General features: G+C 50.6%; 5 protein-coding genes and 2 long non-coding RNA genes across 18 annotated transcripts; 3 read left to right on the plus strand and 4 right to left on the minus strand.

Moving 5' to 3' along the window:
- Positions 1–9,306: 9,306 nt before the first annotated feature.
- Positions 9,307–22,129, minus strand: LOC137215347 (uncharacterized). Its single transcript, XR_010939267.1, has 3 exons — positions 21,881–22,129; positions 10,121–10,239; positions 9,307–9,706 (listed from the first exon to the last, which is right to left on the minus strand). It is a non-coding gene; the product is annotated as an uncharacterized lncRNA (long non-coding RNA).
- A 9,588-nt stretch (positions 22,130–31,717) lies between these two features.
- On the minus strand, positions 31,718–124,997 carry CNGB1 (cyclic nucleotide gated channel subunit beta 1). Of its 7 annotated transcripts, none has more exons than XM_067721008.1 (34): positions 120,690–120,920; positions 98,029–98,183; positions 95,468–95,525; positions 95,090–95,162; positions 94,206–94,326; positions 94,059–94,101; positions 93,829–93,865; positions 92,145–92,220; positions 91,906–91,945; positions 91,371–91,530; positions 90,211–90,286; positions 88,902–88,938; positions 83,120–83,279; positions 82,084–82,152; positions 79,778–79,810; positions 75,618–75,711; positions 74,928–74,964; positions 66,658–66,988; positions 63,647–63,745; positions 61,427–61,584; positions 59,805–59,960; positions 58,456–58,664; positions 57,372–57,422; positions 57,028–57,114; positions 54,813–54,877; positions 53,775–53,897; positions 47,889–48,030; positions 47,059–47,218; positions 45,138–45,235; positions 44,958–45,041; positions 41,888–42,006; positions 41,468–41,614; positions 34,800–35,016; positions 31,718–32,173 (listed from the first exon to the last, which is right to left on the minus strand). In XM_067721008.1, the coding sequence occupies exons 1-34, from the start codon at positions 120,781–120,783 to the stop codon at positions 31,718–31,720; spliced, it is 4,065 nt and encodes a 1,354-aa protein (XP_067577109.1). In that variant the 5' UTR covers positions 120,784–120,920. The 7 variants fall into 7 exon arrangements, with proteins under 7 accessions (XP_067577109.1, XP_067577110.1, XP_067577106.1 ...); XM_067721009.1 differs by lacking the exon at positions 120,690–120,920 and adding an exon at positions 100,286–103,310; XM_067721005.1 differs by lacking the exons at positions 94,206–94,326; positions 95,090–95,162; positions 95,468–95,525; positions 98,029–98,183 and adding exons at positions 122,979–123,070; positions 124,705–124,997 and having other exon boundaries at positions 120,690–122,677.
- SPMIP8 (sperm microtubule inner protein 8) lies at positions 105,526–112,017 on the plus strand. The gene is made up of 7 exons (XM_067721010.1): positions 105,526–105,748; positions 109,097–109,158; positions 109,384–109,558; positions 109,988–110,049; positions 110,262–110,326; positions 110,680–110,712; positions 111,852–112,017. The coding sequence occupies exons 1-7, from the start codon at positions 105,526–105,528 to the stop codon at positions 111,883–111,885; spliced, it is 654 nt and encodes a 217-aa protein (XP_067577111.1). The 3' UTR covers positions 111,886–112,017.
- Positions 124,998–125,148: 151 nt separating the features above from the next.
- On the plus strand, positions 125,149–145,716 carry USB1 (U6 snRNA biogenesis phosphodiesterase 1). 4 transcript variants are annotated; one of them, XM_067719460.1, is made up of 7 exons: positions 125,149–125,526; positions 126,755–126,921; positions 128,685–128,868; positions 139,480–139,533; positions 141,817–141,922; positions 143,475–143,558; positions 144,612–145,716. In XM_067719460.1, the coding sequence occupies exons 2-7, from the start codon at positions 126,810–126,812 to the stop codon at positions 144,714–144,716; spliced, it is 645 nt and encodes a 214-aa protein (XP_067575561.1). In that variant the 5' UTR covers positions 125,149–125,526; positions 126,755–126,809; the 3' UTR covers positions 144,717–145,716. The 4 variants fall into 4 exon arrangements, with proteins under 4 accessions (XP_067575561.1, XP_067575559.1, XP_067575560.1 ...); XM_067719456.1 differs by lacking the exon at positions 125,149–125,526 and adding an exon at positions 125,700–125,893; XM_067719458.1 differs by lacking the exons at positions 125,149–125,526; positions 143,475–143,558; positions 144,612–145,716 and adding exons at positions 125,699–125,893; positions 142,701–142,977.
- LOC137214990 (uncharacterized) lies at positions 128,245–173,038 on the minus strand. Its single transcript, XR_010939118.1, has 7 exons — positions 172,906–173,038; positions 162,427–162,637; positions 156,884–157,245; positions 142,983–149,354; positions 139,828–140,209; positions 138,822–139,116; positions 128,245–129,733 (listed from the first exon to the last, which is right to left on the minus strand). It is a non-coding gene; the product is annotated as an uncharacterized lncRNA (long non-coding RNA).
- MMP15 (matrix metallopeptidase 15) lies at positions 158,757–179,853 on the plus strand. 3 transcript variants are annotated; one of them, XM_067719455.1, is made up of 10 exons: positions 158,757–158,811; positions 170,183–170,331; positions 170,998–171,123; positions 172,912–173,219; positions 173,556–173,717; positions 174,652–174,905; positions 175,267–175,405; positions 176,406–176,556; positions 176,689–176,804; positions 177,876–179,853. In XM_067719455.1, the coding sequence occupies exons 2-10, from the start codon at positions 170,228–170,230 to the stop codon at positions 178,340–178,342; spliced, it is 1,827 nt and encodes a 608-aa protein (XP_067575556.1). In that variant the 5' UTR covers positions 158,757–158,811; positions 170,183–170,227; the 3' UTR covers positions 178,343–179,853. The 3 variants fall into 3 exon arrangements, with proteins under 3 accessions (XP_067575556.1, XP_067575555.1, XP_067575554.1); XM_067719453.1 differs by lacking the exon at positions 158,757–158,811 and adding an exon at positions 158,877–159,644; XM_067719454.1 differs by lacking the exons at positions 158,757–158,811; positions 174,652–174,905; positions 175,267–175,405 and adding an exon at positions 158,874–159,644.
- Positions 179,854–217,723: 37,870 nt separating this feature from the next.
- On the minus strand, positions 217,724–230,026 carry CFAP20 (cilia and flagella associated protein 20). Its single transcript, XM_067719461.1, has 7 exons — positions 229,876–230,026; positions 229,652–229,774; positions 220,978–221,057; positions 220,154–220,265; positions 219,128–219,316; positions 218,662–218,772; positions 217,724–218,151 (listed from the first exon to the last, which is right to left on the minus strand). Exons 2-7 carry the CDS (start codon positions 229,733–229,735, stop codon positions 218,146–218,148), a joined length of 582 nt encoding a protein of 193 aa, XP_067575562.1. The 5' UTR covers positions 229,736–229,774; positions 229,876–230,026; the 3' UTR covers positions 217,724–218,145.
- Between the last annotated feature and the right edge of the window lie 7,924 nt (positions 230,027–237,950).

The following is a 237,950-nucleotide window of genomic DNA, read 5'->3' on the forward strand; positions in this document are numbered from 1 at the left end:
CATTCCAGCTTTTCTTCCTCACCTGAAGAAAACAACAGATAGCCTGGACTGTGTTTGAAAGACCTGGTATAGGGCTTCCCTGGTGGCACAGTGGTTGAGAGTCCGCCTGCCAATGCAGGGGACACGGGTTTGTGCCCCGGTCCGGGAGGATCCCACATGCTGCGGAGCAGCTGGGCCCGTGAGCCATGGCCACTGAGCCTGCGCGTCCAGAGCCTGTGCTCCGCAACGGGAGAGGCCACAACAGTGAGAGGCCCGCGTACCGCAAAAAAAAAAAAAAAAAAAAAAAAGACCTGGTATAGCCCAGGTGGACAGAGAGTCACACATACCTGGGTTTGGGTCCCCACTCTGTCGTTTAGTTTGCTGTGTGACCTTGAGAAAGTTACTTTACTTCTCTGACTCTGTTTTCCCTTCTGGAAAGTGGAATAATAACTCCCCTTCCTCCACACACACACCCCAATAGGGTTGTAGTGAGAATTGGTGGAAATAAAATACTTTCTGTATAGAAAAGCATTGCAACTAGTAAAAGCCAGAAGAATATTCATTTGTTTGGGAAAGAAAAAAAAGAATTGATCCCAACATCCCTAGGGTCTTGAGTAACCAAAGCCACCGTAACCTAGGCCACATCGTGAGGTCAGCCTCCTTTTCCTCCAGGTCTTTGAGGGGACAGTTTAGACGGAACCTTACCAATGAAAGGGGAATGTCACTTCCGATAAAGCCATCAGCGGAGTCAGAAATTCATCAGCTCTGGTGACTTTCGCCACACTTGAGCCTGGCAAGTCCAGGATTACAAAACCGCAGGCAGAAACCATGAAATTAGACCATAGGCATGAGTAATGAGCAGACCCAGTGTTCCCTCCAGGTGAGCAGCGCTGCTGCCTATCAGGTGAGCATGTCTCACACCAAACTTCAGTGCAGTAGTTAGAACCACAGCTGCGCACGGCAGGGAGGCTGAACCCTGCTAATACAACATGAGTTTCTCAAGGTGTTCCAAAAGCCCTTGGCAGGAGGCAGCCTCCTCTGATGACAGCACCACCAGTCCCCTCCCCCAGAGTAGCGCTTCTCAAGCAGCATCACGCACATGAGTCACCTGAGACGTTATTAAAATGCAGCTTAAGGGCTTCCCTGGTGGCGCAGTGGTTGAGAGTCCGCCTGCCGATGCAGGGGACACGGGTTCGTGCCCCGGTCCGGGAAGATGCCACATGCCGCGGAGCGGCTGGGCCCGTGAGCCATGGCCGCTGAGCCTGTGCGTCCGGAGCCTGTGCTCCGCAACGGGAGAGGCCACAAGAGTGAGAGGCCCGCGTACCACAAAAAAAAAAAAAAAAAAAAATGCAGCTTAAGATTCAGTGGGGCTTCCGATTGTGCATCTCTGACCAGCTCCTGGGCTGATGTTGATGCAATTGGCGAGGATGAAGACCTAGAATTTCCTCTGGTCCCATCGACACCTGGGGTTGCCCTTCGCCGGGCAGACCAGGGGTCCTGAGCAGTTTGCACTCCAGAACTTGGGATTCAAGGAACCAGTAGCATTACTATAAATTAGATCCCTCACGATTTCTTTATTGGGGGGGCGGGGAATGGGGTACAAAATGAATTAAATGTAAACATCAGTGGCAGGATAATTTGTGAAACGTTAATTATTTTTTCTCCCAACATATGCACTCCCTTTTCAGGAAGGTAGCAAGACCCTTCGGTGCTCTCTTGCCCCAGAGATTTTAAATGACAACTAATTGCAGTCATCTGATGCTTTCCTTTTAGAAACAGAAGGCTCTAATAAAGCCAGATCTGCTCCCATGACCCCTTCTCCTAACCCCTCCCCGCTTAGGACTCCCCTGCTTATGTTTATGGAAAAGTATTTTTAAAGAGGGAATTTTGGGGCTTCCCCGGTGGCGCAGTGGTTAAGAATCCGCCTGCCAACGCAGGGGACACGGGTTCAAGCCCTGGTCCGGGAAGATCCCACATGCCGCGGAGCAACTGAGCCCGCGTGCCTAGAGCCCGTGCTCTGCAACAAGAGAAGCCACCGCAATGAGAAGACCACGCACCACAACTAGAGAAAGCCCGCGCGCAGCAAGACCCAATGCAGCCAAAAATAAATAAATAAATTTATTTAAAAAAAAAAAAAAGAGGGATTTTTGCAGAATCATCTTGGAGTGGCTCTTCTTTCCTTTCATAAAAATATCAGCCCAGGGACCCAAGAGTGGGGAGGGGACAGCAACTCCCTCTTCCCATCTTGTGTGAGATGTGGTAGCAGGAATAGTGAAGCTTGGGGGTCGTCAGCCTCCCCATCAACTCCACCAGGACCCCCTCCCCTAACTCTTGAACATAGACAGCTTAGCCACAGCACTCTGGGGATGCAGGTCCAAGCACCCTAGGCCCTTCTCACCAATGGGGACAAACCTGGTGCTGGGGAGCAGGGCTGTGCACCCACTGAGGCAGACAGGCAGGGCCAACCTCAAGGAGGAGCTTCCAGCCACGTCCTGAGCTCCTTGTCCCAAGCACGCTCCACCTGGAAGCAGCCCGCAGGGACCCGCCACCCCACAAGAGGACCCAAAGGCCGGGACACCCATGGTGTCAGCATCACAGACCAGGTCATCAACCAGCAGAGACCCTGCCCCCGCCTCTGGGTGAATTCCCCTCTCTGATGATATCTGGGAGGAGGGGAGGCCCCAAAATTATTGAAAGGGAACTTAAGGCCACCCTTCTGCTCCCCAAGGGAGCTTGGGGACAGAACTGGACTGTATCACTGGCAAGTTTTAAAGCGGTGTTATACCCACTGCATATACTTAGTTTAATAATATTCAATATTTAGGAGAGCATTTACCATTTTACTTTTAAAGTAATACACGTATGGTGGTTTAGGCACACATGACTAGATAAATTGTTTGATAAAAAAAATTGCTAAAGGTTACCATCTGCTAAAGTAATCTTACTGCTGTTTCTTAGTGGAGCTCTCCTCATTTCAACTATTCGAGGCCTAGGAAACATCAGGTTGCCCGAGCAAACTGTGCTCCCTTACATTTTTTAAACATTAAAAAAATATACTGCCAAGGTTATACACATTATACAGTTCATTCAATATTCAGTAAAATATTCACCTTGAAGCTTTTTTTTTTTAGTGTTCAAATTCCGAAATTTCTGTAAAATAAAAACACCTGCAGATGGCATCTAGAATAGGGGTTAGTTACCTTTTGGTGTCTCTACTGCCCTCTGCTCTGCAGAAGCAGCCATTAATTAGCGATGCTCGGACCTTCCCTCCCTGCAGCCTCGTGCTCTTCCCCAAGGAAACAGATCTAGGAAACGGCGGGAGATACCTGCCTCTGATAGTGAAGTTCAGGAGGATAAAAAAAGCAACAAAAAAGCTTCCTTCTTTGGCTTTCCTCTTTGCCAAGACTGGATCCCTGCCGGGTCCCTCCTCCCTATGAGTAAGACCAGAGGAAGAGTCATTCATTCCCTCTTTTTTTCTAGGCACACGTCATGGGAGGAATGCTGCCTCTTCCCTGCAAGGCACTTCAGCACTTGAGATATTTGAGTCGGTGATAGGGGACTTCATCATCAGAAAGTTTCGGCAACAGGAAAAAGGAAAAACACTTCCTTTTAAAAACAAAATTTAGGGCTTCCCTGGTGGCGCAGTGGTTGAGAATCTGCCTGCCAATGCAGGGGACACAGGTTCGAGCCCTGGTCTGGGAAGATCCCACATGCCGCGGAGCAACTAGGCCCATGAGCCACAACTACTGAGCCTGCGCGTCTGGAGCCTGTGCTCAGCAACAAGAGAGGCCGCAATAGTGAGAGGCCCGCGCACTGCGATGAAGAGTGGCCCCCGTTTGCCACAACTGGAGAAAGCCCTCGCACAGAAACGAAGACCCAACACAGCCATAAATAAATAAATAAATAAATATTTAAAAATAAAAACAAAATTTAAAAATTACTAAATCAAATCAACTCATTTATCAACAGGGAGAAAAAATGTTTGTCTATTGCATCCCAACCAGCTCTGAACGAAGAAGCTGCAATGAATTTCAAAAAGCAGCAAAGACACACAAATGGAAAGTTAAAGCAGTGATGACAATTGGATGGTACACTTTTCCTTTGTGGATTTCCGGAAGTGACCAGCATGAACAGAATAAGAGAGATCATCTATGGGGTCCTTACTCCATGCCAACGATTTCTATGGCATCTCATTTAATTATCAGAACAGCCCGATGAGGTAGCACTCCTCTTGTCAGCCCCGTTTCATAGACTAACAGAGGGATCAAGAGACTAACTCAGAGTTTCGTAGCTAATAAAACTCGATTCCAACCCGGGCACCTGTCTCCAGGCCCTTGCTCCTCACCCAGGCCAAACTGGACTCCAGAGTGAAACCGAGCCCCGACCAGCGTGTGGGTCACTCCTCAGGAAAAGGTTGCAGGCATTTTCTTGTCCATCTTTATTAGACTTCCCTCCCCTCCCCCTGTAGGGCTAAGAGCATTACGTTCTCTTGAGAAAAAGCTACACCACCTGCTCAAGAAGTTGAAGAACTCATGTGAGGTCAAAAAGGGAATTTTCATAGTAGAGTCTTTCGGGTGTCAGGCCGAAAAGTCTATCCCGTTGAACTACCCCAAAAAGTCACAGAAAGAACGCAAAAACGTGCCCGCTTCCTCCAAAATCATTTTCCTGGCTCTCATCTCAGCCCTTTAAAGGTACATCATCTGCTCTGTTACAAACCAGCGTGTACAGTGTGTTGAGTACTTGTGAGTGTGTGACTGTGTGTGTTGAAAGGGTGACAGAGATGGGGAAGGAGGCAACAACTGAGGAAATCAATCAACCCAATGGGAGAAAAATAATCACAACACTGCCAATGTAGCAGCCAACATGAGCTCGGGTTGCCATGGCAACCATTTAATTGACATTTTCATCTTCCCAGCATTTGTTCTGGGCAGGTGTGGGCAGATACGTATCCTCGGGGATGTGTGAGGATGAGGTGCGCCCATTTGCCACTGTGAGCCTGCAACTGGGGAGTGGTACTGCCCCCAGGTGAGGCCCTTGGAATTGGGGTCTTAGTCAGTGCACAGAGGACCCTGTGTCTCTGAGCATCCGTGCCACACATGGCATCATTATTGTGTGACAGAGGTGGAGGGAATGATATTCCTGTACTTCATCACTGCATGGATGAGACAATGAGGCCCAGGCTAAGGGTCATGCAGAGTGGCCATGGCAGAGTCCGGCTCAGACCCAGGTCCACGCTGGCTTGCTGAACCAGGGTCAAGTAGCGGGGGGCTGGGGAAGAAAATGAGGTGAGGAGGCAGCATAGCACAGTTTAAATCCATCCACAGAGCAGGCTCAGCTTTTTTCTTCTGAGTGGTAGTTTTCTGCACCACACCATGCACTGCAGGCAAATCCGTCTTCAGAGAACAAAGAACAGAGAAGTGGGGGGTAGGGCAAGGCAGCATCCCCACGCTCAGAGGATGGAATTAAGCTCGGATTCACCTGTAAGAACAGCTCATGTTTTAGCTACAAACCTCCTCCAAGCAGCCTCAAGATTCAAAATTCATGTACCTTGCAAGCTGCACAGCAATCCTAGAGGCAGCCCTGGCTGGGTCCTAGAAGCCTCGACGCAAGCGGAATACTAAACACACCCTGAGCTCCGACGTGGCCACCTGGTTACAGCCCTGCCCGAGCTTGTCTGCAGCAATTTCTCTCAAAGGCGAGGCTACATGCGTATTTGTTACCAACCATCCGTAGACAAGACCGTGTTCAGAAAGCACAACTCCGCATGGGAAAATATGAGCTGTCAGCACGTCATTTTCGTGGGGGCAGGAAAATCTTTAGGTGGAAAGTGTTGCTTTTATGATTTCCCCGTGAGGAAAGAACGGGCTGAAATTGCTATGGTTCTGTAGCTTCCGTTTTCCAAGAACTAAATGCTTTCAAGAAGCCCATCGAGGTCGGACTACAGCATAGCTTTGCTTAATCCATTTCTTCCCAGGTTTTGCATTGTCATCTTTGCTTCCTGAACTATTTCTGCATCTTATAGTTAGCACAGACTTGCATCTCTATGTGTGAAAAGCAAACAACAAAAAGGCACCACTGGGGCTTCCCTGGTGGCGCAGTGGTTGAGAGTCCGCCTGCCAATGCAGGGGACACGGGTTCGTGTCCCAGTCCGGGAAGATCCCACATGCCGCGGAGCGGCTGGGCCCGTGAGCCATGGCCGCTGAGCCTGCGCGTCCGGAGCCTGTGCTCCGCAACGGGAGAGGCCACAACAGTGAGAGGCTCACATATCGCAAAAAAAAAAAAAAAAGGCACCACTGCATGAGATGCATGAAACTCTAGGTGGAATGCTGACTCAGCTGAAATGGCCCCTGGGAAATATGGGGGAGTCCTGAAGGGTCCCAGGCAGAGGACAAACCATTGGTCTCTTCCTAAAACCTGAGAAGAGCATTCTGGAAAGTAACCCTTATTTTGGGTGGTATTGCTTCCCAAAATATTAAAGATTATTTTTAATTGTCTTTGTAACTGAAAGGCTAAAAAAAAAAAATTCCTATAAATTGGAGACCTCCCCCACAGTCATTCCCTTCATTTTATTTTAAATTCCATTGAAATTTGTTTTAAAGCGCTTCCTGTGACTTAAAAATATAGGCATGTTTGGCTAATCTTATTATTTGATGCTTTATACTTGAATGTAATCAAAGCGTCAGGTTTATTTACCCAAACTTACTCAGCTGTAGGTTTGGGATTTTTTTTTTCTGGATCTAAAATTCCAAAATACTTGAGCAACACATACTTGTCAATTTGACAGTTTCTCCACTATTTTCAGCACTTTCTTTTTCATCGTCATCTTTTTGCCATTGACAATGCCACTGCGTTGTCTAACAGACTTTTCAAGTTGATTATTCTAAGCTGTCCCCTCCCTACTCCCTGCTTTCCTCCACCCGTCTCAGTAAACAGCCACAGCTGCTCAAGTCAAAATCCTAAAGCGAGTCCTTTCATTTTTCAAACCCTCACGCAAGCCCAGCGGGCCCTACATGCAAGACGGTGTCACACCACCTCCCACACCCTCGTCCTGGGGGCTGAGGAGGCGACCTCACCAGGCTCCCCGTGTCCCCCCTGTCCCCCCACCACGAGGCAGCCAGAGGGACTTGTAAAAGCAGAACGTACAACACGTCACTTCATTCAGTCTTGCGTTCAACAAATATCTGCACGCTTACTCTGGGCCAGCACTGTTCTACCACCTTCTACACCTTGCTAGACATTGCATTCTTATCAGAAAGAGGACAACCGACAAAATTAAAGAGGGGAATGTGGAGTGTGTCAGAGGATAAGAAGAGCTGTGGAGCAAAATGACACAGGGAGGGAGGACATGGAGTGTGATGAGTGGGCGAATTTACTACGGCTCTTTAAACAGGGGATTGCAATTTTAGGCAGGGTGGTCGGGGCAGCCTCGCTGAAAGGGGCGTATGAGACCAGAAGGAGATGGGAGAGTGATCCGTACAATACGTGGGGGAAGAGCTACAACCCTCCAAGGGCTCCCTATTCCACGAAAACCCCAGTCCCTTACTCTCACCCATGGGGTCCCATAGGATGTGTCCCGCTGGCCTCTTAATGCACTTTGTCCTCTGTTCTTCAGCCACCACCACCTCTCTCGGGTCTGTCACCATGCCATCCAGGTGCTTTCCCATTTCAGGGTCTTTGCTCTGGGTGTTCCCCTGTCTGGAACACCCCATGCAGACCTCCACACACACCCCATTCCCCTTTCTCCTTCTCTCAAGGCTGGCGTCTATCCATCCTCAGGTCTTAAGGATGTCACTTCCTCAAAGAGGCCTTCCCTGACTACCCCCCAGCCTCCCATCACCTGCCTTCTTTCTGTGTTTTATTCTCATCGTGGTTCTTATCCCCATCTGAAATCATCTTGTTTCCTGTTTGCCTCCCCTACCAGGAATGCCAGCTCCAAGTTAGAGAATCACATCGGCCTGTTCACGTCCTGGAACGGGCTCAGGTACAGAGAAAACATTCAACACATATTTGTCGAGTGAAGACATCAATCAGTCAAGTCAAGCTAGTTAATGAGCTTGTAAATAATTAAAGCGATCCAGGGCAGCAAATTGCGAATCACCCCAAACCAATCGACCCTCATCTCAGGCTCCACCATTTTATCAACAATGAGAACAACAACAGCAATAAACAATAAAACAATTCAACAATAATTCAACAATTCCATTTCATAATTCAATAAAACAGTTCAACAATACTAAAAACTTGAGCAGTTTTTGAATTCCTTCACCTTTACTATCATGTTTTATCCTCATGACAACCCAGCGAGAGAGAGCCCATTATTCCCACCTTAATAAGTCCAGAAACTAAGGTTTAGGGGATGTTCTGTGACTTGTCCAAGGTCACACAGCCAGTATGGGCAGAACCAGCATCCTAAAACCAGGCCACACTGTGGTACTCAAGTTCCTCAAAATAAATATCATGGAGCACCTAGTGTGTGCACGGAACTGTGAGAATTTCAAAGACTGATTATCTCACAGGCAAATTGAGATGTTACAAAAGAATTTTCAGCTAATTCTGAACTACGTGAAAGGAATCCAATTATAGTATATGGTCAAAATGTGAATATTACCCATCACAGCGCTTACTGTCCACGAGGCCCTGGGCAACGCCCTTTGCATGCATTACCTTGTTACTGTGTATTATTACCCCACTTTACAAATGAGGAAACTGAGGCCCAGAGCACTTAAGTGACTTGCTCAAGGTCCCACAGCCAGGAAGTGACGGAGCTGGGCTACTGAACTCAGACAGGAAAAACCTAGTACTCTCTGGGTTAGATCTGGTCTGTTGGCAGAACTTTTGAGAGCATAGAAGATACTAGAAATACTAAATCTGGCCACCTTCAGACATGTTTGCAGGACTTGAAGAAAAAAATCCATATATTCCATCCTGGAGGAGTTTCTTTCCTTTATCTAAAAGCAATATGAGGGACTTCCCTGGTGGTGCAATGGTTAAGACTCCATGCTCCCAATGCAGGGGGTCTGGGTTTAATCCCTGGTCAGGGAACTAGATCCCACATGCATGCCACAACTAAGGAACCCACCTGCCACAACTAAAGACCCAGCACAACCAAACAAATAAATACATAAATATTTTTAAAAATAAAAAATAAAAGCAATATGAGCCCCTGGGCAAGGTCTGGTCCCTCAGCTCCTTACCTGTAAGCCATGGTCCATTATCGCAGAGACCAGGATGCATTCTGGGGAGGATGCTTGGAGTTTGGCAAGAACAGCTCCGCCAGAGGTGCAGGGGCCAGGCCAGTGCCAGCCATGACAGCCAGGGGCCTCCTTCTGGCCTGTGCTGCGGTCTCTCTCCCACCGTCCCCTCTGCAGGGCCCAGATATTGGAGCTCAGCCTCACCAGGGCCAGAACCACGAACATGACGGCCCCGGCCCAGCTCACCCTGTCAGGCTGTGGGAGCAGAATCTTCCAAACTGGAGAATGCAGTAGCCTATATCCTGGAATTTTCTGCTTGGTTCACCAGTTCCTAGGGGGACCAGCAGTGGCTTCGGTGTGGAACAAGGTGGGCATTCAGTCTTTAGTCCAGTAATTAAAAGCCTTTGAGGACAGGATCTTCAGCTTCCAGGGGGATGTCCCAGGTCGCAAGCAGGGTTTTTAAAATGTCACCTGTTGAGTTTTCTACCCAACGTGTCTCCTCTTTGGTCCATTCCATCTTGAAAAGAATTAGAATTCTAGAGCAGGAGGGCAAAATAAAGTAAATTAGGCTCTCGACATTCAAGTGGGAACTCAAGATGTCCAAAATTGAACCTTAATTTTCATGCCTCTGAAATCCTGCTTCATTCCCCAGCCTTCCCATCCCAGCTAATAACAACCGCATCTTTCCCGAGACTCAAGTGGAAACTGCAGGCGTCTTAGACTCTTACTCTCTTTCACACCCCACAGCCTCTCAGTTACAACTCCTGGCAGTTCCTCCTTCAAATGTCATCCAGAATCTGACCACTTCTCCCCACCTCTACTGCGCCCACCATCTCTGTCTGGGCTCCTGCAATAGGTCTCCCACCTCCGGCCCTTAACCCACTGTTGTCACTCCTCAACTCAACACCAGACCGATTGACCCTGTGAAAATTAAAGCTGAATCGTGTTACCTCCTGCTCAGAGCCTTTGGCGGCCGCCATATCCCTCCAAGGAGAAGCCAGCTCTTCCAGGGACGCTTGAGACCTCTCTGCTCCAAGCCCTCACTGTTCCCCAGTCCTCCAATCTGCCCCTGAAATAAGTCAGGCACACTGAGGGCCTTTGCACGAGTTGTTTCCTCTGCCTGATACTCTTTCCTCATGGAAATAATCCACCTGGCTTCCTCCCTCCCCGCCTTCACACATGCTCAGATGTCTTTGCCTTAAAGAGGCTTACCCTGACCTTATTGAAGATAAAAACTCAACCCTCACCTTCCACCTCCACCCCCGAGCTCTCCTGCCGTCCCTTACCTGCTCTGGTTTTTCTTTTCTTCCTTCGTAGCACTTAACACCCCTGACCTGCTAAATAATGCACTTATTTGTTGTGCCTGGTGTTCATTATCCGCTTTCCTCTGTGAGACAGAGTAAGTCCTACCACAGGTGAAGACCTTTCTCTATTTTGTTTCCTAGTATATCTCAGGCAGCTGGACCGAGCCTGGCTCATAGAAAGGGTTCAGTAAATATTTGTGAAATGAAGGTGAGGCCCTGCAAAACACAGAATTTCTGCTAAACAAAGATGAGAAAGAGAGGAGAAGAGATGTTTTGGACTTTCCTGCCCCTCAGGGAGATGAGATGGGAAGAGGGAATCGGGGAGGGGCTGGAGAGACCACGCAGGCACCCCCCGTAGCCACTCATAAACCTATGCCCACCCCCACCCAAACAGAGAGGGGAGGACCTTGACCCCTAAGGTCTGGTGGCTGGGTGGAAGGAGACCTCCACCCCTGTCCCCAGGTGCAGCTGGGCAGTGGGGGACCCCCCATCCCGGGTCCTCAGCTACCCTGAGAGCACTGTGACCCTGAAATCCGGCAGAGAGAAGCAGACAGAGCTGTAGGATGCCTCTTTCCCTACCTGTGGCCTCCCAGCTGCCTCCAATCTGGTGGTGGGCTCTTCCAGGCATTCAGCTTTCTAAATAGAAATATCTACTGCTGAAAAAAGCAAAGGATTGAGAGTGATGCTAAGAGAAGCAGCCTCTCTGCAAATGCTGGAGTGCCAAGTTCGGCTGGGACACCTCACCACCAGGCCTAGACAGGATGGCACTGTTCACCCCACACAAGTGCAAATTCAGTCTATCCTGGCCCTGACTCTTTAATGAATCTGGTCACAGCCTGTCCTCCCTCCTCTCTCTCCCTCTCCATCTGGGTGTTAACAAGAAAAGCAGATTAGAAATGTCACTTCCATGGCTGGTTCAAAGCTGCACGACCGGTCCACGTGCGTTCCATGCTGGCAGGTCCAATTTCCTTCCCCCAGAAAACACTCAGGTACTCGGTTTTGAGTAAACCTTCTACTTATATAAATTTTGTGAGCTCGACTATGACTCAGGGTAACTATTTTATGAGCAAAACCAAGAAATGACCAATAAAAAGGAGTTTGTTTTCCTTTGTGTTTGCAAATGGAGTCCGTGCATGTCAAACACACACAGGGCTGCCCAATTTTCTATTATAACCAGGGGAGGTGAGTCCTGTAAGGGGATTTGCAGAGGGTATGGGTGAATAAGAGAAGATTGACTTCTTTTTCGTCATCTTATTGTTCAAGAGTAAATACTTTTAGGTTAAGTCCTGATGCTAGAAGAGTCCTTTGCTAAACAATTTTTAAATACTCTGAAAAATTATTATTAGGGCATCTTTGTTGTTAATTATAAAATAAATCAGAAGCCAAAGTTTTATTGTCAATCCATTGTTTTATATCGAATGCCCTGAAACTGCTATGCGTTTTGAGACGTCCACTAAAGCCATAAGCTCATTTTATCCACATGGGTGTTCATTTGTTATTATGATGCCCTTGGGAAGTAAGAAGTGTCCTGGAATGATTGTTATTTCGTCATTGTTTTCTCTAGCATGAAGCTGGAAGTGAACAGGAGTGATTTAACTACAGAAGGAGGACCACACAGAGAGCTGAAATTCAGGACCAGCGTCAAGATGCCTCATGAATCTCATTTTCAGTCCTGTGTACTTACTGACCACTAACGCGTCTCTAAAGAGAAGCCCGAGGAATGACCACATCGTGTGTTTAACAGAAACATTTACCACAACTTAGGACTTTCTGCTTGTGATAACTTTAGCCGGAAAGAAAAACTGCAGAGGTTTATATACTTTTCAAGGTATTTGTTAGAAGAAAAAAAAAATCTCAAGAATTGAGGCAGTGGAGGCAGTGACCTTAAACTTTGTTTTGTTTTCAACGCGGAAAATAATCACATGAAATTAAGCTTTGCAAGAACATTTCTACTATGATTTAATTTCAACTTTTTCTCCCCTCAGTGAAACATTAACCCTAGAATCCTAACAATATTCTCTTTAGATGTCATGACAAGTAACCCACTTTTTAAGGGCTTTTTAATAAGCAGTCAGCAATAGTGCTGAGTGATCAGATGGTATGAGGGATTAGCAGAGAGGTTAGCAAGAAGCTTTAAAGGTTTATACCTGGAGCGCCATTAGTCAGAAATTGGGCCGCACTGTTGGAAGCAAAAACCAATTAACCAATTGAAGACACTTAACCATAGCAGTTTCTGGTAACTGGTGATCTCAGAAGAAAGGGTAAGTTGTAAATAAGCACAGCAATGAAACCCAGTTTTCACACATCATTTATTCCCGACAGACCAGTTTAATTGAGATGAATTACCTTGCAGATAATGACAATAGAAGTTACACACACCAGATCAATGGAGATCAACTGCTGTGTGTGTGTATCTGTGAAGGCACTCATTTTGTCACTCCCGGTGGAATTATCTTAAAGCACTTAGTCAAGCGCTCGGTGGGTGCGCAGTGGAACTTTCTGAAGAATCTGAAAGTCAGTACAGTCTGTTAAACTAGTTATCGCCCTGTTTTTTAGGAATGAAAGATATAAACTTACTGCTTCTAGAACAGATGTTGAGTAGAGGCGCTTAGGATGAGTGTTTAATGTTCTTCACAGCGCGATGCTAAGACTCAAAGGATTTCCAGTGGTTCACTCTTGTTTGTAATGTGAAATTTTTGAAGAAACGACTTTTCCTCTGCCGCTTAGTAGTGGTAATCTCTGAGTAACAAGCACACTGTGAAAATACCTGGACAAACCTAAGATATATGATTCCTTAAAGAATGTCATCCACTGTGTTAGACACTCAGCAGGATACTTTCATTGGAGAAATTCACACGCTTCAGTTGTGGGAAACTTCCTGTGTTATTTGCTACTTTCCTGCCCTCCATTTTTCTTAGTTCTCTCTAGAATTCCTTTAGGTCTGTTTTTTTTTAATTTCTGATTTGATTCTACCTTTCTTTTCTATTTTTCATCGCTCTCTTTTTGTTCTAGCTCATGAGAAATGTCCTCAAGTTTATCTTCCAACCCACCTACTGATTTCCCCCTCACGTTATATTTTTAATTCCCCAGAGGTTGCTGTTTTTTGAATATTCAGTTTTAAAAGAACATTTCAAGACTGTATTTGCATCTCATCACTCCGGGACTATTAATCATAGGGTAGTTTTTTTTCCTCTCTCTCTCTTTTCTGCTGCCTGGATTGTCTGTTTTTTCTCTCTTTTCTCCTGTTTTATTGCGGTATCTGTGTTTCAGATACAGACTTCCTGTTAAGTATTCTTGACTTTCTGTTTATATTTCAGGATGGAGCACTATAAAGTCAATTGGAAATTGCTGTATGGGAAGAGCTTGTGACTGGAGGACTTCCTGCAGGGGGATGGAGTGGGGATCGGGACCTTTCACTGGAGAGCCTCCATTGTCAGTTCCATTAGGGCCTTTCTCTTGAGCTGGTCAACTTTCCCGGAAGTGAATAGTCCTGTCTCTGGCCTAGGTTGGGTAATAATCCTGGCTACTGATATTCTGAGACCTAAGAGAGGAAGCAAGGCCACGTGCCTCATTGTTCCGAGTCAGAGTCTCACTTGATCCCTGGTTTGGGTTCAGTGCCTCAACAACCCACCCCTCTGTGCCAGGTGTCTCCAAGTCCAGATTCCTTAACATCTTTTGTCTGCTGTGGTTTCCTCTTCTATTATCTTCATCCTTATGTGGTTTTGCTTTTCAAATCCTTTATAGTCATTTCATTTGGGTTCAGGACAGAATGAAGATGAATGCACATGCTGCAGCCTCCATGCTTAACCAGCAGTCCTACTCATTCATATTTTACTCCAAGAGGTTTAAGGCAAAGCACATTCATAGTAGGATCAATAGTTGTTCTGTGAGCTCCAATGAGCTCAACTGGGGCAGAGTAAAGAAAACCACATGGTGGGGACTTTCCAGGTGGTCCAGTGGTTAAGAATCCACCTTCCAATGCAGGGGACGCGTGTTCGATCCCTGGTCAGGGAACTAAGATCCCACATGCCGCAGGGCAACTAAGCCCGGTGCCGCAACTACTGAGCCCACGCACTCTGGAGCCTGCGCGCCACAACTAGAGACTGTCTGTGCACCTCAACTAGAGAAGCCCGCACACCGCAACAAAGAGCACATGCCAAAACAAAAGATCCCGCATGCCGCAACAAAGATCCCGTGTGCCACAATTAAGACCCGACGCAGCCAAACTAATAAACAGATATAAAAAAAAAGAAAAAGTCCATATGGTGAAAAGATTTCTACATTCCACTGAAGCCGTGGAACATCACATTGCAGGCGGCAAGAAGTGTGGTCCAAGCAGCTGGCTCTTCTCAGCGGACACACATGACAATGTTCACGGCAGTGTGGAGGGGCAGGAGGGCACCATGTGATCAAACAAACCCTCTCCCACAGGTAAAATATTTTCGAGCTCAGGGAGTAGGAAGACCGGTCACTAATGTGTTTAGACAATCAAAAAGTGAGGATGAGCTTCTGGGTACAAATCCCGGCAGAGTGGGCTTCCTCACAGCAGCCCAGGCCTGAGAGCTCTTCCGTTCCATATATGACAGCTCCTTCCCACCCTTGAGCTCAGGCGTCACCTTCTCAGAGAAGCCTCCCTTAACTGCTCTGTCTAAACTAAGTACTTGTTCGATATGAATAATGAAGCGGAGCCCATAACCTGAGTTGCAGCTTCCTCATTTGTAATGGGGAGAGTCAATACTCTCTTTAGACCTGCACGGAGCCCCATCACGTGCTGGCAAAGAGTGAGGCCTGGGGGCGCAGGCGGTAGCCAAAGAGGAGAGCCGAGCAGAGATTTCTTGGCAGGGGAGGATCCCGGAGCGTTAGAGACAAAATAAAAACATACCTGACACGTGGTAAGCCCTCAATAAATGGGAGCTTTCATTACCTCTTAAAGAAAACCCCAGACTTGGAAACCTATGTAGACAAAACAAAGAAATGATCATATGCTTCAAACTTTGAAAGGATCCTCATTCTACCCAGGACATTGCTGTACCTCTCTCTACTCACAGCGCTCCCAGGCATGTTTGAAATAGGATTCAGTCCACAGGACTTTTAATTTTGGATGCCAAGAGACCTTAATAGTAATAGTAAAATTATTACTGCTTGAGTAGGACAAGAGGAAAGGAGGATGGCTCTGGACTTGGAAATTCTTAAAAAGGCCCTCCAGGGAAAAGTGACAGCTCAGGGCCGACCCAGAGCAGCCCCCCAAACTCTGCCATTCCACCTACAAAGAAAGGCACAGCTCCCCAGCAAGCAGGCCACTTCGGGCTGGTCTTAGCAACGATGGGTCAGGAGAGAAAGACGATGCCCCCAGCCATCATCAATGGTGGCAGCCCGAAGAAAAGTGCTCTGGTGGAAACAGAATTTGGACAAATAAAAGGAAAGCATCAGTGGCATGGTCCAGAAGGGGAGGAGGATGGAGATGGTGGCAAGGAGAGGTCTATTTCTTCCTAATTCTAATCAGTCGCTGCTGAGGGAGGACAATGGGGCGGTGTATTCATAATCCTTTTAAGTCGGGTGGGAGGGTTGCTCTCCGGGAGGATTTTCTGTACTTCAACTTGGAATGCCACTGAATTGCATTTTTCAAATAATTTCCAAAATGTTATCCAAGTAATATATGCATTTAATTAAAATAATTTCTTCAATGCTTTATAAGTAATTCAAGCACCAGAATTGTAACAACCCTCTAAGGATAAGGATTACAGGCCCAATCACTGTTTTTCAAAGAGAAGACGGTCGCTTCCACTCCTGAAATCTCCCTCACACAACACCTTCCCCGGCCAGCCCTACTGCCACCCCGACCTCGTGCTGCTCTGTGACACCAGCCTCCACCTCTGAGGCTTCCTTGCCTCTGGGCTTCCATGCAGCTGCCAGGGTGCTCTCTCTGGAAAGCAAATCTGTCCACGCCATTCTCTGAGCATGGACATTCTCTGAGCTCTACTTTTTCCTGGGCCGTCCCACCAGATAAAGTGTGTAACACCTCAGGCGAGGCCTTCGGAGGCCGGTCCCCTCCTTCCAGGATTGCCAGCTGTCCCTTTGCCCTGTGCCCTCTGGGCATCAGCCACAGCAGCTGCTCTCCAGCAGCCTCTCCTCCTTCTCTCTTGCTCTTCTCTGCCTGCGAGGCCCTTCCTTCCATTTCTCAGCCCCCATGACCCTATGTGTCCTTCAGCCTCTAACGTTCCCTCACTGAAATCTTCCCTTTAAATTCCTCATGCAGCTGGTTGCAAATTCCTCTAAGTGACCAGACTGTACTATCATCACTTCTATGAAAGCATCTTTGATTTAAGGTGTGATTTTTTTCCCTTCGTTTCTATATTCCCTAAGAGAACGTGAGTTCCCAGGATCCTTATCTGATTTGTTTGTTTTTAATTATCGCCAGCGCCTGGCACTGTGCAAAGCAAAAAGGAAGCATTCGACAGCTGTTTCTTGGATGAACGAATGAGTGAATGAATGGTACCTGGTAAATGATACCTTGCAGCTGTCAGAATGCTCTTTCTGCACAGCAAATCTGGCTGACTCACTCTCTGAGCTTTACTCCTTCCTGGGCTCCTTCTCAGGTGATGAGGTTACAGTGGGAGCTATTAACAAACAGGAGGAGGGGAGAAGGGGGAGGAGAAGAAGAAGAAAAGTCTAGGGGACTCTGACACATTGCTTATTTTCACTGAGTTTCAGTTTCCTCGTTTGTAAAACGGAAGTGCTGCTCAGATTACCTTTGAAGGGATCTTCCTGTTCTCAGGTTCAGCCCTCTTGACTCCTCCAATAACTACTTTCCTGAGTCTCTGGCAGCTATAACCAACTAGATGGTCTTAGCACCATCTAGTGATACACAGGCACAGCAGCAGTGAGGAGACAGGCGGAGGGGTAGAGGATAGACGGGAGAAGGAAACCTCAAGCGTAGTTATTTCATGAGGCGGCAAGAAATGAGGCCAAATGTGAAGTTAAATCAAGAGGCCTAACTTCAGTGACTTTAAGTCCTTTCACCTGGTGATGGAATAACTAACCTCGGAACACATACGAAGCAGCCAGTTAGGAGGTCTGAAACACGAAGACGACAACAAAACAGTTCCTGAGTCCTCCTGTTCTTTTATCAATGTGCTGCTTGTTATCCTAATTAAATCCTTACCTTGGGAGGAAAGGTACTTTGGAAGCACCTGTGGCGTAGAACTCTAATAACCCGGTAAAACCACACACTAAGTATTTGATTTAAAATGTACACATTTTTTCAAATTTCTGTTTTTACCTTCATCGGAGTGTGATAAGAAACGTTAAAAATCCAAATACTGCCAGTTAACACTGTAGAAAATATTAGGGACAATTCTGAGAGAAGCAGCAAAACCCCAGTGTCTAAATAACGCTCATGTGTAAGTTCCATTAAAACGTACTGACCTAAAGACTTTATTAACCTGATATTTGATTTCTAAATTAATTTCTAGTTGCCAAAAACAAGAATCAACCAACCAGCTGAACAAACACATAAAACGTTTTTTAAAAATTGAACATACACTGAGGAGAATGACACTGAAACAACTCTCTGGGCAAAGCAAACATTTCAAAGGATAGGTATCTTATAGACACTTAAGAACATTTTAAAGGGTAGGTATTTTATAGACACAAGCATATAAGGGCCCTTGAATGGGGAGGAGAGAAATCAGTCCTACACTTAAACCATCTCTTTAGAGATGGGAGATCCTATTGTAGTGCGTAATTATACTTGCAAATAGTAATAACCTATATCTGCAGAGCACATTACTTTATAAACCTGTTCTTATTCATCCTACCTCATTGAGGTCTGATAGAATCTTGCTAACTATTGATGAATACATTACACGGGAAGAAATTATTATTGCATGACCCCAGATATGCATATGGTACGACATTGAAACTGGACCATTGCACTGCGGTGACCCTATTTTGCAAACCCAAAATAAGGCCCCTCGTAATGACAAGAACGTATGTGCCCATAGAGACAGAAGGGAAACTGGAACTGCCAATACACATCACCTGCAGATTACTGCTTTCTTGGGAAATTCATAATCTAGAAGTGTTAAAAGGCAGAAGCTACAGAAGGAAAACCAGTCAGTCTCTTTATGACTGGAATCAGAATCCAGTGGGTAGGTCTGGGAGACAGCTTTGAAGGAAGGGCATTAACAACATAAAAGAATGTAGCGAGTTATGGATGATGGACTTATGAGACAGGTCTGTGCCTGATTTCTGTATTTTACCTGCCATTAAATGCACGCCTTAACCTGTAAGCTTACCAGATGTACCTCGTTTATGCCTGACAGTTACATAAAGGATGATGTTTTCTTTGGATCAGCTCAATTTTATCTGACAAATTCAAAGAGAGTTTCAAACATACAGAGCTGAAAAACAAACTTGCCATAAACAGAATACTGAAATTCTAATAATGCTTAAATATGTAACCAAAACCGTTGAGAAGGCCCATTTGCCCAGTGCAAAGCGTCAAACAAGGAAAACACCTGCGATTAATTTCATGGTGCTTTAAAATATATTAGGTTATTGTGAACAATTACCTTCTGAACTGGCACCCATTGAAATGTAAATATTTCTTATTCTCCACCCCCCATTTTTTTTATCCTGAAATTTCGTTTGGAAATTGTATATCCATAGATGTCACAGTCATTACCTCTTCTTTGTTGATAAGGGTGCTCTGCTTAGAGGATTTTATGAGAGTTATTTTCCCTGTAATGAAGACTCAGCAATTCAAGCCTGTCTTTTCAGCTTGCTGCATATAAGTGTCCTTTGATTAATGGACATGTCGACTCCATGAGCTGATCTCCGACAACAAAGGCTCAGCTGAAAAATGTCACTTCTTATCCTGGTTGCCCGAGCACTTCTCGTTTCCAAGCTTTGTGCATATACCAGATGTACCTAGTATTTCATTTGGGTTTTGTTTTTAATAATAAGGCAAGTTACATTCAAGTAGATAATTGAATTATTTAATTCAATCGAAATAATTTCTTTTGTTCAAATTAAGCCCTTCATGTGATGGAGGATTTTTTTTCCCCTTTCTGTTTTTCCACTACTATCAGCTGAACTGCTACCTAGCCATTTAAATCAATGTATAGATCAATACAAACAACATTAATTTTTTTTGCTGGATTCCTTCTGGAGATAAAGGCTTGCAAGAATAGAATTGCTTGAGAGGGGAAAAAAATAAGTCCTTAAATAAAAATATTTTGCTTTAGTAAGTCAAAGGCATAGAATCAGTTAAAAGCTAAGGCTGTGTGCTTAGTCAGTTTTGCTTGTGCTTTTGTGTTGTCAGATTCCATTTCAGGGGAAGAATCAGAACTCTCAGATTACAAATGAGCAGAATTATGGGCTACTCCAAGCTTCTAGATAGGCAATATTCTTGAAAAATTACATAATTTGGGGGGTAGAAACATATCAGGGGAATTATGAAGACAAGTTGTCCCAAAATTATAAACCACGGGACTACCTCAAAAAATGTATTCCACAATGTGAATAAAGGAAAGTACCAAATGCCATGCTGGGGCTCAAAGAAAAGAAGGAAAGCAAAAAACTCTTCTTTCAGTGCCTGCAGGGGATACATATAAAATGCAGACCTCAAAGGAAACAAGGCCTGGAGTATGGGTCCATGCATACATCATTTCCATAGCCATAAAACTCTAAAAGGTTATAAAATAAGAAGAAAGGGAATGTAAACCTAGAGCCCAGATGGCTGGACACCAGCATCCAGTGGAAAGGAAGCAGAGGGTGGCATTCCAGGGCTAGCACACGAGGATGAGAAGGCTAAGATGAAGCAGGGACATCCAAGTCACACAAATACCAAATCTAAGCAACATCAAGACTAAAGATCAAACACCCAATAAAGAACCAATGACAGGGACTTCCCTGGCGGCACAGTGGTTAAGAATCCGCCTGCCAATGCAGGGGACACGGGTTCGAGCCCTGGTCTGGGAAGATCCTACATGCCGCGGAGCAACTAAGCCCGTGCGCCAAAACTACTGAAGCCGCACGTCTAGAGCCTGTGCTCCGCAGCAAGAGAAGCCACCGCAGTGAGAAGCCCGCGCAACGCAAGGAAGAGTAGCCCCCGCTCGCTGCAACTAGAGAAAGCCCGCGCACAGCAACCCAACGCAGCCATAAATAAATAAATAAGTTAAAAAAAGAACCAATGACAACGCATGGGGCACTAGCATTCTAATGGCACTGAGATCAGCAGTTCTGTGCTAAGTATGAGTAATAAAACACTCAACTGAATACAATATAAGAAAGCTCACTGAAGATCCCACAAATATGCAGCTTACTAATACATAGGATTAAAAGAGAATTAAGCAAGCTTTCAGCAGAAACGAAAGTTTGTGATGAAACAAAACATTAAAGAAACACATAAATTTTCTACAGCTGACCAGTTCCTTATTCTGTTATATTTTTTTCTAAAAGAGTAATCGCCTCTTCTCTTAGATATCCTGCAAACATCAACAAGGAGTTGCTGAACAACTCCAAATCCCCAAGCATACATAGCTTCGAGTGCTGTTTGTTAGTTGTGTCACTCAACGTCATATCATTGGCTGACAAATTAAGAGAACTATTCTTTTCTTTCATGCTAGCAATCTCATGCAGATATCGTTAGGGTTCCGCTATTAAACATGGGTGGGTGTCCACTGATTTCCTTCTAAACAAGTCTGGGAGATGCTGATTCAACAAGCGTTATTCTTTTTTCAGTTTATTGTTTTCAGGGGTATTACTCATATCTGGAAGAATTATCTCAGATTGCAATGGATAATTCAAATCTGAATCATACGAAGTTTCTAATCTCCTTTTTTAGTCTTCAAAAATTTCTTTTCCATAGACATCATGTAGTGATCCAAAGGAGTAATTTTAAAAAGGATCTACCTACATCCTCAGGTCTATCCTTTGAAGTAAATTTAGATTCTGATAGAATGCAAAGTATTATTTTTTGGTACAAACTTTTGTGGCTCTTACTTCTTCCTGGTAGCTTTCTTTCCTGGTGGGTGCTATTAATTACAAATTTGCCCAAAGTCATCCAATATAGTATCCTCCATGGAATTCAGGTCAATCTGACTTTAAAATGTTTTAAACATGGAAGTTTTCAGTATTACATGAATTATTCATTTGGACCTGTCTGGGAACATTTCAAGTTCTTTTTTTCCTTTCTTTAAGGAGCAGAACACTTGGGGTTTCAGAAATCTGGAAACGTGAAAGGGGGTGGTTGACCACCCGCAGTCTGTATGCATGTTTTTATAGAGACTATGGGGAAATAAAACTTCCCTGAATTTCTCAGGGAAAAAGCCCTGGCCTCCGGAGACTCTTCACATACCATGATAATTAGATCTGTAGTCATTTGTCAAGTTAATTGCTCACCTCTGAAAGGATGATAAAGTTCCTCTTATCTCAGGGAGAGGCCAAAGGGCTCCAGCTGGGCCCAGGTCCCTAGGTTAAGCCCCAGGGTGCCAGAAGACTTCAGGGTCATCTCCCCAGGTATTTACTTCAAAAGAGAAGTTCCAGAACTTGGAGACTGTCCTAGACAGTAAAAGCAGAGACACTGACGGCTGTCTAGCTCCTGGAAAGACTGTTTACATACCAAAGCATTGGAGTTAGGTTTCAAGCCCATTTAAGTTTTCCAAGGAGAGTTTCAGAAAGGGAGGGGGACAGTAACCTCCTTCCTTTTTTTTAAGGAAACATTATTTTTCCTTATGCCTCACCTGTGGAGTGTCCAGCTACTTGCATAGGACAACTGATTCCTGGCCAGAGGTGAGGCCTGGTGTAAGTGAAGGCGATGCACTTATTATTCAATTTAAAGCAATTGATAAGAAATCTGGCTCTGAACCAGAACACCTCATGTCTGCATTCCGAAGAAAATTAATAACAATCAATATTAAAAACCAAGCAAGCACTGACAAATGGTTACCCAACTGGGACAGGTCCTTTCCCTCCTCCTCTACCTGCTCTGGAAAAGGGAGGGAGCGGGACATCCAAACAAAAGCCGAGGGCTGCCTCTGCAAGCTGGGAGGTGCCAGGTGCCTGAGGGCCAAGGTCAGCCAGCAGTGGAGGCCACGGCTCTTGTTTACAGTGCAGGAGGTGTAGGTCTCTGCCAACTGGAGTCCCCAGATAAAATTCAGGACACAGTTAAATATGAACTTTGGATAAATAATTTTCTAGCTTAAGTATATCCCAAATATTGCATGGCCCATACTTACGCTAAAAGAACAAAACAAACAAACAAAAACCCTCCTCTACTCATTATTTATCTGAAATTAAGATGTGACCGGACACCCTGTTTTGTTTTTTGTTGTTGTTTTTGGCTGCGCTGCACAGCTGGCGGGATCTTAGCTCCCCAACCAGGGATCGAACCCAGGCCATGGCAGTGAAAGCCCTGAGTCCTAACCACTGGGCCACCAGGGAACTCCCAGACACCCTGAATTTTTATTTGCTTGATCTGGCGCTGTATTTTGTGACCCCTTGTGAAACCGCACACCTCAGCTTGGGACTTGACCCCATTGTCTTTTAATTAAAATCACTCACCTGATGTCAGGACTTACTGAAGTTCAGATTCTTTATGTCTCAGCGCAGAAGGAATTCGGCAAAGGCAAAGGGATAGGCAAGATGTAGATGTATTACTATAGGACACTTGTGAGGGATACAAGTGAGCAGGCAAGGGGGGCTCTACCCTGAGCACTAGGTGGGAAAGCAGGTTTATTTAGGGAGATACACACTCCATAGACAGAGTGTGGGCCATCTCAGAAGGCGAGAGGCCCTGGGAGACAGAACATGGTCCCTCTCAAAAGGTGAGAGCAGTCCCGAAATATGGGATGGTTAGTTTTCATGGGCTGGGTAATTTCATAGGCTAACAGGTGGGAGGATTATCCAACTATTTTGGAGAAACGGTGGGATTTCCAGGAAGCGGGCCACTGCTCACTTTTTGGCCTTTGCTGGTTAACCTCGGAACTGTCACGGCACCTGTGGGTGTGTTATTTAGCATATGCTACTGCATTACAATGAGTGTATAATAAGGCTCAAGTTCTACTGGAAGTTGAATCTTCCGCCATCTTGGGCCTAGTAGGCTCTAACCAGTTTTTGTCGTATCCTCAACGGCTATGTCATTCTTTTAAAGGTTGTGTCCTTTCCCTCTTCCCTCCTGTCTCACTTGGAAATAGCAACACCTCATGCTCATTGAAAGAATGAAATAAAAAGGGCACTCAAACCTTCTTTCTGAAGGAATGGTAGAGGAGCTTGTGCTCAGGTACTGAATCTAGGAAATGTTGACATCTGTAATTTATATGTTATGGACTGAATGTATTCCTCCCCCTACCCACGCCCCACGCCACCCCGCCAAATTCATATGTTGAAGCCCCAACCTCCAGAGTGGTTGTATTGGGAGATGAATTTCTCTAAGGAAATAATTAAGGTTAAATGAGGTCATGAGGGTGGGGCCATGATCCAATAGGATTAGTGATCTTGTAAGAAGAGACACCAGAGAATGTGCTCTCTCTCCACATACATGGAAGAAAGGCCTTGTGAGGATGTAGTGAGAAGGCAGCCTTCTGCAAGCCAGGAAGACAGCCCTCACCAGAAACCAAACCTTGATTTTGGTCCTCCAAACTCCAGAACTGTGAGAAAATAAGTTTCTGCTGTTTCAGCCACCAGATGGTGGTATTTTGTTATGGCAGTCCTAGCAGACTAAGATAATTGGCTCACAATAAGCTTATTAAGCATCCATTGCCTCTTCTTACAACCCTGGGAGGATTGTTTTATTCTTCCAGCTTAGAGATGGAACTCCTGAGGCCTGGAAAGTGACTAGAACAGAGCTTGGCACATAGAACTTTTTAAAATGTTTTCTGAATGAACGAAAGTTACCCTGCAGAGGTCACACTGCAGGTCTGTGGCACAGGCTGGATGGTGGCTTCAGGGGTCCTTTCTCTTAGCTCTTTCTGTCTCTGCCAAGGTGCTGATTCCCTGAGGGTAAATCCCTCGCCTAAGGTTTGGATTTCCTCATCTCTAATTTGGGTATAATAATTCCCCTCCTAGAAATTCCCTGGCGGTCCAGTGGTTAGGACTCTGCGCTTTCACTGCCGAGGGCATGGGTTCAATTCCTCATCGGGGAACTAAGGTCCCACAAGCTGCACAGCCAAAACATAAACAAATAAAATTTCAAAAAAAATAATTCCGGGCTTCCCTGGTGGCGCAGCGGTTGAGAGTCTGCCTACCCATGCAGCGGACGCGGGTTCATGCCCCGGTCTGGGAGGATCCCACATGCCGCGGAGCGGCTGGGCCCGTGAGCCATGGCCGCTGAGCCTGCACGTCCGGAGCCTGTGCTCCGCAACGGAAGAGGCCACAACAGTGAGAGGCCCGAGTACCGCAAAAAAGTAAAAAATAAAAATAATTCCCCTCCTGATCTGCGCACAGCAGCATGGTAGACAAGACCACCTGAGTGGAAAAGCTCTCTGGAACCCATGAAGCACAATCACCTGAGTTCTTAGCGCTTCATTGTAAAAGAAAACAATGAGAGGCAGATCAGTCTAAAGGATCATTAACGAGGAGGGGTCTGTCCCAGGGGTCTTAGCTGTTGTGTCCTTCTTCAGGACAGGGAGGGAGCTGGGAAAAGCCTGTGGGGAATAAGCCTTGATGCTCTGTTTTGGGCTGCACCCCACAGGCCTATGCTTGCCCAGCTTCAAAACCAAAGAAAAGGCCCAGAGTCAGCAACAGAGACATCCGTAGTTTAATGGATGGGAGAGCTTACGTGTCTGAAGCAAGGTCCTGGAGCAACATCCCACTGTGTGCAGCCGAAGGGCAGGACGTGGCGGCCATCTTCCCTCCCGGAGGAGCTGGGGAGGGGAGACTACCTTTTATAGGGGAATTGATGTCAGGTGGGCTCATTAGTTACCAGAGAAACCAGCAGAGGGGCACGCCCCTCATGGCCCCTTTGATAAGAACAATCATTGGCTGGGGCCTGGGGCAAGTGGGCAGGAAGGTCAGTCCTGTGAGTGGGGTGTAGGTGACAGGCACTGGTCGGTCAGGGGATGTACAGAGAGCAAGAGAGCAGGGCTTCCCTGGTGGCGCAGTGGTTAAGAATCCGCCTGTCAATGCAGGGGACACGGGTTCGAGCCCTCATCAGGGATGATCCCACATGTCGCGGAGCAACTAGGCCCGTGTGCCACAACTACTGAGCCTGCGCTCTAGAGCCCGTGAGCCACAACTACTGAGCCTGCGTGCCACAACTACTGAAGCCCGTGTGCCCTACAGCCTGTGCTCTGCAACAACAGAAGCCACCGCAATGAGAAGCCCGCACACCACAACGAAGAGTAGCCGCAACTAGAGAGAGCCTGTGTGCAGCAACAAAGTCTCAAGGCAGCCAGACGTAAATAAATAAATAAATATTTAAAAGAGAGCAGTCATCTTGCGTGGCCTGACAAGTTCTCCTTGCGGGATAAATCACTCTCTCCCAGTCAGTTTCCCATCCACAGAGAAGTATTTGAACTTGATCTTGTTTACAGCAGCTCTCTATCTCCTCTATTCCCTTCTCCAAGAGTCTCGTCCTGATGTTTGAATTTAGAAACCACAACGGTCTGCACTAGGCCAAAAAATCACACCCAGAATGAGTGGCTAGGTCTTGAATTTTAAATAACCAGGAAACTCCCAGAAGTACTTTTGTCGGCAGCTGGTGAGGTTTCTTACGTTGTGAGTGATGGAACCAACTCTGACTGAAGCCAAAGGTGAATTAACTCAAAATACACAAGGTAGCTCCTGTCATTTGGGAGAAGCTGAAGACCAGACGGGGAGGATAGGAATGTCCTGAATCTGAACAACTTAAGAATCCATCGACGAATGAATGAATAAAAACTTGTGAGATATATATATATGTGATATATATATGTGAGATATATATATATTCCATATAATAATATGGAACATTATTCGGCCATTAAAAAAAACAAAAAAACGAGGAAATCCTACCACTCTGCAACAACATGGATGACCCCTGAAGGCATTATGCTAAGTGAAATAAGTCAGACAAAGACAAATACTGTAAGATCTCGCATGTGAAATCTTAAAAAACAAACAAGCAAACAAACCTTTTTGAAAAAGAGGTCAGACTTGTAGTTTCCGGGGTGGGTTGGGTCTGGGTGGCGTGGGGGTGGGGGGCGGTGTGAACAGGGGTGGAGGGGGCATTGGAGGTAGGTGGTCAAAGAAGTACAAACTTCTAGTTATAAAATAAATAAGTACTAGGGATGTAATATACAACGTGATGACTGTGACTAACACTGCTGTATGATACATAGGAAAGTTGTTAAGACAGTAAATCCTAAGAGTTTTCATCTCAAGAAAAACATTTTTTTCTTTCTTCTTTTCTTCTTTTTTTATTGTATCTATATGAGAAGACGGATGTTAGCTGAACCTACTGTGCTAATGATTTTACAATATATGTAAATCAAACCATCAGGCTGTACACCTTAAACTTACACAGTCATGTTGTCAATTATTTCTGAATTAAACTGGGGGGAAAGAAAGAATCTGAGCAACAGGAAGGAATGATGGGTGTGGTCAGTGTGCGGAAGTTGTGAGGCATCTGATCCTGTTTTCTCGCTTTCCCCCTCCATTCCATTGCTCTTCTATCAGGATGCTTTCAGCTGCAGGTAACGGAGATCAGGACTTAAATAACAAAAGTATGTCATTATGTCAAGTAACAAGAATTCTGGAGATAACTGATTTGGGGGTTGATTTGGCAACGCCAGCACATCACAGTTTGCATCTCTGATTCTTCTGATTCTTGGACTCTTCAGCCACAAGAGGTCTGTTCCATCTCCAAATACAATAGATTCTCCCCACCAGTATTGCAAGGAAGAAAGAGGGACCAAAGGATGGAGTTGGGGGTGGGGTTCCTTTATTAAGGAGCCGCCTATCATCCTTCCCTTTATACTCATTGTTTGGGACTGGGTCAAATGGCTACCCCTAGTGGCAAGGAAGGCTGGGAGAGTCTCTGGCATAAGGGATGGGAAGAGCAGTGATTGGCTTACAGCAGGGCTTCATCCCCTGGGGCTGGGCATGTTGCTGCCCAGAACTAAATCAGGGTTGTTCTAGCAAGGAGGATGGGGCAATAGCTCTCAAGATTCAGATTCCCAGGAAAGAATCAATGGGCCTAGCTTGGGTCATCGTGTTTGAGTCACAATATATGATTGAAAGGTAATCTTCTGAAAGGAAGCAGGATCCTGTGGCTGGAACAAGGGTGATGGAAGCTGAGTGTAAAAGAGACACAGCTCCCTCTCCCATTGACGTTTTCAGATAGCATGACAGGCTACATAATTTGTAGGGCCCAGTGCCAGTAAAAATGTGAGACCCCTGTTCACAAATTATTACGAATTTAAAGATGGTGGGACTTCCCTGGTGGCGCAGTGGTTGAGAGTCTGCCTGCCAATGCAGGGGACATGGATTCAAGCCCTGGTCCAGGAAGATCCTACATGCCGCGGAGCAACTAAGCCCGTGTGCCACAACTACTGAGCCTGTGCTCTAGAGCCCGTGAGCCACAACTACTGAGCCCACGTGCCACAACTACTGAAGCCCGGGTGCCCAGAGCCTGTGTTCCACAAGAGAAGCCGCCGCAACGAGAAGCCTGCGCACTGTAACGAAGAGTAGCCCCCACTCGCCACAACTAGAGAAAGCCCGTGCACAGCAGTGAAGACCCAACACAGCCAAAAATAAATCAATAAAAATAAACAAATAAATTTATTTTAAAATAAATAAATAAATAAAGATGGTGACTAGCATGGGGCCATGTGTGACTGCACGGGTCACACACCCATGAAGGCCCTGGGCCTGGCTCAGAATGGAGTGACCATTTCAGGAGAGTCAGCCTTGGGTGGGTGTTTCAGGGTCTGTTTTTGTATGAAATTGGATTAAAGACATTCATGAATGGTGGGGAAAGTAGTGATTTATATTGTTATAATTCACATATGTCCAGGCTTTTATACAAACTATTAGTTAAAGAGCAGCGAAAGAGGTGATCACACCCCAGCTTTGTGTATAACCCCAGGCAGAGGCAGAATTCAGAGAAGACAGAGTTCTGAGGGGGCTTCTACTCTATCCCAGGTAGACTAAGCGGGTTGGCACACAGGCTTTATTTCTCGTGCCTATTCAGAGTTGGCCGTGCCAGTCTATTATTTGATCATCTCAGTGGCCCTGTACGGTGCAACGTATTATCTCCATGAGGTCACTGAGGCTCAGAGAGGTCATGGTTATCCGTGGTACATGGTCAAGCTGGGATTGGAAGCTAGGCAGTCTGAATCCAGAGTTCGTGTATGTCAGCACTCTGAACTGGCAGCATTAGAACAAGTCTAATGCGATTGAGGAAACTGTAAGCTGTGGGCTTGGTAAGACCAGACATAAAAGGGCTGTTTTTGAGGGACTTAGACTCCTAGGGATGGTTTGATAAGGGCTATCACTCCAGCAACAGAAATGCAGGATGGATTATAGCCCCAGCATGTCAACAGGAGATCAGTCAGGGAGGCTGAACCAGAAAATAAACTTAATTTTTCTCACAAAAGTGTCTGTCATACTTGGTCAGTTCCTGAAATTAATCCACTAGCCAGGAACATTTGCCTAAATACTTTTAATTAAAATGCATTATAATAGGATGAAAACCAGAGTACAAACACAGTATTCATGTTTACTAAGAAAACGGCTGAAAATATTCCAGATCGCTGAATACATTTGGATAATGAAATTGTAAACAGCTTCTTGGTTTTAATTTTATTTAAAATATTTATATAGTTAAAAAAATAACTTGCTGTTCACTTTCTACCAAAATGCAGGAAATGTTGAGACATTTTAAATTAGTAGAGATTCAGCACACATAAATAAAAGTCCTGTTTCAACTGCAGAATGATAATATTCCTGACCTGTACCACCCATATCTTGGCAATCAACCAGTCCCATTCCATTTGGAGAACAATGTCAGCCGCAAATTCAATTTATCTAATGTCCAAAGTTTGTGAAAGTGTCAAGTTTTATGAGATTTCCCAGTGAAATTAAGACACTGCTAAGCTCATTTCAAAATCAATTTTCTTTCTAGGACAATTCTTAGGAACCTCAAGAATCTCTCACTTTATATAATAAGCAGTATACATTCAAGGGTTGATATCTAAAAGAATAAGTACATTTACATAAAAAAGATTCCTTATTAAGTACATTTACATAAAAAAGATTCCTTATTTATTCCTTACATAAAAAGATTCCTTAATAAGATTCCTTATTATTCCTTCCTGTTCACAGTGAAGGTATCTTTGAAATATTTTGCCATCTACTAAAGGGCAATAAGTTTACTTTATTGATATATCTGAACTACTTGCTAAAGATGGAAGCATTCTCTATGCTTGGGTCATAGAACATATAGTACAAACATGAAAATGAGGAATGGGGATGGTAAAGAAAAAATTAGCCCAAACCTCCATACTTCTCTTATTTAAAAGGTGTTTACCAGTGAAATTCTGTCTGTACAATATTTTTTAATTACAGCATTATTTTTAACAGCATAAGATTGGAAACAATGCAAATGGCCATGGATGGGACAGTGGTTAAATGTTATGGTACATCCATACAGTGGACTAGATTGCAGTCCTGAAAACATAAGCGCACCCTTTATGTTCTGATAGGAAACAATCTCCAACATAAATCAAGTGAAAAATAACAGCAGCTCTAGTGTGTTACCATTTGTGGGGGGAAAAAAGGAAGGAAACAAGAATGAATTTACATATTTCCTTGTGCAAGCTTAAAAATATCTCTGAAACAATAAACAAGAAACTGATAATAGTGGTTGCTTCCAGGAAGGGGACGGGAGGTTGGGCGTCTGGAGTAGGAGGGAGAATTTTTACTGGATATCCTTTTGTACACATGTAAATATGTCATTACATTTAAAAATAAATACAAGCTTTTTAAAAGGTCAAATAATAACATTGCTCATCACTATATTCAATATCATGATTACTCCCATCACATATGTCATGGACTAGATGAATCTGCTTATTACCCTGGGATTTGAAAATGCTTAGACCAGTCTGGGAATTCCCATACTGTTTACTTCTTTTCACAGGGGAAATGAAAGTTCTGCTTTAGTTGAATGGATAAAAACACAACTTTGCCAGCCTTCAGAGGCCCCTTCAATAGTTCACAAGGTTCCTGTGATTTTATATGAAATGGGCAGGACTGGAATAACAGGTCTTTTGTATTCATTGTTGCTAATGGAAACAAATGGCCTAATACTAGTTTTTGTTTTTAATCACTGAAGAGCCATTCAGTATGCAAATATAATCCTCTCAATAAATATTCATTTGACTGAATGACTCTTTTTCCTTTTTTTTTTTTTTTAATTATAAAAGCAACACGACTTGATCTGAAGAAACCTCAGAAACTTCAGTGATGTCGGCCATGAGACTCCACCTTCTAGGCTTAAAGGAAGTTACTACCATCCTCTCTAGAGCAAGGGTGTAAAAAGCAAGTAATAGATTAATCCCCGCTGAGGAGGCTTGGGTAACTGGCAGAGCAGATGCTCAGAAGCGCTCAGACCCCTTACCAGTAAGCCATTTCCGTTGTATCTGTTCTAAGATAACAGCATCACTGAGAAGGGAATATAGTCTGGGGAAGGTAAGTACTAACTGATCTAAGGAGCAGCGCGTTCCTTATGTGACCGCCCAGCAAACAAAAACAGCATTGGACCCTGGGTCACATGTGCCGGAATTCCCACTTAGTCAAAAAAACAGTGTAGCTGCCCTCCCTTCCGCTGGAAAGGTTTTCTATTCTTGAAATGTGGGAGACAAATTCCTGAGGGGAAAACCCAAACATTCAACAACCGTTTGCTTCTCCAACAAGGCTTCCCATATGTTGAAGCTCCACAGAAGAGTATTTTGTTCTTAAAAATAATAACAGGCGGGGGGCAGGTAGGGTTCTCTAGTGACGGTGGGAACTTCGGGGCACAAACACTGTGAAGTTTGTTAATTTCAAGACCAGCCCTGGGAGACAGAGAAGCTGACATCAGGGCAGGATCGCTGGCCGAGCTGCTAACTGAGAGCAACTGAAGCCACTACTGCAGACCAGCGTCTTGGCCTTCTTGTGGTGCAGGGACTCAGGGCTCACGGGGAGCAGGGGAGCGGGGGAGTGGGCGGGGCGGGGGGGGCGCACCTGCTGGGTTGTGGCACACTAGCTACCGCCTCCCTATTCCTCCTCCTTCTCCCCCTCCTCTCCCTCCTCCCCCTCCTCCTCCTCCTTCTCCTCCCCCTCCTCCTCCTCCCCCTCCTCCTTCTCCTCCCCCTCCTCCCCCTCCCCCTCCTCCCCCTCCTCCCCCTCCCCCTCCTCCTCCCCCTCCTCCTCCTCCTCCCCCTCCTCCTTCTCCTCCCCCTCCTCCCCCTCCCCCTCCTCCTCTTCCTCCTCCTCCTCCTTCTCCTCCTTCTCGGGGATCTCCACCAACAGGATCTGTTCCCCGGGATCCGGGCCTGGGCTCATGTGGACCCGCACCGAGTGCTCCTCGGGCCAGGCCGCACCCCCCTCTTCTCCCTCGGACCTCCCCTGGGATGCAGGTGGCGGAGAGCCTGGGGCCGGGGTCTCCGGGGCCGCGGGCTGTTTTGGGGTAGCTAATCGCGTCTCTCCCGCTGCGTCTTCCGAACTCTTGGCCTGGAATCCAGAAAAAGTGACTCGTGAGGCAGAGGGGTCTTGGACACTTCCCAGTTCCCTCCTTCTGGGACCCCTGGGACCCCTGAGGAGGAAGACAGCGCTCCGAAATCTAATAGCTGGAAGGTTGGGCGGAGCTGCGTCAGGGTTATGTGGTAGAAACGGTATATTATGGGGAAGTTGAAGGATTAAAAGCCCGGTAGGATGTGGTGAAGCTCTTTGGGATATTTTATGTCTCTGTGGAGTTGCAGGGCCGGAAGCCTGAGTGAAGTTGCGAGTTCAAGGGCAGAGTCCCGTCAACAGTCACTGAGCTACTGAGGGAAGAGAGGCTGTGACCAGGAGGGAGCGCCACCAAAACCTCTGCAGAGCTCAGCCAGCCTGCCCTGCCCGGTTAGCCGGGATGTGTACTCCCTGGTGAATGAGAAAAGCTCTAAGCAAATACTAAGGTAAAGGCTGCTGAGGGCAGGAGCAGCTGTGGCCTGGCCTGTTTCCCGGAAGGTCTCGAAGGTTGAGACACCACCCCCGCTCCCCACCGGCGGGAGAATGGGCTGGGTACCACTGGCATTAGGCTGGGCTGAGCCCCTGTGTCTGGAGACTTGGTGGGTACCTCCAACCTCCAGCCTGCGGGTTTCCCATGAATGGGGTTCCCGTGGGTAGAATTAGGGAATTGGGTGAAAACCCAAGCCTTGTGGATACCCACGGCCCCTCCTGCTCTCTCTGACGCCATCTCTGCATGGGAGGAAACTGGGGAGGGAGCAGCCCCCAGAGCAGGAGGCCCAGTGGTCTGTAGGGAGTTTAAAGTGAGAGCAGTCAGCATGCTTATGAGGAATAGAGAAGTCAGAGGGCGCTGAAGGAGGGGAATTGGGTGGGGTGGGGGGAGCCAGGACACTCCTAGATCCCACGGCAGCTCTGGGGACCTGCCGCTCCCTCTGTCTCCACGCGCTTCTGCATGTTTCGGTGCACCTGTTCCCCCCACCCCCGCCCCGCCCATCCACTGTCAACTCTGACAACACGCTTCCAGGGCAGGATGCCCAGATGGTGCCCATTATGGGATCTTCTTGAAGCATCCTGCTGTGAATGGAGCCAGAAGGATCATGGCAAGTTTGATCAAGTGCTTCACTGTGTTTAACATGCTTTTATGAAAGTATCCAAGGTAACCTGCTTCATCTCTGCTACCCCATGTGACAGCCAGGAGTAATGTGGGCCCCAGAAGGTCCTGGAGGAGATTCCCCAGGACACAGGGCTGGCAGTGACAGCGTCAGGATTTGGACCTGTGTCTATAGGCTTCTGTTTAAGAGCTCCATGTACTCTGCCCTTCTGCCCTGGTTGTTCTAAAATTGCCTCTTATGAGAACACTCATGCAAATTTAATTCACATCTCCAAGCTGTCTGGGTGAAGAGCTAACACTTAGAAGCAACAAATCCCATTTCAGATAAAACCTTTCACTGTACTGAGAACATTCTCGGAGGTCATGTTCACTCAGCCCCACACACCAGCCAGCACTAAAGACCCCAACTTGCCAGCTCGACCCTGCCCTTGACAGTTTGCGAACCAGACAATCACACCTGTCCTCAATTTGGGGCCATCGGTGGATGCATCTGGAGAATATACTGGAACCCTGGGTGACTTTGGTGTCATTCCCCAACTCCTGCTGTCAAATGACCTCTGGATCGGTCTCCTGGACCAGCCTGGATTGAGACTGAGTTCACCAGCCTCCTCTGATTTCTGTCTTGTAGACTGCTGTCCCCTCCCTGCCACTGAGCTTCTGCCTAACCCCACCCCCCCTTTCCCAGCAGCCTCCCTAAAGGACAGTCATGAACAACCATAATTAGTGCAATCATCCTAATTGGCACTCTTGGCATTAGTCACAGAAAAAAGTCCCAGAACTAAGTTAAAAATTCCCTTTAGACTTAGGGGGTGGGGACAGTTGGCACCATGCCTGTCACCTTGGATTTTCCTTTCAGATATTTTAAATGGTCACAGACACAACATTTAATATGAGAACATCACTGTGGTCTGGGGAGGGACACTCCCTGCCCACACCCACTGCTCCTACCTCTGCAGCAGCAGCCGGATGTCCATCTGGGGGAATGCGCCCACACCAATCTCCACTCTCAGTCCAGGGATGGGCATATGAGCCAGTCCTCCCCAGAGCACCACACTGAATGGCTCAGGAACTGACATGTGACCCAATTCTGTCCAGTGACTATGAGCCCCGGGACTTTTTGCTGAAGCTACTGAGAAAGAGGTACTTTCTTTCTGTGGGAGTTCCTCAACCAGGAGGATGTGATCTTGGGGGATGTCCTCTTAAGCTCTTGGGGGACTGCCTGGGAATGGAACCATCCCCAAGGGAAGCAAAGGTGATAGAATGGCAGAACTCATCCTACCGGCATCATTTGAACTTTTAGATCCAGCCTTGCCTGAACTTTTCAATGACTTGCTCCTATAAATTCCCTGTTTTTTCAAGCTAATTTGAGCTTGCACTGTCACTTGCATTTCTGTCACTTAAAACCAAATGAATCCTGACTGATAGGAAGAAGGAAAAACCGTCCCTAAAATGGAATGTGTGGGTCCCTAGGCCTTCTTCCTGGCACGCGGTTGAAATGGACCAGGTCTCCAATGGCATTACCTGTTCCAGCACCTGCTGCTGTCTTGCAGCCGCCTCCAGCGCAGCCAGCTCCTTGAGTCGCGCCCTGAGGTGGGCAAGCTTGCCATCTTTGGCCCCCTTGGCACCCATCTTTCCTGATGCAGCCAGGGCGGCACTGAAGAGCTTGGGGGTGCCTGGCCGTGGAGGAAGGATGAGTACGCTCTGCTCCTTGGGTTTGTTGTCGTTTCTCAGCATTCTCCTGAAAGAAAGCAGCGTCCACTAACGTGACCAGCAAGCTCTGGGAGAGAATGAAGCCGCGTTGGTTCGGGCAGAGCCCTTGAGTTGAGTTGTGTGATGGTGTTTGTTTTGACTAACAGTTTCTGAGCTCCTTTTCTGAGCCCAGCACAGTGCTGTTTGAGGCATCACATCTCACTGAACAATCAGAACAACCATAATGTTGTGGGTCTTATTGCCTGTACGTTATAGATGAGGCTCAGAGGGGTTGAGTGGCTTTTCTGAGGTCACACAGGAAATGATGCAGGATACTTTAGTATATAGAATCAGAAATAGGATGTCCAGATGAAAAAGAGCCCGAGCTTTCTGCTTCTCCTTCTTTTGCTTCATTGTCATTTCACCATCATCACCATCACCAATGTGGACACAAGTGTCTGTATGTGTCAGGCTCTGTGCTCAGACCTTTACAGGCAGGCATTCTTTGGTGACCCCTGTGATCCCCCTTCCTGGTGTTCACACCTCTGTGTGACCCCCTCACCTTGAGGGTAGTGGGACATGTGACTTGCTTTCAACCAGTGGAATACAGCAAGGGAGATCAAATGTCATTTTTGTGAATGTGTCACATAGGATTGTGGTCTGTGTCTTACAAGGAGACTCTCCCTTGCTGGCTGTGATGAAGCAAGCGGCCATGTTGGGAGAGGCCTACATGGCAAGAACCTGAGGGCAGCCACTGGCCAATGACTAGCTAGGAACCGAAGCCCCCAGTCCCACAACCACAAGGAACTGAATTCAGTCAACAACTATGGGACCTTGGAAGCAGATCCTTCCCCAGTCGAGACTTCAGATGAGACCCAGCTCTGGCCCACATCCTGATTACTGCCTTGTAGTGGATGCATCTAAGCTGTCCCCAGACTTCTGACATGTAGAAACTTTGCGATAATAAATATGTGTGGTTTTAAGCCACTCAATTTGTGGTAACATTGTTACACAGCAATAGATAACTGATACGCACTTTAAGTCTCACAGTAATCCTTACAGGTATGTCCTATTATTCTCCCTCATTTCAAATGAGGATGTGGACGTCCAGAGGGGCTGAGTAACTTTTCCAAGGCCACACAGCTAGGAAGTGGCAGAGCTGGAATTCAAACCCCTGCCTTTGACCCCAGCACCCCAAGTCTTAAGGATTACAAAGCAGTATCATGGTCATTATCTTCTTGGACGCTGACAACACTCCATGACCTGGAAAGGGCTGGGATTACCATACCTAGAAGGGTTGGGGAAACAGGCTCAGAATGGGAGGAGTGACACGCCCAAGGTTACAGGAAGTGGCAGAGACAGAATTACAGCCCAGATCCAATGCAATATACCACCCTGCTTCTCTAAATAAGGAGAGAATTTTCCATCAAAGAGAGCCCCAGCCTTTATTAAGGAATTCTTCACACTACAAATACATGATGAGTGGTTTGGCTCAAGAACAAATGAGTTTCGCCTGCAGTCTAGCAGGTCTAGAGGACTAATTGGCAAATTCATTCATCAGGGTTCCGGCCAAACTTGTTTGTTTAAAAATGAGGCCATTACTGGCTGCTTATCTAATCAGAGGCAATGGATTTAAATTGTGCATATTGATATTAATTGCCCAAGACTTACATTTTTGAGCTGGGGCTCTCCCAGGAGACCACAAACATGATAATTTTCAGAGGCCTCTTCCAAGCCCAGCACTGTCACCTGTGTTATTTGAGTCCATAATTCACAGCACGGCAGTCCGTGGGAAGGCTCGGCGTGGTACTCAAATGACACGAAAGAACCATCTACAGGCCCTTTGCTGGTCGCTAATTATCTCTGTTTTGAAACACTGAGCTGACTTCTGGGACATTTCCAGATCAAGGAAATTTATCCTCATTTTCAGATGACATGAGTTTCACTCTAATTACTGTATAATTCACCCCCGGAGAGAGTGGCATGCAGGAGAGCTTTTTGCCCCATTTCTTGGAGTGGCCAAGTCAGAGAGTGAAGTGTCTCACTTCTTTGGGGCCTCAGGTCCCCCATCTGTAAAGTGGGGAGCTTGGACAGAATCTCAGCAACTCAGACTTCCCCAGGCCCTGTGGTTCTCAGACCTATATCTTCTTGGATGGGCAGAGCTCATCTGTGATCCCCTGCCCCTCTCCTCAAGCTTGCCTGTCCAGAGAAGCAGCCTCTGATGAACCGTGCCACGGCCCACTGTATGCAGCAAGGCCCGCCAGCCCCTCCTCCTTCCTCTGGCTGCCTCACCCCAGCACACCGCAGGCATGGCCAGGAGCAAGGCCTCTGCGGGATCCCGGCTGACTTGCTAAACCCACACCTAACCCAGCCGGAGGAATGGGATGACAGCTATGAGTGTGTCTTTTCTGAGCCATGTTCCTCTTGCAGGGGGCAGGAAGGCAGGGGGAGGGGAAGCCGGTACCTATTCTCAGACACGAGCAGTCAGTTCTCATTATCCGTGGTAGTTAAGTTCTGTAAAGTGTCTGCAGACACGGAATTAGTGACTACTGAGCCATGGCTTCTGGGGAAATACAGGATTCGGTTACGGTGAGCCTCTCCACGCGTTTTCATCAACTGTTCATTACATAATCTTGTCTTGTGTGTGTTTCTGTTTGAAGACATCTTATTTAATATACATCACTGATTTGTTTACAATGAGCGCGCGGCTCTCTAACTCAGGCCTGCGTGGGGCGACACGAGACAGCGCTTCAGCGCTACACCTGGGGCCATTTCAACAGCAAAATCACCAACAAAAATCACAAAAATGTGAAAAACATGCTACATGATGGACACACAAAGACACTTGTTTACAGTATGAGCTGAAACAAGAAGGCAGACCGTCACCTTCTTCAACTCTAGCTGGGAACGTGCCCTTTAGGTAACTCAAATTTTTGCCTCTGGGCACACGTCTGCGAGTGTCTGCGTAAGCCTTTGAGTATTGATTCGGGGATTACAAATAAATTTAGTGAGTAGGCAAATTGCAAGTATGGAATCTGTGAATAATGGGGATTGACTGTGCATCCTTGTCCCTTGGGACAGTAGGGGGACGTGGATAGACTTGGGGGAAAGATCACGTAGACCAGCCACTGGAAGGGCCCCATGGCTTCTCTAAGAACAGCCAGGTAAGATGAATTACAGGGCAGCTTCCTTCCCTGGGAGACCCCAACGCCTTGTCTATATTATGCTTTAAGGTCAACACTGCATCCACTCACCTGGGAGCTGCCAAAGGGATTCTGTAAAAACTTAAGTCACAGTAAGTCACTCCTCAGTGTAAAACCCTGCATAGCTCCCATCTCCCTCAGAGCAAAAGCTAAAGCCATTGTGAGGCTTCCCCTACAAGGCCCTACCCAATCTCACCCCCTACACTGCTCCCATCCCATATCAAGCTACATTCATTTTCTTGTTGGTCTCCATGTAACACTGAGTCTGTGCCTCCTTGGGACCTTTGCACATGCTGTTCCCTCTGCCTGGAATGCTTTTCCCTGCAGGCAGTTCCCCAGCTCACTCCTTCACTCTGGCAGGTCTCAGTTGAGGTGCCACACCCTGAGAATAACTTTTCCTGACCAACTTATCTCACGTAGCTCCCTCCATCACCTCTATCTCTTCAAGTGGCTTTATGTTTCCTTATGGCCTTTATCCCCAGCTGACACATCACATAGTCATTCCTTTCTCCATTGTTGGCTTCCCCGACTAGAAGGTAAGCTTTGTTTGCTCCCTCCTGTGTCCCCAGGGCCTCGAACTATCAGCTCAATAAATTATTGTGCTGTATGAATGGACATGGTGAGTTTGTTCCCTTTATTATGACCACTCTCTGTACAGATTATTTATGGTGACTGAAGTGGAAAATATGAATATGTGATAAAAGGCAAGGGAGGAAATACCAGATAGGTGGATTAAAAAGGCTTTATCCCATGGGAAAATTATAGAGAGAATTTAATGGGTAAAGAGGAACAATTATTATTATTAACATGTATTGAGCTCTCCTGTGTGCCAGGCCCCCTGCTAGAGACATTCACATACACTATTTTATTTAATCGTCTCCACAACAAAGTGATTACCCTTATTTTACAATGGAGAAACTGAGACCAGAAAAGTAAAGTAACTTTTCCAAGGTCACACAGCCAGTACTGCACATGGACAGGACTTGAGCCCTATCAGCCTCCCAAGCCTATTGTGCATTTTCTACCACATCGTGCTGCTTCCATCACTCAATTTAAAACCTGATCTTAAGTGTTTGAAAGCAAAAAACTGCTTTTCTTAAAAATTACCTTTTCCAGGGAATTCCCTAGCGGTCTAGTGGTTAGGATTCCAGGCTTTCACTGCTGGGGGCCCAAGTTCAATCCCTGGTTGGGGAACTAAGATCCCACAAACTGTGTGGCATGGCCCCCCCCCAAAAAAATTACCTATTCCCCAACAATACAAAATACAGATGCACAAGGTTATTCATTGCAGTACTATTTATAATTGCAAAATATTGGAAATAGCCTAAATACAGTTGTTAAAAGGAATGAGGAAGCTGTCTGTGGACTCAGTGAATGTTTTCTGGGATTTCTCGTCAAGTGAAAAAAAGTCAAGTGCAAAAGAGAATCTGCAGTGTGCTATCCTTTGTGTAAGACAGAAAGGGAAATAAGCAAATATTCACAGATCTGCCTATTTTTGCAAAAGGAAACACAAGGAGAAAAAAGCAGAAACTAAGGCGATTAGATTCCTGTAAGGGGTGGGTGGCAACAGGTGCAGGGAGTTGGGACCCTGAATGCACTGTTTTGTAGCCTTCTTCCATGTTCATGTTCTACGTATTCAAAACACAAAAAATCAACAAGGGTCAGTGTGGGGGAACCCTGAAATGGAACGCAAACTGAAACACGTGAGCCTAGCTGTATTTCAAATGAACAGAACAACCACAGTAAAGGGAGGAAGACAGAGAACCAATCCAGGTAACCCTGAACACAACACCTACATCATGGGTCCTCAGGCTAAAGACAGAAAGAACTGCTCTCTGCTTAGACGGCTTTCTTCTTTCCAGTAGTATGAAATAGGGATTCTGGTGCTACTTTCTCTACATTGTAGGACTGAGCAAATGAATCAATGTAATGAGGATAGAGGGAGTCAAATTTCTCAGTGTTGGAGGAGGAATTTACAAATATAGAAAAGGAGATTAGAATGAACTCTGTGATGTTGGATCGAAATTGTTAGATAGGTAGAAGTAGAGACAGAGATATACAGAGATATAGATAGACACAGACAAAAAAATAGATGTTGATATATATGTCTGTGCATATACATATATGTATGTGTGTGTATATATATATATATTTGCATTTATACATACAGGTGTATATGTAGATGTATTTCCCAGCTCTGTCCACTGTGGAGGCCTAGTAACACCCCAGTAGCAATGAGAGCACTTAGTACTCATATCTTGGTTTCTAAAAACCATTCCCCTCTAAAAGGAATCAAGCCTCCTTGGAGAAATGGCCATTTCCAGGGATGCAGCAGGGAAAGTAGAAGATGAATCGACGGCATCTTAGTGTGCCTATGAGCAAAAAAGTGCTAAAATATAACAGGGATGTAACAAAAGTTCACTATATTCAGCCTAAAGAGGTGTCCAGTGGCCAATGTGGAACAATTTGAGCCTGAAAATGATTGTAACAGGATATTCATGGAATACAGCAAATCCATACCATTATAAACAGATAAATGAAAAATCAAATAAATGGGAAAGAAAAGAAAGTTCTTCCTTACAGTACATTGCTAGCTAATAAATGTAGAAAGCATGACAGAGTTAGAAAATCACCGTTTTGCAACCACCATGGCAATCATTGCAAGGAACCTTCAGTGGAGGCTGAAGGTAGTGAGGTAAAGTGAGATAAGGAACAGGACATCTACATCATCTCAAGGTGACTCGCCACTCATTACTTATTAATTTCAAAGGGAAAAATAGTAACTTGAGAGTGTGGAAACTTTAATCCAGTGATCAGAGTAAAAAAATCATCAGAATAGGGAGAAAGCAGCCTCTCTATACACTGTGCCGAGAAGGACACAACATCACTTCTGAGTAATTCCTGCCCCAAATGCAGAACCTGAAGGTAATGATGAGAAAACATATAAACTTAAATGGAGGGACATTCTACAGAATAACTGGCCTGTCCTCTTCAGAGAAGTCAAAGTCACTGAAGATAGGAAAAGGTGAGAAACTTTGATCCCAGATCAAAGGAGACTCAAATGGCAACATCATGCAGAGGGGGATCCAGGAATGGAAAAGAAGAAAAGCAAAGCTATAAAAGACACTATTGGGACGATTAACAAAATTTGACTACGGATTAGGGATGAGTATTGCTTCAATACTGAATTTCGTGATTTTCAGAAAGGTACTACGGTTATGTAAAAGAAAGTCTGAGTCCTTAAGAAATGCACACTAAAGTATATATGGATTTCTTTTACTAAAAAAAAAAATGTACCTGGCCTTCTTCCGGAGCAACTTCTGAGACTCCGGATAATGCACCAGAATGTCGTTCAGGTCCTTCTTATCCAGAATGAAGAGGTTGGTAAACCCGTGGGCGATCACGTTAGCCGTGCGCCGGTTCCCGCCCCCAACAGCCAGCAAGCTGGGGCAGAGAAGGGAGGGAGGTGAGACCCTCAGGAGGCTGCAGTTCTGATCACACTTAGCATCTTCACTTTCACCCCTGCCTAGAGCATCACGATGGCCTCACACGGGTGACAGCTGGGCCCACCTTGCATATGTCAGCAGGTGCCAGTGCTGTATGCATAGCGGTTTCCTCAGACCCAGCGAAGGGCCCTTGAGGACGTAGTCCCACCCACTGGCCATCCCTCCCTTCCCCAGCCTTTGCCGAGGTCCCCCTGTTTCACCCCGTTCTGACCTTATTTCTCCAAACACAGATCCAGCTTTCAGCGTCACCAGTACGGACTTCCCATCCGGGCCACCCAAGACCTGCACCTGCCCCGCCTGGATGATGTACATCTCCCGGCCTATCTCCCCCTGAAACAGAGAAGGGGGCAAGTCCCTCTGTCATCACCAAAAGCAACCACAGAAGCAGCAGGGCTGGGCCCAGGCGCTGGTGGCACAGTGCAGAGGAACCTGGGCTGGGATCGAGCCCTCCTACCGACTTGGTATGTGGTGTAGAGATAGTCACTTCCCCTCCGGGCTCTCAGTCTCCCCACCTGTAGATTGCAGGATTACGGTGGGGAGTTAGTGGTGTGATGGAAAATGCTAGATAACGAGGCCCAGGTGTAGTGGTATTTGGTAAATTTCCAGTTATACGCACCCATGGAGGGCCCAGAGGCATGGAAAAGCTCACAGCGGTTCATACAATCAGCTGATACCTGCGCCTCCCCCATATCCTATCAGGAGCCCGGGCGGCATTTGCTTACTGAAATAGGAACGATAATGGCTTTAATAGGAATGTCCACCATTACCTAACGCCTCTGTGCCAGGCGCTGCTCTGAGTGCTTTATGTGACTGAGCTGCTTAGTCCTCAACAGCCCTCTGCGGTAGGAACTCTGCCCAAGGGCACAAAGTTAAGCAAAGCCGAGCCGGGATTTGAAAACAGGCAGTCTGGTTCTATGAACCCAGAGTTCATGGTTGTTATGAACCCCCATTCATATGTTGAAATCCTAACCGCCCCCCCCCCCCCCCGGCTCCTCAGAATGTAACCTTATTTGGAAATAGGGTCATTACAGATGTAATTAGTTAAAAGAAGATGAGATCATACCGCAGTTGGGTGAGCCCCTAATCCAGTAGGATGGGTGTCCTTATAAACGACCTTCGGGCACAGAGACAGGCGTAGAGGGAAGACAGTGTGAAGAGGCACAGGGAGAAGGCAGTCATCTACAAGCCAGGAGAGAAGCCTGGAGCAGATCCTGTGCTCACCGTCCTCAGAAGGAACCTACCCCACTGACACTTGGATTTCGGACTTCTAGCCTCCAGAATTGTGAGACAATACAGTTCTGTCATTTAAGCCATTCCATTTGTGGTACTTTGTTGTGGCAGCCCTAGCAGACTGATACAACGGTCTTAATCACAAATGAAACCAAATGAACGAATGAATGAATAGCTTTGCTTCGGACTAGAATCAGAAATACCCAGTCTGCCAGCACCTTCCAATCCTCATGCCTTCATAGACCGGTGCCCTGGCCTGATACCTATCGGCCACACATGGTGTGTGTAAAGGGAGAGTGACCAAAGACTGGTAAGTGGCTTGTGCTTTTGATTCATTTGACAAATATTCCCTGGGCATCTCACACATGCATGGCCTTCTTAACAAAAAGGAAGAAAGTCTCGTTCCCCTGTTTCAGTGTCCAATTTGACACGAGGCTGAAGTGTGAGGGGCTGCAGAGCTCACCCTCATCTCACTGACACGCCAGGGGTGGTCCTGGGGTGGCCTCGGGTTGTCTCAGCAAGATTGTCACAGCGCCAAACCTGTCAGCAGAGGGCGCCATTTACACACGTTCACCAAGTGTTCACTTCAGCTTCCACGGCAAACTTCCCAACAATCTGATTCATTTTTCCTCATCAGAGGTAAAGTCTACATCACCCACAAGGATATTGGCAACAGCAATGGCACCGACTCTGTGCCAGCCATGGTGCCAAACTCCCTATGCATATCTTCTTCAATTCTCACAATCACCCCATGAGGAAGATACTATCAATATCCCTACTTACCCATGAAAAGAGTCAGGCTCAGAGAGGGCAAGCCACTTCCCCAAGGCTGCACAGCTAGGAAGTGGCTCCAACGTCAGACAAATCCTTCTATTGTTCCCAAACTTCTCTTGGCCGCTAAGGCTGCAGCTTTAAATTCTCAGCCATACCCTTGTCCCCATTCCCCCAGCTCTTTGCTTCCAGAAACTTCACTGTTATGCAGCATACAGCTTGGAGATGGGGCCCTTCTGGGGCTGGGGGTTCCTGAGTTTCACAGGGGGTTCTTGGGCAATATTTTCACCCCTGTATACACACTAAGCTCCTCCACCCTGATCACTCACTCACCAAGTGAGCTCGGTCTCACCTCAAATCCCAAAAAATGGGAGCAGAAGGGGCCTTAGACACTGTCTGGCCCTGGCATTCAAACCCAAATGAGTCCCAGGATCAGGTGGATGATGTCAAGGAGAGGAGGGAGCCTGTGGGGCAGTGGAGAGTGGTGGGACCTGTGGCGTCAGGAGAGGACGACATCCCCTTCAGGGCCAGCCCCTTCTCCACTCCTCATGATTCTGGCTGTTTGGGAAAGTGGGGCTCAATGCTAGCCGATTTTCTGTTTTCAGCCGGAAATCTGGATTTTTATGTGAAACCTTCCAGTTTTTTTTGGCAATGCTGCGCGCTTTGCAGGATCCTAGTTCCCTAACCAAGGACTGAACCCAGGTCACGGCAGTGAAAGCACCAAGTCCTAACCACTGGACCTCCAGGGAATTCCCGAAACCTTCCAACTTTTAAAGGCTGGAGACTAATTCAAATTTTTATTTTTAGATTAGTCCAAAAAAAAAAGAAGGAAAAAAAAACCCCATGAAACATCTGTGGGCTGGCTCCTATGCAAGGACCATTAGTTTGCAACCTCTGACCTATCCTACCCCTCCTCCAGCCCCATTTTCCTGACAGGAAGACCAAGACCCTGGAAGCAGGTCCATCTACACAGTCAAGACCCTGCCCCTCTCTATGCTCCTCACTTTCCTCTTCTATAAAGTGGGGCTCCTCGTCCTGGCCCCCATGGCCCCAGGAAGAGGGAGCAAGGCCTGAGGCACATCTGAGTTCAGTGCCTAGAGCTGGACAGAGCCTCCTCGTGCCAAACAAGCCAGGAGCCCTGGGGTCAGCTCACCACCCTCCTCCCCTCCTGGCAATTCCGCTCGCCCCGCTGTGCCTTCATAGGCCCCCACTCCAGCCCAGCTGCCACAGGCAGTGGCTGTGAATCCCAGACCGCCTTGAGGCTGCCCTGGGCCACTCACCTTCTTGCACACGTAGTCGTTGGGCAGGTAGACAACAGAACGAAGTCTCTTCAGCATGTCGAAGATCATCTGCCGGTCACAGCCCTGGCCCCGAGAGGACGGGAAAGGAGCCGTTTAGAGGAAGGTGTGGGCTCTGGACCTTCCAGAGTCTTGAGGGTGGGGACACTGGGTGGGCCATACCTGGAAGAGTGCCACTTTGCTGACGATGTTATAGTTCACATCGATGGCGAGGTCCAGCCGCATCTTATCTGGAAGCTGCACCATCAGCTCTGACTCGTCTGCAAATGAGACCCTGCAAGGTTCAGAGGCACAGCCGGGCCCCTCCTTCACACACACAGGGCCTGTCCACACCACACTGGTGGGGACCCCAGGCACACCATTCCTCTACCACCTGGAACCACTCTAGATTGGGAGGGTATCCTCTCTGCCTCCAGGCCTTTGCCAATGCCGTTCCCTCTGCTGGGAACAACCCCCTTCACCTTCCTGGCTAACCCTACTCATTCTGCAGAACCCAGCACTCATGTCACCTCCTCCAGGAAGCCTTCCCTTGACATCCTCCCACCTAGCTATTACGTTATCAGTCCCTGTGCCATAGCACATATCACACCCTTTACTGCAATTGTTTGCCAATGATCTGTCTTCTCCACTCACGTTATAAGAACAACATTAGCAAGAAATGAAGTATTTGGAGCACTTACTATGTGCCAGGCAGTTTCACAGAGTGCTTTACCAAGATGATTTCACTAAATCCTCCCAGCAGCTCAAGAGGTGCCCACTATAACCCACTTTACAGACAAGGACAGGGAGACTCTGGAGGGCAGTGACTTGCCCATGTCCATGCAGCCCAGGGGAATGGAATCAGGACCCCACCCAGGCCCTGTGACTTCAGAACCTATGCTGGGAGAGCAGTATGTCTGCCCACCATGGGGTCTATGGTGCGCAGCTGAGAGCCTGGCACAGAGTGAAGGTCGGTAACTGGAGACAGAAATGTACCACGGGGCCCCAGCCCCGTGCTCTGTCCACTGCACCACAATTAGCTTAGGGCTCAAGTGCTGGGTCTGTGCAACCCTGGGCAGGTCAGAGCCCTCTCTGGTCCTCAACATGTGCCCCTGTGAAAAGTCACAAGGCTGTCACTAGAACAGAATGAGGCAGTGGAAATGAACATGGCTTGGAAACTGTAGTCATGTGCTTTGTCCACAGACTTGCCAACACCCCCAACTCAGGAGACCGTGGGCCTCGAGTGTGGCTTCTTTGAGACCAGAGTGAACCCCACAGAAGCAGTGGGGGGCCCTTTCATTTTTCTGAGGGCCTTGGGAGACTCTAGGCACAGTGCCAGTGGCCCATAAGCTTTTCAGAGCCCTCCAAAATGATGTCTAGGCTCTGAAAACAAAATTACTAGCTCCCCAAAATAAAAAGGAAACAGGAAAAAAATACAGTCAATTAACATGTAATTAACCTATTCAAATTTCACTAAGGATTCCATTTAGAATCTGTGAAAACTTCACTATATTTGGAAAGTTTACAGGTAAGATTCTCCCACTTTGCAAGAATAACGGAGCACACCTCATCATTGACAAGAAAGCAGAAACAGCAGTGAATGAAAATGCATTGTTTTAGCCAATTTCAGAAGCAAAGTATAACATCAAAAAATTTTTTAAAATATATTGTAATAAACTCTAATGGAAAATAATCTGAAAAAGAATTTTTTAAAATTTACAAAATATGTATTATATGTATGGATGTATATGAAGAGGAAGAGAGGAGAGAGAAACAGAGACAGACAGAGTCTTCCCTCCTGGTTCCAACTGTACTTCCATCTTCGAATGGAGATGCATTTCAAGGTGGGGGGCGGCATTCAGAAGACAAGCCCTTCATGTCTTCAGGGGTCTCCTGATGGCTTAATTTGGGCACCGCCCAATGCCTCCCCAGGCCGCTCTCACTTAAATGTTGGGGCCAAGAGAGGCCCCCATGCTCGGGGCCTCAGGGACACGGGATGAGGCCAGGGCCCAGGAAGGCAGGGCAGGGCACCGGGTCAGGCTGGGGGAGCTGGTGACAGCTGGGTTAGGGCGGGGAGGGGAGTGGGGAGGGGGCGTGGTCTTACCCAGCATGCCTTGGGAGTGCCAGGTGTACTCATACCAGGTCTTGACCCGGTTTTGCACGGACCTGGGGATCTTGTAGAAGTTCATGTACTTCACTGTGCTGTCCATACAGCTGCGGTAGTAGGTCTCTCCCGCAGTAGCGGCCCCCACCACGTCTCTCATCTGGGGGTAAGGTGGGTGGTCAGGGGAGCCGCTGGGTCAGAGCGGGGCCGGGCTCTGGGGACGTGTGTTGTGGGCACCTTTACTTAACACAGGCCAGGGGTACGTGCCTGCGGGGCTGGGGGGAGATCAGGAGAGAGGGAATCCCCTCTCATGTCCACACACAGGTTTTCCGACGATGCTGCACGTGGAGGAGCGAGGCTGCTGGCCCCCTCCCGTGGCCTCAGGTCTCTGGGGCCACACAAGGAGGGAAGGCCTCCCTGGGCTGGGCTGATTCTGGTACAACGTGGCCCCTTGGTGCCAGAGGTCACTTTGACACCATGCGCCACCCTCCCGCCCCGCCCCGCCCCTCCCCGGCCCGAGGAAATATGAACCAGGAGTGCTGCTCCTTGGAGCAGAGCCCCCAAAGGTAACTCTGAGGACCCCTGGTGGTTGCCTCAGGCACTGACTACAGTATGAGCCGCACCCCCAGTACATTAGAATCCACCGGGGACTTCTCTCCAAGGGAACAGCCCAAATCCTCAGCCCCTGCAGAAAGCCATTCAGCCCAACTCTCCAGCTGTCCCAAAGGACTGACATTTCAAATGGGAAGCAACCTCAGAGAGGAAATGGCAGAAAGAGGGCAAAGGGCCCTGCAGGCAGGTGGTTTGGAACAGACTAGTGACCCAGCTACCTGTCCGATCATCACGGAGAAAGCGAAGACACCTGTGAAATAGTTCAGACCCTGGAAGACAATTTCAAAGAGCGTCCTGGGGTCGGGCAGGCCGCCGATGGTGATGAGGGTCTTCACAGCCCAGTAGTAACAGCGAATGTAACTAGGGAGAGAAGAGGAAGGGGACCTCAGTCATCACAGGCCCCGCCCTGTGGATCCTGGGCAGCCTGGCGTGGATACATGTACACTGTACAAAAGAGAAAAAGCTTTACGGCTCATAAGTGCAAACAAACAAACAAAACCAAAAAAAAAAAAAAAAAAGGAAAAAGCAAAAACCCTGTCCCAACTTCAGAGCCCTCTGCCGCTTGTAGAGCACGTTCACAGGTACTGTGTGGTTTTGTTGTGGCTCTGCCCCGACGCTGCAGAGATATGTTGTCATCCCCATTTACAGATGTGGAAACTGAGGCTTCCGGACATTACTTAGAAGACTTGGCAGGAGGATAAACCAGGGTTTTCCGGCTCCTGATGCCTGGGATCCCTCAGTTTCCCTCAATATGTTTTCAATGTCCGCAGTCTTTCCTTTGCTATCCCATCATGAGGTTTAAGAACAAGCTCAAAAGTGGAAGATATCTGGAGGATCACCTTTTCTGACCCTCCCCCTTGCCTGTCCACTAACCAGATAGTGAAATTGAGGGCCGCAGAGAGAAAGGGAACACCCATGGTCACCAGCTGGCAAGTTCCAGAGCTCAGACTGGAAACCAGATGTCATCTGCTTCTCTGAGCTAGCACCCACCATCAGTAAGCCTTTGACACAGCTCATGAATCATCGGAAAGGGAGGTATGGGTGATGGGGCCCTACTGTGTGGTAAAAGGCATAGGAAATGCCTGTGCTTGTCTAATTATCACAAAGCAGTGAGAGTCCCTCCCTTTTTTTTTAAAGTTTTGCATGTTTATTTATAATTACAAGTGTACACTACTCCAACAGAGCAGCCCCATTGTTATGTTCTAATTTTTAGCCACTAAGTCCTACAAAAATAAACCTAAGCTTTTACAATATCTTAAACAATACAGAACTAAAATCTTTATAGCTACTTAAAGGGATTTAGTTACCAAGGTGTTTATGTTCATACCTTCAGACCGTGCCCTCCCGTCAGCAAGGTTGAGGTCAGCAGGGCCTAAAGCCAGGGCAGTCTCAGCAGGCTTTCCTGTGCTTCCTGTTCTCCCACCAGGGCACAGGAATTGCCCAGAGCCTGCCCTGGCTCCAGTGTCCTGATACACCCATGTTTCCAGGGTCCCTGCTCTACTGGGAAATGGAGAACATCAACCAGCTGGCCAATCATCTGGTCCAAGAATGACCCCACATTTGTCCTCCCCTGGGCTCTGCTCACCAGCTATTTATGCAGCACTATGCTTAGAGCATGGGCTCTGGAGCTGGACTGCCTGGGCTCAAACCCAGCTCTGCCACTTTCTAGCTTCATAACCTGGACAAGTTACTCATCTAGTCAAGCCTCAGCGCCCTTCCCCTGAAAGGGACATGGCAATAGAGCATTCTTCACAGGGCGATCATGAGGGTGACATGAGGTGCAAAAGAGCGCCTGGCACACGGTGGGCTCTCAGTAAATGTCAGCTATCAGAGCCTTCCCTGTCACTGGTGCCAGCAGTGGGGAACAATAGACTCACCTATGTCCTCAAGAAGTTCACTGTCTAGTGGGGACAGGCAAGTCAACGTGCAATGAGCACTGGTGGGTGGGGAAGCAGAGGTTGCTGGGGAGTTGGGGCAGTGGGGGGGGGAGGCTCTACCTGTGAATAGCTGCGAGGCCTGGGGCAGGGCTCTGGGCCTCCTGACCCCTCATTACCACCTAGTGCAAGAAAAATCTCAGAATCATGAGACAGGCCTGCCCTGTCAATCCCCATCATACCAGTCCTGGCCACCAGAGGGCGTGCTGAGCAGCCTTTAGGAGGACTGAGCTGGGCGCCACCTGGGTACTGCCTGGACTCTGGGTGCCACTGGGCCACCAATAGAAGATGAGTGATATCCACACAGCTCCTGCTTTGCCCTAAACCCTTACTGGCTGCAGAAGTCAGCCACTGGCATGGATGGCACATCTTAGGGGCCTCCCAAGTCTTCCACGCCACTGGGTCTGTGGGGACCCCTGCATGCTGCCCCAGACCCGGCCAAAGCAGAGCAGGATGAAGAACCCAAATATTAATATATAGGAACTTAGGTCCTTACGCTCCCTGGCCTATAGCAGGTACTCAAGGAATGGTCACTATTTTGAAAGTTATTATTACGGATGATGTTGGATTTCTACAGGAATTCTCCTTCACTACTTGTGCTTTTGCATATCCTGGGGTTCCCTACAGGATTCCATTTCGAAAAGGGTAACGCTGCCAGAAAAGTGTGCCCCTCCACTACAGAGCAGTGAGAACTCCCCAGGGCCATGCAGAGGGAAGTCCCAGATGGTTGGCCCTGTCCTCCCCTGCCCTGCCTGCCATTCCTCCCAGGCCTACCCGTGATGGGGGCCAGGCCCAGCTCCAGGACGTGGGTTTTTAGCCTGTTGGACACAAACCCCTTTGCAAAGCTAACAAAAGTTATGAGGAAGCTTCTCCTTAGAAAAGCCAGCATGTTCCCAAAATTTAGTTCCAATTTCAAGGGGTGGTTCTGACCCCCTTAAATCTCTGGACCCCTGGTTAGGAACCCTTTCCTGGTGTGCCGGCTTCCCCATAAGAATGGCCATAGCTAGGAAGTGAGGTCACTGACTCCTGTCCAGGCACAGGCTGGACATGTTACATACTTTATTTATTCTTCACGAGAAATCTGAGTGTAATCCTACCCCCATTTTATAGATGAGAAAATTGAGTCTCAGAAAGGGTAAGGGCCTTACCCAAGGCCACAGAGCAAGATTTAATGAATAGCTTCTGTTCTTCCCTTTGCATAGAACGTCTTCGAGTCCTCCCTCTGCCCCCTTGTGAGGGGATGAATGAATGAATAAATGAGTGAATGAATGGTCTAGTCATGGGCTCAGGAGCAGGGCTGTGGGTGGGTTCAGCCGCGGGGAAGACGGAGCGGGACCAGTGGTGATGTAAGCGTGCTGGGCCCTGACCCCATCCCCGACACACTCCACCCCACAGCAGATGGCAGGATTCCCCCCGCCTGCCTGGTTGCCCTGGACCCTGTGACTCTCTAGGTGAGCTCCCCTCAGGCCACAGGCCCGTCGCAGACGGCTGTGGCCATTGGGGCCAAGGTTGGGGCATCTGTACTGAGAAGGGACTTTCTGGACCAACAATCACTCTAGAGAGAAGCCACCTTGGACACAAGTGGCCTGTTCTAGTGCCAACTGGAAACAAGCACGTGGAGGAGGTGAATGTGTCGACAGCCGGACTGAGCATTTTGTGTCACTAGTGGGCACAGCCCAGGGTGAGGCAGGGCCTGCCTGAGGGGACTCACTGACCCCCTGGGCCTGAACTCTTCCTCCGCCTCTTTGTCACCACAGCTGACCGAGTGCCGGCTGTGGCCTGGCATGGGATCGGTGACTCAGATGCACCCAGTCCTCACAGTTACCTCTTCAAGGTGTGGGGCTCCTATTATCAGACCCATTGGGCAGATCAGGAAACTGAGGCTCAGAGAAACGAAGTGAGCTGCCCACTGCTAGCAGGTGGCAGCACCAGGAGTGAGCTCCGGATTCCTGTTTCTAAAGCCTGTGCTCTGAATCTCCAGGCCCATCCCTGACCTTGACCCTAAGTGCTTCTGTCTCCTTCCCACACTGCCCTCCATCCTCGTTATCACACAAACCCTCTCTTGACCTTTTCTTTTTTTTTTTTTTTGCCCTCACGGACAGGGCCCTAACCCCTAACCAGTTCATCTGTCTGCTTCCTGCCTGTCCTCCCCATCCATCCTCCCATCAGCCATCATTGGGTGATCCCTTGAACTGGGATTCCCCTGGGTCCTGTCATTCTCCTGCTTAAAAGGCTTTGAAAGGCAAGTGGTGAGAGGGTAAATGGGCAGCTTTCAATAACCAACCAAGCCTCAGAAATGAGGTGGTGGACGGGAACTCTCTGTACTTTCCAATCCACTTTTCTGTAAACCTAAAACTGCTCTAAAAAAATAGTCTCTTAATAAAAAAAAATAATAATTTTTTAAACACTTCATAAAATGTTCATACCCTTGGCCCTGCCATCCTTCTGTAGGAATTTATTATGAGGAAACTGTCAGACCAGAAGACAAAGATTCCTAAACACAGACACTCCCTGCAGCATCACCACGTGTCATCATGAAAAAACTGGAGACAACTTAAGTAGCCAATGACAAGGAAATGGCTAAATAAATGGTGGTATCTCTGTGTGGTGGGGCATTGGTACCACGGTTTTTAAAAATTTACTGATGGGAAAATATGCACAATATTATGTTATTCTATTTCCTTGTTGGTGACAATTCTTTTCACATTTCTAAAATAAGGATTATCTTATAATCCATGTATACGTTTAATGTAATATTTCCTTTTTTCCCAAAAAGATATATTGACTCAATAATGTATCATAATTAACTGCATCTTAGACTCAAAGAAAGAGAGTATGTTCCCGATCTTTCTTTTATAATCAGAATATATATATATATGTATATGAACAGTAAAAAAGAGACTTCTGCTGGTTTTGCCTAGGGCAGCTCTATCCAATAAAAATATGACGTGATCCACATATGTAATTAAAAATTTTGAGCAACCACATTTTTGAAAAGTAAAAAGAGGTGAAATTAATGTCAATAATGTATTTCAGTTTACCCAAAATATCAAAATTAATATCATATCCACATGTAACCAATATTTTAAAAATTAGTAATAAGACACTAATCCAAAACCTGTGTGTTCTCTACAGCTGCAGCGTATCTCAGTGGCCCTTGCACTTCAAGTACTGTACCCGGCAGCCCGGGGCAGCCCGGGGCAGCCAGTGGCTTCGGTATGGCTCAGGTAGGAGGCTGGTTGGCAACCCGGCCCCGCCTCCCTCTCTGGATCCTTCCACACACCCTGCCCCCTCCAGCGACAGAGGACCCCTGGCTCCCTGACTCCACTATTTCGCTACTCCACACCTTTCTTCCTGCTGTTCCCTCCCCCCCGGGATTCTCTGCCCCTTCCCTCCACCTACCCAGGCCAAGCTCAAACTTAACTTTTCAGAATTGACCATCCCACGCCTCCCTCCCCCCACCCAGGGCACTGGGCAGATGGTACCACATGTAAGATTCTGTAGCCCTGCTGTCTGGATTCAAATCCCAGCTCTCTGTGTGATCTGGGGAAGTCACTTCACGTCTGTTACCTCATCTGTAAAATGGGGATGCTGATGGTTCCTGTCTTGTGTGATTGTTGGGAGGATTAAGTGAGATACTACGTGAAGTGCTTAGAACAGGGCTGGTCTGTATAAGCCTTCTCCAATGCTTGCTATTATTAGTATTACTATCATTGTCACCATCATTAACATTTGAGCATGGACCTCTATGTGTGGCAGCTCTCTGGACTGGCAAGTAGATTTCTCCTTGTTTGCTAGCTCCTCCACGGCTAGCAATGCCCAGGAAGCATGTCGAGCAGTATTCCCTGGCCTTGTTCCCACACAGCCGTGCCCACAGGGTGGAGGAGAGGACACGCACGTGCTGTGAACTGGCCAACTCAGTAGACTTTGGGATGCGAAAGGATCTTTCTAGCAGGTCTTGTTCATGTCTGCCCCCTTTTGCCTGGCACGTGGCAGGTGCTCAGAAAAATGTTAGATTAGTGAGGATGTGGAGACTTGGCCCTTGAACCTTATCATGACAATGATTCTTTGGGAGCGAGGTGACCTCGGCAAAATGGCGGCAGTGGGACTCCTTTCTGGGAGTCTCGGTACCGTGAATTATTAAGACACAGGAGGAAGACCGCGGCTCACCTGTTTCCCACGCCATCGTAAACCCAGTGAGTGGAGCCAAGGCCCTCATAGGCTGAAGCCCAGTAATACAGACATGAGTTCAAATGTAGACTGTAGAGCAGGTAGGCTGTGGTCCTGATAACCCTGCAAAAGAAGGAAAGGCACGAACACAGTAGCAGAAAGGGTGGCAATGACATATCACCCCAGGGGTCAGAACTGCAGGGAACAAGCCAGTCTTCACCCTTCCCAAAGCCCACCTCAGAGCCCTCCCTGTCGGAGCTGCACAGCCCTGCCCAGCTGTCTGGTGCAACGAACACTTGACCGATGGGAACCAGTGGCTGGACTGGGCCAACTGGCTGCTCTGTTGAGACTGTGCTGGTTAGGATTGGTGATACTTGAACAGAAAGTTGTCAAGACTGGGGGCTGGAATAGGCACAGAGCTACACGTGCAGACAATTCCAGGGAAGTGGAAGAGCTGAGTGGGGGAGGCAGCGGGGCGGGGGGGGGGGGCAGAGAAGGGACAGATGCATACAGAGGAGCGCTGCTCCGTGAGAGATGGGGAGAGGAGCCCTGTCCCCGAGCGTGGCCTGGCTGGTCCTGGGTCCCAAGCTTGGACATCTGCAAGATGGCCCACTGTGTCCATACAGCCACTACCCCCGTGTTTGAGTGGTGAGGGGGGTCAGTTTCCTGAGCTGAGACTAAATTGAGACCCAGTTCCCTGGAAATGCAGGGGAGCCGTGCATGTCAACCTACGTGAGACCTCCTCACAATTGGGGGAAACGGGACATTCCTGGTTCTCTAAAAAACAAACATCCCTTCGCAGAAGGGCCAGGAAGAGGCCCAGCTTCCGGTGAGTGGCAGTGGCGAGGGGGCCTGGGGGCCAGGGGAGCCGAAAGGGGAAGTGATGGGGGTAGAGAATGCCTTGCTCCGTTCTTGCTGCAAATGTCCTGGGGCATGTGTGTACGTGCATGTGTGTGCACGTGTGCACTTCTCTGTGTGTGTGTGTGTGTGTGTGTGTGTGTGTGTGTGTGTGTGTGTGTGTGTGTGTAGGGGTCTCACCTGTAAATGTAGGCTTTGCTGAGGATGGATTCCAGGCGGTTGTTAAACTCGAAGAAGGCCATGTACTGGGAGAAACAGCAAGGCATCAGGGGCGGCCCGCTGCCCTCACCTCCCAGACCATTCCCCACAGACCCCCGGTGGGAGCGGGTTGGAGAGTGAACATTCAAAATCAGAAGTCCTTAGCCCTTTGAGGAATGGGGGGCCAGAAACTCCATTTCTGAATCTGATGGAAACCCTGGACCCTCTTCCTTGGAAATTACATATAATCATGTTGTCACAGTTTGTGTATAACTTCAGGGACTCCTAGACCTTCCAAATCCTATCATGAAACTTTTAAGGTACATGCATCCCAGGTTAAGGACCCTGTTTTCAAGGTTTACTTATAAAGACAACAATTATATAAAGAAACAGCTGCTCTCTGATCTCCTCAAAAGGCTTATTTATAATAATAAAAGTGTAAGATAACTGCCCATTACTGAGCCCTTGTACGACTGCACTTTATACACTTTACCTTAGCACTTATTTACATGTATTATCCTTCTCCTTTTACAGAGAGGAAACTGGCACTCAGGGGAGTTCAGGAACTTGCCCAAAACACACAGCTGCTAAGTGACAGAGCCAGGGTTCGAAGCCAGATCACACTCAAAACTGCAAGCTCGGGGCTTCCCTGGTGGTGCAGTGGTTGAGAGTCCGCCTGCCGATGCAGGGGACACGGGTTCGTGCCCCGGTCCGGGAGGATCCCACATGCCACGGAGCGGCTGGGCCCGTGAGCCATGGCTGCTGAGCCTGCGCGTCCGGAGCCTGTGCTCCGCAGCTGGAGATGCCACAGCGGTGAGAGGCCCGCGTACCGCAAAAAAAAAACAAAAACAAAAAACAAAAAAAACCCCTGCAAACTCTTTCCACAATGTTACACTTGCCTCTAGATCTCTGCACACATGTTGTTTGACCTTTGAAAATAACATTGATGAAGATTCCCTGTGGGCCACGCTAGCTATCATCCAGGTGTTCATTCTAATTTCCACCTGGAGTTTGCATTGGATGAAGAAGGACCATGGACTTGGATCCTCACCTTGGACCCAAAGAATTGCATCCTCTGAGTCCTGCTAGAAGTTAGATGCTTGAGTTACGTTCACTACTACCACGTGGACCAAGATATGGATCCAGCCTCTGTATTTGGGGTAAAACTTGGGCTGTGGATCTAACCCTCCTCACTCTGATGTATGGCTCTAAAGCAACCTCTGCCGCCCCTGGAAGGCTGGCATGTGTCAAATAACACTGGTGCCACTTCCAGTTTCCCTCTTCCTCTGGGCAGCCAGGAAGCTCAGAAGCAGCTTTCATGCTCCATTCCAGATATGCTTTCTTTTCATCGAGGTACTTGCATTCTTCCAGCTTTTCTCTGCCCTATTTCTCCAAGTTATTAAGGTTATTGTGTTTTCCTCTTTTGTAAATTCCCTCATTACCATTTTGGGGAAGAAGCATCAGGTATTATGTAAGGAGAAAGATGAATTTACTTGGTCTGCCAGAAAAATCCATTTGGGGGATCCTGAGTGCTCTGACTAGCTGTCCACTCTGGTCACATTAAAGGATGTTGCCAGGTCTCTACTCTACACTGTGTCACCCTCTCTGAGACATTGGCTCTGCCCCGGTGACAAGAGGAATGGTTGTAGTGACACTGTAATGACAACAACTAATGATGAAACAGGTGTCGGGCTGCACGTTCAAATCCATCCTGGGCACTTCCTGGTTCCTGTGACCTTGGGCAAGTCACCCAAGCTTTCCAAGCCTCTGCTTCTCCATCTTTTAGATGAAGACCATCATAAAGCAGAAGTCTCTCTGTTGAATCTCTATAGTAACTGAAAGCATAGACGGTGGAAACAGGCTGCCTGGGTTCAAATCCAGACTCTACTCCTTCCTACCTGTGTGACCTTGGGCAAGTTACTTAACCTCTCTGTGCCTCAGGCATCTCATTTGTGAAATTCTGGTACTAACAACACTCATCTCATGCTGTTGAGAAGTAGGCACTTGTAAAGCCTCCAGAACAATATGTAACACACAGCACAAATAAGAAGCGCTAACAATTGTAAGGAATTTCCCATCTCCCCTCGGGGCCACCCTTCCCAGATGCCTCCTGCTCCCCAGTGCTGCTCAGGCCAGACATTAAGCTGCCACTGCAGGTGCAGAGCACGGAGAAGCTGAAGGCCTTGGATGGTCTTACCTTCAAACAGCGGGGCAAGCGCAGGAGGGGATTCACACCGAATTTCAAGTAGAGAAAGTCCAAGGGCAAGAGGCAGAGCATATCCATCTGAAATCCCAGCAGGACACCACAGTGCATAAAATAGTATATAACTCCCAGGGTTGTGGGCTGGGGTGAGTGGCAGGGGTCTCCACCTTCAATGGAAAGGTGAGGTCAGAATGCCCCTGGAGGGGCTAAAATTAGAGCAGGAGGCATCCTACCAACGAGCTCCAGCCCGTGCTGGTCCTGGCAGGAACCACGTCACGTTGGCCCCAAAGCAGCCAGGGACCCCAGAGACACCACCTCCCAAGATCCCTGGCACACACCTTAAAGCGCTGAGATTTCAGATAATTGTTGCGCATCTCCTTTTTGTCTGTCTGGAATAAAATGGAATACTGACTGTGAAATGGCCTGAGAGCTTAATCCCTGACCCCATGGGAGCAGCAATGGAAATCCCCGCACAACCTCCACCTTCCTATTGAAGTAACAGCCCCATGGATGTGTAGCAGAAGGGACCAGCAGAGCTTCGATGAAAGCCTCACAGTCTACAGATAGGGAGGGTCGAGCTCCTGGGGGAGGCATGGTGGGTGAGGGGGGAAGTTGTCCAAGGGCACTCAGCTCAATTCCAACTTCCTGGATGGAAAGCAGGGACATTGAGCTTATTCTCTCTTACCTGGACCATTTGTAACCTTATTCACTGAGGAGCTGGCCACTGCTCTGATCAGATCAGGAAAGAGGTTGCTCAGGGAGTTCTCTTTCCTCTAAATTGTTTTAGAGGGTCAAACTCAACTTGTCTGCACACAGTGGAGCAGGCTCTGCCAGCATGGGATTTTGAAAAGTGACATGCACAGGGAGATGGGAACTCTGCCAAGTCACAATCAGGACTTAGGTTTTCTCCCTAATAAGTGCACCAGAACACAGGCTCCCAAACTGGTCTGGGTAGTGCGGCAGGAAATGTTGATTGTCAGCAGATACCTGTGCTGAGCATTCTGCATACATCACCTCCATAGATCCTCACAGCAATGGTATGAGGTGGGAGCGATTACTATCCCCATTTTATAGATGAGGAAACTGAGGCTCCAAGAGGTGATACAGTTGTCCTGGTTGAGCCGAGATTTGAACCAGGTCTGCCTGTTCTAAAGGTCAATCTCTAGGCCACTTCTTCATCTCTCATTGCCTCAGGTGGTCCAGGAACCATTTCACCCATGAGCAAGACTTGATGTGTGTAATTTGAACGTATCAAAGATGTGTGAAACAAGCAATGACGCTGTTGAATAAGCATGGGTGGACGTCCTGAGATTTCCTTGTTCATTAGCTTCTGGTCCCTCCCAGCGTCAGGGGTCAGCCCCACGAATGCTCTGGCTGCAGGGTCTGCTCCCAGCCACCCCCCCACACCTGTCTGTGACTCACAATGATGTCCCCGCCTCTGACAAACTGCAGACGCAGCTGGAACACGGTGATGTCCAGGAGGTAGATGAGGTCACACAGGTAATCCACCAGCAGCCAGAGGTGGATGTTGTCCGGCATCTGGTAGGGGAAGGCCCAGCGCACGGGAATCAGCCAACAGTTCCAGTTCCAGGCCAGCACCACGAAGAACAGCCACACGATGTACATCAGGTCTGCAGGGGTGGGAGGGGCCAGGAAAATGCTAGAACGTCAGCCAGAGAAGGGCTCCTCGCCACGGGATGAGGGTGGGACTTTCTGCTCCCCACTTGTCTGTCTGCACTTTCCTACAAGCCCTATATGCGGCCCTTCTGTAATTTCGGGGGTGGGGCATGTAAAACTATCTTTGATATAAAAATAAATCACGGCTAGGCCCTAACAAATTGAGTACTCTGAGTAGGGGATATGGGATATGGGGTCATTACTAGTTAATAGACAGCTAACCAGAAAACACTTCTGCTCTCATTCTTGTTGAATTTTTTCCAAAAATGTATTTCCTGCCTTTGTAAATACACAACAGTAAATAATGCATAGAAGATGGACAGATGGATACACAGATGGACAAGTGCATGGATGGATGGATGGATACTGTAGGTCACCTGGGCATTTTATCATTTATTTATTTATTTTTGTTTTTAATTTTTTTGACCATGCTGGGCAGCGTGTGGGATCTTAGTTCCCCGACCGGCGATCAAACCCATGCCCCCTGTAGGAGAAGCGCAGAGTCCTAACCACTGGACCACCAGGGAATTCCCCCCACCTGGGCATTTTAAAGGACCAATGGACACCAGGGTTGAAGTCCTGCCCCCCAAGTGACTTCTTATGTGTCCTTAGGAAAGTCCCTCTCTGGCACCTGTTCTGTCCTCCTCAGAGAAGTCATAAGGAGAAGTCAGAGAAAAAAGGCAGGGCGCTCCTTTGTAAACTGTGAAGTGCTGTGCACATATGAAGTGTCGTTATTCCTGAAGAATACAAAATGGGCTAAAAGGCAAGTGAGAGGGACTTCACTTTAGATGTTGGAAGAACTTTTCCCCTTTTCTGCTCAGAGCAGCAGCTCTGGGAAGGAGCCAGGAAGAGCAGAGTAGAAAAAAGACTTGGCCAAGAGTCAGGAGTCCTGAGTCTGCCACTGACTAGTTGTGTCTTTAGGCCAGTTAACTTCTCTGTACCTTAGTTTGCTTGTCTGTTAAGATGGGTATGATCTTATGGTCCTAGTTCAGGGACTTTGTTTGGGGCCCGCCCTTGCACTGCCCCCACCCCCTCCCATTCTCCTGCCCTCTCATGTGACATGTGGCAACGCCCACCGCCTTCCCAGGACTCACTGGTCGTCGGGTCGATGCTCTGGGGAAACTGGTACTTCTTCCAGGGGCGGCGTTTGAACTTGCAGCAGAGCATTTCACAATAGTGTTCCTCCTCCACCTGCCCCGATTCAGCTGGCTTCACATCCAGGGCCGGCTCTGGGGCTTTCTTGGCTGGGGCTATGGGATGACACTGTGACCCTCTGACCCAGCCCTGAGGCTCGGGTAGAGGATGCAAAGAGAAGGCTCGCAGGACTTCCCTGGTGGCGCAGTGGTTAAGAATCCACCTGCCAGTGCAGGGGACACGGGTTCGAGCCCCGGTCCGGGAAGATCCCACACACTGCGGAGCAACTAAGCCTGTGTGCCACAACTACTGAAGCCCGCGAACCACAACTACTGAAGCCCGTGCGCCACAACTACTGAAACCCATGCACCTGGAGCCCGTGCTCCGCAACAAGAGAAGTCACCGTAATGAGAAGCCCGCACACTGCAACGGAGGGTAGCCCCTGCTACCTACCTACCCCTACCCCTACCCTAGAGAAAGCCCGCACGCAGCAACAAAGACCCAACATAGCCAAAAATTAATTAATTAATGAAAACACAAAAAAGAGAAGGCTCCCAACTGCAGACTCTGGAACTGAAGCTGAGGGGACCCTGGCACCATCCCATAACCTGCTACAAGCTCTGGGTGCTCTCCTGCAGCAAACCACAAAGATCTTCCTTAATAGCAACCTGGGCACCTGCTCCGAACTCTTACAGCTACCAGTCTGGGACCGCTTCTCAGGAACTGCCTAAAATGAGGTGTTTCTGGGCAAGCCGGATGTTTCAGTTGAGTGTGTGCTTGTGTGTCTGTGCTTGCACCCCTTGGTTTCTCTGGACGGCTAGGGGCATTGGTACCCAGAACTTCCACCACCCAGGGCCAGAAATCAGGAAAACATTGTTCTAGGTTTTTCAGAGCAGAAATCTCAGCTGTCTCATCTCTAAAACAAGACACCAGGTGGGATCACAGTTTTCCTGTGCATCTATGGTGATGTTGTTGGTGACCTAGAAATTGGTTCTTACAGGTTTAATATGGCTATGTTTCCAGCTTTAGGAGTGTGAAGTCAGGCTCTGCTAGGTCCACTGTTGGCACCATGAGTTCTAAGGCACAACCCTCCTTTGAAAAGACCTAGAAAACCTCCCTGGCAAGACAGCATGGTTCTTATTTCCTCCTGGCACTTTGAAAGCAGGAAACTTTCAGGTAACCCCATAAGAATATTGCAGTGGAGGCCTCTGAAAAATAAGACTGTGTAGTTCCAGAGTGGGTTATGGACACCATCTAAGTGCAAGACCATGAGATACATCCCAGGGTGGACCACCTGCCCGCCAGCGGGAAAGGGGCAGGGGGTCAACAAGGGAACTTGCCCTGTGGGAGGGAGAGCCAAGTACAACTGGATCACTGGTCAGAACTTTGACATTCTTTCCTCCCCTGGACACGTAGCTAAACCTGTACATAAAGGACCTCAAATTCCAGAGAATGGAGATCTGGGCTTCTCTCAAGCACCCCAACCGTTTCCTTGGGGCCACCTTCCCCAAGAATTGACAGGGGCCTTAAGGGGCCCCACCCCACCCCTGGTCAGGTGGCCCAGCCCCAGCTCTGGACTCACAGGGCTTGGGGCTCTCTTCATCAGAGGTGACATCAGGGTCGATGAGCTTCTCCTTCACCTTCTCCGTCCGCTCCTTGAAAAGCTTCACCAGCTCCTGGAGCCGGTTGTTGATGAGGGCACTGGTCTGGCTGTCTGTGGAGGCTGCGCGGTCCTGGTCACTGAGGGAACACCACCCAGAGCTGAGCGGGCTGCGTGGGGAGGGACCCCTGTGCCACCGGGCAAGAGCTGAATCTATATCCCACCTGGCCTTAGGGGGTAAATCCTGGCCCAGTCTTCTTCTGACATCAAAACATCAAACCCACCTTAATATCTCCTGGGAGGAAAAACACCCGGGTGCCCAGCTTTCAGAAAATGTACCACGAATGCTCTGATTCAGATGGGCAATTCCAAAAACACTCGGATTCCACTTGTGATTCAGGGGGAAACTCTGGAACTCAGTTCAGGGCTGTTAGTCTCAGTTTGGGGTTCACATGAGATACAGGACAGATCAGAGAGGGGACAGGGGCTACTTTTTTAGGCTTAGGAAATAACTGATGGAAAAAACAGTGCAGGGAATTCCCTGGCTGTCTGGTGGTTAGGACTCTGTGCTCTCACTGCCGAGGGCCCAGGTTCGATCCCTGGTCAGGGAACTAAGATCCTAGAAGCTGCACAGCGCAGCCTAAATAAATAAATAAATCTTAAAAACAGTGCAGATACATTACATATTCTTTTAGTTTATAGGAATTTAAACTGCATGAACTTGCAGCAAGGGAGAGACAGACACAGACAGAGAGAATGAATGAGAGTCTTCCGCTCAGTGTGTGTCAAGAGCCCTGGGTGAGTTGAGACGGGCGGCCGTGTGAACCAGCCTATGTTCTATGTTCTCCTCTGAGTAGCCTGTGATCTTCTTGCTGAGCTGAGGGTAACACTAATGTTTACAGATCTACTGTTTTTTTTCATACATTGAGGCACTGAAACTCAAGCCAACTACTCTTCTTGTGTCAGTTGAGGGAGCTAGCTGGAGAAAATCAGTGGGGGGGTCATAATGAGAGATAGTGCTGGGGGGCAGAGGAGACACGAGCTGCTCACCCACACCCACTCCCTCCTGCAGGGAGGGGTCACCACGCAGCCAGCGACTACATTGCCCAGGTGTGGCCGTGCGAGCTCTCACGGGTGGACATGCTAGTGCAATTCCGGGCCTCCTTGTGGAAGAGCGTCCTGGCACTCCCCCTTTCTAGTGGTGACCAGCAGGGTCTTGAAAGCCACACAAAGGTGGCAGAGCCACTGTTGGCTGGGGCCCTAAATGACTGCAGGGGGCAGAGCCTTCCACTGACCTGAAACACACCACCAGTGACACAACTGTGACATATGAGACGTCTTCTTCCTTAAGCCACTGAATCACTGAGGTCTATTTGTTATAGCATCTTAACCTACTCAGGTAATACATGGGGTTCCATGCTGACCACCTTAAGAGTTTTCAAAGGTAGTTTTTATTATTATACCTGATTTCTGGCTTATTTTCTGATAGTAAACCCTACCCCTACCCCTACCCTACTGCATAAGATGTGACTCCACTGTATGCTAAAATGGATCACTGGACTATACGTGAGGTTTGGGTTTTTTCCTGCTTCTTTTGCTTTTCTGAACTTTCCACAATACTGTTAAGCATAAACTCCACAAAATTATGGACAGAAAAAAGGACTGGAAGGAAAGTATATTGTCTCTTAAGGTCACTCCAGAAGCAATGGCTGGAGAGGAGGTGAGGATCCCAGGCCAGAGCCCAGGGCTGGGGTATTCACTGTCACCAGCCTACGTAGACTCTTCAGGAAAACACCTCCCACTGGCCCAGCCCTTGTGACACTTCGATGTCAGAGACACAGGTCCCGATGCCCTCGTAGTTGCCTCTAAACATTGTTCCACAGACCAGTTGCATCAGAATCACCTGGGGAGCTTATAAAGATGTGGATTCCCCAGGGCCCACTCTCTGTGGTTCTGGACACAGCTGGGCCCAGAGCTTGAGCCCATTCTGCTGACCAGATTTTTCAGAATTTCTGGGCTGGTCAGAAGCAGCCTGGGCAGGAGACCCGGCCCTCTCTTACTGCCGGGAAGCCACGGGCACAGTCTGCCTTGGGGTGGAAGGTTCTAAAAACATCCATTCTCCCCTCAACTCACCTCCCTTTGCTTGCCCATCCCCACCCAGACTTCTGGTTCCCTGAGACCCCAGAGGTGGCCCCCACTTACTCAGTGCCCTGCGGGCTGGTGGGGTCCGAACAAGCGACCACGGGCGATACAGCCGGTGACAGCTCTTCAGCCTCATCATCTTGGGAGCACAGCCTCTTCCTGCAAGAGCACAGACATGGAAGGGAGGGGCCTTCAGGGAGGCAGGGGCCGCGAGGGGGTGAACCAACTTTGAGCCCTGCAGATCACCCAGAGCGAATCCTGGGGGGGAGGTGGGGACAGAGGATGGTGCTGCCAAAGGGTCCTCGCTTGCCTGCAGGGAAACAAAAAAGAGAAGAGGGGACACATCCAACCTCTGGATCTCGGTCTCTGCATCCATTCAATGGCCTAGCATAAAAGTAACAGCACTGACTTGGGATCGGGCAAACCCGAATTTGCACCCCAGCCCTGCTTCTTCCCAGTGTGTGACCTTGGCAAGTTACTCAAACCCTCTGAGCTGCCTCAGTTTTCCCCCTCTATAAAATGGGACTAAACCTACCCAATTCAGTGAGGTGCTTGTCCCTCAGTCGGGTCTCAGTTTAAACATCCTTCTCCCTTCCACCTCCCAGTCTGAGGGCACTGCCCTTCCCAGTCCACCCCGTCCCCTTCTCCATCACACCACCCTTCCAGGTACTGAGAAGGTGTGAGGGCTCACATTCCATCTTATTAACTCTCCTGGAAGCTCAGCTTCTCTCCTTTTGCAGATGTGCCCCTGGCTGGAAAAAGCTGACACCCACGGGCCATGAAGTCTGTTTTCCAGCTCATGGTGTGACCTGGGGAAAGCCCATGCCCTCCTGGAGTTCCCGCTTCCCTATCTGAAGAATGAAGGCTAAATTATGTCCAGGTCCCCATCATTCAGTCCAAGTCTGCCACAGAGTGCTGCATTTGGAATCACTGGTGTCTCAGCTGCTGGTGTCTAGATTTGAATCCACTTGGTACTCTTCCCATACTCAACCACTGTGACTCAGGACTCCATCATTAGGGCTCGTAAAGGGATACAGTCAGAGGGATGTGCAGCACTTGCTTTATTCCACAAGGCTCTGAAACCACCCTATTACCTTCCGCCAACTCGCCTAGAATGGCAAAACTCATGGGTTCACCTCTTTTACGCTCTAATTAAAAGGATGCCTGCAAACAAGAAGACTGGGGCAAAAATCTCACAACTGGGACTTAAACTCAGGCCTCTTGCTCCCAGCCCAGTGCCCTCTCCGGGCCTGGAGAGAATCAAGAGTGTGGAACTAAATCAGCAGCTATGCTCCTCCAGCACCGCCCAGTGCCTGGCCCTGTGCTGAGCACCTCACATACAGTAGCTTGTTGAATTTTCATAATCCTCGTAGACAGGGGATGTTCGGGATTCACTCCAAACCACAGCATTGCACTGTGAGAAGGGCCTTGCCCGTGTGCCCCTCTGTTTTGGTGGCTTTTCTGTTCCCATCAGTTGCCCCCAGTGCTCATTCCATCCCGGGCCACAGGCAGCTGCACTGGCCTCTCATGTCAGGCATCAGAATTCCCTCTTGGCGCCAAGCTCAGGCTGAGGCGTCCCAGTTTCTCACAGTCACATTCTCCTTAGCACTCTCTGGAAAAACCTTGTGTGATTACTTGTTCATTGTCTATCTCGGCCCCACTGGAATGTCAGCTCCAAGAGGGCAGGCCCCTCTCAGGCTTCTCCCTGATGCAACCACTGCACCTAGAGCAGAGCCTGGCACGTAAAGATGTTCAGTAAATGTTTGCAAATGAATGAATGAATGATAATAAGAGGAGCCTCACAGACCCAGCTCATAAGCAAAAGGCAGGAGGCTTTGATTCTTGTCCCAAGTGATCTTAGTCCCCTCCCTCCTCCCGAATATCCACCTCTAACCCAGCCTGTACATTTTCCCTACCCTTATAAAGGGACCAGAGGGCGGTAGACCAGATGTCTACAATTATGGTGGTGCCTTGTCTTCTGCTCTCTGTACTTTGTGCATGATTCAGTGAATTAAACGTGAGGACTGATGTGTCTGTGAGCTGTGTTCCAAGGCTGGGTGAGATCATGACTCTTTTCTCCACATCAAAATCCAGGAGCCTTCTGTTTGCTACGTCCAACCATCTCTGTTTTGGCAGTCTTCTGACCTCAGCTGAGAAATTACTCAAGGGTTCATGGATAAAAGCAAGAATTAATCAAGAAAAAAGAACCATCCCTCAATCTAGCCAGCAAAGGAGATGCACTGGCAGCTCCCCTTTAGCTTAATTGACCATTCACACAGCACTGCACTGCACTTCACAGACTACCTACAGCTCTCTGCAGGCCCTCTCTCAGTTACCTGGCTCAGATTGTCCAAAACCAACTCTAACCATGCAGCAACTAACCTATCTCGAGGGGCACAAAAACACACGCAACCCTGACCAGAAAACCCACTCTCGAGAAAGGAGCCCAAGGACAGAGGGCAGAAGACCAAAGAGATATTTGTAGCACCACTGTGGACAGTATTCAACCACAGAGGATTGTTATGTCTATCCTGGCACACGGAGCTGGAGGATGTCAACACAGCATCACAATGAGTGTTAAGGAGACAGACTAGCAATACGGAAAAGGGCTCAATAAATAAGATGTGGTCTCAAATGAGATATGATCCAATCACTCCTTCAACTAAAACCACTCAAAAGCATGGGCCCACGGACAAGGTATGGAAGAGAAGGCAGAAAAATAAAAGTACCACCTAGAGTGGTGGGGTTAGGGATGGTTATTATATCTAGTGTTCTTTGGTATGTCCATTGTATTATTTAACAATAAAATTAGCCCTGTCACATTTTTTACCCCCTTCAAATGTACAACTGAGGGTATTCTGGACAGGGCTCCCTCAGAGAGCTCTTTCTATAGAGCCTGAAGCCAGAAATTAGGAGAACGGAAAATGGTGGGGCCATAGTCCCAGCGCTGACAGCAACTTGCTGAGTGACTTGGGCCAGCTTCTTCCCCTCTCTGGCCCCAGTGTCCTCAAATGCCAAATGCACAGGTGGCACTGTGCTATGAAAAGCCCAAGAGAAGCATAAAAGGTGACCTGAGGCTCCCTGTGGCTGATCCTGGGACCCCGAGTGTGTCGCATTTGGCAGGAGACGGGGGCAGCGGCACGGGAGAGGGTGGATTCTCCTCCTCGTTGAGGGGCTGGCTGTCGGCATCAGCGTCTTCCACCTGCACTTCCGGGGGCTCTTCCGTGGGAGAGGGTGGATTCTCCTCCTCGTTGAGGGGCTGGCTGTCAGCATCAGCGTCTTCCACCTGCACTTCCGGGGGCTCTTCCGTGGGAGAGGGTGGATTCTTCTCCTCGTTGAGGGGCTGGCTGTCGGCATCAGCGTCTTCCACCTGCACTTCCGGGGGCTCTTCCGTGGCAGGTACTGGGGAGAGGAAGGAGGCACAGTGTCAGAGAGAAGCCAGGTCCCAGGGCCTTGCTGTGTTCTACAGGGAAGCCACAGAAAGCGTGTGTGGAGGGGCCTCTGGAAGCCTTGCCTCCCAACAGGGCCCACAGGAGAGATCCATGCAGTGGGCACAACGATGCAGAGCCCAGGGCCCTCTGACAGCCATGCCCATGCCAGCCACTAACACAGGAGCCACAGAAGAAGCCACGATGCCACAGAAGCCACAGGAGCTCCTGGACACAGCCTGGAGCCCAGCTCTCTAAAACCCAGCCTGGTTTCCCTGGGCCTGGAGGAGCATCAAGGCCCTGGAGTGGGTGATGGGGGTGCATCACTCAGATAGAGCACGGGGAGCCTGGGGGTGCCACGTCCTAGGGCCTCGCCTGGTGCGGCCTGGCTCAGCTGCTTCCCCTCTCTGGGCCTCAGTTTCCCCATCCCAAGGTAGGAGTGACAAGACTTTCCCAGGCCTGTGGGGGCATGAGACACGGGGCTAAAGGGCCTCACACTCTTTTTATATTTGATTTACCATGTTGTGTCAATCTCTGCTGTACAGCAAAATGACTCAGTTATACACATATCAATATTCCTTTTTTTTTTTTCAATATTCCTTTTTTTAATATTCTTTTCTATTATGGTTTGTCACAGGATATTGGATATAGTTCCCTGTGCTCTACAGTAGGACCTTGTTGTTTATCCATCCTATGTATAATAGTTTACCTCTGCTAATCCCAAACTCCCAGTCCTTCCCTCCCCACCCCCTCCCCTTTGGCAACCACCAGTCTGCTCTCTATGTCTGAGTCTGTTTCTGTCTTGTAGATAGGTTCATTTGTGCCATATTTAGATTCCACATGTAAGTGGTATCATATGGTATTTGTCTTTCTCTTTCTGACTTACTTCACTTGGTGTGATAATCTCTAGTTGCATCCATGTTGCTGCAAATGGCCTTATTTCATTCTTTTTTATGGCTGAGTAGTATTCCATTGTATATATGCACCACATCTTCTTTTATCCATTCTTCTGTCAATGGACATGTAGGTTGTTTTCATATCTTGGCTATTGTGAATAGTGCTGCTATGAACATAGGTGTGCATGTGTCTTTCTGAATTATAGTGTTGTCTGGGTATATGCCTAGGAGTGGGATTGCTGGATCATATGGCAACTCTAGTTCTAGTTTTCTGAGGAACCTCCATACTGTTCTCCATAGTGGCTGCACCAATTTACATTCCCACCAACAGTATAGGAGGGTTCCCTTTTCTCCACACCCTCTCCAGCATCTGTTATTTGTAGACTTTTTAATGATAGCCATTCTTACCAGTGTGAGGTGGTACTTCAATGCAGTTTTGATTTGCATTTCTCTAATAATTAGTGATGTTGAGCATCTTTTCATGTGTCTGTTGGCCGCCTCTATGCCTTCTTTGGAGAAATGTCTATTAACGTCTTCTGCCCATTTTTCAATTGGGTTGTTTTGTTATTGTGTTGAGTTGTATGAGCTGTTTGTATATTTTGGAGATTAAGCCCTTGTCTGTCACATCATTTGCAAATATTTTCTCCCATTCCCTAGGTTGTCTTTTTTTTGTTTTTGTTTTTAATGGTTTCCTTTGCTGTGCAAAAGCTTGAAAGCTTGATTAGGTCCCATTTGTTTATTTTTGCTTTTATTTCTATTGCCTTGGGAGACTGACCTAGGAAAACATTGGTACTATTTATGTCAGAGAATGTTTTGCCTATGTTCTCTTCTTGGAGTTTTATGGTGTCATGTGTTATGTTTGAGTCTTTAAGCCATTTTGAGTTTATTGTTGTGTATGCTATGAGGGTGTGTTCTACTTCATTGATTTACATGCAGCTGTCCAACTTTCCCAGCACCACTTTCTGAAGAGACTGTCTTTTCCCCATTTTATATTCTTGCCTCCTTTGTCAAAGATTAATTGACTGTAGGTGTGTGGGTTTATTTCTGGGTTCTCTATTCTGTTCCATTGATCCGTATGTATGTTTTTGTACCAGTACGATGCTGTTTTGATTACGGTAGCTTTGTAGTATTGTCTGAAGTCTGGGAGAGTTATGCCTCCTGCTTTGCTTTTTTTCCTCAGGATTGCTTTGGCAATTCTGGGTCTTTTATGGTTCCATATAAATTTTCTGATTATTTGTTCTAGTTCTGTGAAAAATGTCTTGGGTATTTTGATGGGGATCATATTGAATCTGTAGATTGCTTTGGGTAGTATTGTCGTTTTAACAATATTAATTCTTCCAATCCAAGAGCATGGGATATCTTTCCATTTCTTTGAATCCTCTTTAATTTCCTTTATTAATGTTTCATAGTTTTCAGTGTATAAGTCTTTCACCTCCTTGGTCAGGTTTATTCCTAGGTATTTTATTTTTTCTGGTGCTGTTTTAAAAGGTATTCTTTTTTTACATTCCCTTTCTGATATATCATTGTTAGTGTAAAGAAATGCAACCGATTTTTGAATGTTTATCCTGTATCCTGCTACTTTGCTGAACTCATTTATTAGATCTAGTGGTTTTTGCATGGAGTCCTTAGGATTTTCTATATATAGTATCACGTTTTTGCATAGAGTGACAATTTTACCTCTTCAGGGCCTCACAGGAGAGAGACACGGTGCAGCGGGGACTTCCCCCTGCTTCCCTGAAGACCTTGAGAGAGGTGAGCTGGAGGTGGGCTAGGGGCGTGGAGGCAGCCAGGACAAGGGCAGCTTCTCAAAAATGCTCAGGGCCCTGGGGTGCCCCCAGCATGGCCCCCAGGCAGCAAAAAAACACCCTGGTCTCAGCATCCATGAAGCTGTCTCACGGAACCTGGGAAGGAGAAGGTGGTCCCCTTACCCCCTGCCTCGCCCTGCACAAGACCCTATGAACTCAATCACTCCCAGGGGAGGGCGGGGAACTCCTAAGCCTGATGTTTCATTTCCTGCCAGCTTGGCAGAGCAGAAACTCAAAGTAGAAATTATATTCGTTTATATTATACTGATTTATAGAATAAGAATACTATAATTCCGAATATAAAGAATATCTTATGCTTAAATTGATTTAGAGAATAACAATATTTACTGTTAAGTACTTCCTATATGCCTGGTAGGCATTAATTCCACTAAACTCTAAGCGCTTTATATATATAAACTCCTTCATCGTTCCCGGCCACTCTATGAGGTCCCTGTTACCATTGTCCCCATTTTGTGGAGAAGGAAACCGAAGCACAGAGAGATTAAGAAACTTTCAGCAGAGCCCAGATTTGGACCCAGGCAGCCTGGCTCCAGAGCTGAAACTCTTCTCCCATCCTGAGGTTGGTGACCAACATACGTAGAGGCCTCTGTCAAAATGAAACCTTGGGGGCTTCCCTGGTGGCGCAGTGGTTGAGAGTCCGCCTGCCGACGCAGGGGACACGGGTTCGTGCCCCGGTCCGGGAGGATCCCACATGCCGCGGAGCGGCTGGGCCCATGAGCCATGGCCGCTGAGCCTGCGCAACCGGAGCCTGTGCTCCGCAACGGAGAGGCCACAGCAGTGAGAGGCCCACATACCGCAAAAAAAAAAATTAAAAAATAAAAAAATTAAAAAAAAAGGAACCTCGGCTGAGAGGTGCCAAGCAGCACCACTGAAATGGGAATAATGTTCTCACTACATGCTGTCACCGCCTTGTCTGCAGCATCTAAGATCATCGTGTGTCCTACTGTTTAGATTGGGCGTAGGTAGAAACCATATATAAGACCCGCAAACTATCACCGAAGGACCTTGCTCTTGATCCTAGATAGTAAATGTTTTAGAACCAAGTCTGGGGAAGAAGGCCTTGATTTACATCTCTCTATTCATCTGTGTTGTAAATTCGACCACTACCGTGGCCAATGCCAAGCCTTATAGAAATCCCTGTTTTTTAAATCTTTTAATTATCTGAAAGATTTTTTTGACTGACAATATTTTCTATTTCTCTACTTGTTTTATTTTTAATGGCTAATAGAGTCATTTTATAAATAGTCTGTATTAATGACTATTTAAACAGTGCTGCAGTAAACATCCTTGCCTATTCATCAGTAAATAAAATAAAATCATCATGTGTCAATGACAGCCGGTTCCACCCACTGTCCCAATGTGTCACTGGGACTATTTCTCAAAGTGTGGGGCTCCCAGGGACCAGAGAAGGCACACGATGACTTTAGATGGCATAGCCAAGGCAAAGGATGACAGAACGGAACCATTTCTCCCTGTCCGGTTCTGTCTGGATCCTGAGAAGGCAGAGAGAAAGCCTCAGGTTAGTGCTGCTATGGCCTGAACACCTCTCTGACACGTCTGAATGCCCCTTTGCAGCTGGGAGAGCAGACTCAGCTATGAGCCTTCAGCAGGCCACGCACCTCACTAGAAACTACCGACTCTGCATTGTTCTCCATACCTCTGTGGTTATTTCTGTTTATGCCTTCTCTATATTTATGGCAGGCCATGCTGGTTTTCCATTTGAATTATAATGTAAAGCTTCCTGTTTAAATACACTCAATTAAATGAAAAAAGTGAATCCACTGAAAGAAAGATGGTAAGTAAATAAACGCAGAGTTGGCACAGAGTGCACAAAACTCGAGCCGCGATATAAGGGGAGAGGGCGTGGAAGACCCTTTGGAGTGAGGAGATTTAGGTCCTGCCCGGAACACTGAGCCTGGCGTGTCATCCCCTGTCATGGGGTTGATCACGTGCCACCTTGCCCCAACTCTGTGCCCACCCCAGGCCAGGAGGAGGGAGAGGACGAGAGTGGATCTCTTCTTGTGAAATGTTCAGCTCGACCTGCCTGTGAATCTCAGAGGCAAACTTGCCCAGTGTAATCCAAAAACAAAGAAACAAATTAAAGGGAAAATGGCAGGTCTGGTTTGAGTCAAGGCAGAAAGTGACAGGGGTTAGCCCAGAGGCACCAGTATGTCCCCCAGCACTTTCCGAAGGCCACTGCGGGGATCTTGTCACAATTAAATGGATCCAGACAGGCTCTCTCTCTGCACTGGCCCCTGAGGACGCCTCCTCTGGGTCTGCCTGTCAGCACCTGGGGGCCTCCCCTTTCCTGAAAGGGAATTTGCTGAGCAGATAACAACAGTCCTCAGAAAGTCTAGCTCCCAGCCAACTCTCAAGGTCGGTAGATTCTGTCTGCAACGGACCTCCACATTCCTCTTCTGGTTCATTTCCCTCTGATTATTCTCTTCCCCCACCCAGCTCCCTGCCCCAAGCCTCTTGGCCTGGAGAGCTGAGTGACTTGTTTAAACTCGGGTATGAGTGACTACCTGTATAAAAATTGATGATCTGCAAAAAGCCGTGTTTAACCCAAAGAAATGAATTGCTCATTGTGGAATTTTAGGCACAGAGAGAAGGGGACTAATACCCTTCAAGTCACCACAAAGCAAGATGAAGGCACTGGTCAGCAGAGGAAGAAGGGGTGGTGTTCCATGAGCCCAAATAGTGGTCCCACGCCAAGACCATGGCACCCATGCAGGAAACAGCCCAAGCCATGCAGAAGCACACCACAGACACCAGCGCGCTGGGTGGTCAATTTCACGCTACCTAGGCGACCGATGGAGCTCCTGGTCTCCTTGGCGAAGCTGGAGTTGGACAAGGCTGTCCTCCGGGAGATGAGGACAGGGGTGCGGGTGATCGGGGGGTGGTGGCTGGGCACATTGGGGAGGTGCTCCACCAGGTTTGGGGGAGTAAGCCCAGGGGTCACTTGGCCAGGTGGCTGGTCCTGGACCAGGCGATTCAGCTCCACGTCCCGGCCTGGTTTAGCCATGGTGCTAGGGGCAGGGGATCTCAGGCAGAGGCGGGACCCTGGGGACTGCAATGAGGAGCACAGAGTTGGGAGAGGCAGGGTAGGTGGGGCTCTTCCCCACCAGCGCCACCACGGACCAGCCCGGTGCCCACCTGCACTCGCAGCAGCTGCACCCAAAGTCTGGAGCGTCACCCTTGTCCCTGGAGTTCAGTGTCAAGAGCATCACCAGTCATGTGGCTCATCCACCCAACAGCTCTGAGAGCCAGCCCTGAGCGCCCCAGTTCTGGAGCTTTCTCTGCTAACCAACCATCGTAGCATTTCATACTTTAGACTCAAAGAAATTAGAATCAGAGAACCCAGAACCCCTCAGGCTTAGGCTCACAGACTCAAACGTTCTTAGCCTGGTAGGATTTTCCATCCCAAAGAAATCCTGGAGCTCAATTAATTTCACTTCCAACCAGAAGCAATAACTTTTCCTAGGTCCCTGTTTCCCCAAATGGGCTGCCTATTGGAATCGCCTGGGGAGGTCTGGAAATGCCTGATGCGTGGGCCCATCCCCAGAGATTCTGATTTAATGGTCTGGGGTGAGGACTGGCCCCAAGATTTTTTTTTTTTTTTTTTTTTTGCGGTACTCGGGCCTCTCACTGTTGTGGCCACTCCCGTCGCTGAGCACAGGCTCCGGACGCGCAGGCTCAGCGGCCATGGCTCATGGGCCCAGCCGCTCTGCGGCATGTGGGATCTTCCCGGACCGGGGCACGAACCCGTGTCCCCTGCATCGGCAGGCGGACTCTCAACCACTGCGCCACCAGGGAAGCCCTGGCCCCAGGATTTTTAAATCTCCCCAGATGATTCCAATGTGCAGTCATGATTGAGAACAAGGGCTCAAGGCCATTGCCTCTCAAACACAAATGCGCAGAGAAATCACCAGGGATCTTGTTAACAGTGCAGATTCTGGTTCAGCAGGTCTGGGATGGGGCCTGGGATTCTGCATTTCTAACCAGCTCCCAGGTGACACCAAAGCTGCTGGTTCAAGAGCCATACTTTCGAGTGGCGGCAGACAAAGGGCTGTGTTTCAGTGTTTCTCAAAGTGTGGTTCCCAGGCCACCTGCTTCCAAATGACCTGGGGAAGGGGGTGGAACCAGCCCCACGGAACCTGAGTCTGCAACCGGGTGATCCTGGTCTTGTTCATCCGTGTGGGGTGCAGACTTAGTAGGTTTCTGGCAGATTTGGGTTAAAGTTAACAGAGGATTTTTTCAAAGATCAGGTGGGGGGCAGGCTCAGGACACCTGGGGTTAAGACACGCGGGTCCAGTCCCATTTCCACCAATGGCTGCCTGGGACACAAACGTCATTGTCGTGGTCCCCATTATGGTCTCTTCTTTCAGTTCCAGTGATGCATTGTCACCCCCACTCTGCCCAACAACCCAGTGAGGTAGGTACTGTTATAGCCTCTTTCTTGATTTGGGAGCCACAGTTAAGAGAGGTCACAGAAGAGTGAGGAAGAGGGAGGAGCCAATAGTGAAATGCAGGTCTGTGTCCTTGACCACTGAGCCAAATGCTGCCCACATGGAGCCTCAGTTTTCTCATCTGTAAAATGGTCTGTCTGCCTCAAAGGGCAGGTGGAGCACCACCGTGTCTTGAGGCCTGTGGAAGTTTGCGAGGCCAGGGCTCAGTGTCCAGACATCCTCACTCCCCTAGGCTCTGTCCCCACCATCCCTGAAGTTCTCAGGATTAGGGGTGGGAGTGACAAATAATCAAATTGTGCTGGGGATCTTAGCAGTAAGGAAAAGCTCAGAGGACACAGAGTCTAGGACACAGCCTTAGCGAGCTCTGGCCCCAGTTTTCACTCAGGTACGTTACATTTGAGCCAAATGCTCGCTGGGCAGTAACCTAGAGAGCTGTGTTCCCAGTGAGGGGGGTGGCAGGAGGGGCTGGCTGGGAGTATGGTTTCCCCAGGCCTCTTGGGGTCCAGGGGGGGGCCTCAGTGCAATTCCCCTGGGGCCTTTGAAATACATCATCAGGCTCTGACAAAGTGGCCCTAAGATGCACAGAATGGGTTTTGCCTGAGGATGGGATGGGGCAGGGGGACGAGTTGAGAGGGACAGGAGGAGGGTTTGCCCCTGTACCCTGGCTGCCCCCAGCCTGAAAGCATCCTGGACATTCTTATGCAACCCCACCACACGCCTACCTCCTGAGCTGGCGGCCACGGCCTCCTCCTGCAGCTCCTGCAAAAGATAAAGAGGAAATCGAAGCTGTGACCATCAAGCCCTGTCCTAGCCCTAGTCCAGCCCAGCCCCTGTGGGGGGACCTACCCTCAGGATGGGCCCCAAGACTAGCCCGTTTGGTCATACCCTCCAACTCACCTTCTGGGGCGTCCAGTGCACATAGGAGCCCCAGGCCCCAACACCTGGACCTGTCACATATAATGAGGGGAAATTCTCGGGCAGCCCTCTGCGCGTGGGGACAAAGCAACTGAAGCAGCCACCGTGGCACTCTCCACCCAGCACCGCACTTCACAGCGTAGGACTGTATACAGCACTCCAGGGAAGGGTTTTTAGCCCCATTTTACAGAGGTGGCCAATGAGGCCCAGAGTGGGGAGGTGACTTGCCCAGGGTCACACAGCCATGTGAGGACTGGAGTCTAAGCCCACTGCTTCCCACCCATGGCCGTACCACCCGGGGCCCTTCCTGGCACCATCTGACCCCTGCTACAAGCAGGGCCTCACAGCACGCACCAGCCTGCTCACTTCTGTCCCATGGGCATCTCATGAGCCAAACCCCGCCCCTGTAAGCAAAGGGGACAAGGCCCAGCCCCTTCCGCCGACTCCAGTCCAGGCCTCTGAGGTAGCCCGGCCGCCAGCCTGGTGCTGTTCGGTACCTGGTGCGAGGCGCTCTGGCGCTCGGCTCCACCTACTCCACGCTGGTCCTCGCCTCCCTGCGCCACCAGACAGCTATCCAGCAGGACACTGTGACTGCGAGGGGGCAGAGGGAAGGGCTGGGGTTAGGGGTGTTAAATGTTTCCTGAACTGTGCTGAGTGCCAGGCTCTGTGCCAGGAGCTGGGGCACAAAGACGCCTAAGGATAGGTCCTCGCCCTCTTGAAGCTCCCAGCACAGGCAGGTGGCAGATCTCACATCCTGCTAACAAGTTCCCAGTCTGAGTCACACCTCTGGAGCAAGTAGCTATGAAGGGCACAGCACAATTCTGCCTAGGAAGGAGGGCTTCCCAGAGGAGGTGGCCTGCGAGCTGGACATAGGTAGGGAATAGTGTCCAGGAAAGGGGAACAGCAAGTGCAAAGAAAATCACGGAGGACGGTTTTGAGGAGCTGTCCTTTAGGGGCTGACCAAAGGGCATTGTAGAGTGTTCAAAATCTATGCCCAGCATTTCCCCTCTGAGAGTCTCCAGGCAACCTTGGGGATATAGGCAGAGCAGGGAGTATGAGAAAGGTGAGGCACAGAGAGGTCAAGTGGCCTGGCCAAAATCACACAGCAAATGGTCCCACATCACACAAACCTTGGACACAGACCCTGGTTTTTTCCATGCCATGAGATCAGAGCCACACTGCAACTGCTGAAGCTTTCAGCGGTCCCTGGCCCAGGCAGAGGCATACATGAGTGACGGGGGCCGGGGTGAGACTACAGGAAGGAGAGAAGAACCTGTGCCCATCTGAGTCAGCAACCCCACTCTGCTTGGAATGGGAGTCCCGTGGCCAGATCTGCTGAATTTCAAGAGGAGCCTGAACTACACATTTTAAAGGGGGGACCTCCCCATCTCTAGATGCTGATAATTAATCCAAATGAATAGATCTATATTAACATCTGTATTATCTATATTAATATCTATATTAATATGTCAATATCCAAAAGAGCCTGTCTCCAGACTAAATTGGGCCCTGAGATGCCTGTGTGCAATCTCTGGGTTAAAATGATGACTTGGGACCAAGGGCTAATGTGATTTCTGTGGTTAGAATTAGATTCTGCTTCCTAACGGCCTCACCCCATGCCATGGACCACTGTTGCCAAGGGGCTCATGGAGGATGCCCTTTGGCATCCGCTGCCCAGAAAACCTGAATTCCCCATCCTTTACCCAGAGGGCCAAGTCTCAGCCCTCCTGAGGTGGGTGAGGAGATGGGGATGGAATTACAGCCCAGTCGGTTTGGAGCCAGCAGCCTGGGAGCAGGAATCAGCCAGCAATCATATTGTCACAGCAGCTCCCAAGGGCTGTGTGCCAGGCGCCGGGCCAAGCACATGGAACGCACAGCGTCTCACCAAATCCTCACCCAAATAAACCCGAGAGCCCCGCTATGACGGATCCTATTTGAGCTCAGAAATCGGAGGCTCAGAGAGGTCAGATGGCCTGTCCGAGGTCACACAGCCTGTACCAGGTGAACCTGGATAAAAGATGGGTGTCTCTGACTCTAGCACCAAGTCTTTAATTCTCCACTGCCTGCCTCTGAGTGTCTGCACAGCCCCAGGTGACGTGGAGGAGTGAGGCGAGTGTTTGGAGGATTCAAGCACCTAACTCACTTTATTTCTCTCCATTGCATATGTATTTCCATTGTGAGGGGCCTGAAGTGTCAGTCACACTCTCTACCCTGCCCAGGAAGACACAGCTTTTCTTAAAGAGAAGGGCATATTATGACTTCCACAGGGCCTGGGCACTTCAGCCTTCACGGGCCCCTTCCTCCATAAATATATTTTTAAAATTCCATTTTGTGACTGCATTCATATGAAGATTAATATGTTAATATTATATATTAAAATATTCTCTTCCAACTAAAAGTTCATTTTTTGGTCTGATTTTGAAAGAAATTAAAATGTTCTTGGGGGCCTCTCAAAGTATTACAGGAACCGTGCCTTCCACACCTGACAGAGAAGTCGGCCCTTCCTGGAAGGGTGGGATGGGCTTGTGATGCGAGGGGCAGACTGGGTTCTCCTTCCCTGGAACAGATGCAGGGGCCTCCTCGGTTCTCAGAGTGCAAAGGCCCAGGAAATGAACTTCCCACAGTCCCAGTCAGAGGCTTCCTGGCGTCTTGCTCATTCTAGAATCCGGCCTGGAAAGCAAGTCCCCGGGAAGCCTCCGTTTGCTTATCTGTCAAATGGGTAGGACTCATCCAGCCTGTACTGCACAGACTGGCTTATTTGAATGAGGTCAGAAGGGCCAGTGAGAAGCTCATGGAAAAGTCAAAAAACCTCCCCATGTCCGGTGTCATCTGGGTTCTCCGTCTCTAAACACTGGTAAACAGCTTTCCTTGTCTGTAGTACTAGGTGTCCGCTTAGGAGCCCAGCCTGACCTGGGACAGAATCCCAGCTCTGTGCTTGCTGGCAGAACACCCGTGGATGTGTGGGCTGTTATCTCTGAGCCTCAGTTCTCTCATCTGTGAAATGGGATTAGCAGTAGGAGCCTTAGCACCACGTCTGGCACGGAAAACAAGTGCTAATCAGGTGACAGCTGTTATTATGACTGTTCTTGTCATTATTATTATAAATCCCAGAGGAGGCGGCCTTCTGCAGGTCTGTGAACCACCCACAGAGATTGTGGAACATTTTGCACAAACATCTCCAGCTACGGAGACACGTAACAAGCCTTACGGTGGGCCTGTCAGCCCCACCAGGGGCTGTTTGGGGACCCATGTACCCCCAAATCATGTTGCCCCTGGTTGGCAGTTTGCCTGGTGCCTGCTGAGGCCCCCTCTTGACCAGCCCAGATGGAGCGGGCCATCAACTTCTGGAAAGTTCCCAAGTTCCAGGGATTTCCAAGTAGAGGATCAGACAGACTGGCTGAGGCGGGCATCCCAGAGGTCCTGGCTCTCCGAGTTAAAGGTGTGGGGAGTAGCCGCAACGGCCAGCCCACTGTCCTCCCCCAAGTCACAAAACAGGCTGTGCCCCCAAGTTAAGGTCCTCACTGTTGCCTTCAGCAGACTCGTCACCCGGTCCCCCAGCCCCGAAAGAAGGAAGGAGGGGAGCCCTTAGGGAGAAGCAGCCACCTACTTGGGTCTCTCTGTCTCTGCTGACAAGGACGCCCGTGGTGCAGGAGTTCAGCTGGGGGCGATGACATTCATTCCAAGCCCCAGGTCGGTGCATGCCAGAGGAGGATTGGGGGAGTCCGAGCCCGGCCCCGAGCCCGTGAGGCCAGCTCTGGAGCCAGTGTGGCTCGGGTGGCAGATGAGCCACCAATCCTTCCTGCTTCTAATCAGATTGAGGGAACGTGCGGGGGGAACTCTGCGGAAATGGCCCCAGGGAGGCCAGGTGGGGCCCAAAAGGCTTCCGTTGCTATGAAAAGCTGAGCTGTTGCCAACAGAGACCAGGTCGCTAGGCGACCATCTGCCCGTTACCAGGGCTTGTGCGTTGTCGTCAGTAACCCCTGTGCCTCCGCAAAGCTGGCAAAAGCATCCTTCCCCAGCCAGTGACAGCCCAGCCCACCTGTCACACGCCTGACACCCTCTGGCCTTGGCCCTGGGATCACTGGCTCTGTCACCACAGGGCCCTTGTCCCTACCTGGGGCCCCGGGCCCGAAAGTGCCCTGAGTTTGAAGCTCTGGGTGAACATTGTATGAGCCTGTGTGTGCCTGCAGTGTTTGTAGGTAACTGTATGTATGCACTTGTGTCTAGTGTGGATAAGTGCAAGTGTGTACACGTGTGCCCGTGTGTGTTGCTTGTGCATGTATCAGGCCGTGTAAGTGCCCTGCCTACACATAAGTGTGCACATAACCCAGCATGTGTGGCTGTGTTTGTGTGCAGGTGTGTATGTGCGGTGCAGATATGTGTGTCTGTGTGTACTGTGCAGAGAACACGTGTGTAGTTAGTGTGTGTGCCTGTGTGTGTGCACGTTGGCTCACTGGCTTTCAAGTGGTATTTTAGCTCAGGAGCTGTGACATATAAAGGGATTTGCAGACCTATGTGTTGGGCATACGGGTTTGGTGGCAGAACAGCTCAGAGCTCTGCAGTCTACACAGAGGCAGGTGAAAGCAGGGGGCAAACAGAACTGCACTAATGCAACCAGGCAGCATCTAAGGTCTTCATTTAGGGGAGGGGCAGTTACCTGTTAATGAGAGGATCCTGGCTCTGGAGAGGCCTGGAGGGTAGAATTAGGACTGGGTTACAGAAGCCATAGTTTTGGCAGAAGAAATAATTTCCTAACTCAGAGGTGCATATGGATGAAATGGATGGCCTTTGAGAGGTTGTGAGCTCCCTGTCACTGGAGGCAATCAAGTAGCTGTGTGGCCTCCTGCTGAGGATAGAAAGATTATAGGTGAACTGGGCAAGCGCGGACTCAAAGTAGATGACACTAAGCAGGCTTCTAGCCCCCAAATCCTGTGTGGCCTCATGGTTTAACCCTTTCCTGACTGGGACTAAAAGTGACCCTCAGTAGGGATGAGAAGATGGGTGACTTTTGATGGAGCACTTACTCCACACCAGGTCCTACCGCATCCATTCTCACAGCCAGCCCTCTACCACTCAGGAGGGGCTGTTATCAACCCCGTTTTAGAGATGTGGAGGCAGAAGCTCTGTGCCCACCTGCCACTTGCCCAGGTCACTCTGCTGAGAGAAGAAAAGCTTGTGCTCCCAACACTTGTGATGATACCTCGCCTCAGGCCATGGCCAAAGGGGCAGGGAGGAAGTGTATGGGCCGGGGGTACCACAGAGGGCAGGGAATAATACAAGGGGGATGGAGCAAGGGGACAGGTTAAATCATCTGGCCTGATCTGTGGTACAACGGCCACCACGCTGCTCCTCCTGCCTCGGTCTCTGCACAGTGCAGCTGCCAGCCTGTCACTTCCCTGCTCACAAACCTTCCACGGCTCCCCACTGCTCCCGGGAAATCAAGTTCAAGGCCTTCACGATCTGGCCCCACCACCTCCGAAGGACATCTCCCACCCCTTCCACGAGCTACACTGTCACTCTTCCTGGGACATGCGGGCTGCTCGCGAGGCAGCAGTTCACTCCCTCCTCCTTGAGACACTTTCCAACTGGGCCTCCAGGCCTCACACCCTTCTCATTTCCCTCACCCCCCATGGGCGCCTCCCCCTCCTTGGTCCTTTCTGGTTCCTCCCCATCTCCCTGACCTCTGATCTGGCATTTTGGCCTCTCCTCCATCTATACTCACTCCCCGGGCATCTCCTCCAACCCCACTTTCATTCCGTCTGTGAGATCAGACGCCCATCTTTACATCTCTGGTCCAGCCTCTCATCCCCTAACTCCACTCAGGCATCCCAGCCATCTGCTCATCACCTCCACGTGCATCCACCTCTCCCTCTGCCCTTCTGTCCAGCCCACGTTGCTCAGAATCACCTCCCTCTTAGTGGTTTCTTTTCTTATTATTCAAATATATTTGACATATAACATTTTATAAGGTGTACAACATGCTGACTGATACATTTGTATATTATGATACGGTTGCCATTGTAGCGATAATGACCATTCTATCACATCCCCTAATTACCATTTCTTTTTAGTGGTGGGAATAATTAAGATCTAGTTCTTGGCAAGCTTGATTGTAACTTTTAGCGTTTTCTGAGCTCCATTTTTAAGCTCTTACTGTAACTGAATTCTTTGGTGTGTTTTGATGTTGAAATTTTTATGGATGTGGATACAGAATCAACCATTATGGAAGATAGAGCAGAATCCAGGGCAGCCTTAAGGGGCATCAAAGGCAGCCACTGGGGACCGACTGTTGGGGAGGGTGTGAGGGACGGAGACAGCTCTGCGCCTTGGCTCTGTTAGTCACACGGGAGAGCTGGGCGCCCACTGCATGGGTCAGCGCATCCTTCCATGCATTCAGCCAACACTGATTTGGTGCCTACTGTGCTAGACACTGTTCTGGGCTCTGGAGACATGGCAGTGAAGGCAACAGACAAAAATCCCCACCCCGGGGCTTCCCAGGTGGCGCAGTGGTTAAGAGTCCGCCTGCTGATGCAGGCGACGCGGGTTTGTGCCCCGGTCCGGGAAGATCCCACATCCCGCGGAGCGGCTGGGCCCGTGAGCCATGGCCGCTGAGCCTGCGCGTCCGGAGCCTGTGCTCCGCAACGGGAGGGGCCACAACAGTGAGAGGCCCGTGTACCGCAAACAAAAAAAAATCCCCACCCCGTGGAGGTGCATTCTACCTCTGTACGTGTGAGTGTGGGTGGTGTGGAGGTGGTCGCTGAGTATTAGGTACTGTGAATCTCAAGGTCATTATGAGCACAGTGGGGTCCCCCAGCACCGCCTCAGCCTTTCTGGTCAGTGTCCAGCGGAAGTGGGCATGGAAGAAAGGGAGGAGCTTCCGTGAGTGGCAGAAAGCACCCTGACCCCAGAAGCCCTGGCAGCCCCTCCCCGGGCCATCCCTCAGCCAGGGGCACGGGTCCTTACTCAGGTTCCTCCTCCTCTCCGTCCTCCTCCTCCTCGTCTTCTTTCTCCTCTTGAATCTGAGGCAGCTCCCTGAGTTGAGGTCAAAGGCAGGAGGTCAGGTCGCCTGTAGCTGTACCCCGGATCCACCTCCTGACCCCTATTTTCAGTACGATGGACTGTGACCCGCCCCCCAGAGACCAGACCTTAACTCCCCACCCAAGACTTTACCTGGGGAGCCCTGCCTGAGCAGCCCCGGCTTCTCTCTAGCAACAGAGCTCCCTCACTGCATCAGGAGCTGGTCCCAGCACCCAGCTGTCCTGGTGCTGACCCTAGGTCAGTCTCTGATCCTCCCTGGACCTCAGTTTCCCCATCTTTGCAATGGAGGTCATAGGCCTGAGGACCTGAGGCCTCCTGGCTTGAGCAGCTATCACCCAGCTCACAGGTGGGAACTAAGATGGTTCAGCCCCTGTGGAGGGTGACCCAGACATCACTACCATGGTTACACATTCCCTTCCCCGAGGACCTTGCAACTCCCTTCTGGAAATGTGTCCTGCAGGGGGTACACACATGCACATGCAAGGACATGTGGACAAGAGTGCTTGTCGCAGAATTGTTTATAATAATACAATTTTGGAATCAACCTAAAGGCCATCAAGGTTAAATACATTCTGGCATATCCATAGGATGGAATACTATGCAGTTGTAAAAAAAAATGAGGATGATCTCCACGTACTAAATGTGGAAAGATCTTAAGGTACGCTGTTGAATGAATGTAGCAAGGTGCAGATAGGTCAGTGCATGTGACATGCTATCTTTTGTACAAAAAAATGAAGGGAATCCATGCTCATATATGCGCAGATGGGCCCTGGAAAGGTACAGAAGATGCTGGCAGCCACTGTGCCCGTGGGGAGAGGGATGCGTGTCTGGCGGGAGGGAAAGGGAGGAAGAGGCAGACTTGGGGCCCGCTCTATGCCCTTTTATACCTTTGGGATTCTGTACCGTGTGCCTGTTATCTTCCCAAGCACTGTTGTTTTTTAGGGCTTTCTCTGGCTCCCACCTGGGCATCTGCTCCACCTCCTCGCTCTCCTCTTCATCAGCTGGAGCTGCCTCTGAGCCCCGTGGGCTGCTGACCTCCTGGTACTCATACTCCTCCCAGTGAGGGTCAACATCTTCTAGGATGAGACTGGGCTCCTCGTGCTCTCCCGGGAGGATGCTGACTACAGGGGACACAGGGTGAGGGGGAGAGTGGGCCTGGGCCTCTCGCATCACCTTGGTCATCACCAGCTACATGCCAGCTCTCAGCCAAGCAGCAGAAAGGGCACCGCTATCAGTGGGACCGTTGACAGCCAGGTCAGTGCTAAAGTGATGGGCTGAAGCCCCCCGCGATCGCTCATCCTGTCTCCCTCCATTAGTTTTCCCTCTCTTTTTCCCCTCGAGACAGAGTTTCAGTTACAGTTAGTCTTGTTTCTCACTGGAGCCTCCTTCTTGGAGGTTTGTGCAGAAGCAGAAACTATGCTTCCACCACAGTATTGCAGGTGATGCCAAGAGACCCAGGCTCGAAGTCCACCCTGCCACATCCAAGTGCAGTGGCCTGGGATGTCCCGAGGGATGCAGACAAAGCTTGCCCACCACCTGTTCTCTAGATGCCGCCCCCTGGTGACAGCGTACTACATGCCCATCATCTCAGAACCTCCTTCCGGGAGTCTAGGAAGACTTCCTCCTGGACTAGAGGCTCCAACCTCCAAGGGAACTGAATTTGACTTTCTCGTGGAGGTGGTCTCACTTTCAACCTTTCTCCACGTACCCTGGTCCCTGGCAATGAAAACACTGTGGGGCTGTGACCTTGGCAGAAGTGGGTGCAGGGGAGTCTCATCAGGAGCCTTAAGCCCACCCCAAGACAGGAGAAAGGTGGAGATTGCCTGGTAGCAGGGGTTCCCAAAAAGCTCCAGCAGTCTTGGTGGCCTTCAGGCCAGGCATGAGTTACTAACGGCGACTTTAAATGGAAGCTAGCCTCAAGTCTCATCCTTTGACTTTGGAAGTTATTGTTCATGGTGTAGACTAATAATATTAATAATAGTAATGGTAATAATAACAACACCAGCTACATTTATTGAGCATTTACTATATGCCAGGCCCTGTGCTAAGTGATTTACATGGACTAACTCAATCAGTCCTCACATCAACCTTTTGAAGTGGGAATAACTATTACCCTCATTTTATTTTCCCTCTTTTATATCTTATTCCCCATTTTACAGGTGAGCACGCTGAGATGCAGGTTAATACCTTCTTTTACGGGGTTCTCCCCACGTGCCAGGCATGAGGCTGTCTGCTTTCCAAGAGTCACCTCACTCCCCACTCCTGCCTCCTGGCTTCCATGTACCGATGTCATCCAGCCTCACAGAGGACGCTACTGCCTGGCCTCCAGAGGAGCCTCCCACATGCTTCCTGAACTACGGTCCTGGCTCCCCCATCCCTACAAGCAGCCCTGGGGTTTGACCAGGGAGGATCCTCCAATTGTGGCCCTGAATCCATTGGTGGGACATACATGTCATAGGTGTGTGTCGTTCTATGTTGCCACCCAGTAATGTTGCAGTGTCTTCATCCTGATCAGCCGCTGAGGGTTCAGGTTCCTGCCTGACATCCAGGTGACATCCAGGGGACAGAATATCCCCTGGCCTGTGAGCTCACGAGCTTCCACGGCAACGTTGCCGGGTAAGAACACTACTCTCCTCCATTTTATCGACCAGAGAGGATGAGTGACTTGTCCAAGGCCACACAGGATGCTGGAAGCAGTGCCAGGTCCCCTGACTCATTGCCCTGGTGCCATCCCAAGTGACAAACACGCCCCAGGAGCGCCTCCCTGCCATTGGCGGCCACTGCATAATGGGCGCTGGAGGCTGTCCTTACTTGCATCCTTGCTTTCCCTTGCATTAACCCTTTCTTTTTAGGTACTAATTAGTGAGTGGGCATTTTAGAAACACTTCCTCCTTTCATCTTTGTGCCACGCCTGTCCCCATTTTACAGCCAAAGAAGAGGATGGTGCCGGAGGGTACGAGCCAGGAAGGGCAGGCAGGGGATACCAATCCCTGGGCAGGGCCCTTCCTCCCGTGGAGCTCCCAGCCCTCTCTGCGGGCATTTGATTCACAGCTCTCCCGGCTTTTCCAGGGTCCACCCAGGTCACAGATGGGGCTACGATGCACCACAGGTGCTCAAACTCACATGGAAACTGCTGTTCCGTCCAGGGCTTAAACTTCCCCCTGGAGCCCCTCACGGGCACAGCATCCTCTCTGCCAGCCTGGCATGGCCCTCAGGGCAGCTGAATAGGGCTCTGACCCCAGCAGTGCAGACCAATAGCCCCATATGGGGAGGAAGCTGCTGTTTCTAGGAGCAGCAGGCAGGAAACCCAGGAGCATGGATTCTAGGCCAAGGCCCCCGCCCGGTCCCTGGGCTGCTGGCAAAGCCCAGGCCTTGACTCGAAACCCCCATCCTCCCTGGCAGGCCTAGGTCGTGATACCCACTCCCTCTGCCTCTCCCCGGTCCAGAACCACATCTTCTCCCATCTGACCCCCAAAGCACTAACTTCTCACTAACTGGTATTTCTCAAATCATGGTCCTTGCCGCTACCCCATCATCAGAATCATCTGGGGAGGTGGGTGCTTCTTGAAAATGCAGATTATCAGGCTCCCACACTCTTCAAATTGAAAGGTCTGGGCATGGGACATCCTTCACAGCTCCCCCCAGATGTGGCCTCAAGTTCAAGAACCCTTGTGTCCATTGCGTTCTCTGCCTCCAATGCTTGCTCAGCCAGGGAGTAATCTTGGTCAAGTCACTGCCCTGCTCAACCACCTTCAATGGCTCCCCACTGCCTACAGCCTCGTCCCCCAACATCAGGCCCCAACTCTTCTAGTTTTACCTTCTGCCTCAAGGACTCTGGGCTCCAGATTAGCTGCAGTGCCCACACTCTCACCTCCTGGCACACATGTTCATTTTATTACGTCTACCAGCTTGCCCTCCCCTCCCTGCCAGTTTGAGACCTCAGGGGTCTCAAACTCCAAGGCCTATGTAGCCAGGGAGATGGTGCATGTGGGTAAAGCGGAGGGTGCCACCTGCCCTCAGGTGGCAGCTGCCACTCAGACCGTCCTCACAAGCACAGCGCGGGACCATTACAGCTCGATCTTCCCAGTTTTCAAGAGAAGCCAGATTTTTCTATGCAAAGCCACCTGATTTTTAAATGTTGACAACTAATTCTAATTTTTAAAATCACGCCTTGCCCCAAATGAAGACATCTGTGGAGCCAGCTGGGACCCAGGGCAACTGGCTCAGGACCCCTGGCTAACTCCTTCCGGCAGCCCCAATACCACGGGCCGTCTGAATCCACCCACTTCTCAGACCTAGGTTCTCGCTTTAGCCTTATCTGAAGCAATAATATCATGCGATCACAGGTTTGATGTGCTACCGTATGCTTTTTAATGTCAAGTAAAGCACGTGCCGCTGTCCACTGGTAGTCCCCGACTCTTTGAGGCGGAGAACATAGCCGAGCCTAAGGAGATCCTCTTTGGGGAAAAACTGTGTCCCGGGGGGGCGCTGAGTGTGCCAGGCACCATGCTGAGGCTGCGCCCGCGGGCTTTCCTGCAGCCTCTGGTGGGAAGTCCTCCTGCTGTCTAGCCTAAATCCCACAGGCTGCCCTTGGTTGGCCTTCCCCTTGCTCTGGTGGAGAGGGGCCAACTTGGTCTCCGAGAGGCAGTTCTGGGACTGGATCCCCCTCACCCTGCCTGGGATTGGGGGCGGGAAGCAGGGGGTTCAAGGAGGGTAGGGGGGTCAATGTCCACCTCATCCCCCTGCCCTGCAGGTCTTCTCTTCAGGGAACCCTTCTTTCCTTCCATCCGTCTGTCCATTTGTCCATCTGCGCTCTCCCAGGCTCCCCTCCCTTTTGTTTCAGAGGCCTCCAGCTGCAGCCACCCCTGAAACAAAGGAGAAGAGAGAAGGGTGGGTGGCGGGGTGGACAGGCGGAGGGAATGAATGAGCGAAAGGATGGGGAGACTGGGGGACGGAGTGGGGGCGGGATACGCATCCCTCACCCCTCAGGGTCACCCTTGTGGTGGGTTGAATAGTGTCCCCCCAAAAAACGTATATCCAAGTCCTATCCTCTGTTACGTGTGTGACCTTATTTGGAAATAGGGTCTCTGCAGATGTCACTAGTTAAAGATCTCAAGATGAGGTCATGCTGGATTTAGGTTGGGCCCTAATCCAATGACTGGTGTCCTTATAGAAGACAGGAGAGGGAGACTTGGCGGACGCAGAGGAAGAGGCAGAGATTGGAGGGCAGCTAGATGCCACAGCGCACCAAGGATGGCCAGCAGCCACCAGAGCCAGGAGAGAGACCAGGCACGGTCTCCCACTCAGAGCCCCAGAAAGAAACAACCCTGCCAACACTTGGACTCTGGGCTCCTGGCCTCCTGAACCGCGAGAGAAGACACTTCTGCTATTTGAAGGCACCCTGCGTGGTCCTTTGTTACGGCACCCCCAGGAAACTGACACACCCCGGGGCTGAGCCCACCCCGGGGCTGCCCCAGGCCCCACCATGACCCGCACGCTCCAGGCACGCAGGGAGGCCCTGCTACAGCTGGCTGAGACCTGCCTCCTTCCAGAGGAGCAGGGAGGAGGGTGAGAGGGCTGGGGGCTCCGTCCTCAGCGCTCTCAGCGGCCCCTGGTAGGAGGGTCGCGTGGATGGCTCTGTTCCAGGGAAGGTTTTCCACTCCTCTAACCTTGGCCTGGCTGAGCAGCTGCTTCGCCCAGGGGACTCTAGTCACTGCTCCACGACAACTTGCTTTGTGACCTTGGACACGTCTCTTCCCCTCTGCCTTCCCCAACAGCCATAGGCGGCCCGCGCTGGGCCCTCCAGGGTGGCCACGAGCTGGAGACTGAGCGAGCCCTGCTCTGAGCCTCCCCTTCACGACGCTGTCACGATTATACAAACCCCGTGACACCCACACCCGAGCTCCACAGCTGGCCAGCCTGTGGTGGCCGCCCATGTCAGAGCGCTCGTAAAAGCCACCAGTGGCCCAGCGGGCCTGGGGCTGGCAGCCCTGGGACACCCGAGGCCCACGGTCCAAGGGCCTGTGTCCAGGGTGGAATAGGGCCACCGCTCCCAGGCCTTAACTCTGCTCTGCTCACCCTCAGCGCTCATCGCTGGCCTGGCACATAGCAGCCCTCCATGAGCATTTGTGAATGGATGAATGAATGAATGCCCCATACACCACATGCCTTTCCAGAGGCCATGAAATGAAGGAAGAGCAGATTTGGGGTCCTAGCCCTCCCCTCCTGGCCTCAGTCTGGGCCCCAGTCCTGGTGCACAGCTGGGATAAAAGGCAGCACACATACCCCACAAGGGAGGGGACGCCCTCCCAGCTCAAGGGACCCAGTCCCCCCAGAGAAAGCCCATCTCCCCTCTCTCACCCCACAATCAGGGACTCTGCTTAGCCAAACCCACTGGCCCAAGGGGCTGTGGGGAGTTCTCACTAGGGGCTCCTAGCAGGAAAGGGGGGCCCATCCAACTTGACCTCAGAATTATTTTTTCTGGATAGAAGCTGGAAGGCAAGCCAGGTTCCTGCCCATGTGTGCATCCCCCCACCCCCGGCTCCCAAGAGGGGCCTCCAGCCACCATCTGGCTCTGGGCCGGGCTCTGGTGACCTGGCCAGGCTGACCTGAAGTAGGGCCTATAGAACATGGGGCTCTCCCAGCTCCAGGTCCGGAGGCTCTGCCTGCCCCACGACCCGCGCACGCTCAGACCAAGCATCCCCATGGAGACACACACGAGGACCCACGAACGTGTCACTTACTGCTCTGCACGTCACATGTCACAGGGGACTCAGGCTCCTGTATGGGGAGAAAAGGAGAAAATAACTGCTGTGGACTCCTCACCGGCCTCCCTGCTTCCATCAGCCCTCCCGGCACACGCAGGAGCAACGGGGTTTCCTCACGGCTCCCAGGACACTGCAGAAGATCCCGTCCTGCTTCTTCCCTCCTGCCTCAGAGGTCACCCGCTCCTCCAGTCACTCCGCCACCAGGGTCACCACTTGCCTCGTCCCACCTCAGCTCCTTTGCCCAGACTGGGCCCCTGCCTGGAATGCCCTCTCTCTTGTTATCTATGTATGAAAAACCTCTCCCATCCTTCCCTGGAGTGTTGTCTCAAAGTTCCATCTGCACGAAGGCCTCTCCCCGCCAGCACCACACCATCCCCCCACAGCCCCATCCTCAGGGATCGCCCCCTCAGTGAGCACATCTTCATCCACTGATCGCTCCTGCCACTGGACACCCCGCTTTCCTCCTGTTGGGGAGCTCCAAAGCTGAGCTTCCTCTGCCACCCACAGAGGCCATGAACGTGGAGCCTGCAGGCTCAGCCCACTGGGAAGGGACCCTGAAGCTTCCTGTCCACCTCCTACTGCAGGGGGACTGCGATCCAGGCCTCCTGCCCCCGAGTTCCAGGTGCTTCTATGAAGATGGCCAATTGTCTCCAAGAGTGAAGGGCCAGGTGGGAGGTTCTGGGAGAGGGAGAGGTGGGAGAGGCCCTGCTCCTCCCACCCACCCATGTGGGAGCTCTAGGTCGTCAGAAATGCACACAGGGCCCACTGGCTTCCTGAGAGCCCCACTTCTTCCCAGAACACTCCGGGCCTCTCTTGTCTCTGGGCCTTTGCACATACGGATCCTCTGCCTGCACGGCCCTTCCTACACCACCCCCTTCACTTTCACCCACCCTCTTCCTCCTCCCCCTCCCCCTTCAGTTCTCAGCTTGCAGGCCACTTCCACTAGGAAGTCTTCCTTGATGCTCCTGGGAGGCTCCTCCTCTGCACCCCGCATCCTCTCTGCCCGCCCCCCCGGGAAGCACCTCCCCCACTGACTGTGACCACCTGGCAGGAGGGGCTGGGCCAGCACTTGTCAGCCCTGTGGCCACAGTGACCAGACAGTGTGTGTGGAATGTGTGTGAGCCATGCAGACAGGCGGGCTGGGTGGGCTGAGCTCCAGCTGCGGGCTCCCTTCTTCCTTCTGTGCCCTCCCCTCCCACCCAGGGACCATTCCACCCTTGCCTGAGCTCCCAAGACGCCTCCAACCACCACTCAAGGCCCCCGCTCCCCCCAGCCCAGCACCGACCTGTTCCCCAGCCTTCCCACGGACCACTGGCTGCGGCAGGGCCATCTCCAGCCGGTGCAGGAGCCACGCCATCAACCTGCAAAGGGGAGAGAGAGAGTCAGATCCCTCCCAAGGCAGGTAGCAAGCTCACCCGAAGGTGGACTGGAACCCAAGCCCCCGGCCCTGAAAACCACTGCCCCATCCCTGGCCTCCCCAGGAAAGCCTCTGGCTACTGTTCCGACCCCAGCAGGTAACTCTGTCCCCCCCCTACCCTCCCTGCCACCCCCAAGGTGCATTTCAGGCCCCTCACACACTGCCAGGGCGGGAGCACCTAGCAGTACCTATCCTGATTTTATTTTTTTCATTTTTATTTTTTTAATAAATTTATTTATTTTGGGCTGCATTGGGTCTTTGTTGCTGTGCACGGGTTTTCTCTACTTGTGGCGAGCGGGGGCTACTCTTCGTTGTGGTGCGTGGGCTTCTCATTGTGGTGGCTTCTCTTGTTGTGGAGCACGGGCTCTAGGCGCAGGCTCAGTAGTTGTGGCACGCGGGCTTAGTTGCTCCACGGCATGTGGGATCTTCCTGGACCAGGGCTTGAACCCATGTGCCCTGCATTGGCAGGCGGATTCTTAACCACTGCGCCACCGGGGATGTCCCTATCCTGATTTTAAATGCATGTACCACTTGGACCAACAACTCCACTTCCTCCGATTTACTTGCACGTGAACGCAATGATGCCTGTACAGCGCTATTAACTGCAGCAAAAGTGGAAACAAACCTGAATGTCCACTGAATGCTTAAATAAAAGCTGGTACATCCGTATAACATACTATGCAGCCGTTGACAGAATGGAGCAGACCTCTATGCATAAAACCACCTCTGAGTTACGTCTTTAGGTGAAAAAAGTGAGATGAGGAACAGTATCTAGAGTTTGCTGCTGCCGGGTACGTGAGTTTAAAGGAGAAACGTGCTCAGAGCTTGTCTACGTGTAGGAAACAGCGCGGAAGCAGGAGAAGCTGCTGATGCGAATGCCCGGGGAGGGCGCGCTGCAAACCCCTTTGAATTTTCTCTCAGGTGCATGTGTTACTTTTCTAATTTAAAAGACTCATTTGGTGGATGCTGGGCTGGGGCCACGCACTGAGTCTGCTGCTTGTGGGAGGAGAGGCGTTTGGGAGGCTCACCTGGCAGGGTCCTGGGTGGGCGGCAGGGAGGAGGCCTGGATGCCGGGCTGGGGCTCTGGAGTCAGCTCCTCCTCGGGCTTCGGGGGGACAGAAGCAGGCAGGGAGGGGCTCTCCTGGGCATGCGGCACGGGCTCCATTTCCAAGGTGGGTCCTGGGGGCTCTATGCAGCAGGGAGAGCAGGAGACTAAGGATGACGTGGTGGGGCTCCATGCAACCCCTAGGGCACAGAGTCCAGATTCAAGGTGCCAACGTGACTGAGTGGGGAGCCCCTTGGGACCACCCCAACTCCCCTCATCATCAGACAAACACAGAGCTGAGGTGCAGGAAGGGGAGGGGACTTGTTCAGGACCTCACAAGGCTGTCCCAGGCTACTGGCTTCCCAGCCTGGACCAAGGAGGGGGTTTTAGGACTCCCACAACAGCCTGCTCCCTGCAAGCACTGAACCCCGCCCCGAGCATCCTTCAGGCCCCAGTTGTACCCCCAGCCCAGTCTGTGACCATCCCAGGCAGCCCCTTCCCAGGTTCCCTCCCTGTACCTGGACCCAAGGCAGCATCTGCAGGCTCATCTCTCCAGCCCTGCGTCGTAAACAGGAAGTGACGTCAGGAAAGACGGTCAGGCGCATTCCCTGCCCTGGCCAGCCCCGCCCACCCTTCCCCTGAATGCCCTGCCCCTCTTGCAGCCACTCGGTGGGTCCCAGGGGTGAGGACAGCCTGCTGGAGTAGGTAGGCACTTCCTAGGTGGTCAGCTGCCTGCTTTCCCTTTGCCTCGACTTACCTCGGAGGTTTTCGGAGGCTGAGGCAGCATTTTCTCCAGATTCTGCTCAAGCCACCTGAGCAGCCAGGGCCCGGGCCTGAAGAGGGGCCAGAGGTCAGCCGAGCGGCCTCAACGAGTGCCCAGCCACGCTGTCCTGACCACCTGCTGGGGTCCCAGGCCTCGAGCAGCCCTTCCTCAGCTCCCATTCTGCATACTGGGGACCTTGGACTGGATACTCTTAAAGGGCCTCCAGGGTGGGGGACTTCCACCAACCTGAAATTCTGACCCAGGGCTGGACCAGGTTCTGGAACAACAGGCCCAGCCTTGGCCTCCTGGGCACAGATGAAAACGGGGGCTGCCTGGGGACCTGAATGCAGCCTGGGGGCCTCCCTGTGACTGGGACAGAGAGCTCTGGCTTCATGGGTATGTGAGCAGTGTGGTCGCACAGGGCCCCATACTTAAAGGGCCCATTTTTGGTTTAATGCTCTATCGTCACTGTCTTAAACTCTTAATAATTTTTTTAAAGGAGTCCTACATTTTCATTTTGCACTGGGCCCCACCAATTATGTAGCTGGCCCTGGGACAAACGTTGGGTCCCCAGATCCATCTGACCTCCAGGCAGCCCTGTCCTCTTCAGGGAAGCTCTATGCTCCCAGGGGAACCCATCCCCCATATACGGCCCCCAAAAAAGCTGGCAAGTCCTTTGGGTGCCCTCATCCTAAATCGTTTTACTGGTCTCACAAGTCAGTGGAGTGGCCCTGGGGACCCATGACCAGGGCAGCCTCCAGGGGACTAAAGAAATAGACAGCAAACTGGAGCAATGGATGAATGAATGGAGTGTGTGATCGTACATATTCATTCATTCATTCATTCATATATTCATTCATCCCTTCTGTGCTGAGTCCCCTTTGTCTGGCAGGCACTGTGCTGGGCACCAGGGCGTTCAGCAGTGACTGAGACAAAAGCTCCCGTGCTCAAGGACCCGACAGTCTAATGAATGAATGAGGGAAGGAATGAATGCGTGGGGTGAATGGAGATGAAGGCGTGACTCTGAATTTCCAGCAGAGACAGCAAACTGGGGGCTTCAGGTTTAGTGCGGGAGCTCACAGTGTTTTTGAAAACTTTTCAATTCGTTGGCAACATCTAAAAATTAAGGATTATGTAAAAACCTAAATTTCTAGCTTCTCTTGAAAAACTGGAGGATCTGGCCACACTGGGTCAGCACTCCTGCAGGGCAGAGGGAAGTGGAGTTCAGTGGGGCCCCTCTCTGGAGAGAGACGTGGGCTCCCCCGTTTGCCACAGTTCCCATCCAGCCTGCCACCCGCCTCGGTCAGCTCTGAGAAGTCTGAAGCTCTTGCCAACAGTGAGACCAACCTGGGCACTCCAATATCCCCCACGGTAGCCCAGGCCCTGCTTCCGGGCTTCACACGGCACCCACCTACTCGAGGCCCATCTCTGAGGAGCTCATCCATGCCTTCTCCCATCCTCAGAAGGTGGCCCCCACCCGGGGATCTCTCAGTAATCAGCACAAAAAACCTTGAGCAGCACCGAACCCATCGTTCCGGTTTTGTGGATGAGAAAAGTGAGGTTCAGAAGAGATGAGGGGCATGTCCAAGGTCACACACAGGCGGTGGTGGACCCTGGGCTCTGGGCATGCTGAGCCCACCACACACACTACAGATGGGGCTCAAGGATGGGGACTCACCCGGTGTCTTGGGCCCTGGGGGCCTCACTGTGTCCATCTGCAGAAGAAAGGAAGCCGGTCAGCAACAAGAGGCCTGCCCGGAGCTCCCTGGTTAGCCCAACTCAAACCCAGGTTCGAACCCGGGCCGAGTCAGATGAGAAGCTCTGGCCCCGTGGACTCACCCCAGGGAGCAGGGCCCAACGCAACAGTCCCTGAGCCCACCCCTAAGCCATCCTGCTTCCTGGCCTTACCTGAGCCCCCAGTGCTGCAGTGCCCAAGGATCTGTCCTCCTGCCTGCTGGGACAGACAGACAGACGTGGGCAGAGAGTCCAGGGCCATCAGCCTTCCTCCCACCCTTTCCCCACCCGGCTTGCCTCAGCTCCCGGCCCCAGTAGTACCTGAGCTGGACCCTCCAAGCCAGCAGCGGTGCTCTGGGCAGGCCTGCCACTGTGGACGGGCTGCGGAACGACCTTCTCCACACCCTTTCTGAGCCAGGTCAGCACCCGGCTGCTGGGACCACTGAGAGACAGAGATACCGGCCTGCCCTCAATGTCCCCAGCCCCTCTCTGGTCGGCATGGCAGTGCACAGCATCCTAAAGAACTTGGTTTGAACCCCAAACCTCTATCTCCCCACTGTGACACTTCAGACACATCACCTCCCTCCTGGAACCTCGTGCCCCTCTCTGGAAAATGGGGGATGCCAACCCTTGGTGCCATTCCAAGCCCACCGCCATCAGATACTCAGTAAAAGGATCACCGTATCACCCTGCTGCCCCTCCTGCACTCGGCACATGTCTTGTGCTCTGAAAGGGTTGAGAGTTTCCTGTGAGGTGTTTCCTTGTGATGGAGGCTAGTCAGCCTAAACATGAGGGTCACAGACTCACCGTCTGAGGCCAGCCCTCCACACCCTCTGCAGACACGCTTACTTGGATAAGTACCAAGGGTCTAAACTGTCTGAGCTATCTGGGAGATTTCATGGAAAACTCTGGATTTCTGTCTTCATTGGGAAAATAAGAAGCTCTGCCCACACTCAATCTGCGTTTCACCCAAGCGCTGAGAAACCTCTGGTCCCTCCGCTCCATTTCTCTTGGTCACATGGTCCATTTGGCCCAGGAGACCCCCACCTCTGCCTGAGCCTCCCTTCAGCCAATTCCTAAGATGTTCTGGGCCTTTGCTTGGGAGTGACTGTAGACCTGAGAGCAGTGCCCATCCCCACCCCCTCAATGGCTCCCTAGCTTGGGTGGGGGGCTGGCCCTGAGGAGAGGGGAGGGTGGTGCAGTACCTGTTCGCTTCTGGAACCACAGCGGCCTGAGCCTGGAGGGATGTGGGTGGAGAAGGGGCAGCCTCCTGGGTTTCTGGAAAGGAGTCCCTCATACTTTAGAACTGAAGCCTCAGAAAGACCTGTTTCTACCCTGCTGGGGAGGTCAAGTCAGAGGCAGAGGAGAGGGGAGAACCCTGAGGGAGTCAGAAGCCCAGGGTTCCAGCTCAGCTCAGCTAAAAGGTCCCCAGGAGCCCACCCTTAGCTTCTCTGAGCCTCAGTTTCTTCATCTGTGAAATGGGTCTGCCAACCTCGCGGGCTGCTTCAAGGTTCCGAGCAGTGGAGAACACAGCCCTTTCCCCGCCTCCAGCCGCCCTGCCAGCCTGGGTTTCCAACACTCACCCTGAGGGCCCGGATCAGCCTCAGCCACTTCCTTCCCCACGCAGGCCTCCTCAGGTGGCTGGAGGGTTCAAACAGGACCATGTAAACCCTCGGAGAGACTAGCCTAAGGCAGGAGCAGCCCCTGATCCCCCTCACAACCGACCCCCCACAGGAGCAAACAGCTCTATTCTCACAGTGGTCTCTGTAAATCCTGGTGGCCTCACCTTCCACCTGGGACACTCCCTTCTTCCCAGCCCCAGGGGCCCCTCATCCAGGGCTGGGCCCTCACCACGCCCCCCCCCAAGGTGCCCCCCAGGCCTGTCACATCCCCCAGGAAGCTGCCCCACTCAAGTGGCCTGAAAAGAAAGAGGAAGAGAGTTACAAGGCCTTGGGGCAACTGAGGGGAGGAGGAGGCGGGAAGAGCCCAGCCCCCGGCCAGCCCCCAGCCAGCTCCCTCTCCTTCTGCGCCAAACCTTCCCTTGTCTCCCTAGTAGCTGGGCGGCCTTCAGCTTCTGCCCTCTGCCTCTCATCTGCCTCTGCAGCTGCACCTCTGCTGCTGTGTGCGCATGTGTGCAGGTACAGACAAGCATGCACATGCATACAGACACACATGTGTGCACACCTACACTAATACACTCACTCTCATATACTTCACACACACAGACACAAGCACATGTGTATGCAGAAAGTGACACACAGACACGTGTGTATACACACATGCATACACACACGAGCTGACACAAAAATAAGTCCATCTGCTCACACATAGATGTGCACATGCAAGACACAAAGCACATGTGCATATACATGTGCGTGCATGCCCCAACACACGCACATGTGCATATAGGCACATGCCCACTTGTGCATGTATGCAGATGCACACACGTGCAAATATCTGCAAGTGTACAGACACAAACATGCATGTGCACACAATACATTTGCATATATACACAGACAGATATCTGTGTGTACACACATGTACATATGCATGCTCAGTCACATAAACAGACATATACACACGTGTACCTGCACTGACACACAAACATGCACTCATGAACACATTATTTCATATGTGTATTAACACACAAATACACACATAGATGTGCATACATGCACAGGTGCACAAAATATGTATATATACAAACATGCAGGCACATACCAATATGTCCATCCACACAAACATACAAGCACAGATACGCAAACGAGCATACATGTACACACACATGAATAGATTCACAGACTCAGAAACACACACTTATACACACTAGCCTGCCCCACATGCACATGGAACTACAGGCACACGAATGCGTGTGCACATACACATATATGTGCGTACATGTATTGTGTACACACACCTGTGAATCGGCATGCATGTGTTCGTGGGCACACAGCTTGCTAATACACATGCATACACAAACATACCGCTAAGAACACGAGGCACACATGTATGTACATACACATGTGTGCACATGCAAACACATATGCACAGCAACCCTATACCTGGATAGCTCACTGTTTCCTAAACACACCCTGCATTACCCAGTAATAGCCTTTCCTCTGCCAGGAAGGCCCCACCTCTTCATCTCCTCCAGTTACGATTTGGCCCAGCCCACTGTGGTTAGGAAGCACCCCTCCACCAGCTTCCAATCTCCAAAATTAAGATGACTCTCTCCTCTGAGCTCCCAGAGTTTCCAGTCTGATACACTTATTTGGTCCTCCCGGAAGGGTAAGCTGAGGATGCTGTTGAAACTCCCCACCTTCCCTCATCACCTCTGTCTCCTAGAAGAATAACCTGGGTGGATTCTTGTCTGCTGACCCTCAGGGGCAATGCTTTATTCATCACTGTGCTCCCGGCACTGCACACAGGCCTGGCATCAATTAGAAGCAAAATCAAATCTGTCTGAGTTTCTGAATTGGTTGTCATCAGGTTCCCGAATGAATGGGATACAGAGCTGGGAAGTTTGATGTGCTTGACTGAAAGTTCTAGAGCAGTGCTGCTCAAAATGTGGTCCAGGAACCAGTGTCAGTCTGCAAACTGTTACTGGTCCACAGTGATTAAGCAGTTTGCAGCAGATTGTATAGCAACACACTGCTTCCCGCATGCAGAAAGTCTTAACGCAAAACAAATACAGCTGAACTAAGCAGTGTGCTTACTTATATAGTAAATTTACATCTGGCAAGCTTCTGATCGCCTCCTGGACTGGTAACAAACAGTTAATGGATTGGCTACTTTGAGTAGCTCTAGAGGTTGGTAAACAATGGTCAGTGGGCCAAATCCAGCCTATTGCTTGTTTTTGTAAATAAAGTTTTATTGGAGCACAACCAGCTACGCTCATTCATTTACGTATTGTCTATGACGGTTTTCACACTACGGTGGCAGAGTTGAGAAATTAACAGAGATAGCATGACCTACAAAGCCTGAAATATTTACTATCTGGCTGTTTACAGAACCAGGTGACCGCCACGTTTCCTTCTGGCTCCAATTTTCTCTGTTGTGGAAGGTCGCTGGGAGCTGCTGACCTGAGCTGGGGATTCTCCGAGCAGTGAGGCCAGTGTGCCCTTCCTCACCATTCAGTTCTTACCAGGGACTCTTCCTCTAGCTCAGTATCCTCAGGGGCTGTTTCAGGCTCCGGCTCCAACTCTGGCTCTGGTTCTGCCCCCTCCTCCTCCTCTCTCTTCACTGGTGTCCCTGGGGGCTGAGGCAGCACCCTCTGGACCCAGCCCAGCATCCTGACACCTGTAGGGGACCGAGTACTTAGGCCTCTCCAGAATGCTCACAGTTGCTCCCACCATTCATGGGCTCCTTTTGTGAGTTATATATTTCCCTTTTCCTTCTTCATCTTTAAAAATATTTTTGCAGTTATAGCTCCAGGTATTTTCCTGATAGAAATACTCAAGCCCACAGACATATGTGTGTAAAGAGGTCGGTCACAGCAGTGTTAGAGCAAAAGATGAAAAACATCCAAATATCCATCAGTAGGAGACTGGTTACTGGGAAGAACCTAATCGGTCTTCTGTAAGAGGGGCACAGATTAAATAAATTATAATACATCCAATAATGGAATATTATGGAGCCATTTCTTTTAAGTAGATCAATTTGAACTAACATGGAAAGATCTACACGCTTTGGACTCCAGTCATGAGCAAATCAGTTAAATGCTCCATGCCTCAGTTTGCTTGTCTGTAAAACGGGGATGTTAATAGTAGCTATCTTGTGGAGGTTAATGTGAGGATAAAATAAACTGATGAGAACAGTGACTGGCACACACTGAGAGCTTAATAAATGCTGGCTGTGACTATCATTGGATGTTAAGCAAAAATGCTAACGATAGACTATCATGTTCAGCATAACCCCATTATAAATTTTTAAAAAGACATTATGAGCAGCATATGAATGGAAAATATTTTTTGTTTAATATAAGATAAACATCAACCTATTTTCATGATTTAGAAATTTTTAAGAGAAAATAACAAGCCCCTTTTTTCATGGTTTACTGCGATAGTTCAGCCCTACCTTACACGGGCTCAGTTTCTGGCATCATTTACTTTCAAGGAATGGGCATCCCTGCCCTTATGACTACATCCCTGCAGGATGGCCTGGCCCAGCGGGCGCCACACAGGTCAATATATGCAAACTCCCAGCCTCGAAGGGCCCTTCCGAGGCCGTGCCCGGCATGGTGTATCCTCCCTCCCCCCAGCCATGGGCAGCCAAAGTATTCTCTGTCCCTCGTCTGCCAGGGACCCTGGCCACAGGCTGCAAAGGGCAGGCACAGGGCCCAGGACCCCTGCCCCAGTGCCCATCTCCCCACAGTCCCGGCCATGCTGCCTCCCCTACTACTCACAGCCCTGACTTATGTCCCTGCTCTGGCCTCAGCAGCCCAGCTTCCCCTAAGCTGTGCTGAAGGACACAGCTCTGAGTGGGAGGTCAGTTCCCTGGCTCAGCCACCAAAAACGTGACTTGGGCCAGACATGACACCTCTGGTCTTCCATTTCCTTGTTGGGTATGGGGGTAAAAACACTGATTTCCAAGGTTGGTAGAGCCCAAGACTGCATGTTTAGGATGGCAGATTCCACCGATCCCAGCCACCCCCTAAGCCATGATCACCTCATCCTCACCTCCTCCCACTCAGCCTCAGTAAATAAGCGTCTTCATCACCACTTTATAGCCAAGGAAATGGAGGTACAGAGAGGTCTGCAGACTTGCCCAAAGTGACACAGCCAGTAAGTGGCCCAGCTGAGTTTACGCTCAGGTCTGCCTGGCTCCAGGTGTCCCACATCTACCCCGGAGGTACTGACGTTTGCCCAGGATCGGCTGCTTCTGCAGGCCAGTCCTGCAAGCCATTTCCCAGCAGGCAGCAATGCTGGCTTGTGCTTCTGAACCTTCTGGAAATGACTAGGGAATCCTTCCCCACTCCCAGTTTCCCTTCTTCCCCCAGACTCAGCCATTTCCTCCTGCATAGAAACACGTGCAGGCCCCTCCCATCTTTTAGCCCTGTTGCTGCTGATTCCACGTTGATGAGGGAGGCGCAGGCGGGAAGGGGGACCTGGGAGTGGTACCCAGAACAACAACAGTGCTTGGACCACCAGCCTTTCAGAGTCTTCCGGGGAGCTGCGGAAGATACAGATCCCTAGGCCCCTCTAAACCCTCTGCAGGATCTGGAATCCGTATTTCACAAGCTGCCTTGGAGAGTCACTAAGGTTTGAGCCTCACGGGGGAAGACAGAAGCCTCGGGTTTCCAGCCTTGCCGGGTTCTCCATGTCTAAATGGCTTGATGGGAGGAGAGCACGGAGGGAGTCTCATCAGGGGTCCCACGGAGCCGCGACCTCACCCTGAGTTACCTGCTCAGATGCCGTCCACCAGCCAGGAATTGCCTCTTCCTGCCTCTCTCAGCTGGCCTCTCAGACACAGAGGGGATTAATTGGCAGCAGCCGGGCCGGCCCGTATGCAAAGGATTAGGAGGTTCTAAAGAGGGTGGGGAGGTGGCAGTGGAAGAGACGAGATTGATGAGGAGGGAGCCGGCAGAAAACCCCAGGGGCCACCGGAATCGGCCCCGGGGAAGGAGCCCTACATGGCCCTGGTTTGGGGCACCATGAGCTGCCAGGGGACCTGGTTCCCTGCATACCCTGGCCAACCCACAGAGTGGCTGGTGGGAGGATAAGAGCTTGGAGTCCCCAGGTGATTCTGGGAGACTCCTCAAGGTAGCAGGGGCCTGTCAACTCAGTCAGCAGTGGCAGGAGGCACATTCCAGCTCTCCAGCCCCAGTGCAGGGACTCAAGCAGAGTCCCTCTGTCTCAGAATCTTCTGCAGCTTGGGCAGGGCCTCAGTACCCCCTGCCTTGGGCTCCACCAGAATGGCTGTGGTCCCAGGGCTGGGCCTTTAGGGAAGGCCCGAGGACGGATAGATGACTGACTGCATCCAAGCCGGCCTCCTGAACTGAGGTCGAACCCTGGAGGGGGATGGCGATCTCAGGGGAGAGCGGGAGAGGGACAGAGGCCCAGCACAAAGGGGCTCAGTGAGGTGGCAGGACCTGGGTGGGGGCAGGGCAGTGGGCTGTTTAGCAAAGGGGCAGGGGATTGACTTGCTCAGCTACAACATTTCTCGACCTTGCCTATGTGTCAGGCAGACTGCCAGCCTTGGCACATTGAGAAGGACAGAAATAGGACCTGCCCTCACGGGGCTTACATTCCAATGGAAGATTCAGAAGTAAAAAAGATTAACGATGGACTTAAAAATATTGCAGATATGCTGAGTGCCATGAAAGAAACACACAGGGCAGAGACGTGTGTGAGGTGGTGGGAAGTGGGAGTGGGCACAGGTGCCTCTATGAAGAGGGACATATTTGAGCTGAGACATAAGATCTGAGTGAATGGTGTTCCAGGCAAGGGTAAATAAAGGTCCTGAGGCTGGAATGAGCTTGGATGCCCCTGAGAGACAGAGAGGGGCCCAGGGGCTTAGTGGGTGTAGGGGGGAGTGGTGGGAGATGAGGTCCAGGACAGATCAGGTAGGGCTTGTAAGCCACGGTCGGAAGATTGGGTTTTAGCTGATGGCCCATGGAAGCCCATGATGGTTTAGAACAGGAGCCGGACACCACCTGTGCAGCTGTTTTGTAGTGGGCAGGTGTGGAAGCAAGGCACTAGTCAGGAGGTAGCGGTGGAACAAACCAGTGTGTGACTGGACGACCCCTGTCCTCTCCTTCCTCTGCAGAACCTCTGATATGCAACCACCCCCAAGGCAACTGGTGTGGGAGAACGTTCTTTCTGCCGTGCTCTGTCGATACGCCAGGCTGCTGGGGATCAGCGCTCCTCCCCATGGCACCTGCAGCCAGAGAGGACAGTGAGCTCTACTGCTCTGCCTGGGTGTGCAAGTGACGGCCAGCGTCATCGGTGATGCTCACCCTTGCCTCTAGCTCGACGGAGGCCAGTGCAGAGATGACGAGGCTTGGACCGAGCAAGTGGCAGGAGAGAGAAAAGGGGAGGGGAGGGAAAAGGGAGGTGTTGAGGGTGTTCAGCTTAGGCAGCTGGCAGGTGGTGCCGTTTACTGAAAAGAGGGAGCCTGGGGCTGTGGCGTGGAAGAGTCTGGGGGGCTCTACTTCGTTGAGCTCTACTTCGTTGTCTGAGAGACATCTGAGTGGAAATGTGCGCCAGGTGGTGAGAGGTGTGTTTTGCGGGGTGGGGACTGTCTGGAGTCTGGGAGAGGTGGACGACTGGAGATGGAAACTTCGGAGGCATCAGCTCAGCTTGTAGATGATGCTTAAAGCCACAGGACTCATTGAATCAAAAGTAAAGAAGAGAAGGACCAGAGATGATGCCTGGAGCACACTGGCACATTTCGAAGTTGGGAAAAGGAGGAGGAGCTAGGAAAGGAGACTGAAAGAGCTGCTGGTGGGGTAGGGGAAGAGCCAGGAAGCCGGGTTTGCTGCACCCAAGACGGCTGAGTGTGTTGGGGGAGGATTGGCCACATGGGACCACCGTGTGAGCGGAGGCTGACCTGTGCCCCAAGGCTCGGCAACCTGGGGGCATGGAGACCGGCCAGTGGTCAGTCACGTGGGCCTGGCTGAAGAGGAATGAGCTCTAGGATGAGGCAAATGAACGAACCTCAGCTCCACCCCCGTTGGATGACTCTCGTGTGCATATATACGGAGGGAAAGAAGCCAGACTGAAAGGACCCCAATGGCCCATGCGTACAAAGCTCAAATAGGGCACAATTAGCCTGTCTTATCTATGGCTGCAAACATAGGTAGTAAAATTATAAAGAAAAGCAGTGGTTATACTACACGGCTAGGAGAGTGGTTACCTCTTGCAGGAGGTGGGACTGAGAAGGGGTATGCGGAAGCTTCTAGGGGCTGGCGGGGTCCTAACTTGCTTTCTTTAGCTGACATCAATTTTTTAAAACAACGTTATTGTCATGTAATTTGTATGCTGTAAAATTCACCAGTTTTAAGGGTACAACTCAATGATTTCTAGTAAATTTACTGAGCTATGCAATATCTAGTTTCAGAACATTTCCATCAGCCTAGTAAGATCCCTCATGCTGGTTAGAATCACTCCCCATTCCCCAGCCTCAGGCAACCACTAATCTGCTTTCTGTCTCTAAACATGTGCCTTTTCTAGACATTCTATATAAATGGAGCATATAATATGTGGAGTGTTTCTGTGTCTGGTTTCTTTCATTTAGCATAATGTTTTGATGATCATCTACATTGTAGCACGTATCCATAATTCATTTCTTTTTAATTCCCAAGAGTATTCCATGGCATACTGTCGGTTTCCATGGCATAGATATATTAGAGTCTGTTTACCCATCCGCTAGTCAATGGACACTTAAGTTGTTTCCCCCTTTTGGCTATTATAAATAATGCTGCTATGAACATCTGCATGCAAGTCTTTGTGTGGACATATATCTTCATGTCTCTTGGGAAGATTCCCAGGGGTAGAATTGCTGGGTCATATGGTAAATTTATGTTTCACTTTTTAAGAAACTGTTACACTGTTTTGCAAAGTAATACCCATGTCTTGACCTGACTGGTAGTTACACAGGGTCTCACTTTATAAAATTATGAGTTACATTATATATTTATGCACTTTCTGGATTTTGTTGTATTTTTAACTTTAAAAGAGTTAAAAAAAAATTGCGATGGGGTGGTGAATGAAGTCCAGGTAAAGTTTTCTTTAAGGGGTGGGACTTGGGGACGCTGCTCTGGGGCTGGATGGGGCACTGGAGGAGAAGCAAATAGGGAGCCAAATCCTACTTGAATCTCACAGTAGGGGTGCCCGGGCCCAGCAGGCTCAGCACTTGGGCAGGTGTATGCAAAAGCACGTGCCAAGATATGCAAATAAGTTAAGAGTCTCCCCAGGGTTTCCTCACGGGGATGGGGGGACAGGGTCCACCTCCAGTGGTTCTTTTTTTTTTTTTTGGCCTTCCTGCGAGCCTTGTGGGATCTTAGTCCCCTGCCCAGGGATTGAACCCCGGACCACGGCAGTGAAAGCGCTTAGTCCTAACTACTGGACCGCCAGGGAAGTCCCCCGGTGGTTCTGACCTTGATGGTGGTCAGGCCCCAGGGCTTCAGGGTGCTGGACTTAGGACCTCATGACCTCGCTTTTTTGGGAAGGTGGGAGGGAGGCTGCAGGCCTGCAGGGAGAGTATCACCTGCTAATCCCTGTCCTGCTGAGGCCACCACTCTCCCTGATCCCCTTATGCTGACCCTGGATCCTGGAAGCCACTAATCGCCACCTCTGGAGACTCAAGGACTGGCAGGCAGGGCAGTGCCCTCTTCCATGAGGCTTGTGAGGAGGGGAGCAAGTGTCCGTGAGCCCTGCCAGCTCACAGGCACTCCTCCCGGCAGGGCCGGGGGCCCTTGCCTAACACAGATGGGAGCTTTGAGGCCCAGAGACAGACAGTAAGTAGTATAGGGTCACACAGCCTGCCCTGGCCGGCCCTGGCCAGCCCTGGCATGGCCACCCCCAGGGAGACCCAGCTCCTTGTCTGATTTTCCCAACATGCCCAGCTGGTGTGAGGCCTGGGAGACAGCATCCTTCAGGAAGGCTGAAAGAGGGGGCCAGTGCAAGGACCCCTGGCAGCAGGCTCTTCTCCTCGGAGCCTCCGGTTGTCATGGTTGCCGAGGAGCTGGTGCCCTCACAATCAGGCTGCAATGGGCGTTGTCTCCGCAGAATGTCCCTTTATTCTCCTACTGCCTCATAAGGCACTGGGCCTCGGCCCATCTCCCTGCCTCTTTTCCCCATTGAGCAGTCGGAAGAGCGGAAAATCCCTGTAAGCCTGTGCACCTGGGGCCCATAGCCTGCAGGTGAGGTACCACTGTGGCGGACCAGGAGCAGGGAGCCCTCCCTCCCCTCTACCCCCACTTCCCACTTCCCTGTCCCTTCCCCACGAAGGCCCAGCCTTCGAGCCGGCTTCCCCATCTGGTCGCCATGCCCTCTCTGTGCTCCTCCATGGCCCAAGGTCCTCTCTCCACCTGCCCACCTCCCTACCACCTCCATCTCTCACCTCCAACTGGGGTCAGGAAGAAAGCAACGGGACTCAACAAGTTCTCACTAAAGTTTAAATGACTCAAAGGCTCTGGGAATATCCACTTTTTAAAACGAAGCACTGGGGAACCAGCCATATTTTTTCTAGTTCCTGTCTATCAGGTTTCTCCCCTTATTTAAAACCTTTCTATGTCTCCCTGTAGAATGTTGAGTAAATGCCAGATACCTTAGCTAAGGCCAGAAGCCCATAATTAATTACCCAGAGGCAGACTGAGCTCAACTGTGAATCCACTTGCTGCTGCTGCCGCTTCCTGCCCATTATTGAAGAACAGACACAAATGGCATCTCTTTTTAGACCATTCGCTGAATCCTCCAGCCTCCTCAGACACACATCCCCTGTACTGACCTCTGCCGAGGTCCTCAGCACATCCCGTGTGTGTGTGTGTGTGTGTATTTGAGCGGCCCTGAACCCACCATAGCTCCTGGCACACAGTAGGTGGTCAGTACCTGTTGGACGAGTAGACAAATTGGCACTGGCCAAGGTTGTGTTCCCACACAGAAGGGTGTCTGGTTGGGGTGTCTCTGCCCCCCCAGCCATGGCCTGCATCATCAACCTGGTGCCCTGGGAGGACGGTTCCACCCATGTGTACGCATCCCCGGCCACCCTGCTGCCCGTGGCACGGCGGCGCAACAAGCTGGCCGGCGTGAAGCAGCAGCTCTACCACCCAGCCCTGCCCAGCCTGCGCCGCATGGACATGGACTCCGTCAGGGCCTGCCTTTCCGACGAGCACTGCCAGTCCACCACCTACTGCAGCAAAGGTCAGGCCACCTGGCCACCACCAGCCCCTTTGGGCCTTCGGGGATGGCGTGGGTGGTTTGGAGGAGAGAGATCTCGGAGGGAGAAACCATGAGTGGCAGGTGAAAGGGGTAAAGGGAGTCGCCCCAGCTCTGCTCCTCCCTGTCTGGGTATCCTCCAGGTCTGAGCCTCTGTTTCCTTATCAGTAAAATGGGGATGCTGACAGTGCCGGCCTGTCAGGGCTATTTTGAGATTAAAATGAGATAAGGCATGAAAAGCACTTGGAGTAGTGCCTGGCACGTAATATGTGCTCAACAATAATGTTAGTATTATTAATGGAGAGGGAAATGTGCAGAGGCCAACAGTTGCAGGAGGAGGAGGAATAATAATAGCAATAATAACAACTTCTGCCCAATCATCTCTCCCTTTGAAAAAGGAAGAGAAAGACACCTGTCATGAAAGAGAGGTGGACATGGGAGCCTTTGGGGTAAAAGGCCACACGGGGCTAAGGAAGAACCCTTCATCGATTGAGAAGCTTGGGGATGGAGATAGCGGTGCCACACAGACACCCACACTCACTCATTCCAGCACATTTATTAACTGCTTGCTTTGTGCCTGACACTGTGCCTGGAACAAAGGCGCTCCAGCTAGCGGGAACAGCACCTGCAGAGGCCTGGAGGGGAAAAGCTGCGTGAGGTGTTGGTGAACTTGAGGGGCGTGCTTAGGTGGGAGGATAAGGAGTGCGGGGGCAGCAGGAGCTGTGGCTGAGGAGGAGGACACAGCTCAGGGAGGGCTAATCTCAGGGGTCTGGGCTTCCTGGGGAGGTAGATGAGAACCTCTGAAGACTTTAAGAAGGAAGGAGGTCCGAGCATTGGGGCCGTGGGGAGTGGGTGACCCAGAGAGACTAGAAGCGGATGATGGGGGGGAGGGTGAGTGATTAGGACACTGGGAGGGACCACAGTCTTCAGGAAGTAGTGATAGTGTCTGGCCACAGGGGAGGGATTTGGAAGGTATTTAGGAGATAAAGTAACACGATTTGTACCAGTGTGGGTAGAGGGGCAAGAGTGAGGAGTCCAGGGTGATACCCAGGTTCAGACCCCGGTGGCAGGTGGAGTGAGGGTGTCAGAGACTATAGGGAGATCTCCAGAGGCCCCACAGAGACCCCTGCAGGGCCAGGATGGGAAACACAAATACAGGAAGTGGGTGGGGACGCAGTGGGGGGAAGGGGTGAAAGGTGAGGTGGAGTCCCAACACCCCCCTCCAAAGGGGAGCAGCTATGGGGTCCTGCTGATACTGTGTGGGAAAGGTCAGCACAGTTCTACCAATTTCCTGGCTTCCAGGAGAGGCCAAGAGTCTCGATTTTTAGGGAGAGCTCTTGATTATTGCAAGTATGTTTTTAATAAAAGCAATGGAGTCACAGTTTCAAAATTCAAAATGCTGTAACAATGTACATTTTAAAAATTCTCACTCCTCCCCCGCCATCCCCACTTACAGGTAACCACTCTGAGCTCCTGCTGAATCCTTCCATTGTTTACTACTGTAAATACAACCTATTCTCTTCCTCCCCAACTTTTTTTATTAGGAACATATTCAAACATAGAGGAAGGTTGAAAGACTAATACTATGAACATTCATTACCTTCCACCTGCTTCAATTAATGTTTTGACACATTTGTTTTCATTCTCTCTCTCTCTCTCTCTCTCACACACACACACACACACACACACACACACACACACACACACACACACTTTAGCAAGCAGTTCCCAATGATAGAAACACCTCAATACCATTATCACATCTAGGAAAGTTAAAAATAATTCCCTAATAACTAATATTCAGTCCATATTAAAACATCCCCAGTTTTCCCCAAGATGTCCTTTATAGCTGTCAAAAAACTTTTGGAACCAGGATTCAATCTAGGATTGCACCTTGTAATTTGTTGTCATGTCTCTTGGATCTTAGTCTAAAACAGTCTACCCACTTTCCCTTTTTCCCTCATAATATTAACTTTTTAAAGAGTACAAAACAGTTTTATTGTAGAGGAGTCCTACACTGTGAATTTGAGTGACTGTTTCTTTATGGTGTTGTCTACCTTGATAGTCTATTTTCTGGGAAATAGAAGATAGATGTAGAAGCTTGATTGTAGAAGGTTTCACAGGTGTTGGAGGCCATATTTGCCATGATGGCTCAGAAGGAGGCACATAATGCCATTATTCCACTATTCATGATGCTACGTTTGATGACTTGGTTAGGTGATGACCTGAATCTATATTCTTCTTTGCCTCCAATCGTCTCAATTTTAGGCTTTAAAGCCATATAAAGGCATATACTCTTCTGCACCTTGGAAGGGTTTGAATCAAGAACTTCCTCTACTGATTTTTAATCAAGGCATAGTGAGGATGTATCATAGTTTATTTAACCAGTCCATTAATGACAGACTCTTGAGTTATTTCCAATCATTTTCTATTGCAAACTATGCTGAAATGGGTAAACTTTCTACCCACATCATTTCCCAGTTGTGCAACTGTGAAGTAGGATAAATTCCCAGAAGTGGGACTATAGGGTCAAAAGGTATGTGTATTTATAATTCCAATAGATAATGCCAATTTCTTTCCGTAGACTCGAATCAATTTATACCCCCCCCCCCCCCCCCGCTGGTAACATATGGCAATGGCCCTGTTTCTGATAACTGCACTAACTTTTGGATTCTTTCCAATCTGATATGAAAAATTGGTATCAATGTAGTTTGAATATGCATGCATCTTATTATGAATGAAGCTGAGTGTCTTTTCATAGTTTAGGGACCATTTGTATTTCTTGTGTCTGTGTGTGAACTACCTGTGCAGACTGTTTACCTATTTTTCTTTTTTTCTCTTTTTCTTCTATTTTGTTTTATTTTATTCTATTTTGTCTTGATTTATAGGAATTCTTTCAATATTAGGGAAATTGCACCTTATCTACAAAATAAATGGAAATATTCTTTTCCCATTTGTCTTTTGACTTTCCTTATGTTTCCTTATGTTGCCATGCAGAAGTTTATTTCTATGTAGTCCAAGTTATCAACATTTTCTTTAGGCTACCTGATTTTGAATTAGAGTTGGTAAGGCCTCCCCCACACTAAGGTTATAAAGAAATTTATCCATGTTTTCTTCTAGTACGTCTATGGTTTCATTATTTTACATTGAAATTTTTTATCTATTTGGAGTTTGTTTTGTTGAATGGGGTGTGTTAAGTAAAAATCCACTTGATCTTAGATTTTTTTTAAGTTGTCAAGTATTTCAAAAACCTTTTAAAGCAGTGTGGACCAAACCTCTCCTGTGTGGGCCTGTGACCACTGGTGGACTCCTCCCTTTCTCTTTCTCCTTTAGATGACTTTGACAATGCCTACTTCACACTCCTCAGTGTCCCCAACAAATCCCTGCAGTGCTTGGTGAGTGTCCTTTGCCCCTGGCCCTGGGTTTGCTCTGGGGACCTGAAGGTCCCGCGTGCACCCAGCCCCAAGCACCTCGAATGCTGGGCTCTACTCCCACGCACTTCCTCAGCTACCAGCTTGGGACCCTACCCCCTTCGCATCTCCTTCAGGGGCTTCAGGAACCCCCTGGGTCAGATGGTTCAAGTGCCTCCCCCCGCGCCCTGACTCCCTTCGTCCTGGCAGGACATCACGGCGACCAGCCAGAGGCTCCGAAATAGGTGCCGCGAGGGAAAGCTGGCGCCCATCGCACCGGGCATCAACAGGGTCGACTGGCCCACCTTCACGCGCGCCATCGAGGACTGGTCCCGCTTCGTGTCCTCTGCCGGCGAATGCAAGCTGCCCTGCCCGAGCAAGAAGGGTCAGTCCACCGGCGGGCAGGATGCCTTAGTGTGGGAGAGACAACTGGGCCGCTGGGTCCCTAGAGCCCTGACCCCGAGCGCTGACCGCGGGCGGGAGTCTTCGGGGGTGGGCTCTGACAAAGACAGGTCTAGGAGACAGGAGCAGCTGGGGCACTCAAGAGCGGGCTGGACCCAGACAGATTGAGGTTCATAGAGACAGGGCTTGTCCTGGGGAGGGGGCGGGGCCAGGTCCGAGCCAGTGGGAGCCAGTGTGGTGGAGGTGGAGGGCAGGGTTGGTTCTGGGACTGACGGAGCTTAGTCCGGAGGGGGGACTGGTTCTAGGAGCAGGCGTGGGCGTGGCTTGATCTAGGGGCGGGGCTCAGGTAAGAGTAGGGGCGGGGCTTGCTCTGGGCTGGCCGGGGTGCCAGATGTGGGCGCTCTCTCCGCAGTCGAGAGTTTCAGCGGCAATGCGGTGCGGTACTTGAAGCCGGAGGTGACCCAGAACTGGCGGGTAGGTAGGCGCACTGCTCCGTCCCTGGCGGGGCAGGGGTGGGAGAGAAGCGGCTAACACGGGGTCGGGGAGGGGGAGAGGAGACCGAGAGTAAGGTCTCCCAGTGCCCAGGGCCAAGATCCCCAGCAGAGAGTGCTGTGCGGGGCCTCGGCGGGGGAGTCCGTGTCCCCTCTACTCAGTGGACCCCCCCGCATTCCTCTGGCCCGCCCCAGTTCTGTCTTAACCAGAATCCCAGCCTGGATCGCTATGGACAGAAGCCCCTGCCTTTCGACTCCCTGTAAGTGACCCCACAGACCCCGGGGGCCCCATACCTGGCGGAAGGAGAATGGGGTCTTGGCTGCTTTCACCACCGCATACCTAGTGGCCCTTGAAAATGTGAGACCTAGGAAGAATTGATTGGCTCCAAAACACCACAAGAAAATTGCGATTTCAAAATGACTAAATATTTAATTCCTACCAAACGGAACATCCTGTCATCCAGTCCCTAGCAACTCCAACTTTCAGAGTGGAGGAGTTAAGGTGGGGCGAAGGTGCAGTGTAATCTTGGTGGGATGGCGCCTGCCGATGTGTTTGTTCCCAGAAAGGGTCACCCTTCCTCACCTCGGCCTCACCCTCCTCTCTCTTTTGCAGGAATGCTATCCGACGCTTCGGCTCGATCTACAGGTAGGGCTCCAACTGCAGTGGGGGGGGCGGGGCGGGTGGGAAATGACCCCGACCCCACCCCACATTTGGCCACGCCCCCCAGTCGGGCAGCGCGCGGGCCCTCGTGAGGGAGGCGCCAGAGGATTGGTACCCTCCCGGATGATGTCAGGGGGGCGCGAAGGTCTTCCGCTGGAGAGATCTTCGCCAGGCAAAAGTGCAGCCCACTGGGAGATGGAGGGAGTAGAGTGCCTTTCCCTCCCGATTTGGCCCAGAGGAGGCCAAAAGGCAAAGACGGGGGTTAGGGGGATTGGGGGGGGCGGGGTTACCTAGGAGAAGAGCAGGGACTGGAAGAGTAAACAGACATATAAGAAATATAATGTAAGGAGCCAAGAATTTGCCTTCCAGGAAGCAGGTGAATTGGTAAGGGCTGGGACAAGTGTTTCCAGGAGAAGAATGCAAGATATTCAAGCACCTTCATAATTTGGCCATCTCCCACCTCTCCAGCCCCATTCCCTACACTTCAGCAGTACCAGACTCCTGCGTGCAACCCAGACCAAGCAACCAAACACTCCATATCTTTGCTTGTGCTGTTTCAGCACCTACGTGATCTTTCTGCCTCTGCCTGGAAAACTCCTCCTTACACTTTAAAGCCCAGCCCAGGTGTCCCATTGTCCTTGAAGTCTTCTCTGACCTTCTGCCTTTCCCCTCCAGCTCCAACCCCCCTCCAGTTGGTCTCCGTATGTGCATCCCTCTCCATCTTAGAGCACACAGGCTATTGCATTATAATTATTGATGAAAGTTTGCCTTCTCTCACCCACCCTGTGCACACACAAGGGAAAGCTTTTTTTTTTTTTAACTACTATATAATGCCTGCCAGAGTAGGCTCACTAAATGATTGAAAGGTGAGTAAAGCTCACGGGAGATAAAGATGAGGCAAACTGGAAGTGGGGCTCGAAAGTCAAACAGACCAGCCAAAAATATATTAAAGGTAATAGGGAGCCATTGAGGGCTCTTGAGCCATAGAGAGACAGGACAGAAGCTGTGTTTTCAGAGCCTCGAGGGCAGGAAGGTGGGTTTGGTGGGGAAGGCCTAGAGAAGGACAGCCTGATTTTTCCCCAGGACATCCTAGAGGCCCCCACCTCACCTGTTTCTTTCCACAGTCGTGTCAACTACCTGATGACCCCCTGGCGTTGATCTGTGAAAAGGAGGCCGATCCCCAGGCTGCCAAACCATGCCACCTCAGGGTCCCCAGCAGGACAGAGGGTGTATGGTGGCAGCACCGATCTCCCTAAGAGTTTAGCCTGACTGGAAATAAACCTTATGCTCCATAAGGAGGCACCACACCTGTGTGTGTGTGTGTGTGTGTGTGTGTGTGTGGTGCAGGGGCTGGGGGAGGGTCAGGACCTCAGGACCTCAGGATGTCTTGCCCTTACCTGCCTCCTGCCAACTCCTGGAGGACTGGTGGCGGTGGGGGGAGTTGGGAAAGATGTCTGGTGACCCCAGGTAGAGAATTAGGGTCTAGGCCCCAGGGCCCCGCCAGGGATGAGGTACAGAGGCAGGCCTGCCTGAGAATTAGTTTTCCTTTGTGACCCCGTTCCCCTGCTCATAACCCTACAACAAAGCCCCTTCCACCTCAGACTCTGAACTTGAGCCCTAAAGAGAAAAGAGGGGGCTCGAAAGGGATTTTAGACACCTCTCTCAGAAGCCCTTGCCATCCCAGTGTGTGCTGGGGGCCTCCCTGGGCCCAGGGTTCCCCTGAAGAAGTGGAATCAGGCCCTGGAGGGTTGGCCTATGGTCTCTATTCCCTGTGAAGCAACTGAGTGTGGAAGTAAGATGAGGTGCCCAAGCCCACTCAGAGAAGAAAGTTTCCTCTCCCCAAAGCACCGCCAATGAACATACCATGTAAGCAAAAAGTTATCTGCTCTATTCACATAGCTTCAGGACTAGCCCTCATCTGCCTACCAACCTACAGAAAGGAGGCCTGATGTGCTGGGGACAGCCGTGGGGCTCCTGCGCCAGGTCCAGAATAACCCTGCTCAAAGTTTTGGGCTAAAGAAGAGTGTCTCGGCGTGGCTGGGTGTTAGAGCCGCCAGCATCAGCATTTAGCTCCAGGACCTTCCAAATACCATCCCACCTGTGGCCAGTCTGCAAGGACAGACCCAGATCAGGGTAAATAGCCACCAAGCTCAAGAACTGTTTGAACAGGACTTCTGGTGCTAGGATCTGAGGCCTCAGGGATCCACAAACCCTCTGAAATCATGTGCAAAACCGTGGGTCCACCCACATGTGCATTTTCCATGGAAAGTCTCCTTGTTTTCATCTGATTCTCAGGCGAGTCAGTGCCCACAAAGGTTAGGAAACCCTGACTTACATCCTCCTCATCCCCTTCCACTAATATTTACTGAGCACCTAGTGGATGCAAGCCTGGTCTCAGGTGGAAGGAGTTTAAAACAATAATACCAGCCCCTCACCTCTGGACCCTGTGTTATACTGGTTAGAACACATCACCTCCTCCAGGCCTCATACTCCATAAGCACCCAGGAGAGTGAGCAGAACCAAAGCTACTCTACTTCACAGATGGGAAAACTGAGGCCCAGATCAGGGAAAGCCTCCAGCCAAAACCAGAACCCAGGACTCAAATTCAGTCCCAGCACTTGCCACAGTACTCACATATAGTTTGTGCTCAATATTCGTAGAATAAGTTATTTCCCAGAATGGGGGTCTTCTGTTCAACCTTGGGTAATAAACAAGGAAATGAGTTGTTTTGTTGTCTGATATGCAGACAGAGCCTGCCTTACAAATTCGAGGCTGATTTTAATTTCTTTTGGGGGTGGTGTTGGAGATCATCACCCTTATACCGAGGTAAGGGAAGGAGTTTGTCTCTCTGTCCTGAAGTATGGGGCTCTGCTGACAACAGGGCAGGAGACAGGAGCGTGGGGAGGAGGGGATGGGAAGTGGTAAGCAGATCAGAGCCCTTTCCTCCTTGGGGGCCTGTCAAGGAGGTATCCAGCTTCCTGCCATTTCATGCAGGAAGAAGCACTTTCCTCCAAGCCCAGGGGCAGTCCACCTGGATTGAACCTTGGGAAGCCATTGGCGAAGGCCCCTGAGGTGTGAGAGCCACATTCTTCAGCCCTGAGTGTCCCCTCCAACATGACAGCTCAGAGAGAAATAGATTTGCCCGAGGCTCATAGCAGAGATGCTGGAGTCCTGGCCTGTGTGAGACTGGGGGCAGTCAGGGAGCTCCAGAGAGCGTGCTGAGATACCAGAGGGAATCAAGCGCCCATGTGTCTTCTCGTGGCCCTGCTTCCTTGACACTGAATAACTGGACAAGTCCCTCTGGGAATTTGGCCCAGCAGACATTCAAGGCCTCGCCAGACCCCATGCTGGGTGCTGGGACACAGACCAGAAGGCTTGCCTGCCTTAGAGGTACTTCTAGTCCAGTAGGAGAGAGGTAAACCCAGCTGATTCAAACCTGAAAGCAGAAGGTGAGAATGTGAGCACACCTAGATCATGTTCCTCAAGCCTAGGAATTTGATTAGGTCCTTCCTCACCAGTTGTACACTGAATCCTAATTTCGTAGATATAAAAATATGTGCCCAAGAATAAAGGAAATACAGAGCAGACGTGCATTAACAAGTCTGATTTAGCATGCACTTGCTATTTTTTACGTGCAAAGGCGATGTATCAATATTAAGCACTTTGCAGTACCCAGGAGGTGGGCAGTTTTAGACCCATTTTACAGATGATGAAATGAACTCAGAAAGGCTAAATGACTGGCCCATGGTCACACAGCTGGTGATTGGCAGAGCTGGGAATTGAAGCCAGCCTGCCTGACCCCCTGAGCCTGTGGCCACCATACTCTACTGCCTTCCTGCTATGAGAGAGATGCACGCCAAGAGTCGGGGGGAAACCAGTGGGGACATTCGACCTGAGCTTAGAGAGAGGAGAAGATGTTCCACCAGAAAGTTCTCTTGGAGTTACTGGCAGTGGCAGAATCTGCAGGTTGAAAATCCCAAGAGATGGAGAGAAGCCACCCAGCCTGGGCCACTGTCTCCTGGCCTGGAAGTTCTCTCAGCCTCAGGGGGCTCTTTGCTCCTCATAGAGAGATCACAGTAGAAATCCTCCCTGTGGCCATTGCCTTGGGGACAGCCCAGCCTCCAGGACTTCCTGGCCTGATCCCAATCCAGTACCCAGGCCCTGGGCCTCCATGCGCTACCCCTACCCACAACGGCATCACCAGTCTCCTTGCTGTTTCAAACACCCAGGCTCCTGTCTGCCTCCTAACCTTTAGTCAACGCCTTCCTCCCACCTGAAATGCTTTCCCCATCTCTTCCTACCCAAACCTCACCCTTTCTTCCAGGCAGGCCTCTCTCAAATCCTCCCTTCTCCCCAATTCTTCCCCAAGACTATGAGGACAGGAACCGTAGCTGTTTCAGGGGGACTAACTCATAGCCTCTGGCCCACCGTAGGCTCTTAGGAAATACTGCACTCGCCGGCCCCTCTTATCTCTCTAACAGGATCTGGGACTCAGGAATGGGGCCTGGGGCCTCCCAGAACCAACACACGGGCGTGGACTAAATGATACAACTACTACAAAGTAATAGTTGTGTTTATTACAAAGTAACACGCAAAACACATACCCTCACCCTGGGGCTGGCAATGGGGAGGATCAGGGGTGGAGTAAGGGTCCTAGCTCAGGGAGAACGGGGTGAGGGTCGGGGAGGACTCTCACAGGTAATGTTTTGTACTAAATACCAGCAGCTTTGACATTTCTGACCCTACCTTTTGATACATGAAAACCTCAAAACTCTCTCATCTGAAGTTCTACCTTCATGCTCTGCCGCGCCAGCTCAGTGTCTGGCAAACAGCAGGTGCTCAGTGATGCTTATGGATGAACAAAGGCAGGAATGCAGACCCAGAGTGGGGATGGACACACACGCACAGTGCGGATGGAGACCCCACGGGCCGCAGCCCACCTCCGCCCCTCCCCTCGACCTCCTTTTCAGGGCCCCGAAGGAGGACTGGGCATTCCTGCCAGAATCTGCAAAAATCAATAGCGGGCCAAGGCTTTTCCTGGAGGCATGACCTTCAAGGAACAAAGAAAGCACCGTCTTGAGGATGGGATGCGGAGCTTATCACAGGCCAGCCCGGCCCAGGCGCAGAGGCCTTGGGCAAGTTTCCAAGGCCTGAGCAGTCCATGGTCCTGTCTGGGGCCTGCTCTGGAGGAGGGATGAGGCTGGGGACTGGGAGGTCTGGGGGAGGCTCTCTATGGACCTGCCTCTGCACAGATGGCAGGACAGAAAACGGAGGCTGCAGTCCCTCAAGGAGCTGAGAGCAGGCCGGAGGGCTGGCTGCCCCCTCTGCCTGCTGGTGAAGAGCTTTCCTGCTTCCATGGCCAGCCCTGGTGCCAGCACCAGTCCCGGCCATTGTTCCCGGCTTCCTGGCCCGCAAAGAGTGGGCTGGAGCCAGAGCCCCGGGCTTCAGTGGCTGAAGCTGGAGGTCTGTGGGCTCAGAGCCCAGGCGGTCCCACCCCGCTGCCTATCCCCCTACCTAGCCAGACCCCACAATGCCAGGCCTCTCTCATCACTAAGCGTATGGCTTTGGGAAGCCCCTGGACTTCTCAAGGATCAGCACAAAAAACTTCCTCAGTTCTGCCCTGCCCATCTCATGGAGATGGTATGAGGCTCAGACCAGCTGGTGGATGGGAAAGGTCTTGTGTAGCAGGGTGCGTGTGGGAGAGCCCTGACGCTCAGGTAGGAGAGCTAGGCTGGCTCCCTTCTGCCCCTGACCTCCCAGTCCTCTGCTTTCCTGAGTGGCCACTATGTGGCAAACACTCCACTCAGGTCATTTCATGGGACCCTCACCCTAAGCCCAGAAGAGAGCATTAATGGCTCCATTTCACAGATGAGGAAAATGAGGCCCAAAGAGGTCCAAAAACCTTCCCAAAGCTTTGGTGCTGATGAGTGGCAGAGGCGGGACTCCAGCCAGGCCTGACTGTTGTGCTCTTAACTACGACAGCACAGCGCTGCCACAGTGGTTCACAAGCACAGGCTCCACCCCTGGAGAGCAGGGTCCTCTCCCACTGCCCCCCTGGGAGGCCGAGCACAGAGCCAGCCGCACAGTGGGAGTCTGACAGAGCCGTCAAATGATGGGCTCCCTAGGGAAGCTGTCTTTGGTAGCCCAGCTTGCTCTGGCAATGACTTCGAGGACCCAGGAAAAGGGACCCCCATCCCACCCAGCAGTGCCTCTTTCCCCAGGAAGGGGAAATTATTAACTCCAGAGTGTGAATTTATGTCAGCCTCTCGCTCTCGCTCCTCTGGCCCTCATCCACATGTCACCCCTCACCCCAAGGTACCACGTTCTTCCCATCCTGTCAGTGGTTGGGGCAAAGGGAATGATTACCCGGAGATTAAAGGTGATAGTGCTAGTTTGTAGCCCTAGCCACAGCACCTGAAGTTCCCCCATGAAAATTCCATGCTCTAAGAGATGGGGCCTCACATCAGCTACGGGACACAGGAAGCAGTGGGGCTCCTGGGCAGGTAGGTGGGAGAGGTACCTGTGTGTGTGGCCAGGTACAGTGTGTGGCTGCTTAAGCCAGTTTGCGCTGTTCCTGTCACTTACAATCAAGAGAGACCAGAATGAGACAGGTGGGGAGCAGACTGGAGGCCGAGAGAGGCAGGAAGGGGAATAGGGGCCACGGGTTGATCCGGTTACCTTCCCAGAATCAGAGCGACAGGTCTCTAAGGACCCTTAGAGATCAGAAGTCAAGACCTCTGCTTCAGATGGAATCAAGACCCCAAGAGGAACAGGGCCTGCCTGTGATCACTTGTTATCAAAGGTCTAAGACCTGAGCCTGAACACGCAGGCCCCCAGGCCAGGGCTCCATTCATGGCCCTGGTTTTGGCCCAGGTGGGAGCCCCACTGCTTTGTGAGGGGAGGCAAGGTGGGGACAAAGGAAGAAAAAGTCATTGCACCCTCCATGTGGGCCCATCCAGGGCTCCTGTGGCCCCTGGCACACGCAGAACACCATCTGTTCAGGAAGAGCAACCTGAAGCTATAAAGCACCCAACACGTGCCAGTGCTTTCCAGGAGTCTCTGCGAGCTGGGTGGGTTTTGCCTAAGGTCACTGAACTAGAAAGGAAGCCAGGATTCAAGCCGGGCACAGGGACAAGGGGCCCTGGGCGTCTTCGCTGAGAGGTAGACGCTTGCACACGGCTTCTCAAGGGCAGAGTCCTCCTGTGGCCACACGTGGAGGGAGTAAGAGGACCATGGGGTCCTGATCACATCCGGGGTCCCCCCTGGCCTCTCCACTAAGACTTCTGCAGCCAGTTTTGAGCTCTCTGCGGTGTGGGTAGCTCCTTATCCTCTTTCTACCCTCACCTCCACCCCTACCTTCAGGGCAGGGGTCCCTCCTGACCACCCTCCACTGGCTCTCAGACCTGGGGGGAGTTGCTTCTACCTTCCTCTCCCCACCTCCACCCTTGCCTTTGAGAAACAGGAGCCTGAGTTGCAGTTGGCCCACTGCGGGACAGGATAGGGGACAGAAGAGGGGTGCAGGAAGGCTGAGATGCAGGCGGCTGGGCTGGACATGCAGATGGATCACCGTGCGACAGGGTGAGCAGGAGTGGGGTGAGAGCGTGTGATCCTCGGGGGCGGCGCCTGTAGGCTGCTCCAGGCAGACCCTGATTTTCCACAGGGGCTAAGCAAGCTCTCCTGCTTACCAGGCCCAGTGCCCAGCTTCTGACCATCCATGAGCTGCTGGTCCCTCACAGATCAGCTCCCTTTACAGGGGCTGCAGTTAAACCCCAAGGATGTCAAGAGGTCACAGCCCAAGGATCCCAAGTGTCGTGCAGTTGGTACCGTCAGCATCGTCACAGCTTCCCCACCAGGGCCGCCGTATGCGATTCCACTTAATTCTCACAAGAACCAAGCAAGGCAAGGGTTAACCTCCCCATTTTATAGATGAGGCAACTGAGTCCCAAAGAGGTTAAGTGACTTGCCCAAAGTCACACAAACAGAATGTTCAAAACATTCGAACCCAGCCTTATGTCCCAATCCCAAGCCTGCCACCCTGGACTGCACACCTCACTCCCTCTCCACGTCCCAACATTACCCTCTGAAGAATGACCAGAACAAACTGTGCTTTGGTCTGTGAAGGTCAATGTCTTTACTTCTAAAGCATACATTGGACTCACTATATATTAACATCAAAAGGGCTATCTAAAATGGAGTCATTCTTTTTAAAAATCCAAATTCTCACATTTTATATAAGATCCAAAATGACATGAAATTAAACTATACAATGTTATGAACAGTATAACAACTGCTTTTAGAAAGCAAAATGAAAGAAAAACATTAGCAGTTGGGACTGTTGTCAGCCTGGGTTCCATGTCTTTTGAGGCATTGTGACTAAAGCCAGCACCGAGGGGAAGGACCAGCCCCTCTCTGCGGGCACAGGAAGGGAACCTAGGCAGAGGAGGGGGATGAGGGCTTTTCAGACTTCTGAAGGTGAGAGTGGGACAAGACAGGTCTCCCTGCTCCTCTGGGATCTTGGGGTGGGCACTGATTAAAGTCTCCTTTTAAGACCCAGGGAAGGGGGCTGGGAGAGGGTGGGGCAGAGCTGGGTTCAAGAGAATCATTTTGATAGTAAAGGTCTTCTGGCCTTCCCGAGGACAGTCCCAGCCATCAAGCAATACCAATCGACTCCATCTACCTACCGGTTTCCTTAACAACCCTCTTCCCCTGCCCACTCCTTATCCTGGACACCCTCGTCTCCATGAGCCTAGTGGGCAGCCAGAGACCTAGGGGGACCCTAGGAGGACCCGAAGGAGAACACTATGGCCTTGGAAGTAGCTGGATGTTGTCCAGAGCATCTTGGTAGAGCAAGACCCCTGAAGTACAGGCCAGCAACCAGACTGATGGGGGAGGGTGCGCATGGGCTGGGAGGGCACTGTGAGGTCAGAGGCGTTCCCATGGTCCTTTCACCTCCCCTACCCTGGGTACCCAGGCATGGTCTTGGCCCTGAAGCAGGGCTGGGGCGGCCTGATTAGGGCCACGCCCTTGAGGCTTTGGTAAGAGGGGTGACACTTGTTCCCATCCACTGGGAAGATCACAGGCTTGGCCCTGCTTCCTCCCAGGCACCAGGTGATCTAACAACCCCCTCTTTCACATCAGTAGTTCTGTAGGGCTTAGAGCACATTCCCCACCAGTGCTTGGAACCATGTCGCAAAGGTGGGAGGGGCACTTCCAAAACAGTGGGATTAGCCCTGGGTGCAAAGGCTGCCTTTCCTCCTTTCCCTGTGGACAGCACTGTCCCTGGCTGAGTGAGTCACAGGAGAACTTCTCTGCCTCCTCCCTTCTGGCTGGGCCAATTGTTCTCCAAGCAGACTGAGCCCACAGGTGTGTAGCACCCCTGTATGTCTCGCCTGCCAGAAACCTGGAGGATGCATCGCCCCTGGCTGAAGCTGACGGAGAGGCCGGTGGCTCACAGTTTGCCCTCCTGGTTCCAGGACTACACCATGGAGCTGGCCTTCTCCCTCAAACAGCAACCTGAAGGGGGATGCCCTACACCCAGCTTACCTCTGGAGTCCAGCCCTTCTCCCAGGCCCTACCGTGACCCTCCTCTTTCCTAACCTATCCGATTTCTAATTAGGCTGAAAGGTCTGGGAAGGTTGGGCTAGCACCACCCCCTCGCTGGGGTGGAGAGAGGCCATTTGACTTCCAGCCTGGTTCCAGGCCCCCAGAGACAAGGGAGGCTGAGGTCTCTCAAGAAAGCGAATCCTGTAATGGGAAAGAGGTCTGTGGGGTCAGGACCAGCCACAGCAATCTGCCGCCCCCGCTCCCCACCCAGGCCTGTACCGGGAATGCCAGGCACCCACACCCTCCACCTGCCCAGGGCCTCCCTCAGAACACCGAGCCGGGTGCAGGGATGGGTGCGAGGAGGCCGGGCCGGGCCTGGTGGGGGCCGCGGCGGGGACTCAGGGCAGGCAGGCGGCTACCTGGTAGGCGCCCTCGGCCGCAGCGGCGGCGGCGCTGTGCTGCGCGCTGTGCTCCTGCAGCAGGGCCACGTCCAGGAAGCGCTCGCCACACCATACGCACTTGAACTGCTGCTCCCGGGCGTGCACGCCCTGGTGCTTGTTGAGGTGCTCACGCTGCTTGAAGGCCTTGTCGCAGTTGGGGCACTTGTAGGGTTTCTCGCCCGTGTGCACCCTCCGGTGCCGCTGCAGGTCGGAGGCGTACTTGAAGCGCTTCTCACAGTCCGGGCACTTGAGCGGCTTCTCGCGGGCCGGGTCGCAGCGGTGCTGCACGAACTCGGAGGACGAGAAGAAGCGGCGCTCACACAGGGTGCAGCGCAGAGGCTTCTCGGCGGCCGAGCAGTGGGCCAGCTGGTGCTTCTGCAGAGCCGACGCCCGCTTGTAAGCCTTGTTGCACACCGGGCACTTGAAGGGCCGCTCGGCCGCGCCCGGCAGGCACTTGTGCCGCAGCAGCTCGGCCGACTGGTCGAAGCCCTTCTGGCACACAGGGCACTTGAAGAGGGTCTCGAGGGTGTGCACGTGCTGGTGGTAAAGCAGGTGGCTGGGCTGCCCGAAGCCCTTCTCGCACAGGCCGCACTTGAAGGGCTCCTCGGTCTTGTGCGTGCGCCGGTGCCGCATCAGCGCATACTGCTGCTTGAAGCCCATGGGGCACAGGTCGCACTTGAAGGGCCGCTCGGCGCTGTGCGTGCGCTCGTGCTGCCGCAGGTCCGACGGCCGCTTGAAGGCCTTCTGGCACTCGCCGCAGCGGAAGGGCCGCTCCCCGCTGGGCGTGCACGGGTGCTGCAGCAGCTCGGATGACTCCTTGAAGTGCAGCTCGCACACGTTGCAGCGGAACAGGTGGTGCTCGCCCGAGTGTGCGTACATGTGGCGCACCAGGTGCGAGCGGTGCTTGAAGGTCTTCTCGCAAACCGCGCACTTGTACGGCCGCTCCGAGCTGTGCGTGCGCTTGTGGTGCACCAGGTGGGACGACTGGCTGAAGCTCTTGTCACACAGCGTGCACTTGTAGGGCTTCTCGCCTGTGTGGATGCGCTCGTGCCGCGAGAGCTCCGACAGGTGCTTGAAGGGCTTCTGGCAGATGGGGCAGCTGTAGGGCTTGTCGGCCTGTTCTGCAGGGGCTACGGCGGGTGGAGGGGGTGCCGGGGGCAGCGAAGGGGCGGCCGTGGCCGCGGGCTCAGCCGCCTCGGCGGGCTTGTAGGTCTTCTCGCAGATGGAACATTTCACGAGGCCCCCAGTGCCGCTGTGCGCGCTGTGGTGCTGCGCCAGCGACGTGAGCAGCGAGAAGCCCATCTTGCAGACGCCACAGACAAAAGGCTTCTGTTCGGCCTGCACGCACTGGTGCTCCAGCAGGTCGGTAGCCTGGTGAAAGATCTTGAGACACTGCGTGCACTGGAATGAGCGGTCGTGGCCTGCCAGGCACTGGTGCTCATGCGGGCTGGACAGGTGCGCCAGGTCGTGACCGCACACGCCGCACTTGGGGCCTGGCTCGCCTGCTGGCTGCAGGGGCGCATGCTGCGGGGGCTGCAGGCCCGGGTCAGGCTGCAGAAGGATGCCATAGACGGCACAGCCCAGGGGGTTCTCAGCTGTGCCTGGGGTCAGTGTGTGCTCGGCCAGGGCCGGCGGTGGTTCTGCGTGGTGTTGAGGCTGCGGCGGCTGCGGCTGCTGCGGCTGCGTCTGCGGTGGCTGCTGCCAGCTTTCCGACATGCTTGGGAAGATGAAACAGGGTTTGGAGAGTAATGGCTTCAGTTTCCCCGCTTAAGATGACCCACACCAGAGAGAGAAGCTGCCCAGGATCAGGTATGGATGAGGACCTCAGACAAGGCACAGAGAGGGGCTAGTCAGGCGGCCCAAGGCATTAACCAAGACAGACTACAAGGCTCTGCCTACAGGACGGGGGTCTTCGAGGCAGGGTGCCAGCAATGGCGGGGAAGCTCTGCCTTCCCTGATGATTGGTTCTGTAGAGAAGAAAGAAATCGTGAGCTTGAGGCAGGGACATGCAGCTGCTCCCGGGGCCTCTCCCTGATCTGCCTGCACTCGCCACATTGACATAAACCACATCAGGGAAGCAAGAGGGGCTCAGGGCTGGGAGATCTGCTCCCTTCACAGGCTACCAAAGAAGTCTGCTGGCGGTTCAGCTCCTCCGGCAACGGGGATGGTGGCTGTCTCCATGCCCAACCCCCATTCAGTTCCCCATCCCTGGGCCAGGCATCCCAACCTCCCAGCTCACTGTCATCCCTCTTTAATTAGCTGTCTCACGGGTGACAGTCCGGGGTGATCTGTCCACAATACAGAGAAGTCACAAGTTCTGCTCTTGCTCCAAAGAAAGAAGGAGGTGACCAGATAGGGCCCTGGCATCCAAAACAAGAATCTTAGTAACATAACTTTATATTTTGCCAAACACTTCTTACTTGGAAGCCCAGTACCTAAGATAGATAAAAGCAGAAAGGCTCTGGTTGAGGCCTCCCTGTAGGCCTGCCAGCTTCTCTCCTGTTGCTGAATCTCAACCCAGGACACAACTGCTCATAAGAACAGACTGTGGGTCTAAGAGGCCAGGCCTCCCAGACCTGAGGGCCCCACAGCAAACGGCCTCAGTCAGTCAATATCTAAAACAACTGCATGAAACTGAGGACCATCTCAGAAACCTTCTCCCATCAAGGGCTGGCCCATACCCCTCTCAACTACCCCCCAGGCCCTCCCCCGACCATGTGTCTGTTCTCTCTTCACATAAGTGGGATGGCTTTGCAGGGACCTGAGCCAGTGCATGATGGGGGTTAGATGGCGGGTCCACAGACCCACGCAGCCTAGATGTCTACATAGCAGAAGTTCCCTAGTCTAGTCATCTCCCAGAGCACCAAAACAAGTCCTAAACCCTCTTCATCTGACAGTGTCAAGGCCTGTAGGAAAATGTAAGCAATTTCGAGTTTGCCCCTGCAAGGTGGGAAGTGGCATGCTAACCACAGAGCGTTCGTCCCTATCACCTTTCCGGAGAGAACCCTGTTCCCTTGCTCCAAGTCTGTAACATTTTGGATAATCAGTGGAAGGTAAAGACCACCCAGCTCAGGCAAATCTCTAACTCACCACTTTGTGGCAGCATAAGGTAATGACAGCGAGAGGGAAGAACTTTTAGAATCAGACACAACCCACTTTCAGGTTCCCAGCTCTTCTGCCTCTAACATTTAAAAGTTTCTAAGTTTTCTCCCAATGAAAAGAGAAGGAAGGGGATGCCTTTACAGGCCAGCCTGGCCTCTAACTGCTAAAGAAACATAAGAGTCAGGCTAAAAGCTGTCAACCTCAGCATCTTTCTGGGAAGAGAAGAAGTAAAGAAGCCGCTGCTCTGGGTGGAGGCAGCAGGTTGCATGAGTGAGCAGGTACTGAAGCCTCCCCAGGAAAGAGGGAAGCAGAACTACTCTGAGCGAGGTCTAGGTCAGGCTGCGCCAACCCAACTGTTTTTTGTTTTTGTTTTTTCCGGCATGAATGGCTGCCACACAGGGTCCACGGTCCTAGGCCCCCAGCTCAGCTGCCCACCCTGTCCCCCCTCCAGGAAGGTGCGGCCAGAGGCCTCTCTGATCACTCAGCAAAGAGGATGAGAGACTAGGGTGAGGGCAGCAAGCGGAGGCCCCCACCTGAGCCCCACCCCAGCCCTTCCTCTTCCCTGGGAAACCGAATGAAAGCCGATCACCTCCCTGCCGGCAATGCCCGCCGGCCCAGCTGGGCTGCCTCCTGTCAGCCCTCGCCGGGAATGGACAGGCCGCTGCGGCCCGAGGGCCGGCCCCGCAGGCGACTGGGCCCGAAAAAGGCCCCAGGGCTGCAGGCTTGGCCCGGGAGACAGCTGCGCGTCGAGGTCGGCCTGGGCCGCCCAGGAGCTCAGGAGGCCGCAGGGTCGGGGTGGAGGGAGTGGAGGGGCGGCCGGGCCGGCTGGGGAAGGGGTGCGGCGGGCGCGGGAGGGGCGCCCAGCCGCGGCCCCGGGCGCCCAGCCGCTCACCTGCTCCAGGCCGCCCGCGGGGTCAGGCTCAGGGCGAGTGGCCACCAGCTGCTCTCTCAGCCGCCCCTTTATTCCGACTCCATCCGCGGCAGCGCGGCCTACGCGCTCTGCCAATCCCCGGCCTCGCGTAGCGGCGGCGTCCGGCTCGGGGGCGGGAACGGGCTAGCGGCGGCCGGAACCGAGGAAGCGACGTGCGCGGCCGGGATAGCGGGACCGGGGCGGAGGAGCGCTGGGAGGGCGGGCGGACGGACCGATGGCCTTGCAGAAACCGGCGGACAGGCGGGCGGCGCGGGGGCCAGGGAGGCGGGGCCGGGGGGAGGAGCGGCAGCCTGGGTGGCGGCGGCAGCGGGAGTAGCGGGCGGCGTGGAGCGAGGCCGCCCCCTGCCGGGGACCCCGCGGCCGGGCCGGGTCGGACAGCCGCGAGCGCCGGGCCGGCTCTCCAGTCGCTCGGCCGGCACGCCTCAGCTGACCCAGGGAGGGCGCTCTGTTTCTGACCACCCTACTCGGCCATAAGGGTGGGAGCTCCCAGGACCCAGTCCCCGGTCCGACCCCTGAACCTGAGAGGAGGGGCCTCCTAGACTCTGAACTTCTGGAACTGACCCGCCTCTGACTGTTCAGCTCGCTCTTAGGGGATGGGACCCCGGAGCTCGTACTTTGGGCCTGCTTGAGGAAGAGGCCCCGGGACCTCTGACCCCGCCCGGACGGCGAGGGCAAGGGTGAGGGCACTAGACTCCGATGGGTCTAATGCGCTGACCTCTGACCCAGGGACCATCTGCTGCTGGGAGGTCCCGAGCTGCTGCAGACCGAGCAGCGGACAGAGAGGTCAGAGCCGAGAGCGATCTGTTTAATGGGCACACTGAGGATGGCGGTTCCGGGAGGGTCCAGGTAGTGGTCAAGGCGCGGCGAGCCAGCAAGCGTAGTCTAGGTGGGTAGCCTCTTGGCTCGAGTCCTGCCGGGCCCCGCCCCAGACCCCGCCCAGAGGCGGTGCTAATCCGGGCCCCGCCCCCTGGAGAGCACTTCCGGCGCAGAGGAATTCCGGGTGTGGTTCGACTGCTGGCGGGCCGGCTGTGCCCTAGCGAAGGGGGTCCCCCATGAGTGCGGCGCCCCTGGTGGGCTACAGCAGCAGCGGCTCCGAGGATGAGGCTGAGGCCGGGGCCCGGGTCCGGCCGGGGACTAGAGGCTGCAGTCGGTGAGGAGCGAGGAAGACTTTCTGGGGAGGGTGCGGGTTGGCACCCGGACCGGACCCGAGCTTTGGGGTGGTTGGGGAGGGTGCCGGGCTGCTCGCAAGGGAAGGAAAAGGGGCACCGGGGGAAAGGAGGATCCGGAGGACAGCCTTGGACAAAGCCCCGGAGTGCCCCCACCCGACTGGGCCAAGATTAGGAGGCAGGAAACGTGGGCTCGGGTCCAGCCTCCGCCGCTGGCCCACTCGTCTCCCGGCGCGCACCGCTGTACCACCCTAGGTCTGCTTCCTCATTTGGAGAGTGTTTTCCTTTATCCAGTATATATTCATTGAGCACCCTCTCTGCGCCAGGCTCGGGACTGGGGACTCAGCAGTGAGCAAAACCATCCAAGTCTCCTACTTTGTGGAGCTTCAGTTCTTAATTGCCAAGCCTGGTGCATCCTGAGTGCTTTTCAAGCAGTGTCCCGGTTCATCTCACAATAGCCCTATCAGGTTGCAGTGCACTGTACAGATGAGGAAACTGAGGCCCACAGTGACTTGCCCAAGTCCACGGAGCTAGGAAGTGTCATTCCAGCTGAGGCCTGTCCAGTTAGGGCATGTGACCTCTGAACCACATATTGCCACTTGCCCCGTTGTTAACCATGGGGACCACGTTCCCTGCTAAAGTCTGCCTCCGCGAGCCGTTGGGAGACCCCAAAGAGACAGTGTTGGGGAAAGAGCTTTGTGGTTATCTAGAAGCTGCTTACAGCTCCTGGTGAGAAATAGACACGCAGACTCACCTGGTACAAGGTGTTACAACTTTCATTGTGTGTACAGAGGTAGAGAATGCTAAGAGGCTAAATGTGCTTGATTTCTTCTTTTCTCTTGCAGGGGCCAGAGCCCCCTTCCCAGCCAGAAGTTGCCAGTACCCGACAGTGTGCTGGACATGTTCCCAGGCACCGAGGAGAGGCCTGAGGATGATAGCACAAAACATGGGGGCCGGGTGCGCACCTTTCCCCATGAGCGGGGCAACTGGGCCACCCACGTCTATGTACCATGTGAGTAACGCATGACAGGCACGTGGCTGACACTGACAGGTGCCCCTTATGGGAGGAAGCTGGCCCCAACAAGGAGGAAGAAGCCAGAAACCTCTGACACTGGTGGTGGGAAAGAGATTAACTCAACAGAGAGAGAACAAGTTTCAAAAACTAGGGAATTTTTCTGTTAACTTGGTTTCAGGTTTTCTGGCCTTTGTTTTTACAGTGGGATGTAGTTGATTATCAATGTTGTGATAGTTTCAGGTGTACAGCAAAGTGATTCAGTTGTACATATACATTTATCTATTCTTTTTCAAATTCTTTTCCCATTTAGGTTGTTACATAATATTGAGCAGAGTTCCCTGTGCTGTACAGTTCAGTTTTGAATTCGTTGCCTGAAATATTTTTTTACTAACCCTGTGTATACTGTTCTCCCTGCTCATGAGGATGTGACCAAGGGAGGGTCTAGGGCAGAGTGTCAAGGCCATCCCAGACTGCAGCTGTAGCTGGTACTTTATTTCAAAGAGGGCTGTCGGTGTGCTGGCCTCCAGTCCCCCCCCACCCTAGCCCTAATGAGTGAGTGGCAGGCAGAAAATGCCCAGGGTTCAGAGTCTGACCTCACTCCAGTACCCACTGCTCTGTGTGCCCTTTAGTAAGTTGCTGACTTCTCAGAGCCTCAGTCTCCTCTAAAATGGGGATAGTAGTAATACCTATCCTCTAGGACTTTTGTGAAGATTAAATCAGATAATCTATGTCAAGTTCTTAGCATGATACACGGAGAATGTGGTGGCTCTTATTACATTGTGTTAGATCAGGTAAACTCTTGGAACCTCCATTTCCCCATCCACAGAATGAGAATGATTCTCTCTACTGCATACTCTACAGGGCACTTGAGCAAATCCAGTAAGTTATTAGTTGTGAGCAGACTATTAACCATGCAGCTCTAGTCACATGTTTGGTTAAAAAAAGTGAATAATCTGTGAAAATACAGTGGTGGTCCTTGTTGCATTCTTTGTCTTTATGAACAATCAGGAGATTCTAAATGTCTGATTAAAAAAATGAACTGTTTCTGATTATGGGTTACTGTGGAGCTGTAATTATGGGCTTGATTTATGTAATGAGAGGAAGGCTGTCCAACATGTAGTGTTGTATGGAGAAAGCCAATGGAAGAACTGGTATGCCCTCATCTTTTTTAACAAATAAGATATATACGTTAGTACATGCACTGAGAAAAGGCTGGGGAAATAGGCATCACATTTGACAGCCTTTATCTCTAGGGTAGTATCTTGAAAGTGGGCTGTATGTGCCTGGGGACGGGATCAAGATGATCCATTAGAGAGAAAAGTATTAAAACCTTTTAATGTGTTTCTCTTTATCTCATCTTTTAAAATTTCTGTTGTTCCAAGTGTGCATTTTATAACACACACAATTTTGCAGTGTAGCACATGTTTGTAATTTAGAAATAAATACACATTTATTGTGGGTATGTGGGCAAGCTTGGTTGACTAAGGGCCTGTGCAATCACAGTAGTTTGGAGACCACTGCTGTACGTGGTAGGATATCAGGGGCCCCTACTTTCTCTGTCACATATTTCTTTTCTCACTTGAATTCTTTTCAAAGAGCATGTATGTGTTACTTCTGTAGCCATAAATGCATATTAAAGTATTATTCGAAATACATAGACATAGGCTACTCTCAAAAGCCTTTCTCCGCCTTCTGGGCTTCATCCAGCCATGCCGCCCTGGCTAAGAGAATGGCCCACCCTCTCCACTCCTCCCCTCCAGATGAAGCCAGGGAGGAGTTCCTGGACCTGCTTGACGTGCTGCTGCCCCACGCACAGACATACGTCCCCCGGCTGGTAAGGATGGAGGCCTTCCACCTCAGCCTGTCCCAGAGCGTGGTTCTGCGCCATCACTGGATCCTCCCCTTCGTGCAGGCTCTGAAAGACCGCGTGGCCTCCTTCCAGAGGTGAGTGCCCAGTGCTTCCCTCTGCCCCTCATCTCCCTCCCCTTCAAGGCTCCTCTTCCTGTCCTGAGCTCTTGTGGGGATGGACCTGTGGGATGCACTACCCCTTCAAGCAGGCAAACCTAAAGGTTAGCACACCAAACATCTCCCAGAGCCGCCTGCTGCGCGCTTCATCCCATGTGCCCTTGGGCGTGCCACGTAAGCTCTGGAAGCCTCCGAGCCTTACCTGTGTGCGGGTCAGGGGAGTGGTGGTGGCTCCCTCAGAGGGGGACTTGTGAGAGTGAATGAGATCACGCATACCCTCAACGTGGCACTTGGCGAACGATCAGAGCTCACCCCCACTCTGGTTTTATCTGCCAGCCTAGGCTTCTTTTCCCTTGACTATTTCATACCTCTTCTTTCCACTAGAAATGCCCCTCCTTCGAGACTTGGCCAGATCAAAGCACTGCTCCTTCACTGAGGCTGTCCCAATTGGTATCTCCTCCAGAATTCTTCAGGCCCAGGGACCCTGCTGTCCTGTGCTTGTCTACACCCCAGTGCTCGTTCCACTCATCCTCATATCCATATTCAGTCATCCCCATGTCCCATCTCCCGCTTGGAGCCCAAGTTCCTGCAGGCCAGGAATGCGGCTGCTCTCTGAATTACCCCACAGCTTTTGTCCAGGTGCTTTGCTCACTATAGGCATCAAATGGGTGTTTGTTGAATGACTGAGCAGGAGAGAGAGAGCCCAGAAATCCTCCTCTGGATCCTCTGAATGTTGGTTCCAGTAGGAGCCTAAGAAGCCATCCAGGTGGTGGTTTTCTACTCCTGGTCTTATCTGCAGAGTCCTTTCTTCTGATGAGGTGTTACACAGATCCCTGATGTGTAGCTGGGTAAGAGAGATAAAAACAGAAGTCTTTTAGCCAAAGCCCCACCCTCGCAGTTCAGGAGGCCCGAGGCCCAGGAATTCCATAGAACTACTCTGCCCCATTGGAGGACTGCCCATTTTGTGTAGCCCCTACTCGGGGCCAGAGGAGGAAGGGATTTGCTCCAATTCAGTCAGTTAGCCAGCGACTCAGGACTAAAACTCATCTCTCTCCCTAATCCAGCCCCCATCCCTCTTTTTATGGAGTCATGTATGTTAGTCAGGACCCTCTTGATCGCCGGTGCCAGAAATCCAACCAAAAGTGGCTTAAACAGGGGGAATTTATAGGCTGGTGTAACTAAAATGTTTAGAGGTAGCACTGGCTTCATACGTGGGACCGGGAGATGTCAGATGGCAGCAAGTCCTTTCCCCTTCTACATGAGAATGCTTCAGTTATCCTGCTTCTAGCTGTGTCCCTGGATAAAGGTAGAATGCCAGATGTGTTCTTGGGCCACGTCACTTATGGTAAAAATGACTTATGAGCACGTCATGTCTGGGCTGGGAAGACTGTGAGTGAACTAAGCCCCTCCTGGGAAACCATGGCTTGGGCCTCCCTGCATGCGGTGGTTCCCTACCTAGGCAGGTCCCTTGCTGGGCCTCTGGAAACTTTGCGCAAGGGCTATTACAAGAGGTATTGCTCCCCAGGGTGGCTGGGGTGGGTGGATATAGCTTGTTCTCTTGCTCATTTAGGGAACAGCCCCTGGACCACTGGGTTGGCCCTCCCTGGTGCTGCCCTGCTGGTGCAGTGTTTCCTAGCCTGTATCCTGAAGGAAGCTGGGCCGGGTGGCCTCTTCAGGTTTGACTGGTTGAGCCTAAGATGACCAAGAGTGGGTAGTGCACCTTTGATTCTATGGCTGTGACTGAGGGAATGCTATGCTCTGATTGTCCAGGCCTGTCAAGTACACACCCCTGGGTGGGGGCAGGTTGACCACTCTACCAGCACAAAATGGGAGAGCAGTCCTCCTATATAAGATCACCAGGAGAAAGGGTGTTGGTTGATGTATTAGTCAGGGTTCTCCAGAGAAACAGAATCAATAAGATGTATACAGATACACATAAGAGGAGATTTGTTATAGGTATTGGCTTATGTGGTTATGGAGGCCAAGAAGTCCACTGTCTGCCATCTGCAAGGAGAGAACCAGGAAAGCGGGTGGTGTAATTCAGTTTGATTCCAAAGTCCTAAAAATCAGGGGGCTGATGGTGTTAAGTCCTGGTGTGAGCCTGAAAGCCTGAGTACCAGCACGCCAGTGTCAGAGGGCAGGAGAAGATGGACGTCTCAGCTCAAGCAGAGAGGGGGAGTTTGTCCTTCCTCTGCCTTTTTGTTCTATTCAGACCCTCAACAGATTGGATGATGCCCACCCACCCACATTGCGGAGGGCCGTTTGCTTTACTCAGTTCACCAATTCAAATGCTAGTCTTTCCAGAAACACTCTCACAGACAAACCCAAACATAATGTTTCACCAGCTATCTGGGCATCCCTTAGCCCAGTCAAGAGGACACATAAAATTAACCATCTCAAGTCCACCCCTTATCAACTTGACACATATGCATCTTCTTAAACCATACTTAATCTCTAAATTAAGACCACAACAAGGTCATAATTCTGCCTAACATGATACAACGTCCAGTGTACATCTGAAAATGCATTAATCCCTTCCCCAGAAGAGGAGGTAATCTTGGGCGATACTTTTTACTCTTCTAAAAGCCCATAACTTGAATACTATGATGTAAAATTAACAATACTTGAATACTAGTATAAAGTCACTACATATTATGGTACATGGTAAGGGAATAAGAGAAGAAAACAGATATCTGCTCAACATATGTACAGGCAAACCTTGTTTTATCATGCTTCACATATACTGCATTTTTTACAAACTGAAGGTTTGTGACAACTCTGCATTGAGCAAATCTGTCAGTGCCATTTTTCCAACAACAGTTGCTCACTTTGTGTCTGTCACACTTTGGTAATTCTTGCAATATTTCAAGCTTTTTCATTATTGTTACATTTGTTGTAGTGATCTGTGATCAGTGATCGTTGATGTTACTATTGTAATTGTTTTGGGGCGCCGGGAGCCACACCCATATAAGAGGGCAAACTTAATTGATAAATATGTTTGTTCTGACTGCTCCACCAACCTACCATTCCCCCACATCTCTCTCCCTCCCCTTGGGCCTCCCTATTCCCTGAGATACAACAATGTTGAAATTAATAACCCTACAGCGGCCACTAAGTATTCAGGTGAAAGAAAGAGTCACACATCTCTCACTTTAAATCAAAAGCCAAAAATGATTAAGCCTAGTGAGGAAAGGCATGTCAAAAGCAGAGGTAGGCTGAAAGCTGCTAGGTCTCTTGTCCCAGTTAGCCAGGTTGTGAATGCAAAGGAAAAGTTCTCGAACAAAATTGAAAGTGCTACTCCAGTAAACACAAGAATGATAAGAAAGCGTTTCGCTGGTTTGGGGGAAGTTTTAGTGGTCTGGATAGATGATCAAACCAGCCACAACATTCCCTTAGGGCAAAGCCTAATTCAGAGCAAGGCCCTAACCCTCTTCAATTCTCTGAAGGCTGAGAGAAGTGAGGAAGCTACAGAAGAAGAGTTTGGAGCTAGCAGAGGTTGGTTCATGAGGTTTAAGGAAAGAAGCCATTTCTATAACATAAAAGTGTGAGGTGAAGCAGCAAGTGCTGATGTAGAAGCTGCAGCAACTTATCCAGAAGATCTAGCTGAGATAATTCATGAAGGTGGCTACACTAAACAATTGATTTTCAATATATGAAACAGCCTTCTATTGGAAGAAGATGCCATCTAGGACTTTCATAGCCAGAGAGGAGTCAGTGTCTGGCTTCACAGCTTCAAAGGACAGGCTTACTCTCTCGTTAGGGGCTGATACAGCTGGTGACTTTAAATTGAAGCCAATGCTCACTAGCTATTTCAAAAATCCTAGGGCCCTTAAGAATTATGTTAGGTCTACTCTGTTTGTGCTCTGTAAATGGAACAACAAAGCCTGGATGACAGCACATCTGTTGACAGCATGGTTTACTGACTATTTTAAGCCCACTGTTGAGACATACTGCTTAGAAAAAAAAAGATTCTTTTTAAAATATTACTGCTTATTGACAATGTACCTGGTAACCCAAGAGCTCTGATGGAGATGTACAATGAGATCAATGTTGTTTTCATGCTGCTAACACAACATCAGTTCTGCAGCCCATGGATCAAGGAGTAATTTCAACTTTCAAGTCTTATTACTTACAAGTCTTATTATTTAAGAAATACATTTCATCAGGTTGTAGCTGCCATAGATAGTGATTCCTCTGATGGATCTGGGCAGTCATTTGAAAACCTTCTGGAAAGGATTCACCATTCTAGATGCCATTAAGAACAATTGTGATTCATGGGAAGAGGTCAAAATATCAACATACACAGGAGTTTGGAAGAAGTTGATTCCAACCCTCATGGATGACTTTGAAGGTCTCAGGACTTCACTGGAGGAAGTAATTGCAGATGTGATGGAAACAGCAAGAGAGCTAGAATTAGAAGTGAAGACTCAAGATGTGACTGAACTGCTGCCATCTTGTGATAGAACTTTAACAGATGAGTTGCTTCTTATGGATGAGCAAAAGAGTGACTTCTTGAGATGCAGTCTACTCCTGGTAAAGATGTTGTGAAGATTGTTGAAATGACAACAAAAGATTTAGAATATTCCGTAAACTTAGTTGATAAAGCAGTGGCAGGGTTTGAGAGGATTGACTCCAATTTTGAAAGAAGTTCTGTGGGTAAAATGCTATCAAACAGCATTGCATTGCATGCTACAGAGAAATTATTCATAAAAGGAAGAATTGATCGATGTGGCAAACTTCATCGTTTGCCTTATTGTCGTCTCATTTTAAGGAATTGCCATCGCCACCCAGTCTTCAGCAACCACCACCTTGACCAGTCAGCAGCCACCTACATCGAGGCCGGATCCTCCACCGGCAAAGAGATGATGACTCACTGAAGGCTCAAATGATGGTTAGCATTTTTTAGCGATAAAGTATTTTAAAAATAAGGTATGTACATTGTTTCTTTAGACATAATGGCTTTGTTTAATAGACTACAGTGTAGTATAAACGTAACTTTTATATGCACTGGGAAGCCAGAAAATTGTGTGACTCACTTTACTGTGGGGCTCTGGATCCAAATCTGCAGTGTCCCTGAGGTGTCCTGTGTATATATACTCGCAGACGTATTCATAACAAAGTAAGGAGGAAATACTCATGACGATTATAGCCCTCATTTTTGTAACTGGTCACACGGTCGTAGCTGATATTTACAACTACCTTCCACTACCTAGCTCTCTGTTCCCTTTGCCTTCAGCAAGCACCTCAGATGGTTGTGGTTCTTTACCTGGGGTAGTGACCCAAATCTTCATTCCCGAAGGTTCTGGGCCATTACTAATCCTGCCTGGATTAGGTTGTTGTAGTTTTCCTTGGCCTGAAATCAGTAGGCTTGGTAATACTAAAAGATGCCCTAACAGATCTGTATTCCAGATATCCTCTTCCATATCTCCATTGTGGAGTAGTAGTCCAGTTTCCCCTCGGTAGTCAGGATCAATGACCCCAGCCAACACTGTAACTCTTTTGTCTGTTGATTCAAAGGTACAGGAGCCCAGAGTGGCAAGTCTCAACTTCCAGTTCAGTGGAAGCACTACATCTCCTGGTGGAAGCATTCCTCCCTCGGAACTAAGACCTCTGGGCTAGCAGAGCATGAACTTGTGGGAACAGGAAGCAAACGTTTTGCTAATGCATCACTAGGGCAATGGTGAGTGGTACCACTCCCATTTCTACCCCTTGATTCCTGGCCCCGTGAATCCTGGCTACAAGAGAAACAGCACCATATGTGGCTGCTGATTCAGAGCAGATACAGATACTGTGGGTTCTGTTCCAGAATAAAATAGAGTGAATGACACGAAGTTTTTGGTTTCCCAATGCACATAAAAGTTATGTCTATAAAGTGTGCGATAGCATTATGTTTAAAAAAAAGAGGTACATACCTTATTTCAAAACTACTTTATCCTTCATCTCAAAGGGGATATCTCGATATGCCCCACACCATTGGACCTCTAGACATTTCACTGAGGTAGAAGGCCCTGAATTTTAGTTGGATTTATTTCCCACCCTCTGACACACAAATGTCTTAGCAATAAGTCCAGAGTAGTTGCCACTTCCTGCTCATTAGGTCCAGTCAACATAATGTCATCAATGTACTGGAGCAGTGTGATATCTAGTGGAAGGGAAAGGTGAGCAAACCTTCTATAGTAAATTAGGACATAGGGCTGGAGGGTGCTATAGCCCTGAGGTAGGACAGTGAAGGTGCATTGCTGGCCTGAAAGTAAACTGCTTCTGGTCCTTATGGACAGGGATGGAGGGAAATGTATTTGCCAAATCAACAGCTGCAAACCAGGAACCAGGGGATGTGTTAATTTGCTCAAGTAATGAAACCACATCTGGAAGAGTCACCACCTCCAATCATCAGTTTATGATCATCCACTGTCATCTTCCACGATCCATCTGTCTTCTGCCCAGACAGAACGGGGGTTGAATGGAGATGTGGGAGTCGCCACCCCTGCATCTCTCAAGTCCTTGATGGTGGCGCTGATCTCTGCAGTCCCTCCAGGGATGCGGTATTGCTTTTCATTTCCCATTTTCCTAGGTAGAGGCAGCCCTAATAGCTTGCACTTGGCCTTTCCCACTGTAATAGCCCTCACTCCACAGGTGAGAGAATCAGTGTGGGGATTCTGCCTGTTGCTGAGTATGTCTATTCCAATTATACATTCTGGAACTGCAGAAATAACCACAGGATGGGTTTGGGGACCCGCTGGGCCCACTGTGAGATGGACCTGAGCTACAACTCCACTGATCACCTGACCTCCATTAACCCCTACTCCGAGTGATGAGCCACAGTGACATTTTGGGTCTCCAGGAGTTCGTGTCATTTCAGAGCCAATGTCCAGTAGTTCCCCAAAGGCTGGTTATTTCCTTTTCCCCAGTGCGCAGTTACCCTGGTAAAATGGCATAGGTCCCTTTGGGGAAGGCTGGGAGAAAGATTAACAGTATAAATTTGTAGTAATGTACCGGGGTCCTTCCTCAAGGGGACCCGACTTCCCCTTCATTCAAGCGGCTCTGGGTCTGTGAACTGGCTCCATTCTGGGAATTGAGGGGCCATGACTCTGCCTTTATGATTCAAGTTAGACTTTGGCTCACCTGGCCTAGAACTTTCCTGCTTATACAGATGAAGGAAGAATTTAGTAGGCTTCCTATCTATGTCACTTCTAGAAACAGTCAACACCCTGTGTCTGCACAAGTCAGACTTCTGATTGCTGCTTCGACTCTGCTGTCCTTTACGGTAACTACGCCCACCTTGCGGGCCAGGTATTTCCAGTTCACTCACTGTGGGCCACCTTTTGGTCCGTGTTTCAGCCACCTAACCAAACAGACCCCTTTCCAACTCCCGGAGCTGCAGCATTACATGCCGAATCTCCGCTTAGCAAGCCCATATCCGTAAATTCAGCCTGATCCCACTTTTGATCCTTCTGTCGTTGCCCCACACCTTTTTTTTTTTTTTTAATATTCACTTATTTTTATTTTTGGCCGTGTCGGGTCTTAGTCGCAGCATGCAGGATCTTTCATTGTGGTGCACGGGCTTCTCTCTAGTTGTGGCACACAGGTTCCAGAGCATGTGGGCTCTGTAGTTGCGGCACACAGGCTCTCTAGTTGTGGCGTTCAGGTTCAGTAGCCCTGCGGCATGTGGGATCCTAATTTCCTGACCAGGGATTGAACCCGCGTCCCCTGCACTGGAAGGCGGATTCTTAACCACTGGACCACCAGGGAAGTCCCACCCCACACCTTTAATATCCATTCCCACACACGTCCCCTGGATTTCTGCTTGTATATGTTAGGAAACTCAAATAGTTCTGGAGTGTAGCACATCTCCTCGTGGGCCACACATGGTACCTCACCTTTAGGGGGTCTGCTGGGACTTGAGTCTAGTTATAGGTCTAGAAGCAAAGAGGGGTGTTGGAGGTGGGTCCTGAGGGGACTCAGCATTTTCTTGGCATCTGCCTCAGGGGAGGCCATTACCATTTCCTCAGGCAATGCAGGGTTAATCCCCTCAAAGGTGGAAAGGTCCATAACACTAGGTGGGGGAGGACACTTCCACTGCGTCGGAGAAGACTCATCAGAATTTAAGGGCTCGGGCATCCCTGGTGGTGCAGTGGTTAAGAATCCGCCTGCAAATGCAGGGGACACGGGTTCGAGCCCTGGCCCGGGAATATCCCACATGCCGTGGAGCAACTAAGCCTGTGTGCCACAACTACTGAGCCTGTGCTCTAGAGCCCGCGAGCCACAACTACTGAAGCCTGTGCACCTAGAGCCCATGCTCTGCAACAGGAGAGGCCACCGCAATGAGAAGCCCACGCACCGCAAGGAAAAGTAGCCCCCACTCACCGCAACTAGAGAAAGCCTGCACGCAGCAACGAAGACCCAATGCAGCCAAAAGTAAAATAAAGTAAAAAAAAAAAGAATTTAAGGGCTCAATATGTCGAGCTTCATCAGAGTTTCCCACAAGTCCCCATACTTTCCCAATCAGTGCCCTCACTGTAACTGTAAAATCCTGCTTGTTCGAGGAGTTCAACTTGTGTTATAATTCAGCAAATGGCAGGGTAAGGTTCCAGATTTGATTTTCAGCCATTTCAGCCCTGCAGCTACAGGGAATCAAGGTCTCCTTTAGGGCACACCGAGAAGCTCTTAGGTCCTTTATGCTTGAGTTGGGAATTCAATACCCTGAGCTCATCTTTTCATTTCACCACTTTGTCCAGCAACATTAGGAGCAGCCAACCAACATCATTATATTCCTTAGTTTTCCAAAAATGTTCGCAAGTAGCATATAGGGTCACTCAGCTCCTTGCTTCTAATAAATGGCTGATGAGTGGTATCAAGGAAGACATTTTCACATCTCCAGAAACAGTCCGTGCAGCCTATCAGTGCTCTCTTTACTACTGGAGATAACAGTCATTAGCATCTTTGAATCGAATCAGATTAGAGAGCGAATTCCAGAAACCCCAGAACCAATTCAGAAAACTCATCCTTAAAATTCTGTTCCTGTAGAACCATTCTCAGTGCCAACACCTGTATTAGGGTTCCCCAGAAAAACAGAACCAACAGGATAGAGAGAGTAAATAGAGATAGGAGGAAGTGCACTGTAGGAATTGGTTCACGCAGTTATGAAGGTCAGGTCCCAAATCTGCCAACAGCAAGCTGGGGGACCAGGAAAGCCAGTGGTGTCATTCAGCATGAGTCCAAAGGCCTGAGCACCGGGGAGGGGTGGGGGGACCGGTGGCGTAATGACTGATATGAGCCTGAAAGCCTAAGAACCAAGGACCCCAACGTCCAAGGGCAGGGGAAGCTGGATGTCCCAGTTCCAGCAGAGAGAGCGTGCATTTGCCCTTCCTCTGCCTTTCTGTTCTATTCTGAAAAGTAGGATGATGCCCACCCACACCGGAGAGGGCAATTTGCTCCACTCAGTTCACCAATTCAAATGCTAATCTTTCTGGAAACACCCTCACAGACACCCCAGAAATAATGTTTTACCAGCTATCTGGGCAACCCTTAGTCCAGTCAATGCATAAAATTACCCTTTATAGTTGGGTGCAAACGCCCCGTGTCCACCCCAGGACATCTGGCAGGTACTCTACACTTAACCGAGCTCCTGCTGCTTCTATCACCCCTTACATTTTCCCCAGAAGGGATGCACTAGGAGGCTGAAGGCTGACAGGAAAGCCAAAAGTTAACTGACTTCGTGCCCTCGGACAAGTTGTGAGCTTCTAACCGGCAAGCTGGGTGGTTGTGTTCCCTCAGATGAGGGTGAGAGCTTGGCCTGGAGCCTGTAAAATTAGTGTTTCCTGTAATGGGATTTGCCAAGTTGGTCCAGGAAGGGCAGGAAGCCAGTTTGTTCCCTTAGATCACCTGGTGTCCCAGAGAACACAGGCGGAACCAGCCAGGGTCAGAGCACTTACCTGGCAGAATTTGATGGTCCCCGTGTAACTGATCTGAGAGGTGGGTGACGGTATTTCTGCGGCAATCTCACACCAACAGAGACCCCTCACTAAAGCATCAGGTGAGAGCAAGGGCTCCGGAATCAGGCAGATTGAAGCTCAAATTGTGACTCACCAAGCTTCAGTTTCTGTGTCTGTAAAATGGGTGTCATTGTAGCACCTGCCTCGCAGAGTTGTATGAGGATCCCCAAGCTCAGCCCAGGCGCACGGAAATGTTCTTGTTGCTTAGACTGGATCAGAATTGGTTTTTGTTAACCTGCAAAGAAAAAAACTGGCTCTTAAGTGATCTATTATCACCGGCCTAATGACTTTCTCCATTCCCATCAGTAAAGCTGGGGTAGTCGCAAATCGCTTATTGGAATCAGCTGCTCTTAATAAAGTAAAATTTTTGCTGGCATCTGAGTCAAGCTATGTGTTACCTGGACTGGGTGATTATTTAAGGTCTTGCCCAGCTCTAATATTTTAGGGTTCAGTTTACCACCTGTATAATAGGGTGACAATACTAAATGTGAAATGAGTTAACTGAATTTTCAAAGTGATGTTTTTTAATATACACTATTTTCTCTGATTTTTTTCCTTATTATTCTTCCTGAAATGTGGTCCTTCTTCTAAATTTCAGATTCTGCTTTACTGCCGACCGGGTAAAGATTTACACCAATCAAGAGAAGACCAGGTGGGTCTCCCCACTCTGCCCCCAGTTGTTTCCAGAAGAGGATTCTTTGGAGTAAAGACTTGAGGAGGCCTTGTCTCTCTCAATTTTTTGTTTGTTTGTGTTTTAACCGGCCCTATGACTACAAGGGCAACTGTTCCCAAATCTGAACCTTTCATTAAGAAAAATAACTCAGGGAGCATGGGAGGAGGAACAGAGGGAGAGAACAACATCTTGGTTTAGTGGGAAAAGTCTGAGACTCAAAGAAAACCTGGGTGCCTGACCAGCTCTGCCTGCAATTTAACGTTGAGCTCATACCTTCAACCTCTGTGACCTGCCATTTCCAAGCTGTCACATCATCCATCACATCCTGTCCCATTTCCAAGCATCCATCATTGGGCAGTTGTGAAGCTCAGATGAACGAAACAAGTTTTATAAAAGCATTCAAGGATGAGATGAACATAAGAAGAAACTGTTGTTATCAAGGCTTCAAAGCAAGCCTCCCTGTCAGATCCACTCACTGGATCTGAGCTGCCTTCTGCTCGCAGCACCTCTAAGAAGAGTACTCATTCGCTCATTCATTCATTCATTCTATGCTGCACAAACTTGTTAAACACCTCCCGGTGCCAGGCACTTGCTGTACACTACAGATCAGCAGTGAAAAGGTCGGCATAGTCTCTGCTCTGTGGGATCTCACATTCTGCAGGGGAGACAGACAATAAACCAGGAAATGAGATCGTTAATAACTATCGTGTGAAACGATAGTCTGGAGCAAGTGGCCGAGGAGGGCGCTAGCAAGGTGGCATTTGATGGCGACATGAGGACAAGAAGGAATCAGCCTTGGGAAGAGCTACCCCAGGAGCCTCCAAGCAGAGGACACAGCCAAGGAGGTGACTGAGGAGGAAAGAGCCTGGCATGTTGGAGGAGGCCAGTGAAGCAGAACTTGGGGAGCACGTGGGAGAGTGTGAGGAGATGAGTCAGGCAGGGTTAACTCCCGCAGGGCCTTCAAGGTCAAGGTCAGGAGTTTGGATTTTCAGTGTCACAGAAGCCATCGGAGGGATCTAAGCAGAGACGTGATCCGATTTACGTTTGTAAACGTCAGTCCGGCCCTATCTTGTCTGTGTCTGTGGCTCCTGAGTGGAGAAAAGATCTAAAAGAGCAAGGTTGGATGCAGGGAGAGCAGACAGGTGAGGCGCCAGTGGTGGCCTGGCTTAGGGCGATGGCAGTGGAAGAGCCAAGAAGCAGACACATTCCCGATATACTGGAGGTAGAATCAACTGGAGTTACCAGTGGGTTGGGTCTGTGCACAGTAAGGGGAAGAATCAAAGTAGATTCCTGGGTTTGGGGTTTGAACAGCTAGGTAAATATAGACAAATGGCCCCGTTGTCTGTGATGGGAAACACCTGTGGGAGGAAGATGAGAAGTTCTGCTTTGTACCTGGTGGATTTTGCCGCCTGTGAGACCCCCGGGTGGAAGAGTCGCACACACAAGTGGGTATACAGGAGAGGTGCCAGCCGGAGATAGAAATGTGGGAGCCATCGGGCTGTGTGATACTGAAAGCAGGGCTGGGTGAGATCAGCCTGCGGGGGAGGGCAGGCGTCGCCAGCTCTGCAGCCCCTGACCATTTAGAGGCTGGAAAGGAGAGAGCGGCAGAGGAGACTGGACAGGAGGCCAGAGGTGGGGTCACACCAGGACTGTGTGGTGGGTGGTCTCTTGGAAGCCAAGAGAAAAAAGGGCTTCAGGGAGGGAGGAGTCAAGTATCTGAGTTCAGGAACACAGGTGGTTGGCAGCTTTGACGGGAGCGGTTCCTGGCCGAGTGGACTGAAGATGGGCGGGGAGGCGTGAGAGACTGCCGAGGGAGACAAATCGTCAGAACGCGCGTTTTACCGGGCAGGGGATGGGGGCTGGCTGAGGGTGTGGGTTCAAGGGAGGGGTTTTAGAGATTAGAGGGTGCTTACGGGAGGGAGAGGGAAGTGCCAGAGAGGGAAGCCCTGGAGAAAGAGTCCGACATGGGAGCTAGGCCGGCAAGCCTGGGCGCCACAGCCTGGGGGTCCGTAGCCTTGGCAGCAGCAGATGAAGACGGCCCTGCTAGGGCTCTTAGACCCTGGGGAAGGAGGGGGGATGTGCGATTAGAGCCAGGGAAGGATGGAGAGCCAGCTCGGAGAGCAGGGAAACGAACTGAACTCACGGCCCAGACCTCCCTCCCTCCCGGCTTTCCTCTGTCGCATCCTCTGCCCCCTCGAGGATGGTTTCTGTTCTCAGGCTGCGTCTCATGCCCGTGTGGTCTCCACCTCTGTCTCCCCCCAGGACCTTTGTTGGACTCGAGGTCACCTCGGGACACACCCAATTCCTGGACCTGGTTTCAGAGGTGGACAGGGTCATGGAGGAGTTTGACCTCACCACTTTCTACCAGGTAATCAGCAGCGTCTTTTTCTCTCCACTGACCCATCTCTAATAGGAATAAAATCAGTCTTAAAGAAACCCTTGTTAGAGGCAAACTGAAGAGCCCTCTAGAACTTGCCTGTGGGAAGTGTCCATTCGGCCAGCCCTCAGAGGACACACAACCCTGGAGAGTTGAGGGTCTGAGGTGTAGTCGGATGCAGCCCAGCGGAGGTCCAACATTTCTTACAAATCTTCTGTTCTCTCTTCAATATGCATGAGATTTATGTCTTCTACTCTATAATGTATCCGTGTTTATTTTTATATTTTTTAGGAAGTAGTTTTCCCCAATACTTTTTAGTCACGTTGACACTCCAGGTAGAGTTGCAGCTTCGCATACCTTCCTGTGCCTTCCTGTGCCTTGCCCCGTGCCCTCTAGGGGAACTTGAACTCCAAGTCGAATATCAAGGCTTTAAAGGGCCAGTGGTTTTGCTTGATATATTCTTTTAAAATCATGCTGAGAGATATAAGTATGAATTTGAGTGGAGATAATTTATAGTTTTATAATTTTAGACATTTTGGTTTTTGTTCATCTTAAAAAGTATGTCATCTCTTGAAATATTTTTGATCAGAAAACATTAAATCTGGGACGTGTGTTCTCTTCCACATTCCAGAGGTAATGACTCTCTATGATATGTAAAGGAGAGCCTCAGAACAGGACTGTCTTAGCTCAGGCGGCCATAACCAGATACCATAGACTGGATGACTTATACAATAGAAATTTACTTTCTCGGGCTTCCCTGGTGGCACAGTGGTTAAGAACCCACCTGCCAATGCAGGGGACACGGGTTCAAGCCCTGGTCCGGGAAGATCCCACATGCCGCAGAGCAACAGAGCCCGAGCGCCACAGCCATTGAAGCCCGCGTGCTTAGAGCCTGGGCTCCGCAACAAGAGAAGCCACCGCGATGAGAAGCCCGCGCACTGCAACGAAGGGTAGCCCCCACTTGCTGCAACTAGAGAAAGCCCGCGCACAGCAACAAAGACCCAATGCAACCAAAACTAACTAAATAAATGATTTAAAAAAAGAAATTTACTTTCTCACAGTTCTGGAGGCTAGACGTCCAAAACCAAGGTGCCATCACGGTCAGTTTCTGTTGAGGCCTCTCTTCCTGGCTTGTAGATGGCCGTCTTCTCACTGTGTCCTCACATGATGGAAAGAGAGAGGAAGCAGCTCTCTGCCGTCTCTTATATGGGCACTAATCCCATCATGAGGGCCCCACCTTTAGGACCTCATCTAAACCTAATTACCTCCCAAAGGCCCCTTCTCCAAATACCATCACAGTGGGGGTTAAGGCTTCAATATATGAATTTGGGGGACACAATTCAGTCCATAGCAGGGACCAATCCAGGGCTATTTTATCTGTCTGTGGAGGGTGCTTGGGATCAACACTGAGGATCTAGTCTCCCATGAATCAGGTCAGGGATGCAGCAGGGATACCGTGACAACTCTGTCACAGAGCTGCTTTGATGTCTGCGCCTGCCACGACCTCCAGGTGACCGCCTGTCTCCCCGCCGTTCCTCTGCAGGACCCCTCATTCCACATCAGTCTGGCCTGGTGCGTGGGTGATGCACGTCTCCAGCTGGAAGGGCAGTGCCTGCGGGAACTACAGGTGAATTCCCAGGGCAGGAGCATGGAAGGTGCTGAACCCCAGAAGCTGGGGGATGGAGGGGAGCTGACAGGCGCTGAGGATTAGGCATGCAAACCTGAATCCTGGCATAGGAAGTAACTGGCATAGCCAGAGACCCCAACACCTTACCCTGCGCCTCACAGTGCAGTCCCAGACCACCTGGGAACTTATTAGCAACACTCACTGAAGCCCCAATCCAGATCTAAGAAATCAGAATTTAACAAGATCGCTAGGGATTTGTGTGCACGTTAAAATTTGAGAAGCCCTGCCCTAGAACACTAATCTGAGAGGATGCTGCGGGCCTCCCCTGAAGTCCTAGACCCTCACCCAGAGGTCAAAGGCTCGGGTGCTCCCAGGGGCCTGGCAGGTGCTGGAAATGAGTGAAACGCACCAGGTCTAAAGAACGTCCACCCTCACAGCTTTTCTCGTATTGTGATAAGTAGGGGATATCTTTCACTTTCCCGTCAGTGCCCTCAGAGAAGCCGGTACTCACCCCTGGTGCAGGCAGCTGCCATGCAGGAATGTGGACCTCGTGTTGCAAGCACTTCTGTTTTTCAAGAGAAGCCAGAAATCTTAATTTTTGTGGGTAATCCCTCTATTTTCAAATGCTGGCAACCAATATGTATTTTTTAAGAAAACATTTTGCGAGCCAGACAACACATGTGCAGACGGGACACAGCCCGTGGGCCATCATCAAGTAGCCACATCTGCTCTTGGTCTAATCATTCTGGAGGCAGCAAGGAGCTCCGGTCTCAGGCTCCAGTAGACCCAGGTCCCAAGCCTGGTTTTATTGGATTCTGTGGTCCAGGGCTCTGAGCATCCATTTCCTTACCCGCAAAGTTGGGATGATAGGACTGACCTCACAAGACTGCAGAGCTGATTAGACAAGGTAACCTGGAGAGCCTGGCGCCTGCGTGGCCCTCAGCCTCCCCCGAGCAGGCCTAACCTCTGAAGGATTTCAGTAGGCTGGCTTTGTTTGCAGTGCCCTCGGGGTCCCTGATTCCCCTTAACGTGATGGTCCTCTCCTGGTTTAAGGAAATCGTGGGTGAGTTTGAAGACTCCGAGACGTTGCTGCGTGCGCACGCCGAGCAGATCCGCTGCAAGTCTGGGAACAAATTCTTCTCGATGCCTCTGAAGTGAGCACCAGAGGCCCTCGTTGTCCTGGGCCCCGCCCTCTACAGCCAGGCAGAGATGGAGGAACCCACTCAGACTGATGGGGACGCTGCCAGTCCCACCACTGGGAGGCCCGGCCAAATGTGCAGCCGCTTCTGGTCCTCCCCGGGAGCTGGTTCTCTTTTGGCCCTTTTGGGGTTGCAGGTTGGGTGCTGCTGCGTTGCGATCATCCCCAGAAATCACCAGTAGAGGGCAGCCAGGGCTTCCTAGTTCTAGGTCTGTGGTGGTTATGCCTAAAACAAGACACAACAAAAGATGGGGGGTCACCTGGTGAGCCCACCCAGACTCAGCCTGAATCCCCACTGTAGTCCCTCCAACAAATGGCCCCTTCCCCACAGCTCCGTGGGCTGTCTGCATTTTGATGCCATTGGCCCCAGATGAGGAGTTTTGTAAGCCATCATGCTGGCTCATCTCTGCTCAAGCCTGACATAGCATGCTTCCACCGGCCTGTCATCCTCCCTCCTTGACACGGTGTCGCTTTTATTTATTTGTTTGTAGTCTCACCCCCTCCTATGCCAGCAGAGGCCATTTCAGGGCCAAGGCCCAGGGTGCTAATTTGTGGTTTAGCATCAGTTTTCTCCATTCCTTCCTCCCACTCACCCCCAGCCAGGTGCCTGGGGAGACTTGAGCAGATGTTTCATCTTGGCCTGACTGGTGGCTTTAAGCCAGGCCTCCAACGCTCTGTGACCTCTGGCTTCCCATCAGCTTCCCAAAGAAGCAGAGAGGAGCCTTCACCAGGCAGAGTTCTCTTTCTCCTGCCTCCAGCTGCCTGCTGTGGCCTGCGGGCAACCCCAGGGGCTGCAGAGGAAAGGCCAGGGGCTGCACAGGGGTTTTTGTTTTTCTTCGAGCCCTCTCGGGGAGCAAAGTACCAGTTGCCATCTGATTTCTAGTGATGGAGGAAGAGACACTTTGATGTTTTAGTTTAAAATTAGGTTCAGCAAATAAAAATTGCAATTTTTATTCTGGATTTTGTTTTGGACCACTTCTTTTCAACTAGGTGCAAAGATGACTTTCCTCTGCCCCCATCTTCCCCAGCCTGCTTCACAGTTTGGCGGTGCTCTCGGGAGTCTCTGTTACGACGTCTAAGGTGGCTGGGAGAGGCCTTAGCGATGCCTCAGTACAGGGTGCCTCAGTACAGGGTGGGGTCACCTGGCCTGCCAGGCCTGCTGGCCAGAGGGTCGCACACACCGCACCTAGACCAGGGCGTAAGCACAGACATTTAGAGGCGATCCTGCTATAACACTTCTGAGTCCTTTCTAGGACCCTCTCAGCTGTTCCTCCCAAGAACCCATGAAAAGTAAACTGGGTTGGAATGATTATTCTGCTTTTCCAGAAAAGCAGGTTCCATGACTTGCCTGGGGTCACATGAGAAGTCAGGTAAGGCCCTAACCTCAATGTTGCCCTTTGCAGCCTGCCAGGCCTGCTCTCCCTACTCCACCTCGAGCCCCCAAGGGAAAGATGTGGGGAGAGGGGGCCTGTGGCTCTGGCCCCCACTGTGCCTCCCATCTGCGCTTCCTGAGGCCAGCTCCCCATCGCCATGCTGAGAGACCCAGGAGATCACACTCTGTGCCCTTCCTCCCCAAGCCCTCTGCATTGAGCTGCTGATTCAACTAGGACTGGCCAGTCAGTTCTTCTGGCTTTTGCGGTCACGCGGGCTGGAGAGGGAGAAGCCGGCCATCCTTCCTGGCAAATCTGTGCAGCCAGCACTTACTGGCACCTGCTCTGTGCCAGTCCCTGACCTGGGCAGTTGGGTGAATCAGACTCCTCCGGCCCTCTGGATACTCGCAGTGATGCGGGGGGATGGTGGTAGCAGACAGGGTGCAGAGAAGAATCCCCATCCCCAACCTTCGCACATCTCAGACTGGGAGATACAAGCAAAGCCACCGAAATTCCTACAGGTTCCAACCTCAGGATGGAGGCAAGCCTCCAACAAGGCGGGTTCTGTGGGCACAGACCCCCTGATCTTCCTCATCAGGGACATGGAGCCTGCATCTCAGGCACTCGCTCTTCCTGGGAGGGGCCCCCATGTCATGTAGCATCACCATTAACAAACCCAGGAGGACAGACTGGCCGGCCAGGCCCCTGGGGGAAGATGTGGCACGGATGGAATTAGAGTACAGCGACTTTGATAAATGGGCCAAGATCAATAACCGGCTCTTCAAGAGAGGATGGAAGGTGGTGATAGAGGAAGGAAGCAGGAGATCCACCAAGCGGGGAGGGCAGCAGGCGGCAGGGCTTGGCGGGCACCCAGACACTGAGAGTGCAGCTGGAGAGGGTGCGTTCACGGGCGCCGCGCTGACAGTGCAAGAGCAGCTGGGGCTCTTCCATAAGAGGAGATGTGCTCCGGAGACAGGAGGCAAGACCAGAGCAGGCTGGGGTCCACCCCTCGGCAGGCTGGCTCGGAATAAAGACACGCTCTCGAGGGGGATCTTATCACACCAGGGAGGGTGCAAAATCAACACATCTGGCCTCGGTGTCCTCAGATGTTCCCCGCAGGGCAGAGAAATCATCATCTCTTGGCCTGTTTGGCCCTTTTCCACCTGGCACTCTCCCTTCTCTCCACACGCCTCTCCAGACCACCCCAGCTTTGTTTCCAAGGAAGCGGGAAATTACCTCGGCTTGTTTGTTTATTCCCTGTCTTGGTACCAGAAGCCCAGGGGGCCCGCAGGGGGCGCCAGGGGTGGGGGTGGGGTCTCTGGGCCTGGCTCCAGCCCACAGTGCCTTTCCTTTCCTGAGCGAGGGATCTCAGTCTCTACCTGAGCCAGAATCTCCTTTAACAGATGAGGAGGCTAACGCAAAGAAGGGAGATAACTTGCTCAAGGTTGCCCAGTAAGTAAATTCGTGCTGGGCAGGAACCCCTGGCCTGGCTTCGGATCCAGAGCTGTTTGTATAACCTCTCACACCACAGCAGGGTCTCAGAATGAAACTGTGCTGTGAAATGAGGTGTCTGGGCTTTAATTCAAAAGACTCCAGGAAAAAAAGCGGGGAGGTTAGGGGCTAGATGAAAAGATAGAGGTGAGATGGGGGTGGTGGTTTAAAGCTGGGTGACTGAGGCTACATTCAGTTAGAGATACATATATCTAACTGAATCACTCTCCCCCTATTGCAATAGTCTTTCTGAATAAAATGTCTCTTTACTACTTTAACCTCTGTCCAGCTCTAGTTCTCTTGAACAGTTTTTGGTGCCATGATTCAGATCTGGATCAGAACCACCACTGAATCCTCAGATGCGACAGCCAGGCCTCACAGGGCACACCTACCTACACGTTTTGTCTCCGGTCTGCTTGCTGGTTTGGGGATCCAGTGGTGAGGCCGACTCCAAAACCCAGTGCTCTGGATAAATGTCCATTGACGCGGAATGAGGACAGATCTTGATTCTTAGGACTCAGAGTATACTCTAGAAACTGGGTTAGAGCCCTAGACAAGCCAAAGCCAGGCTAGAGTCCTGGGTTTCTCTGTAACAAGCTAGGTCAGAGTCCTAGGCTTTTCTGTTGGTACGAGGCTGGTCCCTGTAAGGGACAGGCTGGGTTAGAATCCCATGTTTTTCTGTTCGTACGTGTAAAGGCACTATTAGTCAAGAACATGGGGGCTTCTTAATCACCGGGAACTCTCCTCAGACTCCTGCTGGCCACATGCTTCTACGGCCCTAGTACTGTCTGCTTTTGTTGGCAAAACTTGACCACAAACTCTCTTAAGCTAACACAGCCCCTCTGGGGCTCCTGGGATCTGCTCAAATTAGTCCACCCAAGGGGAAGCCCTAGGGCAAAAGGGAACTAAAATTTCTGATGCACAGTGGTCCACTTTCTTCACTCGGTATGAAGAGGCCGAAAACAGCTAAATGATTCAAACCTCATTCAAACTATTGAAGTTCTTAAATAATGTCTTCAGAAAATGTTTTCTGGGACTTCCCTGGCGGCGTGGTGGTTAAGACTCTGCGCTCCCAATGCAGGGGGCCCAGGTTCGATCCCTGGTAGGGGAACTAGATCCCACATGCATGCCGCAACTAAGAGTTTACATGCCACAACTAAGGAGCCCTCCTGCCTGCCACAACTAAGGAGCCTGCAAGCCACAACTAAAGAAGCCCGCCTGCCGCAACTAAGACCCAGCGCAACCAAATAAATAAATATTTAAAAAGAAAATGTTTTCTGACCCAGGAAACCTAGACACCTTCATAGTGCCCCGGAGTTCCCCTCCCAGCTCTCCATGATATCTGTCCCTCTCTCCCAGAACGTCCTTCACCAGCGGCACCCCAGCCCCTCAACTCCCTGAAACCGTAAGCTTCTCCAGATCCCCACCTCTTGTAGATGAAGCTCAGGGTGTGGTTGTTACCCATTCTCAAGGGAGGCAAACAGAAAAGAGAACATTTAAACCTTGGTCTCTCTCAGAATTACATGCCATCATCAAGAAATTTCCTGGACTTCCCTGGTGGTCCAATGGTTAAGAATCCACCTTCCACGGGCTTCCCTGGTGGCACAGTGGTTGAGAGTCTGCCTGCCGAAGTAGGGGACACGGGTTCGTGCCCCGGTCCGGGAGGATCCCACATGCCGCGGAGCGGCTGGGCCCGTGAGCCATGGCCGCTGAGCCTGCGCATCCGGAGCCTGTGCTCTGCAACGAGAGAGGCCACAACAGTGAGAGGCCCGCGTACCACACAAAAAAAAAAAAAGAATCCACCTTCCAATGCAGGGGACGTGGGTTCGATCCCTGGTTGGGGAACTAAGAACCCACATGCCGCGGGACAATTAAGCCTATGTGCTCTAGAGCCCGCGTGTCACAACTAGAGAGCCCATGTGTGCAACTACCGAGCCCACGTGTTCTGAAGCCCGCGCACTGCAACTACTGAACCTGTAGAGAGAAGCCCACAACTAGAGAGAAGCCCGGGCGCCACCATGAAGAACCCGCGTACTTCAAGGAATGATCCTGCATGCCACAACTAAGACCCGATGCAGCCAAATTAATTAATAAGTTAATTTTAAAAAGAAAAGAATTTTCCTGAGTCCCGAATGAAAAAGGAAAGATTTCTTGAAGATTTATTCAGTCTTCAATTGAAGATTGTTCTGGGAGCATACTCTCCAGATTCCCCAATTTATGTCAACTTATCTACCTATTGGCTGGCCCTGGGGATACCTCCCTTTGGCTTGGAAAGGCCAAATGGAGCACCATCCCTGAAGACCCTCAAGGGTCTCAGATGACCCTGATTCTCATTGGAGAACGAAGGAAGTAAGAGGAAAGTTACCAGGAGCCATCCCTCGGGTCCCTCTCACCAAAACTGGCCGGCTGTGTATTCAAAATTGTAAACAGCAAAGAGATGAACTGTGGCTGACCATCACCATCAATTAGGAACAACAGGAAAGAGCATCTGGGGCTGGACCTGACCTCCCTAACAGCCTCTGCTCTGGCCACAAGCTTTGTACATGGCCTCAGACCAGAGCTTCATGACACGTTACAGAGAAATAATATTAACTGGCAAAATGCAAACATGTCTGAGCTCCAGACATTAGCCCAGCATTATGAAGATGTTATTTCCAGAAAATTGGAAAATACACAACACAAGCTTATGGCATTTCAGTTAAAAGAGCTAGAAGGACATGAAAATTTTAATCTATGGCAAGCTCCAAAATCACGGTCTCCTATGGATCAAGACCCTTGCTGAAATTGTAAGAAAAAAAGACATGGGTCTGGGAGTGACCAGACCTCGAGAGGAGGGGAAGCCTACCGCTTAAGGTAGAAGTCGATCTTTCCATGCCCCTCCACAGGATTCCCCAATAGCACTGAAGGCCAGAAGGCGTTGAGAGGCTCTGCCCCATAATCCAAGATTAATCAGACAGGAAACGTCGAGCTCCCACTTGCAGTCCACGCACAACTCCCATTTGGATCATCAAAGCCCCCAATGGGCAAGGATGTTCATTAGTCCAGATCTGAGATTTATCAAAATCGTGAAACTCAGATTTGCCCTGGTGCCCAATCCCGGCCCTATCCTGTCTGCTGTTCCTCCCAACACCCAATATTTCCCAGCCCTCAATTTGTGTTGCGCATTGTTTAGGATTCCCCTTTATAAGGAATCCAGTACTTGTTTGCCTTCTCCTGGGATAACCAGTAATATACCTGGACTGTTATGCCCCAGGGATTGACTAAGGCTCCTACTTCCTTCTCACACACCCTGAATGCCAGTTTGAGGGACTTAAATTCCCAGGAGACTCCACTTTAATCCCGTATGCAGATGACCTCCTTCTATGTTCTGACAGTTAGGACAACTCCTTTTGGACGCTGAATACCTTTTTAAGGCATTCGCAAGAAAGAGCCCTGAGGTGGCTAGAGACGAAATTCAGATATGCTCTCTGTGTGTCTGATATCTGGGTCATGATATTTCAGCTGCAGGGAAAATGATCACAGGCTGAGCCTCTGCTATTCAACATTTTCCTCTCCCTGAAAGAGAAGGGCAACGGACAGGGTTTTGGGGTCTTGTGGTATATTGTAGGCCGTGGATACCTAATTCTCTATGATTGCCTTACCCCTCTATGCTGTGACTGGGGAGGCACCCCCCAGACCCAGTAGTCCGGGACCCCCTATCCAAAGATGCTTTCAAGAACCTTAAGGGCTCTCTGCTTTCACCTCCCACCCTTGAACTTTCCAACGACGCCCTGTCTTTTTCCTTGTTTGTGCACGAATGAGAGGGTCATGCCCTCAGTGTTATCCTAGAAGCATAATGGACACCAAAGACCTCTGGGATATTATAGTTTGGCCTTTGACCCAGCAGCTAAGGCATATCCCCCTTGCCTGTGAGCCACGGCTACAACCACCAAACTTGTCCAGGCTACCTCTGACTGAGTATTAGGTCATCTGCTTAACATACATGTCCCTCATGCTGCACAGACCCTATTGCCTAATGAAAACACACAGTACTTTTCTGCATCTCGACTTACCTCTTATGAAATCTTACTACTCTTTCCCTCTCACATCACAATACGTCACTGTCAAAACCTTAACCCTGCTACCTTGCTTCCTTTACCCACTGATGGGACGTCCCATGACTGTGTCGTTAACACTAGATCATTATCCTGTCCTAGGCTAGATTTAGCAGAAAAACCCCTCCCCCAAGTTGACCTCACTCTTCATGTTGAAAGCTCCTACCTCCGGAAGGGAGATGGGGCCTTCCAGGCTGCATATGCCATCACTGATCAATATAAACCTCTAGAATATCGAGTCTTGCCACATGTCAGATCAGCCCACATAGCCAAGTTAATTGCTCTTACTTGGGCTTGCCTAAGAGCATAAGGAACGAAGGTGAACATCTATGCTGATAGCTGCTACGCCTTTGGGTTAGTGCTTGATTTTTGGTACATGATAGAAACAGAGAGGATTCATGACAGCAGCTGGTACCCCAGTCAAAAATGAGCCCCAAATAGCAGAACTTCTAGAGGCATTGTTATTGTCCCAGCAGATCATGACAGCTAAAACTGAAGGACACAGCACAAAAACTTTCAGATGAGGCCCGATAAATACGAGACATTAGCAGCGCCTTCCCCAACCACCCAAGAAATCCAAGTGGTTTCTAAGCCTTGGGACCATGCCCCCTGCATCCTGCTTCAAGGCCCTAGACCCCAATGGGATTATTCACCTTTTCTTGAAGGAGAGCACTCATTTACGATGACTCCTAAGGAAGTCTTAAAAGCGGTCCACATGACCTAAATAACAGCTTCAGACTCAGAAAGAACTGGATGGGGAAAAGCTGGCTGTTCAAGCCATTCAGATGGACTTTGCAAGCACCCAGACGGCTGCTTGGTAGCTCTTAAGTATCTCTCTTGAGTCACTGTGTGTGGTTTATATGACATGACTCACATGCAATGGACAAGATGCAGGATGCATTACACAGACAGTAGTTTGGACCCTTTGGCTTTTATTTGGATCAAGCAGTTCACTTGCCTCGATTGCCAGTAACATGACCCTGGCAAACCTGTAAAGGTGGGGCAGGAAGGGAGGCACCTCCCCCTCAGATCTTCCTTCACTAGCAAATAGATTTTATCCAGTTACCAAAAGCACAAGGCTACCAACGTGTTCTCACTGTCGTCTGCCTGTTTTCTAGACGGTTAGAGGCTTTCCCCTGCCCAAATGCCTCAGCAGCATCAGATGCCAAAGTGTTCCTGCGACAACGCTTCCCCACTTGGGGCATCCCCTCTGCCACCTCTAGTGACAGAAGATCACCTTTCATCGGTAAAATTATACAGGAAATTGAAAAGGGAACACATTTAGTCAAAGACTCCACCATCCTCACCATCCTCAGCCATCAGGTGCCAGAGGAAGAGCATAGAAACAGCATCCTCAAGACCAAACGGGCTCCACTGTCTGAAGGACTGGACTGACATGGCCACAAGCACTGCTCCTTGCTCTTAAGACTCTCAGATCACCACCCCTCTCTCCAGGCAAGCTATCCCCTTTAGAAATGATCACAGGAAGGCCCACAAAGACGCCTTATTCATCTTGTCTAGTGGAAGATTCTAACTTAATTCAATGCAACATCCTTAGGTACTGTCAAGGATTAACAAAATATACTCGATCCTATAATCAACAAGTCGAGACTTCCCTTGATTGCCTTCCCTTTAGAACTTCCTGATCCCTCATGTGCTTTACAAGTAGGCCATCTGGTATTCTAGAAATGCCACCATTAGAAAACCAATCTTGAGCCCAAAAAGGACCATATACTGATTTACTCGTTGCTAACACTGCTGTCAAATCACAGGGTATTCAACCTTGGGCTCATGTTTCACAACTAAAGAAACACAAGAGTCTATTTTTTTTTTTTTTTTTGCGGTATGCGGGCCTCTCACTGTTGTGGCCTCTCCCGTTGCAGAGCACAGGCTCCGGACGCGCAGGCTCAGCGGCCATGGCTCACGGGCCCAGCCGCTCCGCGGCATGTGGGATCTTCCCAGACCGGGGCACGAACCCGTATTCCCTGCATTGCCAGGCGGACTCTCAACCACTGCGCCACCAGGGAAGCCCAAGAAACACAAGAGTCTTATACAAATAACTCATACAACTCAATGTCAAAAAAAACCAAACAACCCAGTTAAAAAAAATGAGTAGAACTGAATAGACATTTTTCCAAAGAGGAAATACAGATGGCCAATAGGCACATGTAAAGATGCTCAACATCACTAATCATCAGGGAAATGCAAATCAAAACCACAGTGAGATATCACCTTATGCCTGTCAGAATGGCCATTATCAAAAAGAACACAAATAAAAAATGCTGGAGAGGATGTGGAGAAAAGGGAACGCTTGCACACTGTTGAAGGAAATGTAAATTGGTGCAGCCACTGTGAAAAATGGTATGGAAGTTTCTCAAAAAACTAAAAATAGAACTATCATATGACCCAGCAATTCTACTCCTGGGTATATAGCTGAAAAAAACCAAAACACTAATTTGAAAAGATATGTGCACCCCAGTGTTCATAGCAGCACTATTTACAATAGCCAAGATATGGAAGCAACCTAAGTGTCCATCAACAGATGAATGGATAAAGAAGATGTGGGGTATATATATATATATATATATATATATATAATGGAATACTACTCAGCCATAAGAAAGAATGAAATTTTCTCATTTGCAGCAACATGGATGGACTTGGAGGACATTATGCTAAGTGAAATAAATCAGACAGAGAAAGACAAATACTGTATGCTCATATGTGGAATCTAAAAAATACAACAAACTAGTGAATATAACAAAAAGAAGCTGACACACAAGTATAGAATACAAATTAGTGGTTACCAGTGGGGAGAGGGGAGGGGGAGAGGTAATATACAGGTAGGGGATTAAGAGGTATAAACTATTACGTATAAAATAAGCTATGAGGATATATTGTACAACGTGGGGAATATAGCCAATATTTTATAATAACCATAAATGGAGTGTAACCTTTAAACATTGTGAATCACTATATTATACACCCATAACTTACATAATATTACCGTACATCGACTAAACTTCAATAAAAATAAAATAAAATAAAAATTTTTTTAAAAGAAATACAGGGCTTCCCTGGTGGCTCAGTGGTTGAGAGTCCGCCTGCCGGTGCAGGGGACGCAGGTTCGTGCTCCGGTCTGGGAAGATCCCACATGCCGCGGAGCGGCTGGGCCCGTGAGCCATGGCCGCTGAGCCTGCACGTCCGGAGTCTGTGCTCCGCAACGTGAGAGGCCACAACAGTGAGAGGCCCGCATACGGCAAAAAAAAAAAAAATCAGACCATGGAAGTATCAAGTGGGACTTCAAACTGGGTCTCTATTGAGAGCCTCCATAAGCAGATGACAGCCAGAGCAGAGAGTTGCCCCAAGAATCTTGGAACAGTAAATGAGGTCAGGAGGGAGTCAATTTCCACTCAAGACCACAAAACAAGACCCACCTGGGTCCCTCCCCTTTCTCCTCTGCTTCTTACTCTTAGCATTTGCGTGGAGACCCTCCTGCTCTTCCCACAATAACCTTCTGCCTTAACTATGACTTCCTCACCTGAGATGAGTCTCCACCTTCATTTCTAAATTTATGAGTTCCTGCTCCTCTTCCACGCCCTGCTTTTCCCTCTCTCAGCAAGACTATTTTGCCCACAGAACCTGTAAGCTTGGCTAAACTAGTTGCCACTTCCATTAACGCCACAGACTATTGGTACTGTCCTCCCTTTCCTGTGCGCACATCTGATCTGGCATTTCCCAGATCCCTTGATCAATCAGGATATCTATTTTGCTAAAACCCTCCCTCTCTTTCCCTCCACCATTTTTTTATTTTTCGGCTGCTCTGTGTGGCATGCGGGATCTTAGTTCCCCGCCCGACCAGGGATGGAACCCGTGTCCCTTGTAATGGAAGTGCGGAGTCTTAACCCCTGGGCCGCCAGGGAAGTCACCCCTCCACCATTTTATACTGTAAGAAACCCTTGCACCTATTCCAGTCTATCCTCACAAGAGTCAAGTCTGTTGCCATCGTCATTTTACCACAGGCTCCCCTCTGAGAGTGAGCATTCACCATTATACTTCCTTAGCTGCCACTAGATCAAACATAAAACCCCCAAGCCACTATAGGAACCCTGGATATCCCTCACATGAGTGGCAATGACCCCACTGCCCCTCCCAGCCTAATTTCTGGGACCCAGACCAACCCCGCACGACTACCTTCAAACAAATCTTTTCCCCACCCTAAATTTAGCACCCTTTGGTTACCCTCAGCCATCAGATAACTATCTCTATGGCCCCTCGCTAACTCCAGATGATTCTTATTTTGTGCATGGAACCCAAGTTTATTGGCTGTTACTTGCCAACTGGGCCAGATCTTTCTACCTTGCCAATCTTACCAATCCCTTCATCTTACTCTATTCCCCACAACCTCCTTCCTCTCTTAAACTGTCTCTAAAACAATCACTCACTCCCTCAGGTTCATCTCCTCTCATTGTAGGAACAAAAGGTATCCAGGATCATTGTAGATGATCTTGGTTCGCGGGGAGACAATTTAGAAAAAAACAGCTACGGAACTGGGCCTACATTCCATCCACGACCTCACTATTTTGGGGGAAACAGTTTGCCACCTTTTGGGTACCATTCCCAGGAATCTATAGCCTGGCTCAAGAAGTTAGACTCGGGACTTCCCTGGTGGCGCAGCGGTTAAGAATCCGCCTGCCAATGCAGGGGACACGGGTTCAAGCCCTGGTCCAGGAAGGTCCCACATGCCGCAGAACAACTAAGTCTGTGTGCCACAACTACTGAGCCTGTGCTCTAGAGCCTGTGCTCTAGAGCCCATGAGCCACAACTACTGAAACCCACATGCCACAACTACCGAAGCCCATGTGCCACAACTACTGAAGCCCACACACCTAGAGCCCATGCTCTGCAACAAGAGAAGCCACCGCAATGAGAAGCCCGCACACCACAACGAAGAGTAGCCCCCACTCACCCCAACTAGAGAAAGCCCGTGCGCAGCCAAAAGTAAATAAATAATTTTTTTAAAAGATGAATAAAAACAAAAGAAGCTTGACTCAATGACAGAATCAGCTACTCATTGCTGAAGCAATTCACCCTGTCCCCAGATAACATCACCACTGGCCTGAAATCAGTGACTCACCAACAATGAGAAACCCAGTGTGCTATTCTCCATACCTGCATTGCCCTTGATACGACCCAAAAAGGGGGCACGTGTACAGTGGTTGGAAGCAACTGCTGCACCTTTGTCCTCAGCAATCTACCTGACATCTCTGCCATAACCAGGAAGGTTCGAGCTGTGAACGAAGAAGTGTGTGCATCACCGCCGTCGCGCTGACACCACCCACTGAGGAAGGACAACAGGTCCTGGGACTTCTGGTAGATCCCTGAAGGTCTCCAAAGTTGGGCACAAGGACCAATTCAGCCTCTAACCTTCATCTTTCCATTTATCTTCAAGGTATTCCTCTCATCAAATGTCTGTGGATCCTACAGTACAGCAATTAGCAACCATCAAGTCTCAACAGATGATTCAGCTGGTTCTAAATGAATAAAAAGCAATAAAATGAGAAATGGATGTATATTGATCAGAGGAAAGAATGCCTCTCCTTCCCTTGAATAAAAGTGGGAAGTGAAAAAGACCCTTTGCTTAACCAAACTTTAGTCAGTCTCCCTTGAACCTTCTCCCCAACACAACCCATCTCTGTACTTCCTTCCAGAATCCAGTTTTGGCAAGAATCTTGCTAAGTCAGTTTAGCTGAAAGCCCCACCCTTGATATCTGATCAAACGCAGCATCCCCACTATGCCCCAGGGGATATCTGTTCACCCTCACCTGCCTTCAGCCAGAATCCCCCCAGACTTGATGTCTCCCCTTAGTAATTTTCCATCCACCAATGCCGCCCCGCCCCCCACTTGCTCCTTGGCAGTAAATCCCCACTTGTTCCAGTTGTATTTTGAATCAGGCCCAGTTCTATATCGGAGTCTCTACTGCAATCTTTTTTTTTTTTTTTTAATAAAATCTATCTTCATCACTTTACTGCCTGTTCTCTTTAACAGGGCTCTTTTTCTTCACCTGGCAGGTCGGTGAACAGGCCATTTCTGAAGCTCTGCCAGATCTCTGTGGATTTCCAGGACGTGAGGCCTGCCGGGCGACCTGAGGGCTTACGTTAGGGAAACCCGCCCTCAGGTAAGGAAAGCTCCCATTTCCGGGGCTGGGAGGTGGCGTCGGAGAGGGACGGTCTCCGCCCTCCTGCCCTCCCGCGGGGGCCTTCACCTCAGGACTCTGCCCCTCCCGGACTTCCCTTGGTCTGGATGCGCAGCCTCTGTGGACCTTAGACACAGGCCTCCCACCTCAAGCCTTCAGCATCCAAACCGACCGGATCTCAAACCGCTCTTGGAATAGAATTAAACTAGCACTTTAAGCTCCGCTCTGCGGGGAGTTTTGCCCACCCGCCCAGCACCCTGTGGGGCTGCATTGTCACATTTCATTTGCACAAAATAGTGTTCTTTGCTCGGACACCTAATGTGTGCTAGGCCAGCAGCCAGAAGTATATCTAACCCCCCACCCCAGCCCTTTGCCCTGCGTTCCAGATAAGGACTTGGAGGCTCAGAAAAGTTAAGTAACTTGCCCACCTCCATACAGCAAGTATGTGGCAACCCAGGACTGCAACCGCGTCTCTGTCGCTTGGCACTGCCCATCCAAAGTACCCAACGCTTCACTTGGCAACTGAGAAAAGTCCTGAAGGGCCAAAGACACCCTGAGGCTTTTGAAAAGAGACCTCAGGCCAACAAATCTCTAGATTTTTATCTTTTTTTTCCTTTTTTTTAGCCTAAGACCAGACACTTGGGTCTCTCCTTCTCGACTCTCCCTGCTCACCGCTGCCTCAGTGTCCCCACCTACCCACTAGGCGGGAGAAAGAGGCGTCTTCATTCCTTTTTGCCCCTCCCTCTGTGGGGCGGGTCTCTTGGGGGTCAACCCAGCTCCCCAAAAGCAAGGAGGGGAGTGACGGGGGCGGACTGGGGAGGATTCCCGCCGTCTGGGAAGAGTAAAAGGGTCGCCTGTCCGGCTCCACCGCCGGCACCTGCTACCAAGAAGCCTCTGGCTGAGGTACCGCCCCCGGACCCCGCCTAGGTCCGCCCGCCACGAGAGCACTGGCCCTTTAAGAGCGGCGGTAGTGCATCGCGGGGAGGAGGGCCGGGAGCGCTCGGGGTTGTGCGGAATTCGCCAGGAACGTCTGGCGCCGGCTCTCTGGCTCGCTCACTCGCTCCGACCGGCTCCCTGCGCCTCATCCCTGGGCTGCGCGGGGACCCGGGCCCGGTCGGGCGCGGGGCGAGCAGGATCCACGGGCGGGAGGCGCGCGCTCTGGGCAGCGCCTGGCCCCGGACATGGACAGAAGGAGCTGGGCGCGCAGGGGGCGCCGCGGGACCGGGCGGCCGGAGCGCTGAGCCAGACAAAGGCTCAGGAGTTGCGCTTGCTCTCGAGAGCCGGGCCGCGGGCGCCGAGGCTGCAGGACCCCGCGGCGGGCGGCTCCGGCCCGCCCTCTCCCCCGTGGGCAGGCTCCGCGCGCCCGGCCCTGCCCGGCCCGCTTTTCCTCGGGCGTGGGAATTTGCCGAGGAGACCTAAGCGGCTCCGCGGTGGCCGGGACCGGGAGGTCTGCCTCGCGCCCGCCGGGCGGGGAGCCAGGGAGCGTCGCAAGTTTCCGAGCCGCGTGCGTGGACCCGGCGAGCGGGCGAGCCGCGCGTGCAGCAGCGCCCCGGGCCAGGCCGGTCGCCGGAAGCATGGGCAGCGACCGGAGCGCGCCCGGACGGCCGGGCTGGGCGGGCAGTCTCCTTAGCGGCCGGGAGGCGGCTGCGCGGCCGCGACTGCTGCCGCTGCTGCTGGTGCTTCTGGGCTGCCTGGGCCGCGGCGCAGCGGCGGAGGACGCAGAAGTCAATGCCGAGGTAAGGACCCTCGCCCAGTCCCTTTGCCACGGCTTGGAGGACTTGGGGCTGGGGGACTTGGGGTGGGAAGGAAGCCACGCCCGCAGCCTGAAGCGTGGAGAGGAAGGGCGCGGAGATGAACCCCAGTCCCGGAGTTGGGGGCGGGGAAGAAAGGGGACCCGGCAAGCTGCCCCTCCCCAGCTAGCCCTTGGTGGTGCACCTCTTCCCAAACCCTGGAGGGCGTAGGGCTTGCGCCCGCTCTCTACCCCTACAGCCCCGCCCTGGGCACTGATCCTTCCCAGCCCGCGTCCCGGGAGCCGCTTCTGCTGCCCCCAGCCCTTGCTCCTCTCCTTCCCTCCCTACCGGACTCCTGATTCCTCGAGAGCTCTGCGGAGGCACGGTGACGTTCTTTGCGAATGGGAAGGGGGCTGCTCTGTGGGGGGGGGGGGGTCTTGGGCACAGCAGGCAGCGCTCCCGCCTAGATAGACTCTAGTTTGGGTGACACTGAGCCTCGCGCGGCGGGCTGGGATAGGGGGAGGGGGTACGAACCTCTGAGGTAGCCCATTCGGGTTGAGGGGGCGCTTTGGCGACTTTCTCAGACTCTTGCGCGCAAGCCGCGCCACGGCCAGATGGCATCTAAGAGGGAGACCCGGTCTCACCCGGCGCTTCCTCCACCAGCGCCCCTACGCCAAGGCCCGGGCCGAAGAGGGTGGACCCCGAGCATTTTTTCACCAGGAGCCCGGCAGACGTCCCTACCGGGGCCCATCTCTGGAGCGGTCCCGTGGGTGATTAGGCGCCGCCTCCTGGCGCAGAGCTGCGTCCAGCCAGCGCCCCCGGCTCCATGGGGTCGCCGAGCGCCGTCCTCCGGATTAGGGACAGTGAGGGCACTAGCTCCGTTGACCCAGAGCAAAAGCGTAGACGTTTTTTCCCGACTTCTAAGACCCTGCTCCCCGCCCAGGAGAAGGGGAGAGGTTTGGCATGGTGGGGAGACACCCCCCTCAGCGCGTCCCCGGTAGGCTCGGGCTTCGGTGCCCTTGCGCCGGCCTGGAGCCTCCTGCCGTCCGGGCTGCTGCCCTGAGTGACGTTTCTATTTGTAGCCAGGCCGGTGCTCCCTCCCAGCTCTCAGCGGCTTCCCCACCTCCCCGGCTGCCTGGGAGATTTTTCCGATGGAAGCCTGCCCTTCCCCGCCCTACTTTAATAAAAGCACTGAGGAAGGGCAGGGAATTCCTCCCAGCTCAAGTTACACCTCCCAGCCAGTTCCCCACCTGCTCTGCCCTCCCTCTTCGGCCCGGCCAGGGAAAGCTACAGGGAGCCAGGCCCTGGCAGGAGGCAGAGTGGGACCCCAGGCCATCCCCAGTCCAGCTCCACCACCCCACCCCCGATTCACACAGGCAGGCAGGCAGGGGCTTACTGGGGACCCCTGCTGGTGGGGATTGCCCCTCAGCCTGCATCCAGGTACTAGGCAGAGAGTGCTGTTTGGGCCCACCTGCCACTCTCTGGAGTTGAATACCAAAGAATTGCAAGTCATAGACCCACCCCCGAGGAGTTTATAATCTATACTTAGAAACGGCATCTCCACACAGAAAGCAATTGCAGACCAAACTGGAATTTGGTAGCCAGGCATTGTGATTTGGCATTTAGATGGCCAGGAGCTGGGGCACTGGGACCTGTGGTCTGAGGGCCTTCGTTCTCTCTTTCCTTTGCTTCTGCTCCTCCATCACCTCCTCCTCTCCCAGCTGCGGGAGTACCCAAAGCCCAGGGCCTGCACTGGGCCACAGACCATGGCCATGGCCCTATGCCTGTGTGGCACTGACTAGGGATTCTGTGACTGACCTGCAGCCCCTCCCCTCGGGAGAAACTTGGGTTGGGCTATTGTGGGAAGAAACTCTGGAAAGTACAGGGCACCCTTGAGTGCTGGAAGCCAAGGAAGACGCAGGATTAGAGACCGCTGGGCTATCCCAGAGCCTAGAGTTGGCTTTGGAGTACAGGCTGTTCCATGGAGTCCCATCAAGTCTGGCCGGAGCTGGGCCTAAAGAGTCAAATGGCTTCAGCAGCCAGCGCATTTGCCCGGAGGCTGTGAAAACTGTCCCCAGGTCCATGCTAACCAAGAACCAGCATCAGAGATTCCTGGGCCTGGCTGCACCCTGTTTCTAGAGGCTCTGTCCCTTGGAGAAGGGTTTTGGTCCTTGACCACAGCTCCAGACCTCCAGCCAGGTCAATGGCTGGGACTGTCTCTGAGCAGCTTAGAAACTGAGGCAAGGCCAGCCCCTCTCCCTCCCAGGGCAGAAACCAGAGGCATCTCATCAGACTAAGGAATCAGACGTGTGCTAGGAGCCAGTAGATACCGGCAGGCTGCCAGATACCGGCAGGCTCCAGGCTGCTCCAGGCCTCAGCCTGGAGAAGGCTGTCTTCCTTGGGGAAGCCACCACTGAGCTACTCTGCCCTGTCCCGCTCCCTCCCTTGGCTGTCAGGTCCCAGTCTCCAGCCATTCTGGCCCACATAGACCTAGGCCCCACCTGACTGAGGTGCCAGCTGCAGCTCCTGGCCTCGCTGACCTGAGAGTCCAGGCCCTCCTTCAGATTTCTGTCTTGCTCTTTCTGGCTGTAGCGCATACTCCACTTAAGTGCCTTTGATTTTTCACCAGAGAAGCTTTGGCTCTCCCCACCTCTCCCTACCCCCCAGACACACCTCTAGGCCCTCAGCCCACCCACGCCTCCGCATGGAGGTGACTCAGGCCGCTAGATTTCAAAGGTGTGGTGCCACTGCCACTAAAACATGGACACACCCACCTCCTTGCCCCTACCTGGCAGCTCAGCAGGAGAGCAAAAAAAAGGGTAGGAGTCAGCTGGAATTCTGCTTTTTGACCTTCAGGTCTGACTGTGGCGCCGCAGCCCCAGGCTTCTCTGCTCCAGTCTCTGCCCGCGCCTCCATGCTGGCCGCTGGGGCCCCACCGTGTGCTCCTGTTAGTGCCCTTTCCTAACTGGAGCAGAAGCAGCAGGGGCCCCCGTGCCCACCTGCGAAGAGAAGGGGTTAATGTGAGGGCTTGTCTTTGGGAACCTACAGAAGGTGAATCTTCTCGCCTTCTTTCTCCCTCTCTACTTTTTAATCTGTTCTCCTCTTATCACTAACAAGCTACTGCTCTCCATACTTTATTTCAAAACCCAGAGAGAACTGGGCTGACTGGTGCTGCCAGGCACTTGGGATCCGACTGAGCTGTGCCTTTCATGCCCAGCCCTTTGCCGGGGCCCTGTGTTAGGTCTGCCCTGGGGTCCATTCAGTTAGCTTCCTCCTTGCAGAGAACAGCCCAGTGTGTGCTCCATGTGTGTGCATCACCTGGCCTGCCCATTCTGACCCCTGGACTCAAGACGCCTTCCTTTGCCCCACCTCAAGGAGGGTGGAGAGGAAGCAACCTAGAAACACACCCAGACCCCCCTTAGAAGACTTCCTGCAAATCCCTCCAAATACTACCCATGTTCTCTGATGCCAATTCAGAATAGCAATGCTGCCCGGCAAGGAAAATCCTCTCCCTGCCAAGCACTTGGTTCTGGTCACTCCTCCATGCCCCCTTTGTTGCTTGGTCCAGATGCCCCTTGCCATCGACGCCTCTGCCCAGCTGGAAGTTTGACTTCTGCCTGAGGCCAGCTTGCGGTGGTTGTAGTGGTGGCCACTGCTTCCCACCTCCAATTAAAGTTGGTGCTGTAGGCCTTTGAGAGGTGATTAGGTCATGAGGGCAGAGCCCTCGTAAGTGGGATTAGTGCTCTTATAGGAACTGCCTGAGGGGACTTCCCTGGTGGTGCGGTGGTTGAGAATCCGCCTGCCAAATGCAGGGGACCCAGGTTCGAGCCCTGGTCCGGGAGGATCCCACATGCCGCGGAGCAACTAGGCCTGTGTGCCACAACTACTGAGCCTGCGATCTAGAGCCCGTGAGCCACAACTACTGAGTCCACGTGCCACAACTACTGGAGCCCGTGCTCTGCAGTGCGTGGGGGCCGCCGCAGTGAGACGCCTGCACACTGCAACAAAGGGGCCTCCGCTCATGGCAACTAGGGAGAGCCCGTGTGCAGCAATGTGGAACCCAACGCAACCAAAAGTAAATTAAATAAATAAATTTTAAAAAAAAGATAATTAAAACTTCCTAAGAAAGCTCCCTTGCCCCTTCCACCATGTGGGGGCACAGCAAAAAGTTAGCAGCCAGGAAGAGAGCCCTCACCAAACCAGACCACGTTGTCGCTCTGATCTTGAACTTCTTGCCTCCAGAACTGTGAGAAATAAATATTGTTATGAGCCACCCAGCTCATGGTATTTTCATTATAGCAGCCAGGGTGGATTAAGGCAGTTGGCATCTTCAGTATCGTCCCAACATTCATGTAGTTCACACAGCTGACCACTCGGGCAGGGGTCAAGCCCCATGGCCAGCTCTGCCCTGGGCGTGGAGATGTGTTCTGTGAGTCAGCAGAAGCAGAGAGGACTTGGGGGCTCTCTGCTTAGATCCTTCTCCAGCTCAAAGAGGGCCCAGGGAGGAGTCCACAGATGAATGTGAGGACCCGGGACCCTGCAGGTAGCTGAACACTCCAGGCCTGAGGCACACAGTAGGTGCCTTCTGACTGGACAAGCCCCCGCTGAGTTAGAGCTCATATGAGGCCGTTCCCCAGAAGAACAGTGGTTCTGGGGATGCCTGAGCCCTTTAGGGGAGGTAGTACAGATTTTGCAGCCCCGGGCAGGTACAGCAGAGATGTATGAGGTGGTCCTGGATCAGCGAGACAAAGAGGGATGCCTCTTAACCAGATCCCATTTCCCTTGTGGGAATAGCAGGAAATGAGCAAAAAGACCCAACTCAACCTCCAGTATCTGGACAGACAGATGGGGACCTGAATCCCAGCCATCAGCCAGCCCTCAAAAGATGCCCCACAGCCACGGAGCCTGGAGGTCAGGGTCTGGAACTGCTCTCTAGGATTTGCCCTTAGCCCTGGACACCACCTGGTCCTCCCAGAAGCAGCTTCCCCCACCCCCCAGAGGGGTGGGAGCCCAGCTTCGTGTCCACCACACATGGGCCTGGCGCCTGGTACATAGGAAGCGCTTACAAAATGGTGACAAAATACAGTGACCATGAGAAGCACATGGCATTTGCTGTTGTGGGCAAGTCACTGACCCCATCTGAGCCTGAGTTTCTCATTTGTCTACAAAATGAGACTAGTAATAGTATCTACTGGATAGAGTTACTGGGGAAATTCAGTGCGTTTATGTGTAAAATGCCGAATGCTATGTACGATGCCCCTCACGTGGGGCCCATGGAGGATCAAGTGTTATTTTTGAGCACCTTCAACATACTTGGTGCTATCCTGGGCAGGGCCTAGGGGTGTTTTATAAGCATTTTCACATATAATCCTGTATTAACTGTAAGTTTAGGTGCAGTCATGACCCCATTGTACAGAAGAGGAAGCTGAGACCTTGAGGTGAGAGACATTACCCGATTCCCCAGCCTGGGTGGTGGCAGAGGAGCCTGAGCTCCCAGCCCCCAAGCTGGGTTAAAGGCTACAGGTCAGAGCCCAGGGTGTCATCCTTTGGAAGTGCCGCCAGGCAGGAGCCTGCTGGGCCTGAGCCAGGTGGGAAGGAGGGTGTGGAGGTAGAGCCAGGGCCCGCCCCCAAGCAAGTGAGCCTGGAGCCCTACCCCTGCCTGTCCAGCCACCCAGGCTCTGCCTGGAAAGCAGCCCCATGTAAGAGACAACACCTACAGCGGGTTTCCAGGTGAGGCCCCAGGCCTGGCCATCGGCCAGCCCGAAACCACTAGCAAACAGGACCCTTTTCCCCACCCCTGCCCGCCCACTGGCCGAAGGACTCCGGCTGCTTTTCCCTCCGGGTTAAGGAGTGCGGGGCAGGCTGGGAGGCCACAGGGTAAAGAAGTGGCGTCCACTTCCTTCCTGCTTCCCTGGCTGGACGTCCCCCACCCGGCCTGCTCTCCCCACCACCCAGAGCCCCTTCCCCACCTGCAACTTTCCCATCTTGGGGGGGTGGGTTAGATTTGAGCCCCAAATGAGCAAGTGTGTTCTTCCAGAGCTGCTTAAATATGGACTATGCTGCCTCGAAAGGGAGTAAATGATCCACTAAGGACAGGCTGGGCTGGCTGGGCGCCCCCCTTTCTTCCCTGGCCTCGGACTAGTTATGCCGTCTGCGGGCACAGTGAGGACCTCAGCACACCATGAAAGGTCTGCGTCCATCGCTGGCGCGCCTGACAAGACGCCTTTTGTGCCTGTCTGGGCAGCCCTGCTAGGGTCTGCTTGGCCTGCAGAGAGAGCCGTGGGTGAGTGAAGCAAAGCAGAGCCAGGAGAGATTTTTCTTATCGCACAGGGTCTGATAAGGCCGGGTGGGAGGCGGCTTGGTTTGTCTGAGCCCCAAGGAGCTGGATGCGTCTGCAGCAGCACGCTCACCCTGCCCCCACCGCTGCTTAATGCACAGTATTGATCAGGCAGCTCCTTCCCAGACACGCCCACCCCGTGGGGAGGGCCTGCCTCGGGGTTGTCTCGGCAGTCCTGGGGGGCAGCCCTGCTGACGTGGCCCAGCGCCCAGACCCAGCCGGAGATGTGGAGTGTGGGGAGGGCTGGGCGCCCTCCCCCAGTGCCGTGCTGGGCGCTGTTCCCGAGAAGGGCCAGAGCCCACTGTCCCCTGCCTCAGGCCCAGAGGAGCTGCTGCTGCTTCACAAACAGCCTGGTCCAATAGCACTGCTTATGGGCTCCGGTTCTAGCCATAGACCAGCTGCGTGACCCTGGGTGGGCCCCTCACCCTCTCTGAAACTTGCTGTCTGTGTAATGGGGATGGGGTACTTGTGAACATTGAATGGGGTGACGAGAGTGGACAGTCTGGCCTCCAGCAGATTCTCAGCCCCTGGCTGCTGCATTTATGTCCTCTCCTGGGGGCCAGGGGGCCAGGAATTCCCCCTCAGACTCTTGATGGCTCTACATCTCTTTGCCTGGGGCCAACCACTCACCTGAAGCCTCTACACACACTTATGGGATGGGGTCTGGAGCTTGAGAAAGAAATGGCTGAAAGAACCAGGGTGGGTGGGGTCTCCTGCAGCGGCCTCCCTCCCTGGGCTGCAGGCAGGAGGGGGACTCGTGGCCCAGAGCTCTCTCTGCAGAACCCTTACCTGCCTCCCACTGGACAGTGGTCCTCATGGAGGAGGGCCCACCACTCTGCTGCTTACTGACCTCCTTGAGCCTCAGTTTCCCCAGCTGAGCAACAGAGCTTCACTGCTTGGCTCACCCCACCTGTGAGACTCGAGGTGACCGGACAGAAAAGGAGACACCTTATGGAAGGGACAGTGTACCGGTAGGAGCAGCAGGGGCTTGAGCACAGCCCCTCCCCGACTTTGAGACCAGGGGTCAGTCATGACCTTGGGAATTGCTTCCCGCTTTTGTCCCAGGGCTGCAGAGCCCCTCAGGAGGCTGGAGTTAGGGCAGCACCTGCCATGCACCTGTGCCCCCCATGGTCTTTCCCCTCCACCCCCAGGGCTTGTCGAACTTAGCAGAGCAGTAAGGTGATGAGAAACTTCTCCTGGACACTGGGGGAAAGAAAAGCCCCAGCCCCGCGGGCAGTGTAGACTGACTGGCGCGTTGCCCGTCAGGCGGGCTCAGTCAGCTCCTTGTCTTCCGGGGCCTCAGCTGCTCTGGGCCAAGGCTGTATTTCAGCTTAGCCCACTCATGTCACCAGTCCTCAGCCTCAGCTTTTTACCCAGCAGTGGCCGAGAGACATTTGTCATCAGGAAGCCTTGGCTGATACCGAGATGGAAGCTTCTGGCTTCCCTGGGACTCAGAGGGTGTTTGTCTGTGTGAATGAGGGTCCACAGGCACCCTCGGGCCTTTCCCGTCAGCCCCCTGAGCTGTGCCCAGTATTGAAGGGGCCCCTCTGCCCCATCCCCCACCGGGCTCTGGAGCTCTTCACTGCAGACAGGCCCAGCTCCCTCCCCTCCCCAGGGCCCCAGCCTGAGCCTCCCCCGCCCTGCCCTCCTCCTGTCACTCGCCACACTGCTAATCAGTCCCTTGGTGGCCTGTGATTGCGCTCCCCAGGATATTTTTACCTTATGCAAATAGGTGATATAGAGGTGCCCTCATCTGTCAGCAGCAGCCCCAGTTCTCCCCCCACCTCCAGCTGGATTCCTTTCACTGTTAGAGCTGGCCGAGCATCACAGCCTCGCCTTCTAGATCTTTCCAGGCTTCTTCAGGCAAACCGTGTCCATTAAAGGTGGTGGACATCCCCCTTCACAGACACACAGGAGCCTCAGGAAAGGTTTCCATGCTTGGGAAGAATGGGGAGGGCGCCCGTAACACTGCCAGTGTCTGGTGGAACTAAAGGAAGGGAGCCCTGGGCAGGAGGGGTGAGGGGGGTCCATGGGGGATGCCACAGGGTGCTCCTGCCTCCCCCAGCTGCCCTGCCCCCACCCAAGGCTGCCTTGTCGGAGCCTGGATCCTTCAACCCTGTCGACCGACACAACAGGCTGCCACTCTAGGAACAACCGGGCAGTGCCCCTGCCCCCACCAGCCTCTGTCATTAATACCATGTTGACTGAGCACTTTCCCCTGCCCAGCACAGTGCCAAGGGCTCCTGTGGACTTGCCCATTTCATCTTCACAGAAATCCATGAGATGAGGCAGGTCTTGATTCAACCCCCTTTTACGGACTGAGGCACAGCGAGCAAAGTGGCTGGGCCAGGATCTGTACCCAGAGCCGTGGTCGTTTCTCAACTCGGTGTCTGCCGCGTTGTCCTGCGAGGCCTCGAAGTTGTGGCTGGGCATCCTTAGGCTCTGGCAGTCTCCCCGCGCCGCCCTCGTTGGCTCAGGCTCCGCTCCCTCCAGCAGCAGCCTGGGCAGTGCTGAGCCGGGCTGTGTGGGCAACCCATCCATACCAGGGGCCTGGGCAGGGGCCAGGGCTGGGCTGGCGAGTGGCACTGAGGGAAGCCAGTACCTTTGGAGCTGGATGTGACCCTGGTGGCAGACAGATGTGAGCGTGGCCCAGGCCAGCTGACACATCGCTGTCAGCCCAGAGCAACTACCATGTCCAGCTGCCATCCTGCCCCGTGGGCCCTTGATGTGCAGCCCTCACCTTCCAGAGCGTCTCAGAGAGCAGGCCTTTAGGTCCCCTCACTCTGGGGGTTTCCAGAGACCAAAGATAGACAAGGAAGGGTTCAAAGGACATGCTTCCATGTAGCCCAGGCCCACAGCAGTCCCTGCCTCTGCTCACCAGCCTCCCACAGTGGTCACCATGTTCTCGTGGCCTTGGGAGCACCAGGTGGGCAGGGCAGAGTTCCCTTCCTTACCACCACTCAGCTTGGCTCACTGGGGATCCCGTCCACCGGTTTTGACTGCAGTGGTCCTGTCTGCTCACAGACTTGCCAGCGTGAATTCCTCACTCTGCGTGTGCACCGGGTCTCCCCAAGGAGATAATAAACCCCTGGAGGTCAGGACACTTCAGCCGCCTCCTCCACGGCCTCCAGCTGGCATGGCACCTGGCACCAGACAGGGTGCTCAGAAACACTTGGCAGGATGGCTGGCTGGGTGGGCCGACACACAGACAGATGGGGGTAGATGGATGAAAAGACTTGCCCAGCAAGTCTTGAAGGGGACGGGCACCCCCACTGTGTCCCAGCTGCTTTTCCCAGGTCCATCTCTCTCACCCCACCCCCTGACAACCCCATGGCTCCCATTTTGCACACGAGGACACTCAGGCCCGGAGAGGAGAGTTTGTGGCAGAGCAGAGACTGGACTTCAGGCCTCCTGTCCCACCCTCCTGGGCCTGGGTGGGCGGCCTGAACCCACCCGCTTTCCCTCCGGAAGGTTCAGGGTCTGTTGGGGAGCAGCACCAAGGGGCGGGTTTTCCTACTTGGTGAGAATTCAAGAGCTTCTGAACCCTGTAGGGTCCCCAGTGGTCTGCCTGGAATGGTAGAAGGCCCCACCCTGGAGGGGCCGGCACAGTAATAAGGACGGCAACTTTGGACTGTCCTCAGAGACACAGCTTCTGTCCTAATGGGGGAAGGCAAATAATAAACACCTAAGTGAAACATACAGCGTGTCAGATGGTGGCAAGTGCAGGGAAGCAGGAGAGGGAGTACAGGGTACAGCGGATGGGTGTCTTTTTTGCATTTGTCAGAGAACACTCCTCCAATAAGGTGATGAAGCAGAGATCTGAAGAAAATGAGGGCATGAGCCATGCAGATTTCTGTGGGGAGAACACTCCAGGCAGCAGGAAGAGCAAGTGCAAAGGCCCTGAGGCCTCACAGGTAGTTCCTGTGAGAATTGGCTTTTCCTCTGAGATGGGAAGTCTTTGGAGGGTTCTAGACAGAAGACTGACCAGACCTGACTTGTAAAGGCCTTTTGTTCCAGCTCTTGTGTGAGAACAGACCGTAGGAAGTGGAAGCACGGAGAGCGTACAGAAGCTCACATGGTCACCTGGAGGGAGGTGGTGACGGGAGGTGATGGTGGTGGAGGTGAGAGGTGGTGGGATGCAGGCCATGCGTGTTTGGAGGTAGCGGAGCCAGAACCTGCTGACCAGGTCATGGCCTCTCCTTTGCAGAACTGGCTGCGGCTCTATGGCTACCTGCCCCAGCCCAGCCGCCACATGTCCACCATGCGCTCCGCCCAGATCCTGGCCTCGGCCCTCGCCGAGATGCAGCGCTTCTACGGGATCCCCATCACGGGTGTGCTGGACGAAGAGACCAAGGCGTGAGTCCCTCGGTCGGGCCATTCCCAGACCCCACTGGCACCTGCCCTCCTTCTGGCCTGCTCTGATGAAGGCTTGGCATGTGCAGTTTCCAGAAAAGAGTGGCCTAGATAAGAGATGGCATATGGCTTGATCCTCCGTGCTAGCTCTGATTGGTTGGGAATGGCTGCCGGCTGCCTAGTGTTGAAAAAGCTCCTGAGGCCAAAGCCCAGTTCAGCAGCAAGGAGCATAGGATTGATTAGTGATGTCTGCCACAGGCATGGGAATGGGGAGGTGCAGCACACATGCACACATGTGGTTGCCTAGCTAGGCCTTGCTCTGAATCTGGCAGAGGTGATGTGACCCAAAGCCACATCCTTGATGAGCACGCACAGAGCATAAGGTATCAGGGATAAGAAGCCTCAGGGTAACTCTCCTCCCATTCCTGGGTGATAGTGCTGAAAAGGGGCTCACCTTTGCAGAGCCACTGCTGGGCACCCAGTCTTCCAGTACAAGGTCACTACCGTTTTCCTGATGAGGAGCTCGAAGCTGAGAGAGTCCCTCACCCCCTCCACACCCATATAAGGGGCAGCTGGAGGCCAGTGGGGGGAGGGTGGGAGACGGTGGACTGCCTGGAAGAGGCAGAGCCCAGCAGGCAGGCGTGTTGAGGGGAGGCTCTGTGCACCTAGGTGGATGAAGCGGCCCCGCTGTGGAGTACCAGACCAGTTCGGGGTACGCGTGAAAGCCAATCTGCGGCGGCGGAAGCGCTATGCCCTCACCGGGAGGAAGTGGAACAACCACCACCTGACCTTCAGGTAGGGAACCTGGCTGCCCAGGGTGGTGTCCCCCCAGGGTACCCTCCAGAAGCAGCTGGCCCTTCTCTGCCTGGCCTGAGGCCTCAGGCTTCCCAGTGGGCTCCTCTGGAAGGCTTCCTTTCCCAGCAGCCCACTGCAGGGTGTCCGGCCTAGCCATCCAACCTTGCCAATCCCGCTCCCATGCTGATTAGATCGGTCACCCCACTCACCCACCCACCCCAGGAAGTCTCCCTCCAGAGAAGGGCAGGACCTTTGAACTGCTTCTGCTCTGTCCTCCTTCCCTCCATCCCCTGACCCGCCAGCAACCTAGGGCTGGCCTCACCTGCCCAGATGGGCTCCTGCACCAGTGCAAACTGGGGGCTTCAGGCGTCTGAAGGGTAAGGGAGGACTGGGGTGCCTGAATCCAGGCAGATGCAAGCAGGCAAGCAGCAAGTCACCCGCGCAGACCCTGGTTCAAGCACCCTCCTCCTTTCCACTGAGTCCTTTGGCAAGAAACCCCCCTGAGCCTTGAGCTCTGTGGCAGGCCCCAAGGGTTCCCCCTTCCTGTTCCAATCCAGCCACGACCCCACCCGCAGCTCCATCTCCTGAGGAAGAGCAGCCCACAGGGTCGCATAGACCCAGGCTGCCAGAGTGAATTCATGATCCATGAGTTGATTCGTGATCTTTGATGGAGATCTGTCCAGCACATGGACTCTTAATCTGCTTTATGTGGGAGATAACAGGCTTCATCATGCTGTGTGTGTGTGTGTGTGTGTGCGTGAGTGTCTGTGTGTGTCTGTGTGTGTGATGCTTGTTAATGTTTAACATTTACATGTTCTCAGAATAAAATTATGTAAGAAAGAAAAAGTCAGAATATGTACCCTTTATAGGCATCACAGTTTTGTTTGGGTCAAGTGTGAGGCAGAGTTGCCTTTAGTCTGTACTCTTCAAGGCAGTGGAAATCTAGAAGGACAGATACTTATTATTAGGGACTGGTATATTTGCTTAATATTTATCTGCAAGAATGATAGAATTGTTTTTAGGAGAATATGCATAGTAGGGTAAAATATAAGGGGAGAAAGAGCTCTTTTAGAATTATACATAGATTTAACCTACTAAATTGCAGAACATTGGTAGTAGAGAAACAGCATGGCATGTTGGAAAGAGGTATGTTCTGGAAGCCAGCAGTCCTGAGTTTGAACAGGCTTCATCATGCTTTTGTCATGTGCAGGCTCATATATGCCCATGTTCTACCTGAGTTCAGTCATTTAATCCTCCCAGGCGCTCCATGATGAAAGCGCTGTCCTCCTTTTCCCACTTTACAGGTGATGAAACTAAAATTCAGAGAGACTAAGTCACTTGCCCAAGGTCACACAGAAAATGTTAGAGCCAAGCCTTGAACTCAGGTCACCCTGACCCTGGAGCCCAACATTCAGAACCTCTTGGCCTGTGTTTCCCAAACCTCAGCCATTTGCATCCCACTTTCTAGGTCTTTCTCTTGGCTCTGTGTCACCTATACTTTTAATTACTTAATGTTTTTCTTTCTTAAAATAAGCTTATTTGGCACATTGCAACCTTATTCAGTGATCTCCTAATGAATTCCTTGGCTTCACGTTCGTTCTTTTTTTTTTTAAATTCATGTCAAAGTAAACTAACAGTTGATATTGATGAGCATTGTCCGTGAACCAGCTCAGATCTTATCCCCTTTCCTTCAGACCATGTGTCCCCGCCCCCAGCCCAGTGAGTGCTAGCAGTGGACAGCAGCCCCAGGCCCTGTGTTCACTCACACCTCTCTCTGCCCACCTGCAGCATCCAGAACTACACGGAGAAGCTGGGCTGGTACCACTCGCTGGAGGCGGTGCGTCGGGCCTTCCGCGTGTGGGAGCAGGCCACGCCCCTGGTCTTCCAGGAGGTACCCTATGAGGACATCCGGCTGCGGCGGCAGAAGGAGGCCGACATCATGGTACTCTTTGCCTCTGGCTTCCACGGCGACAGCTCACCGTTTGATGGCACAGGTGGCTTTCTGGCCCACGCCTATTTCCCTGGCCCTGGTCTGGGCGGGGACACCCATTTCGATGCAGATGAGCCCTGGACCTTCTCCAGCACTGACCTGCATGGTGAGAACAGCTGGTCAGGGTGACAACAGGGGAGGCGAGCTGGAGCCTCAGGGCTCAGAGGAGAGAGCATCCCCTGTGCAGTCCTCGGGAGCAGTGACGCTTGGTCTCAGTCTCCTGCCCATCATCTCCAAGCGGGGGTGGTAGGGAAGGGAAGGGATCATCGTACCCATTTTCCAGATGGGGAAGCTAGAGGCCCAGAAGTCAGAGCAGTTTAGCTTCTTCTAAGAGTAAAGCATGGCCAGGCTCTCTGGCCCCCTCAGCCCACCCCAGCCCTGTCTGGGGTGTCCAGGTCCTGGGCCAGGTCAGAGCTGACTGTGCTGCCTGCCCCCACTACAGGGAACAGTCTCTTCCTGGTAGCAGTGCATGAGCTGGGCCATGCCCTGGGGCTGGAGCACTCAAGCAACCCCAGCGCCATCATGGCACCATTCTACCAGTGGATGGACATTGACAACTTCCAGCTGCCCGAGGACGACCTCCGGGGCATCCAGCAGCTGTACGGTGAGCGGGCGGCATGGGTGTGGCCGTGGTCTCTGCACGCTGCTCTCAACTCCCAGCCCTATGAGGCGTAGCTACTACTGCTACCCCATTTTGTAGACGAGGAAACTGAGGCCCAGAGAGGATTAGTGGTTGTCCACATCATTCAGTGAGTAAATGGTGGTGCTAGAAATCAAACCCAGGGCTGGCCAACTTCAGGACCTGGCCCTCCCTCAAGGCCCTCACCCAGAGCTTTCATGATGGCCCCAGGGCTCCTCACTGCCCCCCTTTCCTCCTCAGCCTGAGTGATATTCTTATTAGACCGAGGGTGTCCCTGGGGTCCCAGGCCCCCATTCCTACCACTGTCACTCCCAGCCCATGCCTGTCCCAGGCTCTCCACTGAGTGTTGCTGGTTTATCACTTCCCAGTGCCTTTGAGGCAGGTGGCATCCCTGCCGTCCCACTGCAACCAGGCCCCACCAGAGAAGGCCTCCAGTGGGGAGGTGTCCTGGGGGCCAGTTCGGTGGGTCAGGGCCACACTCAGTGCCCACCCTCAGCCCTCACTGTGTTCCTGGCCACCTGGGAACCAAGTTCTTCCCTCTGCTTGTGTCCACTGTTTCCTGGAGCCTCCACTGGAGCAGGCTGGCATCCTGAGGGGAACATCACCGAGCGGGGGTGGAGCCAGCGGCAGCCTCAGGGGCGCAGTGACCCAAGCCCAGTGTGGGGAGGTCAAGGAAGGGGCTGTGTGGAGGAGGATGGAGGTCCTCCCAGGGCTGATGGCCGTGCAGGGGAGGGGTCTGCTGTGGCCAGATAGGGCCTTTTGCCTGGGTGGGCTGCCCATGGAGCACAGGTCTCCCCAGGCTAGGGACCCCAGGCTCCCACGGCTCTAAGTAGGAGACCCTGGCATCCTGGCTGAGTTCCAGGGCTACCCCCTCACTTCCCCCTGCCGCCCTCCGCAGGCACCCCAGATGGCCAGCCACAGCCCACCCGGCCTCTTCCCACTGTGACTCCCCGGCGGCCAGGCCGGCCAGACCACCGGCCCCCCAGACCCCCTCAGCTACCTCCCCCAGGCGGGAAGCCGGAGCAGCCCCCAAAGCCAGGCCCCCCAGCCCAGCCTCGAGCCACGGAGCGGCCCGACCAGTATGGCCCCAACATCTGCGACGGGGACTTTGACACAGTGGCCGTGCTGCGTGGGGAGATGTTCGTGTTCAAGGTCTGGCCCTGCCTGTGCCTCCCCAGCCCCTTGGCCCAGGCTCAGAGCAGAGAGCACCCTCCCACTTCTCCCCCAGACCCTTGCCCCGCCTCCACCCCTGCTTCACTGAGCTGCCCCTGGGGAGCCATCAGACCCTAGACCAAGAAGAAACCAGCCTGAGGGACAAGAGGATTGCCCGGGATCGTACAATAAGCCTAGGAGTCCACACCCCACCCGGGCTCTCTCCCTGGTGCCGCCCTGGCTTCCTAAGCCACCTCCCCCTGGACTCTCCCTGACCGGGGAAGGGGTGGGTTGAGGAGGGCCTCCCCCCAGGCCAAGGCAGCAAGCCTGCCATGCTCGCTCACACCCATGCCCTCCCCAGGGCCGCTGGTTCTGGCGGGTCCGGCACAACCGGGTCCTGGACAACTACCCCATGCCCATCGGGCACTTCTGGCGTGGTCTGCCCAGTGACATCAGTGCTGCCTACGAGCGCCAAGATGGGCGTTTTGTCTTTTTCAAAGGTGAGCTGGGGCAGGTAGGAGGGAGGGGACTGGGCGGCCTTCCTGCCCTTACCTCTGGCCTGACCTCTGACCCAGCCGGGACTGAGGGAGGAGGAGAGGGAAGGACCGTGCACATCTCGTCTTGTTGCCCACTGCGGGCTTACTCGGGGGAGCCGAGTCCTTCTGGCAGCAAGGCAGGGGTTGGGGACGTAGACAGAGACCAAAGGACTGGGCGGCAGAGGCTGCTCTGATTGGAGGCAAGTGTCCATCTTCTGCAGCACAGGGCCTCTGCCCCATCGCCCTCCTTCCTTGCATCCTGTGCCCCTTCCTTGCCCCTTCCTCATAAGAATGGGTCCCCGAGCCCACTCTGGGGCAGGATTCCTGAGTCTGTCTGTGGAGACAATGGCGCTCCCTCCCCTCAGCCCTCCCTCTGGGGCCTGCCTTCCTGGGGAGGGCCTCAAGGGCAGCACCCCTGATGGATCAGCTGTGTCCCTAGCCCCACTGGCCTGAGCCTCAACCAGGCAGGAACTCCCCGAGGACAGGGCTGGGTCCACACTGAAAGTAAGGAGCCCTGGGCCATGCACTGGGGTGCCCCAGGGATGCAGCCCCCAGACCCAGAGGCCAAGCAGGGCTCCCCCTCTTTCCTCTCTCTGTATAAGAACTGTGTGGGGGGTGGATGTTCAAGTGGGAATGGAGGCCCGTATACAGTGCGACTGTGTGTGGTGTGTGTACAGGTGTGACCTGGCAATGTGTATGTGTGTAAATGGGTGTGTCGCAGGTGTCCACGAGTGTCCACTGTGTGTGATGCAAGGGTGAGTTGTGCTGTATGTTGTCATGGGTGTGTAGGTATCAGTGCCTGTCCTGTGTACGAGGATGTGTGTGTGTGTGTGTGTGTGTGTGTGGTGAGTGTGGTAATGGATGTGAACAGATTTGGGAGCCCAGAATATCCCTCCCGGTGCCCCCTTCCTGCACAGCCCCCACTGGCCCCAGGCCTGTCCTCACCCCCACGCCCCTCCCACAGGTGGCCGCTACTGGCTCTTCCGAGAAGCGAACCTGGAGCCTGGCTACCCACAGCCACTGACTAGCTACGGCCTGGGTATCCCCTACGACCGCATTGACACAGCCATCTGGTGGGAGCCCACAGGTCACACCTTCTTTTTCCAAGAGGACAGGTGAGCACCCCTCGAAAGGGAAAAGGCCTGCACTGGGCCCCCACCCTCAGGCCTGCCCAGAAAGAACCCATGGCCCGTGCGGACCGGGCTCCAGTCCCCAGCTGGCCCGCAGCCTGGTGCTTTTGGTCACAGGTATTGGCGTTTCAATGAGGACACGCAGCGTGGAGACCCCGGCTATCCCAAGCCCATCAGCGTGTGGCAGGGGATCCCCACCTCCCCTAAAGGGGCCTTCCTGAGCAACGATGCAGGTACCGGGGCCAGCCCCCTCCCAGTCTACCCAGCACTCACCCTCCCCCCTCCTCCATACACAGAGAACAGGGCTTGCCTGAGGTCACCAGCATCGAGATGGAATGCATGGGGGACACAGCTGTGCCAGGCTACCATTTACCCCATTTACAGAGGCCAAAGAGAGCTTGCGTAAAGGGCCCCAAATCCCGCAGTGAGGAAGTTACGGAGTCCAGCCAGACCTGCCTTTGTCCAGAGCTGGTGCTCAGAGCTGCCCGATCCCCACAGAGCCTTGAGCCTGGCGGGGGTGGGCGGTGAGCTTGGCTCAAAGAGACGGGAGCGGGAGTCCTCCCGGGGTGCCCCCTCACCCGCTTGGCAGGGAAGCATGATCTCTGTCGTTATAACTGAGCAACAGGGAGCTGTGGCTTTTATTTCTCCAGCAGGGTCTCTGGTGAGTTTAAGAAAACCCATCAGCCCTGGTTCTCAGCCTCTGGGTTCTCGGCCTCAGGGGAGACCCGGCTGGCTTTGCTAATGCTCGGGTGGGTCACACAGCTGCCGTGCGTGTCACACAGCTTCCATGCGTGATGGTTTCACTCTGCAGCTGCTCTGACCTCTTTGTGCTCAGCTGAGTATAGACGCACCTGGTGGTTCAAACCTGGCCCTTCCTGGAGTTAAAAGGGATGTGGGTGGAGTGCCCAAGACCAGAGATCTGGTCCGAGGCGGCATCAGTCCCCTCTCCAGGTCTGATGCAGGCTGACTGTGTGGCCTTGAGCAAGACACTGGCCTCTCTGGTGCTGGAAGAAGCCAGGCCTGGGTCCCCTGACTGTAGCCCACAACCCAGCAGGCTACCGGACCCTTCTGTGCGCTGCCCTAGTCAATGTCAGCCCAGCCGGGAAGCACAGGATTCTAGTCGTGCCCCTGACCTAAACCCTGTTCTTCTCTGAGCATGGTCTGGCTCCTATAAGTTGGTAAGCAAGTGAGAAGGATGGTGTTTTAAAGCTGGGGCCCCTTCAGCTCGCCCTGGTCTTCTTCGAGGTCTCTGGCCGGTGGGTGGGCCCCGGCCTGACACCCCTCCGGTCTGCTTGCCCTCGCAGCCTACACCTACTTCTACAAGGGCACCAAATACTGGAAGTTTGACAACGAGCGCCTGCGAATGGAGCCCGGCTACCCCAAGTCCATCCTGCGGGACTTCATGGGCTGCCAAGAGCACGTGGAGCCGGGGCCCCGATGGCCTGACGTGGCCCGTCCGCCCTTCAACCCTGACGGGGGTGCAGAGCCCGGGGCGGGCGGTGACAGTGAGGAGGGCAACGAGGGCCACGAGGCGGGCCCCGGCAGCAAAGAGGGGGACTTCGGGGAGGGGACGGACGAGGACGGGGGCAGCCGCGTGGTGGTGCAGATGGAGGAGGTCACTCGGACGGTGAACATGGTGATGGTGCTGGTGCCGCCGATGCTGCTGCTGCTCTGCATCCTGGGCCTCACCTACGCGCTGGTGCAGATGCAGCGCAAGGGCGCGCCCCGCATGCTCCTCTACTGCAAGCGCTCCCTGCAGGAGTGGGTCTGACCCTCCGCACCAGCCCGTCCTGCTCCTCACGGTGCTAAGGGGCCGGTGCGCCTGTGGTTCTGAGACAGCTCCTGGGGCCTTTCATCCAGAGCCTTCAGTGGTTCCCTCAGCCCCTGGGTGGGGGCCCCTCCAGGCCCTCTAACATCCCTGCCAGGCCTGTTCCCTTGTTTATTTATGCCCAGGTATCTTTTTTTTTTTTTTTTTTTGCACACTAATTGAGCATTTCTTCCTACTCTCCTGACCAGGGCGGTCCCTCAGGGCAGGGGGTTAGAGTTTTCTAAAAGTAGTTCTGCACCAGACAGGGAATTAGGCTCCCACCCGCTCTGGCTTAGCCAGAGGAGCAGAGGGTCAGAAGGCCCGGCTGGAAGAGTGGCCAAAGGACTGCTGGGCTGCGCTTCAGCCTGAGCACCAGGGCCAGAACCGAGGGCTCTGCTGGCTTGGGAGCTTGGTGGGGCCTAACTGGTCTCCAGCCCTCTGAGTCTCTGTGGTCTTAGAAAGAGCTTTCACCCGGTGGCAGCCCCAGGCCAGAGGGGGCAGAGGGGGAGGTGGCCCGCTGATTGTGTCCTGTTGAGGTCTGGTTCCTTCCCACCCACCTCTGACAACTCCAGCAGCCTGGTTCCCTGTGCCTAAGAACCTACCCTGCCCTGGCCAGCAAAGGGCCAACAGCCCCCAGCTCCCCTGGACCCCTTGAGCCCACACCCCCTTCCCTCTTTGGAGAAGGGGCCCTGGGCCTGCCTTACCAAGGACCAAAGGGGGTCTGCCGAGGCCCCTTCCCCAAGGGTAGCACCAGCCTCGGCCCCAGGCTGGGTCTCCACCCCCGCCCACTTTCTCCTCTCTGAGCCGTGACCCTTCCGTGAGCCTCCTCCCTCCCTCTGTCACCCACACCACCATCCTCAGAGGTCTCAGAACCCCAGCAGCCTCAGGCTCAGCTGCCAGTGTCCTGGCTCTCCCGGGGAGAGACGGGCGGATGGGCGCCCAGGCTGGCACGGTAGGTGTCCACAAACACGTGCCCACCAGCCTGGGGGTGTTCCTCCCTGCCAGCTCCCTGTCCCCCAGGGGCACTGGTAGGGAGAGGCCAGCTGCTCATCCCCTCACACAGGCTGTGGGACAGGGCTGTGGAGCCCCCAGAAGAGCCCACTAGTGGTAGCCTGGAGATCCTCCCCGTCCTGGGCTCAGCCCTGAGCGTGGAGATGATTCCTCCCTCTTTTCCTTCCCAAAGTAAGCAGGAGGCGAGGCTGCTGTGGGAAATGGTACTGTACAGCCGGCTCTGTCCCCTCTGCTTCCCTGCAGCCCTGAGCAAGCAGGTCTGCCGCCCAGAATCCCTGAGGCCCCTGCGGGGAGGGGCTCCTCATGGGCTGGCCCCGGTGCGGGTCCAGCAGCTTCCTCCCCGCTCCATCCTCAGAACCACCGGTGAGCCAGCCAAGGGGGGTGGGGAGGGAGGGGGTCAGTGTCCACCCCCATACGTTTCTTTCTGTAAATAATCTGCACTGATTAAATCGTACGGCCGGCGAGTGTGCCTCCTTTGTAAGAGGCCTTGGGCTGGAGCTTACAGCTGGAGGGGCTGCAGGTGACTAGGGTGGGGAGGGCGTGGTCCAGGCTGGGATTAGGGGACTTGCCCCCCACCACGCCAAAGAGACCTCGTTCACAGTTCTGCGGGGGCTCCTTCCCGATGGCCCTGGAAGGGGCAGAACTCGGGTAGAGTGGGAGGCGGCTGCCCTCAATAGACCAGAGGAGGGTGAGGCAGGGGACCAGGGGTGGCCCTGCTGGGGTCGGGCAGAGAAGGGGTGGGGAACTTACTGGCCATTCCTTCATGGTGAGAAAGGGCACCCAGCTTCCCGCACACCCTGCACGTCTAGGAAGGGTGGGATAACCAGTCCAGGCCACCCAGCCTTCCCACCCATCCGGACTGGTTCTAGGCAGCCTGAAGACCCAGCTTGGACAGGAAGAGATGAAAAACGATGCCACCGTGGATTCCAGAAGTTCCCCTCATCCGCATGCTCTGCCCAGAAGGTGAGGGGCCACCCAGGACCTGCCCTCTTCGAAGAAGCAGAAAACCTCGCCCCGGGCAGGGGGCAGACGATGCCCAGGAGTGCAGGAGACGGGCGTCGCTGCCCTCGGGTCTGAGCTTGGCTGGTGAGCCTCGCACTCCACGCCCGGCCTCTGGGCCCATCCTGTTGGGCGCCAGCCTGGGCACCCAGGACTGCGATGCTCAGCCACGCAGCAGGCCAGGCCCCCAGAGCTCCTTAGGTAGGGTCCTCCAGCCTGCTCCAGGCCCACCCTCCCCCGCAGCTGCGTGCCCCCTTCATCCCGCCCTTTCCTCTCTTTGTGTTGAAAACTGGCTGAGGAGATTAGGAAACGCTGGCCCTCGGAAGCCCCAGAGGCCACTCAGGCTCAGCTAGGAAACCGCCTGTGTGCTTCCCCCAGCCCAGGGGCCTTGGTGGGCGGCACGGGGCGGGAGGGGAGACGCTGCCTCGTCAGCCTTCCTGTGGCAGCAGCCGCGGGGCCCCACCAGGTCTGCCTCCTGCCTGAAGCCTTAGGGTCACCCAGAAGCCCAGAGGTCACCAGGCAGGAGGAGGGCAGTGTGGGGCACGGGGGACGAGAGAGGACAGGATGAAAGGCCTTCTCGCCGAGCTCTTCCGTAGCCGGAGGGGAGACTCAGCAGAGGCCTCACCTCCTCAGGAAACCGCCTGAGGAGCCTTCCAGCCCCAGCTCCCGGCTAGAAGCTCAAAGAAACCCGTTGGCTCAAGGAACAGCCCATCTCACGAGCCCAGTTTATCCTTGCTCAGGGTCCCAGGTGTGTGGAAGTTTCTGAGGCACGAGGGGTGGGGGAGCGCCTGGGCCCTCTCTCCCCCTCCCCAGCTCCAGACAGCCCGGCAGCCCCAGTGACCCCCTCCTCCCCAGGATTAAACAGAAGCCCACATCTTTAACATGGCTTGTTTTTTTAAATCAAGCTGTAACCTAAGCTCACCTTGGGCCCCTCCCAGCCCCCCATTCCCTCAGCATCTTTTGTTTCTTTATATTTTGCTAATTCCCAAGTAAAACAGGCAAGACATTACAGATAAAAAGAAGAAAAAGGTAAGTTGCCATCACTCCCCAGCCAGTGCGGACAGCTGGTGTGTTTCCTTCCAGCCTCTTTTCCTCTGCTTTTGCACAGCTTGGGGTTTTTAGAGTCCAGAACGTCCTGGGCTTCAGCCCTGGTGATACCGGTACTTAAACCTCAGTGGAGGGGATCACATGACCTACCCCACTGGCTGCTGGGAGGATGATCGGAGGACGCTGGCTGTCAAGTGCTGGCGAGTGCTCAGTGTGTGATCACGACTCCAGTCGTCTTGCGTGCTCCCTTGCTTGCATTTCACTCCCGAGACGAGCGGGGCTCAGAGAGGTGAAGTGACTTGGCCAAGGTCACACAGCCAGGAAGTGGACGATTAGAACCCAGACAGAATGACTTGCACAGCAGCCCAGCGCCCCCACCCCCACCCCCATGCTGCTGGAGAATCCAGAAGGGATGAGGAGGCCCCTGACCACCCTGGCCTTCCCTCCTCACACGTTCTACACATCGAAGACCCCAGGGCCACCAACAGAGCCTCCTTTCAGGCTGGGGCAGGGCTGAGCTGGCTGCTTCCTCCCCCTCCGACTTGGCAGAAAAGCCTTTTTGTTGTGGCCCACATAGAGGCCATTCTCCTCCGGCTCACGGGAAGAAATGCCCAGCTTCCTGCCCATCCACAGCCGCCCAGGCGGCAGTGGACTCCTTCGTGTACATCCAAGAGGAGTGGGGCTTCCTGCCCCTCCAGGTCCTCCAGTTCTGCCTCAGGGGCCCGAAGCTGCCGGACTTTGCCCCTCGATCCGTGAAACCACACAAGGGGGTTGGACACAGCCTCCTCTCAGCTTTCCTGGCGAATGCTGGGGATTCCAGGCCTCAAGGCACTCTCAGGACACAGCAGTACTGCCCTCGGCCTACTGCTCAAGTGGCCTCATGACCCACAAAGTGCTGGCAGAGCCCCTGCCAGGCTGCTTGCTCGGTCCCAAATGTCCTGGCACTTGCTTGCCTCTATGCCTTTGCTTGTGTTGTTCCCTCCTGCTGGAAAACCCTTCCCTGCATATTTTATCCTATTCAAATTGCACAGATCCTTTAAGGCACAGGTTAAGGCTTGCCTTTTCCAGATTTTCACCCTCCCTCCTCAAGATGATTGTTTCCTTCCACCCTTGGCTCACCCAGCATTTGCATCCTAACCATTCCTTGCCTCTGACTCCAGTCTGCCCATCCTAACAGGCACCCAGATGCTGAGTGTGACTCCATCACTCACAGGCTGTGTGTCCTTGGGCAAGTCACTTCACCTTTCTGAGCCCATCTGTAGAATGCGGCTAATAGCCATGCCTATTTCATTCAGCTGTGAGGCTTGATTGAGCTGATCCATGTAAACACTTAGAACAGCCCACAGCAGGCTCTCAATAGTTTGTTACTCAGATCTCTGTTTTAGGTGCAGGTACCTGATGGGCACTAAGGAGGCATACCTCCTTGCCTTCCTCTCCAGGAGTATTTGTGGGACGGGGTCAGAGGTCGACAAGCCCAAGGACAGGTGCCAGGAAGAGGGACATTCCTCTCCCACCAGCTCCCCCCCTCAGCTGCCGTGGCCGCACCCTGCCGACACTGGCGGCCCAGCCCCTCCTCACCCGCAGCGCCAGCCCTTCTTTCCAGATCTTGAGCACGAGGCCCCGGCTCAGGTTTTCTCCCCAAGTGCTCCTGTCACCTCCCACCCCTACATTTTTCACCCACCTCACTCTGCCAGAAATAGCCTCCAAACTCCCCTTCTCTTGCAGCCAGTCTAACAGGCCCCTCCTGGAAAAACTATATCATTCCCCTGCCAGCATGGATCACAGCAATAAACTGGATTCCATTAAGAAATTATTGAGTCAGTGGAAAGGGAGGGGCAGCTATACCCCAATAATTTCATCAGAAAATTACACAGCACCATCCTAAAACCTGTCGACTTCAGCTAGATTAAGGTTCCTTTATAGATGGGGACACCGAGGCCCGGACAGGGGGCTGATTTGACCACAGTCACTCACTCAGTCTTTAAACTGATGCCCAGGCAGGACTCCTCGACCCCCACCCTCTCTCACCATGCACACCACGCCACCTCCCCACCCCTCATGGGGCCTCCCTCTTCTGCACTTTGGAAGAACTGAGGGCGAGGTGGTGTGGTTAATCCAGCTTTCCTGATAAAGGGCATTTCTGTGCTTCATGAAGCACAGTCTTCAACACAGCTAGTGGAGAGATCTGCCCTCTGCAAATAGCCCCCCATTGTCCCATGAGAACAAGACCCCGCTTCCTCCCAGTCCGTGGATTCTGGTAGAGCTGGCCCTATTGCCTTGGTGGCCAGATGATCTCGTGACCCAGAATCCAGCCAATCACAACCCTAGCGCATGATCCAAGGGTGGGTAGAAAACCCAAGCCTGGCCAATCAGGGACTCCCTGCGACTTCTGGAGCCCCAAAGAGAGACAACCCCTCTGTCTGCTGGGATTGCTGAGCTCCTGGAGTGTGACTCTGGAGCTGCTGATGGGTCATCTCGCCACCACACAAAGAGAGCCTGCCTCAGAGCAGAGCCAGCAGAGGAATATAGAGCCTTGAAGATTCTGGAAGGCACCAGTTGAGCACCTGCATCCAGCTGTGCCTGAAGCTCTTTCAGTTACATGTACCAATAAACTCCTTCTATTTCTTAAGCCATTGTGTGATTATTTTGTTTGTTTGTCCTCATTGATGCCCAGGGTGCCCTGAGTTCCAAATTTGTGCTTAGCTTAACACATTCTTCTTGCAAATCTAGGACTCTTCTCAGGAAAGTGCCAAACCCCAGGACCACAAGCCACCCATCTCTTCAACACTTGAATGTTTACTGAGAATGTTTCCTGGGGTCCCTGGCACAACTCCCAGCCTCAGTAATGCTGCCTAAGACAACACAGGACACCTGAGTCTTCACAAGAGGCCCTGGGAATCACGTGGCCAAATGGTAGCAGGTGACGGGAGTGGGGAGGCTCACTTAACTGTTACATGGGCGTTTTCAGATTGCATAAGGTAACAGACAATGAGAAAGCCACAGGAAAGCCAAAGCTGTCTATAAAAATGCCATCAGTATCTACTCTGTCGCCAAACAACTTAAACAAAAATTGTTTGTTGTTTTGGCTGAGCCATGCGGCTTGCGAGATCTTAGTTCCCCGACCAGGGATCAAACCCTTGCTGGGTCTTAACCACCGACCACCAGGGAAGTCCCCAACCTTAACAATTTAAATGTAAATCCTCCAGGCTTTCCCTTATGAGTACATATTAATATATTTTATTTTCTAAAAGTAAGCTCATACCAGGCATGTTTTTTTTTTTAACCTGCCTTTTTCATTAATATAGCATGAAATTTGGATGAGCAACTTCACCTGCAGGAGACTTTCACTTTATTTGTTGCTTGAATTTTTCTGAGGATGCATTGTATGCCCATCATGATGAAATAAGTGAGTAAACAGTATATCTTTAACCACTTTCATGTCCACAGGTTGATTTCTACAAGATGCTTTTGGTGGATACATTCTGCAGATGCCCCAAAGGAGATTCTTCAACCCACGTCTGGACAGTTACAGATAATATTTTGGAAACATCCATAATTATAGCAAATAGTTTTTGAGGGCTCATAACTGCACCAGACTTTATATGCTTTACTGACATTAATCCTAATAAGAACCCCACAGGGCAGTTCTTCTATTTGTACTTCACACCAGAGGAGCCCAAGGCTCAGAGAGGTGAAGGAACTTGCTCAAGGTCACACAGCTAATCAGTGGTAGGGCCTGAACTGAAGCCGCACCTGCTCTCAATTGTTCATTTATTCAATGAACATCTACTGCTGTCAGGGGGCAGGCCAAGGATCCAGCAGGGAACTAACACAGAAACCCTCCCTCATGGGGCTCACATTCGAGGGAAATGAGCACCCCAGGCAGAGGAAGTAGCCAGTGCAAAGATCCTGAGGCTGGACAAAGCCTGACGAATGTGAGGAACAGAAAGGAGATAAGGAAGGTGAAAAGGAGAGAGAAAGAGAGCAAGGCCAGGCCACGGGGTCAGGAGTTGGATTGATTCTAAGCTTGACAAGAAGACTTTGGAGTATTTTAAGGAATGGGGGGGAGGAGGTGGGATCTATGATTTTAGAATATTTCTCTGCCTACTGTATGCTTTGCTAAACTACCTTTGCAAACATCCATGATTCTTGCCTTTAGAGAAAGTTCTAGATATGAAAACAAAGTGGAATCACCAGCCCACAGTGTTCTAAGCTTTTATTACATACTGACAAATTACCTTCCAGAAGGAGAGTAGTACCTGTTTCTACCCCTCCCGCAAGTGGCTGAGTGCCCATCCCCCGACCCCTCACACACCTGGAAAGAGATCACTTTTATCAACATGATTGGGGGAAGCAATATTGTTTTGTTGGTTTTACCTGCAGTTCTTTGATTGCTGCTGAGTTTGAACATTTTTCTTATGTTAGTTGTTAACTGTTTAGAGGATTTTTTTTAGGGGAGGGGAGGAAGGCCTGCTTATGCCCATTGCCCAGTTTTCTTTGGGAGCGTTTCTTCTCATTGATTTATGGGAACCTTTTATAGTGTGACAAAATTGACCCTTTGTCAATCAATGAGTTTTAGAGCCAGGAAGTTCCACAAATGGGTAAACTGAGGGCGGGACAAGAATGGGTACTGGCTCTCGTCCATGCTCTCAGCTCTCTGGGGCCATGCCTGTTCTGGGAAGATGTCTCTGCCAGCTGTGTTCATTGCCTAGAGAGATCCCCTCCACTCCCGCTGGCCCCTCCTGGTGTCTTTCCCTGCTCCACCCCCAACTCCCCACCAGAGCCTCTTAAGGGTTCCTGGTGGAGAGCAAAACATTCTGCAGACAATGGCTGTGTGTGCAGATGATGTCACCGATGGGGGAGTGGGTCCCAGAGAACAGAGCTTAGTTTCCTGGGCGGGTGAGGGTGAGGGAATGGTGCCCCTGTCCTCCCCTTGTCCCCAGTTACCAGGAGGGTCCACAGAATTTGATTGGGAGACAGGCTGCATACACACCCTGCCCCAGCAATCTTCCCTGGGCGATGCAGGACTGCAGGGGCATGAAACACGAAAGGGGCATCAGAGAAGAGCAGTGGGGTGAACCAGAAAAAGTCCTAGATCAGGGCTCAGAAATCCTGGGTCGGAGACCAGCTCTGTCTGAGCTACTCTTTGAGCTCTCAGCCTTTGCCATGAGATGGGGGTTGTTTCCAGAGCTGGTGCTAAGAATCGGTGAAATGATGCACTTAAAAATGTGCAAACATGAAGCTGTGCTTACTGTGGTGGCATCAGTGCTTTTGCCTGCCCAGCACCCATCCTCCCATCTCTTGGCTCCTTTAGGGAGCCATCCCTCTCCCACTCTGAGTTCATGAATTGCAGAAAGGCTGCCCCTCCCCACCCCAACTTCAGGGACAGGTGAGACCCAGGTGGAGGCAGTCCCCTATCCCCTCCTCCATCCCTACCAGGGATGGGCTATGTCCAAGTCATCTCTGGCCTTTGTTCACACATAGAACTACCTGTGTGAAAATGAGCAGCACACAAGGAAACAGAGACGCAAGACAGAAAGATGGCATTGTTTGAACCCCTGGATACAGCCAGACCCGACAGCCATCCCCCTTACTCTTGTGAGAGCCAATAAATACTCCCTTTGGTCAATTCAGTTTGAGCTGGAATTTCTGTGATTTGTAACTCAAAAAAAAATACAACCGAACACAATTGTCACTTAATTCAGTCTTTCGTCACCCAAGTCTGGGGCTCAATGAGAATAGATTTGTCTCAGGTCACATACCACTTAGCTGTAGCGTGTTAGAAGCCCAGATGCACTCCTCCCCAGCCACATTCCCCTGCTGGCCTGGTCAGGATGTACAGCCTCGTCACTCTCCCTCACTTCCTTGAGAATTCACAAGTTAACAAAAGGCTTTATAAACAAGTGATCTTGCTTGGTTTCATAAACAAATCAAGCAGAGTTTGGGTCTGCCTCTAGGGTGGCAATAGCATCCCACTGGGCCAGTCTTGTGCCTCAACTTGCACTGTAGAGTCCAGAGGTCCTGACCACACCTCTGTAAGTCACTAAAACTACATTTTGTTGGTCCTGTGTGAAGTGAATTCTGTATCCTGCCTGGGCTCGAACTAATACAGCAGGAGAGAAGCTGAAATTCCCAGATCCCTGGACATGTGTGTTGTCTATTTTAATACTTGCTTCCACGTTGCCCTTCCAGGTCGCACGACAGTTTGCCTGACTGGGCCACTGGGTAACCTTGCGGAGAGATGCGGATGTGGGGCCCATGGGTCCGGGCACCTGCCCCTGAGGCGCAGCCTTGGGTTCTGAAGCGAGCGTCCTGGCTGATGAACAGTTGTACGCTGGGGCACCCGCAGCCACCTCTGGCTGGACACATGCCCAAGAGCACATGAGGGGCCCAGGCCCTGCCAGCCACTAGCGGCCACTGCCAACTGAGACCAGCCTGGAGCGCCTTCCCCTCTCCTGTTCAGAGGCAGGACAGAAACCTGACAGGTGTGTTTTCACCAGCGTGAGAGTTTCGGCCCCTCTTTGGGGACTGTTTGTGTTTCGGGTCACGCTGTTGGTTGCCCCACCCCCTTCTTTCCTCTGCCAAAGTGACACTCCCTGGGCTGCCAGACCTCCAGGAAGCTGGCAGTTCCTGCCCTGAGCTGCCCAGTGGGAATCTCCTTTTCCTATTCCAGGCACTTCCATATCCCCTGTTACATTTCATTCTCTCATCACAGTCCAGCAAATGGGAGGTATAGCCTCTACCTTACAGACAGGGAGCTGAGGCCCAGCAAGAGAAGGCAGCTTGCCCAAGGTCACACAGCAAGTTAGGGGCTGAGAATGTGAAAACTGACCCCCAGCCCAGTATCCACTCCCTACCACCCAAACCCAAACTCAACCACCAGACAAGGATCAGGCCTGGTAGCAATCCCCCCTCTCCAGTCCGTCCATTCATTCAACAAATACTGAAACTTCCCGGGCACCAACTGCAGAGGGTTGGCCCTGGACCAAACCCCGCCCACCTCCTGTTTTGGTAAATAAAATTTTGTTGGAACACAGCCATTCCCATCCATCTGTGTATGTCTATGGCTCCCTTCTGCCACAGGCAGAGTTCAGTCAAAACAGAGACCATCTGGCCCCCAAGCTTAATATATTTACTATGGGGCCCTTTACAGAAAAAATGTGCCCAGGGCCACATTATGACTTTCTAGGTACTTCTGCACCTTCATGAACTCTTCCTTATAAAAAACTATATATATGCTTATATATATGTATGAATCCGAGTCCCCCTAAAACCAAATCCCCTTACTGAATTTATGATTAATCTCTCTATCCAAAACTCGATTCCCCTGCTGTCCCGCCTGATCTCAGTCCTATGCTAACTGAACCCTAATCAACCAGCGTCAGATGTCTAAGATTGCTGTTGTCCATAATATCGTTAACGTCCTAAAACTGCTGTTAGAGATTCATCATTAATGTACAGACTCGGGTTCTTTCTCCAGGGCAAGATGAGCTCACAGACCAGCTCCCGGCACCCGCCTCAGCCATGGACCACCTGGCTAGAGAATCGTAAGCCAGAGACATCCTGACTCCCAAAAACACGATTAAGAAATGTCACAGAAACGTCACAAGATGATGACTAATCCCAGTTCCTTTGTCCTTAACCTTTAAAACATCCTTAACTCGAAGACCAAGATGGGGTGGATCTGAGACTTGTCTCCCACTCCCTTGCTTGGTGCCCTGCAAATAAACCCTTACTTTGCTGCAGACACCGGCTGTCAGAGTTTGGCTTTCTGCACCGTGGGTACACGAGTCCTTGCTCAGTTACATACACATAAAATTATAGATATAGCTATAGATATATAATTATATTTTATGACTGCGTTGGTATAAAGACAAATATAATCCAGGCATGATTGTATTCTTTTTCTACTGTTTTAAATCAATTCCAACATTTCTATGCGCCGCTAGAACTCTTGTGGACCTCAGGCACTGCACCTGCTATGCCTCACAGAGACGTTAGCCCTGAGAGTTGGCCATAGGTGGGTCCCACACTGCTGAGAGTACAGCCCCAAAAGGAGACACCCCAGTGTTTAGCCCTCACCTTGGTCCTTACCCCAGCAGTAGAGGTTGTAGGGAGAAGTTTTGACAGCTTTGAAGGGAACCATTCAGGACTCAAAGTGATTGCATACATTTCTTAGGATGAAAAATTTTATTCCCTTTCAAATTCTTATATTTTGTATTTTTCAATTTTTAAATTACTTTTGGGGGATAAATAATAAATGCACACAGGTTGAAAAATATTTTGAATGCCCCAAATGATTTGCAAAAGAATATAATGCTCCCTTCCACTCCTGCACCCATCCCCTTCCTACCACTAGTGTGATTCCTTCCATGCAGACTGCATATTCAAGAAGAGATGTGTGCACAGTTTAATGCACATGCTGTTCCACTCCCAGCTTTTTTTTCCATCTTAAGTCTACATTTTTATGCATAAATTCACCGTCTTTGTTGAATAGCTATTTAGTATTCCACTGAATGAATATGCCACAATTAGGATGTGCAGGTATTTCCAATATTTTTCTATTACAGCATTGGAACAGAGACTACTTCTACATAGACTGGCTATGCCTGGATATTAGGCAACTTTTTTTCCTCCAAAAAAATCTCTCAGAAAAGAGGGAGTTCCCTTTACTGTATATACAAATTCCCATTACCTGATGCTTTCTGATTCCTTTATTTTAAACAAGGAAGTACTACTTGCGGAAGATACAATAGCCTGAAATGACCTCAGTGAATTCTAATTTGGGATGTTTATGGCAGACACCCAACAAAATTGGTTAGAGGGGGAAAAGGAGGCAAAGGCATTTAACACAAATGCCATAATTTTTCCTGGGGATATGACTTCACAACTGCAAATGTTAAAATAACACTGTAAACAAATCTTTTAAAGATCACTTTAGAAAGCAATGCTTTAAAATTAAGAATGTCCCTTCATCAGACACCATTAAGAAAATGAAGAGGAAGCCACAGATCAGGAAAAGATACTTGCAATCTGTATGGCCAGCAGAAGACTTGTATGCAAACTATATAAAGAACTTCTACAAAACAATAAGGAAAAAAAAGCAGATGATACAAAAGAAAAATGGATAAAAGACTCGGTCAGCACTTTATTAAAAAAGGATATCCCAATAACCAATAAACATATGAAAACATGCTTAACTTCATTAGCCATCAGGGAAATGCAAATTAAAACAACAATGCAACACTACTATCTACCCACCAGGATGGCCAGAATGAAAACAGAAGACAATACCAAGTGTTGACAAGGACGTGGAGCAATCAGAACTCTCATACCCTGCTGGTAGGAATACAAATTGTACAACTTTGGAAGACTGTTTGGCATCATCTGTGAAAGCTGGACATATGTATATTCTCTGATCCAGCAGCTTCGTTCCTAGAAATATACTTAACAAAAATGCTCGCACATATTCATGAAAAGGCATGTATAAGAAAATTCAAAGCAGTAGTACGATATTGTGATCGATAATAAAAAACATACCTTTGGGGTTTCCCTGGTGGCACAGTGGTTAAGATCCGCCTGCCAATGCAGGGGACACGGGCTCGAGCCCTGGTCCGGGAAGATCCCACATGCTGTGGAGCAACTAAGCCCGTGCGCCACAACTACTGAGTCTGCGCTCTAGAGCCCGTGAGCCACAACTACTGAGCCCGTATGCCACAACTACTAAAGCCCGCGCGCCTGGAGCCCGTGCTCCGCAACAAGAGAAGCCACCGCGATGAGAGGCCCTCGCACCGCAACAAACAGTAGCTCCCACTCGCCGCAACTAGAGAAAGCCTGCGTGCAGCAACGAAGACCCAACGCAGCCAAAAATAAATAAATAAATAAAATTTTAAAAAACAAAACAAAAAAAACATACCTTTGGTCTTCCTCTGAGTTCCTGGCACATAGCTCCTAAATTCCTTGGAATTTCCTAAGTGATGAGAGTGATAAAGGTATGTTGTTATGCTATTGAAGTGACTTTTGGAAAGCCCCTAGGTAAGGTAAGATTGGGGACAGGTTGCTAAGGGAACCAACCACATGATTGGAGGCTTGGAGTTTCAGTCCCACCCCAACTTCTGGGGAGGAAAGAGGAGCTAGTGATTAAGGTCAATCACCAATAGCCAATGATTTGATCTATCAAGCCTATGTAACGAAGCCTCCATAAAAACCCCAAAGGGTGGGGTTTGCAGAACTTCCAGGCTGGTGAACACATATAGATGCGGAGAGAGTGGTGTACTCAGAGAGGGCATAGACACTCCGAGTCCCTTCCCACATACCTTGCCCTATGCTTCACTTCCATCTGGCTGTTCCTGAGTTATATCCTTTTATAATAAGCTGGTAATCTGGAAAGTAAACTGTTTCTCTGAGCTCTGTGAGCCACTCTAGCAAATTAATTGAACCCAAGTGGGGGGTTCGTTAGAACCTCTGATCTATAGTTGGTCAGTCAAAAGCACAGGAGACAACCTGGGCTTTTGATTGGCAACTGGAAGTTGGCCAGGGGAGTGGGGTGGGTTAGGGGAGGCGTCTTGTAGGACTCGGTCCTTAACCTGTGGGATCTAATGATATCTCCAGGTAGTGTCAGAATTGAGTTGACTGCTTGGTAATGTTGAAAAACGCACATCAGAATTGGTGTCAGAATTTGTAATAGCCAAAGACTGTCAACAACAGTAGAATGGATCGATTGTGGTATATACATACAAATACTATAGAGCATTGAAAATGAACAAATTATAACAGCATGCAACGGCTTGGAAGAATCTCAGAAACATGAGCGAAGGAAGGTATACATAAAGGAGTATAGGCTGTATGATTCCATTTATATAAAATTCAAAAATAGGCAAGCTAGCCACGAGGTAGAAAAGACCTAAGTGTCCATCGACAGATGAACAGATGAACAAAATTGGTATATCCATACAATGCAATATGATTCGGCAACAACATGGATGAACCTTGAAAACACTACACTAAGTGTAATAAGCCAGACACAAAAGTGCAAAGACTGAATGATTCCATTTGTAAGAAATATCTAGAAGAGGCAAATTCATAGAAATAGGAAGTAGATTAGAGGTTACCAGGGGCTGGGGTAATGGAGAAATAAGGAGTTATTGCTTTGTGCTTAGAGTCTGGGGTGATGAAAAAGCTTTGGAAACAGATAGCAGTGATGGTCGCACAACAATGTGGGGGTAATTAATGCCACTGAATTCACACCTAAAAATGGTTTAAATGGAAGCTTTCTTCCCTCCCAGTTATATTGAGATATAGTTGACCTGCAGCGCTGTATAAGTTTAAGGTGTACAACATAATGATTTGACTTACATACATCATGAAGCAAGTACCACAGTAAGTTTAGTGAACATCCATCATATCATGTAGATACAAAATTAAAGAAATAGAAAAATGTTTTTTTCTTGCGATGAGAACTCAGGATTTACTCTCTTAATAATTTTCATCTATAACGTACAGCCGTGTTAATTATATTTATCATGTTGTACATCACATCCCTAGAACTTATTTATCTTATAATTGAAAGTTTGTACCTTTTGACCACCTTCATCCAATTCCCCTTCTCCCCACTCCCTGCTTCTGTTAACCACAAATCTGATCTCTTTTTCTATTGTTTGTTTTTGAAGTATAATTGACCTACAACACATTAGTTCCTATTATACAGCATAGTGATTCCATATTTCTATATATTTTAAAATGATCACCATGATAAATCTAGAAACCATCTGTTACCATACAAAGATATTACATAATTACTGACTATATTCCCCACACCGTACATTTCATACCCATGACTAATTTATTTTGCAACAGGAAGTTCGTACCTTTTAATCTCCCTCACCTATTTTTCTCATTGCCCCCCTCTGGCAACCACTTATTTGTTATCTGAATCTATGACTCTGTTTCTGTTTTGTTATGTTTGTTCATTTGTTTTGTTTTTTAGATTCCACATATAAGTGAAATCATACCATATTTGTCTTTGTCTGACTTATTTCACTTAGCATAATACCCTCTGGGTCCAGCCATGTTGTTGCAAAGGGCAAGGTTTCATTCTTTTTTATGGCTGAGTAATATTCCATTGTATATATACACCACATCTTCTTTATCCATTCATCTATTGATGGGCACTGAAGTTGCTTCCATATCTTGGCTATTGTAAATAATGTTGCAGTGAACATAGAGGTGCATATATCTTTTCTAATTAGTGTTTTCGTTTTCTTTGGATAAATACCCAGGAGTGGAATTGCTGGATCCTTCAGTAGTTCTATTTTTAACTTTTTGAAGAAGCTTCATAATGTTTTCCATAGTGGCTGCACCAATTTACATTCCTACTAACAGTGCATAAGTGTTCTCTTTTCTCCACATCCCTGTCAACACTTATTACTTGTTGTCTTTTTTTTTTTTTTCTTTTTCTTTTTTTGCGGTATGTGGGCTTCTCACTGTCGTGGCCTCTCCCGTTGCGGAGCACAGTCTCTGGACGCGCAAGCTCAACGGCCATGGCTCATGGGCCCAGCGGCTCGGCGGCATGTGGGATCTTCCCGGACCAGGGCATGAACCCGTGTCCCCTGCATCGGCAGGCAGACTCTCAACCACTGCGCCACCAGGGAAGCTCTACTTGTCTTTTTGATAATAGTCATTCTCACAGGTGTGAGGTGATATCTCATTGTGGTTTTGATTTGCATTTCCCTGACAATTAGTGATGTTGAGCACCTTTTCATGTGACAATGACAAAATGGTAACAGAGATGCATCAGCAGAAGTGTAATGCAAAAAGTAGAACATAATTGTTTAATGTGATAGAGGGGACAAAGCTGTATTTCTAAAGTGATGTTCTATCTAATATGTGATTTTTAAAATATATGTATAAAAATTAATACACTAAATATTTTAAGTATTTGACTATTTAACCTACATACCTAAAAGTTATAAATACAAGCTGGTCCATGAATGTGTTGTTGGTTTTTTAAAAATTATTATTATTTTTAGTTGTGGTAAAATACACATAACATAAAATTTACTGTCTTAACCATTTTCAAGTTTACAGTTAGTTCAGTGGTATTAAATACATTCACACTATTGTGCAAACATCACCACCATCCATCTCCATAACTTTTGATCTTGCAAAACTAAAATTCTGTCCCCCCAAAACAATAACTCCTCATTCTCTAGTTTCTCCCAATCACCATTTTACTCTCTGTCTCTATGATTTTGACTATTTCACGTAAAAGTGGATCATACAGTATTTGTCTTTTTGTGACTGGCTTATTTCACATAGTATAATGTCCTCAAGGTTCATCTACATTACAGCATATGTCAAATTTTCCTTCCTTTTTTCAGGCTGAATAATATTCCGTTGTATGTATAGACCACATTTCGTTCATATATCCATCCATCCATCAGTGGACACTTGGGTTTCTTCAACATTTTGCTTATTGTGAATAATGCTGCTATGATCATGGGTATACAAATACCTCTTTGAGACCCTGCTTTCAATTCTTTGTGTATATAGCTAGAAGTGAAATTGCTGGATTATATGGTAATTCTATTTTTAATATTTTGAGGAACCACCATACTGTTTTCCACAGTGGTGGCACCATTTTCTATTCCCACCAACAATGCACAAGTGTTCCAATTTCTCCACATCCTTGTCAAAACTCATGGTTTTCTGGCTTTTGACAGTAGTCCTCCTAATAGGTGTGATGCTGTTTTTGGTTCTGATCTCTTTGGGAAATAGAAAATTGTCATATATTTGAGCAATATGCTACTTTCTAACATACATGCGCAAGTATGCATATGTGTGGAATAAATCCCTAGAAGTGAAATTCCTGGCTCAAAGGATGTGTGCACTTTATTTATTTTTTTAAAATAAATTTATTTTTTGTATTTACATTTTTTATTTTTGGCTGCGTTGGGTCTTCATTGCAGTGTGCAGCCTTCTCATTGTGGTGGCTTCTCTTGTTGTGGAGCACAGGTTCTGGGCGCAAAGGCTTCAGTAGTTGTGGCACGCAGGCTCAGTAGTTGTGGCGCACAGGCTTAGTTGCTCCGCGGCATGTGGGATCTTCCCAGACCAGGGCTCGAACCCGTTTTCCCCTGCATTAGCAGGCGGATTCTTAACCACTGCGCCACCAGGTAAGTCCATGTGCATTTTAAAGTCATCAAATTGCCCCCACTGAGGTTGCCCCAATTCACACTGCTACCAACAGTGTGTCAGAGCACCTGTTTCCCCACACCCGAGCCATCGCAGCACATGATCAATACTTCGATTCACTAATGCGTCTCCTAGTGCCTCTGGTTCTACTGTGGAATGAGGTCCTTCCACCCTTCCTTCTGGGCCACAGCAGTCACCCACACACAGAGCCCTGTTTCATGTCCCAGATGAGACCCCCCTCCTCAGTCTCATTTCCTCCATACCACCCTCCACACAGGCAGCCAAAAAGATTTTTCTCAGGTCCTGTCCTGTCTGCCTCTGGGGAATCCCACACCTCCCCATTCCCACCTGGTCCAGCTCAAATATACCCTTTTTGTGAATCCTGCTTAGATAAGACTCCAAACAGAATGATTTATTCCCTCCTCCTGTGCTCCTACTGTTTATAACTTTCTATTTAAAGCAGAGCTTGGTGCTCAATATGATCATTCACTCATTCATTTAACAGTTATTTACTGAGCATCTTCTGTGTTGCCAGCACTGTTTTGTGCATTAGGAATAGAGCAGAGAAAACTCTGTCTTCATGGAGCTTACATTCTAATAGGGGAACAGACAATAAAGATCTACATGTAAAGTAAACTACACATGGTATACCTGCAAGTAAGGACTAGGGAGAAAAATCAAGCAGAGAAGGAGGATTAGGAGAGCTGGAATGGTGTGCGTGTGACTTTAAATAATGTGTCCAGGGATGGGAATTTCCTGGCGGTTAGGACTCGGTGTTTTCACTGCCGGAGCCGGGTTCGATCCCTGGTTGGGGAACTAAGATCCTGCAAGCCGCACGGTGTGGCAATAAATAAATTAATTAATTAATTAAACGTCCAGGGAAAGTCTTTCGGAGAAAGTAAAATTTGAGCAAGGACCTGAAGAAGATTAGGAAGTGTGGTAGGTTGAATGGTGGCCCCAAAAGATATGTCTACATCCTAGTCTCCAGAACCTCTGAATGGAAGCTTAATGGGGAAAAAGGTTTTTGCAGAGCCGTTAGAGAATGAATTTATGTTAAGTAACCAAATTTGTGGTAATTTGTTATGGAAGCCCTAGGAAACTAATACAGGAAGCAAATCTTGTGGAAATCTGGGGTGGGGAAGAATGTTCCAGGGAGAGAGACTCTCCAGGACAAAAGCCCTGGGGTGGGGATTTGGTAGTTTATGGACCACCAAGGAGCTGGAGCTGCTGAAGCAGACTACACAAGGAAAGTGGTAGGAGTGAGGTTACAGCCTAGGGAACCAGATCATGTGAGACCATGTAGGGTCTTGCTGGCTTTGACCCTGAGTGAAGTGGAGCCCTGGCCGGGTTTTGAGCAGAGAAGTGGCATGATCAGACTTACAAAGACATAAATGAATGCATAGCAGCCACCATATCACATCCTAACTGTGTCCATGACTGCTAAACTCTGAGCAATTTGAGGGCAAGGGACTATAGTAAATTTTTTTGCATCCCTAGGGATCATCACTAATAATGAAAGAGTTCCTACAAATCAATGAGAAAAAGACCAAAAAATAGGCAAAAGAAAAATTCAAGTGTTTTAACAAACATGAAAAGCAACCGGATCAATTGCATTCCTAGGAATTTATCCAAGAGCAATGAAAGCATGTGTTAACAAAATATTTGCATATGCATGTTCATAGCAGCTTTATTTATAATAAGGAAAAGTTTAAGCAGCCCAGGTATCCATCAACAAGAGAACTATCCATACAGTGTATCCTTATCCATGTATGAAATGTATCCATACAACTGGCTATCCATTTGTATATCCATACAATATACATTCAATCAATATTGTATGGGTATTTGCATGTCCATACAGTGGAACACTATTCAACAATAAAAAGTAACTAACTATTGCAATGACATAGATGAATCGCACAAGACATAATGTTGAATGAAAGAAGCCACAGGGGCTTCCCTGGTGGCGCAGTGGTTGAGAGTCCGCCTGCTGATGCAGGGGACACGGGTTCGTGCCCCGGTCCAGGAAGATCCCACATGCCATGGAGCAGCTGGGCCCGTGAGCCGTGGCCACTGAGCCTGCGCGTCCGGAGCCTGTGCTCTGCAACAGGAGAGGCCACGACAGTGAGAGGCCCGCGTACCACACACAAAAAAAAGCCAAACACAAACTAGTATGGGCTCTATGATCCCATTTATAGGAAGTTCCAGAACAGCCAAAGTTAATCTCTGATGAAAACATAGGAATGGTGATTGCCTCTGAGGAGTCAGAGCAGAGATTGACTAGGTAGGGACAAGAGAGAGTTTTCTGGGGGTCACGTTCTACAATATATCATAATAAAGGTCTGGGTTACACAAGTGTATGCATTTGTCATAACCAATCAAACGATACACTTAAGATTTTTGCATCACCATGTGTAAATTTTACATAGAGGTGAGGAGGGAGAGCGATAGACAAAGATTGAGCTCTAGTTAATGATATACATGCTCGAGTGTGTAAGATGAAGTGTAGTGACGCCTGTAACTTGCTCTGAATTGTATCAAAAAATAAAGACTGATGGATGGATGGATGGATAAATTGATATGTGCTAAAGCAAGTCTAGTAAAATGTAAATTGCAGAACCTACATGATGGGTAAATGGGTGTTCACTGTACAATTCTTTCTACTTTTCTGTATGTTGAAAATTTTCATAATAAAATGTTTTTCTGGGGAAAGAGGCTCAATAATCAGGGATGTGTAAATTATGAGACTATCTTCCAACCCTGGGATGAAATTATAAGACTATCTTCTACACTCTGGATTGCCAAAAATGTTAAAGACTAGGGATACAGTGGGCACAAAAGTGTGGGGTTTCTCACACTGCAGGTGGGTGGAACCATGGTGGTGCCCCTGCAAAGCCATTGGCCCTGACACCCCACGTGCTTCCTTCCTGTCCCCTTCCTGCCCTGAGCTTCTTGTCCTTTACATACGTTGTATACAATGTTGTATCCTGTTTTCCCCTCAGCTTGGATTATCAACATTTCTCCACTTCTCTAAAAACTCTTAGTAAACATTTTACTTAAAAGAAAACAGGTATTGCAGGATTTGAGTGCTTTGTTTTGATTTTTTTTTTATGGTCACAAAGTTCATTGTAGAAAAGTTAGAATGTTCAGAAAAGAACAAGGAAGAATAAAAATCCCCTGACACCCGTTGACATTCTGTTGGTCCTCTTTCTTGTCTCCTCTGTGCACATGCACAGGCGCGCAAACATACACAGGCACACACACAGATTTTTACATTTGTGTGCATTTTAACAAAATAGGGATCCTATTGGACATCATGTTTTGTTATTTGCTTTTCTTAATAAAATTCTTCTGGTATGTGGTTTTATAGGCTGCCTGGTTCTCTAATGAGGGACTCATTTTTCTCCATTGTTGGGGTCCAGGTAGGGTCAGCCTGCTGCTTGCTATGCCCTTTCAGAGGCCAGGGCAGAGACAGGCCCACCGACACCGGCTTAGAGATGTGCAGGCTCCTTGGGTCAGAGTGCCTGGCAGAAGTACCTTCTGATCCTGAGGGAGTCCCCCTGGCCTGGCCTCTGCCCCTGGTCTGGCTGCCCCAGCTGCTCCCATCACCACCTGGTTCCAAGCTCAGCTGGGAGCGAGCCGGTCACCCCTCCTCCCTCGGGGTTCCGCTGCCAGTCCTGGCATGTGCCGGCCTGTCCTGAGTTGCCCTTGGCTGGGCCGGGTCGGGTGAGGGTGGACCCAGAGTCCCCCTGAGGACTGTGAGAAAAGTCAGGCATTTGAGGCCAGCGGTCAGGGTGTCTTGCTTCAGCAAGGCCTTTGGCCGAAGAAGCATCCTCGGTCCAGCCCTCAGCCTGGAGGAAACCCCTGTGCCCCAGGCTTCATTGTATTGTCAGGATTTCCTGTTTCCTGGCCACCTAACCTATTTATGGGCCACAATGGCCCCTTCCCTGGGGAGGCCCCTACTGTACTCGGGCCATTCTCCACAGGCCTCTGGGCTTGGCCCAGACCTCCCATGACGGCCCAGCCTGGCCTTTCTCTGGGGTAGGGACAATAAATGCGTGTCACCTCACGTGCTAATTCAGTAGATTGATAGAGCCTGCCGGGCACAGCGAGGCTCCTGAGGCTCTGTCTGGGCTCAGCAAGCCTGACAGTCCATCAGCCTGAGTGCTGGGTGGGGCTGGTGACATGAGCTTACAGCATGGTGACGGCAGCCCTCTGCCCAGGCCCTAACTCCCTTTCTTGTCTCATCTCCTACCTCACTGCCATGCCCCACCCCTCCAGCCACGGTCCGCTCTCCCCTTTGAACAAGACCTGCCTTTTCCTGCCCCAAGGCCTTTGCTTTTGTTGTGCCTCTGGCCTCTCATGTCCTGAGCAATTTAATCAGGCAAGATTTATCAAATGAAGCAGACACTGTTCAGCTCAACAATTCTTACTCAACCTTCAAGGCCCTGATTCTAATGTCACCTCTTCAGGGAGGATTTCCTGTGCCCCTAAGACTGGTCCCCCATATGCCCCTTCCCCAGCCCTGGTACCATGCTATAGGAGAGGCCACCAGGTCAATTTTCTGGGTATCTGAGATCAAGTTCTCTAGAAGCAGAGCCTGAGATGCAATTTTTATGCAAGTGGTTTACTGAGATCCTCAATCCATGTGAAAGTGAGGGAAGCAGAGAATAGGGCAGAGAAAGAAGCCAAACAGGGTGTGGTTTCAGGAGAAATCTTGCCTCAGCCTGATCCCCGAGGACTCCAGATTGTGAACGGTACCAAAGACATTGTGGACTCCAGAGGCCAAGGGACCTGGCTGCTAACCGCCCATGCTGGTCAGTCACTGCTCATAGCCTCCTGAACATCTCCAGGTGATGCGGCTCCCGTCAGCCAAGGGCAGCCTCTGGAGGGGGTGAGCTGAGAGCAGCCAATAGCACAGCAGCTCAGGGATGGGAGCACCAGCCTGGGGATCTGGGCGGACATGATCAGCGCCTGCAGCAGGGAGTACCCCACCAAGTGGGAGCTGCCCACAGCAGGTGTGGCATCTGAGGCACCCAAGAGCCCAGAACTGGGCACCCAAAGACAGACGTGACACGTGACATACTGCTGAACCCAGGGAGGGCAGCAGCTTCAGGGCTGGTACTGACTCTGTGGCCTGAGCCCGGGTATGTGGGGGTCACCCCCTGCCCCAGTGCCTTCCCAGCAGGCCTGGTGTCTGTGCCCCTGGGCCTCATCTCCTCTGGCTGTGTCCCACCTCCCTCCCCTGGGTCGTGTTAGTCGGCCCGGCTGTGTGTCCAGCAGGCTCTAGGAGGGCCGCAGGCCTCTGTGCCAAGGATGTTCTGGACCTCTCCCCAGCCCTGTCCACCTTCCACTCCTCTCTCTGCCTTGGGCACCATCCCTACACAAGTCACGTCTAGATGGGTAAGCAGCTCCCTAAATCCCTCCTCGTTTTGGAAGCCTCCCCAGACCTGGACTCAGGAAAAAGGTGATATTGGGGAAGGGGCATGGTTCTGGCCGCTTCCTGTCCCCTGGTGGTGGTAGTGGCGGTGGTGAGGGTGGTCTCCAGGCTGACCAACCAAGGAGCTGGTCTCAGGGGCCTCAGTCATCCAGCCAAAGGCCCTGGTGTTTAGGCCATGATGAGGGGGTCAGGGTACAGAGCTGGGGTCTGGAGAAGAGCTGGCTCCCTTTGAGCAGCCTGCGGGAGGAGGAGTTCACCCGCTGGAAAGGGGTGGGACCAGGAAGGGTGTCCAGAAGCTTCACTCAGCAACCCTACCCTGCTGGGCCCTGTGTTTGGGGAGGGTGGTGAAATGTGGTGGGGTTTGGGCCAGGCAGAAGAGAGTGAGGAAGGGGAGTGTGCCTGTGTTGATAACCCCTCCAGGAACAGGTTCATGCTTACAGGAAGGAAGAGAGAAAAACAGCCCACAGCTGGGACCACCAGGCAGGAAGCTGGAATCCCAGCTCTGCTCCCTGTGCTTTGCAACCTGGAGCTCTGGGCCCCTGGGCCTCAGGCTTTTCAAATTAATGACAAGGAGTTGGACCAGGTGGCCTGCGGGGACTCTTTGGGCTGGAACAACCTGCCGAAAGTCCCTAAGTCAGGAAGGGCCCCCGGTCCCTGGGAAGAGGCAGCTCTTCAAGGGGCGGGACAAGGAGCCTCAAAGCCCAGGATGGAGGAAGAGGCACCCAGGGACCTTGTCAATAACTGCGTCAGTCAGACCTGGGCTCCAGTCTCAGGGCAGCCACTTGCCCCCTGTGGGCCATTTACATCTCTAAGCCTCAGGCTCCTCACTGGGAAAGGGGGACAGTAATAACAGCACCTGCCTCAAGGGTCGGTATGAGGGCAACGGGTACCCAGGGCCCTCAGGGACATGTTCCCGCTCCCGCACCGTGGCTCTGTGATCCTTACATCAGCCCTATTAGGGAAGCAGGACAAGGCTAGTGCCTATATTTCAGATGACAAAACTGAGGCTCCAGGTGCTCAGTTCAGGCTGCCTCCTTCCCTTTGATGCACCCTGCCTCTCCCACCTCCATGGCTGCAGGCGATGTTGGCCAGGCCATGTGTGTGTGCACACGTGCACATTCACACGCACACACACTCACATGCACCCCCGCCCCCTCTGCAAGGCCACCCTGGGCTCAGCACTGCTGAGGTGGGAGATGGGAGCAGAGCATGGTGTTTCCCGCTGCTGGGCTCCTCCTGCCAAGAGGGGAGGAAGGAAGGAATGGCGCTGGTGGCAGGAGGGGGATAGGATGGGGGTGGAGGGGTGAAGTGGCTGCCTGTTCCATGGAAGGATCCATTTTTCCCTCGAAACACTCCTGCCTTCCACCCCCTCCCCCAGCTGCCTTTTCCTGGAACAAAGGCTGGGGGTGGAAAGGAGACGGTCCCAAGACCCACCTGGACAGATGCACTGTGACTTCACCAGCCCAGCTTGGCCCCAGAGCCTGGCCCCAACCCCATCCGGCAGCCCAGATCCCTGACCACCTCTCTGCCTCATAGAGGGAAATCGAGGCAGAAGGTCAGAAAACCACCTTCCTCCACATTGAGTCCTGTCAAGCCAGAATAAAACGGTGCAGCCCACACCCTTTGAGGGGTCATGACGGTCAGTCCCCTGCCTCAGAAAGGCCAGGGCTCCAACGAGGGGGACACTTCCCTTGGGGGCCTGTTTTGCTCTTCATCAAAAAGTTCCTGCTTATGTCCAGCCGATCATCCTCAGTGAAGGACAGACTAGCACCTGCCATGCCCCTGCCTCCCTCCCTGGCCAGCAACGCCTGGGGTGAGTGTGCAGGGCGTGGGCCGAGCAGTGAGAAGGCGAGGCCGGTGAGCACTGGGGAGAAGTTCTCTGGCTTTTCACCTGCTCTGCTCTCTGCTCCAGGTGGCTCTGGCCTAGCTCTCCCTCATCCTTTCTTTCCTCCCTATTCTCCCCCTCCCCCCACCCCTGCTTTCCCCCCTCCTGTGTGTCCTCCCTCTCTCTTCCTCTGAATCACTTCTTGTCCTCTCTTTTCTCTCTTGTGTGTGCGTGTCTCTCTCTGTCCTGGGCGCTCTCTCACTTTCACTTTCCTTGGCTTTCTCCTTTGCCGCTTCTGCCCCTCTCTCTCCTCCTCTCTCCCTCCTTTGCTCCCCCCCCACCCCCCGTCCCTCTCTCCCTTGACTTTCCAGCACTCCCCTGCCACAGATGCAGCTGTCCTGCAGGCATCTCCCCAAGCTGTTCCACCAGCTCCTCAGCCTGCCCCTCCTCCCCCAGTGCTCCCCCAGGCTCTCACCATACCTGTGCAGCCCCTGCATGCTCCCCACTTCCTGCCTGTCTCCCTCCAAAGGCAGACCTCTGTCCAGCACAGAATGTCGGAGCTGGAGCTGCAGTGCGAGGGACCTGACAAGGGCTAGGGCTGAGAAATCGAGGTAAAGACTAGCCAGGAGCTAACAGACCCAAGACGAGGCCAGTTGAAGCAGCACCCCAGAACAGCAGAGCTCGGGGGCTCTGAAATTACCAGCACAGCCCCTGCACTTTACAGCTTGTAAGTTGGGGCTCCCACTGTGGGGTCCTAAGCGGGCAGCCCCAGACTCAGCAGGGCAGGGCTCCCTATGCCAGGCACTCCTGGCTGGTCAGTGCCACCCCAGCAGGCAGTCCTGCAGCCCAGCAGCCCAGCAGACTGTAAATCACCACCATTGTCTGGCCTGGCCCCAGTCTCGCCTGTACTTTAAAAGGAAGACAAGAATCTCCCTGCACGCGGCCCCCCTGCCTGCCAGCCAAGAGAGGGCTGACGCAGCAGAAGAGAAAGGGGGTCTTTATGCCCACGGGCAGGAGGGCACCGCATCCCTTCCCAGTCCCCCTACAATGCCCTCTGGTGAAAGGAGCCTTTGTGATGCTCCCTGAGACTGGCCAGAGCAGACACAGTGCCCTCCCCAAACAGGAGACAGTAACAGGCAGCTGGGGGGCTCTCTGTCCTGTGGGGAGGAGGGTCACCGGCCATACTGGGGGAGGCCTCTGTGCCCAAGGACCTGAGGAAGAAGCCATGTGATGGCAGGAAAGGAGAGAGGAGACACTCAAATTGCAGCATGCGGAAGCGAGGTTAGAGTTGTCGTGTCCTGTGTCCACATAGGCCCTGACCTTTCGCAGCTGCGGAGGAGTGAATTCCTGTGGAATTGGTCACAGAGGAGGGGCAGCTCCCCTGCCACCCAGTCTCACTGACCACATTCTCACCTACTCTACCTCTCACCCACTCTGCTTTCATTGCTTCTTGAGTCACTTTGCACAGCCCAGGCAGGTACTTTGCAATGCTGTTCCTTCCACCTAGAACACTGTTCCCTCCGTCTGCACTGCTCATCACCTCAGAGGCGCCCACTTTGACCTCTCCTCTGCCCCTCTGGGCTAGCTCTACTTCCCCTTATCCCACCTCCTCACCTTCCAGCCTACCATGTCATTTGTTATGTCTGTTTTGTTTTTTTTGTCAGTCTCCCCAGCTGGAATGTGAGTTTGGTGAGGAAACTTACATTCATTTATCTCTTGTCCCAGTGCCTGACACACCGTAGGTGCTCAATGAATATTACTTCGAATGAAGGTATAGATCATTTCACTTCCCCTTTCTCCTACCCTGAGAGGGAGGCACAATGGTTCTCCATCTGGAACTGAGGGATACTTCTCAAATTACGTAGTGAGAAAGAAGTGGAACTGAGGGACTTCCCTGGTGGTGCAGTGGGTCACTCCATGCTCCCAATGCAGGGGGTCCAGGTTCGATCCCTGGTCGGGGAACTCGATCCCGCATGCCACAACTAAGAGCCCACATACGGCAACTCAGAAGTCCACATGCTGTGGCTGAGTCCGCATGCTGCAACTAAGACACGGTGCAGCCAATACAAATAAATAAATAATAAATATATTTTAAAAAAGTGGAACTGGGATTCAGATTCAAGGCTATTTGACCCCAAAAGCCATGCTGTTAACCCATAGTTCCCTATCTCCCTGTGACAGCCACCCTCATGTGCTGGGACCCTGCCTGGAGGGACCCCAAAGAAAGAAGGGCAGAGAGAAGGGCTCAGCCCTCAGAGAATGTTCGGATGGCCCAATCCCTCCCTTACAGGTCCAATGGGGGCCCAATGCCAGGTCCTCAAGCAGAGCTCTGTCCCTGTGAGAAGAGGGGAGCAGCTCCACCACTCCCCTGCACCTCACCCCTGCAAGTCTGACCCTGCCCAGCTGTGCATCATTAGGCAGGGTTCCTACTGCGTCTGGAAATTTAGTGCCCCCCCCCCACCTCTCCCACCCTGTGTAAAGTGGGGCAGTAACACCTGCTCAGCAGGTGCGTCTGTGAGGAGCACAGGTGAGAATGTACAGAAAGGGCTCCTGGGACCCGACTGTAAAGCCACAGACCCCTCTGCAAAGGCCTGAAGCTGGCAGGAAGCTAGGGGTGGGAAGGACTCCAGAGAAAAGGCTTGGTTCCCTCAGCCCCCGGCTGGAGGAAAAGGCTGAGCTCGGGGCTGCCAAAGCCATGAGTCAGCCGTCCCTGAAACGCCAGGCAGCCCAGGGCCCAGCAGGGAGTGGAGGGCCAGGGGCCCTAGGGCCTGCTCTGTGGATGGGGACAGTCTCCCCAGGGAAGGGCAAAGCCATTCAGGCCAGGAGCCATTGGAATGCATCTCTTTCAATCCTGATCCAAGGACCTGAGTGATGCTAACAGTGGTCCCTGAAAAAGGGATTTCCTTACAAAGGCCAAACATGGGGCTGCCTGACCCCTCCAGACTGCCTTCATGCCCCCCTTCATCTTACCACTCCATCCCCATGAGCCCACAGTGTCCCCCAAGGCCCCTCCGAGCCAGAGACAGGGCCTTCGGGGACAGCAAGCTGGGTCCTTCACTGTGCAGATGGGGAAATCGTCCCAGGGAGCAGCAGTGAAGGCCTGGCGCAGAAAGAGACAGGGCCCAGCTCTTTCCGCCCCAGGCCTCGCACTTGGCTCTGCTTCGAGGACAAGCCGCTCAAGTGCAGCTGTCCATCACAGTGCCCGGTCGGATGCTCCGGCACAGGCAGGCTCGGAGCCCGGAGTGGAGACCCCATCCAGTGCGCCCTCTTGCCCCATCTCTCACCCCACCCCAGCCACATGGAACTTCTTGCAGTTCCTCAAACTGGCCAGGCTCTATCCAGTCTCCGCCCATGCTGTCCCTTCTGCCTGGAAGGTCATCTCCCCTTTCTCTTTCCTGGCCAACCTGTGCCCATCCCTCAGCTCTCCTACAAACAGTAGACACAGCTTCCTCCAAGAAATGCTCCCTCTCCTTCTGCTTCCGTGAAGCCGGGGCTATGAGGCCCTCTCTGGGTTTCTACCCATCGTAGAAGCCACTCTGTAGGGCTGTGGTTCAGCCCCAGATCCCAGCACTATGGCCAGTACACAGCAGGAGCTCAGTGTTTGCTCAGTGAAGGGGACTGTGAATGAGGGGAATGAGCTTCTCATGATGGAGGGTCTCTAGGATGGGGGGCGGTCCCCAGGGAGCACTGCCTTCTTCTCTTTCAAACTTCCCCGCTCTGGCCACTTAAGGTGGCTGGGGAGATGGAGGAATCCCTGGGAGAGGGAGGAGGCACCACTCTCTCCCCAAGGGTCGCCTCCCTCTTGGAAGGGCCAACTCCACCCTGCTCTGTTGGGCCCACTTCTCACTTCCGTTTCCCGAGCCCCTGCTGCTAACTGTCCCCTCCTCTATTTCCCTGTTCAGATTCGAGACAGAGGGACCTGATGGCCATGTCCTGGGTCACTGACCAGCCCAAGAATTCATCAGCCAGGGGCCCAGGCTCCATATCCCAGGCAGCCAATAATTCACTAAAAAAATCTGCTCATTCATTTATTCAAAAAATTTGCTCTGAGCACTAAATCTGTGCTGGGCACTATCCTAGGTGCTGAGGATACGGCAGGGAAGAAGGCGGAAGTGGGCCCTGGCCTCTCGGGCACAGTCGAATGGGCTCCTCTCTCCTCCCCACATTTCTGGAAGCCTCCGCCTTCTCCCTGATGAAGATGTCTTCGTTTCTCCTCTCCATGGAACCTCTCTAAGGAGGCAGACACACCTGGGCCAGAAGGAGGCCAACCACAATGACACCCATGAGGCTGATGAACTGAGACAAAGACCGTCACCCTGACAACTCCCGCCCAGGAGTGCTGGGTCTTGCCCTAAGCACGGTCCCCTCATTCTCTCAGCAAACCCCAGCCACAGCACTATGAGGTGCACATCGCTACTGTAATTCCTGTTGCTGTAAAATGGGAAGGTCCAGTGAGGTGAACTGTAGCTGAGTTTACAGGGCCGGTAAGCAATAGAGCCAGGATTCAAGCCCACGCTGGCACACGCTACAGGGAAGGGCTTAATCACTGGCCACTTGGCTTTTCCAGGCCCAGAGTGGGCACATCCATTCATCTCACTGCCCTACAATGACCCCGCAGGCGGGAAGGGCAGATGCCCCAGAGCATCTGGTCTCCATCAGACTTGCTTCCTGCTGCGAGGGCAGTGCTGGAGAGGGCCTGCCTGGAAGAGAGGGGACAGTGACCAGCCAGCCCAGTCCCTTACAGGAAGCTCATTCAGTGGGAGACCCCTCCCACCACAGCCCCAGTATCGGTCACAGGGACTCCTGTGGCACAGGGGCCTATTTTGGGGAGGCTGTGTCCAACTTCCCCATCCTCTCCAGCCAAATCCAGAGTACACTCAAGACATGGGCTCCGTTTTTGCATCCCCCACCTGAGGGCTGCTTCCTCCCTGGTCCATCACTCTCCTCTACAGCCCCCATCTTGGTGGGGACCATGTCCTCCTGCCCAACACCCCCTATAATTAATCGTGGCTCTGGTCCCATTGCCAGGCCCGGACAGGGCCATCTACCTCTCCTGGTCAGAAGCCAGTGACCAACTCAAAATAACTATTTCCCTTCCCTCCAGCACAACTGTCTTTCCTGGGGAGGACAACAGCTGCAAGGGATTAGGTATGGGGAATGGAACCCCACCCACCGAGCTGGAGGCCGGGGCCGGGGGCGTGGTGTGAGGGGCCTGCCCCACCCCGGCATCCAGCACCCAGGGTCGCCTCGCCCCCGGAGTGAAGTCCTCTTCGCCAGGAGCAGGAAGTCAAAGAAGGGAGCTGAAGGACGGCTGCCTCCCTCAGCCCAGCCCACCTGTGGCCAGGACTGGGCCCCCAGCCTGAGGTTGCTGCTTGAAAGTCAGGCATAAAGGAACTGCATGCTCATTGCAGGAGGAAGCTGGAGTTCCCACTTCCGGGCCTTTGCTCCCACTGTTCCCTCCGCCTGGACCACCTTTGCTCCTTTGGCCTCCTGGCCACACAAAGTCCTCCTCCACAGAGCCTTCCTCGATCCCCCCCGCGCCTCCAACAAAACGCAGAGACTGGAAGTTACACCTTTTACTGCTCACACAACCACCTCTAACGGTACTTCTGCCAGGAACAGACCCCCTGGTGAGGGCGACTCGGTGAGAGGGCAGAGCCACCCTCAGCTGGAGGAGATGGGGGGCTCCCTTGGACCCCGGAGTTGAACTGAGCTGCATAGGCCTCACTCTGAGCAGTGACACCTCATCCAAGGCCAGCTCAGCCAAAGGACAAGGGGAGGTGTGACTCAGCTGGGAAGGGCCCCGAGAGAGCTCTGAGTCCCCAAGGCAGGGCTGTGTCACATGAGCGCCAGCCTCGGTGCACATCTCCCCACTACCTTTGGGGCTGCTGCTTCTCTCTCTGGATGGCCCCTCTGTACCTGTGCCACTCTGCCCTGGGGCCACTCGAAGTTCACCTCGCCCCCCCACTCCTCCTCCCTCTGCAGACACCCCATTGTCCCTGCGTCCCTTTCCTGAGGCAGCCTGATGGATGTTGCTTTCTCCCTGCAGGTCTTGGTTACAAGGGCTCTCAAAGCCACACTTTCAGGCTAGCCCCTCCCTAAGCAAACTCGAAAGAGGGAGAGGGAGAGGGAGAGGGAGAGGCAGAGGGAGAGAGAGAGGGAGAGGGGGAGCGAGAGAGAGAGAGAGAGAGAGAGAGAGAGAGAGAGAGAGAGAGAGAGAGAGAGAGAGAGAGGGAGAGAGAGAGAGAGGGAGGGAGAGAGGGGGGAGAGAGAGAGAGAGAGAGAGAGAGAGAGAGAGAGAGAGCGCGCTGGCGTGTCAATACACCTTCGTCTGGCCGGTGGCACTTCCCCCTCCCACCCTCAGCCTTTCATGTCTGAATGAGGTTACACAGTGGCTAAGGTCAGTGACCAAGGTCAGGAGTGAAAGATGATGCTCAGCATTCGTACAGTTTTGAACTTGCATCCCACTCCCGAGTTTCATCACCTAAAATGCACCCTAAGTGTTTGTAACTAATCCTACAATCCCTTGCAGGTCAAAGGGGGGTCCATGGCTCGGAAGCATTAGCACAACCTGTGACCTTATTAGAAATGCTGAACTTAGGGCCTCCTACCAGATCTGCTGAATCAGAACTTGCGTTTTAACAAAACCCCTAGATGATTCCTATGCACATTAATGTCTGAAAAGCCTGCTCAGATCCATTTTTAAGGAAGTGATTATATTACATTAAACGTTTTTTGGTAGTGGTGATAAAATCTTATTTTGTTTAATGCAAGCATTTGAAACAGCATTGTCCAATCAAAACTTCCTGTATCTGCACTGACCAACACGGTGGCCATTAGACACATCTAGCTACAGAGCACTTGAAATGTGGCTAGTATGACAGAACGGAATTCTAAATTTACTTAAAATTAATTAACATTTAATTTAAATAGACACAGGTGGCTACTGGTTACCACATTAGCATGAATTTTCAATCCACTTCACTTTCTATAGGTCTGCCAACCTAGGAAACTGTAGCCTGGCTCCCTTCTCTGTCTCCACGAGGATTCGCACAGCCCTGAACTCCTTCCTTGTTACAGTGTGATATTGCGATATAGGAAGAAATACCTATCTTGGTTTTTATCCCCAGCTCCTGCCCAGAGCTCCTAAAACCTTTGTAATTTCCTAAGCAATAAGGGTGCCAGGAACATCTTTTGTTCTGATATTTGGTCTTTGACCTCAGTTCCTGACACAGAGGTCTAAATTCCTTGGAATTTTCTGGGTGATAGGAATGTCTTTTGTTCTAATGAAGTGACTCTTGGTGGGTTCCTGGATGGGAGCTGTTACCTGAAAGACCAAGCCATAATCAGAAGCTCGGAACTTTCAGCCCCCCCCTCCATCCTCTGGGGAGGAGAGAGGGGGTAGAGACTGAGTTAATCATGAATCACGCCTACATGATGAAGCCTCCATAAAAATCCCTAAAATACAGGGTTTGGGGAGCTTTTAGACTGGTGAACACAACCACTGTACTGGGAAGTTGGTGCACCCCAATTCCACAGGGGTGAGCCATCACAGCAAATTATCAAACCTGAGGTGTGGGTCAGGAGAATTACCAATTTGTAGCTCAGTCAGACAGAAGTGTGGCTAACCTGGGGACCCACTACTTGCAACTGGCCTCTGAGCTGCAGGGTAGGAAGTCTTGTGGAACTGAGCCCTTAACCTGTGGAATCTAATGCTAACGCCAGGTAGATAGTATCAGAACTGAATGGTAGGACACCCAACTGGTGTTGGAAAATTGGTTGGTGTCAGAAGTATTGTGTGAGTAGAGAAAGAAACAAATTTTTTCTTTTATATGGTTTCACAAATAAGGCAGGAAACTGGTGCCTCTGAGGCCCATGGAGCCACCAATGGGAGGGGAGGGTGGAAGCCACCATGGGTCCCCACACCAGGTGAGCTCAGCCTCCTGGGGAATGGGTGATGCCCTGAAGTACCCTTCAGGCCTCAACAGTTTCCTCGGGCAAGGGGAGTAGAATGGGACAAAGCTAATGTCCAAATCCCACAGGGAAGGCCAGTGGCCCCTCTGAGGTTCAGCTGCCTAAGGAAGCTCCAGCTTCTCCATTTCTCTTACTTGAGGTTGCTGGGATTTGCTGGGCATGAGGACTGGTGTAGAGCATCTCCCCTCCCCCACTCATCTGCCAGCACACGGACCAAAGTGAGCACAACCCTTGGGAATGAATATTTACTCCCTACAAGTAGTGCAGGGATATCAGAAATACCATTCCATAAGAAATAAATAAGATCCACACATGGCCAAAAAAAAAAAAAGAAATATCCTTCCACTGGAGAAATGAGTCAATTCCAAAATACGTGACTGAACATTTTACAGGTATCTCTGTCCCCATTAAAATGGGGCATAAGAACTTGGCAAGCGCAGCCATCAGACCTTCAGAACAGTATAGTCTGGAACTCAGGACCAGCAGCTCATCCCTCCTCCTGCCCACACACTTAGCAGAGAATCCCCATGTGATCCTACTGTCCACATATCCCCACATTCCCCACAGAAGTGCACCAAGAGAGCGCGAGCAGACACTTCACCGAGCTTTGGCAACGGGCGGCATGAATCTTTTTTGCATGCTCACTTGTCAGTTTTGTACTTGTGTCCTGAGACATGCTTTCATAGCACACCACGGGGTAGCCAGTTTGGAGGGGAGAGAACTCAGCTTCCCACTACCTCTGATACAGGCTCCCGAGAGAGACCAGGACCGACGTGTTGGCTTAGGTCAGTTTCCAACACCAAGAGAGGCCCCAGGCTTGCAAGGATGCTTTAGGCTTCAAGTGAACATGAGGACAGCCCTGGAGGAGGGGAGGCGGCTTTGAGGGTGACTTGGAACCCAAAGGCGTGTGTGTGTGTGTGTGTGTGTGTGTGTGTGTGTGTGTGTGTGTACTGATTCTACTGTATTTAGAGGATTCACAACGTAAGACTTTATGGAAAAAAGGGTTGGGGGAAACCCATGTGATGAGAAAACTTATGAAAGCCCTTATTAATATTTATTACCCTCATGCAATAAAACAGCAGAGGCTCTCAGTGACATTTTACACCCTTTACTAAGGGGTTCTGTCCAATGTGTTTCCATATCCCACCCTTGCACACTGTTTTGCTTTGCTTCAGACACCATGGATACCAAGCACAATTTTTCCAAGGCTCATGCTCCGTCAGATGCTCAGCGCCTTATGGATTTACAATTTGGAGGGCCTCTATTGCAGCCCAGGGGTGCTCATGATTTGTATTACAGGACTCCATATTTTCACGTTACGGAAAAGGTACCGAGATGTAAGTTACACACTAGAATTTTGTATAAAGGGAACTTAAGGATTTCAGAGGTAGTGGAGTTGCTATCTGCAAACGTGCCAGGGTGGGCTGCTTTACACTCTCCTTCCTTCCCGGCATCTGGCTTCTCAGCACTCAAGAGGTATCACATCAACTCTTGCTCGCTCCAACTTGGAGCAGCTTCAAGTGACAGAAACACCAAAAATCACCAGGGGACGACGTTAACATGCAGATTTCTGGGCCAGATTTAGATCTCCTGAAAGAGAATCTGCATTTTAATGAGCTGGGCCCCAAGAGCTGCATTTTAATAGATCAGGGCTAAGTAATCTAAATTTGACTCTTTTTTTTAATTGAGAAACATAATCGGAAGAATATATTCAACTGTGTATGCAATTCAAATAGTAATGAAGCAAGCGTCCATGTGTAAACACTGCCCAGGTTAAGAAATAAAGCACTGATGGTCTTTGGACGCCCCCTAAGTGCCTCTCCCAACATTTGTATCCCCATCCCCAACCCCACACCTCTAGGCAAAAGCGCACTCCTGAGTTTTCAGATACTCCGCCCTCCGCCTGTCACTAGAGTAGTCCCCAAAGGAATACGTTCCAAGACCCCCGGTGGATGCCTGAAACTGCAGATGGTACCAAACCCTATATATGCTACTTTTTTCCAATATATACATGCCTATGATAAAGTATAATTTATAAATTAGGCACAGTAAGAAATTAACAGTAACTAATAATAAAATAGAACAATTATAATGATACACTGTAATAAAAGTTATGTGAATGTGGTCTCTCTCAAAATATCTTATTGTACTATACTCACCCTTCTTTTTGCAATGTGAGATGATAAAATGCCTACATGATGAGATGAAGTGAGGTGGGTGACATAGCATGTCATTATTATACTACTGAACTTCTGACAATGTCAGGTGGAGATCATCTGCATCAGGTGATCTTGCATCATTGAGCCATGACAATGTCAATGGTGGGGTGTTAAGAGCAAACCATGTTGATGGTTTGGGGATCCCAGGTAGGGCAGCACGAGATTTCATCATGCTACTCAGAATGCAGCACAAGTTTAAATTTATGAATTATTTCTGGAATTTTCCATTTAAAATTTTTGGACTGCAGCTGACTACAGGGAACTGAAACCAGGAAAAGCAAAACTGCTGATAAAGGGGGACTACTGTATAGACTGTCGTTTATAAATGCATCCTAAACAGTATATTGTTTTGTCTATTTAAAAATTGTACAGAGGGTTTCCCTGGTGGCGCAGTGGTTGGGAGTCTGCCTGCCGATGCAGGGGACACGGGTTCGTGCCCCGGTCCGGGAGGATCCCACATGCCGCGGAGCGGCTGGGCCTGTGAGCCATGGCCGCTGAGCCTGCGCGTCCGGAGCCTGTGCTCCGCAACGGGAGAGGCCACAACGGTGAGAGGCTCGCATATGGCAAAAAAAAAAAAAAAATTGTACAGAAGTGGGCTTCCCTGGTGGCGCAGTGGTTGAGAGTCTGCCTGCCGATGCAGGGGACACGGGTTCATGCCCCGGTCTGGGAAGATCCCACATGCCGCGGAGCGGCTGGGACCGTGAGCCATGGCCACTGAGCCTGCGCGTGCAGAGCCTGTGCTCCGCCAACGGGAGAGGCCACAACAGTGAGAGGCCCACGTACTGCAAAAAAAAAAAAAAAAAAAAAATTGTACAGAAGTGGAATCATCTTTACTATATTGTGCCTTGCTGTTTTCACTGCATTATGGTTGTGTGGTTCCTCTTTTCTTGCACCTAGCTGTAATTTGCCCCTTTTTCATCACCATATAGTATTCCACTGGGTGAAGATAATACAAATGATCTAATGTATCATTCACAGACAGACATTTCTTCCAGCCCAGCTCTGAGGTAAGTTTCTTGTGTTTTATCATAAGGCTAATTTTGTTGAGGAGGAAACGGCGGGTCAAAGAAGTCACGTGATTTAAGAGCCTAGCACAGGAGTTAAACAGCCTGAGTTTGAAACCTGCTTCTACCACCACTGTGTGAGCCTGGGCACATTAATCCCTGTGCCTTAGTTTTCTCATCAGTAAAATGACAATAATAGTTCTTGTTTCAGTGTTGTGATAATTCCGTAAAACAAATACATGTAAAGTAGTTAAAACCTGGCCTGGGGAAACTAAAAATAGAATTACCATATGACCCAGCAATCCCACTACTGGGCATACATCCAGAGAAAAACATAATTCAAAAAGACACATGTACCCCCATGTTCATTGCAGCACTATTTGTAACAGCCAGGTCATGGAAGCAACCTAAATGCCCATCGACAGATGAACGGATAAAGATGTGGTATATATATACAATGGAATATTACTCAGTCATAAAAAGAAATGAAATTGGGTTATTTGTAGAGACGTGGATGGACCGAGAGACTGTCATACAGAGTGAAGCAAGTCAGAAAGAGAAAAACAAATATCGTATATTAACGCATATATGTGGAGCCTAGAAAAATGGTACAGATGAACCGGTTTGCAAGGCAGAAATAGAGACACAGATGTAGAGAACAAACGTATGGACACCAAGGGGGGAAAGCGGGGGTGGTGGGGGGTGGTGTGATGAATTGGGAGATTGGGATTGACATGTATACACTGATGTGTATAAAATGGATGACTAACAAGAACCTGCTATATAGAAATAAATTAAAAAACAAAACAAACTTGGCCTGGCCCATTCAAATACTTTCAGTTCAGGAATGGGAACAGTTTGAATTTCCCATGAGCCTATGTTACTTTTATGATCCATTAGTTAAACACAAATCTTTGCCCCACAGCTTTCTATCCTCAGCCTCAGGCCCTGAAGTTCAGCTAATGTGCAACCACGACGGGACAAACCAGGCAAGCCCTCGCTGCAGAGGCAGAGCTGAGTCTAGGCCTCCTGAGCAGCCAAGTCTGCCCTGGCCCAGCCTCCAGGCAGACATTATCTGACCCGTCAATGCCTCTACAAAAAGGATACAGCCACCACATAGGAAGCAGGGGGACATCAGCACAAGGGAGGACAGGGATGGCATATGACTCCCATCAGGTGATCCTCACCCGTGTTCTACTCCTGCCACTCTGACAGGAGTCGGCCCGAGCCTCTCTGGGCTATAGTGCCCTCATCAGTAAAATGGAAGAAGGGAGGGCTCAGACAAGAAGGGCTCCTGACACTTGAGGCTTTTGGCTAAAGCTGCCAAGGATCTAGGGAAATCACCTTGGGGGTTGTTCTCCGGCATACTTGCCTCCTTAAGAAATGCCCCGGGAGGGGGCTGGACTGGCACGGTCAGTATTATTGGCTTGGTTGCAGGCGAAGCAATCAACGTGCTGGTAGCAAATAAGGGCCACAGTGGATCTGCTCTCCCCCAGGATGGGCCCTGCTGAGAATGACTGCATGCCTGTCCCCTCAAGTTCATGCCAATTAACAAACACTCTCATTTGGAAGACAACGCCTCCTGCAACACACCGTGACTTCAGAGGAGCTGGGTAACGCAACTCTGCCTGCTGCAATTTCCTCAGTCTAAGGTCACTCTGGCTCCAGCTCCATGAAGGAGGAGGGCTCCAGCCCCTGCAGCCTGACCTTTCCTTCCTCCTTCCCTTGGCCTCATAATTAGTCGTCGTCATCTTCCTGGTGAGCTGGAAAGCTGAGGGCAGGGGTCATGCAGTCGTTGGTGCCACAATTCACATTGGCCTGGGTCCAGCTTAGATAATACATCCCATCACCCTCAAAGCCCCCTCACTTCCTCTCGGATGGATATGTGAAGCATCTGGGAAGCCAACAGCTGCCGCCTTATACCCCAAAGAGGGTGGTGAGGTAATCCCCATACATAGTCTGACAAGTGCCGCGGGGTGAAAGGGGCTCTGTGTGGAGGAGAGTGCATTACTGTATTTCTCTGGACTTCCAGGAGCACTCCACTGATGTCCTGGCACGGGAGAGAGATGAAAAGTTAACCGGGCTTTCTCGCCTCCACAAAAGCATCTTTCATCCCACAACAGACTCCAGATTGGAGGGAAGATTTCACCACACAGTGGCCAGAGACAAGAAGCTCTGTTGAAGTCCCTGACCACCCAGCCCCACCCATTTCTGAGGACCCCTCTGTAACCCAGAAAGCTTGGGAGACAGACACACGGAGTCTAACAATGGGAATGCTAATGTGTTTCAGGATGGAGAAGTGGGCCAATATTCAGATGTGACTGGAGTTGGCCCTGAGAGAGCAGGCTGTCACCTGGGCTGATGGGTGCTCTGCGATGCTGAACGATGGTGACTCTCCAAGGAGAGGGGCAGCATCCACGGTGAAGGCGGCTCCAGTGCAGCTGTTAGCAGGAAGAGGAAGGCAAAGTCGTCTTGACTGAACCCACCTAAGTGCCAGGTCCTGACGACTGCGAGGGGAAATGAGAACTCAGTGAGTGCCTAAGGCAGCAGTGGAGCACCTTTCCCTCCAGCCCTCCCACCACTGCAGCCCTGCCCTCCTCAGAGATTCGGTCATGCTTACCCAGAGCACACTCTGGAGGATAAGGATGCGGGAGAACAGTGCTCCTTGTCACTTAACTTCTCAGGAGGCAGCAACAGTAATGACGAATTCAGCACTGTGTTTTTACCTCTAGTCAAAGTCAAAACAGCCAGTGCCCACAATTCCAGCCTCATCCTGTGGGATGAAACCAAATCCAGAGGGAATGTCGGGGAGAGCACAGTATCCAGGATGGCCTTTTGTTCTTTTTTGACTTTGAAATTCTTATCACATAAATATTACCTTTCAAAGAAATCGTCTATAGTACAAAAAAAGTACGTAAATGATACAACCATTCTCTCCAGAAGTAATCACTGTACAGTTCTTACGTGTCCTATGAGATCATCTAGGTGTACCTACATATGCTCTTATCCACCCCCAAATGGTTTTCCCTCCAGAAATATTACATACAGTAGAGTTGTATCATATAAGTGTTTAACTTTTGTAAATTTAACTATTTGTGCCAGGGTCATTTCACTAACCAAGCACATGCCCCAGAATAAGCGTGAGCAGGGAGAGTGGTGCAAGATTTCAGTTCTCTCAAGTGAGTCCAGTGTTTAAAGAAACATTTTTCCTTCAAGTCCCTAAATTCAAGGCAAGTACTTCATCTGGAGCTCAAATTGGGAGATGGTGATCTGTTCCAATGCTGAGGAACACTAGATGTGCTGATTGTTACAAAAGGGCAAGTGAGGCTCCAACAAGACACCTTCCTAAGGTGTTTAAGAGCAATCTGGAATATATGCCGTTTTGTCTAAAGCTCCACTTGGGACCCACCCCTCAGTAAGATGATTCCACTGGTGATACACTATTCAGTTGCTTTCCATTTAGTTTCTCTTGGAAGTTGTTCCAAATCAATTTCTATAGATGTCTTGTTCTTCAAGTGCTTATTGTAAGCTATTTCACAGCATGAATGTATGGGATGTTCTTTGGAAAGAGTTCTATTTTCATACCATAAAGAAAGAGAAATGTCACCATTAAAAAAGACACAAACTAAGAACAAATTTACAAACCAAGAATATAACATTTTATTCATTTCTGGATTATGAGTATTACACAGCATATACATATATTTAGATAATATATAAAACAAAGAACAAACCATAGGAAGAAATATTGGTCTGAAATTGCCTTTACGGGACATCTTTAATTCTGTAAGTTCATGGTAAATGTATCTCCCCACACACAGAGGCAGGCAGCAAGATAAACTCTGGCATTCATGTATCAAAGGACAGCTTATCCCCCACTGTACTTACAATGCATGGCACGGTCACTGGTAGCCACAACCAGGGACGCCAAGGAGTAGGTAAAAGAACTGCAGCACAGTGAACTAATATAAATATTTGTTTTTTGCATTGTCCTCCAGATAGTTTCCTTTTTAAACTAAGAGTCACATCCAGGGTCTATCCCTTGAGTGGCATTCCAGTTATTGCTGAAGGGGAAAGAAAAAAAAATAGAACAAAGGCATCAGTTTAAGTTATTAGAAAACAGACGGTCAGTGCCACTGACCCCCTACCTCTAGTGACACTCAAGGGGATGCTGGACTGTGGGGAGATGCATGTGTGTCACCAGTGGGCAGGCATGTAAGCACCCATCATCGTGTCAGAGGGGACAGATCGGCTGATAGTAATTTGGGGCTGATGAAGAGGTTCAGATGGAGATATTCTGCAAGGAAGGCCTGGGAGCAGGAAGCAGCAGGATGCCCCCCAGGAGAGACGGTATCACTTCATGGAGGTGAGACAGCAGTAACAGAGCATTTCATGGGATCATTCCTGATTCAGTGCTGGTGGTGGAAGACCTAAGATCTTATGATGTAAAAGTCCTCCATACTCCATGTCAACACAGAGAGGCTCTGCAGCTGAACTTGTAGAACAGAGCACTTTCCAGGGACACAGCTTCTACAACTCACTGTCTGGCCTTCCTCTGAGGAAAGCTGGCTTACCTTTGCCTTATTCTGAACTGGGAGATACAGTTTGAACTCTGCTGGCAGTTCGTCTTCTGAGTAGAGTCTGTCTGAGAAGTAAACCCGTCGGATGCGACAGTTTGCATGGATCTGTGGATGCAAGACTTAAAATAAGTCTCAAAATATGATAGTCTTTCCTCTTTTCCTGATGTTCCTTGAGCCCCCCACATGGTGCCGTCAAAGCTTCACCTCTGTGCCATCTCCTCAGCGTGGCTTAGGGGTAGATTTTGACAAGAGGGAGATTTTACTTGCTGTATTCTCCCACTGTATCTGAGCAGATTCCTGAGAAGGTCCTGGGCCTCTCTGAGGTGAAAGCCCCCTGGACAGTGACTTGGGAACTTTAGCCAGAAACCCGCACTGTTCTGTCACCTGGGTCACAAGCCAGTAACAAACAGAGCCTAGACCCCTCTCCCATTGGGGCTCCATCTGGAAAAGGAGCCAGTACCTGCACCCTGAGGGTCTCAATGTAATTTGTGCCATATGCCCGCCGAGTGAAGTCTGACAGGTTGAACTGAATCTGGTTCCAGCCATCATCCAGCCGCATGGGCATGGTACAGATGAAGGGTTTGACCCTGGTGGTGCTCTGGTAGTTACTTGCCCGAAACCGCCGACGCACATTCTTGTCATCTAGTACCTATGAAATATAGAGAAGAATCACATTAATTCCATCTTGGAAGAAGCAAACAACCTTGATAAGACGAGGACTTGAAACTCCCACAGCCTGGTTTCCCAAGGCTGAGACCCAAGGGAGAATAAACAAACCAGATATAGGTCACACTGGATGCAGACGGCCCGGAAGTAGCTAGTTTATCTTGTCTGTTGCCAAGACAACACCAGCTGCTTATGACATATGACACATGCATCAGGCCCCCAGACCATAGCATGATTCCATAAACATTCTTCCCTTTGAAAAATTAAAAAAGCTAGACTTGAGACCAACAATAGCCCAGTATTAAATAGTAACTTCCCAAATGGACACTACTCTAACCCTCAAGCTTTGAACTCTTGTAGCTATTGATTAGATTTTCTAGATGCTTACTGCTTCTTTTAAAACTTGGCATTAAACTTTGATTGATAATACCAAAATAATAATGCCATAATAATAATGCCATAATAATAATGGTTGCGGGCTTCCCTGGTGGTGCAGCAGTAGAGAGTCCGCCTGCCAATGCAGGGGACACGGGTTTGTGCCCCGGTCCGGGAAGATCCCACATGCCGCGGAGCGGCTGGGCCTGTGAGCCATGGACGCTTAGCCTGCGCGTCCGGAGCCTGTGCTCCGCAATGGGAGAGGCCACAACAGTGAGGCCCGCATACCGCAAAAAAAAGGGTTGCATCAAGTGTACAGCAGAGGCAGAAAAGAATACATACAAAAGGATAAAGATACTTTCCTGCGGCCACTTTTCTCCTATAAATTGACAGGACATCTCTTTGGTATAGCCAAGAGTGTAGAGATTCATGTGCACATACTTACCTGTACTTCAAAGGTAAAATATTTCTTCAGGTTTTTGATAATCATGACAAGGAAGGGAAGTTTAATTCCCAATGTTTTCTTTGGGTCTGCAGGACATGTGATATATGTGGTGCTGTAGAAAGAGGAAACACCAATAAACACACTACTTGCCTTTTCCTTTGTGGTATGCACAGCAATAACACTCAGTCCAAGAGGATAAATTGGAAGGCAGATCTAAAAGATCCAGATACGTCATCCAATGATCCCTCAACCCTTAAGTTAAGCTAATGTGTTAAAAAAAAGTGCTGGACTCTGAAACAAAAGTTTAACATAGCACTAGACATCAACAATAAAATATCTGAGAAACAAAGCCAGACCAGTGGATCTGCAAGTTCTTCCAGTGAAAAAAGATTTAATTCTGGTCTAAGAAACTATCAAATGATAGAAAACCAAAACTAAGACCATTATAACACTGAAAACTACCCTGGCCATCCACTGGATGATTACTGTAAACCCATACCTCCACATAAACACATCTGGGTTAAATATTAATAACTAAGACTTATACAGCACTGACTAAGTGCTAAGCAGGTTTTAAGTGTTTTATACACATTCACTTACTTAATCTTCACAATAATTCTACAAGGAAGATGTACTGTCATTATCCCTATTTCACAGGTGAGGAAACTAAAGCCTGGGGGATTAAATAACTTGCCCAAGGTGAGCTCTAAGTAGCAGAGCTGGATTCACACCAGGCAGTCTGACTCTGCAGTCCATGCTATTAACCCCTATGAATGTACTACCTCCTGGCATTCCATGTCTCTGGGAGAAGAGTGGCAACCTACCTGACATTTGTTCCTTCAATCTCTAGCACCAGGGACTGGATGTCATTATCGGTGATTCTTTTGATGTGGCCATTCCGTACCTACAAGGGATGAAATTAAACTGGTTAGTACTGAAATATCGACAAATAACTCTGTTAAGATTTTGAAGGCTGAATGGGACTATTTAAAGCAGCGGTCTCCAACCTCTTTGGCACCAGGGACCGGTTGTGTGGAAGACAATTTTTCCACGGACCGGGGTTGGGGGTAGAGTGGGATATGGTGGTTCAGGCGATAATGCCAGCGATGCAGAGCCGCAGATGAAGCCGCAGATGTAAGCCCCAGCTCGCCCGCCGCTTACCTCCTGCTGTGCGGCCCGGTTCCAAACAGGCAGCGGACCAGTACCGGTCCGCGGCCCAGGGGTTCGACACCCCTGATTTAAAGAAAACCACAGTAGCCCAAAGGGCATAACACAGAAGTTTGTGACACGATATCTGAAAGTAAGCCATGCTATTACCTCTGTACAGGGCCCAATCAACCACCACAGGAGTTGCAGGCAATTTGGCAATCTATAAATCAGGACAAATTTCTTCCCAAAGAAATCAACTCAATTTAGATCCAGCTAACGTTTACCAAGCATCTACTATACACTAGGAACATTCCTAACAACAACGAGCTCAGTCCTAACAACAACAACAAAAATCACAAGGTTGTTGGTGTTGCTTCCACTTTACAGACGTGGACACTGACACTCAGGGAGTGCAGACGACAGACCCTAAGTAAGAGGGGCAGGATTAACGCCAGGCTTTCCACTGCCCTCCACTGCCTCACATAGTTCTCTGGCCAGAAAGGTCAAGTGCTGAGTGTCACTGAGAGGGAGGGTAGCAACCAAAAACCGAACGTATTAGTACCCCAGGTTTACTTCTACTTCATGCTTCCTTGTCTTCTTTTCCCTAAGTTTCTACTTTTTCAAGTATGAATTCGAGTCCCATCTGTGCCGCACACAGAAGCCTTCTTTAGCATTTTCAGCCTACACTGACCTCTCTTCTCTCTGATTCATTTTTCTTGCTCATGTAGCCTAGACTACATAATTTAGCACTTCATCCTACATTGTTTTGCATTGTTTGCTGCATATGTAGGGGGAATATGATGGAGAGGAATCAATATTCGATACGGATTCCTCCTCTCAAAACATATTTAGGAAAGCACAATTATCTTCAAGCATTACATCCAAGCACCTTATATGGACAGAGCAGAGACATGCAAAGGCACTTCTGAGACAGGGCTGGACTGTTAGGGCTGAATGTATTAAAACATGAAAAAGATCAACCAGGTTTAGAACCTGATGCATCAGAATGACAAGCATGTGGTTTTTTACTAGGTATAGTGAAAACGGCTGCCTGTGCTGTCATATTCAACAACTCATCATGTGGCTTTCCATGAGACTTGCATATGGGGAGAGAATACAGCGTTGAGTCTGATAGTTGTATTGTTCAACACAATTATTAATAACATGGCATTCTGTCTTTAGACATCAGTCTCTGCGTGCTCTGTTCCTGTTAATTTGATCCACTTGTGGTGTGCTTGGTATTCCCCAGGTAACATCTGATATCACTGCCCATCTTTTTCTGCCAGATGCAACTGAGTCTTGTCTCCTCAAAAAAGTATAAGCTGAAGGGTAAGGACCAAGTATTAAACATCATTTATATGTTCTATAGTGCTTAGTAGTCTGCTAGGCATAAACTAAGCATTCAAATATTTGCTGACTTCTGGAATCTGTCATCCTAAGAGTTGGCACATATGAAGAGATTCAAGGAGGATTTTTCAAAAATTCCTGGCCACCATGGGCTATTATGGGAAGCCAGAGATCCTAAGGTATATCACGCTAGTGAGGTTACTAGCATAAAGAATGACTTCCCACAAATCATCCTTTGGTACCCACTGTCAGAGACAGAATGCTGAGTGGATGGGCCCCAGATCTCTGCCAGTGTAGCATTTCTGGATTCTCAAGTCACAAACATCACATTGAAGTGCTTCTCAAACAAAGCTGGCGACATCCAATGCCCTCCTGCTTTGAATTCTGGGCCTCTTTCCAAGGGAGATTAAAAGCACAAAGACTTGGATCACAAAGACTTGTAGCACATGCCAACACTGCCCACCTCATTCCCCACATAAATGCTCCCAAAGTGGCAATATTCCTCCTCTATTTGCTAGCCCACAGCTGCTGTGGAAAATCAGGCAGACTTCTTGGTAAAGGAGGAATTCATCAAGAAATTTTTCCATATAATATGTTGCAGGCAGACTGATAAGAGCTGACAGTATCCCAACAAGATGCAAATACTAATTATATAACATACCACTAATTATTCTCTATAACTTCATTCTTTCTTAAAAAGGTACCGAATGCAACAAACCAAACAGATGGTTAAATTGAAAGGATTAAGTAATTAGGGTCCAAAGACTACTATTGTTAAAAGGCAACACGTTGCAATTTAGCCAACATTGTAAGTGGGACCTCAGATCTTACATCCTGGAAGGTCTCTCTGACTACAGTCAGAGAGATGTAAGCCTCCCTCAGCTCCAGAAAACCCAGCCAGGTTTCACAGGGAGGAAATGTTAAGGACGTTTGCCTTCTGCCCATCTCAAAGTTTATAGCACTCCAGTAAATGTGACTACTCAGGTCTTTACAGAAGAAAACAATGCCTTACACTGCACACAGAAGCCAACAGACTAAAAGCCAAAACAGACTCTGTGTATTCTTTCACTTCTGTCCCAGGGGCAAACTAACTTTCAGTTGGACTGTCAGTAACTTCTTAAGAGAAATTCCTTTCACAACACATAAACTACCACACGCACAAACTTAATTCTTACAAAATTAATTAACATAGCCCGTAAAACACGAGAACCCAGAGGGGGAAAAGGCAGCTTTTTCGAAGGAATGCCCAACAGTCTCTCTAGAGTTTTAACCTGCTTAGTGGCGAGAACAGTCTAAATAGAGCTTTGCCCAAGGAGAAAGTTCAGTCCTCAAAGAAGAAAAGTATTCTCATATCACAAGCTGCCAGAGCTTTAAAATCAAATTAAGGTGATTTCTTAGTGAATTATGATTTTTCTTCTTTATTAAGTTCAAAGGGCTGTAAATACAAATTCACTGGAAGAAGAGTGGAGTGGGGCCAGGGGTGCAATTAACCAGAGATATGGGTGGGAAACGTCCCCAAACTTCTCTCTAGGCTCTAAAACTACGATCAAAGGAGAAAGAGAGGTGGACAATTTGGGGCAAGGCCTCCCAACCACTCTGGCAATCTGGCTGTCACTGCCTTAAGTTGTAAAGGTCTTCCAGGAAGCAAGCCCCTCCCCAGTCCAGCTTCTGACAAACATGTATAACAAGACACATGGACTCAGAAAGTATCAACTTCCTTTCCTTAGCTTCTTCCAGTTCAGAGGCCACTAGGCAGGCCTGGCTTTGAAATGAAGATAAAATGAACTGGTCAGCATTTATTGCACATGGTGGAAGTAGGTTTTATTTTACTTCCCTCTCTAAATTAGAAAGTGCCTATTGTTTTTGACTTGCTAATTTTTTTATTTCATGACACATTCCTGTAGTGTGGCCTATGAGTGTTTTATTCCTCCAAAATAATGATAATAAATAAAGCCAATCTTACATTTTTTAATTTCATGATCTCCTCCCCTCCCCCACCCCCGGGCCCCAACTATGAGGTGGAGGTACTTTAGAAGCTTCAGAACCCAGGCTACTGGCAATTAACAATCAGAATGGTTCTCAGCCTCTGCAGGCACCAAGAAGGGAACCTTCAAGCCCTTTTTTGCAATCACTCTCCCAGGCTTTCCATGGTTGCTGGGACAACTAATAAAGAACACTGATTTTTTCCCCCCCAATGTAAGCCCCAGGGAGGAGAGTCAAAGCTGAGCGGGGAAAATACTACTGGGATAGGGAGGAAGCTGGCCAATGCTCTATATTTCGTCAAGTGCTTTAAAAATAACACGAGTTGTATCCGTTCCCCACTCCCACCTTTCTTTTTTGTGGCTCCACCCACTTATCCTGGCAGACAGCTGAGCCCTCAGCCATCTGGCATCCTAGTCTTAATGACACATGTTCCAATTTACATTAAGCCTTTAGAGCTGTCCATTTCAGCAGGAAAGTTTCTGCCCTGAGCTAGGGGCTGGGCTCTAAGTCAGAAAACAGGCAGAGGGAGACCTCTGTGGGGAGAGCTGGGCATAGCTCTGTCTCAAGCCCTGGGCCTTGTAGGCTCCAGTGGAGTAAAGGCTTCTCTTCCTTTGCGGCATGTAACAGGGACTATCCAAACAGCAGACAGGCAACTTTGGACATTTACAAACAACCCTTTAGTAAGGACAATTATATGTATTGCTAACCAGTCTCTTCCTAAGAATGCCTTGAAAGGGCAAGTGTAACTAAAACCCAGGCCTTTGCCCAATTATAGTAAAAGCTATTTTTTGGAAAAATGAATAACATCCCCAGATTGACCCAGGGATAATCTGAAAAAAAAACAGTTTTAGTACTTTCATGTCCAAATGCTCTCAATTCTACTACTAGAAATTTAACATGTACCAACAAGGTTTGCTAATTAAAAGTTAGGGTGTGGGAACTTTTTTTCTGGAGAGAGACTTTGTTCATTTTTAAAATTAGGAACTGGGAATGGGAATCTAATATTTTCCAGCAACAGCCACAAAAACTCTGGTTCTAATATTTCGTTTGGGAATGGGAAGGATCAGCAGCAGAGAAAGACAAGGTGAGCAGAAAGAAAGAGAAGCTTGTATGAGTTAACAATCTCATGTAGTAGATTTTTAGGGTATTACCAGTAAAGTCTGAAAGTTACATGTTTTACACAGGCATAAGTGGGAAAAGAACTTCCTGGTATTTTCTTTACAAACCGGAAGTAATGTTTACATTAAACATAAAAAGTCCTTTAATAATGTAGTATTTGCTGATCCCAGAAGTTAAGGGAGCATTAAGAAATCCCTAATTTCTGCTAAACTCTTGGTTTGAAAAATTACAAAGGTCTCTATCAGGAAGCTTACTGTCCAGCCAGGAATACAGATCTTGAGAAGCTAATTTCAAGTATGATGAGAAGGAAGTAGAGGTTCTATAAGTGGATATAAATTAACTTAACCTGAGGAGGTACCTTTGAGCTGAGACCTAGAGACTAATGAAGAAGGGGTAGGAGTGGGTCCCAGGAGAGGGGCCGGCAAGTACAAAAGCCTAAAGCAGGAGAGAACAGACTTCTTTCAGTTCAGTAGGAGGTCAATACTAGAAGGGGGATCCTGGGGGACATCAGCCTGGAGAACTAGTTAAGCAGGTACCAGACCACAGTCTGTGTGGCCTTAGAGCCATGTTAAAGTTTTGGATAGGGAAAGCCATGGTACACTGACTAAATTATTCTCATTTCAGAAGTCTGGAGTTACTGTACTTCCTATTCCTAGGCATCTGAATATTGGGCTCAGTTATAAATTTTTCACTTACTCTTGAGCAAATGCCTCAGTTCCCTGCCCTATTTAATAATGTGTGCCATAACTGTTGCTAAGCATTTATATACATCTTCATTTAATCTCCATAACCATGAGAAGGAGGTGGATTACAAGATGAGAGAACTGAGTAGTTGAGTACTTGCTCAAGGTTACACAGCACAGGACATATGACAGAGCCAGGACGCAAATCCAAGGTGTCTGACCACACTCTGGCACTGGAGTTTCAAGGTAAGATACTATTCTTCCCCCTAAGGAACCTGTAGTCTAGTGGGAGATATACAATAAATAGGCAACTGCCATTCAGCGTGATGTAGAGCGCCACAGGAGCACACAGGAGACATAAACATTATTACATTGGGAACTTAAGTTAAGCTGAGATTTGAAGGATGAGATGGGGGGAGGGGCTGAGAACTTCAGAGTGTCAGATAAATGCAGGTATTGCAAATGTAGCCACACCCCCAAAATGAATTTGCAAATTAACTGTTATTATGAATATGGCATTCACTCCTCATATTCATAAGGAGACACAGAGCCTAAATGAAGCCAAACCTAAGTTTTCAAAGACTGCTCTTCACCGTAAACAAATAACAGAAATTCTCTCTCCATAAACTCAGGAAGGAGAATAGTAAAGTTTTGTGAAATCAAAATATGTAACAACTAAAAACAGGCACTTATAGCCAATATGTACCTACTAGCAGAGGGTAGGGTCATTTCTAGATAAATGTGGACAGTCCTTCCCTCCCTCCATCAAACTTTGCCCTTATTACAACTTTGCCTTATTCGGAATCATGGGAGTGGGGAAAATGTCTTCTCTTCCCTAACTTTGTATCTCCCCAAATCTATACAATGCCTGTCACTTTGCTGTTGCTCAATAAATCTTTGATAAGAATATCAGTTCCCAGTGTTTCCCCTTCTGGACTGGATTCCCAACACTTTCTGAGGACTTTATAATACAGCTGAGTAAAGGAACACATACACCAAAGCCTATGGATCTGGCCCCAAACTTTCCTTTCTTCCTCCCTTTCCTTCTCTTGCCTCAAGGGGGAAAAGTTCACAGATAAACACTTTTCAATCTAGTCCAAATAAGAAGAGTAGAAACATATAATTTATTTTTACTATTATGAGAATTTTGCTTAAAATGAGTGTTCCTCTAAAGGTTTTCTTTGCCAAAATGTCTGCTTAATTTACTCCATGTAACCCTGCCAGTCGATCTTCTAACAATGTTTTCACACAGGTTTATGTTATTAGGATACCATCCGACCTCTAGTGGCGTTGTTAAGGGACACAGTGCACCATGGTTACTCTGCTTTTATATTCCGTGTGCAAACATGTTGACTACTCAAAAAGCTGCATTTGAAAAATAAAACACACTACAAAAGATCAAGCCCAGAAGGGTTAAAATGGGGCAACTCTGAGAAAAGTTTCACCTGATAGAAATGCTGAGGCCTCTCTACCACTGGAATTCTTTGTGTTGGTAAGTTCTCTGACCTGCTCTGAAAACCTCTCCTCCTAGATCAAGCCCCATTCTCTATATCAATTGCCTCATATTGACACTTTGGTTACAATCCCAAATTCAACTGGCATACAATCCACTCTCTCCTTGCCTTTGGACAGTCCAAAATTAAGTCAAGCCACAGCTGAGAAGCCATCATCTTTACAAAGTTCCCAGGTACACTCATTCCGGGTTCTCTTTGTAGAGGTACAATTTCAGAGTTTAAAGTGTTTTTTATTCCAATGTGAACAAAACCATGGAACTGAAAAACTCAGTAAAATGTAGGAAAACAGTTAAGGAACTGCTCTCTTGGGTAATAAGTAACTCTTGGCATTAGCTCTAGTTTGTGGACAGAATCACTGTGAAAGAGGAGAGCTGGTCAGATTTCTCACACATGCATAAGGCCAAACTCATTACATTCAGATCTTTCAACTATCTTATAAAAATGACATTGTGAACACACCATCCCCAAAGCTGCTCTCAGAAAGCAGAATTCCCTAGAGGCAACAGGCAGAAGGCTGTCCATGTTCTCTCCTAATCTCTATGTGGCCCCAAACCTTCATCTGTGGATAAGGGAAGACAGGGAATTGTTCTGAGATGATATCCAAAATTCTTTGCCTCATTACCAATGAACTGCTTATTTAGATTATCCTACATTCTTCTCTATAAAAACAGCATTCAACACACCACCTCTCTCCATTGTCCCCGAAGGAGTGCAGTACTAAGGTTATACCCTAAATCACCTGTCTTCCAATGTACAGTGCTTTATATTAACTTATATTCAAAAAAGGTACGGATGACTGGGAATTTGCATGAGAAAGGAAATATCAAAGTAATTAAATGCAGACCAACTCATAGATTGCTAGGCACACATGCCCCCAATCAACATCTCCAAAAAGTGGACAGGGTCACCATCTCCCAGAGTCAGTGAAAGTCATCATCTAGTGGATGCCTGAATAAAGATGGTGAGGCTTGTACCTGGCGTTCAGCTTGTTAACCCAGACAACACTTTATCACCATTTTGCAATCTCTCTGATGGAGATCAGCCACTGAAGGCAGAGTACAGACCCCAAGTCACAGTGAGTGTGGAGCAGGTGCCAAAGGCCACCGAATTCCGGCTTGGCTGGGATCAGTGGGAGGAAGGGAGCAAATGAATGAAACCCAAACATAACTGAGTTCTGGCTGTGCCTCTATAAGGGGGCCTGGAACAAAGGCTCTGTGTCTAGTGCCCAGCACAGTGCCTGGCACAACACAGGATATCAGTAAATATTTGTGAAATCAGTGAACAGCGGTTCCTTTCATCTGCGCGTTCCATTCCACAGCGGTTCCTTTCATCTGCGCGTTCCCGAAGCAACCTCACGTGAGTTTACGCTTTTCATGCCGTGAGACGTGCACTATCGACCCCACCATATAGATGCGGAAACCGAGGCTGAGGAACCGACTGGCCCAGTGAAGTCTGCCGCGAGGGGCAACTGTCCTAACCACACTACTGCCGCAGGACACTTAAACCCCAGGCACGCCCACCCCACAATGCAGCCCCCGCGGCTTACACGACGCCCCCACCTCGCGCCTCAGTCACGCCAGGCTGGGGACAGGAGACAGCAGAGACCGCCCGGCCTCCCCCAGGCGCCAGTTCGACACAACTAGCCGCTACCCCGGGCCCAGCCCCGGGCCCCCGCCCCGCCGCCGCCGCCCCCAGCCCCTGACCTTTTTGTCCCAGATTTGCAGGGGCTTGCTGCCAATGCTGTAGAGGATAGAAAGGAAGCCGCTCTGGAACGTGTTCTTGAACATCTCGCCCGCGGCCTTCTCCTCAGCCGCGCCGAAGACGACCTAAATATTGGCACCAAGTGGCGAAGGGAAAACAGGGAGCTGGCCCTAGTCCGAAGAAAGGACGCTGCGCTCCTGACCTCCCGATCGGTAGCCACAGACAGCTGGACTTGGACACGCGACGCTGCGTCCGTGAACTTCAGCTCCCGTAAAAACTAAGCCACCTCAACACGGAAACCACAGCAACTGCCGCCCGCACCGTTCTCCCCTCCTTAAATGGAGGCGGTGGCCGCCCGCCGCCTGCGATGGATCCCTCCGCCCCCTGAGAGCGCTGAGCCCAATCCCGCCACAGGGCTCACAGACTTCCTGTTCCTTCCGCTTAAGCCCCGCCCTAGTTCCGCCTCCTCGTGAAAAGAACTCCTTTGCCAAGGGACTATTTTTCCATCGTGGTCCCATAGCTGCTTTTAGAAAGCGGAAGGAGACAGGATTATAGAATATGTCGTTAGAAGCTACGTAGTGTCATGGAAACCTGGCGGGGGTGGGGTCAAAGCGCGTGAAGGCCAGGCCCCGCCCCCTAAGGGGCTAGGAGGAGTTACAAAGGCAAAAGAAAAGTGAGGAAAGGCACGGAAGGTGGCTCGGATAAGCTTACCTGGTGTCCTGAGAATGACAGATAAATACTTGTTGGCCGAGTACTGGATAAGGTTAAAGCAGCTAACCAGTATTGCGCACTAACTGTGCTAAATGCCTTATAGGCATCTGCTTTAATTATTGACAGGATCGTTATGTTATGAATACTCCACATAACTTGTGGGATGAAGTCAAAGCAATACTTGGAGGAAAATTTATCGCCTTAAATGCATGATTAGAAAACAAGGCTTGAACATTAGGATAAAAGCAGAAATTAATGCAATTAAAATAAAGTTGAGGGCTTCCCTGGTGGCGCAGTGGTTGAGAGTCCGCCTGCTGATGCAGGGGACACAGGTTCATGCCCCGGTCCGGGAAGATCCCACATGCCGCGGAGCGGCTGGGCCTGTGAGCCATGGACACCGAGCCTGCGCGTCCGGAGCCTGTGCTCCGCAACGGGAGAGGCCACAACAGTGAGAGGCCAGCGTACCGCAAAAAAAAAAAAAGTTGAGTTGGTTGAGTTGGATCAACAGCTGTTTTTTTTTAAAAAATCAATTAATTCTTAGAATTTTTTAAAATAAATTTATTTTTATTTTTGGCTGAGTTGGGTCTTCATTGCTTCTCACGGGCTTTCTCTAGTTGCGGCAAGCAGGGGCTAATCTTGTTCGTCCCGGTGCACGGACTTCTGCTTGTGGTGGCTTCTCCTGTTGTGGAGCACAGGCTGTAGGCGCACAGGCTCACTAGCTGTGGCACATGGGCTCAGTAGTTGTGGCTCATAGGCTCTAGAGCACAGGCTCAGTAGTTGTGGCACACAGTCTTAGTTGCTCCGTGGCAATGTGGGATCTTCCCAGATCAGGGCTCGAACCCACGTCTCCTGCGTTGGCAGGCAGATTCCTAACCACTGTGCCACCAGGGAAGCCCTAGAACATTTTTAAAAAGACATAAAATAAGCTATGGTATTTCAAGTGTGGAAGAAATCCCAAATGTTGGAAACCAGTCACTCACTGAGCACTTACCTGGATATTACTCTGTGTTCAGACCTGTGTTGGGTATTGTGGCTGACAGAAAAGGAGTTTGCAGCTAACTTCACTGTAACAACTAATGTCATCATTGTAATAACTAATAATTCCTAACATCAATTGAGCATTTATTTTGTGTCAGGCGTATAATAGAGTGCCTTAGCCTTTATTAAATCATTTAATCCTCATGGCAATGCCGTGAATAGTCCAACCAGAATTTCCAGACAGAAGGAAAAATATGGATCTTATTACAGCAGAAAGTCAAAAATGTTTATACAAAGCTGTTATTTTTGGATGATTTCTGAGGACTCTGTATAATTCAGGTCAGTGAACAATTTATCCCTTAAGGTTATTAAATTTTTCAAAATATCCTAGGGGGAAACACAATTACTGTACAGTAGATTTTCATGTGCACCTGAGTCTATTGCAGGATTTTTTAATTCTGCTCTCTTGAACGCAGACAACACCAAATGCTGGTTAGAATGTGGAACCACAGGAACAGGAATTCATTGCTGGCGGGAATGCAAATTGTACAGTCACTTTGGAAGACAGCTTGGAGATTTATTACAAAACTAAATATACTCTTATAGGATTCAGCAACGCCACTCCTTGGTATTTACCCAAAGGAGTTGAAAACTTATGTCCATATCAACACCAGTACACAGATGTTTATAGCGGATTTAGTCAAAGTTGCCAAAACTTGTAAGTGACCAAGACATCCTTCAGTAGGTGAACAGCTAAATAAACTGGTACACCCAGACAGTGGAACATTATTCAGCACTAAAAAAGAAAATGAGCTATCGAGCCATGAAAAAACATGGAGGAAACTTAAATGCATGTTACTAAGTGAGAGAAGCCAATACAAAAAGGCTATATACTGTATGATTTCTACTATATGACATTCTAGAAAAGGCATGGAGTCAATAAAAAGATCAGTGCTTTCCAGGGGTAGGGGGGTGGGGAACGATGAATAGAGCACAGAGGATTTTTAGGGCAGTGAAAACATTCTGTATGATACTATAATGATGGATACATGTCACTATACATTTGTCCAAATCCATGGAATGTAAAACACAAAGAGTGAACTCTAATATAAACTATGGACTTTGGGTGATTATTATGTGTCAGTGTAGGCTCATTAATTATAACAAATGTACCACTCTAGTGGGGGATGTTGATAATGGGGGCCATGCATGTGTGGGGGCAGGAAATATATAGAAAATGTGTACCTTCCCCTCAATTTTACTGTGAACCTAAAACTGCTCCAAAAATAAGGTCTTAATTTAAAAACAACCACCTTAGAAATATCTTCAAGACCTTGAGGTAGACAAAGATTTCTTAAATAGGACACAAAATGTACTAACATAAAAGAAAATATTGATAAATTGAATGTCATTAAAATTTTAAAAGTCTGTTAATTAAAAGACAAGATTAAGAAAGTGAAAAGGCATACCACAATCTGGGAGGATGTATGTGCAATACATACACCAGACAAAAAAAAATCTTTTATCCAGAATATATAAAGAACTCCCACAAATTAATAAGAAAAAGACAGAAAACCCAATTTTGAAAAACAAAAGAAAATATTCAAATGACCAATAAGCATATGGAAAGATGCTCACCATATCTTGTCATCAGGAAAATGCAAATTTAAATCATGAGACACTGCTGTAGATCAACCAGAATGGCTAAAATTAAAAGGACTGACAATACCCGCTTATAGGGAGGATGTGGAGCAACTGGAACATTCATACCTTTTTTTAAAAAAATAAATTTATTTAATTAATTAATTTATTTCTGGCTGTGTTGGGTCTTTGTTGCTGCATGTGGGCTTCCTCTGGTTGCTGCAAGCAGGGGTTACTCTTCGTTGCAGTGAGTGGGCTTCTCATTGCAGTGGCTTCTCTTGTTGTGGAGCAGGGGCTCTAGGCACGCGGACTTCAATTGTTGCGGCATACAGTCTCAGTAGTTGTGGTGTGTAGGCTCAGTAGTTGTGGCGCACGGGCTTAGTCGCTCCGTGGCATGTGGTATCTTCCCGGACCAGGGATCGAACCCGTGTCCCCTGCATTGGCAGGCGGATCCTCAACCACTGCACCACCAGGGAAGCCAACATTCATACCTTCTTGATGGAAGTATAAACTGGTTCAGCCACTTTGGAAAACTATTTGATAATGTCTACTGAATCTAGACATATATATACTCTGTGACTGAGAAATTCTAATGCTGGGTACCAAACAGAAATGCTTGCTTATGTCCATAAAATACATGTACAGAAATGTTCTTAGCAATGTCATTTATAATAGCCCTAAACTAGAAACAACTCAAATGTCCATCAACAATAGATGGGGACTTTCCGGGTGGTGCAGTGGTTAAGAATCCACCTGCCAATGCAGGGGACACGGGTTCGACCCCTGGTCTGGGAAGATCCCACATGCTGCAGAGCAACTAAGCCCGTGCGCCACAACTACTGAGCCTGCGCTCTACAGCCCGCGAGCCACAACTACTGAAGCCTGCGCACTCTAGGGCCCGCGTGCTGCAACTACTGAGCCTGCGTGCTGCAACTACAGAAGGCTGAGCACCTAGAGCCCATACTCCGCAACAAGAGAAGCCACCGCACTGCAACGAAGAATAGCCCCTGCGTGACACAACTAGAGAGAGCCCGCGCACAAAGACCCACTGCAGCCAAAAAAAAAAAAAAAAGAAGGGGCTTAGTTTGTTAACCTGCAGTTTGGTTAGAACCATTGCAGAAGCAGCAAGGAATTCTGTCCCCGGCCCAGAATCTCTGACCATGAACGAATCACAGTCCTGAGTTTAGATAGAATATCTCACCTTGGTGGGATAAGTGTCAGAATACACACAGAGACTATGGGAAGTGAATCAAATTCATAATATCAGTAATCCATGTCAAACAGAGGAATAAGTTTGATTATTGTGATATTTTGTTATTTAAGATATTTGAAATAGTTAACTCATTTAGAGGATTAGAGGATATGGTACTTTGAATTTAATTTGAAATGCTTAAAGGAATTTGAAATTAGGTCTGCAATTTTAGTTTTAAAATGCTAAGAAAATTTAACTAAGTTTGTAAACAACGTTTGATTGATTAAATCTATGAGTTTAGACTTCGATATGTTAGTATTTGAATGCTTAGGAAGATTTCAGCGGATTTTAGGCCTTTCATATTAGCTATTGGAAGTGTTTGTGCAAATCAGACCGATTAAATACGTGGTTTACTTTGAAATTGTCTAAGGAAACTAGATTAAGTATGTGAGCAATGTTTATGGTTTCACCCATTAAGTTTTGAATTAATTGAGTATCAAAGATTAACCAAAATAAATGTTCAAATTTACATACAAAACCAACCAGTTTGTAGTTATAACAAGATTTGTAGCCACAAGACAAAATAGGTTTTTAAACATACAGCTTTTTCCTTTTTTTTATATAAATAAATTTATTTATTTATTCATTTATGGCTGCTTTGGGTCTTCGTTGCTGCGTGCAGGTTTTCTCTAGTTGCAGTGAGCGGGGGCTACTCTTTGTTGCGGTGCATGGGTTTCTCAATGCGGTGGCTTCTCGTTGCAGAGCACGGGCTCTAGGCGCACAGGCCAAGTAGTTGTGGCTCAAGGGCTTAGTTGGTCCACGGCATGTGGGATCTTCCTGGACCAGTGCTCGAAGCCGTGTCCCCTGCATTGGCAGGCAGATTCTTAACCACTGTGCCACCAGGGAAATCCCAAAATGTACAGCTTTAATAACTAAGATATTATATAAAACACCCAGAACTCCAAGAATCCCTTTTAGAGCACAAAAGCCCTGGTTACTTGCTAAAATCCAGTGGACAGCACCTGTTTATGTCAGTCTGAGACCAGAAACTCCAAGCCCCTGGTCACTAAAGGACACAAGGGCCTTGCCACACACTGTAAGGCAGAGATTATTCTTCACCCCTCCCTGCTGATGGAAATGGGGAGATATAGGAATGAGGTGAGGGGTTGTGCCTAGAGAATCACCCCTTATCTGGGAGCAAAGATGGAAGACTGCCCAAATGACTGGGGTGCTCAGCTAGCAGATGGAGGACTGCTGAATCCCAGCTCAGTGGTTATATCCAAAGACATCGTTAAAAGAGCCAGTGGCGGGCAGATGAAGCTCCTGCTAATCTGAGAGTGAAGTTCAAAGGGGACTGTGTTGGGACCCTGCATGTTATTGTTATTTTTTAAAATTTATTTTTAAACTTAAATACAGGAAAATGTACTCTTTTTGGTATAGTTTTTTTTTTTTATAAATTTATTTATTTATTATTTATTTTTGGCTGTGTTGGGTCTTCATTGATGCACTCCGGCTTTCTATAGTTGCAGCGAGCAGGGGCTACTCTTTGCCGTGGTGTGAGGGCTTCTCATTGCGGTGGCTTCTCTTGTTGCAGAGCACGGGCTCTAGGTGCTTGGGCTTCAGTAGTTGTGGCACACGGGCTCAGTAGTTGTGGCACTCAGGCTCAGTAGTTGTGGCTCGCGGGCTCTAGAGTGCAGCATCAGTAGTTGTGGCGCACGGGCTTAGTTGCTCTGCAGCATGTGGGATCTTCCCAGACCAGGGCTCGAACCCATGTTCCCTACATTGGCAGGCGGATTCTTAACCACTGCGCCACTAGGGAAGTCCCTTTGGTATAGTTTTGAGAAAGGTACCAAGTCATATAACCACTGCCACATTTAGGATACAGAACAGCTCCATCACCCCCAAATTCCCTTATGCTATCCCTTTGTAGTCAAACCCCCCACCCCCCAACCTTAACCCTTGACAACTACGGGTCTGTTCTCCATCCCCACAGCTTTGCCTTTTCCTGAATGTCATATAAATAGAATCATCCAGCCTTTTGAGACTGGCTTCTTCACTTAGCACAATGCACTTGAGATGCACGTTATTTTAAAAGTCTGTAGAATATTCTGCAAAGAGTTGCTCATCCATTCCAACACCCAGACCATTCAGGCCAGGGATATTTTAAAACATTTACCAGCCCTCTGCATGGTTACTTTTGAAGGCATCCCCATAGCATTTCAAACATTGAAAGGCAGCCATTTTTCATATTTAAGATAACTTTTTTTCCCTGTAATTTTTTTGGAATTCTCAGTTCACAGGATCGGAGAGACATTTACTTACATTTATTAAATTTTTATTTTGCAACTTTCTTATGTTAGAGCCAACACCCTTTTTTCAAGTCTCAACTATTCTGTAGGTCCCTGGAAAGCTCATAGACCTTGGACACCATGCCCCAAGTGCCTGTCAGAGCCCCACAAGAATTCCATAGCTAAAGGCATCATGGTGCCAACCTACACCAGTGAGAGAAAGCAATGGAAGACTACTTTCTCTGAATTTCAACAATGCCCTTGCTAAAAAAAGGAAGAAAGAAAAAAAGCATATGGCACAGTAATTCTTTTTTTGAAAAGATTTTATCTCACAAACATACAGACTGTGTAAGAATGTATGTGCAAATTTGTTCATTGCAACAATACTGGTAAGCATCTATCCATAAGGGATTGCTTCAACTGTGGTACATTACACAATGGAATGCTATACAGCCATGAAAAGGGGTGTGAGGTAGATCTATACATGATAACAGTAAAATTTTCCCAACTAAGTGAAAGCACAAGTTGCAGAAAAAGAATGTAAAATCTGACTACCTGTCAAATAAAAATCATTATAATTTTAAAATGTTAGTAAATGCATAGAAAATAGTCGAAAAATACATGCCAAATTTAACTGTGGTTTCCTCCAAGGCAGGGAAGAGTTTTTGGATGTGTGGGTATGTGGTTAGGGTGAGGCTGTCATTATTTACTTTTATGTAACATTTGAATTTTTTGCCATGAACATATATATTACTTTGGTAATCAAGAAAAGTCAATAAATATTACTTTAGACAATCCCAATACAAGCAGGACTACTGAAAGACGTGATTGATGTTCTGAATTTCCAAGCACGTTGTGGATGAGCTTCAGACTGTTCTTGGTTTAGTGGGTTCCTTGTCTCCTTCTCTCAAGGCCAAAACAACCTAAGCAAAAACTCTTCCTTCACCTACTACCTACAACTGAGCACTCTCCTACCCAACAATTATCATCCACAAAACCCAAGTTTATCTTGGTTGAGAGGTTTTTGGAAAATAAGACTTTCCCACTGGTTGAGAAGGGAAATTGGATAAAGCTAGCGTTTCAGTTCTGCATGGCATCTAAAGAACTCCCAAGCCAGTCGACCGTGTATGTGCTCTGAAGAGACCCTCCCTGTCGGGGAAGGCCCTCGAACGCCAGTGGGTCAACATGGTGATAACATGCTATGTAGATTGACACACACATATGAAGTACCACGTTCCTAAGAGTTTCAGGGACATGCTCATTAAAACAAGGTATTGAGATGCTGTCTCAGACACGTGGGAGACCAAAAGAAGTTTACAGAGCCTTGGGTCAAAAAGGGCCTCATGAGAGAGACCGCTTGAGAATACGAGGCTGGTGATGGAGCTGGAAAGGACCAAGTCCATACGTTCGGTGTCCTGTCACCTGGTTGGGGGCCTGCAGGCCCTCACTCGCTGGTGTCTGGGGGCAGGCACAGTCTTGAGCTCCCACACC

The sequence above is a fragment of the Pseudorca crassidens genome, chromosome 20 (genome assembly GCF_039906515.1).
Source record: "Pseudorca crassidens isolate mPseCra1 chromosome 20, mPseCra1.hap1, whole genome shotgun sequence".
Taxonomy (NCBI): domain Eukaryota; kingdom Metazoa; phylum Chordata; class Mammalia; order Artiodactyla; family Delphinidae; genus Pseudorca; species Pseudorca crassidens.

What these genes read in the sequence shown, in the direction of transcription:
- CNGB1 (XM_067721004.1), bottom strand. Translation starts at nt 122,426, where the DNA reads ATGTCGGAAAGCTGGCAGCAGCCACCGCAGACGCAGCCGCAGCAGCCG. An exon ending in GCCAGAGCGCCTCGCACCAG is followed by an intron (nt 74,965 to 75,617) that starts GTACCGAACAGC and finishes TATCTTTTGCAG; the next exon opens with GAGCTGCAGGAGGAGGCCGT. An exon ending in GCACTCCCAAGGCATGCTGG is followed by an intron (nt 45,236 to 47,058) that starts GTAAGACCACGC and finishes TCTCATTTGCAG; the next exon opens with ACGAGTCAGAGCTGATGGTG.
- USB1 (XM_067719456.1), top strand. Translation starts at nt 125,796, where the DNA reads ATGAGTGCGGCGCCCCTGGTGGGCTACAGCAGCAGCGGCTCCGAGGAT. An exon ending in CACCCACGTCTATGTACCAT is followed by an intron (nt 126,922 to 128,684) that starts GTGAGTAACGCA and finishes CCTCCCCTCCAG; the next exon opens with ATGAAGCCAGGGAGGAGTTC. An exon ending in ACCAATCAAGAGAAGACCAG is followed by an intron (nt 139,534 to 141,816) that starts GTGGGTCTCCCC and finishes GTCTCCCCCCAG; the next exon opens with GACCTTTGTTGGACTCGAGG.
- SPMIP8 (XM_067721010.1), top strand. Translation starts at nt 105,526, where the DNA reads ATGGCCTGCATCATCAACCTGGTGCCCTGGGAGGACGGTTCCACCCAT. An exon ending in AGGTGACCCAGAACTGGCGG is followed by an intron (nt 110,050 to 110,261) that starts GTAGGTAGGCGC and finishes GGCCCGCCCCAG; the next exon opens with TTCTGTCTTAACCAGAATCC. An exon ending in CGCTTCGGCTCGATCTACAG is followed by an intron (nt 110,713 to 111,851) that starts GTAGGGCTCCAA and finishes TTCTTTCCACAG; the next exon opens with TCGTGTCAACTACCTGATGA.
- CFAP20 (XM_067719461.1), bottom strand. Translation starts at nt 229,735, where the DNA reads ATGTTCAAGAACACGTTCCAGAGCGGCTTCCTTTCTATCCTCTACAGC. An exon ending in TGCAAATCTGGGACAAAAAG is followed by an intron (nt 221,058 to 229,651) that starts GTCAGGGGCTGG and finishes CATCCCTTGTAG; the next exon opens with GTACGGAATGGCCACATCAA. An exon ending in ATTTTACCTTTGAAGTACAG is followed by an intron (nt 219,317 to 220,153) that starts GTAAGTATGTGC and finishes TATATTTCATAG; the next exon opens with GTACTAGATGACAAGAATGT.
- MMP15 (XM_067719453.1), top strand. Translation starts at nt 159,483, where the DNA reads ATGGGCAGCGACCGGAGCGCGCCCGGACGGCCGGGCTGGGCGGGCAGT. An exon ending in GGGAGATGTTCGTGTTCAAG is followed by an intron (nt 174,906 to 175,266) that starts GTCTGGCCCTGC and finishes TGCCCTCCCCAG; the next exon opens with GGCCGCTGGTTCTGGCGGGT. An exon ending in CTTCCTGAGCAACGATGCAG is followed by an intron (nt 176,805 to 177,875) that starts GTACCGGGGCCA and finishes TTGCCCTCGCAG; the next exon opens with CCTACACCTACTTCTACAAG.